The sequence below is a fragment of the Oncorhynchus mykiss genome, chromosome 11 (assembly GCF_013265735.2).
Source record: "Oncorhynchus mykiss isolate Arlee chromosome 11, USDA_OmykA_1.1, whole genome shotgun sequence".
NCBI lineage: Eukaryota > Metazoa > Chordata > Actinopteri > Salmoniformes > Salmonidae > Oncorhynchus > Oncorhynchus mykiss.
This window is the reverse complement of record NC_048575.1, coordinates 77,586,230-77,874,587: the sequence shown is the minus strand read 5'-3', so window position 1 is coordinate 77,874,587 and position 288,358 is coordinate 77,586,230. Positions and strand designations below refer to the sequence as shown.

The following is a 288,358-nucleotide window of genomic DNA, read 5'->3' as shown; positions in this document are numbered from 1 at the left end:
TAGTGCACTATATAGGGAATAGGGTGCTATTTGGGATGTATCCTCTGGTTATAATACAAAGACCCTATACAGAGAGAGAGAGATAGGGAGACAAAGAGAAAGGGAGAGGAGAGAAAGAGAGACAAAGGGAGAGGAGAGGAGAGAGAGAGGGAGACAAAGAGAAAGGGAGAGGAGAGAGAGAGGGAGACAAAGAGAAAGTGAGAGGAGAGAGATAGGGAGACAAAGCAAAAGGGAGAGGAGAGAGATAGGGAGACAAAGAGAAAGGGAGAGGAGAGAGAGAGAGAGACAAAGGGAAAGGGAGAGGAGAGAAAGAGGGAGACAAAGAGAAAGGGAGAGGAGAGAGAGAGAGACAAAGGGAGATGAGAGGAGAGGGAGAGAGACAAAGAGAAAGGGAGAGGAGAGAGAGAGAGAGAGACAAAGGGAAAGGGAGAGGAGAGAAAGAGGGAGACAAAGAGAAAGGGAGAGGAGAGAAAGAGAGACAAAGGGAGAGGAGAGGAGAGAGAGAGGGAGACAAAGAGAAAGGGAGAGGAGAGAGAGAGGGAGACAAAGAGAAAGTGAGAGGAGAGAGAGAGGGAGACAAAGAGAAAGTGAGAGGAGAGAGATAGGGAGACAAAGCAAAAGGGAGAGGAGAGAGATAGGGAGACAAAGAGAAAGGGAGAGGAGAGAGAGAGAGAGACAAAGGGAAAGGGAGAGGAGAGAAAGAGGGAGACATAGAGAAAGGGAGAGGAGAGAGAGAGAGACAAAGGGAGATGAGAGGAGAGGGAGAGAGACAAAGAGAAAGGGAGAGGAGAGAGAGAGAGACAAAGCGAAAGGGAGAGGAGAGAGAGAGACAAAGGGAAAGGGAGAGGAGAGAGAGAGACAAAGGGAAAGGGAGAGGAGAGAGAGGGAGACAAAGCCAAAGGGAGAGGAGAGAGAGAGGGACAAAGAGAAAGGGAGAGGAGAGAGAGAGAGACAAAGGGAAAGGGAGAGTAGAGAGAGAGAGACAAAGGGAGATGAGAGGAGAGAGAGAGAGACAAAGAGAAAGGGAGAGGAGAGAGAGAGAGACAAAGCGAAAGGGAGAGGAGAGAGAGAGACAAAGGGAAAGGGAGAGGAGAGAGAGACAAAGAGAAAGGGAGAGGAGAGAGAGAGAGACAAAGAGAAAGTGAGAGGAGAGAGAGAGACAAAGGGAGAGGAGAGAGAGAGACAAAGAGAAAGGGAGAGGAGAGAGAGAGAGAGACAAAGGGAAAGGGAGAGTAGAGAGAGAGACAAAGGGAGATGAGAGAGAGAGAGACAAAGAGAAAGGGAGAGGAGAGAGAGAGAGACAAAGCGAAAGGGAGAGGAGAGAGAGAGACAAAGGGAAAGGGAGAGGAGAGAGAGAGACAAAGGGAAAGGGAGAGGAGAGGAGAGAGAGGGAGACAAAGCGAAAGGGAGAGGAGAGAGAGAGAGACAAAGGGAAAGGGAGAGGAGAGAGAGAGACAAAGGGAAAGGGAGAGGAGAGGAGAGAGAGGGAGACAAAGCGAAAGGGAGAGGAGAGGAGAGAGAGACAAAGGGAGATGAGAGGAGAGAGAGAGAGACAAAGGGAAAGGGAGAGTAGAGAGAGAGAGACAAAGGGAGATGAGAGGAGAGAGAGAGAGACAAAGAGAAAGGGAGAGGAGAGAGAGAGAGAGACAAAGCGAAAGGGAGAGGAGAGAGAGAGACAAAGGGAAAGGGAGAGGAGAGAGAGAGACAAAGGGAAAGGGAGAGGAGAGGAGAGAGAGGGAGACAAAGCGAAAGGGAGAGGAGAGAGAGAGGGAGACAAAGAGAAAGGTAGAGGAGAGAGAGAGACAAATGGAGAGGAGAGGAGAGAGAGAGAGAGAGACAAAGAGAAAGGGAGAGTAGAGAGAGAGAGACAAAGGGAGATGAGAGGAGAGAGAGAGAGACAAAGAGAAAGGGAGAGGAGAGAGATAAGGAGACAAAGCAAAAGGGAGAGGAGAGAGAGAGGGAGACAAAGAGAAAGGTAGAGGAGAGAGAGAGACAAATGGAGAGGAGAGGAGAGAGAGAGGGAGACAAAGAGAAAGGGAGAGGAGAGAGAGAGGGAGACAAAGAGAAAGTGAGAGGAGAGAGATAGGGAGACAAAGCAAAAGGGAGAGGAGAGAGAGAGACAAAGGGAAAGGGAGAGGAGAGAGAGAGAGAGAGAGAGACAAAGAGAAAGGGAGAGTAGAGAGAGAGAGACAAAGGGAGATGAGAGGAGAGAGAGAGAGACAAAGAGAAAGGGAGAGGAGAGAGAGAGAGACAAAGCGAAAGGGAGAGGAGAGAGAGAGAGACAAAGGGAGATGAGAGGAGAGAGCGAGAGACAAAGAGAAAGGGAGAGGAGAGAGAGAGAGACAAAGCGAAAGGGAGAGGAGAGAGAGAGACAAAGGGAAAGGGAGAGGAGAGAGAGATACAAAGGGAAAGGGAGAGGAGAGGAGAGAGAGGGAGACAAAGCGAAAGGGAGAGGAGAGAGAGAGGGAGACAAAGGGAAAGGGAGAGGAGAGAGAGAGAGAGACAAAGGGAAAGGGAGAGTAGAGAGAGAGAGACAAAGCGAAAGGGAGAGGAGAGAGAGAGACAAAGAGAAAGGGAGAGGAGAGAGAGAGACAAAGCGAAAGGGAGAGGAGAGAGAGAGACAAATGGAAAGGGAGAGGAGAGAGAGAGACAAAGGGAAAGGGAGAGGAGAGGAGAGAGAGGGAGACAAAGCGAAAGGGAGAGTAGAGAGAGAGACAAAGGGAGATGAGAGGAGAGAGAGAGGGAGACAAAGAGAAAGGGAGAGGAGAGAGAGAGAGAAAAAGGGAGAGGAGAGGAGAGAGAGAGGGAGACAAAGAGAAAGGGAGAGGAGAGAGAGGGAGACAAAGAGAAAGTGAGAGGAGAGAGATAAGGAGACAAAGCAAAAGGGAGAGGAGAGCGATAGGGAGACGAAGAGAAAGTGAGAGGAGAGAGATAGGGAGACAAAGCGAAAGGGAGAGGAGAGAGAGAGGGAGACAAAGAGAAAGGTAGAGGAGAGAGAGAGACAAATGGAGAGGAGAGGAGAGAGAGAGAGGGAGACAAAGAGAAAGGGAGAGGAGAGAGAGAGGGAGACAAAGAGAAAGTGAGAGGAGAGAGATAGGGAGACAAAGCAAAAGGGAGAGGAGAGAGAGAGACAAAGCGAAAGGGAGAGGAGAGAGAGAGACAAAGGGAAAGGGAGAGGAGAGAGAGAGGGACAAAGAGAAAGGGAGAGGAGAGAGAGAGAGACAAAGGGAAAGGGAGAGTAGAGAGAGAGAGACAAAGGGAGATGAGAGGAGACAGAGAGAGACAAAGAGAAAGGGAGAGGAGAGAGAGTGAGACAAAGGGAAAGGGAGAGGAGAGAGAGAGAGACAAAGCAAAAGGGAGAGGAGAGAGAGAGAGAGACAAAGGGAAAGGGAGAGGAGAGAGAGACAAAGGGAGAGGAGAGGAGAGAGAGAGGGAGACAAAGAGAAAGGGAGAGGAGAGAGAGAGACAAAGCGAAAGGGAGAGGAGAGAGAGAGAGACAAAGGGAAAGGGAGAGGAGAGAGAGAGAGAGACAAAGGGAAAGGGAGAGTAGAGAGAGAGACAAAGGGAGATGAGAGGAGAGAGAGAGAGACAAAGGGAGATGAGAGGAGAGAGAGAGACAAAGGGAAAGGGAGAGGAGAGAGAGAGACAAAGGGAAAGGGAGAGGAGAGAGAGAGAGACAAAGGGAAAGGGAGAGGAGAGAGAGGGAGACAAAGGGAAAGGGAGAGGAGAGAGAGAGAGAGACAAAGGGAAAGGGAGAGTAGAGAGAGAGACAAAGGGAGATGAGAGGAGAGAGAGAGAGACAAAGGGAGATGAGAGGAGAGAGAGAGACAAAGGGAAGGGAGAGGAGAGAGAGAGACAAAGGGAAAGGGAGAGGAGAGAGAGAGAGACAAAGGGAAAGGGAGAGGAGAGAGAGGGAGACAAAGGGAAAGGGAGAGGAGAGAGAGAGACAAAGGGAAAGGGAGAGGAGAGAGAGACAAAGAGAAAGGGAGAGGAGAGAGAGAGAGACAAAGAGAAAGGGAGAGGAGAGAGAGAGACAAATTGAGATGAGAGAGAGAGAGACAAAGAGAAAGGGAGAGGAGAGAGAGAGACAAAGGGAAAGGGAGAGGAGAGAGAGGGAGACAAAGGGAAAGGGAGAGGAGAGAGAGAGACAAAGGGAAAGGGAGAGGAGAGAGAGAGAGAGACAAAGAGAAAGGGAGAGGAGAGAGAGAGAGAGACAAAGAGAAAGGGAGAGGAGAGAGAGAGACAAATGGAAAGGGAGAGGAGAGAGAGAGAGAGACAAAGCGAAAGGGAGAGGAGAGAGAGAGACAAAGGGAAAGGGAGAGGAGAGAGAGAGAGACAAAGAGAAAGGGAGAGGAGAGAGAGAGAGAGACAAAGCGAAAGGGAGAGGAGAGAGAGAGACAAAGGGAAAGGGAGAGGAGAGAGAGAGACACAGCGAAAGGGAGAGGAGAGAGAGAGACAAAGCGAAAGGGAGAGGAGAGAGAGAGGGAGACAAAGTGAAAGGGAGAGGAGAGAGAGAGAAAGGGAAAGGGAGAGGAGAGAGAGAGGGAGACAAAGTGAAAGGGAGAGGAGAGAGATAGGGAGACAAAGAGAAAGGGAGAGGAGAAGAGAGAGAGAGAGAGAGAGAGACAAAGAGAAAGGGAGAGGAGAAGAGAGAGAGAGAGAGACAAAGGGAAAGGGAGAGGAGAGAGATAGGGAGACAAAGCGAAAGGGAGAGGAGAGAGATAGGGAGACAAAGAGAAAGGGAGAGGAGAGAGATAGGGAGACAAAGAGAAAGGGAGAGGAGAGAGAGAGAGACAAAGGGAGAGGAGAAGAGAGAGAGAGACAAAGGGAAAGGGAGAGGAGAGAGATAGGGAGACAAAGTGAAAGGGAGAGGAGAGAGGGAGACAAAGAGAAAGGGAGAGGAGAGAGAGAGAGACAAAGGGAGAGGAGAAGAGAGAGAGAGAGAGAGAGAAAGAGAAAGGGAGAGGAGAGAGAGAGACAAAGTGAAAGGGAGAGGAGAGAGAGAGAGAGACAAAGTGAAAGGGAGAGGAGAGAGAGAGAGAGACAAAGAGAAAGGGAGAGGAGAGAGAGAGACAAATGGAGATGAGAGAGAGAGACAAAGAGAAAGGGAGAGGAGAGAGAGAGACAAAGGGAAAGGGAGAGGAGAGAGAGGGAGACAAAGGGAAAGGGAGAGGAGAGAGAGAGACAAAGGGAAAGGGAGAGGAGAGAGAGAGAGACAAAGAGAAAGGGAGAGGAGAGAGAGAGAGAGAGAGAGACAAAGAGAAAGGGAGAGGAGAGAGAGAGACAAATGGAAAGGGAGAGGCGAGAGAGAGAGAGACAAAGCGAAAGGGAGAGGAGAGAGAGAGACAAAGGGAAAGGGAGAGGAGAGAGAGAGAGAGACAAAGAGAAAGGGAGAGGAGAGAGAGAGAGAGACAACGAGAAAGGGAGAGGAGAGAGAGAGACAAATGGAAAGGGAGAGGGGAGAGAGAGAGAGACAAAGCGAAAGGGAGAGGAGAGAGAGAGACAAAGGGAAAGGGAGAGGAGAGAGAGAGACACAAAGCGAAAGGGAGAGGAGAGAGAGAGACAAAGGGAAAGGGAGAGGAGAGAGAGAGGGAGACAAAGTGAAAGGGAGAGGAGAGAGAGAGAAAGGGAAAGGGAGAGGAGAGAGAGAGGGAGACAAAGTGAAAGGGAGAGGAGAGAGATAGGGAGACAAAGAGAAAGGGAGAGGAGAAGAGAGAGAGAGAGAGAGAGAGACAAAGAGAAAGGGAGAGGAGAAGAGAGAGAGAGAGAGAGACAAAGGGAAAGGGAGAGGAGAGAGATAGGGAGACAAAGCGAAAGGGAGAGGAGAGAGATAGGGAGACAAAGAGAAAGGGAGAGGAGAGCGATAGGGAGACAAAGAGAAAGGGAGAGGAGAGAGAGAGAGACAAAGGGAGAGGAGAAGAGAGAGAGAGACAAAGGGAAAGGGAGAGGAGAGAGATAGGGAGACAAAGTGAAAGGGAGAGGAGAGAGGGAGACAAAGAGAAAGGGAGAGGAGAGAGAGAGACAAAGGGAGAGGAGAAGAGAGAGAGAGAGAGAGAGACAAAGAGAAAGGGAGAGGAGAGAGAGAGAAAGTGAAAGGGAGAGGAGAGAGAGAGAGAGACAAAGTGAAAGGGAGAGGAGAGAGAGAGAGAGACAAAGAGAAAGGGAGAGGAGAGAGAGAGAGACAAAGGGAAAGGGAGAGGAGAGAGAGACAAAGGGAAAGGGAGAGGAGAGAGAGGGAGACAAAGAGAAAGGGAGAGGAGAGAGAGAGAGAGAGAGAGAGAGACAAAGGGAGAGGAGAAGAGAGAGAGAGAGAGACAAAGGGAGAGGAAAAGAGAGAGAGAGAGAGAGAGACAAAGGGAGAGGAGAAGAGAGAGAGAGAGAGAGAGACAAAGGGAGAGGAGAAGAGAGAGAGAGAGGGAGAGAGACAAAGGGAGAGGAGAAGAGAGAGAGAGAGAGAGAGACAAAGAGAAAGGGAGAGGAGAGAGAGAGACAAAGTGAAAGGGAGAGGAGAGAGAGAGAGAGACAAAGTGAAAGGGAGAGGAGAGAGAGAGAGAGACAGAGAAAGGGAGAGGAGAGAGAGAGAGACAAAGGGAAAGGGAGAGGAGAGAGAGACAAAGGGAAAGGGAGAGGAGAGAGAGAGGGAGACAAAGAGAAAGGGAGAGGAGAGAGAGAGAGAGAGAGACAAAGGGAGAGGAGAAGAGAGAGAGACAAAGGGAGAGGAGAAGAGAGAGAGAGAGAGAGAGAGACAAAGAGAAAGGGAGAGGAGAGAGAGAGACAAAGCGAAAGGGAGAGGAGAGAGAGTGGGAGACAAAGAGAAAGGGAGAGGAGAAGAGAGAGAGAGAGAGAGAGAGAGAGACAAAGAGAACGGGAGAGGAGAGGAGAGAGAGAGACAAAGCGAAAGGGAGAGGAGAGAGAGAGACAAAGAGAAAGGGAGAGGAGAGAGAGAGACAAAGCGAAAGGGAGAGGAGAGAGAGAGAGGGAGACAAAGCGAAAGGAGGGAGGAATTTGATTTGCTATATATTGATACTGTGCTCAAACCCCCCAAAAAACGAGTTTAACTAAATGACACAAAAACATGGAAACTTGGGAGCCGTGCCATGTCCCCAAAGAGAGGCTCCTTTGGGACAGCAGACAGACATGACTGCTGAGGGACAAGACAGAGCCTGCCTCCTGGCATCTTACTGAACTAGATCATTATAAAGGATGTTCCCAAATTGGGCCATGACAGGGGACATGAGGGGTCCTCAGTGTTGTTACATTTGATATGAGATGGAAAATGACTTCACACCACTGGTTACCATTATAATGATAGAATATTATCCTGTGCCGTTACATCTCTTGGAAGATCTTACTTCCTTGTTAGTGAGATAAATGACTGATGAAAATGCACTTCTTTGCTTCCAATCAAATCAATCAAATCGCAAGGCTATCAGTGATGCTCTTCCAATCAAGGGCTGAGGACAGCTCTGCTGAGGAACAATCTGTGTGTGTGGGCTTTCCTCCCCCTATTCACACACTGGGCTGTTTGTCCATTTCCCTAACATCCCGCTACAGGTGACCCGTTGTGTCGTCTCCATCCCGCTACAGGTGACCCGTTGTGTCGTCTCCATGTCGCTACAGGTGACCCGTTGTGTCGTCTCCATCCCGCTACAGGTGACCCGTTGTGTCGTCTCCATCCCGCTACAGGTGACCCGTTGTGTCGTCTCCATCTCGCTATAGGTGACCCGTTGTGTCGTCTCCATGTCGCTACAGGTGACCCGTTGTGTCGTCTCCATGTCGCTACAGGTGACCCGTTGTGTCGTCTCCATGTCGCTACAGGTGACCCGTTGTGTCGTCTCCATGTCGCTACAGGTGACCCGTTGTGTCGTCTCCATCTCGCTACAGGTGACCCGTTGTTTCGTCTCCATGTCGCTACAGGTGACCCGTTGTGTCGTCTCCATGTCGCTACAGGTGACCCGTTGTGTCGTCTCCATCCCGCTACAGGTGACCCGTTGTGTCGTCTCCATCTCGCTACAGGTGACCCGTTGTGTCGTCTCCATCTCGCTACAGGTGACCCGTTGTTTCGTCTCCATCCCGCTACAGGTGACCAGTTGTGTCGTCTCCATCTCGCTACAGGTGACCAGTTGTGACGTCTCCATCTCGCTACAGGTGACCAGTTGTGCCGTCTCCATCTCGCTACAGGTGACCCGTTGTGTCGTCTCCATCTCGCTACAGGTGACCAGTTGTGCCGTCTCCATCTCGCTACAGGTGACCCGTTGTGTCGTCTCCATCTCGCTACAGGTGACCAGTTGTGCTGATTTCACATTCTATTTCTCAGTTCTCTCATCTATCTATCCCCAGATGAAATGATGGCACGGACAGCTGTACCCGGTGTGGAGGAGAGGAAGAGAGGAGCTCAAAGCCAGTTGAGGGTAAAGACTGGCGATGAGGTCATAAAACGTAGCCAGAGAGTGTAGTTAGAACCGACACGAGCCTGTCAAGAATATCCTCTAATCCAGCACCATGACGACAAGCAGGGAAACCTGTTCTCAACTGATCACGTACAGCGCAGTCAGAAAGTATTCATAACCCCTGACTTATTCCACATGTTGTTGTTGGTGTTACCGCCTCAATTCAAAATGGATGAAATACATTTCTCACCCATCTACACACAATACTCCATAATGACAAAGTGAAAATATGTTTTTTCACATTTACATCACTATTCCCACACCTTTGTTGTGACGCTCCAACATGAGCTCAGGTTTTCCTTTGATCATCCTCACTACAACTTGATTGAAGTCCACCTGTGGCCAATTCAATTGTTTGGATAAACACGCCTGTCCACACGGAGTGTGTCAAGAACTGCAACGCTGCTGGGTTTTTCACGCTCAACAGTTTCCCGTGTGTATCAAAAAATGGTCCACCACCCAAAGGATATCCAGCCAACTTGACACAACTATGGGAAAAAAATTGGAGTTAACATGGGCCAGCATTCCTGTAGAACGCTTTCTAAACCTTGTAGAGGGCATGCGCCGACGAATTGAGGCACTTCCGAGGGCAGAAGGGGTGCTACTGCATATTTGGAAGCAGTTGCTAATGTTTTGTACACTCAGTGTATGTCTGGGGTAGGGTATAAAACCATTTCTAAAGTGTTGAAAGTTTCTAACAGCACAGTGGTCTCCATCATTGAGAAATAAAACAAAATATATGGAACTACCCAGCCTAGAGAAGAAGGACCTTGGTCAGGGAGGTGACCAAAAAATAAAGAAAAGAGAGACCACTCTGACAGAACTACAAAGTTCCTTGGCTGAGATGGGAGAGTCTGCCAGAAGGACAACAGTCTCTACAGCATTTCACCAATCTGGGCTTTATGGTAGAGTGGCCAGACGGAAGCCACTCCTGAGAAAAAGGACCATGACAGCATGCTTGGAGTTTGCAAAAAGGCACATGAAAGACAGAGCATAAGGCAAACGCTTCTGTCGTCTGATGGGGCAAAAATTGGACATCTTTTGGCCTGTATGCAAAGCGCTATGTCTGGAGAAAGCCAGGCACAGCTCATCACCCATCCAAAACAATCCCTACAGTTAAGCATGGTGGTGGCAACATCATGCTATGGGGATGATTTTCAGCAGCTGGGCCTGGGAGACTGGTAAGGATAGAGGGAACAATGAATGGAACCAAATACAGGCAAATCCTTGAGAACCTGCTTCAGAGTGCAAATGACTATTGACTGGGGCGAAGATTTACATTCCTACAGGACAATGACCCCCCCAAGCATACAGACAAAGCAACGCTGGAATGGCTTCAGAACAAGAATGTGAAAGTCCTCGAGTGGCCCAGCCAAAGCCCAGACTTGAATCCCATTGAACATCTTTGGAAAGACTTGAAGATTGCTGTTCAATGCCGCTCCTCATCTAACTTAACAGAGGTTAAGAAAATCTGCATGGATGAATGGGAAAAAAAATGACTAACTCCAAAACTGCTACAGACATATCCAAGACAACTCAAAGCTGTAATCGTCGTCAAAGGTGCCGGACTCGGGTGTGAATACTTTTGTAAATGAGATATTTCTGTATTTCAATACATTTGTAACAATTTTTAAATATGTATAAATATATAAATATATATATGTTTTCACTGTCATTATGGGGTGTTTGTGTGTAGATGGATGAGAAAAAAAAATATTGAATCCATTTTGAATACTTTCTGAAGGCACTGTCGGTAAATGTGCACAGAGAACCACATCTTGTTTGTGCGTTGGTCTTTTTTTTTTTTACCTGGAGGCCCATGCAGCTTGGCTTTCTTCACTGAGAAAGAGAGAGAGAGAAAGAGAGAGAGAAAGAGAGAGAGAAAGAGAAAGAAAGAGAGAGAGAGAGAGAAAGAGAGAAAGAGAGAAAGAGAGAAAGAGAGAGAGAGAGAGAGAGAGAGAGAGGGAGAGAGGGAGAGAGAGAGGGAGGGAGAGAGAGAGAAAAGAGAAAGGTTAGTCCTGTTATCAACAGGGACATCACATTTAAAAAACACAGTGACAGTGGTTTGTAGAGTGCAGAGAGAAAGGGAGACAGAGCAGGCGAAACAGACAGTAATGTGTGAGATTATTTATAGACTGCCGCACACACACACACACACTGGGGTGTTAAACAGGTGATTTGTCTGAAGCCGTTGCTCGGCACAGCTTGCCACGGTTCACGTCAGGTTGGCAGACTGACACTAAGGAAAGACCCAGTGTCCTAGTGGGAACACCGCCAGCCAGTCCACCTGTAATAGTCTTCATCCCTGGAGACAGATACATTTCCCAGCTCAACCGGAGTTCTGAGTTCACTACAGCAGTATCACCGTCCTCTTCCGGGACCAGAGAGTAATGCCACAGCGTAATGTACTTTCTATGCCTGTGTGATATGTGCTTGTCCCACCACTAACTAAGTCGCTCTGGACAAAACGCGTCCACTGAAAAGACTCAAATGTAGAACTTAAAGAGGGACAGATGGCAGCGTCGGCAGATGTTGTATGTGTCGAGCGTCTTAAGTGCTGATCTAGGATCCTCTCTGTCCCAAAACTCATCGTGTTCATGCGTGGCTCACGTGGTAGAGCGCGGCACTTGCAACGGCAGTGTTGTGGGTTCGATTCCCATGGCGGACCAGTAGGAATGGAAAATAAATGTATGTGCTCACTACTGCAAGTTGCTCTGGATAAGAGAGTCCACTAAATGACTAAAATGTATGTGCTCACTACTGCAAGTTGCTCTGGATAAGAGAGTCCACTAAATGACTAAAATGTAAATATCAAACCACCTGCCCTCAGTGTGTGTGATTCCATGAGAGTGAGTGTGTGTGGGGGAGCAGGGGTTTTCTGGTGGGATAATCCTTTGCCTAATGCTTTAAGCAGGGTTAGACTAGGTCACTCCTATGTGTTTAGAGGATCAGAATAGAACACAGGGAACCCTCATAGAATGCAGCTAGGTAACAGACCAGGTAAACCTCCCTAAGAAACACCACAGAACTCTGAAAGACTTGCAGGGAATGACAATTCCTTTGCTTTCATTCACTCTGTATTGAACGATGATGTGAAAGTCATCTGACTTCGGGCCATATTGTTTTAGTCACACAGGGATGACTTTGGACAGAGAGGATCTTAGGTGACTTCGTTAGAGACCATCTGCAGTAGCAATGACTTTGGCGCCTGTGTGTGCGCGTGTGTGTGTGTGTGTGTGCGCGTGCGTGCATGTGTGTGTGTGTGTTTTTTGGCTTTACTATCCTTGTGAGAACCAGAAGTCCTCAGGATAATAAAACAAGGAAAATTCAAACAAGTGGGGACATTTCACCAGTCCCCACAAGGAAAATGATTATTAATGGCTTAGGTTTACAATTATGGTTAGGGTTAGAATTAGGGTTAAGGTTAGGGGTCAGGGAAAATGGGATTTTGAATGGGAATCAATTGTTTGTTCCTCACAAGTATAGTAAAACAAACGTGTGTGTGTGAGAGAGAGAGAGTGAGAGTGTGTGTGTGTGGGGAGGTCTGCATGGGCGCAGGATCCTTTGAAGTACAGGAAGTTAATGAACTGTCATCTGAATCAAAGACAGCTTTTAGCAGCCCTCTGAAGCCCGCTCATACACACAGTAATAGAATCTGCTCAGCGTATCTATCACCCACTCTTCATTCAGTACGACTGGACTGATCTGGACCAGAACAAAGGGGTGTACACACACACCCACTGTAAGGGATCCACAAGGAGAGACATGGTGAAGCCTAAAACAGTAGTAGCAGCCTTCAGAGAGTGCTTTTTATACAGACAGACATATACTGAAATACACCTCAGGTCTAGTCTGATGAACAGTTATACTGAAATACACCTCAGGTCTAGTCTGATGAACAGTTATACAGGTAGACACCTCAGGGCTAGTCTGATGAACAGTTATACTGAAATACACCTCAGGTCTAGTCTGATGAACAGTTATACTGAAATACACCTCAGGTCTAGTCTGATGAACAGTTATACTGAAATACACCTCAGGTCTAGTCTGATGAACAGTTATACTGAAATACACCTCAGGTCTAGTCTGATGAACAGTTATACTGAAATACACCTCAGGTCTAGTCTGATGAACAGTTATACTGAAATACACCTCAGGTCTAGTCTGATGAACAGTTATACTGAAATACACCTCAGGTCTAGTCTGATGAACAGTTATACTGAAATACACATCAGGTCTAGTCTGATGAACAGTTACACAGGTAGACACCTCAGGTCTAGTCTGATGAACAGTTATACTGAAATACACCTCAGGTCTAGTCTGATGAACAGTTACACAGGTAGACACCTCAGGTCTAGTCTGATGAACAGTTATACTGAAATACACCTCAGGTCTAGTCTGATGAACAGTTACACAGGTAGACACCTCAGGTCTAGTCTGATGAACAGTTATACTGAAATACACCTCAGGTCTAGTCTGATGAACAGTTACACAGGTAGACACCTCAGGTCTAGTCTGATGAACAGTTATACTGAAATACACCTCAGGTCTAGTCTGATGAACAGTTATACTGAAATACACCTCAGGTCTAGTCTGATGAACAGTTATACTGAAATACACCTCAGGTCTAGTCTGATGAACAGTTATACTGAAATACACCTCAGGTCTAGTCTGATGAACAGTTATACAGGTAGACACCTCAGGTCTGTATATAGCTGCTGTATGTGTCACGGAGTGACTGGACGTGAACGCCCAGGCGGCTGTATCATTACTGACCTGTTACAGACACTTAATACTGGCAGCTGGGGCCCTTCCCTCATCTACACACACCTCTGTTTTTAGAAAGGTGAAATATGGTCTGTGTGTGTGTGTGTGTGTGTGTGAGAGAGAGAGAGAGAGAGCCATAGACAAACATCCTCCTGTCATACTGTGTACTAGGATCATATGTTCATCTCTCCCTCTAGTCTGACACTCCCAGCCTCTCAGTCTACTAGTCAGATACAGATGCAGGATCTTAATTTGATCATCCTGTTACAGGATAACTTTCCTGCGATGCAGGACATGTTTAACTTGTAGTGTACTTGAGGTTTAAAAAGGCTTCTGAAGCTAGTAATTTCCACTTTGATGTTTTCCTTACAATAAATGTATCACCCCTACACAAATCTCCATTAATGACAATCTACATAATAAATCACATTTCCTGTTGTTTCAGGATTATTTTCCTACTGTAGAAAGATCCTATATTTGCAGGACTCTAATAGTTATCATAATATCCATACTTAATGCCTGTTCTGCCCCACCACATTACACTTAAGCCTGTGCTACCCCATCATACTTGAAGCCTGTGCTGCTCATCATACGTGAAGCCTGTGCTACCCCATCATACTTGAAGCCTGTGCTGCCCCATCATACTTGAAGCCTGTGCTGCCCCATCATACTTGAAGCCTGTGCTGCCCCATCATACTTAAAGCCTGTGCTAACCCATCATACTTAAACCCTGTGCTACCCCATCATACTTAATGCCTGTTCTACCACACCACACTTAATGCCTGTTCTACCACATAATACTTAGTGCCTGTTCTACCCCACCACATCATACTTAATGCCTGTTCTACCCCACCACATCATACTTAATGCCTGTTCTACCCCACCAAATCATACTTAATGCCTGTTCTACCCCACCAAATCATACTTAATGCCTGTTCTACCACATCATACTTAATGCCTGTTCTACCACATCATACTTAATGCCTGTTCTGACACATCATACTTAATGCCTGTTCCACCCAATCACACTTAAAGCCTGTGCTGCCCCATCATACGTGAAACCTGTGCTACCCCATCATACTTCAAGCCTGTGCTACCCCATCATACTTGAAGCCTGTTCTACCCCGTCATACTTGAAGCCTGTGCTACCCAGTCATACTTGAAGCCTGTTCGGCCCCATCATACTTGAAGCCTGTGCGGCCCCATCATACTTGAAGCCTGTGCGGCCCCATCATACTTGAAGCCTGTTCTGCCCCATCATACTTAAAGCCTGTGCTACCCCATCATACTTAAAGCCTGTGCTACCCCATCATACTTAACGCCTGTGCTACCCCATCATACTTAAAGCCTGTTCTGCCACATCATACTTAATGCCTGTTCTACCCCACCAAATCATACTGAATGCCTGTTCTACCACATCATACTTAATGGCTGTTTTACCACATCATACTTAACGCCTGTGCTACCCCATCATACTTAAAGCCTGTTCTACCACACCATACTTAATGTCTGTTCTACCACATCATACTTAATGCCTGTTCTACCACATCATACTTAATGCCTGTTCTACCACATCATACTTAATGCCTGTTCTACCACATCATACTTGATGACTGTTCTACCACATCATACATGATGCCTGTTCTACCACATCATACTTGATGCCTGTTCTGCCACATCATACTTAATGCCTGTTCTGCCCCACCCCATCATACTTACTGTCTGTTCTGCCCCACCACATCATACTTAAAGCCTGTTCTGCCCCACCTAATCATACTTAATGCCTATTTTGCCCCACCACATCATACTTAATGCCTGTTTTACCCCACCACATCATACTTAATGCCTGTTCTGCCCCACCACATCATACTTAATGCCTGCTCTGCCCCACCACATCATACTTAATGCCTGTTCTGCCCCACCACATCATACTTAATGCCTGTTCTGCCCCACCACATTACACTTAAAGCCTGTGCTACCCCATCAAACTTGAAGCCTGTGCTGCCCCATCATACGTGAAGCCTGTGCTGCCAACATCGTACGTGAAGCCTGTGCTAACCCCATCGTACTTTAAGTATGATGCATTAGCACAAGCTTTATGCCTGTTCTACCAAACCACACTTAATGCCTGTTCTACCACATAATACTTAATGCCTGTTCTACCCCACCACATCATACTTAATGCCTGTTCTACCACATAATACTTAATGCCTGTTCTACCACATAATACTTAATGCCTGTTCTACCCTACCAAATCATAATTAATGCCTGTTCTACCCCACCAAATCATACTTAATGCCTGTTCTACCCCACCAAATCATACTTAATGCCTGTTCTACCACATCATACTTAATGCATGTTTTACCATATCATACTTAATGCCTGTTCCACCACATCATACTTAATGCCTGTTCCACCCCATCATACTTAATGCCTGTGATACCCCATCATACTTAATGCCTGTGCTGCCCCATCATACGTGAAGCTTGTGCTACCCCATCATACTTGAAGCCTGTGCTACCGCATCATACTTGAAGCCTGTGCTACCGCATCATACTTGAAGCCTGTTCTACCCCGTCATACTTGAAGCCTGTGCTACCCAGTCATACTTTAAGCCTGTTCGGCCGCATCATACTTGAAGCCTGTACTGCCCCATCATACTTGAAGCCTGTACTGCCCCATCATACTTAATGCCTGTTCTGCCCAACCACATCATACTTAATGCCTGTTCTGCCACACCCCATCATACTTAATGCCTGTTCTGCCCCACCACATCATACTTAATGCCTGTTCTGCCACACCTTATCATACTTAATGCCTGTTCTGCCACACCAAATCATAATTAATGCCTGTTCTGCCACACCACATCATACGTAATGCCTGTTCTGTTCATCATACTTAATGGCTGTTCATACTTAATGCCTGTTCTACCCCACCACACTTAATGCCTGTTCTACCCCATCATACTGAATGCCTGTTCTGCCACACCACATCATACTTAATGCCTGTTCTACCCCACCTCACTTAATGCATGTTCTACCCCACCACACTTAATGCCTGTTCTACCCCTTCATACTTAATGCCTGTTCTACCAAATCATACTTAATGCCTGATCTGCCCCACCACATCATACTTAATGCCAGTTCTACCCCACCACATCATACTTAATGCCTGTTCTGCCCCACCACATCATACTTGAAGCCTGTGCTGCCCCATCATACTTGAAACCTGTGCTACCCCATCATACTTGAAGCCTGTTCTACCCCATCATACTTTAAGCCTGTGCTACCCCATCATACTTGAAGCCTGTGCTACCCCATCAAACTTGAAGCCTGTGCTACCCCATCATACTTGAAGCCTGTGCTACCCCATTATCCTTGAAGACTGTGCTACCCCATCATACTTAAAGCCTGTGCTACCCCATCATACTTAAAGCCTGTTCTACCCCATCATACTTAAAGCCTGTTCTACCACACCACACTTAATATCTGTTCTACCACATCATACTTAATGCCTGTTCTACCACATCTTACTTATTGCATGTTCTACCCCACCACACTTAATATCTGTTCTACCACTTCATACTTAATGCCTGTTCTACCACATCTTACTTATTGCCTGTTCTACCCCACCACATCATACTGAATGCCTGTTCTACCACATCATACTTAATGCCTGTTCTACCACATCATACTTAATGCCTGTTGTACCCCACCACATCATACCTGTTCTGCCCCACCCCATCATACTTAATGCCTGTTCTGCCACACCAAATCATAATTAATGCCTGTTCTGCCACACCACATCATACCTAATGCCTGTTCTGTTCATCAGACTTAATGGCTGTTCATACTTAATGCCTGTTCTGCCACACCACATCATACTCAATGCCTGTTCTACCCCACCCCATCATACGTGAAGCCTGTGCTGCCCCATCATACTTGAAGCCTGTTCTACCAAATCATACGTAATGCCTGTTCTGCCACATCATACTTAATGGCTGTTCTGCCCCACCACATCATACTGTTCTACCAAATCATACTTAATGCCTGTTCTACCAAATCATACTTAATGCCTGTTCTACCCCATCATACTTAATGCCTGTTCTACCCCACCACATCATACTTAATGCCTGTTCTGACACATCATACTTAATGCCTGTTCTACCACATCATACTTAATGCCTGTTCTGACACATCATACTTAATGCCTGTTCTGACACATCATACTTAATGCCTGTTCTGACACATCATACTTAATGCCTGTTCTGACACATCATACTTAATGCCTGTTCTGCCACATCATACTTAATGCCTGTTCTGCCACATCATACTTAATGCCTGTTCTGCCACATCATACTTAATGCTTGTTCTGACACATCATACTTAATGGCTGTTCTACCACATCATACTTAATGGCTGTTCTGCCCCATCACATCATACTTAATGCCTGTTCTGTCCCACCACATCATACTTAATGGCTGTTCTACCCCACCACATCATACTTAATGCCTGTTCTACCCCACCACATCATACTTAATGCCTGTTCTACCCCACCACATCATACTTAATGGCTGTTCTACCCCACCACATCATACTTAATGGCTGTTCTTCCCCATCACATCATACTTAATGCCTGCTCTACCCCACCACATCATACTTAATGCATGTTCTACCACATCATACTTAATGGCTGTTCTGCCCCATCACATCATACTTAATGCCTGTTCTGCCACATCATACTTAATGCCTGTTCTACCCTACCACATCATACGTAATGCCTGTTCTACCCCACTACTGGTACAATCAATAGTACACAAGTATAAACACCACGGGACCACGCAGCCGTCATACCACTCAGGAAGGAGACGCATTCTGTCTCCTAGAGATGAACGTATTTAGGTGCGAAAAGTGCAAATTAATCCCAGAACAACAGCAAAAGACATTGTGAAGATGCTGGAGGAAAGTACAAAAGTATCTATATCCAAAGTAAAACGAGTCCTATATCGATATAACCTGAAAGGCCACTCAGCAAGGAAGAAGCCACTGCTCCAAAACTGCCATGAAAGAGCCAGACTACGGTTTACAACTGCACATGGGGACAAAGACTATACTTTTTGGTCTGATGAAACAACAATAGAACTGTTTGGCCATAATGACCATCGTTATGTTTGGATGAAAAAGGGCGCGGCTTGCAAGCCGAAGAACACCATCCCAACCATGAAGCATGGAGGTGGAGGCATCATGTTGTGGGGGTGCTTTGCTGCAGGAAGGACTGGTGCACCTCACAAAATAGATGGCATCATGAGGCGGGAAAAATCTGTGGATATATTGAAGCATCCTCTCAAGACATCAGTCGGTAAGTTAAAGCTTGGTCGCAAATGGGTCTTCCAAATGGACAATGACCCCAAGCATACTTCCAAAGTTGTTGCAAAATGGCTTAAGGACAACAAAGTCAATGTATTGGAGTGGCCTTCACAAAGCCTTGACCTCAATCCCATACACAATTTGTGGGCATAACTGAAAAAGCGTGTGCGAGCAAGGAGGCCTACAAACCTGATTCAGTTACACCAGCTCTGTCAGGAGGAATGGGACAAAATTCACCCAACTTATTGTGGGGAGCTTGTGGAAGGCTACCCGAAACATTTAACCCAACTTAAACCATTTAAAGGCAATGCTACCAAATACTAATTGAGTGTATGTAAACTTCTGACCCACTGGGAATGTGATGAAAGAAATAAAAGCTGAAATAAATCATTCTCTCAACTATTATTCTGACATTTCACATTCTTAAAATAAAGTGGTGATCCTAACTGACCTAAGACAGGGGAATTTTTACTGGGATTAAATGTCAGGAATTGTGAAAGACTGAGTTTAAATGTTTTTTGGCTAAGGTGTATGTAAACATCCGACTACAACTGTACTTAATGACTGCATCGTTAGACAGACTGAACTCCAAGCTGTGTCACTGGTAACCCGTGGCAACAGCCCAATTAAGACGGGCTCCAGAGGGACCGAGACGCAGTCAGACCTTCTGAGGGAGGAACCTCAGAGGGAAGCCGGGGGTGGGTGGGGGGGGGGGTATAGACAGTGACACAGAGTCACTCTTCTTACTCTCAAAGTGTGCACTTATTCACTTCCCTTCATGGATTTGACAGAAAATAACTGGTATAGGAAATGTGGTGGGAACGCCCTCTAGGTAGCATATTGCACCAACAGCAATGTAATAGTTTTACATTAATAGGGAGAAGTGAACATCGACACTTCAGGAGAAAGTAGAGATTATTGGGACACAGGAGAGAGGCCGACCGTGTGCCATCATAATGCCGTTTGGCCTGCTGGACAATGGCTGCTCTAAAAAAAATGACAGACTTTTGAGAGGATATAATGATGTAACATTTAATCCCACATACGACCACTGTGTGTGTACGTAGCAATACTCTGCTCTGTGACAACTTACTGTGGGTCAAATCCATCTGCGTGTGTAGCAAGGCAAACTCCATGAACCATCATTCCCTCTCTATCAAAACACTGCGTATTCCAAATCCAATCCTTGACAGGGTTGGTCTCTATTTAAAGCCCTCCAACAGACAAAGAGAAGAGAGCGCGAGGACAACAGGGGGCGGAGAGAGAGCGAGGAGAGAACAGGGGGCGGAGATAGAGCGAGGTGAGAACAGGGGGCAGAGAGAGAGAGAGAGGACAACAGGGGGCAGAGAGAGAGAGAGAAAGGACAACAGGGGGCAGAGAGAGAGCGAGGAGAGAACAGGGGAGCGGAGAGACAGCGAGGAGAGAACAGGGGGCGGAGAGAGAGAGAGGACAACAGGGGGCGGAGAGAGAGAGAGGACAACAGGGGGCGGAAAGAGAGAGAGGACAACAGGGGGCAGAGAGAGAGAGCGAGGAGAGAACAGGGGGCGGAGAGACAGCGAGGAGAGAACAGGGGGCGGAGAGAGAGAGAGGACAACAGGGGGCGGAGAGAGAGAGAGAGAGGACAACAGGGGGCGGAGAAAGAGAGAGGACAACAGGGGGCAGAGAGAGAGAGGACAACAGGGGGCAGAGAGAGAGAGAGGACAACAGGGGGCAGAGAGAGAGAGGACAACAGGGGGCAGAGAGAGAGAGGACAACAGGGGGCGGAGAGAGAGAGCGAGGTGAGAACAGGGGGCGGAGAGAGAGAGCGAGGTGAGAACAGGGGGCGGAGAGAGAGCGAGGTGAGAACAGGGGGCGGAGAGAGAGTGAGGTGAGAACCATGGGCGGAGAGAGAGAGAGGACAACAGGGGGCAGAGAGAGAGAGAGGACAGCAAGGGGCAGAGAGAGAGAGAGCGAGGGGAGAACAGGGGGCGGAGAGAGAGAGCGAGGTGAGAACAGGGGGCGGAGAGAGAGCGAGGTGAGAACAATGGGTCGGAGAGAGAGAGAGGACAACAGGGGGCAGAGAGAGAGAGAGGACAGCAAGGGGCAGAGAGAGAGAGAGCGAGGGGAGAACAGGGGGCGGAGAGAGAGAGCGAGGTGAGAACAGGGGGCGGAGAGAGAGCGAGGTGAGAACAGGGGGCGGAGAGAGAGAGCGAGGAGAGAACAGGGGGCGGAGAGAGAGCGAGGTGAGAACAGGGGGCGGAGAGAGAGCGAGGACAACAGGGGGCAGAGAGAGAGAGCGAGGAGAGAACAGGGGTCGGAGAGAGAGAGCGAGGTGAGAACAGGGGGCGGAGAGAGTGAGGAGAGAACAGGGGGGCGGAGATAGAAGAGAACAGGGGGCAGAGAGAAGAGAACAGGGGGCAGAGAGAGAAGAGAACAGGGGGCAGAGAGAGAAGAGAACAGGGGGCAGAGAGAGAATAGAACAGGGGGCAGAAAGAGAAGAGAACAGGGGGCAAAGAAAGAGAGAGGAGAGCAAGGAGAGCGGGAAGCAGAGCCAGGCTGTGGTCACCAGAGGTCAGAGAGAACACCCTGTCAGATTATCATGACGTCACAATCCTCTTTAATATCCTGAATTTCCCATCATCAGGCTCCTGCCCACCTCCTTAGTGCCACTCTGTCATTTGTATGTAATGTCATGTCAATCTCCTACAAATGGGTTGGGGGACCATTGCATGGACGTTTCCAGAGCAGGCTTTAGCTCAGTGGGCTAATAACACAGCTGTGATGCACGGACAACCCCAGTTTAAAACCTAGACAGTCGAAGGGGAATTCAGCACTTTGCAGCATTTGGAAGGGACGTCAGCACCATGGACAGCTCTGTAGATATTGAACTGTTGGGACTAGTGTTGTTACGATACCAGAATGTTGACTTCGACACCAATACCAGGTTAAGCATCTCAACACTTGATCCAAAAAACGATATACCACAGTAAAAAAAAAAAAAAAGAAAGTCCCAGAACATAATCCAGTCAGATCAGAGCAGTAGCTGACTTTTTTTTAAATCGGTGGACATCTTTTGAGTTCAATATCATTTGATTTTACACAAGCGTTTTTTTTTTTCAGACAGGACATGTACTGCATGGCTGCATGCATTAGTGAATCAGTTATACAGTCATACAATTCATTTCACTTTGTTTTTACCAAACTACAGTACAAAATAATGGTCATACTTCATTTGAAATGGTAAATGGTTACTGAAACAGGGTAAATCAAGATGTAAGCTACTGTAGGTCTACTCACAACACAGGTGAATACATATACAATAGGAGTACACGCATGCATCGAGTTAATGAACTCGTGTCGGGTACCGCAGCTCTGCCATAGCGAGGCTAATTGGTGCGGCAACGACATCGCGACAACAACGTCTTCTTGTGACAAATCAAGGAGCCAATAGCGATTCTCAGTGAAAAAGTAGTTGGCAACACTGGTCGGCCCATCGGAGGAATATTCACACACACACACACACACACACGACACACACGTCGCTGAGGCAATAGATCATCTTTGGAAGCGACGTGGGAGAGAGAGAGACTGATGAAGTGAATAAATAAAGTTTTGGTGGCAATCAGCTTTGAAATCAGCACATTTTGTGTTATGTTTTGCATATTATCACAAACACAAGTGCCAGTAAATTGATGTTAGCTAGCAAATAATTTTAGCCTACAAATCTGGAAGCTACCGGTATCTTCTTGGATTGTAAAAAGTGTTCTAGCCTGTAGAGACATTGTTTAACAGTTTCAACATTTCTACATGCCGTGTCATATCATTCAGTTGTGTTAACTTCTGTGCAGCATGAGTGAAGAGCTAAAATGATACAGTCCAGACTCCTAGTGAGGAGCTAACATGATACAGTCCAGACTCCTAGTGAAGAGCTAACATGATACAGTCCAGACTCCTAGTGAGGAGCTAACATGATACAGTCCAGACTCCTAGTGAAGAGCTAACATGATACAGTCCAGACTCCTAGTGAGGAGCGAACATGATACAGTCCAGACTCCTAGTGAGGAGCTAACATGATACAGTCCAGACTCCTAGTGAAGAGCTAACATGATACAGTCCAGACTCCTAGTGAGGAGCGAACATGATACAGTCCAGACTCCCAGTGAGGAGCTAACATGATACAGTCCAGACTCCTAGTGTAGAGCTAACATGATACAGTCCAGACTCCTAGTGAAGAGCTAACATGATACAGTCCAGACTCCTAGTGAGGAGCGAACATGATACAGTCCAGACTCCCAGTGAGGAGCTAACATGATACAGTCCAGACTCCTAGTGTAGAGCTAACATGATACAGTCCAGACTCCTAGTGAGGAGCTAACATGATACAGTCCAGACTCCTAGTGAGGAGCTAACATGATACAGTCCAGACTCCCAGTGAGGAGCTAACATGATACAGTCCAGACTCCTAGTGAGGAGCTAACATGATACAGTCCAGACTCCTAGTGTAGAGCTAACATGATACAGTCCAGACTCCCAGTGAGGAGCTAACATGATACAGTACAGACTCCCAGTACAGACTGAGTGGGGAGCTAACATGATACAGTCCAGACTCCTAGTGAGGAGCTAACATGATACAGTCCAGACTCCTAGTGTAGAGCTAACATGATACAGTCCAGACTCCCAGTGAGGAGCTAACATGATACAGTCCAGACTCCTAGTGTAGAGCTAACATGATACAGTCCAGACTCCTAGTGAGGAGCTAACATGATACAGTCCAGACTCCTAGTGAGGAGCTAACATGATACAGTCCAGACTCCCAGTGAGGAGCTAACATGATACAGTCCAGACTCCTAGTGAGGAGCTAACATGATACAGTCCAGACTCCTAGTGAGGAGTCCAGACTCCTAGTGAGGAGCTAACATGATACAGTCCAGACTCCTAGTGAGGAGCTAACATGATACAGTTCAGACTCCTAGTGAGGAGCGAACATGATACAGTCCAGACTCCTAGTGAGGAGCTAACATGATACAGTCCAGACTCCTAGTGAGGAGCTAACATGATACAGTCCAGACTAAGTGAGGAGCTAACATGATACAGTCAAGACTCCTAGTGTAGAGCTAACATGATACAGTCCAGACTCCTAGTGAGGAGCTAACATGATACAGTCCAGACTCCTAGTGAGGAGCTAACATGATACAGTCCAGACTCCTAGTGTAGAGCTAACATGATACAGTCCAGACTCCTAGTGAGGAGCTAACATGATACAGTCCAGACTCCTAGTGAGGAGCTAACATGATACAGTCCAGACTCCCAGTACAGACTGAGTGGGGAGCTAACATGATACAGTACAGACTCCCAGTACAGGCTAAGTGAGGAGCTAACATGATACAGTCCAGACTCCCAGTACAGGCTAAGTGGGGAGCTAACATGATACAGTCCAGACTCCCAGTACAAACTGAGTGGGGAGCTAACATGATACAGTCCAGACTCCCAGTACAGGCTAAGTGAGGAGCTAACCTGATACAGTACAGACTGAGTGGGGAGCTAACATGATACAGTCCAGACTCCCAGTACAGGCTAAGTGAGAAGCTAACATGATACAGTCCAGACTCCCAGTACAGGCTAAGTGAGGAGCTAACCTGATACAGTCCAGACTCCCAGTACAGGCTAAGTGAGAAGCTAACATGATACAGTCCAGACTCCCAGTACAGGCTAAGTGGGGAGCTAACATGATACAGTCCAGACTCCCAGTGAGGAGCTAACATGATACAGTACAGACTGAGTGGGGAGCTAACATGATACAGTCCAGACTCCCAGTGAGGAGCTAACATGATACAGTCCAGACTCCCAGTACAGGCTAAGTGGGGAGCTAACATGATACAGTCCAGACTCCCAGTGAGGAGCTAACATGATACAGTACAGACTGAGTGGGGAGCTAACATGATACAGTCCAGACTCCTAGTGAGGAGCTAACATGATACAGTCAAGACTCCCAGTGAGGAGCTAACATGATACAGTCCAGACTCCCAGTGAGGAGCTAACATGATACAGTACAGACTGAGTGGGGAGCTAACATGATACAGTCCAGACTCCCAGTGAGGAGCTAACATGATACAGTCCAGACTCCCAGTGAGGAGCTAACATTATACAGTCCAGACTCCCAGTGAGGAGCTAACATGATACAGTACAGACTCCCAGTACAGGCTAAGTGAGGAGCTAACCTGATACAGTCCAGACTCCCAGTACAGGCTAAGTGAGAAGCTAACATGATACAGTCCAGACTCCCAGTACAGGCTAAGTGGGGAGCTAACATGATACAGTCCAGACTCCCAGTGAGGAGCTAACATGATACAGTACAGACTGAGTGGGGAGCTAACATGATACAGTCCAGACTCCCAGTGAGGAGCTAACATGATACAGTCCAGACTCCCAGTACAGGCTAAGTGGGGAGCTAACATGATACAGTCCAGACTCCCAGTACAGGCTAAGTGGGGAGCTAACATGATACAGTCCAGACTCCCAGTGAGGAGCGAACATGATACAGTACAGACTGAGTGGGGAGCTAACATGATACAGTCCAGACTCCCAGTACAGGCTAAGTGGGGAGCTAACATGATACAGTCCAGACTCCCAGTGAGGAGCGAACATGATACAGTACAGACTGAGTGGGGAGCTAACATGATACAGTCCAGACTCCCAGTACAGGCTAAGTGGGGAGCTAACATGATACAGTCCAGACTCCCAGTGAGGAGCTAACATGATACAGTACAGACTGAGTGGGGAGCTAACATGATACAGTCCAGACTCCCAGTACAGGCTAAGTGGGGAGCTAACATGATACAGTCCAGACTCCCAGTGAGGAGCGAACATGATACAGTACAGACTGAGTGGGGAGCTAACATGATACAGTCCAGACTCCCAGTACAGGCTAAGTATAGCAGGCACAGTGCACTAGTGCTATAAGGGGGACATCGACTGCAACGATAGAATTAATCAGTGAAAGACACATTTGACACAAGTAAAGTCACAAAAATTCTTGTAACAAACTGTTTTTCATGTTTAGTATCAAAAAAGTAACAAAGTTTGGGTATACCGTGCAAAACTAGTTGGGACTGGTGATCTGAGGTCAGTTTTGTATTTTCTCCAGTAATGGTTAAGGTTCGGGTAGAGATGGGAAAGCTGATCCTAGATCTGTACCAAGGAGTTTTGGAACTGGTAGAAGGTGGGGCTTGTCTGAGCTAACAGGAACATTTGGAGAGAGAAAAAGTCTCTCCTTCCCATGGCAAAATAAGTAGAATTGCAGGAAATTTACTTTAAAACTCAAAAATGTTATCTCGGCCATCAACAGGAGGGCTACTAAAATGTTTTGCCTCCGAGGTGGGGAGGCCCCACTTCTAAATCTTGCCTAAGGTCACCAAAAAGCTAGGCACAGCCCCAAGAGTCAGTCAGGAAGACAAAAGGTGACAAGGGAAGACAGTAAGTACACCAGGACCCTGTCCCACGTAATGACTGACACACACACACACACACACACACACACCAGATGGCCAGAGGATTATTCCCTCTAGCTCCTCCCCTCAGTCCGGCCTCTGATTCTGTACTAGTATCAGTCCAATGCTCTCACTCTAGTCTACACACTATCCCTTACATCTGAGACTCCCAGCCCGCCCTCCATGAAATATACACACACCACTCTCTAACCAGAACTCCACTATCCACCTCCACTATCCTCCTCTAACCAGGCCACCACTATCCCCCTCTAACCAGGCCACCGCTATCCCCCTCTAACCAGAACTCCACTATCCCACTCTAACCAGGCCTCCACTATCCCCCTCCACTACCCTCATCTAACCAGGCCTCCACTACCCCCCTCCAATATATCTCTCTAACCAGGCCTCCACTACCCACCTCCATTATATCTCTCTAACCAGGCCTCCACTATCCCCCTCCATTATATCTCTCTAAAAAGGCCTCTACTATCCCCCTCCACTATCCCCCTCCACTATCCCCCTCTAACCAGACCTCCACTATCCCCCTCCATTATATCTCTCTAACCAGACCTCCACTACCCCCCTCCATTATATCTCTCTAACCAGGCCTCCACTACCCCCCTCCATTATATCTCTCTAACCAGGCCTCCACTATCCCCCTCCATTATATCTCTCTAAAAAGGCCTCCACTATCCCCCTCCACTATCCCCCTCCACTATCCCCCTCTAACCAGGCCTCCACTACCCCCTCCATTATATCTCTCTAACCAGACCTCCACTATCCCCCTCCATTATATCTCTCTAACCAGACCTCCACTACCCCCCTCCATTATATCCCTCTAACCAGACCTCCACTATACCCCTCTAACCAGACCTCCACTATCCCCCTCCATTATATCCCTCTAACCAGACCTCCACTATACCCCTCTAACCAGACCTCCACTATCCCCCTCTAACCAGACCTCCACTATCCCCCTCCATTATATCTCTCTAACCAGACCTCCACTATCCCCCTCCATTATATCCCTCTAACCAGACCTCCACTATCCCCCTCCACTATCCCCCTCCATTATATCCCTCTAACCAGACCTCCACTACCCCCTCCATTATATCCCTCTAACCAGACCTCCACTATCCCCCTCCACTATCCCCTCCATTATATCCCTCTAACCAGACCTCCACTACCCCCTCCATTATATCCCTCTAACCAGACCTCCACTATACCCCTCTAACCAGACCTCCACTATCCCCCTCTAACCAGACCTCCACTATCCCCCTCCATTATATCCCTCTAACCAGACCTCCACTACCCCCTCCATTATATCCCTCTAACCAGACCTCCACTATACCCCTCTAACCAGACCTCCACTATCCCCCTCTAACCAGACCTCCACTATCCCCCTCCATTATATCCCTCTAACCAGACCTCCACTACCCCCTCCATTATATCTCTCTAACCAGACCTCCACTATCCCCCTCCATTATATCTCTCTAACCAGACCTCCACTACCCCCCTCCATTATATCCCTCTAACCAGACCTCCACTATACCCCTCTAACCAGACCTCCACTATCCCCCTCCATTATATCCCTCTAACCAGACCTCCACTATACCCCTCTAACCAGACCTCCACTATCCCCCTCTAACCAGACCTCTACTATCCCCCTCCATTATATCTCTAACCAGACCTCCACTATCCCCCTCCATTAGATCCCTCTAACCAGACCTCCACTATCCCCCTCCACTATCCCCCTCCATTATATCCCTCTAACCAGACCTCCACTACCCCCTCCATTATATCCCTCTAACCAGACCTCCACTATCCCCCTCCACTATCCCCCTCCATTATATCCCTCTAACCAGACCTCCACTACCCCCTCCATTATATCTCTCTAACCAGACCTCCACTATCCCCCTCCACTATCCCCCTCCATTATATCCCTCTAACCAGACCTCCACTACCCCCTCCATTATATCTCTCTAACCAGACCTCCACTATCCCCCTCCATTATATCTCTCTAACCAGACCTCCACTACCCCCCTCCATTATATCCCTCTAACCAGACCTCCACTATACCCCTCTAACCAGACCTCCACTATCCCCCTCCATTATATCCCTCTAACCAGACCTCCACTATACCCCTCTAACCAGACCTCCACTATCCCCCTCTAACCAGACCTCCACTATCCCCCTCCATTATATCTCTAACCAGACCTCCACTATCCCCCTCCATTAGATCCCTCTAACCAGACCTCCACTATCCCCCTCCATTATATCCCTCTAACCAGACCTCCACTACCCCCTCCATTATATCCCTCTAACCAGACCTCCACTATACCCCTCTAACCAGACCTCCACTATCCCCCTCTAACCAGACCTCCACTATCCCCCTCCATTATATCCCTCTAACCAGACCTCCACTACCCCCTCCATTATATCCCTCTAACCAGACCTCCACTATACCCCTCTAACCAGACCTCCACTATCCCCCTCTAACCAGACCTCCACTATCCCCCTCCATTATATCCCTCTAACCAGACCTCCACTACCCCCTCCATTATATCTCTCTAACCAGACCTCCACTATCCCCCTCCATTATATCCCTCTAACCAGACCTCCACTATCCCCCTCCACTATCCCCCTCCATTATATCCCTCTAACCAGACCTCCACTATCCCCCTCCATTATATCTCTCTAACCAGACCTCCACTATCCCCCTCCATTATATCCCTCTAACCAGACCTCCACTATCCCCCTCCACTATCCCCCTCCATTATATCCCTCTAACCAGACCTCCACTATCCCCCTCCATTATATCCCTCTAACCAGACCTCCACTATCCCCCTCCATTATATCCCTCTAACCAGACCTCCACTACCCCCTCCATTATATCTCTCTAACCAGACCTCCACTATCCCCCTCCATTATATCCCTCTAACCAGACCTCCACTATCCCCCTCCACTATCCCCCTCCACTATCCCCCTCTAACCAGACCTCCACTATCCCCCTCTAACCAGACCTCAGCTATCCCCCTCCATTATCTCTCTAACCAGACCTCCACTATCCCCCTCCATTATATCTCTCTAACCAGACCTCCACTATCCCCCTCCACTATCCCCCTCCATTATATCCCTCTAACCAGACCTCCACTATCCCCCTCCAATATCCCCCTCCACTATCCCCCTCTAACCAGACCTCCACTATCCCCCTCCATTATATCTCTCTAACCAGACCTCCACTACCCCCCTCCATTATATCTATCTAACCAGACCTCCACTATCCCCTCCATTATATCTCTCTAACCAGACCTCCACTACCCCCCTCTAACCAGACCTCCACTATCCCCCTCCATTATATCTCTCTAACCAGACCTCCACTACCCCCTCTAACCAGACCTCCACTATCCCCCTCCATTATATCTATCTAACAGACCTCCTCTATCCCCCTCCATTATATCTCTCTAACCAGACCTCCACTACCCCCCTCCATTATATCTATCTAACCAGATCTCCACTATCCCCCTCCATTATATCCCTCTAACCAGACCTCCACTACCCCCCTCTAACCAGACCTCCACTATCCCCCTCCATTATATCTCTCTAACCAGACCTCCACTACCCCCCTCTAACCAGACCTCCACTATCCCCCTCCATTATATCTCTCTAACCAGACCTCCACTATCCACCTCTAACCAGACCTCCACTATCCCCCTCCATTATATCTCTCTAACCAGACCTCCACTATCCACCTCTGAACTTCACGTGAAACAAACAGCACCAAACCCATTAACTGTTTGACCAATATTTCAATCATACAACAGCTCTCTAAATGCCAAATCTAGAACATTATTTTCACTTGGTAACTTTTCAAGATGAGGATTTGTACTGTAACTGTTAGAGTCTGTCCATCACCCCCAGTCCCACCCGAGAGGCAGGAGCATTAGTTATACAGCCCTGTTCTAATTATCATCCTAAAACAGCAGTTTTGACTGAGCTGTCATCAGAGCCCTCTCCTCCGCTCTTGCCTTGGCCTCCTGATAGACATGTTGACAGACAGGCCTTGAAGGGTCCCCTTTACAGGAACACACACACACACACACACACGCTTCCCATCAATAGAACTATAACAGGTTCTGGTGCCATTTCTCACTGAGAAATATCAAGGCTCAGGAAAGGAGAGGTCCAGGTTCAGACTGCTGCATCCTCCAGACAGGAGAGGGTTAGACTGCTGCCTCCTCCAGACAGGAGAGGGTTAGACTGCTGCCTCCTCCAGACAGGAGAGGGTTAGACTGCTGCCTCCTCCAGACAGGAGAGGGTTAGACTGCTGCCTCCTCCAGACTGCTGCTGCCTCCTCCTCCAGACTGCTGCCTCCTCCTCCAGACAGGAGAGGGTTAGACTGCTGCCTCCTCCTCCAGACAGGAGAGGGTTAGACTGCTGCCTCCTCCAGACAGGAGAGGGTTAGACTGCTGCCTCCTCCAGACAGGAGAGGGTTAGACTGCTGCCTCCTCCTCCTCCAGACTGCTGCCTCCTCCAGACTGCTGCCTCCTCCTCCTCCAGACAGAGTGTGTGTGTTGTACTTGACAGAGCCCAGACGAGACCCAGCTGTCCTGACTCTCTGTGTTACATTGCTCAGTAATAGAACGGTCTGGTTGGTTGCTACTGGCCTCAACAGCTTCAGGCCGAATCACACCCATTGATAAGAGGAGGTATCCAGGACACACAGGGTGAATCAAGCAACATGATTGTCATTCATCCCAAATGGGACCCTATTCCTTACATAGAGCAATACTTTTGACCAGAGCGCTATGGGCCCTGGTCAAAAGTAGTGGACTAGGGTATAGTGTGCCCTTTTGGATGTAGCCATGGATTATAGTAGTGGACTAGGGTATAGTGTACCCTTTTGGATGTAGCCATGGATTATAGTAGTGGACTAGGGTATAGTGTGCCCTTTTGGATGTAGCCATGGATTATAGTAGTGGACTAGGGTATAGTGTACCCTTTTGGATGTAGCCATGGATTATAGTAGTGGACTAGAGTATAGTGTACCCTTTTGGATGTAGCCATGGATTATAGTAGTGGACTAGGGTATAGTGTGCCCTTTTGGATGTAGCCATGGATTATAGTAGTGGACTAGAGTATAGTGTGCCCTTTTGGATGTAGCCATGGATTATAGTAGTGGACTAGAGTATAGTGTACCCTTTTGGATGTAGCCATGGATTATAGTAGTGGACTAGGGTATAGTGTACCCTTTTGGATGTAGCCATGGATTATAGTAGTGGACTAGGGTATAGTGTACCCTTTTGGATGTAGCCATGGATTATAGTAGTGGACTAGACTGGAACGGATCGGGAGCCTCAACTCACATTCAGATAATGTTCGGCCCAGGTAACTGGCCAGGTAAGACATGTCAATATAATAATGTTCGGCAGGAACTGGCTAGGGCATATTGGCCATATTCCCCACAGTGTTCCTAAAACAGTGTTTAGGGGTTAAGGGTTTGGTTGAGGATAGGATTATGGTTAGGTGGTAGGTTTTGGTTAGTCGTCAATTGGATGCTGGTCAGAAAAGTCCCTTAAATCTTTCATTTCTCAAGCCCGTCCTCCTCCTAGCCCGTCCTCCGTCCTCCTCCTAGCCCGTCCTCCTAGCCCGTCCTCCTCCCTCCTCCTAGCCCGTCCTCCTCCCTCCTCCTAGCCCGTCCTCCTCCTAGCCCGTCCTCCTCCTAGCCCGTCCTCCTCCTAGCCAGTCCTCCGTCCTCCTCCTAGCCAGTCCTCCGTCCTCCTCCTAGCCCGTCCTCCGTCCTCCTCCTAGCCCGTCCTCCGTCCTCCTCCTAGCCCGTCCTCCTCCTAGCCCGTCCTCCTCCTAGCCCGTCCTCCTCCTAGCCTGCCTGGCTACCCAAACTCATTTTCCCAACCAAACGCTATGCCCACAGATGTTAGTTTCTTCACTGCAATGTCTGGATATGAGTACCCCCCCGACGACTCAGAAACCAATCAGTTGGGCCGTGTGGGTAAAGCGTTGGTTAGAAAACGTGTCATTGGCTTTGATACTCTGAATGGTTAGAGATAAACCAATCGCTGATGACTTTGTTCACCACAGACGACATCAATGATGTCAGGCTAGAGAACATAGAGCAGAGGAAGAGTTCAGTTTTGAGTGGTCAGACAAGCCCCTCTGCGGAGCCCCTAGCCAGTTCCTCTGCGGAGCCCCTAGCCAGTTCCTCTGCGGAGCCCCTAGCCAGTTCCTCTGCGGAGGCTGCTTTTACCTTTATTTAACTAGGCAAGTCAGTTAAGAACAAATTCTTATTTTCAATGACGGCCTAGGAACAGTGGGTTAACTGCCTGTTCAGGGGCAGAACGACAGATTTGTCAGCTCGGGGGTTTGAACTTGCAACCTTCCGGTTACTAGACCAACTCTCACTAGGCTACCCTGCCGCCCCCAAATGGCTACAATGGAGGGGTATCAACTACATGGAAACCATCTCTCTCATGTGTTTGATACTATTCCATTGACTCCATTACAGCCATTATTATGAGCCGTCCTCCCCTCGGCAGCCTCCATTGCAGTTCATATATATCTAGCACATCTGATTCGCTAAATCGGAGATTCTGATGATTCGTTGACCAGTTGTACAAAGTGGGATAGAAATGTAAATTAATTACATAGTGTCTTCCAGGGACAGTACAGACAGAGAAGCACTGTGTGTAGCTAAATAACACTGTAGCTTACTCAACTCATTCAAACCTGCACTAAAGCGCATAATTGAACGATATGACAAGAGAAGACCGTGCAACAAGGTAGCCAAAGTGGAATAACTTCTTCAGTGGCCAATTGGTTAACTGACTGACCGTTAACTATATCGGAAAAAGAGTGGGTGAATCAAAAGTCATAACGCCTAAATCGTCAAATCAAAAGTTAAATATAAAGCCCAAATGTAATGAACATGCGTGCCAGAGATTAAAGGGTGTTATAGAATAGCTCACTATCAGTACAGGTCATGTTTGGACTGTAACGTGACAACTCGATATGCGCATCTACCCAATACCTACAGACAACTTTCCTGTGCGCAAACCCTGATTTGAGACGATCAAATAGGCCTAGCTACGTCAGTAATGTGACAGATATTTACAGTTTAATTAAAAGGTTAGTGAAAGGGAAAAGAACCCACCTCTGACGCACAGCAGGGACATCGCTACTGAGATTTTTTCCTGGCGCAACAGTCTGCCAAGAATTTCAAAACAACCTATTCCGTTTCGATGGATGTAGCCTACTCCACAAACGCTTGTTGCATCGCAAAACTACCCTCCCAGTCCCTTCCGAGTTCAGGACATGGATGACGAGCCGCTGCCATTCACTTCGATGAGGAATTAGTTAGACGAAAGCTGCTCCAGATCGAGACGCGCCATTATGGGGAACTACAGCGGAGAGATTAGACACGCCAGTGCATCACACTCAACAGGCAGGCGGTGAGGAGGAATGACTGTCACAGGGAAAAACCAATAAGAGATTATAATTCATTGGAATAGGCGGGTCTCAAACTAACTGTGACCAACTGAAAACGGATCAGATGGATTCAGGTGGCTCCGGGAACAGGTGAAGACCAGCAGTTGGTGAGGGTGATGTCAGTTCTAGCGCGTCAATATGTTTGATGGAAAAAGGGTGTCTCCATAATGACCAATCTAAATAGCCTACCTACAACTGGTAAAAAAGTTGTCACGACGTACAGGCGCGCTGCTCTGTCTCCGTTACTCAGCCGCAGCACTCTCTCAATCAATTATGTCAATGAACACACACAACCCTCCCTCCACCATTCATTCATTCACTCACTCACTCACAGCCTGTTCACTGATAGTGAGCAGCAGCAGGTCAAAGTGATATATATATACAGTACCAGTCAAAAGTTTGGACACACATACTCATTCCAGGGTTTTTATTTATTTTTAAAATGTTCTACATTGTAGAATAATAGTGACGACACCAAAAAGGTGTGTGCAAAGCTGTCATCAAGGCAAAGGGTGGCTACTTTGAAGAATATGAAATCGATTTTTGATTTGTTTAACACTTTTTTGGTTACTATATGATTCCATATGTGTTATTTTCATAGTTTTGACGTGTTCACTATATTATCCTACAATGTAGAAAATAGTCAAAATAAAGAAAAACCCTGGAATGAGTAGTTGTGTCCAAACTTTTGACTGGTGCTGTATATATATTATATATTACAAAACAATAAAGAGAAATACCATGGCAACCGCTTTGCCATTTTGAAGTTGCCCCAAAAACCCGCCACCCTCGACCAATACATTTTCACCTGTAAAATAGTTTTCAAAGTAGGCCAATTTTAAACGAAAACCGCGAACATGGTAATACTGTATAGTGTACTCATCTTTGTATCTGTGCACTTATAGAATTTGTGACAGCGTGGAGTGAGCCATTTAAGCCATCTCCATTTTAAAGTAGACACGACTCCAACAGGGTCACCAGGAGGGACGTCCCACCCAGTTAACTACAGTAAAATGGTGGAAGTCCTAAATGGCGCTGCCCATGCTAATATGGCCTTTTGGCAACTAGAAGCCACTATCATTCTTTATGTGATGCACTGAACAGTTTCCAGACAGGTGCATGCACCTGAGATGTGATTTTGTGTTTGTTTATAGCCTAGTGTTATGGCTATTATGTTACTATTTTGTATACCGTTACTGATTACACCTACATGAACACCTACATGCAGGGCCGGATTATGGAACGGGCACGCAGGGAACTTGCTCCGGGGCCCCGACCTCCAGAGGGCCCCCAACGGGACAGTTGGATATTATATGATAGCAAAATATGTAGAATTGCAGGAAATTTTCTTTAAAACAGCAAAATCTTCTCTCGGCCTCATGACAAAATGTGTAGAATAACATTACAGAACTGAAAATGTTTCTCTCTGCACCATGGCTAAATGTGTTAAAATGCAGGAAGTTAGCTGATTTCCCCAATTTTTTTTATTTTTTATTTTATTTTTTAAATCCCCTAAAAAAGAGGTCAGTGGCCCGGGTCCCCAAATTCGGTAGTCCAACCCTGCCTACATGTATATTTGTGTTTGTAGGCTAAGGTTGTTGGTTGTATTTCATTGAACGCAAGGCCTTGGCTACAGATGAGGACACAGAGTTTTTAAATTGTATAGAAATGCAGTAAACAAACTTCAACTTAAAAAAATAAAAGTGTATTGGTAATTATGCTGCCTGTGTACTGTCTAGCATACAGAAAGGCTCTTTCCCATAGGCTCATTTTCCAAAAAGTCTCATAGTGTGCTGATCAAGGATCCGTTCTGTCTATTAGATCTAAATACATTTTTTATGGACATGAGACTTAATCCTAGATCCTAGATCAGCACTCCGAGCCTGAAGGATTTTGTGTACACAATCCAGGTCTCCTGTGGTTATGAAGTTGTGATGAGATATCATATGAGTTGTACTGATTCAGGATGGGGTGTAGACTAGAGCAGGAGTCCTGTAGTAGGCTGTGCTATTTCTGAATTGACTGGCCAAGTGTGAGTCAATGTTGTGTACACTAGCGCTATCTAGTGACAGACATGCAGAAACACATATTGTTGCTGAATGAATGCGTCACTTCATTGACAGAAAGAACATGAGTTGAGTGAACAACAACTGAGTGGAATTATGGAGAAAAGGTGAGTTCTATATAATTGTGTTTACATAAATCAATGTCGAACAGAATGTTGTGACACTACTCTTTAGTTTGCCATTTTGTTCAATCCAATCTCAGTATTTAAAGGGGGAATCTGCAATTGATACATCTATTTTGGGACTTTAGAATTAATAATATATATAGCCATTGATTCTTATAATTGCCTCATGAGCTTAGTACAACTGTCACCCTGTCTAATCCCCCCCCCCCCCCCCCCCCATGTGTCCTTGCTCATTACTCTAGCCCCCCCCCCCCCTCATCCCTAAACTGTGTACCCAAAAAGGTGACAGGGAAGCAGCTTTATGGTTTGAACTGCCGATTGCCCCTTTAACATATTTAGTTGTGATCTCCATTCACTCAGTGTTGATTGGTGACAGAGAGATTAGGCTGTAGTTCCTCTGAAGAGATGGACACCTCTTCTTCTTCTTCTTCTTCTTCTTCTTCTGGACCATCTCCTTCTCCTACTGGGACTGTCTTTTTTACCCCCGTCCTATCAGGTGGAACAGTCTGCAAGTAACGTATAACATTACCTATCTCTAGTCCAGTGTGTTACGTGCGGCTTGCTGAAGGAAGACTCAGCATCAGCAAGACATACGTAACGCCCTGGACCAGAGCTACACATGACCCACTACATTCACGTACTGAAAGTCACAGTTGTGTATTTAATACAAGTTATAATTGAATATATGTTGAATTAGTGTTTTAATATTGTAATAAAAACATGAATACATAGCCTGAGTTCATTTTCAAAATAATGTGTAGATTTTTCTTTGCTTACCAACAGGCAGAGAAGAGCTGTATAAAGAAGGAAGCCCACATGCTTAATAAGCTGATAGGTAAGGATCGGAACGAACTGAAATCAGAAGAAGGAGATAGATAGACTTCAGTGTGCCTCTGGGAGGAGGAGGAGGAGGAGAAGAAGAAGAATGGAGGAATGGAGAAGAACGAGATAATAGAACAATTACAGTCTGAGACAGCCAATCCCAGAACCTTTTTAAAAGAAGATAGGAGTATAATGTATAACGGAAGAGATCCTGAGTGAAAGAGACAGAGACTGAGGGAGGCAGAGAGACAGAGACTGAGGGAGGAGGAGAGACAGAGACTGAGGGAGGAGGAGAGCCAGAGACTGAGGGAGGAGGAGAGACAGAGACTGAGGGAGGAGGAGAGACAGAGACTGCGGGAGGCAGAGAGAGAGACTGAGGGAGGAGGAGAGACAGAGACTGAGGGAGGCAGAGAGACAGAGACTGAGGGAGGCAGAGAGACAGAGACTGAGGGAGGCAGAGAGACAGAGACTGAGGGAGGCAGAGAGCCAGAGACTGAGGGAGGAGGAGAGACAGAGACTGAGGGAGGCAGAGAGCCAGAGACTGAGGGAGGCAGAGAGACAGAGACTGAGGGAGGCAGAGAGACAGAGACTGAGGAAAGCAGAGAGACAGAGATTGAGGGAGGCAGAGAGACAGAGACTGAGGGAGGAGGAGAGACAGAGACTGAGGGAGGAGGAGAGCCAGAGACTGAGGGAGGAGGAGAGCCAGAGACTGAGGGAGGCAGAGAGACAGAGACTGAGGGAGGCAGAGAGACAGAGACTGAGGGAGGCAGAGAGACAGAGACTGAGGGAGGCAGAGAGACAGAGACTGAGGGAGGCAGAGAGACAGAGACTGAGGGAGGCAGAGAGACAGAGACTGAGGGAGGCAGAGAGACAGAGACTGAGGGAGGAGGAGAGACAGAGACTGAGGAAAAGAGAGACAGAGACTGAGGGAGGCAGTGAGACAGAGACTGAGGGAGGCAGAGAGACAGAGACTGAGGAAAAGAGAGACAGAGATTGAGGAAAAGAGAGACAGAGACTGAGGGAGGCAGAGAGACAGAGACTGAGGAAAAGAGAGACAGAGATTGAGGAAAAGAGAGACAGAGACTGAGGGAGGCAGAGAGACAGAGACTGAGGGAGGCAGAGAGACAGAGACTGTGGGAGGCAGAGAGACAGAGACTGAGGGAGGCAGAGAGACAGAGACTGTGGGAGGCAGAGAGACAGAGACTGAGGGAGGCAGAGAGCCAGAGACTGAGGGAGGCAGAGAGCCAGAGACTGAGGGAGGCAGAGAGACAGAGACTGAGGGAGGCAGAGAGACAGAGACTGAGGGAGGCAGAGAGACAGAGACTGAGGGAGGCAGAGAGACAGAGACTGAGGGAGGCAGAGAGACAGAGACTGAGGGAGGCAGAGAGACAGAGACTGAGGGAGGCAGAGAGACAGAGACTGAGGGAGGCAGAGAGCCAGAGACTGAGGGATGCAGAGAGACAGAGATTGAGGGAGGCAGAGAGACAGAGACTGAGGGAGGAGGAGAGACAGAGACTGAGGGAGGAGGAGAGCCAGAGACTGAGGGAGGAGGAGAGCCAGAGACTGAGGGAGGCAGAGAGACAGAGACTGAGGGAGGCAGAGAGACAGAGACTGAGGGAGGCAGAGAGACAGAGACTGAGGGAGGAGGAGAGACAGAGACTGAGGGAGGCAGAGAGCCAGAGACTGAGGGATGCAGAGAGACAGAGATTGAGGGAGGCAGAGAGACAGAGACTGAGGGAGGCAGAGAGACAGAGACTGAGGGAGGAGGAGAGACAGAGACTGAGGGAGGCAGAGAGCCAGAGACTGAGGGATGCAGAGAGACAGAGATTGAGGGAGGCAGAGAGACAGAGACTGAGGGAGGAGGAGAGACAGAGACTGAGGGAGGCAGAGAGACAGAGACTGAGGGAGGCAGAGAGACAGAGACTGAGGAAAAGAGAGACAGAGATTGAGGAAAAGAGAGACAGAGACTGAGGGAGGCAGAGAGACAGAGACTGAGGAAAAGAGAGATAGAGATTGAGGAAAAGAGAGACAGAGACTGAGGGAGGCAGAGAGACAGAGACTGAGGGAGGCAGAGAGACAGAGACTGAGGGAGGCAGAGAGCCAGAGACTGAGGAAAAGAGAGACAGAGACTGAGGGAGGCAGAGAGACAGAGACTGAGGAAAAGAGAGACAGAGACTGAGGAAAAGAGAGACAGAGATTGAGGGAGGCAGAGAGACAGAGACTGAGGGAGGAGGAGAGACAGAGACTGAGGGAGGCAGAGAGACAGAGACTGAGGGAGGCAGAGAGACAGAGACTGAGGAAAAGAGAGACAGAGATTGAGGAAAAGAGAGACAGAGACTGAGGGAGGCAGAGAGACAGAGACTGAGGAAAAGAGAGATAGAGATTGAGGAAAAGAGAGACAGAGACTGAGGGAGGCAGAGAGACAGAGACTGAGGGAGGCAGAGAGCCAGAGACTGAGGGAGGCAGAGAGCCAGAGACTGAGGAAAAGAGAGACAGAGACTGAGGGAGGCAGAGAGACAGAGACTGAGGAAAAGAGAGACAGAGACTGAGGGAGGCAGAGAGACAGAGACTGAGGGAGGCAGAGAGACAGAGACTGAGGGAGGCAGAGAGACAGAGACTGAGGGAGGCAGAGAGACAGAGACTGAGGGAGGCAGAGAGACAGAGACTGAGGGAGGCAGAGAGACAGAGACTGAGGGAGGCAGAGAGCCAGAGACTGAGGGAGGCAGAGAGCCAGAGACTGAGGGAGGCAGAGAGACAGAGACTGAGGGAGGCAGAGAGACAGAGACTGAGGAAAAGAGAGACAACTGGCCCAGGTACAGTAAGACATGTCAACTACTGATAGAGGGCCTACAACTGACCCAGGTAAGACATGTCAACTACTGATAGAGGGCCTACAACTGGCCCAGGTAAGACATGTCAACTACTGATAGAGGGTCTACAACTGGCCCAGGTACAGTAAGACATGTCAACTACTGATAGAAGGCCTACAACTGACCCAGGTAAGACATGTCGTTGTCATTATTATTATCATAAGGCAGTATATATTTCCCCAGCTGAAAATGATTGGCGGTGGACAGTGCTATGCTAACCCAGTGTTAACTTCATGCCTTTCCCTAACCTTATCCTTACATTAACCTCACTGAAACTATATCTATCTACTATATCTAAACTTTCTCTACTATATCTATATCTACTGTATCTAACCAAACCCTATGTCCTGAACTGAACCATAACCCTAACCTTAACCTTACTTTAACCTCACTGAAACTATATCTACCCTTAACCAAACCCTAGGTCCTAAACCTTACCATAACCCTAACCTTAATTTACCTCGACCCCTATGCCTAAACTTTTCTTCTGCCTTCCTTATTATTGTGATTACTGTTGTTGTTGTTTATAACTGTATGTGTCCAGATTGTAAATAATTGCAAGTGAAACATAATTTTTAGTAATTTCTACAGGCATAAACATCAGAGTTAACATGGTTGCAACATCACTAATTGTAATGGGAATTTTGCAAACCCTTAACTGAACAGGCAGACTAGCTGTGTGATTGTATTTGTACAGATTTGATGTAATTGATTACCAAAAGATTTATCATTATTTTCTCAAACTATTTAAATTAATTGACAATGAATTGACCAGGTGAATTGGTCCTAATTCCCCTGTTACTGATGTTTTCCAGTCTTTGGCTCTAGGTTGTATTTCTATGTATCATTCTCTGTAAATCCTTTAAAAGTATATCTTGGTCATAGATTATCACTAATTGAACATTTTAATTCATCAAGGCATTGAGAGATTGAGGCTGTGGCAGGAAGTCATGGAGGGTCAGAGACCAAGACGGGCCTGGGACGACAGTCAACAGATTGAGACTGATAGAGAAAGGGGAAAGGAGAGAAAAGCAGAAATGGAGTGACAAGAAATGAACGAGAAAGTGAAACAGGAAAAGGAAGAGATAAAAACGTTAGAACGAGACATTGGGAGATTAAAAGAGGTTGAACAGGAAAGCTCATTTTTGTTATTATTTATTTTATGTCACCTTTATTTAACCAGGTAGGCAAGTTGAGAACAAGTTCTCATTTACAAGTGCGACCTGGCCAAGATAAAGCAAAGCAGTTTGACACATACGACACAGAGTTACACATGGAGTAAAACAAACATACAGTCAATAATACAGTATAAAACAAAGCCATCACCTACAGAGAGATGAACCTGGAGAAGAGTCCCCTAAGCAAGCTGGTCCTGGGGCTCTGTTCACAAACACAAACACACCCTACAGAGCCCCAGGACAACAGCACAATTAGACCCAACCAAATCATGAGAAAACCAAAAGATAATTACTTAACACATTGGAAAGAATTAACAAAAAAACAGAGCAAACTAGAATGCTATTTGGCCCTACACAGAGAGTACACAGCGGCAGAATACCTGACCACTGTGACTGACCCAAAATTAAGGAAAGCTTTGACTATGTACAGACTCGGTGAGCATAGCCTTGCTATTGAGAAAGGCCGCCGTAGGCAGACATGGCTCTCAAGAGAAGATAGGCTATGTGCTCACTGCCCACAAAATGAGGTGGAAACTGAGCTGCACTTCCTAACCTCCTGCCCAATGTATGACCATATTAGAGAGACATATTTCCCTCAGATTACACAGATCCACAAAGAATTCGAAAACAAATCCAATTTTGAAAAACTCCCATATCTACTGGGTGAAATTCCACAGTGTGCCATCACAGCAGCAAGATTTGTGACCTGTTGCCACGAGAAAAGGGCAACCAGTGAAGAACACACACCATTGTAAATACAACCCATATTTATGCTTATTTATTTTATCTTGTGTCCTTTAACCATTTGTCCATTGTTAAAACACTGTATATATATATATATATATATATATATGACATTTGTAATGTCTTTACTGTTTTGAAACCTCTGTATGTGTAATGTTTACTGTTCATTTTTGTTGTTTTTCACTTTATATATTCACTTTGTATGTTGTCTACCTCACTTGCTTTGGCAATGTTAACACATGTTTCCCATGCCAATAAAGCCCTTGAATTGAGACAGAGACAGAGACAGAGACAGAGACAGAGACAGAGAGAGAGAGACAGAGAGACAGAGAGACAGAGAGACAGAGAGACAGAGAGACAGAGAGACAGAGAAAATGATTGGAGACGAAGAGAAGACGAGATAAAACATTTAAGTGGAAAGAGGGATGGATGGATGTAGAGAATAAGCTCATAAATGACACAAATATGTCAGAATTGGAAGAACCTGAAACTTTTGCCTTCCTTTGTTATTGCCACAATGTTATGGTCACTAAAGCCAATAGGAACCGATATTGCTTTGCAGCAATAGTAAAGATATGATCAATACAAGTGGATTTCACAAATCCAACACTATTGGTATACACTCTAGTTGGTCGAGAGATATCCTGGGTCATATTGAGAGATAACCTGGGTCATATTGAGAGATATCCTGGGTCATATTGAGAGATAAACGGGGTCATATTGAGAGATAAACGGGGTCATATTGAGAGATATCCTGGGTCCTATTGAGAGATATCCTGGGTCCTATTGAGAGATATCCTGGGTCCTATTGAGAGATATCCTGGGTCCTATTGAGAGATATCCTGGGTCCTATTGAGAGATATCCTGGGTCCTATTGAGAGATATCCTGGGTCCTATTACAGTCATTAGATCCAAGATGGCGTAGCAGTCGGACGTGTGTGTTTGTCTTTGTCTTATCTATTATATATTTTCGTATATATCTTAATCTCACTTTCTATCTACTAACTAAATATACTTTCCTGCAACCCGCCTCACCCAATGTGGTACGGATCTGCTATTTTTATTCCTTATAACTGGAACTTCCATCAGGAGCTAGCCAGCTAACTAGCTACTGGTCTTTGTTAGCCACGGCTAGCGGTCTTCACCTTTAGCCCGGACACCAGCCAGCCTTAGCTCAGACGACACCAGCCAGCCTTAGCTCAGACGACACCAGCCAGCCTTAGCTCAGACGACACCAGCCAGCCTTAGCTCAGACGACACCAGCCAGCCTTAGCTCAGACGACACCAGCCAGCCTTAGCTCAGACGACACCAGCCAGCCTTAGCTCAGACGACACCAGCTAGCTTAGCTCAGACAACACCTGCCCGTCTGCACAACACGATATCAACCCAGAGCATATCGGACAGCTTCTCTCTACCACATCACCGGATTCCCGCCGCTAGACCCACATCAATTTGCTTACCGCCCCAATAGATCCACAGACGATGCAATCGCCATCGCACTGCACACTGCCCTACAGTATCCCATCTGGACAAGAGGAATACCTATGTAAGAATGTTTTTCTTTGACTATAGTTCAGCCTTCAACACCATGGTACCCTCCAAGCTCATCACTAAGCTTGGGGCCCTTGGGTCTGAACCCTGCCCTGTCCTGTGAACTGGTTCTTGGACTTCCTGAAGGGCTGCCCCCAGGTGGTGAAGGTAGGAAACAACACCTCCAGTTTGCTGATCCTTAACACAGGGGCCCCACAAGGGTTCGTGCTCAGCCCCCTCCTGTACTCCCTGTTCATCCATGACTGCGTGGCCACGCACGCCTCCAACTCAGTCCTCAAGTTTTCCGACGACACAACAGTAGCAGGCCAGATTACAAACAATGACTAGACAGGAGGTGAGGGCCCTGGCAGAGTGGTGTCAGGAAAATAACCCCTCCCTCAACGTCAACAAAATGAGGGAGCAGCCCCCTATCCACATCGACGGGACCGCAGTGGAGAAGGTGGAAAGCTTCAAGTTCCTCTGCGTATACATCACTGACAAATTGAAAATGGTCCACCCATACAGACAGTGTGGTGAAGAAGGTGCAACAGCGCCTCTTCAACCTCAGGAGGCTAAAGAAATTTGGCTTGGCCCCTAAGACCCTCACAAACTTTTACAGACGCACAATTGAGTGCATCCTGTCGGACTGTATCACCGCCTGGTACGGCAACTGCATTGTCCACAACCGCAGGGCTCTCCAGAGGGTGGTGCGGTCTGCCCAACGCATCACTGGGGGCACACTGCCTACCCTCCAGGACACCTACAAATCCCAATGTCACAGGAAGGCCATAAAGATCATCAAGGACAACAACCACCCGAGCCAATGCCTGTTCACCCCGCTATCATCCAGAAGGCGAGGTCAGTACAGGTGCGTCAAAGCAGGGACTGAGAGACTGAAAAACAGCTTCTATCTGAAGGCCATCAGACTGTTAAATAGCCATCACTAGCTGGCTACCACCCAGTTACTCAACCCTGCACCTTAGAGGCTGCTACTGTCACGGCAGATTTCCTCCTCCTCTGAAGAGGTAAAACAAGGATCGGACCAATACCCAGCGTGGTCGGTGTCCATGGTTTTTAATAAGAAAAACTAAACATGAACACAAAAAATATATATAATAATAATAATAATACTAATAATAATACTACTACTACTACTACTACTACTACTACTAATAATAATAATAATAATAATAATAATAATAATAATAATAATAATAATAATAATAATAATAACGTGAACTGCCAACAAAAACAGTTCCGTGTGGCACAGGAAATAATCACCCACAAAATAGCCAAAGAACATGGCTGCCTAAATATGGTTCCCAATCAGAGACAACAATAAACACCTGCCTCTGATTGAGAACCAATCTAGGCAACCATAGACTTACATAAACACCTAGAATGAACACAACCCCATAAATCTACAAAAAACCCTAGACAGTACAAACACCCTGTTTCCTATTTAACTACAGCTAATAAATAATGCTCAACTGGGACCACTGGCTGGGGGATTTCTTTGAACAAAACAAAACACAACACAAGCATAGTATGATTAACTTATGTTACACTGGTGCCGAGACTCGTCTTCTTGTCTTCGCAGGACGTCACGTGGAAGGATCCGCGAGGTTGCTGGTGCACACCGGAGGCGTGTTATGCGTGCATATGAACTGTTTTGCATTCTGCACGAGCGGAATTCTCAGGAGGCTCCTGGTAGCATGAGTGAATTGGAGAAATGTAGTATACTGTTCATTACTTGTATGTGTTGATAGTATGATTAGTTAGTGATGTAATTGTGCTGTTATGCTTGTAACTTTCCGATGCCAATTAACTTGAGTGCGACGCCACTTTTTGCCACAAGGTGGCGACAGAGATATTTATGAGGCTGTTTCTTTTGTTACTTTTCTGTGTTGATTCTTGTTACAGGTGGGTGCAACTACCACTGAACTTTTATTTTGAGTGCATTATATTCATGCTGATTTTATAAGTGTGTTGATATTGAATGTGATTTTTATTTACTTTTGTTTCCACCAACAACAACAACAAAAAATATATAATAAATAAATGGAGAGTTTTGGGAGAGGTACAGTAGGGGAGTTCTCATGTTTAACCCTTCACCGCCAGTGGGTAGGGGGGCAGCTATTTCTTCACTTACTTCCACACCTCTGGCCAGGCTGACTGCACAGGCAAGTGTGCACCTTCCACATGATTTAGAGCTACCTCAACTCAGTACATTCGAGCCAGTTTCACCTAGTCCTAGGAATGGGGATGTGTCTATGGATTTCCTGGCGGGCATTTCCTGTCGCCTGTTGCAAACTGCCCGGACCCCTTGCCGCAGCCCACAAATGGCTCATCTGAGGTATTGGATCATGTGATTGCCATGCTTGAACAGGTCTTTGGAGCAGAGGCCACAGCAACCTGTAGGTGGCTATGATAACCGCTTTCAGAGGAGGCCCAGGAGAAGGGAGAACCCCATCTTTGCAATGCAAAGTGTGTGGGGATGCAAATCACAGCATCATAGATCATTGTTATTCACACCATATCTGCTTCCTCTGTTATGCAGCTGGGCACACACACATCAAGGATGTCCACCCGCTTCATTGGTAACTCCCGTCTCTCATTCAAACAGCAACACGGCTCAGCGGCAGGAAAACTAGCAGGTCCGCACGGGTTGGGGGGGAAGTGCTGGACCTTGTGAGGTGCCCCATTCAAATAGTGGTGTAGATTTAAAGTCAATATATTCAAGTGTTTGTGATGAAATTAAGTCGAACGAAAAAGTCATTATGCAAAATACACAGAGAGTGCTCCACAACGATGAACTCTTCTATACTAATGTGTTACTGGGGGATGTTGTAGAGGTGAGCACTATGATTGACAGCGGTTCTATGGTATGCACATTGAGCTCAACAGTGGTGCCACGCCTTGAGAAAGCAGGTGTGCTTTAAGAGTGGCTCCCTGGCCTCCCGGGTGGCGCAGTGGTTAAGGGCGCTGTACTGCAGCGCCAGCTGTGCCATCAGAGTTCGCGCCCAGGCTCTGTCGTAACCGGCCGCGACCGGGAGGTCCGTGGGGCGACGCACAATTGGCCTAGCGTCGTCCGGGTTAGGGAGGGATCTCCTTGTCTCATCGCACACCAGCGACTCCTGTGGCGGGCCGGGCGCAGTGCGCGCTAGCCAAGGTTGCCAGGGGCACATTGGTGCGGCTGGCTTCCGGGTTGGATGCGCGCTGTGTTAAGAAGCAGTACGGCTGGTTGGGTTGTGTATCGGAGGACGCATGACATTCAGCCTTTGTCTCTCCCGAGCCCATACGGGAGTTGTAGCAATGAGACAAGATAGCAATTGGATACCATGAAATTGGGGAGAAAAAGGGGTAAAATTTAAATACATTTTTTTTAAATAAAATTTTAAAAAAGAGTGGCTCCCTCAGTCCGACTGAAGTGGTGTTGGTTGGCTGCAGTGTCTCTGTCCCTGTTCTAGTAGTGGATGGCCAACGTGATGAGCTCATCCCAGGCAGCGACGTGATAAAACACCTCATCAGGGAGCTGAAGACGACCGGTGACTCATCATCTGAACACAATGGAGATGACAAACTGTTCCGTCTGCTGGCTAATGTAGAGAGATGGAAAGGGACAGAAGTGCCAGAAAGAGTGGGTACGGTAAGGCTGAAGCGGGCGGTCACACTGGAGCCCATGCAGGAACATTAAGTCTGGGGAGGGTGAGCCTATGGGGGCACGCTCAAGACCGAAAAACATTCTAGTGGGGAGGACAGTAGTGACATTGTGGAGCGATGGCTGGGTCCCTGTTAAAGTTATCACTCCCTCACCAAAGTCAGTAACAGTGAGACGCAATGCCAACATAGCAGCGTTTTTCCTTGCATGGCATTAGAGGACTTTGACACTGACTACATAGATGGGCCCACTGTCCCACCAATCCCAGCAGGTACACAAAATAGATGACAATCCAGACTTTGACACTGACTACATAGATGGGCCCACTGTCCCACCAATCCCAGCAGGTACACAAAATAGATGACAATCCAGACTTTGACACTGACTACATAGATGGGCCCACTGTCCCACCAATCCCAGCAGGTACACAAAATAGATGACAATCCAGACTTTGACACTGACTACATAGATGGGCCCACTGTCCCACCAATCCCAGCAGGTACACAAAATAGATGACAATCCAGACTTTGACACTGACTACATAGATGGGCCCACTGTCCCACCAATCCCAGCAGGTACACAAAATAGATGACAATCCAGACTTTGACACTGACTACATAGATGGGCCCACTGTCGAACCGGTCCCCCTGGTGCAGCAGGTACACAAAATGGATGACAATCCAGACTTTGACAATTGTAGTGCAGATAGCTTGACCATTGACGTCAAACCACACAGAGTGACAAGAGAGGTGTTGCACGAGTTAGGGCTAGGTGACATTGACATTGAGTCCACTCAGTTGTCGCAACAGTGTAAGGCCAAACTAGTTCAGCTTATAGCCCGCTATGAGTCTATCTTCTTCCGGCACAAACTAGATTGCGGGAAGGCTACTGGATCTGTCCATCGCATCAGACTCAGTGACACCAATCCTTTGAGGCTACCTTACCGAAGGCTCTCCCCTAACCATTATGACAAGCTCAGGCAGGCCTTGGATGAGATGAAAGAGACGAGAGATAATCAGGAAATCCAGCAGTGAGTATGCCTCCCCACTCAGTGAGTGGTATGCCTCCCCACTCAGTGGTATGCCTCCCCACTCAGTGGTGGTCTGGAAGAAGTCTGCCGATCTGAGACTGTGTACAGACTTCCGATGGCTCAAGGATGCTCACCCTCTACCTCACCAAGCTGATGTTCTGGTGGCCCTGGGTGGCAATGCCTTCTTTTCTGCGATGGATATTATCTCAGGCTACTACAATATAGAGGTGCATGAAGACGACAAGAAGTTTACAGCCTTCACTTCTCCTTTTGGGTTATATGAATATAACCATCTTCCACAAGGACTATGCAACAGCCAAGCTACATTCATGAGGATGATGTTGAGCATTTTTTGGGGATCAACATTTTTCTAGTCTTCTCTGTTACCTGGACGATGTGCTGTTTTTTGCCCCGACTGAAGAACTTGGATTGCAACGCTTGGAGTCATTTTTTGAGCGTCTCAAAGCCCACAATCTGAAATTGGCTCCAAAGAAATGTCATATCATGAAGAGATCAGTGTGGTTCTTGGGGCATGTCATCAGTGAAGGAGGTGTGGCCACAGACCCAGAAAAAGTGAAGGCTATTGCAGGGATGACAGAGAAGGATCTCACGGAGGATAACACGGACGTGTCCTCCCAGGGGAAGATTTGGTCCTTTCTTGGAATGATAGTCTATTACCAGCATTTCATTGAGGGGTGCTCCACCATCGCTAAGCCGCTGCATGGGCTGACAACTGGGACGAAGGCACCACGCCATGGAAAAGGCAAGAAGAAACGAGGAATGCATAGGAAACTCACAGCAGCAGACTGGACTGGTGAGTGCAAACAGGCCATCAGTCAGTTGAAACAGGCTCTCCTCAATCCGGTCATGCTAGCCCCTCCTGCTTTTAGTAGACCTGTCTTGCTGTCTGTAGATGCATCTAGTAATGGATTAGGTGCTGTCCTCTCCCAGGTGCCAGAGGATTGGTCCACGGCCAGACCTGTAGCATTCGTTAGTGTAACGGATGTGAAACGGCTAGCTTAGTCACTTGCTCTGAGACCTTGAAGTAGTAGTTCCCCTTGCTCTGCAAGGGCCGCGGCTTTTGTGGGTAACGATGCTTCGTGGGTGACTGTTGTTGATGTGTGCAGAAGGTCCCTGGTTCGCGCCCGGGTATGGACGAGGGGACGGTCTAAATTTATACTGTTACACTAGCAAATCCCTTACTTATGCACAGTCAAAGTATTCTGCCCATAGGTTACAGTTTTCTGCTTGGCCGTCTGTGAGAAGTTTAGTCATTGGCTAAGGGGCAAGCCTTTTACTGTATAGACAGAGAACAACCCATTGATGTAAATCCTGTCCAAGCCCAAATTGGAAGCCTGTGAACAGAGATTGGTTGCTAAGCTCGCTCCATTCAAGTTTGACATCAAGTACGTCCCGGGTCCAATAATGTCATTGCTGATGCACTCAGTAGACAGCCATTTGAACAGCCGAGCGCTCTCCACCGCATCTCAAGGGTTCCATACAAGGCCTTAATGGAAGAAGCTGCGGGAGTACATGCTGAGAACCACCCATTCGACCTGCTCATCGGCAATTGAGGCAGATGCCTGTGAAATTGTCATGAACTGACAAACTACCTTCTATCCCTCTCCTGGTTCTCTATCAAAGGAAGCGGTGTCAGCAGTCCTGAAGTCGCAAGAGGAGGCTGGTCTGCAGAACTGTGCGCTGCTACTGCCTCAGCTCACTCAGTCACTGGTGCCATCTGAGATGTCAGATGTGAGAGTGCTATCCCATGACGACCTGATATCAAAACAGCGTCAGGCAGGTCTTCTATGTGGACAGGGGCCGGAGATCTTCTAGGAGGGAACGTGACCATGAACCAATCGAGGCTCTGCAGATTCTGAAGGCCTGGGAGAAGCTCACTCTGAAAATGGGTTATGTTACCAAAAGTTTGCTGTCCAAGAAGAAGACGTACCAGTATGTAGTACCCACCTGAGGGCGACAGTCTTGAAGGGTGTCCACGATGAAGCCGGTCATCAGGGGCAACAGCGGACGTTGTACCTGATAAGACAGAGGTTCTTCTGGCATGGTCTGGAGTCTGATATGAGAGAATACTCCTGAGCTGCAAGAGGTGTGTGTTCAGTAAGGCCCCAGAGCCAGAGGCCAGAGCTCCATTGGAGAACATCATCACGACTAAGCCCCTCGAGTTGGTGTGTGTAGACTTCTGGTCTGCTGAAGACTCCAACAAGACTTGGATGTTCTGGTTGTGACAGACCATTTTACTTAGATGGCCCATGCCTCCTTGTGTCTGAACCAATCAGCTAAAGCAGTGGCCCTTCAGCTGTGGAACAACATCTTCTGTGTGTATGGTTTTCCTCAACGTATCCACTCCAACCAAGGGGCCAACTTTGAAAGTCAATTGATTGCTGAGTTTTGCTGCAGGAGTCCAGAAGTCGCACATAACTCCCTACCATCCGAGGGGGAACGAGGGGAGTCCAAAGGTTCAAAAGAACGTTCGGAAACATGATCAGAGCCCTACCTACGAGAGCGAAGCACAGGTGGCCCCAGAAGCTGAAGTCGTTGACCTTCGCCTACAACTGTACAGTCTGTGAAACAACAGGCCACGCCCATTTCAGAGCTAACCTTTGGAGAAGAAATGTCAGAACCCTCGGAAGAAGAAAGGCATTCTGAAGATGCCGCTGGTAGCACAAGCTCCAGCAACAGTCACAGAACCCTTGACCTTGACTATCCACCGACTGTGGACAGTGACCCATCAATGGTGGTTGTAGTTGAACAGGTTAGCCGTAATGATAACTCCGTTAGGCCTGTCAGGTCAGGGGCTGGTCGGGTTAGGAAACGCCCTGTGAGACTCACAGAGACTATGCAGACACAGAGGGTTTTTCATACGGAGTTTGTTAGAACACTTGTGCGGGTGTAGGATTAGAATCCAATTTGGCCTGTAGATTTCCAGGTCTTTAGCCCATTGTTTAGTTTTACTTTCAAGCCAAGGTTTTTCTGTCTGAGATTCTTATTGTCACCGAGAGTACTGAACATGTAACAGGCATGTTTTCCTACAAGGTATTTAAATTCCACTAATACTCTTCAGAGAATAGTCTATGGTGACATATGTATTGCATACCTCATTTTGTTTTTATTTAGATTATTTCTTTATAGTATACAAGTGGAAATCAACAGGGGAGAATGTAACAGGGTTGGTTATGTTTCCACTTGCCTCTAAAGAAATCTGTATTTAATGTTCAATCATTCTTATTGGTTGGTTCAATTCCGATGACAATAAGGTGTGTTGTGATTGGCCCCGCTTGCAGATAGGGGGAGATGGCGAATGTCAGGTCTCCCCAGTGTGGAAATGTGATACAAGGGGTAGGTCACATTCTGAATACTGAATTCTATTTTTATATTTTACAATGTGTTCAAGTTTGCTGTACGTTACTGATTTATACATGTGTGGGTATAAGGTACCTGTTGGGGATTGAGGGGCTTTCTAGGATGTGCTTTAGTATATGATTGCTGTACAGTATATAAGTGTGTTAGCTAGCATTCACCGATGTAATGGTCATATAAGCTCACTGTTAATTAACAGAGTTGTTTTCATCCTACAGATTTTACTATTGACAGCCATCAACACTGTTAAACCCTGCACAACTAACATGCTGTTTCCCATTTAACTACAGATAATACATAATGCTCAACTGGGACCACTGGCTTGGGTGATTTATTTGAACAAAACACAACGCAAGGAGAGTACGATCACCTTCTGTTACATAGCTTAAATTCTTGTTCATCTAACTGCACTGTCCAATTTACAATAGCTATTACCGTGAAATATAATATGCTATTGTTTCAGGAGAGTGCACAGTTATGAACTTTGAAAATGTATCAATGAACCAATTAGGCACATTTAGGCAGACTTGATACAACATTTTTAACAGAAATGCAATGGTTCATTGGATCAGTCGTATACTTTGCACATACTCTGCTTCCATCTAGTGGCCAAGATCTATATTGTGCCTAAACTGAAATAATACATTGTGTCCTTGCGTTTCAAAGATTATTAAAAAAAGCATGTTTTTTTCTTTGTATTGTCTTTTACCAGATCTAATGTGTTATATTCTCCTACATTAATTGTACATTCACTCAAACTTCAAAGTGTTTCCTTTCAAATGGTATCAAGAATATGCATATCCTTGCTTCAGGCCCTGAGCTACAGGCAGGTAGATTTGGGTATGTCATTTTAAAATGGAAAAAAAAATGAGTCTGATCCTTAATGAGGAAGATAAATTGAAGAAATGGGTGGGTGGGATTGTGACTTTGTGGCAGTGGTAACTAATGACGACCTTCTTGAACACTCCTAGCTTGTGCATTTTTATAGTTCACGAACCCTCCTAGCTCCTGTATTCTAGCTGAATGAGAACATGGCTATGTAGAAATCGCTGTTGAAAAGAGACCGGATTAAAGCTTATAGTGCAGTTGCAGTAGAACTATGTCCTCATCAGCTTTCTGTTTAGTCATTGACAGCTTCAGTAACCATTAGAAGGCTATCATAAATGTCAAATCTAGAATGCTCAGTTGTTTCATGAGCATTATGTTCAAGGATTTGTGAGATTTAAAGTTGCTTTTTTGAAGGGTTTGGATTTGATGTGGGCCTCTAATTGTAGAGGCTTCAGCTCCATTCCTTTCTTGTTTGCGTTCTGCAACCAAGGGCTGTGTTCATGTAGGTTTTTATGTTCTGGAACAATCAGTTGAACGTAAACGGTACTGTATTGAACGAGCAGTTGAAAAACGGGGGAAGGGTTGGTTTGTGGGTTGGCTAACCCACTGCCCTTTAAACACGTCACGCATTCCTTCAAGCCACACTTCGCCACACCGACCAAACGGGAGCAAACGTACCTCAAAGTCTATACTGATCTGTTCAAGAACATAGAATAAAGTTTTTGGGAAACGTGTCGTTCAGTACAAACCGTTCCGCAACATAGCAAACGTTCAAGCGAACTGAACGCACCTCTGGAGGAGAAGCGGGGGACAAATAACACGTGTACTGGGCGTGTCTTAGCAAAACGTCACAAACGCCTAAACTAATGATCTTGAGAGATATTTGAATATATTTGTTAAATCAAAAATTTGCGAACTCTGGTTGGTTCGTGGAAATCCAACTGACCAATCGCTTAAATGACAGGTGCCCAGCTGGCCGTAAACTCCACCCCTATTTATTTTTCAGCAAACCCCGGAAATATCGTTGTTTAAAGGATTTTCAATAGTTACCACAGCCACAAAGTAAAAATGGCAATATTGTGAAAATTAATGGGGGAAAAAACTATTTGCGTTTTGGTATTAATTTAAGGTTATGGGTCGGTAGTGCGGTTAAGGTTAGGGTTGAGGTTAGGGTTTAAAATCAGATTTTAAGAAGATAAATTGTATAAATAGGCGGGGTTTATGACTTTGTGGCTGTGGTAGCTAGTGACGACCTGTTTAAAGGGACACTGCGCTATTTCATGGGCGAGGGCGAAAACAGCTAAAGCGCAGAAAAGCAGATAAATGCAAAATAGCCAGCAAGCAACCGAGCTAGCAAGCTATGTGGTCAGAGAGGAGAGGAGAGACGACAAGACGAGACGGACAAATTCCATGATCAACGATGCAATCAACTTCTCTTCGAAGATAGCTAACGTTGGTTTTGATGGCAATCCGATTGATCTTTAAATGTGAAAAGAGACACTTCATGTGAAATCGGACAGGGCTGTCCTGAAGCAAAGGTAAAAAGCAAAAAGTTAAACTCCGCTCCTGAGATGGAGGAAATGTCTCGTTAATTAACCCTTTACGTGTGAAGCCTGTCGCCCCCTTCATGTAGCTTGGTAGTTACTGCTCTGGTGAGTAACAAAGCTTTTTCATGGTCACTGAATTATGTTCTGTAAACTAGCTAACGGCTGATTAACTGCTTACATTTAGGATTTCTCTTGTAAAAACACGGTGTCAATACTATTGTACTATTGTAAGGACGTTATAACAACTAAATGTGTATTTCGGGGTTTTAAATGTGGACAGTGGTCTTTGTGGAAAAACATACAAATGATGCAAGACCTCAATCTTATTTAGGCAGCTGGCTACATGGTAGTTTAGAGTGTTGTCGTATTGAATGATTTTCTTGGGCATTTGAAATTCAGCCTAGCCCAGATGACATAGTCATGACACACACACATAAGTAAACTACTGTGTGTCTTCGCAGGGGGCGTTCCTCTGCTTTGTTTGCCATCCTCATTCTTCACAAGGAAAAAAAAAATGTATGTGCGCGCCGGGGGTGCGTGCGTGTGCAGAATAAGGACAAGGAGATGAAGTCTCCCGACTTGCCATTATAAACGGGCGTGTGTGTTGAATACACACAGTCTGCAATGCATGCGTGCCTTCGCTTAACTGCATACAGATGCAATGCATTACGCTTGGTACTGTACTGTGTACTGTGCTGTCTGTAGGTCGTAGCCTAATCCTATATGAGCGAGGGATCACCCCACCACCACACACATGCTATAAATCTGAGTTGATGACGATATCGTGGCGGTTGAACAACCGTGAATAATATCGCTGTAACTAATCGTTTAAGAGAGGTAAGGGAACCCCGCCATCCAAAGCACTAGCCAGGTTTCATTGTTCTGTAAGGGGAGCTGCTGCTGTTAGATAGATGGGATTGCATTGGCGAGAGGCTATCATCTGCAACGGGAGATAGACCGCAGCTGTGGACTGATACTGACCTAAACCTGCAATGTTGCGGTTATTGCTGCTTCTATGTTGCACACATTCATGCAGCAAGCGAGTAACCTTTGTTACTGTGATGAGAAGTGCAGTGATGTAGGTGTGTGTGTGTGTCTCTATGTGTGTGCGTGTGTCTCTGTGTGTGCGTGTGTCTCTGTGTGTGTGTGTGTGTGTGTGTGTGGATCAGCTCATGCATTGATACGTAATGTCTGGTTTGATTGTGCAGTGCGGCAGGGATATTCCCTTTGTCTTCACAAGCAGGGCAAGATAACATTGCATTTGCAAACATATTACATGTGCATACACACACACACACACATACATACATACATACAGTGCCTTGCGAAAGTATTCGGCCCCCTTGAACTTTGCGACCTTTTGCCACATTTCAGGCTTCAAACATAAAGATATAAAACTGTATTTTTTTGTGAAGAATCAACAACAAGTGGGACACAATCATGAAGTGGAACGACATTTATTGGATATTTCAAACTTTTTCAACAAATCAAAAACTGAACAATTGGGCGTGCAAAATTATTCAGCCCCTTTACTTTCAGTGCAGCAAACTCTCTCCAGAAGTTCAGTGAGGATCTCTGAATGATCCAATGTTGACCTAAATGACTAATGATGATAAATACAATCCACCTGTGTGTAATCAAGTCTCCGTATAAATGCACCTGCACTGTGATAGTCTCAGAGGTCCGTTAAAAGCGCAGAGAGCATCATGAAGAACAAGGAACACACCAGGCAGGTCCGAGATACTGTTGTGAAGAAGTTTAAAGCCGGATTTGGATACAAAAAGATTTCCCAAGCTTTAAACATCCCAAGGAGCACTGTGCAAGCGATAATATTGAAATGGAAGGAGTATCAGACCACTGCAAATCTACCAAGACCTGGCCGTCCCTCTAAACTTTCAGCTCATACAAGGAGAAGACTGATCAGAGATGCAGCCAAGAGGCTCATGATCACTCTGGATGAACTGCAGAGATCTACAGCTGAGGTGGGAGACTCTGTCCATAGGACAACAATCAGTCGTATATTGCACAAATCTGGCCTTTATGGAAGAGTGGCAAGAAGAAAGCCATTTCTTAAAGATATCCATAAAAAGTGTCGTTTAAAGTTTGCCACAAGCCATCTGGGAGACACACCAAACATGTGGAAGAAGGTGCTCTGGTCAGATGAAACCAAAATTGAACTTTCTGGCAACAATGCAAAACGTTATGTTTGGCGTAAAAGCAACACAGCTGAACAAACCATCCCCACTGTCAAACGTGGTGGCAGCATCATGGTTTGGGCGTGCTTCTCTTCAGCAGGGACAGGGAAGATGGTTAAAATTGATGGGAAGATGGATGGAGCCAAATACAGGACCATTCTGGAAGAAAACCTGATGGAGTCTGCAAAAGACCTGAGACTGGGATGGAGATTTGTCTTCCAACAAGACAATGATCCAAAACATAAAGCAAAATCTACAATGGAATGGTTCAAAAATAAACATATCCAGGTGTTAGAATGGCCAAGTCAAAGTCCAGACCTGAATCCAATCGAGAATCTGTGGAAAGAACTGAAAACTGCTGTTCACAAATGCTCTCCATCCAACCTCACTGAGCTCGAGCTGTTTTGCAAGGAGGAATGGGAAAAAATTTCAGTCTCTCGATGTGCAAAACTGATAGAGACATACCCCAAGCGACTTACAGCTGTAATCGCAGCAAAAGGTGGCGCTACAAAGTATTAACTTAAGGGGGCTGAATAATTTTGCACGCCCAATTTTTCAGTTTTTGATTTGTTAAAAAAGTTTGAAATATCCAATAAATGTCGTTCCACTTCATGATTGTGTCCCACTTGTTGTTGATTCTTCACTAAAAAAATACAGTTTTATATCTTTACGTTTGAAGCCTGAAATGTGGCAAAAGGTCGCAAAGTTCAAGGGGGCCGAATACTTTCGCAAGGCACTGTACATACAAACCCCCTACAGACAGACCTACAGGCTGTTCTAAACATGCTTGTCCACAGTCCTGGACATCCTCAGTGTGAAGGCTTATGTGATGTAGTCTTCTCTACTAGTGACCTGGTGGGACCCCACAGAGGACAAATTATGATTATTTAAGGGTGTATGTAGCCGAAGTGACTGCACTATTCAATGCATTGATTCATGTGTGACAGAGTGAAATCAATGTTTCACAGACAGTCAATCGTGTGTGTGTGTGTGTGTGTGTGTGTGTGAGTGTAAACTAAAAACGTCAAATTAAGCACTTTGCTGCTCTACAACACGTGTAGCCTGGATCGGGATCGTTGAGAGAATTAAACCACATTTACAATCTCTTCGCGGACAGACTACATAAACATCAACAGCGTTGCGTCGCTCCTAAGAACAGACCTTTTAAAGGCACACGTAGCCTACATATCAATGCATACCCACAAACTATCTAGGTCAAACTACTATGAGCAATGATCAGCAGTCAAGTTTTAAAGATAGTGGACTTTCAAGAAGCAAATTGTCATCGGCCACATCATCATAATGATGGCGTTTGCAAACATCCAGATCTAATCATCAACAACAAACGTTATGTTCTCTCTAACTTTAGGAGTGTGTGTGGGAATCAGTCACAAACAAAGATAAACTCTCCACAGGCTGGTTCAGAAACGCTGTTTGCTTTGACTCAACAACACATCAGCTGAGAGGACACTGTAAACACACACACACACAATGTTCTGTGTTCATTACCAAACCAAACCCTTCAACTGTCAGATCCTAACAAAATACCTGTGTATTAATAGAGCCCATATACGAGTAGAGCCTGTGTACGAATGGAGCCCATATTTTTTTATTTTACCTTTTATTTACCTAGGCAAGTCAGTTAAGAACAAATTCTTATTTTCAATGACGGCCTAGGAAAAGCCTGTTCAGGGGCAGAACGACAGACTTGTCAGCTCGGGGGTTTGAACTTGCAACCTTCCGGTTACTAGTCCAACGCTCTAACCACTAGGCTACCCTGCCGCTTGACCATATAGAGCCCGTGTAGAGCCCATATAGAGCCTGTGTGGAGCCCGTATAGGGCCTGTGTACAAATAGAGCCCATATAGAGCCTGTGTAGAGCCCATATAGAGCCTGTGTACGAATATAGCTCGTAAAGAGCCTGTGTAGGGCCCGTATAGAGCCTGTGTGTGAATAAAACCTGTATAGAGCCCCTATAGAGCCCCTATGGAGCCAGTGTAGAGCCCATGAATGAATAGAGACTGTGTAGAGCCCGTATAGAGCCTGTGTATGAATAGAGCCTGTATAGAGCCTGTGTATGAATAAAGCCTGTGTAGAGCCCATGTGGAGCCCATATGGAGCCCGGATAGAGCCTGTGTATGAATAGAGCCAGTGGGGAGCCCGTATAGAGCCTATGTACAAATAGAGCCCAAATAGAGCCCGTGTACAAATAGAGCCTGTGTACAAATAGAGCCCATGTACGAATAGAGCCCGAATAGAGCCCGTGTACAAATAGAGCCTGTGTAGAGCCCAAATAGAGCCCGTGTAGAGCCCAAATAGAGCCCGTGTACAAATAGAGCCCGTGTAGAGCCCGAATAGAGCCTGTGTATGAATAGAGCCTGTATGGAGACCGTATAGAGCCTGTATAGTATGTTTTTACTGTGTACTTATCCCACAGCGCTAGGCTTAGTTTATAAGCCAGTCGTTAGCAAAGCACTCTCTCTCTCCATCCCTCAGGCTTGGACCATGGCACACACACACACACACACACACACCCCATACATGCATGCACACACACACACGTGAACACACACACCACCCACCAACAGATCAAAGAAGAACTAAGGTGAACATAAAGATTTAACCACACACACACTCATCCTGGGGGCATGTCCATTTTTGCGAGAGAGGGGGGGGGGGGGGGGGGCTTATTTGCGTCGCTCCATGAATAGGCCACATGTTTTTTTCCAGGACATTCCATCCTGTGAGCTGGAGGAGCCTGTCACCAAGACTCCATTGCTTAAGACGGCAGTGACACATACATTCTCACACACACACACACACATTCACACACACATTCATTCACACACACACACACACACACACACACACACACACACACACACACAGTTAAAGGCTGTTTTGGGAGTGTATGTGTTTGAGCCAAGAGTGTGTGTCTGTATAGACAAGTGTATGTGTGTGTATTGTTTTGTGTAATGTGGAGGTGCCAGTGTGTTTTGTGTGTGAACAGGATGTTCTATGCTTCGTTCTGTTCAGCTGTACTCAGACACCCTTGAAAAAGGGAGGGCCTTGAGGGTGGAGGCCACCCCCTGTTTTCCTATATTGATGTGAACAAGGGCTCTTAAAGGGGCAGTGTGTGTGTGGTAAACAGGGGGTGGCCTCCTGCCTTCTCTACTGAGATACAAAAGCTTCTCTTCTATAGTTTGCATCATTGCTCAACTGAGGTGAAATAATTACTTTTGACTATTTTATTTTTAGAGTATAAGATCTCTTTTGCAAGTGAGGCTTGAATCCATGGCCACCATTGTACCCAAGAAGGCAAAGATAACTGAACTAAATGACTATCGTCCCGTAACGCTCACTTCTGTCATCATGAAGTGCTTTGAGAGACGAGTCAAGGATCATAGCACCTCCACCTTATCTGCCACCCTAGACCCACTTCAATTTGTATAACGCCCCAATAGGTCCACAGATGATGATATCGCAATCACACTGCACACTGCCCTATCCCATCTGGACAAGAGGAATACCTATGTAAGAATGCTGTTCATCGACTACAGCTCAGCATTCAACACCGTAGTACCCTCCAAGCTCATCATTAAGCTTGAGGCTCTGGGTCTCAACCCATCCCCTGTGCAATTGGGTCCTGGACTTTCTGAGAGGCCGCCCCCAGGTGATGAAGGTAGGAAACAACATCTCCACTTCGCTGATTCTCAACACTGGGGCCCCACAAGGGTGCGTGCTCAGCCCCCCTTGTACTCCCTGTTCACCCATGACTGTGTGGCCATGCAACTCAATCATCAAGTTTGCAGATGACCCAGCAGTAGTGGGCTTGATTACCAACAACGACGAAACAACCTACAGGGAGGAGGTGATGGCACTTGGAGTGTGGTGTCAGGACAACAACCTCTCACACAACATCAGTAAAACAAAGGAGATGATCGTGGACTTCAGGAAACAGCAGAGGGAGCACCCCCCTATCCACATCGATGGGACAGCAGTGGAGAAGGTGGAAAGTTTCGGACAAACTGAAATGGTCTACCCACACAGACAGTGTGCCTCTTCAACCTCTGGAGGCTGAAGAAATGTGTCTTGTCACCTAAAAACCTCACAAAATTTAACAGATGCACAATTTAGAGAATCCTGTCGGGCTGTATCACCGCCTGGTACGGCAACTGCACCGCCCACAATCGCAAGACTCTCCAGAGGGTGGTGTGGTCTGCACAACGCATCACCGGGGGGCAAACTACCTGCCCTCCAGGATACCTACAGCACCCGATGTCACAGGAAGGACAAAAAGATAATTAAGGACTACAACCACCCGAGCCACTGCCTGTTCACCCTTCTACCATCCAGAAGGCGAGGTCAGTACAGGTGTATCAAAGCTGGGACCGAGTGACTGAAAAACAGCTTCCATCTCAAGGCCATCAGACTGTTAAACAGCCATCTCTGACACGAAGAGGCTGCCGCCTACATACAGACTCAAAATCATTGGCTACTTTAATAAATGGATCACTAGTCACTTTAATAATGCCACATTAATAATGTTTACATAGCTTACCTTACTCATCTAATATGTATATACTGTATTCCATACCATCTAGGTCATCGCTCATCCATATATATATTCTTGTATATATTCTTATTCCATCCCTTAGATCTGTGTGTATTAAGTAGTTGTTGTGGAATTGTTAGATTACATGTTAGATATTACTGCATGGTCGGAACTAGAAGCACTAGCATTTCGCTACACTCGTGTTAACATCTGCTAACCATGTGTATGTGACCAATAACATTTGATTTGATTTGAGTCCACAAATAAAACCAAATTAATTCCATGTTATTTCAGTCATAACACCCACCATCATTAGAAATGGATAAGATTAGCATTACCGCAACATTATTTAGTTAAAATGTAATTTGATCTCTGAGAAAGGAAGCTAGTTGATTGGCACCCAAATAGGCCCTTTTCATTTTTAAGATTCACTCAATATTCAGTAAATATAATACCCGACATCCGATTTGGACCAAACTTCTTCCTACAGTTGAGTAAGACATGAGGAATCCAATTAAATGGTAATAAGCCACCCAAAGACCCCCCCACAACCCATACCAATCCCAACCTAATTCATCAACCCAACTCTCCTGGAATAGTCCAACAATAGTCAGCTCTCTGAGAGTGCTATCCCTACCAGCATTTCGCTACACTCGCATGAACATCTGCTAACCATGTGTATGTGACCCATTAAATTGGATTTCATTTGGTACAATTCTCATATGAAGACGTTTCCTACAATCCCAAAACATTTTTAAAAGGTTATGATAACTCTAATAAAATCATACAATGATAAACCATTGCATGGCAGTCATAAAATGATTAGAAAACATATCTCTATATTTAGTGTGATTAGTGAAATTAAACCCAACCTATTACCATTATAAAACACTACAGTGCCTTCAGAAAGTATTCACACCCCTTGAACTTTTCCACATTTTGTTGTGTTTACAGCCTGAATTTAAAATGGGTTACATTGAGATTTTGTTTCACCGATCTACACACAATACCCCATAATGTCAAAGTGGAAATATGTACAAAATTTAAAAAATAATAAAATTTCCGCTTTTCATTTTTGATTAATTTGTTGAGTCAATAAGTATTCAATCGCTTTGTTGTGGCAAGCCTAAATAACTTCAGGAGCAAACGTGTGCTTAACATGTCAGATAAGTTTCATGGACTCAATCCGTGTCCAATAATAGTGTTTAACAGGATTTTTTAACAATGACTGTGTCACGTCCTGAACTTAGTCCTTTTTTTATGTCTCTATTTTAGGTTGGTCAGGGCGTGAGTTGGGGTGGGAATTCTATGTTTGTATTTCTATGTGTTTGGCCTGGTATGGTTCCCAATCAGAGGCAGCTGTCGATCGTTGTCTCTGATTGAGAACCATACTTAGGCAGCCTGTTTTCCCACTATGATTTGTGGGTAGTTGTTTTCTGTCTCTGTCCCAGACAGGACTGTTCCGTTTGTGTTATTTTTGTTCTAGTGTTCAGCGTAATTAACTGCACCTTGGTCCTCTCCTTCTTCCACCTACGACGATCGTTACAGACTGCCCCATCTCTCTGCCCCACATATACAAGTATCTGTAAGGCCCCTCAATTGAGCAGTGAATTTCAAGCACAGATTCATACATAAAAACCAGGGGAGTTTTTCCAATGCCTCTTGCAAAGAAGGGCACCTATTAGTATAGACATTGAAAATCCCTTTTAACATGGTGAAGTTATTAATGGCTGTCTAGCAATGATCAATTTTGACAGAGCTTGATGAATTTAAAAAAGAATAGTGGGCAAATATTGTACTGTACAATCCAGGTTTGCAAAGCTCTTTGAGACTTACCCAGAGAGACTCGCATCTGTAATCGCTGCCAACGGTGATTCTAATATGTATTGAGTCAGGGGGTAGAATACTTATATAATCAAAATATGTGTTTTATTTTCTATTATTAATAATAATAAAAACATGTTTTTGCATGTTTCCTTCCACTTTGACATTAGAGTGTATATAGTGTAGATCTTTGAAAAACAAGACAAGTAAATCCATTTTAATCTCACTTTGTAACACAACAAAATGTGGAGGAAAAAAGTCAAAGGGTGTGATTACATTCCCGAAGGCTCCATTGGAGACCATAACCGTGAAACGATTATAACAGCTGTAGGCTGATAGTTTGCTTGTTCACCAGGGATGGTCTAATCCAGACTAATAAATCCCAAACACAGGGGCCGTTTCCTGGACAAACTGAAGTGCTTTCATGGAATGGCTTGAATTGTGAGGATGACCACAAAATGTATTTTGTCAAAAGCTATTGGTTTTCTACCCAAAGTTGCAAAGAAAATGTGATCCATTTAATCAACACTAGTATTCACTTGCTAGTAAAACCAAATGCATGCTTTTCAACCGTTCGCTGCCTGCACCCGCACGCCTGACCAGCATCACCACCCTGGATGGTTCCGACCTTGAATATGTGGACATCTATAAGTACCTAGGTGTCTGGCTAGACTGCAAATTCTCCTTCCAGACTCATATCAAACATCTCCAATCGAAAATCAAATCAAGAATCGGTTTTCTATTCCGCAACAAAGCCTCCTTCACTCACGCCGCCAAACTTACCCTAGTAAAACTGACTATCCTACCGATCCTCGACTTCGGCGATGTCATCTACAAAATTGCTTCCAACACTCTACTCAGCAAACTGGATGCAGTTTATCACAGTGCCATCCGTTTTGTCACTAAAGCACCTTATACCACCCACCACTGCAACTTGTATGCTCTAGTCGGCTGGCCCTCGCTACATATTCGTCGCCAGACCCCTGGCTCCAGGTCATCTACAAGTCCATGCTAGGTAAAGCTCCGCCTTATCTCAGTTCACTGGTCACGATGGCAACACCCATCCTTAGCACGCGCTCCAGCAGGTGTACCTCACTGATCATCCCTAAAGCCAACACCTCATTCGGCCACCTTTCGTTACAGTTCTCTGCTGCCTGTGACTGGAACGAATTGCAAAAATCGCTGAAGTTGGAGACTTTTATCTCCCTCACCAACTTCAAACATCTGCTATCTGAGCAGTTAACCGATCGCTGCAGCTGTACATAGTCTATCGGTAAATAGCCCACCCATTTTTACCTACCTCATCCCCATACTGTTTTTATTTATTTACTTTTCTGCTCTTTTGCACACCAATATCTCTACCTGTACAGGACCATCTGATCATTTATCACTCCAGTGTTATTAACCTGCAAAATGGTAATTATTCGCCTACCTCCTCATGCCTTTTGCACACAATGTATATAGACTCCCCTTTTATTTCTACTGTGTTATTGACTTGTTAATTGTTTACTTACTCCATGTGTAACTGTGTGTTGTCTGTTCACACTGCTATGCTTTATCTTGGCCAGGTCGCAGTTGCAAATGAGAACTTGTTCTCAACTAGCCTACCTGGTTAAATAAAGGTGAAATAAAAAAATAAAAAATAAAAACACAAGAGACCAGCTAAATGGATTAAAGGGTTTGGCAGTAGCAGGAACAGTGGCATCTAGTGGGCAAAACCTTGTACTTTCACACTTATTTATGGTAAATAATGCATTTGACTTCAATGGGACATTTCTCAGAACAAGGGGGCAAAGACCATCGGCAGATTCATAGGGAATACATTGCATAGTATGAAGAAGAAATACTCCGTGCTATTTGTCAGACATAGAGAACTGATAACGTATACTGGTTGTTGGGGTGGGATTGGTGTGGCTTGTGGGGGGATCCGTGGGTGGCTATTGATCATTTTATTGGATGCCTCATGTCTTACTCATAGTTAGGAAGAATTATGGTCCAAATCGGAGGTTGAAGATTATATGAATCCCTTAACTTAAAATGGCCAATGTGGGTGCAATCAATTCACTTAATTTCTCAGAGATCAAATTATATTTCAGCAAAATAAAGTTTCAGAAATGCTAATCTTCTGTTTCTAACGATATAAATAGTTTCAGAACAATCTGAGATGGTGGGTGTTGAAGTCCTCTTTCTGGTGCTTTTTGAGGTGGAACGACCCAAAAGGCAGGAGCAGACAAGATGACCCACTTGAACCTCTACTGGAAACAGAAGCCCTTGTTGTTCTCTCTCCTTGCTGTTTGGTATCTGTTGTGCTCTCTTCCTCTCTCTTTCTCTTTCTCTTTCTCCTCTCTCTCCCCTCTCTTTCCTCTCTCTCTTCCTCTCTTTCACACACTTTCTCTCTCTTCCTCTCTTCTCTCTTCCTCTCTTCTCTCTTCCTCTCTCTCTCTCTTTCACACACTTTCTCTCTCTTCCTCTCTTTCTCTCTTTCTCTTTCACTCTCTCTCTCTCTTTCTCTCTCTCTTTCTCTCTCTCTTTCTCTCTCTCTTCCTCTCTCTCTTCCTCTCTCTCTCTCTTTCACACACTTTCTCTCTTTCACACACTTTCTCTCTCTTTCACTCTTTCTCTCTCTTCTCTCCCTCTCTCTCTTCCTCTCTCTCTCTCTTTCACTCTCTCTCTTTCTCTCTCTCTCCTCTCTCTCACACTCCTTTTCTTTCCCCCTTCCTACTCTACTATATTTAGAAGAAGCTTCTTTAGTTTTGTAAGACATACACACCATCGCTTCCTTTCTATGTACACATAACAAGCCGTTTCAAGAACTTACAGCCACTGTTTTGCAAGCTACTATTAATTCAGCACGTTCCTTCCTCTACACACATACATACAGTTGAAGTCGGAAGTTTACATACACCTTAGCCAAATACATTTAAACTCAGTTTTTTAACAATTGCTGATATTTCATCCAAGTAAAAAATTCCTTGTCGTAGGTCAGTTAGGATCACCACTTTATTTTAAGAATGTGAAATGCCACAATAATAGTAGAGAGAATAATTTCTGCTTTTATTTCTTTCATCACATTCCCAGTGGGTCAGAAGTTTACATACACACAATTAGTATTTGGTAGCATTGCCTTTCAATTGTTTAACTTGGGTCAAACCTAGCCTTCCACAAGCTTCCCATCATAAGTTGGGTGAATTTTGGCCCATTCCTCCTGAAAGAGCTGGTGTAACTGAGTCAGGTTTGTAGGCCTCCTTGCTCGCACACACTTTTTCAGTTCTGCCCAAAAAAATTCTATAGGATTGAGGTCAGGGCTTTGTGATGGCCACTACAATACCTTGAATTTGTTGTCCTTAAGCCATTTGCAACAACTTTGGAAGTATGCTTGAGGTCACTGTCCATTTGGAAGACCCATTTGTGACCAAGTTTTAACTTCGTGACTGATGTCTTGAGATGTTGCTTCAATATATCCACATCATTTTCTGTCCTCAAGATGCCATCTATTTTGTGAAGTGCACCAAATATAACGATGGTCATTATTGCCAAACTGTTCTATTTTTGTTTCATCAGACCAGAGGATATTTCTCCAAAAAGTACGATCTTTGTCCCCATGTGCAGTTGCAAACCGTAGTCTGGCTTTTTTTATGGCGGTTTTGGAGCAGTGGCTTCTTCCTTGCTGAGTGGCCTTTCAGGTTATGTTGATATAGGACTCGTTTTACTGTGGATATAGATACTTTTGTACCTGTTTCCTCCAGCATCTTCACAAGGTCCTTTGCTGTTGTTCTGGGATTGATTTGCACTTTTTGAAGCAAAGTACGTTCATCTCTAGGAGACAGAACGCATCTCCTTCCTGAGTGGTATGACGGCTGCGTGGTCACATGGTGTTTATACTTGCGTACTATTGGTGGTACAGATGAACGTGCCACCGTCAGGCATTTGGAAATTGCTCCCAAGGATGAACCAGAGTTGTGGAGGTCTGTAATTTTTTTTCTGAGGTCTTGGCTGATTTCTTTTGATTTTCCCATGATGTCAAGCACAGAGGCACTAGGTTTGAAGGCAGGCTTGAAATGCATCCACAGGTACACCTTCATTTGACTCAAATTATGTAAATTAGCCTATCAGAATCTTCTAAAGTCATGACATCATTTTCTGGAATTTTCCAAGCTGTTTAAAGGCACAGTCAACTTAGTGTATGTAAACTTCTGACCCACTGGAATTGTGATACAGTCAATTATAAGTGAAATAATCTGTCTGTAAACAATTGTTGGAAAAATTACTTGTGTCATGCACAAAGTGGATGTCCTAACCGACTTGCCAAAACTATAGTTTGTTAACAAGAAATGTATGGAGTGGTTGAAAAATGAGATTTAATGACTCCAACAAGTGTATGTAAACTTCCGACTTCAACTGTACATACATACATGCATACATACATACATACATACATACATACATACATAAACTCAGCAAAAAAACAAACATCCTCTCACTGTGAACTGTGTTTATTTTCAGCAAACTTAACATGTGTAAATATTTGTATGAACACACAGACATGTGACTAACAAATGGAATAATGTGTCCCTGAACAAAGGGGGGGGGGGGGGTCAAAATATGAAGTAACAGTCAGTATCTGACTGATCAGTTGGTATCTGGTGTGGCCACCAGCTGCATTAAGTACTGCAGTGCATCTCCTCCACATGGACTGCTCCAGATTTGCCAGTTCTTGCTGTGAGATGTTACCCCACTCTTCCACCAAGGCACCTGCAGGTCCCCGGACATTTCTGGGGGGAATGGCCCTAGCCCTCACCCTCCGATCCAACAGGTCCCAGACATTTCTGGGGGGAATGGCCCTAGCCCTCACCCTCCGATCCAACAGATTCCAGACGTGCTCAATGGGATTGAGATCCGGGCTCTTCGCTGGCCATGGCAGAACACTGACATTCCTGTCTTGCAGGAAATCACGCACAGAACGAGCAGTATGTCTGGTGGCATTGTCATGCTGGAGGGTCATGTCAGGATGAGCCTGCAGGAAGGGTACCACATGAGGCAGGAGGATGTCTTCCCTGTAAGGCACAGCATTGAAATTGCCTGCAATGACAACAAACTCAGTCCGATGATGCTGTGACACACTGCCCCAGACCATGATGGACCCTCCACCTCCAAATCGATCCCGCTCCAGAGTACAGGCCTCAGTGTAACGCTCATTGCTTTGATGATAAACACAAATCCGACCATCACCCCTGGTGAGACAAAACTGCAACTTGTCAGTGAAGAGTACTATTCGCTAGTCCTGTCTGGTCCAGTGACGATGGGTTTGTGCCCATAGGCGACGTTGTTGCCGGTGATGTCTGGTGAGGACCTGCCTTACAACAGGCCTACAAACCCTCAGTCCAGCCTCTCTCAGCTTATTGCAGACAGTTTGAGCAATGATGGATGGATTGTGCGTTCCTGGTGTAACTCGGGCAGTTGTTGTTTCCATCCTGTGCCTGTCCCGCAGGTGTGATGTTCGGATGTACCGATCCTGTGCAGTTGTTGTTACACGTGGTCTGCCACTGCGAGGACGATAAGCTCTCCATCTGGTCTCCCTGTAGCGCTGTCTTAGGCGTCTCACAGTACGAACTAGAAGGCCAGCATCCCGGAGTCGTCTCCACACTGTTGACATTGAAACTGGTGTTTTGCAGATATTATTTAACGAAGCTGCCAGTTGAGGACTTGTGAGGCATCTGTTTCTCAAACTAGACACTCTAATATACTTGTCCTCTTGCTCAGTTGTGCACTGGGGCTTCCCACTCCTCTTTTTCTATTCTGGTTAGAGCCAGTTTGCGCTGTTCTGTGAAGGAGAGTAGTATACAGCATTTTACGAGATCTTCAGTTTCTTGGCAATTTCTCGCATTGAATAGCCTTCATTTCTCAGAACAAGAATAGACTGACGAGTTTCAGAACAAAGTTCTTTGTTTCTAGCCATTTTGAGCCTGTAATCGAACCCACAAATACTGATGCTCCATATGCTCAACTAGTCTAAAGAAGGCCAATTCTGTTGCTTTTTTAATCAGAGCAACAGTTTTCAGCTGTGCTAACATAATTGCAAAAGGGTTTTCTAATGATCAATTAGCCTTTTAAAATGATAAACTAGGATTAGCTAACACAATGTGCCATTGGAACACAGGAGTGATGGTTGCTGATAACGGGACTCTGTACGCCTATGTAGATATTCCATAAAAAAAATCTGCAGTTTCCAACTACAATAGTCATTTACAACATTAACAATGTCTACACTGTATTTCTGATCAATCTGATGTTATTTTAATGGACAATAAATGTGCCTTTCTTTCAAAAACAAGGACATTTCTAAGTGACCCCAAACTTTTGAATGGTAGTGTACATACACACACATACACACACACACACACACACACACACACACACATGATGACGCCGGAGGGGAGGGCTGCCGTCTTATTGGCTCTTATCCAACGTGCTATTTTGTTAGTTTTTTCAAAAAAAGATCCAGGTGCCTTGTGAGGATCAGGCGACGAGTGGCTAATCTGCCTTTGTCTTCCGTCCTGCTAGCTAATATTCAATCGCAGGAAAATAAATGGGACGAACTCAAAGCACTTATAACCTAGTAACGGGATATTAAAAACTGTAATATCTTATATTTCACAGAGTCGTGGCCGAACGACGACATTAAGAACATACAGCTGGCGGGTTATACACTCCATTGGCAGCACAGAACAGCAGCCTCTGGAAAGACACGGGGCGGGGGCCTATGCATGAGCAACAGCTGGTGCACGATATCTAAGGAAGTCTCAAAGTTTTGCCCGCCTGAGGTAGAGTATCTCATGATAAGTTGTAGACCACACTATCCACCTAGAGTTTTCATCTGTATTTTTCGTAGCTGTCTACATATCACCACAGACCGATGCTGGCACTAAAACCATACTCAATGAGCTGTATACCACCATAAGCAAACAGAAAAACGATCATATGGAGTCGGCACTCGTAGTGGCCGGGGACTGTAATGCAGGGAAACTTAAATCCATTTTACCTAATTTCAGCATGTTAAATGTGCAACCAGAGGGAAAAAAATTTCTAGACCACCTTTACTCCATACACAGAGATGTGTTCAAAGCTCTCCCTCGCCCTCCATTTGGCAAATCTGACCATAGTTCTATCCTCCTGATTCCTGCTTACAAGCTAAAATTAAAGCAGGAGGAAGCACTAGTGACTCGGTATATAAAAAGTGGTAAGATGAAGCAGATGCTAAACTACAGGACTGCTTTGCTAGCACAGACTGGAATATGTGCTGGGATTCTTTCGATGGCATTGAGGAGTACACCACATCAGTCACTAGCTTTATCAATGAGTGTATCGAGGACGTCGTCCCCACAGTGACTGTACGTACATGCCCCAACCAGAAGCCATGGCAACATTTGCACTGAGCTAAATGGTAGAGCCGCCGCTTTCAAGGAGCGGGACTCTAACCCGGAAGCTTAAAAGAAATCCCGCTATGCCCTGCGACAAACCATCAAACACGCAAAGCGTCAATACAGGACTAAGATCAAATCGTACTACACGGCTCTGACACTCATCGGAAATGGCAGGGCTTGCAAACAAGTACAAACTACAAAGGGAAGCACAGCCGAGTGACACGAGCCTACCAGACGAGCTAAACTACTTCTATGCTTGCTTTGAGGCAAATAACACTGAAACATGCATGAGAGTACCAGCTGTTCCAGAAGACTGTGTGATCACGCTCACCACAGCCGATGTGAGTAAGACCTTTAAACAGGTCAACATTGCTCCGAAGCTCGTCGGATGTGGCAGGGCAAAACATTACAGACTACAAAGGGAAGCACAGCCGAGAGCTGCCCAGTGACACGAGCCTACCAAACGAGCTAAATAACTTCTGTGCTCGCTTCGAGGCAAGTAACACTGAAACATGCATGAGAGAATCAGCTGTTTCGGATGACTGTGGAATCAAGCTTTCCGCAGCCGACGTTAGTAAGACCTTCAAACAGGTCAACCTTCACAAGGCCGCAGGGCCAGACGGATTACCAGGACGTGTACTCTGAGCATGCGCTGACCAACTGGCAAGTGTCTTCACTGACATTTTCAACCTCTCCCTGTCTGAGTCTGTAATACCAACATGTTTCAAGCAGACCACCATAATCCCTGTGCCCAAGAACACTAAGGTAACCTGCCTAAATGACTACCGACCCGTAGCTCTCACGTCTATAGCCATGAAATGCTTTGAAAGGCTGGTCATGGTTCACATCAACACCATTATCCCAGAAACTCTAGACCCACTCCAATTTGCATACCGCCCCAACAGATCCACAGATGAAGCAATCTCTATTGCACTCCACACTGCCCTTTCCCACATGGAAAAAAGGAACACCTATGTGAGAATGCTATTCATTGACTACAGCTCAGCGTTCAACACCATAGTGACCTCAAAGCTCATCACTAAGCTAAGGATCCTGGGACTAAACACCTCCCTCTGCAACTGGATCCTGGACTTCGTGATGGGCCGCCCCCAGGTGGTAAGGGTAGGTAACAACACATCCGCCACGCTGATCCTAACACGGGTGCCCCTCAGGGGTGCATGCTCAGCCACATCCTGTACTCCCTGTTCACTCATGACTGCACGGCAAGGCGCAACTCCAACACCATCATTAAGTTTGCTGATGACACAGTGGTAGGCCTGATCACCGACAGCCTATAGGAGGTCAGAGACCTGACCGTGTGGTGCAAGGACAACAACCTCTCGCTCAACGTGATCAAGTCAAAGGAGATGACTGTGGACTACAGGAAAAGGAGGACCGAGCACTCTCCCATTCTCATCAACGTGGCTGTAGTGGAGCAGGTTGAAAGCTTCAAGTTCCTTGGCATCCACATCACCAGTAAAGTAACATGGTCCAAGCACACCAAGACAGTCGTGAAGAGGGCACAACAAAACCTATTCCCCTCAGGAGACTTGGTCATGGGTCCTCAGATCCTCAAAAGGTTCTATAGCTGCACCATCAAGATCATCCGGACGGGTTGCATCACTGCCTGGTATGGCAACTGCTCAGCCTCCGACTGCAAGGCGCTACAGAGGGCAGTGCGTACGGCCCAGTACATCACCGGGACCAAGCTTCCTGCCATCTAGGACCTCTGTACCAGGTGGTGTAAGAGGAAGGCCCTAAAAATTGTCAAAGACTCCAGCCACCCTAGTCATAGACTGTTCTCTCTGCTACCGCACGGCAAGTGATTCCGGAGCGCCAAGTCTAGGTCCAAGAGGCTTCTAAACAGCTTCTACCGCCAAGCCATTAGACTCCTGAACATCTATTCAAATGGCTACCCAGACTATTTGCATTGCCCCCCCCCCCCCCACCCCCACCACCCTCTTTTATGCTGCTGCTACTCTCTGTTATTATCTTTGCATAGTCACTTTTTTAACTCTACCTACATGTACATATTACCTCAACTAACCGGCACATTGACTCTATACAGGTACCCCCTAATCCATGAGCACCAAACTTCAACAAGCATTTCTCAACGGCTGGCCATGCCTTCCTCCTGGCTACTCCAACCTCGGCTTCCAACCAATTGCAAAAATCGCTGAAGTTGGAGACTTTTATCTCCCTCACCAACTTCAAACATCTGCTATCTGAGCAGCTAAACGATCGCTGCAGCTGTACATAGTCTATCGGTAAATAGCCCACCCAATTTACCTACCTCATCCCCATACTGTTTTTATTTATTTACTTTTATGCTCTTTTGCACACCAATATCTCTACCTGTACATGACCATCTGATCATTTATTACTCCAGTGTTAATCTGCGAAATTGTAATTATTCGCCTACCTCCTCATGCCTTTTGCACACAATGTATATAGACTCCCCTTTTATTTCTACTGTGTTATTGACTTGTTAATTGTTTACTCCATGTGTAACTCTGTGTGGTCTGTTCACACTGCTATGCTTTGTTTTGGCCAGGTCGCAGTTGCAAATGAGAACTTGTTCTCAACTAGCCTACCTGGTTAAATAAAGGTGTTCTCAACTGGCCTACCTGGTTAAATAAAGGTGTTCTCAACTAGCCTACCTGGTTAAATAAAGGTGTTCTCAACTAGCCTACCTGGTTAAATAAAGGTGAAATAAAATAATAAAAAAATATAGCCTCCACATTGACTCTGTACCGGTACCCCCTGTATATAACCTCCACATTGACTCTGTACCGGTACCCCCTGTATATAACCTCCACATTGACTCTGTACCGGTACCCCCTGTATATAACCTCCACATTGACTCTGTACTGGTACCCCCTGTATATAACCTCCACATTGACTCTGTACCGGTACCCCCTGTATATAACCTCCACATTGACTCTGTACCGGTACCCCCTGTATATAACCTCCACATTGACTCTGTACCGGTACCCCCTGTATATAGCCTCCACATTGACTCTGTACCGGTACCCCCTGTATATAGCCTCCACATTGACTCTGTACCGGTACCCCCTGTATATAACCTCCACATTGACTCTGTACCGGTACCCCCTGTATATAGCCTCCACATTGACTCTGTACCGGTACCCCCTGTATATAACCTCCACATTGACTCTGTACCGGTACCCCCTGTATATAACCTCCACATTGACTCTGTACTGGTACCCCCTGTATATAGTCTCCACATTGACTCTGTACCGGTACCCTCTGTATATAACCTCCACATTGACTCTGTACCGGTACCCCCTGTATATAACCTCCACATTGACTCTGTACTGGTACCCCCTATATATAGCCTCCACATTGACTCTGTACTGGTACCTCCCTGTATATAGTCTCCACATTGACTCTGTACCGGTACCCCCTGTATATAACCTCCACATTGACTCTGTACCGGTACCCCCTGTATATAGCCTCCACAATGACTCAGTACCGGTACCCCCTGTATATAGCCTCCACATTGACTCTGTACCGGTACCCCCTGTAAATAGCCTCCACATTGACTCTGTACCGGTACCCCCTGTATATAGCCTCCACATTGACTCTGTACCGGTACCCCCTGTATATAGTCTCCACATTGACTCTGTACCGGTACCCCCTGTATATAACCTCCACATTGACTCTGTACTGGTACCCCCTGTATATATCCTCCACATTGACTCTGTACCGGTACCCCCTGTATATAGCCTCCACATTGACTCTGTACCGGTACCCCCTGTATATAGCCTCCACATTGACTCTGTACTGGTACCCCCTGTATATAGCCTCCATATTGACTCAGTACCGGTACCCCCTGTATATAGCCTCCACATTGACTCTGTACTGGTACCCCCTGTATATAGCCTCCACATTGACTCTGTACCGGTACCCCCTGTATATAGCCTCCATATTGACTCAGTACCGGTACCCCCTGTATATAGCTTCCACATTGACTCTGTACCGGTACCCCCTGTATATAGCCTCCACATTGACTCAGTACCGGTACCCCCTGTATATAGCCTCCACATTGACTCTGTACCGGTACCCCCTGTATATAGCCTCCACTTTGACTCTGTACCGGTACCCCCTGTATATAGCCTCCACATTGACTCTGTACCGGTACCCCCTGTATATAGCCTCCACATTGACTCTGTACCGGTACCCCCTGTATATAGTCTCCACATTGACTCTGTACTGGTACCCCCTGTATATAGCCTCCACATTGACTCTGTACTGGTACCCCCTGTATATAGCCTCCACTTTGACTCTGTAATGGTACCCCCTGTATATAGCCTCCACATTGACTCTGTACCGGTACCCCCCTGTATATAGCCTCCACATTGACTCTGTACCGGTACCCCCTGTATATAGCCTCCACATTGACTCTGTACTGGTACCCCCCTGTATATAGCCTCCACATTGACTCTGTACCGTAACACCCTGTATATAGCCTCCACATTGACTCTGTACCGGTACCCCCTGTATATAGCCTCCACATTGACTCTGTACTGGTACCCCCCTGTATATAGTCTCCACATTGACTCTGTACCGGTACCCCCTGTATATAGCCTCCACATTGACTCTGTACCAGAACCCCCTGTATATAGCCTCCACATTGACTCTGTACCGTAATGCCCTGTATATAGCCTCCACATTGACTCTGTACCGGTACCCCCTGTATATAGCCTCCACATTGACTCTGTACCGGTACCCCCTGTATAAAGCCTCCACATTGACTCTGTACCGGTACCCCCTGTATATAGTCTCCACATTGACTCTGTACCGGTACCCCCTGTATATAGTCTCCACATTGACTCTGTACCGGTACCCCCTGTATATAGCCTCCACATTGACTCTGTACTGGTACCCCCCTGTATATAGTCTCCACATTGACTCTGTACCAGAACCCCCTGTAAATAGCCTCCACATTGACTCTGTACCGTAATGCCCTGTATATAGCCTCCACATTGACTCTGTACCGGTACCCCCTGTATATAGCCTCCACATTGACTCTGTACCGGTACCCCCTGTATATAGCCTCCACATTGACTCTGTACCGGTACCCCCTGTATATAGCCTCCACATTGACTCTGTACCGGTACCCCCTGTATATAGCCTCCACATTGACTCTGTACCGGTACCCCCTGTATATAGCCTCCACATTGACTCTGTACCGGTACCCCCTGTATAAAGCCTCCACATTGACTCTGTACCGGTACCCCCTGTATATAGCCTCCACATTGACTCTGTACCGGTACACCCTGTATATAGCCTCCACATTGACTCTGTACCGGTACCCCCTGTATATAGCCTCCACATTGACTCTGTACCGGTACCCCCTGTATATAGCCTCCACATTGACTCTGTACCGGTACCCCCTGTATATAGCCTCCACATTGACTCTGTACCGGTACCCCCTGTATATAGCCTCCACATTGACTCTGTACCGGTACCTCCTGTATATAGTCTCCACATTGACTCTGTACTGGTACCCCCTGTATATAGCCTCCACATTGACTCTGTACTGGTACCCCCTGTATATAGCCTCCACATTGACTCTGTACCAGTACCCCCTGTATATAGCCTCCACATTGACTCTGTACCGGTACCCCCTGTATATAGTCTCCACATTGACTCTGTACCGGTACCCCCTGTATATAGTCTCCACATTGACTCTGTACTGGTACCCCCTGTATATAGCCTCCACATTGACTCTGTACCGGTACCCCCTGTATATAACCACCACATTGACTCTGTACCGGTACCCCCTGTATATAGCCTCCACATTGACTCTGTACCGGTACCCCCTGTATATAGCCTCCACATTGACTCTGTACCGGTACCTCCTGTATATAGCCTCCACATTGACTCTGTACCGGTACCCCCTGTATATAGCCTCCACATTGACTCTGTACCGGTACCCCCTGTATATAGCCTCCACATTGACTCAGTACCGGTACCCCCTGTATATAGCCTCCACATTGACTCTGTACCGGTACCCCCTGTATATAGCCTCCACATTGACTCTGTACCGGTACCCCCTGTATATAGCCTCCACATTGACTCTGTACCGGTACCCCCTGTATATAGCCTCCACTTTGACTCTGTACCGGTACCCCCTGTATATAGCCTCCACATTGACTCTGTACCGGTACCCCCTGTATATAGCCTCCACATTGACTCTGTACCGGTACCCCCTGTATATAGCCTCCACATTGACTCTGTACCGGTACCCCCTGTGTATAGCCTCCACATTGACTCTGTACCGGTACCCCCTGTATATAGCCTCCACATTGACTCTGTACCGGTACCTCCTGTATATAGCCTCCACATTGACTCTGTACCGGTACCTCCTGTATATAGCCTCCACATTGACTCTGTACCGGTACCCCCTGTATATAGCCTCCACATTGACTCTGTACCGGTACCTCCTGTATATAGCCTCCACATTGACTCTGTACCGGTACCTCCTGTATATAGCCTCCACATTGACTCTGTACCGGTACCCCCTGTATATAACCTCCACATTGACTCTGTACCGGTACCTCCTGTATATAGCCTCCACATTGACTCTGTACCGGTACCTCCTGTATATAGCCTCCACATTGACTCTGTACCGGTACCCCCTGTATATAGCCTCCACATTGACTCTGTACCGGTACCACCTGTATATAGCCTCCACATTGACTCTGTACCGGTACCCCCTGTATATAGCCTCCACATTGACTCTGTACCGGTACCCCCTGTATATAGCCTCCACATTGACTCTGTACCGGTACCCCCTGTATATAGCCTCCACATTGACTCTGTACCGGTACCCCCTGTATATAGCCTCCACATTGACTCTGTACCGGTACCTCCTGTATATAGTCTCCACATTGACTCTGTACCGGTACCCCCTGTATATAGCCTCCACATTGACTCTGTACCGGTACCCCCTGTATATAGCCTCCACATTGACTCTGTACCGGTACCCCCTGTGTATAGCCTCCACATTGACTCTGTACCGGTACCCCCTGTATATAGCCTCCACATTGACTCTGTACCGGTACCTCCTGTATATAGCCTCCACATTGACTCTGTACCGGTACCTCCTGTATATAGCCTCCACATTGACTCTGTACCGGTACCCCCTGTATATAGCCTCCACATTGACTCTGTACCGGTACCTCCTGTATATAGCCTCCACATTGACTCTGTACCGGTACCTCCTGTATATAGCCTCCACATTGACTCTGTACCGGTACCTCCTGTATATAGCCTCCACATTGACTCTGTACCGGTACCTCCTGTATATAGCCTCCACATTGACTCTGTACCGGTACCCCCTGTATATAGCCTCCACATTGACTCTGTACCGGTACCCCCTGTATATAGCCTCCACATTGACTCTGTACCGGTACCCCCTGTATATAGCCTCCACATTGACTCTGTACCGGTACCCCCTGTATATAGCCTCCACATTGACTCTGTACCGGTACCCCCTGTATATAGCCTCCACATTGACTCTGTACCGGTACCCCCTGTATATAGCCTCCACATTGACTCTGTACCGGTACCCCCTGTATATAGCCTCCACATTGACTCTGTACCGGTACCCCCTGTATATAGCCTCCACATTGACTCTGTACCGGTACCCCCTGTATATAGCCTCCACATTGACTCTGTACCGGTACCCCCTGTATATAGCCTCCACTTTGACTCTGTACCGGTACCCCCTGTATATAGCCTCCACATTGACTCTGTACCGGTACCCCCTGTATATAGCCTCCACATTGACTCTGTACCGGTACCCCCTGTATATAGCCTCCACATTGACTCTGTACCGGTACCCCCTGTATATAGCCTCCACATTGACTCTGTACCGGTACCCCCTGTATATAGCCTCCACATTGACTCTGTACCGGTACCCCCTGTATATAGCCTCCACATTGACTCTGTACCGGTACCCCCTGTATATAGCCTCCACATTGACTCTGTACCGGTACCCCCTGTATATAGCCTCCACTTTGACTCTGTACCGGTACCCCCTGTATATAGCCTCCACATTGACTCTGTACCGGTACCCCCTGTATATAGCCTCCACATTGACTCTGTACCGGTACCCCCTGTATATAGCCTCCACATTGACTCTGTACCGGTACCCCCTGTATATAGCCTCCACATTGACTCTGTACCGGTACCCCCTGTATATAGCCTCCACATTGACTCTGTACCGGTACCCCCTGTATATAGCCTCCACATTGACTCTGTACCGGTACCCCCTGTATATAGCCTCCACATTGACTCTGTACCGGTACCCCCTGTATATAGCCTCCACATTGACTCTGTACCGGTACCCCCTGTATATAGCCTCCACATTGACTCTGTACCGTAATACCCTGTATATAGCCTCCACATTGACTCTGTACCGGTACCCCCTGTATATAGCCTCCACATTGACTCTGTACCGGTACCCCCTGTATATAGCCTCCACATTGACTCTGTACCGGTACCCCCTGTATATAGTCTCACTATTGTTATTTTACTGCTGCTCTTTAATTATTTGTTATTCTTATTTCTTACTTTTTTTGTTGTATTTTTTTTTTAACTGCGTTGTTGGTTAAGGGTTTGTAAGTAAGCATTTCACTGTAAGGTCTACTACACCGGTTGTATTCAGCGCATGTGACAAATAAAATTTGATTTGATCCACATACACACTCTCACACTCTCACACATGCCTTCTTTCAACCTTCCTGAACATGAACTAGCATGTTACAGCTTCTGGTTTAGAGTAACTGATGATTGACACCGTTGTGGGAAAGCTAACTGTGTGTGTGTGTGTGTGTGTGTGTTAACTAACTATTTGTAAATAAACACTGTCTGGTGCCTAAGAGAATGAAAATGTAAATATACACCCCAGTGTTATAACCCCCATCCCCCATCCTCTCACACACTGGGGGTTTTCTCCTGCAGCAGAGCAGAGGGCTTATCTTTGGGCACAGAGAACACACTTTATCAGCTAAACTACAGGAGCTTCACTTCCTGTTAGCGTGTGTGTGTGTGTGTGTGTGTGTGGTAATAGTGAACACCATGTTAACTGGGTGAGAGCTATTTAGTGACAACACATAGTGGAAGAAACAACGTGACTATTGAACACATTCACACAAGTAAGCTACATACTCATACATACATACATACATACTCACTCCCATTTATGTATACACACACATTACAACCATATACATAGAAACACTTGTTACACACACACACACACACACACACAGAGAGAAAGGTTGTTTTCAGAGCGTTCTCTGCTCTCTCTGCTTCTGAAAACAGACTGAGCAGGTGGGCGGAGCTTTGGCTTCCCCTGCACTCCACCTAGCCAATCAGATTCTCAACTACTCCAGCTGAGCCCCCTCCCCCAGCCAATCAGAAGCCCCCCTCCCCCCTTCTCTATATGTGTTCAGTGCTGACTGAGCAGAGAACACGCCTGAAACTACCAGCTGGGAGGAACAGAGACGAAAAGCAGAGAGGGCAGAGAGAAGGAGAGAAAGAAAGATAGGGGGGCTGTGAGCTAAAGGGAGAGTGGGAAGCAGAGCGAGAGAGAGTGGAGGAGAGGGGGAAGCAGAGTGAGAGAGTGGAGGAGAGGGGGAAGCAGAGCGAGAGAGAGTGGAGGAGAGGGGGAAGCAGAGCGAGAGAGAGTGGAGGAGAGGGGGAAGCAGAGCGAGAGAGAGTGGAGGAGAGGGGGAAGCAGAGCGAGAGAGAGTGGAGGAGAGGGGGAAGCAGAGCGAGAGAGAGTGGAGGAGAGGGGGAAGCAGAGCGAGAGAGAGTGGAGGAGAGGGGGAAGCAGAGCGAGAGAGAGTGGAGGAGAGGGGGAAGCAGAGCGAGAGAGAGTGGAGAGAGGGGGAAGCAGAGCGAGAGAGAGTGGAGGAGAGGGGGAAGCAGAGCGAGAGAGAGTGAAGGAGAGGGGGAAGCAGAGAGAGTGGAGGAGAGGGGGAAGCAGAGAGAGTGAAGGGGAAGCAGAGAGAGTGGAGGAGAGGAGGAAGCAGAGAGAGTGGAGGAGAGGAGGAAGCAGAGCGAGAGTGGAGGAGAGGAGGAAGCAGAGCGAGAGTGGAGGAGAGGAGGAAGCAGCGAGAGTGGAGGAGAGGAGGAAGCAGCGAGAGTGGAGGAGAGGAGGAAGCAGCGAGAGTGGAGGAGAGGAGGAAGCAGCGAGAGAGTGGAGGAGAGGAGGAAGCAGAGAGAGAGTGGAGGAGAGGGGGAAGCAGAGAGAGAGTGGAGGAGAGTGGGAAGCAGAGAGAGAGTGGAGGAGAGTGGGAAGCAGAGAGAGAGTGGAGGAGAGTGGGAAGCAGAGAGAGAGTGGAGGAGAGGGGGAAGCAGAGAGAGAGTGGAGGAGGGGGAAGCAGAGAGAGAGTGGAGGAGAGGAGGAAGCAGAGAGAGAGTGGAGGAGAGGAGGAAGCAGAGAGAGAGTGGAGGAGAGGGGGAAGCAGAGAGAGAGTGGAGGAGAGTGGGAAGCAGAGAGAGAGTGGAGGAGAGTGGGAAGCAGAGAGAGAGTGGAGGAGAGTGGGAAGCAGAGAGAGAGTGGAGGAGAGGGGGAAGCAGAGAGAGAGTGGAGGAGGGGGAAGCAGAGAGAGTGGAGGAGAGGGGGAAGCAGAGAGAGTGGAGGAGAGGGGGAAGCAGAGAGAGAGTGGAGGAGAGGGGGAAGCAGAGAGAGAGTGGAGGAGAGGGGGAAGCAGAGAGAGAGTGGAGGAGAGTGGGAAGCAGAGAGAGAGTGGAGGAGAGTGGGAAGCAGAGAGAGAGTGTAGGAGAGTGGGAAGCAGAGAGAGAGTGGAGGAGAGGGGGAAGCAGAGAGAGTGGAGGAGTGGGGGAAGCAGAGCGAGAGAGAGTGGAGGAGAGGGGGAAGCAGAGCGAGAGTGTGTGCAAGCAAGAGATGTGGGGATGGGAGGGTTTATGTGTCTGTTAAAGAGTTACTGAGGGAAAGGGAGGGTTAGGGTTAGTGTTGTTGGGCATACCAGGACGGGAGGGGAGTAGAAAGAGCCACTTAACCACAGCACTAGAACAGCCTGATGAGCACTGGACTTGGGAACAACGTTTCTCTCTTAAAACCCTATTCAGGTTGAGGAGGCCAAGAGAGGAAGAAAGAGCAAAAGAAAGCGAAGAGAGAGGGAGAGATATAACGAAGGCAAGCTGACCGGCTAGACTCTCTGAAAGGCAGAGAGACACCAGTCACCAGAGGTGCTCGCCCCAAAAACAAAAAGGAGAAGTGGAAAAACAAAGGCAGAGGAAAAGAAAGAGAAGCCTTGGCTGTGTCTCTGTGAGGGTGAGTGCCTTGGCTGTGTCTCTGTGAGGGTGAGTGCCTTGGCTGTGTCTCTGTGAGGGTGTGTGCCTTGGCTGTGTCTCTGTGAGGGTGAGTGTCTTGGCTGTGTCTATGTGACTGTGAGTGTCTTGGCTGTGTCTCTGTGACTGTGAGTGTCTTGGCTGTGTCTCTGTGAGGGTGTGTGCCTTGGCTGTGTCTCTGTGAGGGTGAGTGTCTTGGCTGTGTCTCTGTGAGGGTGAGTGCCTTGTGCCTTGGCTGTGTCTCTGTGAGGGTGAGTGCCTTGGCTGTGTCTCTGTGAGGGTGAGTGCCTTGGCTGTGTCTCTGTGAGGGTGAGTGTCTTGGCTGTGTCTCTGTGACTGTGAGTGTCTTGGCTGTGTCTCTGTGACTGTGAGTGTCTTGGCTGTGTCTCTGTGACTGTGAGTGTCTTGGCTGTGTCTCTGTGAGGGTGTGTGCCTTGGCTGTGTCTCTGTGAGGGTGAGTGTCTTGGCTGTGTCTCTGTGAGGGTGAGTGCCTTGTGCCTTGGCTGTGTCTCTGTGAGGTTGAGTGTCACAAGCTGATATCCCCATTTCTGTTGTCTGTCTGTGTTGTTGTCAGGAAGCCTGGCACTCAGCAGCTCCAAAAATTGCCTCGAACAGTGGGAGGGGGAGGGAAGGAGGAAGGGGGAGGAAGAAGAGAGAGAGGGAGAAAGGGGGGGGGTAGAAATAGAGGGAGAGGGGGGAGAGATAGGGAGGGGGAGGTAGAAAGGTAGTTTGAGATAGGAAGAGAACCCTAACAAACAGCATTCTCACAACTATCCATCTGAGCTGATGACTTAGCTAAGATCGCCTATATATATATATATATATATAGACCTCTATATATACACACAGTACCAGTCAAGTGTTTGGACACACCTACTCAGTTTTTCTTTATTTTTACTATTTTCTGCATTGTAGAATAATAGTGAAGACTGTGAAATAACACATATGCAATCATGTAGTAGCCAAAGAAGTGTTAAACAAATCTAAATATATTTGAGACTCTTCAAATTAGGCACCCTTTGCCTTGATGACAGCTTTGCACACTCTCGGCATTCTCTCAACCAGCTTCATGAGGTAGTCACCTGGAATGCATTTCCTTTAACAGGTGTGCCTTGTTAAAAGTTCATATGTGGAATTTCTTAACTTCTTAATGCATTTGAGCCAGTCAGTTGTGTTGTGACAAGGTAGGGGTGGTATACAGAATATGGCCCTATTTGGGCATTTACCATATTATTGCAAGAACAGCTCAAATAAGCAAAAAGAAATGACAGTCCATCATTACTTTAAGACATGAAGGTCAGTCAATGAGAAAATATCAAGAACTTTGACAAATTTCTTTAATTGCAGTCGCAAAAACCATCAATCGCTATGATGAAACTGTCTCTCATGAGGACTGCCACAGGAAAGGAAGACCCAGAGTTACCTCTGCTGCAGAGGATACGTTCATTAGAGTTAACTGGTTCTCATGAGGACCACCACAGGAATGGAAGACCCAGAGTTACCTCTGCTGCAGAGGATACGTTCATTAGAGTTAACTGGTTCTCATGAGGACTGCCAAAGGAAAGGAAGACCCAGAGTTACCTCTGCTGCAGAGGATACGTTCATTAGAGTTAACTGGTTCTCATGAGGACCGACACAGGAAAGGAAGACCCAGAGTTACCTCTGCTGAAGAGGATACATTCATTAGAGTTAACAGTCTCAGAAATTGCAGCAAAATAAATGCTTCACAGAGTTCAAGTAACAGACACATCTCAACTTCAACTGTTCAGAGGAGACTGCGTGAATCAGGCCTTCATGGTCGAATTGCTGCAAAGAAACCACTACTAAAGGACACCCATAATAAGAAGTGACTTGCTTGGGCCAAGAAACATGAGCTAATGACATTAAACCATGGGAAATTAGTTCTTCTGATGGATGGGTCCAAATTGGTGATTTTTGGTTACATGAGCGAGGGACATTAGACTGGTGTAAATCTGTCCTTTGTTCTGATGAGTCCAAATTTGAGATTTTTGGTTCCAACCGCCGTGTCTTTGTGAGACGCAGAGTACGTGAACGGATGATCTCTGCATGTGTGTTTCCAACTGTGAAGCATGGAGGAGGAGGTGTGATGGTGCTTAGCTCATGACATTTTCTGTGATTTATTCAGAATTCAAGGCACGCTTAACCAGCATGGCTACCATAGCATTCTGCAGTGATACTCCATCCTATCTGGTTTGAGCTTAGTGGGACTATCATCTGTTTTTCAACAGGACAATGACCCAATACACCTCCAGGCTGTGTAACTGCTATTTGACCAAGAAGGAGAGAGATGGAGTGCTGCATCAGATGACCTGGCCTCCACAATCACCCGACCTCAACATAATTGAGATGGTTTGGGATGAGTTGGACCGCAGAGTGAAGGAAAAGGAAAATCAGCCAACAAGTGCTCAGCATATGTGGGAACTCCTTCAAGACTGTTGGAAAAGCATTCCAGGTGTAGGTGGCTGAGAGAATGACAAGAGTGTGCAAAGCTGTCATCAAGGCAAAGGGTGTCTACTTTGAAAAATCCCAAATGTTAAATATATTTAGATTTGTTTAACACTTTTTTGGTTACTACATGATTCCATATGTGTTACTTCATAGTTTGATGTCTTCACTATTATTCCACAATGTAGAAAATAGTCCAAACAAAGAAAACCCCCAGAATTGGTAGGTGTTCTAAAACTTTTGACTGGTAGTGTATATCACTGGGACCTGCTGCTGACCATCAGGCAGTGGACAGGCTATGAGTGAGTGGAGTGGAGTGGAGTGGAGTGGAGTGGAGTGGAGTGGAGTGGAGTGGAGTGAGTGAGAGGGCCGGAGAGGTGTGTGTCCGTTGGTTGAGAGAGTGCTAAGGCAGAGACAGCTGAGAGACAAGCAACGTCGTGACAACTTTTTACCAGTTGTAGGTAGGCTATTTAGACTGGTCATTATGGAGACACCATTTTTCCATAAAACATATAGACAGCTGGAGCTGAGATCACTCCTTCAAGACTGTTGAAAAATTCCACAAATTAACTTTTAAGAAGGCACACCTGTTAATTGAAATGCATTCCAGGTGACTACCTCATGAAGCTGGTTGAGAGAATGCAAAGAGTGTGCAAAGCTGTCATCAAGGCAAAGGGTGCCTAATTTGAAGAATCTCAAATATAAAATATATTTTGATTTGTTTAACACTTTTTTGGTTACTACATGATTGTGTTATTTCATAGTATTGATGTCTTCACTATTATTCTACAATGTAGAAAACATTACAAATAATGAGTGAGTAGGTGTGTCCAAACTTTTGACTGGTACTGTGTACACAAGAACAGAGGGAAACAGATACTGTTTCTCTCTGTCAATTCAATTCAAGGGCCTTTATTGGCATGGGAAACATATTTTTATTTTATCAGGTAAGTTGACTGAGAACATGTTCTCATTTATAACAACAACTTGAGGAATAGTTACAGGGGAGAGGAATGAGCCAATTGTCAGCTGGGGATGATTAGTTGACTGCGCTGGTATGAGGGATAGCTAGGGACTTTAGCCAGGACACCAGGGTTAACACCCCTACTCTTACTATAAGTGCTATGTGATCTTTACTGACCTCAGAGCGTCAGGACACCCGTTTAACATCACATCCAGAAGACAGCACCCTACACAGGGCAGTGTCCCCAATCACTGCCCTGGGGTATTGGGATATTTTTTTAGACCAGAGGAAAGAGTGCCTCCTACTGTCCCTCCAACACCACTTCCAGCAGCATCTGGTCTCCCATCCAGGGACCAACCTTGGTTAACTTCAGTAGTAAGCTAGAAGTGGGATGCAGGGTGGTATGCTGCTGGCATAGGGATGCTGCTGACATATGATAACATTGCCAAAGCAAGTGAAGTAGATAATATACAAAAGTGAAATAAACAATAAAAATGAACAGTAAACATTACACTCACAGAAGTTCCAAAATAATAAAGACATTACGAATGACATATTATGCACATATATTGTTGTAATGATGTGCAAATGGTTAAAGTACAAAAGGAAAATTAAATAAACATAAATATGGGTTGTATTTACAATGGTGTTTGTTCTTCACTGGTTGCCCTTTTCTTGTGGCAACAGGTCACAAATCTTGCTGCTGTGATGTCACACTGTGGTAATTCACCCAGTAGATATGGGAGTTTATCAAAATTGGGTTTGTTTCCAAATTCTTTGTGGATCTGTGTAATCTGAGGGAAGTATGTGTCTCTAATATGGTCATACATTTGGCAGGAGGTTAGGAAGTGCAGCTTAGTTTCCACCTCATTTTGTGGGTAGTTTGTCTCTCTTTCTCTCTCTGTTTTTTTTTCTCTCTCTATCTCTTAGAGTTTTCTCTCACTCCCTCTGTTCGTAGTCTGTCATTACATGACCTTCCTCTGTACACGATGACGTCACATTCTAACTCTGTGGATCACACTAACCTAATCCCATCAACAGTTGTGTGTGTGTGTGTGTGTGTGTGTGTGTGTGTGTGTGTGTGTGTGTGTGTGTGTGCGCGTGTGTGTGTGCGTGTGTTTATCTGCTGGACCTATATATTCTAGACCTATAGATTATGGATTTATAGAGACACACATTCTAACTCTGTGGATCACACTAACCTAATCCCTTCAACAGTTGATTGTGTGTGCGTGTGCGTGCACGTGTGTGCGCGTGTGTGTGTGCGTGTGTTTATCTGCTGGACCTATATATTCTAGACCTATAGATCATGGACCTATAGAGACACACATTCAGCAGCCAATGAGAATCTGGGCACTGGATTAAGCCTTTAACGTTAATGAGAGAGATTCTCTAACAAGAGATTGCATCAAGAACATTCCGTGAACATCACCATGGTTACACAACCTGAGAGTGTGACGTTTGTTGCTTCCCAGATGGCACCCTATTCCCTATATAGTGCACTACTATAGACCAGAGCCCTATTCCCTATATAGTGCACTACTATAGACCAGAGCCCTATTCCCTATATAGTGCACTACTATAGACCAGAGCCCTATTCCCTATATAGTGCACTACTATAGACCAGAGCCCTATTCCCTATATAGTGCACTACTATAGACCAGAACCCAATTCCCTATATAGTGCACTACTATAGACCAGAACCCTATTCCCTATATAGTGCACTACTATAGACCAGAGCCCTATTCCCTATATAGTGCACTACTATAGACCAGAGCCCTATTCCCTATACAGTGCACTACTATAGACCAGAGCCCTATTCCCTATATAGTGCACTACTATAGACCAGAACCCAATTCCCTATATAGTGCACTACTATAGACCAGAACCCTATTCCCTATATAGTGCACTACTATAGACCAGAGCCCTATTCCCTATATAGTGCACTACTATAGACCAGAGCCCTATTCCCTATATAGTGCACTACTATAGACCAGAGCCCTATTCCCTATATAGTGCACTACTATAGACCAGAGCCCTATTCCCTATATAGTGCACTACTATAGACCAGAACCCTATTCCCTATATAGTGCACTACTATAGACCAGAGCCCTATTCCCTATATAGTGTACTACTATAGACCAGAGCCCTATTCCCTATATAGTGCACTACTTTTGACCAGAGCCCTATTCCCTATATAGTGCACTACTATAGACCAGAGCCCTATTCCCTATATAGTGCACTACTATAGACCAGAGCCCTATTCCCTATATAGTGCACTACTATAGACCAGAACCCTATTCCCTATATAGTGCACTACTATAGACCAGAGCCCTATTCCCTATATAGTGCACTACTATAGACCAGAGCCCTATTCCCTATATAGTGCACTACTTTTGACCAGAGCCCTATTCCCTATATAGTGCACTACTATAGACCAGAGCCCTATTCCCTATATAGTGCACTACTTTTGACCAGGCCCCATAGCCATTAGTTAGCCTAGAAAGATGATATACAGAGGCAGTATCTTAATTTGATCACCCCTGTTGCAGATTCTGAAGTTTGTAATTTCCACTTTGAAATTTCAGGCTTGATTTTCCCAATACGAAACATGTATCAACCCCTATGCCCATTAATGCCCATTAATTATAATCCACATAACAATTCACATAACAATTCACATTTCCTGTTGCTGCAGGATTATTTCCCTGCTGTAGAAAACTGGCTCAAATTAAGATCCTACATCTGTATCAACGAGGGCCAAACGCTCAAGTATATCGGCCCTCACCTTTGACCTCTTGACCCCTAACCACCCAACAGGTAAATGGCAGGTTGCTTCTGGGTCAGAAGTGTCGGTGTGGGTGGGAGTGGGTAACACAAGTTTGGTGACACCTTACTTGGGGAGGACGGCCTGGTGGTAATGACTGGAGCGGAATCTGTGGAATGGTATCAAGTACATCAAACCCAAGGTTTCCATTCCAGCCATTATTATAAGCCCTCAGCAGCTTCCTGTGTTGTGGGTGTGGGTCAGGGTTGTCAAGATGCCCGACAACTTACTGTCTGGGACTGTGTAAGAGGTTGTTAGTGTGAATGTCCACATTGTGGTGTTTGTGTTTTTAAAGCAATGTGTTCATTTAGACTACTTGTGATAGCCAGCCGTTATGACGAGACTTTGGTTTGTGACAGCTCATCAAATACAGACCAAATCTATAGACTTTAAAAATGGACAGTTTCTCTCTCTCTCTCTCTCTCCTTCTCTCTCTCTCTCTCTCTCTCTCTCTCTCTCTCTCCTTCTCTCTCTCTCTCTCTCTCTCTCTCGCTCTCTCTCTCTCTCTCCTTCTCTCTCTCTCTCTCTCTCTCTCTCTCTCTCTCTCTCTCTCTCTCTCTCTCTCTCACTCTCTCCTTCTCTCTCACTCTCTCCTTCTCTCTCCTTCTCTCTCTCTCTCCTCTCTCTCTCTCTCTCTCTATCTCTCTCTCTCTCTCTCTCTCTCTCTCTCTCTCTCTCTCTCTCTCGTAGTCCTTTCCGGCTCCACTGTGTTTGTTTAGCTACTACAGTATTATACTTTCTCTTCATTTTCTTTGGGCTGCGTCCCAAAAATAGGGTTCTGAAGACACCCTGTCTGGGTCTCTATTCAAGGCCTGGTCCGTAGAGTGAACGTTACTTGACACTCAGAAAAATAAGAAGGCTGAAAATAAGCATAAGTGATGTTGTACTGCAGGGGTCCCCAGTCGGGGGACGATTTATTTTTCTTTTCTTGAGGGGGTGGTCGGGGGCCCGGAACGTAATTAGAAACAGGTCCTTGCTAACATAGCAGGTCCTTTCTAGCCTCCAAACCTGGGAGGGGAACAGACATAGGTTACGTCCCAAGTGGTTCCCCTATTTTCTATGGGCCATGTGGTCCAAAGTAGTGCACTACAGAGAATAGGGGGCCATTTTTGATTTGTTTATTGAACCTTTATTTTAACTAGGCAAGTCAGTTAAAAACAAATTCTTATTTACAAAGACGGCCAAACCCTCCTCTAATCCAGACAACGCTGGGCCAATTGTGTGCTGCCCTATGGGACTCCCAATCACGGCCGGTTGTGATACAGCCCGGGGTCAAACCCGGGTCTGTAGTGAAGCCTCTACCACTGGGATGCAGTGCCTTAGACCGCTGTGCCACTCGGGAGCCAATTAGCTGACTGTCCTGGCGGAGGGGGGGGGGGGGGGGGGGGTGGACATGCTCTGTCGTAGTTCTCCATGACACTGACAGTATACAGACGATACTTGTAGCTTGTAATTAATGGGTATGTTGTGTTTTACATACAAGCTGCGATCACATGTCAGTAGAGGAGAGACTTGGATTGAATGGGCTAATGGAAATGGAAACCGAGTCCAGGACAGATTTCACAGGACTAGCATGTAAACGAACGACAACTGTAGGTCCTACCTTCAGAGGGCTCTCAGGAGTAATGGTGTGTGACTTCTGGGAGAACATATGTCACTAGAGAGTCATTACGGAGGTCACATTGGATTGGTTCTCTCTGCCTTGGCTGTCTCTGCCTCAGGAGGTGTGCATTTGTGGGTATTTATGTTCCTAATATTGAGTTGCACCCCCCCCCCCCCCCCCTTTCCCTCAGAACAGCCTCAATTCGTCGAGGCTTGGACTCGACAAGGTTTTGAAAGCGTTCCACAGGGATGCAGTCCCATGTTGACTCCAATGATTCCCACAGTTGTGTCAAGTTGTCTGGATGTCCTTTGGGTGGTGGGCTATTCTTGATAAACATGGGAAAAGCGTGAAAAACCCAGCAGCGTTGCAGTTCATGACACACTCAAACCGGTGCGCCTGGCACCTACTACCATACCCTGTTCAAAGGCACTTCAATCTTTTGTCTTGCTCATTCACCCTCTGAAAGACACACATACACATGTCTCAATTGTCTCAAGGCTTTAAAATCCTTCTTTAACCCGTCTCCTCCCTTTAATCTACACTGATTGAAGAGGATTTAACAAGTGACATCAATTTGGGATCATAGCTTTCCCCTGGATTCACCTGGTCAGGCTGTCAAGGAAATAGCAGGTTCACTCATTCACTCAGTGTGTTACTACATGTGTGAGTGTATATGTGTGTGTTTGTCTCTCATAGAGACGTCCTGTCCTGTAATGTCAACAGGCAGAGCAGGGCCCTGATGTTTGTCTCTCATAGAGACGTCCTGTCCTGTAATGTCAACAGGCAGAGCAGGGCCCTGATGTTTGTCTCTCAGAGAGACGTCCTGTCCTGTAATGTCAACAGGCAGAGCAGGGCCCTGATGTACTGTAACTCTTCTCTAATGGCACTACATTCCCCATATAGTGCACTCCTTTTGACCAGGGCCCACAGGGGTCCAGTAGTAGTGCATTATACAAGGAGTAGGGTGTTATTTGGGACACTATAACCATGTTACCTCGAGAACCAAATTACACTCTACAGCCCAGCCATCTGGAAACCAACCTTATTCACTGTGATGTCACACACACTACATGAAGACAACAGACATTCTCTCTCTGCTTCTCGCTCCTCTCTCTCTCTCTCTCTGTCTCTGTCTCTGTCTCTCTCTCTCTCTCTCTCTCTCTCTTTCTCTTTCTCTCTTTCTTTTTCTCTTTCTCTTTCTCTCTTTCTCATTCTCGCTGTCACTCTCTCTCTCATTCTCTCATTCTCTCTCTCTCATTCTCTCATTCTCTCTCTCTCTCATTCTCTCTCTCATTCTCTCTCTCATTCTCTCTCTCTCTCTCTCTCTCTCTCTCTCTCTCTCTCTCTCTCTCTCTTTCTCATTCTCGCTGTCACTCTCATTCTCTCTCTCTCTCTCATTCTCTCTCTCTCTCTCATTCTCTCTCTCATTTTCTCTCTCTCTCATTTTCTCTCTCTCTCATTTTCTCTCTCTCTCTCATTTTCTCTCTCTCTCTCATTCTCTCTCTCTCTCTCTCTCTCTCTTTCGCTCTCTTTCTCTTTCTCTCTTTCTCATTCTCGCTGTCACTCTCTCTCTCTCTCTCATTCTCTCATTGTCTCTCTCTCTCTCATTGTCTCTCTCTCTCTCTCTCTCTCTCTCTTTCTCATTCTCGCTGTCTCTCTCTCTCTCTCTCTTTCTCATTCTCGCTGTCACTCTCTCTCTCTCATTCTCTCTCTCATTCTCTCTCTCTCTCTCATTCTCTCTCTCTCATTCTCTCTCTCTCTCTCTCATTTTTTCTCTCTCTCATTTTCTCTCTCTCTCTCATTTTCTCTCTCTCTCTCTCATTTTCTCTCTCTCTCTCTCATTCTCTCTCTCTCTCTCTCTCTCATTCTCTCTCTCTCTCTCATTCTCTCTCTCTCTCTCTCTCATTTTCTCTCTCTCTCATTTTCTCTCTCTCTCATTTTCTCTCTCTCTCTCTCATTCTCTCTCTCTCGCTCTCATTCTCTCTCTCTCTCTCTCTCTCTCTCTCTCTCTCTCTCTCTCTCTCTCTCTCTCTCTGTTACATCTCTCCGAGTCCTCAAACATATGGTTAGATGAGACAAAAATGTAGCTTTTTGGCCATCAAGGAAATTGCTATGTCTGGCACAAACCCAACACATCTCATCACCCCGAGAAAACCACCCACACAGTGAAGCATGGTGGTGGCAGCATCATGCTGTGGGGATGTTTTTCATTGGCAGGGACTGGGAAACTGGTCAGAATTGGAGGAATAATGGATGGCACTAAATACAGGGAAATTATTGAGGGAAACCAGTTTCAGTCTTCCAGAGATTTGAGACTGGGATGGAGGGTCACCTTCCAGCAGGACAATGACCCTAAGCATACTGCTAAAGCAACACTTGAGTGGTTTAAGGGGAAACATTTAATCGTCTTGGAATGGCATAATCAATGCGCAGACCTCAATCGAATTGAGAATCTGTGGTATGACTTAAAGATTGCTGTACACCAGCGGAACCCATCCAACTTTCAAGGAGCTGGAGCTGTTGTTCCTTGAAGAATGGGCAAAAATCCCAGTGGCTAGATGTGCCAAGCTTATAGAGACATACCCCAAGAGACCTGCAGCTGTAATTGCTGCAAAAGGTTTCTCTACAAAGTATTGACTTTTGGGGGGGGGGGGGGGGGGGGGGTGAATAGTTTTTTTTTTTGTCAACTTTCTTTTTTGTTTCACAATAAAGATTTGATATCTTCAAAGTGGTAGGCATGATGTGTAAATCAAATGATTACAAACCCCCCCAAAAACTCTATTTTAATTCCAGGTTGTAAGGCAACAAAATTGGAAAAATGCCAAGGGGGGTGAATACTTTCGCAAGCCACTGTATTCTCACACACTTCCTGTTTCTCTCCCCCTCTCTCATTCTCTACCTCTCCATCTCTCTCTCTGTCTCTATTCAATTTCAATTCAATTTATTGAGCTTTATTGGCATGGGAAACATATGTTAACATGGCCAAAGCAAGTGAAGTATATAATAAACAGAAGTGATGTAAACAATAAAAAATGAACAGTAAACATTACACTCACAAAAATTCCAAAAGAATAAAGACATTTCAAATGTAATATTATGTTTATATACAGTGTTGTAACAATGTGTAAATTGTTAAATTACAAAAGGGAAAATAAATAAACACAAATATAGGTTTTATTTACAATGGTGTTTGTTCTTCACTGGTTGCCCTTTTCTTGTGGCAACAGGTCACATACTGTATATTGCTAACCTAACCTCCTGTAGTTTATCAAAATTGGATGTGTTTTCCAATTCTTTGGGCTGGTGTAATAGGAGGGAAATATGTGTCTCTAATATGTCATCCATTTGGCAGGAGGTTAGGAAGTGGTCAGGTATTCTGCCACTGTGTACTCTCTGTTTAGGGTCAGTCACAGTGGTCAGGTATTCTGCCACTGTGTACTCTCTGTTTAGGGCCAGTCACAATGGTCAGGTATTCTGCCACTGTGTACTCTCTGTTTAGGGTCAGTCACAGTGGTCAGGTATTCTGCCACTGTGTACTCTCTGTTTAGGGTCAGTCACAGTGGTCAGGTATTCTGCCACTGTGTACTCTCTGTTTAGGGCCAGTCACAGTGGTCAGGTATTCTGCCACTGTGTACTCTCTGTTTAGGGTCAGTCACAGTGGTCAGGTAGGGTCAGTTACAGTGGTCAGGTATTCTGCCACTGTGTACTCTCTGTTTAGGGCCAGTTACAGTGGTCAGGTATTCTGCCACTGTGTACTCTCTGTTTAGGGCCAGTCACAGTGGTCAGGTATTCTGCCACTGTGTACTCTCTGTTTAGGGTCAGTCACAGTGGTCAGGTATTCTGCCACTGTGTACTCTCTGTTTAGGGTCAGTCACAGTGGTCAGGTATTCTGCCACTGTGTACTCTCTGTTTAGGGCCAGTCACAGTGGTCAGGTATTCTGCCACTGTGTACTCTCTGTTTAGGGTCAGTCACAGTGGTCAGGTATTCTGCCACTGTGTACTCTCTGTTTAGGGCCAAATAGCATTCTAGTGTGCTCTGTTTTTTTTATCAATTCTTTCCAATGTGTCAAGTAATTAACTTTGTGTTTTCTCTGTCTCTGTCTCCATCTCGCTCTCTCTCACTCTCATCTCTCGCTTTATTCTTCTCACTCACTCACTCACTCACAATCTCTCTCTCTCTCTCCCTCTCTCTGTCTCTCTCTCTCTCTCTCTCTCTCTCTCTCTCTCTCTCTCTCTCTCTCTCTCTCTCTCTCTCTCTCTCTCTCTCATGTTCTATTTATACTGTCTTGTCATGGTCAGCTCTTCAGCTGGAATCCAACCGTCAGGTTGCATTATTCCATTTATTACTGGGGGGGGGATCATCGGTTGCTCATGGCAACGTTACTGGAGTTGAAGTTATTTCATCACTGTTGGACTGGAGGCAGTGGGATTTTGGGAGATGAGGGGTGTGAATTACTATGATAGAAACTAGAAAGGGTCATTTTGGCCCTGAGCGCTCTGGAGCAGGTTTTCATCAACGATCTCTCTGCATCTTTCCCTCGATCTTGACTAGTCTCCCAGTTCCTGAAAAACATCCCCACAGCATGATGCTGCCACCACCATGCTTCACCGTAGGGATGATGCCAGGTTTCCTCCAGACGTGACGCTTGGCATTCAGGCCAGAGAGTTCAATCTTGGTTTCATCAGACCAGATAATCTTCTTTCTCATGGTCTTTAGGTGCCTTTTTGGCAAACTCCAAGCGGACTGTCATGTGCATTTTACTGAGGAGTGGCTTCCTTCTGGCCATTCTACCATAAAGGCCTGATAGGTGGAGTAGTGCAGAAATGGTTGTCCTTCTGGAAGGTTCTCCCATCTCCACAGAGGAACTTTGGAGCTCTGTCAGAGTGACCATCAGTTTCTTGGTCACCTCCCTGACCAAGGCCCTTCTCCCCCGATTGCTCAGTTTGGCCGGGCGGCCAGCTCTAGGAAGAGTCTCGGTGGTTCCAGTCTTCTTCCCTTTAAGAATGATGGAGGCCACTGTGTTATTGGGGACCTACATGTTTTGGTACCCTTCCCCAGATCTGTGCCTCGACACAGTCTGGTCTCGGAGAGCTACAGACAATTCCATTGACATCGTGGCTTGGTTTTTGCTCTGACATGCACTATCTTTCCAAATCATGTCCAATCAATTGAATTTACCACAGGTGGACTCCAATCAAGGAGCTCAATTTCGAGGCTCTTAGCAAAGGGTCTGAATACTCATGGAAATAAGGTATTTCTGTATTTTTTTTTTTATACATTTGCAAAATATTGCAAACTGTAGATCAGGATGATATTATTTTTGTGACTTTTTACCCCTTTTTCTCCCCAATTGGTTGTTACAGTCTCGGGAAAGAAGAAGGTTGAGAGACATGCGTCCTCCGAAACACGACCCTGCCAAGTCGCACTGCTTTTTGACACACTGCCCGCTTAACCCGGAAGCCAGCCGCACCAATGTGTCGGAGGAAACACCGTACAACTGGCGACCGATGTCAGTGTGCATGCGCCCGGCCCCGCCACAAAGAGTCGCTAGAGCACGATGAGACAAGGACATCTTGGCCTTCCAAACCCTCTCCTAACCTGGACAACGCTGGGCCAATTGTGCACCAACTCATGGGTCTCCCAGTCACAGCCGGCTACAACACAGCCTGGGCTACAACTACAGGTCTGTAGTTGACGTCTCAAGCACTGCGATGCAGTGACTTAGACCACTGTGCCACTCGGGAGGCCCGTAGATTGGGATTTTTCACCTGGTTACATACATTGTTCAACACCGCTGTTTTTCAGCATGGTTTTTGATTTTCTATATTATAAAAAAATCAACTAAGAAGTCGGCTCTTTTTCAGTGGGTGTCAATGGGGACGGCCAATTTCTTTTCCCACAAGGTGGGCTTGGTCTAAGGGAATTTCTTCTCATGAAGTGAATATGTACTAGGAGTATGGTCCATTAGAATGCACACAGGCCATTTGCCGGCATTAGTTGGAATCCTTGCCCCGGTGTTCTCATTTGTGTTGACATTTGGGTGCCCATGTCATGTTGACCTTCTGAGATGTTTCCTTGGAACATCATCTTTACCCCCCCCCCCCCCCCCCCCCCCCCCCCCCCTCTCTCTCACCCCCACGTACCCTGTCCCAAGATCCACAAAGTCTAGATGGTTCAAGGTTCAGTCCGCTGTGCCTTATTGTTCCGTATTAGGTCAAATAGGAGCTAAAATGGTAATATAAGTAAACTTGTGTCTGTTGTCTTTGAAATATTGATTCAGTTGAGGTAAATTGATTAATTAATATCTTTCTTTGTCTCTCTGTCTCTCCAGGGTTTCTCTGTGGAATGCCCGTGTCATGATGCCGTCGCTGAGACTCACCCTGCGTCCAGGTGACCAGGGAGGGCGTGTCGAGTCGTCAGCCAATCACAGCAGGTGCTTTAGGAGAGTCAGTTCCTGTTTATGTTCATCAGTACTTCCTCTCAGAACCCTCCCGCCTCACTGATGTCCTGCCCCCTCGGTAAGTAGGCCACTCAATCAATCAATCAAAGTAGGCTACTCCCTGCCAGCACTTCTTTGTCAAGATTCTAACACTATCCTTATAAATTGTTACACACTCCTGTCCTCATAGCTCATAATAACCGATAGTAAGTCTGTTATAACATCAGTATGTGTTGATGGTCACTTTCTATCCATAGCCTCATAGCTCATAATAACCGATAGTAAGTCTGTTATAACATCAGTATGTGTTGATGGTCACTTTCTATCCATAGCCTCATAGCTCATAATAACCGATAGTAAGTCTGTTATAACATCAGTATGTGTTGATGGTCACTTTCTATCCATAGCCTCACCACCACATATTTTCTTTCTCTCTCTCTCTCCAGGCGGTAGGTAGGTAGTTCCTGTATCCATCTCTTCCATCACTTCCTCTTCCTCCTTACTGTCTGGCTGTGTGGGGATGCTGGTGCTAGCTGGCACTGTTCGTAACTATGGTGATAGTCAGGTAACCGTGGCAAGAGGAGTCTGTGGGCACAGCTTCCTGATGTTGTGCCAGGTGCTGAGGGGACAGGAGGGCACCATCGAACGAACGGGCACAGAGGTGAGGCGTTACTATGTACTGTGGGGCAAACCCCAACTAGTCGCACGAGTGAAACTAGCATTGTCATCATGTTAATCATGAATTTATATCTATGAGAGATTTCAGAGAAAAGTTGAGTAATTAGCTTTTTCATTCTGGTGCAAACAGTTGTGTGCTGAGTTTCTAAGTCTGTTTGTTATTGTTATTGTTTGCAAGTCAATAAGTGTGTCTAGTATGTGTATTATTACACCTTTGCTTCTCCTCAGGTGCTGTGCAACTCTGCTTCCTAGTTTACACTGATGACATCACAACAGGAAGCATAGGACCTATCTTACTGTAGAACGTCAATCTCCGCCTCCTTGCACTTTCTAGAACTTCCTGTTGCTGCTACTTGACTTCCTGTTGCACAAAGTCTCTCAGACACTCTTAAGACCTCTAACCTCTGAACCCAAGCAGCCATGAGGCACATTCACGTAGAACTGACACGCGGCAGCAAGGAGGAGATGGCTCCTGTGGAGCTTCCATCCCAGGATGGGGACCTGCCTCCTCCCACGGCCCCCTCACAGGTCCCCGACCTTGGGGTGATGAGACCGGGGTTGGTGGTTCCCAAGCCCTTTGGTCATGAGCAGCTGCGTCTCCAGAAGGTCTATCAGCTCTCCATCTTCTCCCAGCTGGGGGGGTTCTCAGCCTCCGAGCTCCCCAGAACCAGTGAGGCCCAGCCGGGGCAAGTCCAGCCGGGTCAGGTCCAGCGGACTGACAGGGTGGGGGTCAAGAGAGGACAGGGTGGGGTTCAAGAGGATTCCCATCTAACACACAAATGGCCCCACCTGGCTGGGGACCTCGACAGGGAAAGGGATGGAGGGGTGCTGTCAGGGTCAGGACCTGGGGTAGGGGTGGATGTCGGAATGGGGGTAGGGATGGGGTTAGGGGTGGGGCAGGGGCCTGTATCCTCCTGCATCATGGTGGATCACAGAGACTCAGATGGGGGCCTGTCGCCTAGATCCCCCCCACCTGCACCCCTCTCTCCGGGCCACACCCCCGCCCGACGCCCTGCCCAGCACAATCACGACAGGCCCGTCCCGGACCTGTGGGCCCCGCTGTCGCCCAAACCATCCCCCATGGTCGAGCCCCACAGCCCTCCTGGCTCCCGCAGCCCCTTTCCCAGCATAGAGTCTCCTCCTGGGGGCAACGCGTCAGCCTGCTCCTTGGGCAATCCTGGAGGGTCTGGGGAGGGCTGCAGTAGTGGCTCCTCATTGGGACAGAATCAGCCCAACTGCTGCACTGACGGCCCCCGTGGGGCCCTTGGGGCATTCGACACCCGTAGCCCTCCTGGAGGACCTCCCCTCGGACCTCCAGGCTCCCTCTCCCACCGCTTCCCTCCCGCCACAGACCCCCAGGAGCCTGGGGAGGGTAGGGAGTGGGGGGCCAAGCTGGAGTCCTCACCGCCCCATCCCAGTGCCGCCGCCTTCAACTCCACCAACGGCCTGAGCTCCGTGGAGAAGACCCCCAGCACCAGCGGCCTGAGCTCCGTGGAGAAGACCCCCAGCGCCAGCGGCCTGAGCTCCGTGGAGAAGACCCCCAGCGCCAGCGGCCTGAGCTCCGTGGAGAAGACCCCCAGCACCAGCGGCCTCCGTGGGATCTCTTCGGGTCCCTGCCCGGCCAAGAAGAAACTGCTATCATCCAGCGACACGGGAGAGTCGTGTTCGGAGGACGAGGGCCCCTCCACCTCTAAGAGGAGCCGTCTGGCCCCGGGGTTAGGGCTGGCCTCCTGCAGGGGCACCGATGCCAAGGCTGCCCCCTTCTGGAACCACCTGCTTCCCAACGCACGGGACCCAAACCACACCAAGGTGAGGAGCACAGACTAGCAAAAGCAGGCACATACAAACACCAGAGGAGGCTGGTGGGAGGAGCTATAGGGGCACAGGCTCATTGTAATGGCTGTTATGGAATAAAAGGAACGGTATCAAACACATCAAACCACATGCTTGATTCTGTTCTATTTATTCTATCCAGCCATTACAATGAGTTCGTTTTCCTATAGCTCCTCCCGCCAGCCTCCTCTAACACAGGCACGTATATACACACACAAAGGCACACACACAGGAGTTGAATGGTTGGAACCCGGTTACCGAGAATTACTGAGATTTACTGCCCAAAACCTCTCCCGTTTCCCGGGATAAATAACTGAGAGAAAAAAATAAAAGAAGTAAATTATAATAAATTAATTATATGAACAGCATGGCTTAAAATTGAACTGTTAAATTATATTTGTCTAAATCTGGCTTCTCTACGGCCTCTGCATGATGAATATTCGCTCAGGGTGGGGACAGACCATTTTTATTTATTTATTTATTTCACCTTTATTTAGCCAGGTAGACCAGTTGAGGACAAGTTCTCATTTACAACTGCGACCTGGCCAAGATAAAGCAAAACAGTGCGACAAAAACAACAGCAACAGAGAGTTACACATAAACAAACGTACAGTCAATAACACAATAGAAAATAAAAACATAAAAATCTATGTACAGTGTGTGCAAATGTAGAAGAGGAGGGAGGTAGGCAATAAATAGGTCATAGAGACAAAATAATTACAATTTAGCATTAACACTGGAGTGATAGATATGCAAGTAGAGATACTGGGGTGCAAAAGAGCAAGAGGATAAATAACAATATGGGGATGAGGTAGTTGGGTGTGCTATTTACAGATGGGCTGTGTACAGGTACAGTGATCAGTAAGCTGCTCTGACAGCTGATGCTTAAAGTTTGAGAGGGAGATATAAGTCTCCAGCTTCAGAGATATTTGCAATTTGTTCCAGTCATTGGCAGCAGAGAACTGGAAGGAAAGGCGGCCAAAGGAGATGTTGGCTTTGGGGATGACCAGTGAAATATACCTGCTGGAGCGTGTTGCTATTTGTTTTATTTTACCTTTATTTAACTAGGCAAGTCAGTTAAGAACAAATTCTTATTTTCAAACACAGCCTAGGAGAAGTGGGTTAACTGTATTGTTCAGGGGCAGAATGACAGATTTTTACCTTGTCAGTTCAGGGATTCAATCTTGCAACCTTTCAGTTACTAGTCCAACGCTTTAACCACTAGGCTACCTGCCACTATGGTGACCAGTAAGCTGACATAAGGCGGGGCTTTACCTAGCTAAGACTTATAGATGACCTGGAGCCAGTAGGTTTGGCGACAGATATGTAGTGAGGGCCAGCAACGAGAGCATACAGGTCACAGTGGTGGGTAGTATATGGGGCTTTGGTGATAAAACGGATGGCACTGTGATAGACTGCATCCAGTTTGCTGAGTAGAGCGTTGGAGGCTATTTTGTAAATGACATCGCCGAAGTCAAGGATCGGTAGGATAGTCAGTTTTACGAGGGTATAGCAGCATGAGTGAAGGAGGCTTTGTTGCGAAATAGGAAGCCGATTCTAGATTTAATTTTAGATTGAAGATGCTTAACTTCTTGACGCACCCATCCCGTTAGCGGGATCATTTTCATCAACACCCGCTGAATTGCAGCGGGCCAAATTCAAATTAAATTACTAAACATATTTAATTTTCATGAAATCACATGTGCAATATAGCAAAACACAGTTTAGCTTGTTGTTAATCCACCTGGAGTGTCAGATTTCAATACAGCTTTTCGGCGAAAGCATAACAAGCGTTTATGTAAGAACATCTCTCTCAGTAGACAAAATATTACAAACACTAGCAGCCAAGTAGTTTGGTCACGAAAGTCAGAAAAGCAATAGATTAAATCGCTTACCTTTGATGATCTTCGGATGTTTGCACTCACGAGACTCCCAGTTACACAATAAATGTTCCTTTTGTTCCATAAAGATAATTTTTATACCAAAATACCTCCATGTTTGTTTGACGCGTTATGTTCAGAAATCCACAGGCTCGAGCCGTCACCTCATCGCAGACGAAAATTCCAAATAGTATCCGTAATGTCCACAGAAACATGTCAAACGTTTTTTATAATCAATCCTCAGGTTGTTTTTAAAATATATAATCTATAATATATCAACCGGGACTGTCGCTTTTTCAATAGGAGAGGGAGAGACAATGGCTGCCCCACTCTGTGGCGCAAGCAAAACTCTGCGAACACCCACTGACGTGATGTTATCTTTCTCGCTCATTTTTCAAATTAAAAGCCTGAAACTATGTCTAAAGACTGTTGACACCTTGAGGAAGCAATAGGAAAAGGAATCTGGTTGATATCCCTTTAAATGGAGGCAAGGCATCCAATGGAACAGAGAGCTTTCAGGAAAAACAGCACTTCCTGGTTTGATTTTCCTTAGGTTTTCGGGCTGCAATATCAGTTATGTTATACTCACAGACAATATTTTGACAGTTTAGGAAACTTTAGAGTGTTTTCTATCCTAATCTTATATGCGTATTCTAGTTTCTGGGCCTGAGAAATAGGCGGTTTGAAATGGGCACGTTTTTTAGCCAAAAACAAAAATCCTGCCCCCTACACTCAAGAAGTTTTAATGTGAGTCTGAAAGGAGAGTTTGCAGTCTAACCAGAAGCCTAGGTATTTGTAGTTGTCCACATATTCTAGGTCAGAACTGTCCAGAGTAGTGATGCTAGTCAGGCGGGCGGGTACGGGGAGCAATTGGTTGAAGAGCATGCACTTAGTTATACAAGCATTTAAAAGCAGTTGGAGGACATGGAAGGAGTGTTGTATGGCGTTGAAGCTTGTTTGGAGATTTGTTAGCACAGTGTCCAAAGAAGGGCCAGATGTATACAGAATGGTGTCGTCTGCGTAGAGGTGGATCAGAGAATCACCATCAGCAAGAGCGACAGCGTTGATATATACAGAGAAAAGAGTCGGACCGAGAATTGAACCCTGTGGCACCCCCATAGAGACTGCCAGAGGTCCGGACAACAGGCCCTCCGATTAGACACACTGAACTCTATCTGAGAAGTAGTTGGTGAACCAGGTAACGCAGTCATTTGAGAAGTCAAGGCTATTGAGTCTGCCGATAAGAATGCGATGATTGACAGAGTTGAAAGCCTTGGCCAGGTTGATGAAAACAGCTGCACAGTACTTACTGTCTTTTGTTGATGGCGGTTATGATATCGTTTAGGACCTTGAGCGTGGATGAGGTGAACCCATGACCAGCTCGGAAACCAGATTGCATAGTGGAGAACGGTGGGATTCGAAATGGTCGGTAATCTGTTTATTAACTTGGCTTTCGAAGGTTTTAGAAAGGCAGGGCAGGATGGGTATAGGTCTATAACATTTTGGGTCTAGAGTGTCTCCCTCTTTGAAGAGGGGGATGACCGTGGCAGCTTTACAATCTTTGGGGATCTCAGGCGATACGAAAGAGAGGTTGAATAGGCTAATAATAGGGGTTGCAACAATTTTGGCGGATAATTTTAGAAAGAGAGGTTCCAGATTGTCTAGCCCAGCTGATTTGTAGGAATCTTGCAGCTCTTCCAGATTTTGCATTTCTTTCAGAACATCAGCTGTCTGGATTTGGGTGAAGGAGAGGCGGGGGGGTTTGGGCGAGTTGCTGCGGGGAACGCAGGTGTCACGCCCTGACCTTAGAGAGCCAGTTTATTTCTCTATTTGGTTAGGTCAGGGTGTGATGTGGGGTGGGCATTCTATGTTTTGTTTTCTATGTTTCTTTATTTCTATGTTTTGGCCGGGTATGGTTCTCAATCAGGGACAGCTGTCTATCGTTGTCTCTGATTGGGAATCATACTTAGGTAACCCTTTTTCCCTCCTTTCAGTGTAGGAAGTTAACTTAGTTAGAGGCATCATAGCCCTGTTAAGATTCGCGGTCGTTTTGTATTGTCTATTGTTTTGTTGGCGACATTCTAATAAAGAGGAATATGTACGCTCACTACGCTGCACCTTGGTCCGATTCGTACGACGTCTGTGATAGAACTTCCCACCGTAAAAGGACCAAGCAGCGTGGTAAAAAGGAGGACTGGACATGGGATGACATCCTGGATGGCAAAGGATCCTGGACATGGGAGGAGATCCTGGCTGAAAGGGATGGCCTTCCATGGTAACAGGGCTAGAGTGGGCATCCAGTCAGGTCGGAGGGTGCAGGCTCAGCGCATCTGGCCGCCAGTACGTCTCTACGGCCCAGGATATCCTGCATCGGCTCTGCGCACTGTGTCTCCAGTGCGTCTGCACAGCCCAGTGCGTCCTGTGCCTGCACTCCGCACGTGCCGGGCCAAAGTAACCATCCAGCCAGGACAGGTTGTGCCGGCTCTACGCTCGAGACCTCCAGTGCGCCTCCACGGCCCAGTGTATCCAGTGCCTCCGCCAAGAACAAAGACTCCTGTATGTCTCCCCAGCCTAGTGAGTCCTGTGCCTGTGCCCAGAACCAAGCCTCCTGTATGTCTCCCCAGCCTAGTGAGTCCTGTGCCTGTGCCCAGAACCAGGCCTCCTGTGTGTCTCTCCAGTCCAGTGATGATCCATGGCACGAAGCCTCCAGTGATGATCCATGGCAAGAAGCCTCCAGTGATGATCCATGGCACGAAACCTCCAGTGATGATCCATGGCGCGAAGCCTCCAGTGATGATCCATGGCACGAAGCCTCCAGTGATGATCCATGGCACGAAGCCTCCAGTGATGATCCATGGCACGAAGCCTCCAGTGATGATCCATGGCACGAAGCCTCCAGTGAGGAGTCATGGCACGAAGCCTCCAACGACGACCTCCAGTCCGGAGCCTCCGGCGACGGCCTCCAGTCCGGAGCCTCCAGCGAGGGTGCCAAGTCCGGGGCCCGCAGCGAGGGTGCCAAGTCCGGGGCCCGCAGCGAGGGTGCCAAGTCCGGGGCCTGCAGCGAGGGTGCCAAGTCCGGGGCCCGTAGCGAGATTGTCCATTCCGGGGCCCGCAGCGAGGGTGCCCAGTCCGGGGCCCGCAACGAGGAGGCCTGACAGCAGGGCTGTTGACCGGGGTAGCGGTAGCCAGGTGGAAAGCATGGCCAGCCGTAGAGAAATGCTTCATGAAATTATCGATTATTGCGGATTTATCGGTGGTGACAGTGTTGACTAGCCTCAGTGCAATGAGCAGCTGGGAGGAGGTGTTTTTATTCTCCATGGACAAATTTCTGTTAGGAAAGCTAAGGCTATCTTTTTCAAACTGACTGAGTATATTGGTTTATTGGGCTATTCAATGCTATTGCAGAACGCCACAGCATGTTTTTGTGCTGGTCAAGGGCAGTCAAGTCTGGGGTGAACCAAGGGCTATATCTGTTCTTAGTTCTACATTTTTTTAATAGGGCATGCTTATTTAAGATGGAGAGGAAAGCACTTTTGAAGAGCAACCAGGCATCCTCCACAGATGGGATGAGGTCAATATCCTTCCAGGATACCCAGTCCAGGTCGATTAGAAAGGCCTGCTCACTGAAGTGTTTTAGGGAGCGTTTGACAGTGATGAGGGGTAGTCGTTTGACAGCGGACCCATTACGCACGCAGGCAATGAGGCAGTGATCGCTGAGATCCTGGTTGAAGACAGCAGAGGTGTATTTGGAGGGCAAGTTGGTCAGGATAATATCTATGAGGGTGCCCATGGTTACGGATTTATGATTGTACCTGGTAGGTTTCCATTATCATGTGTGTTAGATAGAGGGCATCTTGCTTAGATTGTAGAACGGTCTGGGTGTTAAGCATATCCCAGTTTAGGTCACCTAGCAGTACAAACTCTGAAGATAGATGGGGGCGATCAATTCACATACGGTGTCCAGGGCACGGCTGAGGGCTGAGGGGGGTCTATAACAAGCGGCAACGGTGAGAGACTTGTTTCTGGAAAGGTGGATTTTTAGAAGTAGAAGCTTGAATTGTTTGGGCACAGGCCTGGATAGTATGACAAATCTCTGCAGGCTATCTCTGCAGTAGATTGCAACTCCGCCCCCTTTGGCAGTTCTATCTTGTCGGAAAATGTTATAGTTAGGAATGAACATTTCTGGATTTTTGGTGGCCTTCCTACGCCAGGATTCAGACACGGCTAGGACATCTGGGTTGGCGGAGTGTGCTAAAGCAGTGAGTAAAACAAACTTAGGGAGGATGCTTCTAGTGTTATCTCAGTATATAGAGAGCAGTTCACAATGCATGTAGACCTATCACCTCATCATGGTAACTTTTTTTCTTGTGACTTTTTTTCAGTAATATAAAGACCGAATGCATGTCTAATTTACCCATTTCCATCTTGCTTTCGGGGGTCACCTTGTTTTTTTCAGTAATATAAAGACCGAATGCATGTCTAATTTACCCATTTCCATCTTGCTTTCGGGGGTCACCTTGTTTTTTTCAGTAATATAAAGACCGAATGCATGTCTAATTTACCCATTTCCATCTTGCTTTCGGGGGTCACCTTGTTTTTTTCAGTAATATAAAGACCGAATGCATGTCTAATTTACCCATTTCCATCTTGCTTTCGGGGGTCACCTTGTTTTTTTCAGTAATATAAAGACCGAATGCATGTCTAATTTACCCATTTCCATCTTGCTTTCGGGGGTCACCTTGTTTTTTTAATGGTAAAGATTATTATTGTTTTAATTGCAGCTGCCGAATTTTAAAACAGTCTATCTCTCAAATATTGTTGCTTTGAATTAGTGCACGCGCTAGTACTCTCTGTCTTTCTCTCCATGAACTCCATTCAAATTGAATCCAAAATAGATAACCCTGTTCTAGACCTATAGATAGCCCTCTAAATAGATATCCTAGCCTACCTCTTTCAGGTAATAAATTCAATGTAGTATTAGCCTTTAATTGAGCTAATTAATGATGGGATATACATAATAAGCTTCAAACGTATAGCCTCTGTCTCTTGCGCAATATGTACTCACCTGTGCTTTTTTTTGTTGTTTGTTGCATTTACCAGTTATTTAATCAGACCCATAACCATTTAATCTTTGTGAAAATAAGTGAAAGCCTTGTGCATCTAGTCTTATATTATTCAAGGATGTCATTAGACTAATGAAGACGAGGACAACGAAACTCATTTAATTTAACTGTTGAAGACGAGGAAGGAATGAAGCAACAAAGAGAGAAAGGGGAGGTAGGCTAATAACATTAGGGGAACTATTATGAAAGGCATCAGCCTACTAATTATACAAATAGGCCCTATTACATGTAAAAATGTACATTTGCTAGCCTATACCTGTAACTTTGTAGGCCGCATGTCCTGCTCCAGTCCATATAATACAGTTTACTAGTTATAATACAATACAGTTCACATTCAAAAAGATTAACCTACTGGAGCTAGTTTAATTTATTTACCCAAGAGAACATATAGCTAGCTACATCTATGGTCTTTTATGTTTTTCTGTCGTGTGTAATGTGCAGTAGCCTTTATCATATACAGTATGTATTGGATAATGGCCCAATCATTTTTGGCTTTTTCGGGGTTTAGGTTCATTAGCTAGCCCACCCGACTAGCATCACTACTCTGGACGGTTCTGACTATGTGGACAACTACAAATACCGAGGTGTCTGGTTAGACTGTAAACTCTCCTTCCAGACTCACATTAAGCATCTCCAATACAAAATTAAATCTAGAATCGGCTTCCTATTTCGCAACAAAGCATCCTTTCGCTGCCAAACATACCCTCGTAAAACTGACCATCCTACCGATCCTCGACTTCGGGGATGTCAATTACAAAATAGCCTCCAACATTCTACTCAGCAAATTAGATGTAGTCTATCACAGTGCCATCCGTTTTATCACCAAAGCCCCATATACTACCCACCATTGCGACCTGTACGCTCTCGTTGTTTGGCCCTCGCTTCATACTCGTCACCAAACCCGCTGTCTCCAGGTCATCTATAAGTCTTTGCCAGGTTATGACCTGCCTTGTCTCAGCTCACTGGTCACCATAGCAACACCCACCCGTAGCACGCGCTCCAGCAGGTATATCTCACTGGTCATCTCCAAAGCCAACTCCTCCTTTGTCCGCCTTTCCTTACAGTTCTCTGCTGCCAATGACTGGAACGAACTGCAAAAATCACTGAAGCTGGAGACTTATATCTCCCTCCCTAACTTTACGCATCAGCTGTCAGAGCAGCTTACCGATCACTGTACCAGTACACAGCCCTTCTGTAAATAGCCCACCCAACTACCTCATCCCCATATTGTTATATAGTTTTGCACCCCAGTATCTCTACTTTCACATCATCATCGCAACATCTATCACTCCAGTGTTAATGCTAAATTGTAATTATTTCGCCACTATGGCCTATTTATTACCTTACCTCCCTAATCGTACTACATTTGCACACACTGCATATAGATTTTTCTGTGTTTATTGACTCTACGTTTGTTTGTGTAACTCGGTGTTGTTTTTGTCGCTTTGCTTTATCTTGGCCAGGTCGCAGTTGTAAATGAGAATTTGTTCTCAACTGGCCTACCTGGTTAAAAAGGTGAAATAAAATTAAAATGAAATGTCATTAATATAGGGCTCGACTCATCAGGCTAGATCAAAGCTCTTTATCAAATCCAGACATATTAATATGCTTTATAATGCATTATAATGCTTTTGAATGACACTTCCGGTTTTGGAGGGAAATACCAGGTTACCCGGGAGAAAAGTGATTTATTCTCGGGATGGAACATTTGTAAAATACCAGGAAAATCTTCAACCCTAACGCGCGCGCGTGCGCACACTAACAGACACACACACACACACACATACACATACACATACACATACACATACACACACACACACACACACACACAGCTTTCAGGCTTGTCATTGTCTGACATTTAATAAGAGGATGAACAGCCAGCGGGTTAGAGGGGGAGAGCTGTTCCAGTAAAACAGACAGGGGTGAGAATGAAAGACTGAGTTAGATGGTCCAAGAGAATGAAACATGATGAGAGTGAAAGACTGCGTTAGATGACCCAAGAGAATGAAACATGATGAGAGTGAAAGAGGAAAAGAAAGAGGAAAGGGAGAGAAGAAGAGAGAGGAAGAGAGCGATGGATTCCCAGGCTGGTCATTATGAACACACCACGTATGGTGCTGGAACCAGCCGAGTGGCTCCAGAATCAAGTCTATTGAGGTGGCCTCCATTGTTCTTGCTACACTACATGTTCTGCCTGCCTGTGTCGCTGTCGCCCCAATACAACCCCACCTCCCTACAAAACCACACAGGTCTTTCTGGCTCACCCGTTTAGATACCGAACCACTGGCTTCCAGAAACACTTTTCCTATTTAGTGCACTACTTTTGAATAGGGCACTTTTGACCGTGGTGCTCTGGTCAAAGTTTGTGCACTACATAGAGAATAGGGTGTCCCATTTGGGACACAGGGTAGGTAGAGGATGGGGGGTTGGTATTGCCGTGGTGAGTGACAAAGGGGGAGAGACTAGAGGGAGAGATACAGGGAGGTAAAAGGGGAAGTGAAAAGTGAAGGAAAGGGGTAGGTAGGGAGTATAACATGGAGAGAGAGAGAGAGACAGAGAGAGAGACACAGAGAGAGACACAGAGAGAGACACAGAGAGAGACACAGAGAGAGACACAGAGAGAGACACAGAGAGAGAGACAGAGAGAGAGACAGAGAGAGAGAGAGAGAGAGAGAGAGACACACATGTCCACAGTGAGTGTGAGGATAGATAGAGGTAGGTAGGTAGGTAGGTAGGTAGTGAGTATAACATGTCCACAGAGAGTGTGAGGACAGACCAGGCTGACATAGCCCCAGTGGAGGGGACAGCTACAGTAGAGAGGACCTGGCTAGAGAGGGGCTAGGTAGTCAATTGTTAGCTAGTGAGATGCTAGCTACAGAGGCGTTAGCCTTGGAAGGGTTAGCGCCAGAGGAGGTGGGTAGCCAGGACTGGGTAACCCTTAGTACGAGCGGTAGTTTGGACATGGGGAATGTGTTTGTGTCTGAAGCAGCATCCTGGACTCTCTGCCCGGTAAGTAGTGACTACGTACTGACATTCACACACACAGCGTTCACACATATTGATACACAGGCAGGTATGTACCTTCATTACTCAACTGCATTTGTTATTGTTATTGTGTCTATTGCATGTGTAATGTAACTATGAACTATGTAGAAATGGAAATATATATTCCTCTTCTGGCTGTGCCGGGTGGAGATTATAAGAGTACATGGCCATTTAAGGCCAGATTGTTCTTCAAGATGTTCCAACGTTCACAGATGACCAGCAGTGTCAAATAATAATCCGTGGTTGTAGAGGGTGCAACAGGTCAGCACCTCAGGAGTAAATGTCAGTTGGCTTTTCATAGCCGAGCATTCAGAGGTCGAGACAACAGGTCAAATGTATTTTTACTGTTGTTTTATTTCTTTACTTACACACACACACACACATACACACACACACACACACACACATACCTTCTTCTTTTTTTCGCACCTTTGGTTAGAGCCTGTAAGTAAGCATTTCACTGTAAGGTCTACACCTGTTGTATTCGGCGCACGTGACAAATAAACTTTGATTTGATTTGCGGTAGAGAAAGAGAGAGTCAAAAACAGCAGGTCTGGGACAAGCTCGCACGTCCTCTGAACAGGTCAGGGTGCCTTAGCCGCAGGCAGCTCAGGTCCTCCAGGAGGGGAGGGAGAGAGAATTAGAGGGAGCATACTTAAACTCACACAGCACACCAGATAAGACAGGAGAATTACACCAGATAGGACAGACTGACCCTAGCCCCCTGGCACATAGACTATTGCAGCATAGATACTGGAAGAGGGGGTCAGGAGAAACTGTGGCCCCGTCTGAAGATACCCCCGGACAGGGCCAACCAGGCAGGATATAACCCCACCCACTTTGCCAAAGCACAGCCCCCATACCACCAAAGGGATATCAACAGACCACCAACTTACTAACTTGAGACAAGGCTGAGGCTATAGCCCACGGAGATCTCTTCCACCGCACGTGCCCGAGGGGGAGCAAAACCGGACAGGAAGATCATGTCAGTGACTCAACCCACTCAAGTGACACACCCCTCCTAGGGACGGCATGGCAGAGCACCAGTAAGCCAGTGACTCAGCCCCTGTAATAGGGTTAGAGGCAGAGAATCCCAGTAGAGAAAGGGGAACCGGCCAGGCAGAGACAGCAATGGCGGTTCGTCGCTCCAGTGCCTTGTCCTTCCCCTTCGCACCCTTGGGCCAGACTACACTCAATCATATGACCCACTGAAGAGATGAGTCTTCAGTAAAGACTTAAAGGTTGAGACTGAGTCTGCGTCTCTCACATGGGTAGGCAGACCATTCCATAAAAATGGAGCTCTGTGGGAGAAAGCCCTGCCTGCAGCTGTTTGCTTAGAAATTCTAGAGACAATAAGGAGGCCTGCTTCTTGTGACCGTAGCGTACGTGTAGGTAAGTACGGCAGGACCAAATCAGAGAGATAGGTAGGAGTAAGCCCTGTAATGCTTTGTAGGTTAGCAGTAAAACCTTGAAATCAGCCCTTGCCTTAACAGGAAGCCAGTGTAGGGAGGCTAGCACTGGAGTAATATGATCACATTTTTGTGTTCCAGTCAAGATTCTAGCAGCCGTGTTTAACACTAACTGAAGTTTATTCAGTGCTTTATCCGGGTAGCCGGAAAGTAGAGCATTGCAGTAGTCTAATCTAGAAATAACGAAAGCATGGATTAGCTTTTCTGCATCATTTTTGGACAAAGACTTACTGATTTACAATGTTACGAAGATGGGGAAAAAAAGCTGTCCTTGAAATATTCTTGATATGTTCATCAAAAGAGAGATCAGGATCCAGAGTAACGCCGAGGTCCTTCAGGGTTTCCAATCTCTCCAAAAGAGTGTGGTGATCGATGGGATCAAAAGCAGCACTAAGGTCTAGGAGCACGAGGACAGAATGCAGAGCCTCGGTCTGGCGCCATTTAAAAGGTCATTTACCACCTTCACGAGTGCAGTCTCGGTGCTATGATGGGGTTTAAAACCAGACTGAAGCATTTCGTACACATTGTTTGTCTTCAGGAAGGCAGTGAGTTGCTGCGCAACAGCTTTTTCTCAAATGTTTGATGGGAATGGGAGATTCGATATAGGCCGATTAGTTTTTTATATTTTCCAGGTCAAGGTTTGGCTTTTTCAAGAGCGGCTTTATTACTGCCAGTTTTAGTGAGTTTGGTACACATCTGTTTGATAGATCATGATTATCATGACAGTAATATCAATGTTTTTCATCTGAGCTGGATTGTACTAATCCATGTATTCTCCTTCCTGTTTTCTTTATTTCTCTCTCTTCCTTTCTGTCTCTTGTTCTGCCCTTCTGTCTCTTGTTCTGTCCATCTGTCTCTTGTTCTGTCCTTCTGTCTCTTGTTCTGTCCATCTGTCTCTTGTTCTGTCCATCTGTCTCTTGTTCTGTCCATCTGTCTCTTGTTCTGTCCTTCTGTCTCTTGTTCTGTCCTTCTGTCTCTTGTTCTGTCCATCTGTCTCTTGTTCTGTCCATCTGTCTCTTGTTCTGTCCTTCTGTCTCTTGTTCTGTCCTTCTGTCTCTTGTTCTGTCCTTCTGTCTCTTGTTCTGTCCATCTGTCTCTTGTTCTGTCCATCTGTCTCTTGTTCTGTCCATCTGTCTCTTGTTCTGTCCATCTGTCTCTTGTTCTGTCCATCTGTCTCTTGTTCTGTCCTTCTGTCTCTTGTTCTGTCCATGTGTCTCGTGTTCTGTCCATCTGTCTCTTGTTCTGTCCATCTGTCTCTTGTTCTGTCCTTCTGTCTCTTGTTCTGTCCTTCTGTCTCTTGTTCTGTCCATCTGTCTCTTGTTCTGTCCATCTGTCTCTTGTTCTGTCCATCTGTCTCTTGTTCTGTCCTTCTGTCTCTTGTTCTGTCCATGTGTCTCTTGTTCTGTCCTTCTGTCTCTTGTTCTGTCCATCTCTCTTGTTCTGTCCATCTGTCTCTTGTTCTGTCCATCTGTCTCTTGTTCTGTCCATCTGTCTCTTGTTCTGTCCATCTGTCTCTTGCTCTTGTCCTCCTTCAGAGTTTATCAGAATGCAGAGGAGCCAGCAGGAGGCTGAAAAGTGGGATGCGCCTGAAAAGGTATGTTCACTTTCTACCTTCTTAGTTGATCCATGTGTAGTCATCATTTCAAAAACATCCTCTTTAATAATGTGACTTAACCATGGCTGACTTATGTTCTTAAAAAATGAAAAAATATGTGTGTGTGCAGTCGACAGCTATGTGGGCGGCGTACAGACACCTTGGGTCGCACTGCTCGGTCAGGCTGGCCCTCTTCTTCCATCAGCCGTTCACTACTGGGTAACTTTGAGGTATGATACACACACACACACACACACACACACACACAAAATGAAGTGTGACGTACCATTAATGTGTAACTGAATTTATTTCAGTATGATGTATGATGGTATTTTGTCAGAACTTGAGTTTCTACCAAATATCTAGAGAGATTTACAACATTCCTCGTGGCCATAGAAGTAGCTGTGCTTTGAAGTGGGTCTTCCTCACTCTTCCTTGTTGTTGTTTCTTCTCCAGGAGTCGATCCTGAAGGGTCGTTTCTCTCCGTCGGGTCGTATCGAGGGCTTCACAGCAGAGATCGGTGCCAGCGGATCCTACTGCCCTCAACACGCCACTCTGCCTGTACACGTCACCTACTACGACATCTCAGAGCACAGCGCACCCTCACCCTTCCTGGTTAGTGTGTGTGTGTGTGTCTGTGTGTGTGTGTGTGTGTGTGTGTGTGTCTGTGTGTGTGTGTGTGTGTGTGTGTGTGTCTGTGTGTGTCTGTGTGTGTCTGTGTGTCTGTGTGTGTGTGTGTGTGTGTGTGAGAAATTATGTTAACCTCCTAATGTCAATGGCCACGCCACTGTGGAAATATAGAGACATCTGTTGTTCTGCTTCTCAATCCGCATATGTAAGTCTTCTTAGTCTGCAGTGAAAGGTGACAGAGTTAGAGCAGTGTTTGTTAGACCACAAGACATCCTGAAAATCAGCCTTCTCACAAAATTGTCTGTAGTGTCCGAACGGATTGGCCTATAAACTCTATGGAAAGATGAGACTCTCCCGAACACGATGGCGTTCTCCGTTTTCCTCTACGATCCCCACAAGCGTCTTGTGGACTCGTCTGAGGTCGGTACAGTCGATCTGCCAACTTCTGTCTGTGGCATCAGAACAGTTTGGTTTACACACTGTTTAGTTCCAAAAATAAGGGATTGTCTGTAATACATATAACAAAATATTTCTTATATCTCTCAGATATAGGACAGACACTTCAAAACAAACTTCCTTTAGATTTTTTGGTGGACAATCTGTTCCATGTAGTGAATATTTGATTGGATGCGTTTGTATGGGTTAATAGCGGTAATGCCGAATGAAATGAAACAAATAATCGTTATTTTCAGAGTGAAATTATTTAAAAATAATAATAATTTACAACCCCTAGTTGCTGCATCCATTTTTAGGCATATAAATAAATGATATACATTGATTCTTGAAGGCTATAACCTGTAAATGCCTCATGGACTTCAGTTTAGTCGTCGTACCCCATCAGAACCCAACATATTGTCGTACCCCATCAGAACCCAACATATTGTCGTACCCCATCAGAACCCAACATATGAGCTTGTTTAACTCCAGTCATCGTACCCCATCAGAACCCAACATATTGTCGTACCCCATCAGAACCCAACATATGAGCTTGTTTAACTCCAATGAATGTAAACAATGTACCTGTAAATGTGTGTAGCTTCAAAACATGGTTAAAACTATAATGTGTATATGTATGGTCAGTCCTGGCATCCATAGCTCTGTCTATTAATTGGAGTGATGACATTTCTCCAGCTTTTTAGCGAAAACAGGAGCGGGGTCATGCTTTGTTATTGTTTCAATTAAAGATTCTAGCTTGAAATAATTTCAAAAGTAAAGTCACGCAAGAAGAATAGACACCTGCACACTGTTGAATGCTCTCGCAGTTTAGTGAGTGCAACTTCTCCCTGTGAAGACAGCTCATCTCTCTGTTGTAGGGGGTGATCTCCTTGGAGCCTTTAGGAAAGAAGGGATACAGCGTACCCAAAGCAGGGACCACCCAAGTGGTGAGTATCATGGTCCTCTCTTTCTCTCTCTTTTTTTTCTGTCTCTCTCTCTCTCCATCTCTGTGTCTCTCTCCATGTCTCTCCATCTCTCTTTCTCTTTCCATCTCTCTGTCTGTCTCTGTCTCTCTCTCTGTCTCTCTCTCTCCATCTCTCTGTCTCTCTCCATGTCTCTCCATCTCTCTTTCTCTTTCCATCTCTCTCTCTCTCTGTCTCTCTCTGTCTCTCTCTCTCCATGTCTCTCCATCTCTCTCTCCCTCTCCGTCTCTCTCTCCATCTCTCTTTCTCTTTCCATCTCTCTGTCTGTCTCTCTCTTTCTCTCCATCTCTGTCTCTCTCCATGTCTCTCCATCTCTCTTTCTCTTTCCATCTCCCTCTCTGTCTCTCTTTCTCTTTCCATCTCTCTGTCTGTCTCTGTCTCTGTCTCTCTCCCTCTCTGTCTCTCTTTCTCTTTCCATCTCTCTGTCTGTCTCTGTCTCTCTCTCCCTCTGTCTCTCTCCCTCTCTGTCTCTCTTTCCATCTCTCTGTCTGTCTCTGTCTCTCTCCCTCTGTCTCTCTCTCTCTGTTACTCTCACTCCTTTTTCTTTCTCTTCTCTATACTTTGTAATCTCTTGTTGAGTCTCTTTGTTTTCAAACGTAATTGGCCCTAATATGCACGGGCTTGCATGGATCTAACACAATGGGCACAGCAATGGCTAACATCTCCATGTTCCCTTCTCAGACCTTATTCAAATGCTTGACCTTGTTTAGAGTGTTTTTCATGAATGAGTCCATGTTCTCCCCACAGATCTTATTCAATCTCAATTGAACAAGTCTTATAAACAGGTATCATATTCAATATCTCCATATTCTCTCCATCAGACCTTATTCAACCCCAATAAAACTGTGGTGAAGATGTTCCTCGTGACCTATAACTTTGGGGACATGCCCGTCAATCACATGACCTTCCTTCGTCACCGCATCTTCCTGGTTCCCGTTGAGGAACCAGAGGCGAAGGGGGGTGAGCCTCCAGAGCCCAGGGCCACGCCCACAGAGAGGAGGAAGATTCTCTGCTACCTGATACACCTCAGGTACATCTGTCTGGTCATTGGTTGGTTGATTTTAAAGTGGAGTTTGGTGTGGACATTGTATTTTTCTGGATGGTTTGTATGGCATCTGCAGTACGCTTGGGATAGGATGCAATTATTGTTTGGAATGTCTGTCTATCCATCCGTCATCCATCCATCCCCCCATCCATCCATCCATCCCTCCCTCCCTCCCTCCCTCCCTCCCTCCCTCCCTCCCTCCCTCCCTCGTTCCCTCCTTCCTTCCTTCCCTCCCTCCCTCCATCCTTCCTCCCTCCCTCCATCCTTCCCTCCATCCTTCCCTCCATCCTTCCCTACCTCCCTCCCTCCCTCCCTCCATCCATCCCTCCCTCCCTCCATCCATCCATCCATCCATCCCTCCCTCCCTCCCTCCCTCCATCCATCCATGCACACACCTGTTTATTTTCAGGTTGTTTTGCTGATCAGTCATTGTGCCAGAGACGCCCTCATTTGACGGAACTTAGCTTAGTAGCTTTACACACAAATGTATTAACAGTGATGGTTCTGCTTTGTTTTCAATCTCCTAGATTCCAGAGCTCTAAATCTGGGAAGATCTACTTGCACAACGATATCCGGCTGCTATTCTCCCGCAAGTCCATCGAGGTGGACACGGGGATCCCTTACGAGCTCAAATCTTTCACCGAGGTGCCAAGAAACCCCAAATACTCCCCCCGCGTGTGAGCCTACGATGAACCCGCGACCCCTGACCCCATCACAAACGCAGCCCATTCCTGGAACTGGGCACAGAGAGATAAACAGACAGACATGGACAAGAAAAGTTGAAAATATTATTCATTCAGACACACGCATATATACTGAGTATACAAAACATTAAGGACACCTTCCCTAATATTGAGTTGCACTCCCTCTATTGCCCTCAGAACAGCCTCGGTTCATCAGGGCATGGACTCTACAAGGTGATGAAAGCGTTCCACAGGGATGCTGGACCGTGTTGACTCCAATGCTTCCTACAGTTGTATCAAGTTGGCTAGATGTCCTTTGGATGGTGGACCATTCTTCACACGGGAAACTGTTGAGCGTGAAAAACCCAGCAGCGTTGCAGTTCTTGACACAAACCGGTGCGCCTGGAAACTACTACCATACCCTGTTCAAAGGCACTTAAAAATGTTGTCTTGCTCATTCACCCTCTGAATGGCCCACACACACAATCCATGTCTCAATTGTCTCAAGGCTTAAAAATCCTTCTTTAACCTGTCTCCTCCCCTTCATCTACACTGATTTGAAGTGGATGTAACAAGTGACATCAATTTGGGACCAAAGCTTTCATCTAGATTCACCTGGTCATGGAAAGAGCAGGTGTACTTAATATTTTGTACAGTCAGTGTATATACATACACAGAAACACAAGCATCGATCAATACATGCACACAGGCAAAGCAGCCTGACGTGTATACACAACTCACAGTACACATGAACACTCGGTGGTGAAACTCATCTAGAGTAGAGTGTTAACATGCCTTGTGACTAACCTAAAAACCAGTTTTCCTCTCGAGCCGTTAGTTTCACACACAAACAGTCGTTTACTCTGCCTGCACCCGCCCCCCCCCCTCCCCAATGGTGGACCAATGACAACTCTGCACCCCCCCCCCTCCCCCCCTCCCCAATGGTGGACCAATGACAACTCTGCACCCACCCCCCCCTCCCCAATGGTGGACCAATGACAACTCTGCACCCCCCCCCCCCCCCCCCTCCCCAATGGTGGACCAATGACAACTCTGCACCTGCCCCCCCTTCCCAATGGTGGACCAATGACAACTCTGCACCCCCCCAATGGTGGACCAATGACAACTCTGCCACCGCAACCAGCCAGTCAATAGAACGCCGGGGAGCCGCTAATGACGCACACTTTGTAAGAAGAGGACTGGAGAGCCTTAAACAAGCACATCCCAGTAAGGGGGAGGGGCACAAAACAAACGTTATTAAACCATTAAACTGGAGAAGAGATGAGAGAAGAAGAGAGACAGAGGAACACTAGTGAAACAACGACGGAATTCAATCAATTGAAGAATAAAGATTGGACGTCAGATGTTTGACACATCCTGCAAACGCCAAAACAATTGGCTACACTCAGGACTTGTACTGTACTGTTTTGATTGAAGCCTACAGATGATCCAGTGAGCCCTCCCCCATTTCAAGCATCATGGTACGGACCACTGTGTAGGTAGGATGCAAGGGTAAGGGGAACATACCATGGTGTAGGTGGGCCCCTTTTTATGTAGACTGGCGGAGGGACACTGTGTTTCAGTTTATTTTCTGTTCAAAACAGTCCGAAATGGGAGCAGAAAAGAAAAACTAGTATTTAATGTTTTTTCAAATGTCTTAAATAGCAATATGCTGCATAACTAGAGTGTGTTTTCATCCAGACTACGGCCTGCATCCCAAAAGGCCCCCCTATTCCCTATATTGTACACTACTTGTGACCAGAGGTCTATGGGTCCTCTATATAGAGCCCTATGGGTCCTGGTCACAAGTAGTGCACTACATAGGGACACAGACTTTTGGGACACAGACTTTCTCTGTGGAGATGGCATTGGAGTGAGGGGAGGGGGGAAGTGATGGGAGGGAAGAAATAGGGGTGGGATGAGAGGGTGGGGTATTTAATATAGAAAATATTTCAAATTAAACTCAGCGCCTGGCGAGTACAACCTGTCTTGATTTGTTTTATGCTGTCATGCTATGTTGTGTATCGATATTGTATCTTAATACCTTCGTCTCTGTTTGACCAAATTTTCACCTGACGACAGTTTCACAACTTAGAATTGTCAAAGAAATCTGAGACTCGTGGGTTCAGATACTGTTGTGTTCGGTCCACTGTCCATCCAGAGTCACACATAATGCCCTCTGTAGTGGTGGGAGGAAACACACTGTAATACACCTCAATACTGCCCTGAGGGTCCCTCTACAACACACTGTAATACACCTCAATACTGCCCTGAGGGTCCCTCTAAAACACACTGTAATACACCTCAATACTGCCCTGAGGGTCCCTCTAAAACACACTGTAATACACCTCAATACTGCCCTGAGGGTCCCTCTAAAACATACTGTAATTCACCTCAATACTGCCCTGAGGGTCCCTCTAAAACACACTGTAATACACCTCAATACTGCCCTGAGGGTCCCTCTAAAACACACTGTAATACACCTCAATACTGCCCTGAGGGTCCCTCTAAAACACACTGTAATACACCTCAATACTGCCCTGAGGGTCCCTCTAAAACACACTGTAATACACCTCAATACTGCCCTGAGGGTCCCTCTAAAACATACTGTAATTCACCTCAATACTGCCCTGAGGGTCCCTCTAAAACACACTGTAATACACCTCAATACTGCCCTGAGGGTCCCACACTCTCATGTATTATAGAGAGGATCTGAACTGGAGTTTAAGGCAAGGATTCAATCTGATCACGCTTTGTCAGCTTTGCGCCATTTGAAGGTAATTTCTGATTGATGCTACATTTGCAGCTTTTACTGTGAATGCGGTGTCTGCGAACACGGGAATGGGAGGGGGAAGGAGGGGCAGGAGGTAGGGAGAGAAGAGGTAGCGAGACAGAGGGAGATGGAGGGAGATGGAAGGGAGGGAGAGAGACAGAGGGAGATGGAAGGGAGGAGGGAGAGAGACAGAGGGAGATGGAAGGGAGGAGGGAGAGAGACAGAGGGAGGAGGGAGAGAGACAGAGGGAGGTGGAAGGGAGAGAGACAGAGGGAGATGGAAGGGAGAGAGACAGAGGGAGATGGAAGGGAGGAGGGAGAGAGACAGGGAGATGGAAGGGAGGAGGGAGAGAGAGAGGGAGATGGAAGGGAGGAGGGAGAGAGAGGGAGATGGAAGGGAGGAGGGAGAGAGAGAGGAAGATGGAAGGGAGGAGGGAGAGACAGAGGGAGATGGAAGGGAGAGAGAGAGACAGAGGGAGGAGGGAGAGAGACAGATGGAAGGGAGGGAGATGGAAGGGAGGGAGAGAGAGACAGAGGGAGATGGAAGGGAGGAGTGAGAGACAGAGGGAGATGGAGAGAGGTGAGGAATGGGGAAGGAGGGGGAGAGGAGAGGGGGGAAGGAGGGGGGGAGGAGGATACTGTGTATTGAAAGTGACCAAAGCGGTTCCTAGAGTTCTGTCCAGCTGTATTGAGATACAGCCAGAGTTGCCTTCTCCCCCATTCAAATAAACACATCATATATCAGATCACTGCTTCAAATATGTAAATATTTAAAATAAGACTCTCGAAAGGAGAGGACACTTTATCTGGGCAATAAGAAAAATGTCTCTCTCCTTTGCTGAATGGTTTCAAAAGAAAGAACCAAGTGATTTTAAAGTGAATTTGGTCTGAATAGATTAGCCCAGGGGTTTGAATAATGTGTTGTACAAAAGAGATGTAGTTTTACCTGCCACAAAAGACCTGGACAAACACAGACACACTGCCATGAATTTGTTCACTCAAACACACACAGAGAGCAGAAGAAATAAGATATCAACGTGTCATGATCAATGTGACGATGAATGTGATGATGAAACGAAGTTGAACCTTGCTGAGAAAAAAATTATTCATTTATTTGTTTTAAACAGCAGAGGATCTCCTACTTCTTTGGTGCTCAGCCCCTCCCCCTTCTTCACACTCAGCCCCTCCCCCCTTCACACTCAGCCCCTCCCCCTTCTTCACACTCAGCCCCTCCCCCTCTTCACATTCAGCCCCTCCCCCTTCACACTCAGCCCCTCCCCCCTCTTCACACTCAGCCCCTCCCCCCTCTTCACACTCAGCCCCTCCCCCTCTTCACACTCAGCCCCTCCCCCCCTTCACACTCAGCCCCTCCCCCCGCTTCACACTCAGCCCCTCCCCCCTCTTCACACTCAGCCCCTCCCCCCTCTTCGCACTAAACAGTTTGATTTGTATGACCAAACTCCCTAGTGTGTTTCTGTCTGTGTACATTCAGATGTGTTGAAGTGGTTTTAATAAGGCCTGGGGCTGGTGTTGGTTATGGTGTTGTGTGGTGTTGAGGTGGTACAGGCCTGGGGCTGGTGTTGGTTATGGTGTGGTGTTGAGGTGGTCCAGGCCTGGGGCTGGTGTTGGTTATGGTGTTGTGTTGAGGTGGTCCAGGCCTGGGGCTGGTGTTGGTTATGGTGTGGTGTGGTGTTGAGGTGGTCCAGGCCTGGGGCTGGTGTTGGTTATGGTGTGGTGTTGAGGTGGTACAGGCCTGGGGCTGGTGTTGGTTATGGTGTGGTGTTGAGGTGGTCCAGGCCTGGGGCTGGTGTTGGTTATGGTGTGGTGTTGAGGTGGTCCAGGCCTGGGGCTGGTGTTGGTTATGGTGTTGTGTTGAGGTGGTCCAGGCCTGGGGCTGGTGTTGGTTATGGTGTGGTGTGGTGTTGAGGTGGTCCAGGCCTGGGGCTGGTGTTTGTTATGGTGTGGTGTTGAGGTGGTCCAGGCCTGGGGCTGGTGTTGGTTATGGTGTGGTGTGGTGTTGAGGTGGTCCAGGCCTGGGGCTGGTGTTGGTTATGGTGTGGTGTTGAGGTGGTACAGGCCTGGGGCTGGTGTTGGTTATGGTGCGGTGTTGAGGTGGTCCAGGCCTGGGGCTGGTGTTTGTTATGGTGTGGTGTTGAGGTGGTACAGGCCTGGGGCTGGTGTTGGTTATGGTGTGGTGTTGAGGTGGTCCAGGCCTGGGGCTGGTGTTGGTTATGGTGTGGTGTTGAGGTGGTCCAGGCCTGGGGCTGGTGTTGGTTATGGTATGGTGTTGAGGTGGTCCAGGCCTGGGGCTGGTGTTTGTTATGGTGTGGTGTTGAGGTGGTACAGGCCTGGGGCTGGTGTTGGTTATGGTGTGGTGTTGAGGTGGTCCAGGCCTGGGGCTGGTGTTGGTTATGGTGTGGTGTGGTGTTGAGGTGGTCCAGGCCTGGGGCTGGTGTTGGTTATGGTGTGGTGTTGAGGTGGTACAGGCCTGGGGCTGGTGTTTGTTATGGTGTGGTGTTGAGGTGGTCCAGGCCTGGGGCTGGTGTTTGTTATGGTGTGGTGTTGAGGTGGTCCAGGCCTGGGGCTGGTGTTTGTTATGGTGTGGTGTTGAGGTGGTCCAGGCCTGGGGCTGGTGTTGGTTATGGTGTGGTGTTGAGGTGGTCCAGGCCTGGGGCTGGTGTTGGTTATGGTGCGGTGTTGAGGTGGTACAGGCCTGGGGCTGGTGTTGGTTATGGTGTGGTGTGGTGTTGAGGTGGTCCAGGCCTGGGGCTGGTGTTGTGGTGTGGTTGTCTACCCAGCACCCTCTGGTGGTCAGGATGTAAAGCTATTTTGCAGCTCTGATCAGAACTCCATCCCGTTCCTGGTCCAAGTCCTCATCACCAGCAGCCAACATATCTGTGAGTATGATTCAGAATCAAATAAAGAGTTTTACAAGTGGACTAGGAATACCACTCTATGATGGAAATATGTTGTGATGTTTACAGCGATTTTGTTGATGTTCTGGTAACCTAGCAGCAGGTTCAATAATCCATCACCATTCATAGCACACAAAATAATTCTCAGGTCTAAATCAGACGCTGAATGAAAGAACCCAAACCAGTCAGTCACTAGAGGACTTATCCAGTTCTGAACCTGTACCTCACCTGGGATCTCCACAGCAGAGCTCTGTGAGGGCTTGTTGTTGTCGCTGTGTTTGTCTGTGGTCACACAGCCTGCTGGTACTACTTCCCTGTAGCAGCATCGACACCCTCTCCCTTCCTTCAGACTGTCTAGACTCAGTGTGCTGTGCTTGAAACGGCCTGGGCTGGCTGGGCCTACCGCCACCTTGTGATGTTTACAAGTATTACAACAGGGGACTGAGCTGCAGCTGTACAAACACTGGTCCTCCTGATGGAGAAGGGTTAGACTGCTCCAGTCCCCCTCAGTGTCTCCTCTTCTGCTGGGCTTCACAGCCCCCAGATACCTGGACAACAACAGCGACAACAGGTTATCACTATCGGTGCAGGATTCACCCCCAGATACCTGGACAACAACAGGTTATCACTATCGGTGCAGGATTCACCCCCAGATACCTGGACAACAACAGGTTATCACTATCGGTGCAGGATTCACCCCCAGATACCTGGACAACAACAGGTTATCACTATCGGTGCAGGATTCACGCCCAGAAACCTGGACAACAACAGCAACAACAGGTTATCACTATCGGTGCAGGATTCACCCCCAGAAACCTGGTGATGTAGTGATGTACCTGTTTGTATTAGTGATGTACCTGTTTGTATTAGTGATATACCTGTTTATATTAGTGTATTAGTGATGTACCTGTTTGTATTAGTGATATACCTGTTTATATTAGTGTATTAGTGATGTACCTGTTTGTATTAGTGATATACCTGTTTATATTAGTGTATTAGTGATGTACCTGTTTCTATTAGTGATGTACCTGTTTGTATTAGTGATGTACCTGTTTATATTAGTGTATTAGTGATGTACCTGTTTCTATTAGTGATGTACCTGTTTCTATTAGTGATGTACCTGTTTGTATTAGTGATGTACCTGTTTGTATTAGTGTATTAGTGATGTACCTGTTTGTATTAGTCTATTAGTGATGTACCTGTTTCTATTAATGATGTACCTGTTTGTATTAGTGATGTACCTGTTTGTATTAGTGTATTAGTGATGTACCTGTTTGTATTAGTCTATTAGTGATGTACCTGTTTCTATTAGTGATGTACCTGTTTGTATTAGTGATGTACCTGTTTGTATTAGTGTATTAGTGATGTACCTGTTTATATTAGTGTATTAGTGATGTACCTGTTTCTATTAGTGATGTACCTGTTTGTATTAGTGATGTACCTGTTTATATTAGTGTATTAGTGATGTACCTGTTTGTATTAGTGGTGTACCTGTTTGTATTAGTGATGTACCTGTTTGTATTAGTGATGTAGTGTACCTGGGTCCAGTCCGGGAACAGAGGATGCCGGTCCAGTTCTTCCAGCAGCCCTGATCAAACGGGTTCTTATCATCAGGCTCAAAGTAGGGCTCCTACAGAGGAGAGAGAAAGAGAGGGAGAGATGGGGCACCAGATTATAATACATCCTCAGTCAACAGAATGATGCTCCAATTAGTGTGTGTGTGTGTGTGTGTGTGTGTGTGTGTGTGTGTGTGTGTGTGTGTGTGTGTGTGTGTGTGTGTGTGTGTGTGTGTGTGTGTGTGTGTGTGTGTGTGTGTGTGTGTGTGTGTGTGTGTGTGTGTGTGTGTGTGTATGCGTGTGCGTGCGCGACGGGGAGAGAGTGTAGTGACTTACTATAGTAGAGGATGGCTCTCCATTGGAGATCAGCTTGATGTTGCTGAAGAGTATAACCAAGACCAAGAGCACACAGGCCAGGCTGGTAACCATGACGACCACACTGGTCAGTTAATGTTAAGGTTTAAAGAGAATAGTATGCGCACACTTTGGGACTGTGACCCAGGTGTGTGTGTGTGTGTGTGTGTGTGGATACGTGGTGGCGTGGGGCAGGCTGAAGGGCTGATGCAGGGTGAGGAGGGTGAGGAAGAGGTAGAACAGCGAGGAGGAGAGGACCAGGAGCAGGTATGACGTCAGCAGAAGGAGGAAGAGCAGGAACACACGGTAGTTACGTCTCCCCACGCAGTTATTCAGCCACTCACAGTGGTGGTCGAACCGCTGTGTAACACACACACACACACAGAGAGACACACAACCAGACAGACAACACACACACACACACACAACCAGACAGACAACATACACACACACACACACACACAGAAAAGACACACATAACATGTGCAAACAGAGCTGATGATATCACATAAAGCCTGAGACTACATGAGATAAAGATAATATACTGGGGAGGTAGATAATGATAATGAACAGGGGGAGGTAGATAATGATAATGAACAGGGGGATGTAGATAATGATAATGAACTGGGGGAGGTAGATAATATACTGGGGGAGGTAGATAACGATAATGAACAGGGGGAGGTAGATAATGATAATGAACTGGGGGATGTAGATAATGATAATGAGCAGGGGGAGGTAGATAATATACTGGGGGAGGTAGATAATGACAATGAACAGGGGGAGGTAGATAATGATAATGAACTGGGGGAGGTAGATAATGATAATGAACAGGGGGAGGTAGATAATATACTGGGGGAGGTATATAATGAGCAGGGGGAGGTAGATAATACACAGTGGGAGGTAGATAATGATAATGGGCAGGGGGAGGTAGATAATATACTGGGGGAGGTAGATAATGATAATGAACAGGGGGAGTTAGATAATGATAATGAACTGGGGGAGGTAGATAATATACTGGGGGAGGTAGATAATGATAATGAACATGGGGAGGTAGATAATGACAATGAACAGGGGGAGGTAGATAATGATAATGAACTGGGGGAGGTAGATAATATACTGGGGGAGGTAGATAATGATAATGAACAGGGGGAGTTAGATAAAGATAATATACTGGGGGAGGTAGATAATGATAATGAACCAGGGGGAGGTAGATAATATACTGGGGTAGGTAGATAATTATAATGAACAGGGGGAGGTAGATAATATACTGGGGGAGGTAGATAATGATAATGAACAGGGGGAGGTAGATAATGATAATGAACTGGGGGAGGTAGATAATGATAATGAACAGGGGGAGTTAGATAAAGATAATATACAGGGGGAGGTAGATAATGATAATGAACTGGGGGAGGTAGATAATATACTGGGGGAGGTAGATAATGATAATGAACAGGGGGAGGTAGATAATGATAATGAACAGGGGGAGTTAGATAATGATAATGAACTGGGGGAGGTAGATAATATACTGGGGGAGGTAGATAATGAACAGGGGGAGGTAGATAATATACAAGAGGAGGTAGATAATGATAATGAACAGGGGGAGGTAGATAATATACTGGGGGAGGTAGATAATGATAATGAACAGGGGGAGGTAGATAATGACAATGAACAGGGGGAGGTAGATAATGATAATGAACTGGGGGAGGTAGATAAAGATAATATACTGGGGGAGGTAGATAATGATAATGAACGGGGGAGGTAGATAATATACTGGGGGAGGTAGATAATGATAATGAACAGGGGGAGGTAGATAATATACTGGGGGAGTTAGATAATGATAATGAACAGGAGGAGTTAGATAATGATAATGAACTGGGGGAGGTAGATAATATACGGGGGGAGGTAGATAATGATAATGAACAGGGGGAGGTAGATAATATACTGGGGGGGTAGATAATGATAATGAACAGGGGGAGTTAGATAATGATAATGAACTGGGGGAGGTAGATAATATACTGGGGGAGGTAGATAATGATAATGAACAGGGGGAGGTAGATAATATACAGGGGGAGGTAGATAATGATAATATACAGGGGGAGTTAGATAATGATAATTAACAGGGGGAGGTAGATAATATATAGGGGGAGGTAATAATGATAATGAACAGGGGGAGGTAGTTAATGATAATGAACAGGGGAGGAAGATAATGATAATGAACAGGGGGAGGTAGATAATATACAGGGGGAGGTGGATAATGATAATGAACAGGGGAGGTAGATAATGATAATGAACAGGAGGAGGTAGATAATATACAGGGGGAGGTAGATAATGATAATGAACAGGGGAGTTAGATAATGATAATGAACAGGGAGAGGTAGATAACATACAAGGGGAGGTAGAAAATGATAATGAACAGGAAGAGTTAGATCATGATAATGAACAGGGGGAGATAATATACTGGGGGAGGTAGATAATGATAATGAATAGGGGGAGTTAGATAATGACAATGAACCAGGGGGAGGTAGATAATACACAGGGGGAGGTAGATAATGATAATGAACAGGGGGAGGTAGATAATACACGGGGGGAGGTAGATAATGATAATGAATAGGGGGAGTTAGATAATGACAACGAACCAGGGGGAGGTAGATAATACACAGGGGGAGGTAGATAATGATAAAGAACGGGGGGTCGATATTGATAAAGATTGGGGGGGGGGGGTAGATAATGAACAGGGGTAGGTAGATAATGATAAAGAACAGAGGGGGTAGATAATGATAATGAACAGGGGGGGGGTAGATAATGAACAGGGGTATGTAGATAATGATAAAGAACAGGTGGGGTAGATAATGAACAGGGGCAGGTAGATAATGATAATGAACAGGGGGAGGTAGATAATGAGCAGGGGTAGGTAGATAATGATAAAGAATAGGGGGGGTAGATAATGAACAGAGGGAGAGAGTTAGATAGTAAACAGGGTGAGGTAGGTAAGGAAAATGAAGAGGGGGGCAGGTAACGATATTGAAGGTAGGTAGATTAAGATAAAGCCATTTTGATGACACTTTCCTGAATTGTGGTTCCAGTCTGATATGTTTGCTACACTCATTTCAATACAACTCACGTCCACACATGCATTGCAGCGACGGCAGTGCCATGCAGCAGGGGGAAGGTAGATCTCACACCTACTGCACCAGTCCATATCATACCTCTGACCATTCACTATCACATAGGCCACCTCTACTGTGCCTGGCCATGGGGGGCCTGAGAGAGAGGAAAGAGAGGTGGAAGACAAAGAAGAAGAAGAAGAAGAAGAAGAAGAAGAAAGAGAGAGAGAGAGAGAGAGAGAGAGAGAGAGAGAGAGAGAGAGAGAGAGAGAGAGAGAGAGAGAGAGAGAGAGAGAGAGAGAGAGAGAGAGAGAGAGAGAGAGAGAGAGAGAGAGAGAGAGAGAGAGAGAGAGAGAGAGAGAGAGAGAGGCTTTATAAACATTGCTCCTTCATGGTAATTTCTGGATAACAATGTAGCGACTTTAAAGGAGAATCTGGAGCAGGACTTGACTCAACAACTCTGCAGCTCAGATACAGATGTAGGATCTTAATTTGACCAGTTTCTCACAGCAGGAAAATAATCCTACAGCAATAGGAAATTATTGTGTGAATTGTAATTAATGGACATTCATGTATGGGTTGATCATTCTTTTGTTAGGGTGTAACCGGTGTGAAATGGCTGGCTAGTTAGCGATGCATGCTAGTGGCATTTCAATCGCTGACGTCACTCGCCCCGAGACCTTGAAGTAGTTGTTTCCCTTGCTCTGCATCGCTGCAGCTTTTATGGAGTGACAGGTAATGATGCTGCGAGGGTGACTGTTGTTGATGTGTGCCAAGGGTCCCTGATTCAAGCCCAGGTTGGGGAGAAGGAGAGGGACAGAAGCTGCGTTGTTACAAGGGCAAATCGAGTCTGACATTCTAAAGTGGGAATTACAAACTTTAGAAGCCTTTTTAAAACTCGAATGCATTAAACGTTAAGATTTCAGCTGCACAGGAAAATGATCTGCAACAACAGAGTGATCAAATGAAGAGAGCAGATCTGTACCACCTGTGCCATAACGATACAGACCTCTTGGTATAGGAAGTAGCCTAGTTGCTTACTTATTAATAACTCTTGAAAGGAATATCAAAGCTCCCTAATATCAAAGCTATATTTAATAATACTATTATAATGCTGTTGTTAACATGATAATATTACCTTGGTGGAGAATGCCAGGATCCATGAAACTTAACACCAGGAAAGTTATCAAGGTCCCAGTTAGTAACATCGCAGAGGCCACAGGATAGGCCACTGAAACATGAGTAGCCAACCAAGCGCACCTGGCAAGGACAGGGAATAAAGTCAACTGTCAAGTCATCCTTGCAGAAAACTACAGGTGGAATGGGTTTTGATTGAATGTGACATTTGGGGACAACCTAATATAAGGAGAAGATTAGCTTGTAAACTTACGGGAAAGTGATGTACAGCACGCTTATTACGAAACCCATGCAGGCAGTAAAACTCGGCCCGAGGCCTCTCACAACCCAGTGCGGCCGTCTCTTCTTCTTGCGCGGCTTCTCGTTGTCCGAGTCCATATGGCTTCCAACTTCCAATTTAGGTTCGTTTCTAGCTAACATTAAAAATACTTTTCGGAAGAAAAAAATATGTCTTCTTTACTCTTTAAATCTAAAAAATGCTTTATTTTCTTTGAGCTACAATGACTGTAGTTCTGTCCAGCTTTCCACTTCCTCGCCACAGATGATGCTGTCATGGAAACCATGAGAGAACGCGCTCAAGCCCCTGACCGCTCGTGATAGAAAATACTTGGTAGTCTATTTAAAATAACATAGACTATATAGCCGAGATTTAAAAAATAAAAGAACGCACACACTATTAAGCCATATAAGCCAATGATTGTTATTTAGTTGTTTATTAAATAGTAAATATATATGTAAACAGAGCTTTTTTAAATGTATTTTATTTGACAGTCATTAGTCTCCCTAGGCAAAATCTGCAATCTGCTCAACCCCGTTGCTGACGCATTCCAGATCTTACAACGCCTGGATAGACATTTGACATATCAGCTAACCACATCATTATGTTACAGCAATCTGGTGCTGACCACAGAGATCCTATAAAATTACTAGAGGTGGAGTATATGTGATAAACCCTCAAGGTTCCAGAATGGAGTAAAAATGGAAGCCATATTCGTCAGGGAGAAATCCAAACCCGTCTTATTGGAACGAATGGCTGTCTAAGTATAATTCTGATTTTACTTATGCATGAAAATAAAAGTAAGGCATTTGACCAGAAATGGTGTAATATAATTGTCAACCTAAAATATTGTTATATATTTAAAAATACAGTTTATACGGGTTTTATACACATTTTGTCAAAAGATAGCCTCTAAAATATATGTAAACAGACCATAAATGTCAAATTTTTTCGTTTTCTTGGAAAGCTGTGAGTGCTATTACATGATACAATATCAGTACTTGTTGCATTTACAACTTATCTAAGTCCTATCATGATGTCAGCCAGTGTCTGGCTGTGGATTGGCTGCATTGTTTGAATGGAATGTTGGAATATTGGCAGTTAATTTGAACAATTAATGGAATCATTCCTCTAAAACTGTCTGGCTAGCTAGCTAACAAACATACAGGGAAGATAAATTCTTCAAGTTCATTATTTTACACAAAATCTTATCACAGCACTGCTAAACCATGGTTGACCAAATCCCTGACCAAAATGGCTGACCTTACCATCATAAGAAAGTTATTTTCTAATTCAACTGCACATAGGATGACATTCCATGAGACAGTCTCTTCACAGAAATATAATTAAAACTTTATTATTATATATGTAAACTGAATATCATAACATATATCAGTATCTCTATGTTCTCGCTAAATGGTGTCTCCCAGTGTGTGAGCGGCTCCCTGTATGGCCTGGATCAGGATGGACAGCTGACGGTGTGCTTCTTTCCAGTCGTTGTCCAGTCCAGTCGACGCAGCTCTGGTATACGCATCAGCCAGTCCTGGGAAGGTAGCCTGTCCAGCCTTACTGGAGGCCCAGATCACATGCCTGGAAGAGCGAGAGAGAGACAGATAGAAATAAGGTATGGTGAGTCATGTTAGATGGTCAGAGGAGGGAAGAGAGGGGGAGTGGCCTAAGCATTCAATGAAGATTTTCATGAAAGGTGCACAAAACATCAAATATGATAGATGGTAAACAGCGGATGCTCATCTAGGGGATAGGACATAGTTTCCCAACCTGAATCCATATCGATCATCAAATATCCTAGATGGTAAAAAGTGGATTCTCATCTAGGGGATAGATCGTAACATAGTTTCCCAACCTGTATCCATATCGATCAGGGAACGCCACAGGGTCCAGGAAAGCCCTATCCAGGAGCATCAGTTGGTCATTGATTCTACGCACCTTCAGGGGCCTTAATATGGACAAAGCACTGGTTTAGAATGGTTTAGTGAGTGAGTGAGTGAGTGAGTGAGTGAGTGAGTGAGTGAGTGAGTGAGTGAGTGTGTGTGTGTGCGTGCAAAGAGCTACCACTCACGTCTCGTTGGCCAAGTCTGAATCTCTGATCAGCTGGTCCAGTCTGGCGGCTGCAGAACGGAAATTCCTCACAGCAGTCTGTAATGGCTCTGAAATAGGAGCAGGGACAGGATATTCTAGAACAGTGTTTCTCAACCGTAGAATATTGCTGACTGGTCCCTGAGATTGTGTGTCTGTTTTGTCTAAACAACTTAAACCAGAGGTTTTTTAAACTTTTTTGGTCCACGACCTCATCTTGATATATACAAAATAATTGCGACTCCACCATGTAAAAACAAAAATGTAATCTAATCAACGGACAACATTTACTTTTTTAATTGAGGCCATGACAGTCTATTACAAATCAGTCTGACAGTACTTCAACCTGAAGGAAGTATGGGTTGAAGTGACTGATATGTGTCAGAAAGAAACATCGTCATTATCACTGATTATCTTTTCCCCCAGTCTGATTGGCTGCCTGGTCTTGTCCACTCTGTTCTAATGAGGCTTGTGGGCATTATAGAAGGAAACAGATGACACATACACTACGCGTTCCTGAGTCTTATCGTTCAGTAACGGGGTCATAAGTATTTTGTCGCGTAAACCGTTCAAAAGATAAAGCCACGTTATCAGAAACCGCTCTGTTACAGCAGCTAGAGGCTACCGGGGGTTACTGACATGTTTAGACACAAACATAGCATCACCTACTGTCTCCATCTATCCATCCACCCCTCTACCCTTCCATCACCTCTCTATCCCTCCATCCACCTTTTCACCCCTACCCCTTTCGCTGTCCCCCCATCCCTCTGTGTGTGTGTGTGTGTGTGTGTGTGTGTGTGTGTGTGTGCTAGTGACTGTGACCCACCTATAGAGATCATATGTGCTGCCAGTCCATCAGTGTACAGCTCCATGGCTTTACTGAGGTATCCTTCCAGAGTCTCTGCATAGTCACTGCAGTTGAACGGCAACAGAAGACTATCAGCCAATCGCATCAGGACGTTCCCTGCCGTCCTGGCAACCGTCTGGTGACTGGTGAACCCTTAGGAGAAGAAGGGGAGAAGGGAGAGGGAGAGGGAGAGGGAGAGGGAGAGAGAAAGAGAGAGATATTCAGTAAAGAGAGGTGATGTCAGGGTAAAGATATTGACAGGAAAGGGATAGAGAGACCAAGAAGAAAGACAATGGAGAGACATACAGTATATACATAAAGAGAGAGAGATATTGAACTCATAAGGCCAACAGCAGTGTGTTTGTCTTTATGTTCCCCCTGTAGCCACCTGGCCCATATCTCCCTGCTCACCTGGGTCGATGAACTTGGAGGCATAGTCGAAGGTGTCGTATGCCGTGTGATACGCTGGGTAGATTCTGGCTCTGGTTTTGGTCTGCATGAAAACAGCATGGATCATGGGATGTGACTTAAAGGACTAACTGATCATTTGTTAAGACAGTGAAATGACTCTCATTGTGTGTGTGTGTGTGTGTGTGTGTGTGTGTGTGTGTGTGTGTGTGTGTGTGTGTGTGTGTGTGTGTGTCATGTCTTACTCTGTCGTAGGTGTAGGAGATATCCATGGAGGTGATACCTAGGAAGTGGATGAAGGCGGCGTAATCACTTCCTGCCCCAGTCAGAAAACCCACACTATAATCAAAAACAACAACAAAAAAACAAATCATCAACCAATCAAATCTCTGCTATGACTGCCAATTAACTGAAGAGCCAATTAAAATCCCTAAAATCATTTCACTGACATCTTAATCATTTCTTAAATAGTCCTCTAGGTCTCGTCACATGACTCTACTGTTTCATGAAAAGAGAAAGTAGGCTATTCACTTGGGGATGACTCCGTAGGCGGGGCTAGTGCGGTTGAAGTAGCGAATCCAGTTGTCGTAGACGGATGACGAGTCTGATCCAGGTGTCTTCACCTGTAGAAAAGCAATCAAACACTATTATAGTGATGGCTTCTTTTTTGGGAAAAAATGAAGATAGATAGATTGATAAATGGTCAAATGTTTTGGCACCACGGTAAGAGTCAAATATGTAATCATCCATTGTTGGTTTGACAAACGATGAAAGGAGTCGAAATAACCACACACTGTTGTACGCTCATACCCACACACTGTTGTACGCTCATACCCACACACTGTTGTACGCTCCTACCCACACACTGTTGTACGCTCATACCCACACACTGTTGTACGCTCATACCCACACACTGTTGTACGCTCCTACCCACACACTGTTGTACGCTCATACCCACACACTGTTGTACGCTCATACCCACACACTGTTGTACGCTCATACCCACACACTGTTGTACGCTCCTACCCACACACTGTTGTACGCTCATACCCACACACTGTTGTACGCTCCTACCCACACACTGTTGTACGCTCATACCCACACACTGTTGTACGCTCATACCCACACACTGTTGTACGCTCCTACCCACACACTGTTGTACGCTCATACCCACACACTGTTGTACGCTCATACCCACACACTGTTGTACGCTCATACCCACACACTGTTGTACGCTCATACCCACACACTGTTGTACGCTCATACCCACACACTGTTGTACGCTCATACCCACACACTGTTGTACGCTCATACCCACACACTGTTGTACGCTCATACCCACACACTGTTGTACGCTCATACCCACACACTGTTGTACGCTCATACCCACACACTGTTGTACGCTCATACCCACACACTGTTGTACGCTCATACCCACACACTGTTGTACGCTCATACCCACACACTGTTGTACGCTCATACCCACACACTGTTGTACGCTCATACCCACACACTGTTGTACGCTCCTACCCACACACTGTCGTACGCTCATACCCACACACTGTCGTACGCTCATACCCACACACTGTCGTACGCTCATACCCACACACTGTTGTACGCTCATACCCACACACTGTTGTACGCTCATACCCACACACTGTCGTACGCTCATACCCACACACTGTCGTACGCTCATACCCACACACTGTTGTACGCTCATACCCACACACTGTTGTACGCTCATACCCACACACTGTTGTACGCTCATACCCACACACTGTCGTACGCTCATACCCACACACTGTTGTACGCTCATACCCACACACTGTCGTACGCTCATACCCACACACTGTCGTACGCTCATACCGACACACTGTTGTACGCTCATACCCACACACTGTTGTACGCTCATACCCACACACTGTTGTACGCTCATACCCACACACTGTTGTACGCTCATACCCACACACTGTTGTACGCTCATACCCACACACTGTTGTACGCTCATACCCACACACTGTCGTACGCTCATACCCACACACTGTTGTACGCTCATACCCACACACCGTTGTACGCTCATACCCACACACTGTCGTACGCTCATACCCACACACTGTTGTACGCTCATACCCACACACTGTCGTACGCTCATACCCACACACTGTTGTACGCTCATACCCACACACTGTTGTACGCTCATACCCACACACTGTTGTACGCTCCTACCCACACACCGTTGTACGCTCATACCCACACACTGTCGTACGCTCATACCCACACACCGTTGTACGCTCATACCCACACACTGTCGTACGCTCATACCCACACACTGTTGTACGCTCATACCCACACACTGTTGTACGCTCATACCCACACACTGTTGTACGCTCATACCCACACACTGTCGTACGCTCATACCCACACACTGTTGTACGCTCATACCCACACACTGTTGTACGCTCATACCCACACACTGTTGTACGCTCATACCCACACACTGTTGTACGCTCATACCCACACACTGTTGTACGCTCATACCCACACACTGTTGTACGGTCATACCCACACACTGTTGTACGCTCATACCCACACACTGTTGTACGCTCATACCCACACACTGTTGTACGCTCATACCCACACACTGTTGTACGCTCATACCCACACACTGTTGTACGCTCATACCCACACACTGTTGTACGCTCATACCCACACACTGTTGTACGCTCATACCCACACACTGTTGTACGCTCCTACCCACACACTGTCGTACGCTCATACCCACACACTGTCGTACGCTCATACCCACACACTGTCGTACGCTCATACCCACACACTGTTGTACGCTCATACCCACACACTGTTGTACGCTCATACCCACACACTGTCGTACGCTCATACCCACACACTGTCGTACGCTCATACCCACACACTGTTGTACGCTCATACCCACACACTGTTGTACGCTCATACCCACACACTGTTGTACGCTCATACCCACACACTGTCGTACGCTCATACCCACACACTGTTGTACGCTCATACCCACACACTGTCGTACGCTCATACCCACACACTGTCGTACGCTCATACCGACACACTGTTGTACGCTCATACCCACACACTGTTGTACGCTCATACCCACACACTGTTGTACGCTCATACCCACACACTGTTGTACGCTCATACCCACACACTGTCGTACGCTCATACCCACACACTGTTGTACGCTCATACCCACACACTGTCGTACGCTCATACCCACACACTGTTGTACGCTCATACCCACACACCGTTGTACGCTCATACCCACACACTGTCGTACGCTCATACCCACACACTGTTGTACGCTCATACCCACACACTGTCGTACGCTCATACCCACACACTGTTGTACGCTCATACCCACACACTGTTGTACGCTCATACCCACACACTGTTGTACGCTCCTACCCACACACCGTTGTACGCTCATACCCACACACTGTCGTACGCTCATACCCACACACTGTTGTACGCTCATACCCACACACTGTTGTACGCTCATACCCACACACTGTTGTACGCTCATACCCACACACTGTCGTACGCTCATACCCACACACTGTTGTACGCTCATACCCACACACTGTTGTACGCTCATACCCACACACTGTTGTACGCTCCTACCCACACACTGTTGTACGCTCATACCCACACACTGTTGTACGCTCATACCCACACACTGTTGTACGGTCATACCCACACACTGTTGTACGCTCATACCCACACACTGTTGTACGCTCATACCCACACACTGTTGTACGCTCATACCCACACACTGTTGTACGCTCATACCCACACACTGTTGTACGCTCATACCCACACACTGTTGTACGCTCATACCCACACACTGTTGTACGCTCATACCCACACACTGTTGTACGCTCATACCCACACACTGTCGTACGCTCATACTTCTTTTTGTTTTTTGCAACATTTTTCTATGAAGTTTATTTGAGCATACAACAATGGGAGGGTTTTTTTTTAAAACCATTTTTTACTGCAGACGGCATTGAGAAGAGAATTAGAGGCCTCACCTGTTTGGAGGCCTTGAGGATAACACTCTGAGCAGAGGGGGACCCCGATGCCCTTAGAGTAGCGTTAGCTGGGATGACAAGGGATACTGGAGGTCAGGTTCAAACACAATGCTTCCACTACACACAGAGAATGTTTCCTAGACACAGATTCCTAGTTTCCTAGACACAGATTCCAAGTTTCCTAGACACAGATTCCTAGTTTCCTAGACACAGATTCCTAGTTTCCTAGACACAGATTCCTAGTTTCCTAGACACAGATTCCTAGTTTCCTAGACACAGATTCCTAGTTTCCTAGACATAGATTCCTAGTTTCCTAGACACAGATTCCTAGTTTCCTAGACACAGATTCTCCGTTTAAATGTGCTTTATAAAGTCCGGGACTTGGCTTGTGTCCAAGAAACCAGTACTTATTTAACTGATAACTATGTGTACTGTAAACAGTTGCCCTGGGCCTGTATCCACAAAGCATCTCAGAATAGGATCAGCTTTACCTTTTTACATCATAATGAATAATATTGCAGATCCTAGATCAGCACTCCTCCCCTGAGATGCTTGTGTGGATAGGGGCCTTGATTGTTGGAGTAAAAACACCATCAGTTTAACACGCTACCTCTGTCATAACTGGGGCGGCAGGAAGCCTAGTGGTTAGAGCGTTAGACTAGTAACCGAAAGGTTGCAAGACTGAATCCCCGAGCCGACGAGGTAAAAATGTGTTGTTCTTCCCCCTGAACAAGACAGTTAACCCACTGTTCATAGGCTGTCATTGTAAATAAGAATTTGTTCTTAACTGACTTGCCTAGTTAATTAAAGGTGTAAAATAAATCACTCTTACCGAATACAGCTATGTCCACGTTGATATAGGCGACAGAACGTTCACTCAGCTTGCTGTAATACTCCTGGGGAGGAGAACGTCGCGTTAACTTATCTCTATCAGAAACACCATAAATGTGGATCTCTTCCTTCTAGGGAATCCTTTCCTTGACCCTGTGTTGCTGTCGGGTTACTGTGAAACACCTTGTGACAACAGATGATGTAAACAGGGATTTTATAAATATCATTTGATTGATTTCGATTGTTCACCTCGGTGTACTCTGTGGATCCAATCAGACCGAACTCCTCGGCTCCCCAGCTCCCAAAGATGATGGACCTCCGTGGCCTCCATTTCCCTGACAGACGGGCGGTAATGTTGTTCACTGTTTACTGCTCCCAACAACAATGACTGGGTATCATTTTGTTATCCTACAGTAGTTCCTATTTTTTTCTTCAGCTTCTTTATCTAACTGAACCAAGTTAAATAAAAGCACCTCACCTCCCTAACCCAGGTCTAACTCCCTAACCCAGGTCTAACTCCCTAACCCAGGTCTAACCCAGGTCTAACTCCCTAACCCAGGTCTAACTCCCTAACCCAGGTCTAACCCAGGTCTAACTCCCTAACCCAGGTCTAACTCCCTAACCCAGGTCTAACTCCCTAACCCAGGTCTAACTCCTTAACCCAGGTCTAACTCCTTAACCCAGGTCTAACTCCCTAACCCAGGTCTAACTCCCTAACCCAGGTCTAACCCAGGTCTAACTCCCTAACCCAGGTCTAACTCCCTAACCCAGGTCTAACCCAGGTCTAACTCCCTAACCCAGGTCTAACTCCCTAACCCAGGTCTAACCCAGGTCTAACTCCCTAACCCAGGTCTAACTCCCTAACCCAGGTCTAACTCCCTAACCCAGGTCTAACTCCCTAACCCAGGTCTAACTCCCTAACCCAGGTCTAACTCCCTAACCCAGGTCTAACTCCATAACCCAGGTCTAACTCCTTAACCCAGGTCTAACTCCCTAACCCAGGTCTAACTCCCTAACCCAGGTCTAACTCCTTAACCCAGGTCTAACTCCCTAACCCAGGTCTAACTCCATAACCCAGGTCTAACTCCCTAACCCAGGTCTAACTCCCTAACCCAGGTCTAACTCCCTAACCCAGGTCTAACTCCCTAACCCAGGTCTAACTCCCTAACCCAGGTCTAACTCCTTAACCCAGGTCTAACTCCCTAACCCAGGTCTAACTCCCTAACCCAGGTCTAACTCCCTAACCCAGGTCTAACTCCCTAACCCAGGTCTAACTCCCTAACCCAGGTCTAACTCCCTAACCCAGGTCTAACTCCATAACCCAGGTCTAACTCCTTAACCCAGGTCTAACTCCCTAACCCAGGTCTAACTCCCTAACCCAGGTCTAACTCCCTAACCCAGGTCTAACTCCTTAACCCAGGTCTAACTCCCTAACCCAGGTCTAACTCCCTAACCCAGGTCTAACTCCTTAACCCAGGTCTAACTCCCTAACCCAGGTCTAACTCCCTAACCCAGGTCTAACTCCCTAACCCAGGTCTAACTCCTTAACCCAGGTCTAACTCCCTAACCCAGGTCTAACTCCCTAACCCAGGTCTAACCCCCTAACCCAGGTCTAACCCCCTAACCCAGGTCTAACTCCCTAACCCAGGTCTAACCCAGGTCTAACTCCATAACCCAGTTCTAACCCCCTAACCCAGGTCTAACCCCCTAACCCAGGTCTAACTGTGATGCTCACCCTGCTTGACCATCCGTCCCAGCACCCGGGTCACCTCCAGCATCACGGAGGTTCCACTGCTGGGGTCGATGGCCCCGTGGACCCAGCTGTCTCTGTGGTTACCGTAGATCACATACCTGTCTATGGGACAAAGACTTGAATTAGATTAGAGAAAAACTTTGGTTTTGACGCTGGTCTGCTTTAAAATGTGTGTGTATGATTCTTCGCCGTCTGTGTTTTTGTATATGAACTGTTTTGCCTGTATGATGCACAAATGCATATGTCGTCATAATGCTTGACTCAATTGGCTTGACTCTTGAGGTAACTTCTTCCCCATGGCCTAAGTGTGGTTCGGTAGCTAGAGCTGAATCCTTCTCACCTGGCTCAACACTGCCGCGAATCACCCCCATCACATTGGCAGAATTCTTCAGCTCCTCACGGTTATAGATGTCCAGTTTTACATCGCTGGAACAGAGACACACATGTTTGTTTTTTTTAGCAAACATTCAGCTAAACTTGATATTGTCGTACTTTTATAGAGATTTACCAAAATCCCACCTGTTGTTGAAGTTGGATGTTGGTTTGAATCCTGGTCCGCCAAAATTATACGTGCAGTTGAATGCTCCCTGCCATTCGGATGGGGCGGGCTCTCCTCCCAGCTCACTGCAGAGATGACCAATCAAATACGGCAAACAGGATTCAGAACCAATCACATTGGGCGGACCCTTCTTGGACACCAAATACTCTGCTCCCCATGAGCCATTGGTCAACCAATCGGCTCTCCACAAAAGTTAATGACGTCACAATGGACCAATGGTAAACCCCACTCACCAGATCAAGGCGTAGGCATCCTCAAACCCGATTGGTTGAGTCGGGATTGGCGGGATCCCGGTGATATTCTTTTCTGGTATTCTGTATGTGTCATCTACAGATGGAAATGTCAGAAGTGGGAACTGTGAAAAGTCTGTGGAGAGTCTGAGTGACTAAGATGATCAATGTACTTACGACGACGATCACATACACGTGAATACGGTCAAAGATGGCTGATTTTTGTAGCCTCTACAGCAGTCAAATTGTAACCTGTTTTAGTTCAATCTAGACAATTTTGCAACTATATAGTTAGGTGTTTATTACCGTTCGATTCCAACTGTCACTATAATGTCAAAGGTCAAAAGGTAATTTAACAGGAAGTTTAGCTGATAGAGTATCTCTTGAAATAGACTGAAATGTGTGGTAACTGATTTAAAATGCTGTTACTTAGTCAAGATCATTTTGAGATGATGATATCTCATTTTGAGGGTTATAGGTCCTACCTTCTTATAACAAGTGAATTATTTACCACCACATCATAATGCATCATGGGTACCTTTAGCGGCCAGGTAGGGTGTCAGCATGTCTCCATAGTGGGTGTTGAAGGAGCCCCTCTCCACCCCTGAGGGGGGCATGTACCAGGAATAGGGGTACGTCTCGTTGTTGTCGGACATCTTGCCATCGTTGATGTCCCACGGGTCGGTGTAGACCAGCACCCCGATCACACCATACGGAGCTGCATTGATGGCCTGGAGGAGAGGCACGACATGACAGTCAAAGTGGTCATGTTAGTCATGGGCTGTATCTGAAATGGTACCCTTTTCCCAATATAGTGCACTAGTTTTAGTGCACTACCACCCAGCAAACCAGGAACATTCCCAGAACATTAACAAAAATTCCTATTATGTTCTAGTTAGAGTATTATCTAACCTTAGGATGATAACAGCCCCAAAACATTCCTAGAATGTTTTTGCTTAAAAATGTATGTATTCATCAAAAATGTTTTAGATTAAATATCCTTGGAACATTTCACTCAAATGTTGTGCACAACACCTGTAACAACCACTACAGAACATGTTTGTATAAAACATTTGCCTGATGTTGCAGTAATGTTCCTATAACACATTTAATCTGTTATTTAAAAGGTTCCCAGAATGCTTCATTAGGTTGTGGGAATGGTGGGAACATCACAAAATATATGTTCCCCCCCAAAAAAATAACTGTTGAGTTGTGCGAATTATTCTACAATGTTTATTTTGGGGTGCAAAAAACACTCACCTGGTGTTCGTTCCCAGAACACATTCTGTCTGTTTTGTTTTAATGGTTAATACAAACCTTCCATAATCATCACCACGACTGGACAGTTTTTGTGTTTTAAGGACATTTGCCACGACCAGATACATTTTCTGGGAACCTTCACAGAACCAGTCTTATTTTGGTGACCGTTTTGGAGGCATGCCTAGTTCCAATACTTTGAAAATTCTTCCTTCTTTTAGACTCGTATGTACCTTCAGAAAGGATTCACATCCCTTGACTTTTTCCACGTGTTGTTGTGTTACAAAGTGAGATTCAAATGGATGAAATTGTCTTCTTTTTTGTGTCAACGATCTAAACAAAATACTCTGTAATGTCAAAGGGGAAGAAAAATTCTAACATTTGTAAAAAAAAAAAAAAACAATAATAAAATGAAAATAAAACACTAATAATATAATATCTTGATTAAATAATTATTCAAACCCCTTAGTCAATACATGTTAGAATCACCTTTGGCAGCGATTACAGCTGTGAGTGTTTCTGGGTAAGTCTCTCTAAAAGTGTTCCACACCTGGATTGTACAATATTTGTACATTATTATTTAAAAAATTCTTCAAGCTCTGTCAAGTTGGTTGTTGATCATTGCTAGACAGCCATTTTCAATTCTTGCCATAGGTTTTCAAGACGATTTAAGTCAAAACTGTAACTAGGCTACTTAGGAACATTCAATGTCGTCTTGGTAAGCAACTCCAGTGTATATTTGGCCTTGTGTTTCGGGTTATTGTCCTGCTGAAAGGTGAATTTGTCTTCCATGGTCTGTTGGAAAGCAGGCTGACCCATGTTTTCCTCTAGATTTTGCCTGTGCTTAGCTCTACTTGATCATTTTTATCCTAAAAATCTCTCTAGTCCTTGCCGATGACAAGCATACCCATAACATGATGCAGCCACCACCATACTTGAACATATGAAGAGTGGTACTCAGTGATATATTTCTTTGGCACATTTTTTGGGAGTTTTACTTTAGGGCCTTATTGCAAATAGGATGCATGTTTTGTAATATTTGTATTCTATACAAGCTCACTTATTTTCACTCTGTCAATTCGGTTTGTATTCTGTAGTAACTACAATGTTGTTGATCCATCCTCAGTTTTCTCCTTTCACAGCCATTAAACTCTGTAATTGTTTTAAAGTCACCATTGGCCTCACGGTGAAATCCCTGAGCAGTTTCCTTCCTCTCCGGCAACTGAGTTAGGAAGGACGCCTGTATCTTTGTTGTGACTGGGGGTATTGATACACCATCCAAAGTGTAGTTAAGAACTTCACCGTGATCAAAGGAATATTCAATGTCTGTTGTTTACCAATCGGTGCTCTTCTTTGCGAGGCATTGGAAAAAGTTTTGGGTTGTGGGTGTTTGTCTTCCGTGTCAGTGTTTGTCGCCACACAGGACTGTTTCGTTCATTTCACGTTTCTTGTTTTGTATTTCGTAATGTTCAGTTTATTTTTTGAAATAAACATTATGGACACTTACCGCGCTGCGTTTTGGTCCTCCGATCCTTCTCGCTTCTCCTCCTCAGAAGAGGAGGACGAGATCCCTTACAGTCGAATACTTATTGACTCAAGACATTTCAGCTTTTCATTTTGAATTAATTTGGAACAAATAAAATATATATATATATTTCCATTTTGACTTGATTGGGTATTGTGTGTAGGCCAAAGACATTTTAAATTCAGGCTGTAACACAACAAAATGTGGATTAAGTCAAAGGCTGTGAATACTTACTGAAGGCACTGTATGTGAACCATTTTTTCAACAAAAAAAATATGTGTCAAATTACAGTAGGCTACAAGTGATGTAAAGTACCATAGTTACAATAGAAGTCTGAATATTTACCCTATGAGTCTGAATATTTACACTAGGAGTCTGAATATTTACCCTATGAGTCTGAATATTTACCCTATGAGTCTGAATATTTACCCTCGGAGTCTGAATATTTACCCTATGAGTCTGAATATTTACCCTATGAGTCTGAATATTTACCCTATGAGTCTGAATATTTACCCTAGGAGTCTGAATATTTACCCTCGGAGTCTGAATATTTACCCTATGAGTCTGAATATTTACCCTTGGAGTCTGAATATTTACCCTAGGAGTCTGAATATTTACCCTATGAGTCTGAATATTTACCCTTGGAGTCTGAATATTTACCCTATGAGTCTGAATATTTACCCTAGGAGTCTGAATATTTACCCTCGGAGTCTGAATATTTACCCTCGGAGTCTGAATATTTACCCTAGGAGTCTGAATATTTACACTAGGAGTCTGAATATTTACCCTTGGAGTCTGAATATTTACCCTATGAGTCTGAATATTTACCCTTGGAGTCTGAATATTTACCCTATGAGTCTGAATATTTACCCTATGAGTCTGAATATTTACCCTATGAGTCTGAATATTTACCCTTGGAGTCTGAATATTTACCCTATGAGTCTGAATATTTACCCTATGAGTCTGAATATTTACCCTATGAGTCTGAATATTTACCCTTGGAGTCTGAATATTTACCCTATGAGTCTGAATATTTACCCTATGAGTCTGAATATTTACCCTATGAGTCTGAATATTTACCCTTGGAGTCTGAATATTTACCCTAGGAGTCTGAATATTTACACTAGGAGTCTGAATATTTACCCTTGGAGTCTGAATATTTACCCTATGAGTCTGAATATTTACCCTATGAGTCTGAATATTTACCCTATGAGTCTGAATATTTACCCTTGGAGTCTGAATATTTACCCTAGGAGTCTGAATATTTACACTAGGAGTCTGAATATTTACCCTAGGAGTCTGAATATTTACCCTAGGAGTCTGAATATTTACCCTCGGAGTCTGAATATTTACCCTATGAGTCTGAATATTTACCCTTGGAGTCTGAATATTTACCCTAGGAGTCTGAATATTTACACTAGGAGTCTGAATATTTACCCTAGGAGTCTGAATATTTACCCTAGGAGTCTGAATATTTACCCTATGAGTCTGAATATTTACCCTAGGAGTCTGAATATTTACCCTAGGAGTCTGAATATTTACCCTATGAGTCTGAATATTTACCCTCGGAGTCTGAATATTTACCCTCGGAGTCTGAATATTTACCCTCGGAGTCTGAATATTTACCCTAGGAGTCTGAATATTTATCCTCAGAGTCTGAATATTTACCCTATGAGTCTGAATATTTACCCTAGGAGTCTGAATATCTACCCTATGAGTCTGAATATTTACCCTCGGAGTCTGAATATTTACCCTCGGAGTCTGAATATTTACCCTAGGAGTCTGAATATTTACCCTAGGAGTCTGAATATTTACCCTCGGAGTCTGAATATTTACCCTCGGAGTCTGAATATTTACCCTCGGAGTCTGAATATTTACCCTCGGAGTCTGAATATTTACCCTAGGAGTCTGAATATTTACCCTCGGAGTCTGAATATTTACCCTCTGAGTCTGAATATTTACCCTCGGAGTCTGAATATTTACCCTAGGAGTCTGAATATTTACCCTCGGAGTCTGAATATTTACCCTAGGAGTCTGAATATTTGCATGGAATTATGACCAACCAAATGTCATCCCAAAAACAGGAATTTTTCCTAATTTTTCCTAGGTTTTCAAGACGATTTAAGTCAAAACTGTAACTAGGCTACTTAGGAACATTCAATGTCGTCTTGGTAAGCAACTCCAGTGTATATTTGGCCTTGTGTTTCGGGTTATTGTCCTGCTGAAAGGTGAATTTGTCTTCCATGGTCTGTTGGAAAGCAGGCTGACCCATGTTTTCCTCTAGATTTTGCCTGTGCTTAGCTCTACTTGATCATTTTTATCCTAAAAATCTCTCTAGTCCTTGCCGATGACAAGCATACCCATAACATGATGCAGCCACCACCATACTTGAACATATGAAGAGTGGTACTCAGTGATATATTTCTTTGGCACATTTTTGGGAGTTTTACTTTAGGGCCTTATTGCAAATAGGATGCATGTTTTGTAATATTTGTATTCTATACAAGCTCACTTATTTTCACTCTGTCAATTCGGTTTGTATTCTGTAGTAACTACAATGTTGTTGATCCATCCTCAGTTTTCTCCTTTCACAGCCATTAAACTCTGTAATTGTTTTAAAGTCACCATTGGCCTCACGGTGAAATCCCTGAGCAGTTTCCTTCCTCTCCGGCAACTGAGTTAGGAAGGATGCCTGTATCTTTGTTGTGACTGGGGGTATTGATACACCATCCAAAGTGTAGTTAAGAACTTCACCGTGATCAAAGGAATATTCAATGTCTGTTGTTTACCAATCGGTGCTCTTCTTTGCGAGGCATTGGAAAAAGTTTTGGGTTGTGGGTGTTTGTCTTCCGTGTCAGTGTTTGTCGCCACACAGGACTGTTTCGTTCATTTCACGTTTCTTGTTTTGTATTTCGTAATGTTCAGTTTATTTTTTGAAATAAACATTATGGACACTTACCGCGCTGCGTTTTGGTCCTCCGATCCTTCTCGCTTCTCCTCCTCAGAAGAGGAGGACGAGATCCCTTACAGTCGAATACTTATTGACTCAAGACATTTCAGCTTTTCATTTTGAATTAATTTGGAACAAATAAAATATATATATATATTTCCATTTTGACTTGATTGGGTATTGTGTGTAGGCCAAAGACATTTTAAATTCAGGCTGTAACACAACAAAATGTGGATTAAGTCAAAGGCTGTGAATACTTACTGAAGGCACTGTATGTGAACCATTTTTTCAACAAAAAAAATATGTGTCAAATTACAGTAGGCTACAAGTGATGTAAAGTACCATAGTTACAATAGAAGTCTGAATATTTACCCTATGAGTCTGAATATTTACACTAGGAGTCTGAATATTTACCCTATGAGTCTGAATATTTACCCTATGAGTCTGAATATTTACCCTCGGAGTCTGAATATTTACCCTATGAGTCTGAATATTTACCCTATGAGTCTGAATATTTACCCTATGAGTCTGAATATTTACCCTAGGAGTCTGAACATTTACCCTCGGAGTCTGAATATTTACCCTATGAGTCTGAATATTTACCCTTGGAGTCTGAATATTTACCCTAGGAGTCTGAATATTTACCCTATGAGTCTGAATATTTACCCTTGGAGTCTGAATATTTACCCTATGAGTCTGAATATTTACCCTAGGAGTCTGAATATTTACCCTCGGAGTCTGAATATTTACCCTCGGAGTCTGAATATTTACCCTAGGAGTCTGAATATTTACCCTCGGAGTCTGAATATTTACCCTAGGAGTCTGAATATTTACCCTCGGAGTCTGAATATTTACCCTCTGAGTCTGAATATTTACCCTCGGAGTCTGAATATTTACCCTAGGAGTCTGAATATTTACCCTCGGAGTCTGAATATTTACCCTAGGAGTCTGAATATTTACCCTCGGAGTCTGAATATTTGCATGGAATTATGACCAACCAAATGTCATCCCAAAAACAAAAAATCATGTAATAGCATTTGCAGCCAATGAATTGGACTCACTTTCCCTGCTCTCCCCTCTCCTCCATATCTGGTGATAGCGACGGTCCCTGTCAGGTTCAGGGTCTGGTTGAGTAGGAAGTAGTCACTGGGCTTCCCTTGATTGGCGTAGACCAGTCTCCCCTGACAACACACACACACACACACACACACACACACACACACACACACACACACACACACACACACACACACAATCATTGAACCACAATCTACCTCAATCTAAAACTAAGACTGATATCGATTGACTGTAGGAAATATTAAACTGATATCCGAGTGATCAGTAGATTGTAGTTGATATCAGTCTGGTATCAGTAGACAATACCAGGAGATGGACACCACAAGCGTACCATATAGCCTGTTATTGCTTTATTATTTTCTATGTCATCGTTACAGTTTTATCACTTTGGATTTCACAAGTACTGTATGCAGTGAATGTTCTGTGTACAAATACTCCAAACTGGTAGGACTTGTAACGGTCAAAACCTTTCATTGTGCATTCATTTGGTTTGGAGACATCTTTCACCACACAACCATTGGTCCAAAAGTCAAGTCACTGTGAAATATAATGGCAACTAGTTAATTCAATAGCAAAATACTTGAGATACCATGTTTTCAAAAATGCCCTTTGAATGTACAGTGCAGTACTGTAGATTACAGTGTATCCCACTGTTTTTCACATCGGGCAATATACTTGCACTACCTATTAAAAATTGACTGAACATCACATTTTTTGTTCAGGTATAATTACAACATAGATGTACTGTAATCAAATGAAATGAAATGAAATGAAGGAAACATAACGTTTAGCAGGCACTAGTTTCCCATCAAGCCACACTTGAGTAAATAGCACCAAAGTGATTGAAACAATGATGCATATAAACCCTGGATTGCCGACGCCATATAATGGCCGTGGAGACACTTTGAAGCCACCGGCTCCATCCTCCATTGGAATGAATGGAATTATACAGTATTTCAATTGAATTTTGAAGGACAAAATGACATGTATTTAAGTATTTTTGTTGTTGTCGTGGGGACAGTAACATTGGTACTCTAAACAAACAAAAAACTGTATCTCACATAATATAATCTTAAAAGTATGCAGTAAGAAAGCATATCAAAAGTAATGTGAGCACTGCGAAAGGAAATGACTTTATATGAACATTGCAGCTCCCTGCAATGTGAAACATGTATTTCTAAGATTAAACATGAAGTTTGGTGAAAAAAGTGACTGTATCGATTTTGTGTTGTACTTAGTCAATTGAAAATGTGCTTAGAGTTTTGAAACAACTGCCTTTTTGATCATCTAGTTAAGAGTTTTGACTAAGAGATGTGGCAATTCACCACAACGCAATGAAGAAAAAGGTAATGTTATCTGATGAGACACATCATAAACCATCTTCCCTTTTGACCTCGGATTTTCTCAAATCTTAATAAGCATTTAACAACCTCAAAGGTCGTGCCTTGACGTGCCTTGACGTGCCTTGACGTGCCTTGACGTGCCCCAGTGGGGGGCACAGAGAGGTGACATTTATGACATGAACTAAATAAAACTGGTTAACCAATAACCTCGGGGACAAAGAGAGATCATGAAAGTCGCCTTTTCTTTCCATCCGTCCTGTCCGTCCACATATTGTCTGAACACAGAGACGGTATCATTCTAAATAACTAGCCTACAGTGAGTTGTTTCACCCAGAACAGGTCATTTAATTGATAAACTGTGGAAAAGATAACATAAAGAACATGACCGTACTTGGATCTGCTTAAGAAATTGACATTTTGGGTGTCTGCTGCATAGGCTCAGGATCCTCCTGGTCTGTCTGTCTGTGTGTTGGTGGGTAAAGACCTACCTTTGGGTGTCTGCTGCATAGGCGCAGGATCCTCCTGGTCTGCCTGTCTGTGTGTTGGTGGGTAAAGACCTACCTTTGGGTGTCCGGCGGGGGCGTAGGCTGCATAGGGCTGTACCACCTCAGGATCCTCCTGGTCTGAACTATATGCCTTCTCCTTCTCTCTGGCAGTGTAGAGGACAGCATCAGAAGGGCTCACTGCAACACACGAACACACACACAGTAGTAGGAAAATGTTGATTTTGATGCAGAATCATATCCATAGCAATAATAACAACCAAAGACATTTCACAAGGAGTATAAAACATACACAGAGTAACATGGAGTACTTCAGCTCCTAATACCACAAAACACCACGCCTGGTTTACCTCCTAATGCCACACAACACCAAGCCTGGTTGACCTCCTAATGGCACACAACACCAAGCCTGGTTGACCTCCTAATGCCACACAACACCAAGCCTGGTTGACCTCCTAATAACACACAACACCAAGCCTGGTTGACCTCCTAATACCACACAACACCAAGCCTGGTTGACCTCCTAATACCACACAACACCAAGCCTGGTTGACCTCCTAATGCCACACAACACCAAGCCTGGTTGACCTCCTAATGCCACACAACACCAAACCTGGTTGACCTCCTAATGCCACACAACACCAAGCCTGGTTGACCTCCTAATACCACACAACACCAAGCCTGGTTGACCTCCTAATGCCACACAACACCAAGCCTGGTTGACCTCCTAATACCACACAACACCAAGCCTGGTTTACCTCCTAATGCCACACAACACCAAGCCTGGTTGACCTCCTAATGCCACACAACACCAAGCCTGGTTGACCTCATAATGCCACACAACACCAAGCCTGGCTGACCTCCTAATACCACACAACACCAAGCCTGGTTGACCTCCTAATACCACACAACACCAAGCCTGGTTGACCTCCTAATGCCACACAACACCAAGCCTGGTTGACCTCCTAATACCACACAACACCAAGCCTGGTTTACCTCCTAATGCCACACAACACCAAGCCTGGTTTACCTCCTAATGCCACACAACACCAAGCCTGGTTGACCTCCTAATGCCACACAACACCAAGCCTGGTTGACCTCCTAATGCCACACAACACCAAGCAGAAGAACAACTACTACTAGTATTAGTAAGTATAACATGTGACTTTTACATAGAGGCCTCGCTGGGTCTAAAAGCAGTGCACTATATGATATGGGCCAGGGACCAGGGTTATAGTTAGGACGCACCCTAAGCCCATGACTCACCCACGGTGACCTTGTTGGGGGTGTTGGGGTCTGGGAAGGACAGGTAGACCTTGTACTCCTCCCTCCAGGCCTGGTCCAGACCTGTGTCTGGGTCCTGCCACCTCTTTAACATGTACTGAACCGTCTGCTCGTCCCCTGGCGAGGTCGCCATGTGGGGCACTTTAGTCAGCTCCCTGGAGAGACACATGGGGACGAGGGAACGGTCATGAGAGAGATGCTCTCTGAGGACGTTTGACGTGTGTGTGTGTGTGTGTGTGTGTGTGTGTGTGTGTGTGTGTGTGTGTGTGTGTGTGTGTGTAATCTAGCCCATATTGTTCCTGACCTGCTTCAACAGATTAAAAAAAGATGTGGAAGATTAGAGATGAAAACAGGGATATCTAAAAACACTGGTACAGTATCCAGCAGCGTGTGATCTGATTGAGCAATTGATTGATTGATATCCAGCATCTGACCTGAGGTTTTCCTGTATCGCAATGTTGTCCACCTCTGCGATAAACTTCTGGATGAGAGCCTCGTCTACGTCCTGTGTCACGTCCATTACCCAGTCAGGGGCGGTGGAGCCCCTCTGGATGCCGAAGTGCCCCAACAGGATGCCTGCAGTCAGCACCAGAGCTGCTCCGAGACTACCCAGCAGCACCTTCTTCAGCATGGTCCTCCTGGTCCTCTTCCTGGAGATCTACTCTGGAACAGTAGAACCAGGTCTCTAACACTCTAGAACCAGGTCTCTAACACTCTAGAACCAGGTCTCTAACACTCTAGAACCAGGTCTCTAACACTCTAGAACCAAGTAACGGTTGTTGACATACAGAAGTTTCACCTAAACACAGAAACACAGATGAAGTCTATTTCAGAGTTCCGGAGGGTGAAAGACAATGGTGTGTGCAAATAGGATGTTCAGCAGGATCTGTGGTTTACTGTCTGCATAATGAGCCCTTAAAAGCCCTCCCCAATTCCCACTGTAAAGTTTAATGATTACTTTTTTTCAGAGGTGATGGACTTTGAAACACACATACACTTGTTCACTGTTGCACATTGTCCAACAGGTCGTTAACGAGTGGAGGACAGAGGAGCCTCTTAAAGAAGAAGTTACAGGTCTGTGAGAGCCAGAAATCTTGCTTGTTTGTAGGTGACCAAATACTTATTTTCCACCATAATTTGCAAATAAATTCATAAAAAATCCTACAATGTGATTTTCTGGATTTTTTTCCTCATTTTGTCTGTCATAGTTGAAGTGTACCTATGATGAAAATTACAGACCTCTCTCATCTTTTTAAGTGGGAGAACTTGCACAATTGGTGGCTGACTAAATACTTTTTTGCCCCACTGTATCTGCTGGAGCGCGTGCTACGAGTGGGTGCTGCTATGGTGACCAGTGAGCTGAGATAAGGCGGGGCTTTACCTAACAGAGACTTGTAGATAACCTGTAGCCAGTGGATTTGGCGACGAGTATGAAGCGAGGGCCAACCAACGAGAGCGTACAGGTCGCAATGGTGGGTAGTGTATGGAGCTTTGGAGCATTTAGTTTTATTTGCGTTTAAGAGCAGTTGGAGGCCACGGAAGGAGAGTTGTATGGCATTGAAGCTCGTCTGGAGGTTAGTTAACACAGTGTCCAAGGAGAGGTGGATCAGAGAATCACCAGCAGCAAGAGCAACATCATTGATGTATGCAGAAAAGAGAGTTGGCTCGAGAATTGAACCCTGTGGCACACCCATAGAGACTGTCAGAGGACCGGACAACAGTCCCTCCGATTTGACACACTGAACTCTATCAGAGAAGTAGTTGGTAAACCAGGCGAGGCAATCATTTGAGAAACCAAGGCTGTCAATGTCAATGTAGTCATTGCAGAGCATCCATTTCACTGGCAATATCATTTTTGGATTCTGGAAATATTGTGCTCAGGTCAGGTGGTGCTGTTGGACTGGTAGGCTACGCATGGCACATGTAAAACACTGAAACACGACACTTTTATAAATAAACATGGCTATCTGGTGCACCCTAGTGGCCAATAGTATGCACTATGGGTCAAAACCAAAACATAGCTGGGTTTATTTGACTTCCTGTATTGAAATGAGCCGTTTGCAAATAATGGTTTGTTGTGGATCCAATCATTATCTCACCTATTTCAATGCTTCTCTTAACACATTCAGTGTTTTAAGTGATGGGGCATTCATAGTATGAGTCGGGCTGTCATTCAGATTGTCCCAGAATGCAAATCTGTACAGGTCCTTTTTATTTTCACTTTCACAATCAAGTCGGACAGATAACCTGACAGTAAGTACAGTAATGTCTTAAAATGTATCTATCTACAAGTTCGCTGTTTAAATTGTTTACATGTACGTTTCGCTGTAGCCTAGCTAGCCTAATATTGTGGATGAATAGGCTAATGCAAGGTTTTGTTTTAATGAATAGCACAGGTTTTGAATCTTGAGCTGAAATCGAAAGTAACAGTAACTTTTACATTTGCAATATCATGTCCACGCGTTCCTGTTGAATGTGTTGTACAGCTTTCGAATATGCATTATTGGGCTATTCACTTCAATAGAAATGTTACAGATGGATTGATACATTATTTACTGTGCTACTAGTTGATACAACGAGTCATACTGTATCAATCAATGCTCCACGTCGCCCCACCATTCGTTTTGCGACAATGTGACCTGACTTAATTTCTTCCATCTGTAGGAAACTGCCGACTTTTTCTCAGGCGTGAGGATGACGACGTTAACTGTCACCATCCTGGTGCTCCTACATGTATCCTTTGCCCCATCTTTAGCGGCACAGCTTCCAGGAAACCATGATACCAACGACAAGTCTTCCTCACTTCTACCTCCCGTCGCCACTAATGGCCAACCTTTCCCCTGGATCCACATGAGACTTCCTGAAACTGTCTCTCCAATCCACTATGACCTTCTCGTCCACCCTAACCTGACCAGCCTAGACTTCACCGGAGCGGTGCAGATTCAACTCCAGGTCTTCGAGGACACCTCTACCATCATCCTCCACAGCAAGGAACTCCAGATAGCTAAAGCTGAGCTCTTGGCACCGGAAGGTCCAGGGTCACTGCCAGTGTATGATCGGGTCCCTTCTTTTTCTACAAGTGTTGGCATCAGGGTTGGAGTCAAATTACATTTAAATTCAAGTCAATTCAGGACCTACACTGAAATTCAAATGATCTTCAATGCTTTTCAAGGAGGACATTTTGGAATTGAAATTGGAATATGGGTTGACTTTCTGAATTGACTGGAATTCAAATGGACTTGAACCCAACCCTGGTTGTCATGTGTATTTCTATTGATACTGATGTCTGTATCTGTGTTGGTGGTAAATTGGATTCATTGTTGATGTGGATGTGATTGTCGGTGCTTCTATGTAGCTACAACACCAATATAAAATTCCTAGTAACATTTGTTGCATGGCAATAAAGTTTTTCTTATTCTGATTTTTTTCAAGGCCTCTGCAGGTGTTGGAGTACCCAGCCTTCCACCAGCTAGCTCTGGTGTCTGATGTGCTGCTGGTCAGAGGTGGGACGTACAAGGTTCGTCTGGAGTTCTCTGCCAACCTGTCTGACAGTTTCCACGGTTTCTACAAGAGCTCCTATCGCACAACCACGGGAGAAGTCAGGTAAGAATACGAACCATCAGGATTGGCCCTGGGCTGGACAGGTGGTCACCTAGAGCACTGAAAACACACGTCAATCATTCTACAGTGCATTCCAAAAGAATATGCAGTGAAAGTGACCAACCACTTAGAGTGATCAAATCGTCCAGAGGCAGTGATGTAGTCAAGTCACTAAACCTTGAGTCAGCGCGAACACCGCTAACTAAGCTAGCCATTTCACATCCGTTACACTGCTGTAGATCGTATGTTGAATTATGCAAAATATATAGATATTCTGACAACAGTCACAACTGGTCACGGGTCAGGAAAGTCTTGAGTCCTTGAATTGAGTATTACAACACTGCTGAAAGGTGTGCCACCCTAATGAATTACTCAATCATAAGCTTTACATTCATTTGTATATCTTAATTGTAAACAACACTTTTTTTCCCTCCTCTGTCCTGTTAGATTTATGGCGTCCACTCAGTTTGAAGCGACCAGTGCCCGAGCAGCCTTCCCCTGTTTCGATGAGCCGGCGTTCAAAGCCAATTTCACCATCCAGATACGACGGGAGGCACGCCACATCGCCCTCTCCAACATGCCCAAGGTACCCTGGGAAACACCACGGGCTGCATCTCAATAGTCGGAAGTGTCTTTCTCTCCTAGTCACCATTCCTTCACTTGATATTGAAAAGATCTATTGACAGGTAATATATGACTGATCTATTAACAGGTGATATATGACTGATCTATTAACAGGTGATATATAACATCTATTAACAGGTGATATATAACAGATCTATTAACAGGTGATATATAACAGATCTATTAACAGGTGATATATGACTGATCTATTAACAGGTGATATATAACAGATCTATTAACAGGTGATATATGACAGGTGATATATAACAGATCTATTAACAGGTGATATATAACAGATCTATTAACAGGTGATATATGACTGATCTATTAACAGGTGATATATAACAGATCTATTAACATGTGATATATGACAGGTGATATATAACAGATCTATTAACAGGTGATATATGACTGATCTATTAACAGGTGATATAAACAGATCTATTAACAGGTGATATATAACAGATCTATTAACAGGTGATATATAACAGATCTATTAACAGGTGATATATGACTGATCTATTAACAGGTGATATATAACAGATCTATTAACAGGTGATATATAACAGATCTAATAACAGGTGATAAACGGGGCAGATGAACGCAAAACAATTCTATCCATTTAAGCGTTTTAACCATGTCACTTTCACCTGTCAAGCCAATGAGCAAAGAGTTCTGAAACATCCCAAAGTACCTGTTTCTCCACACCGTTTGAATGCCATGGAGAGGCAGGTGTCATAATGAACATATCCTCTACCTCTTCCCTCCACAGGTAAAGACAGTGGAGTTACCAGGTGGCGTGCTGGAGGACCACTTTGACACCAGCGTTAGGATGAGCACCTACCTGGTGGCCTTCATCGTCTCTGACTTCCAGTCTGTCAGCAAGACCACCAGTCACGGAGTCAAGGTGAGCAGGAAGTCCTCTCATTGGTCAGAATGAAAGGGTAGCTTAAGATGCCCAACCTGCAAATAGAAATCAAGTGCATTGAATAACTTTCACGTGGGAAAGGGAGTTGTACCCTGTCTTGTTGATCAGGTTCTATCTGAAACCTTGTGCTACTTCTCTTGTTTCACTGACTATGACTAGTTTATACACATACACCTCATTATAGCTCCCTAGTCCCTGCTGTGTGGAAGTGCTCAACAACATATTTATATGATTGACCTCTTCCTCGGTATTGTCCTATCAGATCTCAGTGTATGCTGTACCAGACAAGATCAACCAGACAGACTTTGCCCTGAATGCTGCAGTCAGACTGTTGGACTTCTACGATGACTATTTTGACATCCCATATCCTCTACCCAAACAGGGTGAGTAGAACACAACGCACATACACTACGCCGCACACATAGACTTACTGGGGTGCATTCGGTAGCAGGAGGTGGCACTAGCTGACAGTTTATGCTAATGTAGGTCTATGTTTAATAATGGTTTATACACATTTTTGTAAGTAGACTTTCAACTAAAGCATTTCCTGATGTATTCCTATGTGTTCCTCCCAGACCTGGCAGCTATCCCAGACTTCCAGTCGGGTGCGATGGAGAACTGGGGTCTGACCACATACCGAGAGGCTGGGCTGCTCTTTGACCCCAACAAGAGCTCCGCCTCTGACAAGCTAGGCATCACCATGGTGATCGCACATGAGCTGGCACACCAGGTAAGTGGGACTAACCTCTGTTGGTTCATCAATCAGATGCTTTGTCAGAATATACAATACCTTCAGACAGTATTCCACATTTTGTTATGTTACAACCTGAATTTAAAACTGACAAAATATTTTTTTTTCTGGCCTATCTACACACAACACCCCAAAAAGGACAAAGTGAAAACAAGTTTTTAGAAATGTTTGCACATTTATTGAAAATTAAATTAGGGCTGGGCGATATGGCCAAAATATCATATCACAGTATTAGTTTTAATGTATGATGGGTATTTGACAGTATTTTATGGTTTTGAATAATACAAGTCCTAAATGTGCTTCCTCAGTAAGTTGTGAGTGACCCTAGGGTGGCAACACATACACTCTAAGTGATTTCAATGGGCCTCTCCCCATTTTCATTGTTTTATACTGTTCAATTCAACTTAACCAAAAATACTTTTTTTGCATTTTCATCCATTTCCGGCACTCATTTGAGATCATTTCCATGCTGCCACGTAGGGCTGCACGATATGGACAAATGTTAACCAAATGTTGCAATTGCGATTTGACTTTAGATCAAAACACTTGGTTGAACTGTTGGAATCATGAACAAATAATAGTTATTCTAATTCTATAGTTTGGAGATAGTGGGCACTTTGAATACAATGTTGTTTGCCATGACAACAAATTGAAAATAACAGGGAGGAGTTATTGTGACAGGATAGGAACCAAAGTGTTGGTCAGTGTTTCCTAGGGGACCCTATAATCTTTGGCTACATTAACCCACTAGAGTGTCAATCTAAGTTACATAACAAAAACATTCCATCAAAATCAGTCAGCTTAAGCTACTTTTGCATTGGATGCATCTCAATCCATCACATCCACCGGTATCGCACTTCTGCATCTGCAGTGAAAGGTGGGAGAGCTAAGAGCAGTGAGACATCTGCAGTGAAAGGTGGGAGAGCTAAGAGCAGTGAGACATCTGCAGTGGAAGGTGGGAGAGCTAAGAGCGGTGAGACATCTGCAGTGGAAGGTGGGAGAGCTAAGAGCGGTGAGACATCTGCAGTGAAAGGTGGGAGAGCTAAGAGCGGTGAGACATCTGCAGTGGAAGGTGGGAGAGCTAAGAGCGGTGAGACATCTGCAGTGGAAGGTGGGAGAGCTAAGAGCGGTGAGACATCTGCAGTGGAAGGTGGGAGAGCTAAGAGCGGTGAGACATCTGCAGTGAAATGTGGGAGAGCTAAGAGCGGTGAGACATCTGCAGTGGAAGGTGGGAGAGCTAAGAGCGGTGAGACATCTGCAGTGGAAGGTGGGAGAGCTAAGAGCGGTGAGACATCTGCAGTGAAAGGTGGGAGAGCTAAGAGCGGTGAGACATCTGCAGTGGAAGGTGGGAGAGCTAAGAGCGGTGAGACATCTGCAGTGGAAGGTGGGAGAGCTAAGAGCGGTGAGACATCTGCAGTGGAAGGTGGGAGAGCTAAGAGCGGTGAGACATCTGCAGTGAAAGGTGGGAGAGCTAAGAGCGGTGAGACATCTGCAGTGGAAGGTGGGAGAGCTAAGAGCGGTGAGACATCTGCAGTGGAAGGTGGGAGAGCTAAGAGCGGTGAGACATCTGCAGTGAAAGGTGGGAGAGCTAAGAGCGGTGAGACATCTGCAGTGAAAGGTGGGAGAGCTAAGAGCGGTGTTTGTCAGACCATGAGACATTCCGAAAATCGGTCTTCACACGTAAACTTCTGTAGCGTCTGACTGGTTTGACCTACAAACTATAATGACAACTTTATGGGAAGGGGAGACTCGAGGGTGTTCTCCGTTTTGCTCTATGACCCCTTGTCTGAAGTTAACTGGTACCGGTTTTAAAAAAATGAATGGAGGTATGAAGGGATTTTTGTGCCTACCCCCAAAAAAGGGGTTAAAATAATATATATATATATACACACAGTACCAGTCAAAGTTTGGACAAACTTACTCATTCCAGGGTTTTTCTTTATTTTTACTATGTTCTACATTGTAGAATAATAGTGAAGACATCAAAACTATGAAATAACACAAATGGAATCAGGTAGTAACCAAAAAAGTGTTAAATCAAAATCTATTTTATATTTGAGATTCTTCAAAGTAGCCACACTTTGCCTTGATGACAGCTTTGCACACTCTTGGCGTTCTCTCAACCAGCTTCATCAGGTAGTCACCTGGAATGCATTTCAATTAACAGGTGTGCCTTGTTAAAAGGTCATTTGTTGAATTTATTATCTTAATGCGTTTGAACCAATCAGTTGTGTTGTGACAAGATAGCGGTGGTATACAGAAGATAGTCCTATTTGGTAAAAGACCAAGTCCATATTATGGCAAGAACAGCTCAAATAAGTAAAGAGAAATGACAGCCCATCATTACTTTAAGACATGAAGGTCAGTCAATGAGGAAAATTTTAACAATAGTCGCAAAAACCATTGAGCACCATGATGAAACTGGCTCTCATGAGGACCGCCAAAGGAAAGGAAGACCCAGAGTTACCTCTGCTGCAGAGGATACGTTCATTAAGTTAACTGGTTCTCATGAGGACCGCCGCAGGAAAGGAAGACCCAGAGTTACCTCTGCTGCAGAGGATACGTCCATTAAGTTAACTGGTTCTCATGAGGACCGCCACAGGAAAGGAAGACCCAGAGTTACCTCTGCTGCAGAGGATACGTTCATTAAGTTAACTGGCTCTCATGAGGACCGCCACAGGAAAGGAAGACCCAGAGTTACCTCTGCTGCAGAGGATACGTTCATTAAGTTAACTGGTTCTCATGAGGCCCGCCACGGGAAAGGAAGACCCAGAGTTACCTCTGCTATGATGAAACTGGCTCTCATGAGGACTGCCAAAGGAAAGGAAGACCCAGAGTTACCTCTGCTGTGATGAAACTGGCTCTCATGAGGACCGCCAAAGGAAAGGAAGACCCAGAGTTACGGTACCTCTGCTGAAGAGGATAAGTGCATTAGCGTTAACTGGTTCTCATGAGGACTGCCAAAGGAAAGGAAGACCCAGAGTTACGGTACCTCTGCTGAAGAGGATACGTTCATTAAGTTAACTGGTTCTCATGAGGACCGCCACAGGAAAGGAAGACCCAGAGTTACCTCTGCTGCAGAGGATACGTTCATTAAGTTAACTGGCTCTCATGAGGACCGCCAAAGGAAAGGAAGACTCAGAGTTACCTCTGCTATGATGAAACTGGCTCTCATGAGGACCGCCAAAGGAAAGGAAGACCCAGAGTTACGGTACCTCTGCTGAAGAGGATAAGTGCATTAGCGTTAACTGGTTCTCATGAGGACTGCCAAAGGAAAGGAAGACCCAGAGTTACGGTACCTCTGCTGAAGAGGATACGTTCATTAAGTTAACTGGTTCTCATGAGGACAGCCAAAGGAAAGGAAGACCCAGAGTTACCTCTGCTGCAGAGGATACGTTCATTAAGTTAACTGGTTCTCATGAGGACTGCCAAAGGAAAGGAAGACCCAGAGTTACGGTACCTCTGCTGAAGAGGATAAGTGCATTAGCGTTAACTGGTTCTCATGAGGACTGCCAAAGGAAAGGAAGACCCAGAGTTACGGTACCTCTGCTGAAGAGGATAAGTGCATTAGCGTTAACTGCACCTCAGAAATTGCAGCCCAAATAAATGCTTCACAGAGTTCAAGTAACAGACACATCTCAACATCAACTGTTCAGAGGAGACTGCGTGAATCAGGCCTTCGTGGTCGAATTGCTGCAAAGAAACCACTACTAAAGGACACCAATAAGAAGAAGAGACTTGCTTGGGCCAAGAAACACGAGCTAATGACATTAAACAAGCGATGGTTATTAGGACCGGTGGAAATCTGTCTTTTGGTCTGAAGAGTTGAAATTTGAGCTATTTGGTTCCAACCGTCTTTTGTGAGACGCTCAGCAGGTGAACGGATGATCTCTGCATGTGTGGTTCACACTGTGAAGCATGGAGGAGGAGGTGTGATGGTGTGGGGGTGTGCTTTGCTGGTGACACTGTCTGTGATTTATTTTCGATTTCAAGGCACGCTTAACCAGCATGACTAGCACAGCATTCTGTAGCGATACGCAAATAAAGAAAAGCCTTGAATGTGTAGGTGTGTCCAAACTTTTGACTGGTGCTGTATGTATAATAATAATAATAATAATAATAATAATAATAATAATAATAAACTATTTCCTGTTTTGTTTTTTACAATTCTATCTCCTAGATTAAGGACGGACACTTCAAAACCTTGTTTCTCATTATTTATTTTTAGTTTAGTTCTTTTTGCCTTGTATGAATTTGTTATTCAATGCATTTCTCTCGGCTTCAACTGTAAAGGCCGAGATCAATATTTGATCAAATCATTTTGGTGTATATATATATATATATATATATATATATATTGTTATACCTAAAGGGGTCCTAAACTTCAAACTCAAATAGCTAAATGATCCATAGTATGACCATCTTAAAACAATTCCACATGTCAGTTTAGCACCTCCCCAATGTCTTAGACTCTAAACAATTAAATGTTTTCTCTTAGCTACTTCATGTAGCATTTTCATTCTTCACCTATGTTTGGGGGTACAGAGATGAGGCAATCATTAAAAAAATCATGTTAAACACTATCATTGCACACAAAGTGAGTCCATGCAACTTATTATGTGACTTGTTAACTTATTTAGGCTTGCCATAACAAAGGGGTTGAATACTTATTGACTCAAGACATTTCAGCTTTTCATTTTTTATTAATTTCTAAACATTTAGAAAAAGACTTTAACATAATGGGGAATTGTGTGTAGGCCAGTGACCTACACATCTAAATGAAACCCATTTTAAATTCAGGCTGTAACACAATTTGTTTTGTTGTTGAAAAAGTCAAGGGGTGTGCATACTTTCTGAAGGCATGTGATATATTCCCTGTTATAAACTGGGTGGTTCGAGACCTGAATGCGGATTGGCTAACATCAGACCGTATAACATGGGTATGACAATACATGTATTTTTACTGCTCTATTTACGTTGGTAACCAGTTTATAAGGCACCTCGGGGGTTTGTGGTATATGGCCAATATACCACGGCTCAGGGCTGTATCCAGGCACTCCGTGTTGTGTTGTGCTTAAGAACAGCCCTTAGCCGTGGTATATTGGCCATATACCACACCCCCTCGGGCCTTATTGCTTAATTATTAGCTTGTTTCTGTGCTCTAATATAAAGTGTTACCAGTGTTCTAGTAGTTTTGGGTAATGCACTACATTTCCTGGGAGATTTCTTTATGTTTTTTACCTAGTGTTTCGGTAACCTAGTGACTATCTTGTCCTAACCCTGTCTCTACTCCTGTTGTTCTAGTGTTTCGGTAACCTAGTGACTATCTTGTCCTAACCCTGTCTCTACTCCTGTTGTTCTAGTGGGCTGGTAACCTAGTGACTATCTTGTCCTAACCCTGTCTCTACTCCTGTTGGTCTAGTGGTTCGGTAACCTAGTGACTATCTTGTCCTAACCCTGTCTCTACTCCTGTTGGTCTAGTGGTTCGGTAACCTAGTGACTATCTTGTCCTAACCCTGTCTCTACTCCTGTTGGTCTAGTGGGTTGGTAACCTAGTGACTATCTTGTCCTAACCCTGTCTCTACTCCTGTTGTTCTAGTGGGCTGGTAACCTAGTGACTATCTTGTCCTAACCCTGTCTCTACTCCTGTTGGTCTAGTGGTTCGGTAACCTAGTGACTATCTTGTCCTAACCCTGTCTCTACTCCTGTTGGTCTAGTGGTTCGGTAACCTAGTGACTATCTTGTCCTAACCCTGTCTCTACTCCTGTTGGTCTAGTGGGTTGGTAACCTAGTGACTATCTTGTCCTAACCCTGTCTCTACTCCTGTTGGTCTAGTGGTTCGGTAACCTAGTGACTATCTTGTCCTAACCCTGTCTCTACTCCTGTTGGTCTAGTGTTTCGGTAACCTAGTGACTATCTTGTCCTAACCCTGTCTCTACTCCTGTTGGTCTAGTGGTTCGGTAACCTAGTGACTATCTTGTCCTAACCCTGTCTCTACTCCTGTTGGTCTAGTGGTTCGGTAACCTAGTGACTATCTTGTCCTAACCCTGTCTCTACTCCTGTTGGTCTAGTGGGTTGGTAACCTAGTGACTATCTTGTCCTAACCCTGTCTCTACTCCTGTTGGTCTAGTGGTTCGGTAACCTAGTGACTATCTTGTCCTAACCCTGTCTCTACTCCTGTTGGTCTAGTGGTTCGGTAACCTAGTGACTATCTTGTCCTAACCCTGTCTCTACTCCTGTTGGTCTAGTGGGTTGGTAACCTAGTGACTATCTTGTCCTAACCCTGTCTCTACTCCTGTTGGTCTAGTGGTTCGGTAACCTAGTGACTATCTTGTCCTAACCCTGTCTCTATTCCTGTTGGTCTAGTGGTTCGGTAACCTAGTGACTATCTTGTCCTAACCCTGTCTCTACTCCTGTTGGTCTAGTGGGCTGGTAACCTAGTGACTATCTTGTCCTAACCCTGTCTCTACTCCTGTTGGTCTAGTGGGTTGGTAACCTAGTGACTATCTTGTCCTAACCCTGTCTCTATTCCTGTTGGTCTAGTGGGTTGGTAACCTAGTGACTATCTTGTCCTAACCCTGTCTCTACTCCTGTTGTTCTAGTGGGCTGGTAACCTAGTGACTATCTTGTCCTAACCCTGTCTCTACTCCTGTTGGTCTAGTGGGTTGGTAACCTAGTGACTATCTTGTCCTAACCCTGTCTCTACTCCTGTCGGTCTAGTGGGTTGGTAACCTAGTGACTATCTTGTCCTAACCCTGTCTCTACTCCTGTCGGTCTAGTGGTTCGGTAACCTAGTGACTATCTTGTCCTAACCCTGTTTCTACTCCTGTTGGTCTAGTGTTTTGGTAACCTAGTGACTATCTTGTCCTAACCCTGTCTCTACTCCTGTTGTTCTAGTGGTTCGGTAACCTAGTGACTATCTTGTCCTAACCCTGTCTCTACTCCTGTTGGTCTAGTGGTTCGGTAATCTAGTGACTATCTTGTCCTAACCCTGTCTCTACTCCTGTTGGTCTAGTGGGTTGGTAACCTAGTGACTATCTTGTCCTAACCCTGTCTCTACTCCTGTCGGTCTAGTGGTTCGGTAACCTAGTGACTATCTTGTCCTAACCCTGTCTCTACTCCTGTTGGTCTAGTGGTTCGGTAACCTAGTGACTATCTTGTCCTAACCCTGTCTCTACTCCTGTTGGTCTAGTGGTTCGGTAACCTAGTGACTATCTTGTCCTAACCCTGTCTCTACTCCTGTTGGTCTAGTGGTTCGGTAACCTAGTGACTATCTTGTCCTAACCCTGTCTCTACTCCTGTTGGTCTAGTGGGTTGGTAACCTAGTGACTATCTTGTCCTAACCCTGTCTCTACTCCTGTTGGTCTAGTGGTTCGGTAACCTAGTGACTATCTTGTCCTAACCCTGTCTCTACTCCTGTTGGTCTAGTGGTTCGGTAACCTAGTGACTATCTTGTCCTAACCCTGTCTCTACTCCTGTTGGTCTAGTGGGTTGGTAACCTAGTGACTATCTTGTCCTAACCCTGTCTCTACTCCTGTTGGTCTAGTGGGTTGGTAACCTAGTGACTATCTTGTCCTAACCCTGTCTCTACTCCTGTCGGTCTAGTGGTTCGGTAACCTAGTGACTATCTTGTCCTAACCCTGTCTCTACTCCTGTTGGTCTAGTGGGCTGGTAACCTAGTGACTATCTTGTCCTAACCCTGTCTCTACTCCTGTTGGTCTAGTGGGTTGGTAACCTAGTGACTATCTTGTCCTAACCCTGTCTCTACTCCTGTTGGTCTAGTGGGTTGGTAACCTAGTGACTATCTTGTCCTAACCCTGTCTCTACTCCTGTTGGTCTAGTGGGTTGGTAACCTAGTGACTATCTTGTCCTAACCCTGTCTCTACTCCTGTTGTTCTAGTGGGTTGGTAACCTAGTGACTATCTTGTCCTAACCCTGTCTCTACTCCTGTCGGTCTAGTGGGTTGGTAACCTAGTGACTATCTTGTCCTAACCCTGTCTCTACTCCTGTTGTTCTAGTGGTTCGGTAACCTAGTGACTATGCAGTGGTGGAATGACCTGTGGCTCAACGAGGGCTTTGCAAAGTTCATGGAGTTTGTGTCAGTTAACATCACCAATCCTGAGCTGCAAGTGGTAAGCCTCTGTTTGGTTTTTAATATTCATTTTCTGTATTTATTTTGTTGATTTAGTATGAAATTAAAGAGTATAGTAGAGAGTTTGTATAGAAACGTACCTGAACAAATACTGAGCTAGTTGATAGGCAGGCTGCTAGATGTATGTGTAAGGAAATCAGGGTTGTTGTGATATCACTAACTGACAAATGACTTCTCTCTCTTTCTCTCTCTCTCTCTCTCTCTCTTTCTGTTTTCTCTCTCTTTCTGTTTTCTCTCTATCTCTCTCTCTCTTTCCCTCCCCCTCAGAATGACTTCTTCCTAGGGAAGTGTTTTGAGGCGATGGAGGTGGATTCATTAAGCTCCTCCCACCCTGTTTCCAGCCAGGTGGACACTCCTACTCAGATCCAGGAGATGTTTGACGATGTCTCCTACGATAAGGTTAGACTCCCATCCAATCAATCAATCAATCAACCAAGGTCTGACTCCTGTCCAGTCTATTCACTTCATGCTGACTATCCGTCAGACCTAGTTTCAAATACTTCACTGAAATGGAACCAATAGAAGAGCCCCAAAAGTGCAAACCCCCTTCACCTGAAACTCTAGACATGCTAAAACAAACACTCAAAATACTAGAAAGATTTTAAATATTATTTGAACACAGGTTTGCTATCTCTTCTGAAAGTACTCGAGTCTAGTCAGTGAGTTGATTTCTGTGAATTCATGTGTTATCGTTTTTCCAGGGGGCGTGTATTCTGAACATGCTGAGAGACTTCCTGACCCCAGAGGCGTTTAAGATTGGTATTGTCCGTTACCTCAGACGTTACAGCTATCAGAACACTGTCAACAGCCATCTGTGGGAGAGCCTCACTAACGTGAGTGTGTATACAGCTACCTGAGCTTCACACCCTTTTCACACTACTGAGTCGAACCCAACCAAGCCAATAATGTGTGTGTCTTAATAACAGATCTGCCAGTCAGATGATCTGGATGAGGGCAGACTGAAAGACGATGGGTTCTGTTCTCAGGAAAAGGCCCAGTCTGGAGCTCCTGTAAGTCACAACACACCAGCAAACCCATCCTACACATTGTCACAGTCAACCCACTGTCACAGTCAACCCACGTAATAGTCAACACACTCCACAGTCAACCCACTGTCACAGTCAACCCACTGTCACAGTCAACACACTGTAACAGTCAACCCACGTAACAGTCAACACACTTCACAGTCAACACACTGTCACAGTCAACCCACTGTAACAGTACACACTAACAGTCAACACACTGTAACAGTACACACTAACAGTCAACACACTGTCACAGTGCACACTAACAGTCAACACACTGTCACAGTGCACACTAACAGTCAACACACTGTAACAGTACACACTAACAGTCAACACACTGTAACAGTGCACACTAACAGTCAACACACTGTAACAGTCAACCCACTGTAACAGTCAACACACTGTAACAGTGCACACTAACAGTCAACACACTAACAGTCAACACACTGTCACAGTCAACACACTCCACAGTCAACACACTGTAACAGTACACACTAACAGTCAACACACTGTAACAGTCAACACACTGTAACAGTGCACACTAACAGTCAACACACTGTAACAGTGCACACTAACAGTCAACACACTAACAGTCAACACACTGTCACAGTCAACACACTCCACAGTCAACACACTGTAACAGTACACCCTAACAGTCAACACACTGTAACAGTACACACTGTCACAGTCAACACAATGTAACGCCTCTGGGGTACACACTGTCACAGTGAACACACGTTAAAAGTCAACACACTAACAGTCAACACACTTTAACAGTCAACACACTGTAACAGTACACACTGTCACAGTCAACACACGTTAAAAGTCAACACACTGTAACAGTACACACTGTCACAGTGAACACACGTTAAAAGTCAACACACTGTAACAGTACACACTGTCACAGTGAACACACGTTAAAAGTCAACACACTAACAGTCAACACACTTTAACAGTCAACACACTGTAACAGTACACACTGTCACAGTCAACACACGTTAAAAGTCAACACACTGTAACAGTACACACTGTCACAGTCAACACACGTTAAAAGTCAACACACTGACAGTCATCACACTAACAGTCAACACACATTAACAGTCAACACACTAACAGTCAACACACTAACAGTCAACACACTAACAGTCAACACACTGTAACAGTCAACACACTAACAGTCAACACACTAACAGTCAACACACGTTAACAGTCAACACACTAACAGTCAATACACTGCAACAGTCAACACACTGCAACAGTCAACACACTGTAACAGTTAATGTCTAATGGTGTTTATGTCCTGTGTCCTTCCTGGCTTGCTATAGAAGTGGTACTCAGGTGACTGTGTCTGAGCGTGTGTGTTTGTGTTGTAGAAGTGGTACTCAGGTGACTGTGTCTGTGCGTGTGTGTTGTAGAAGTGGTACTCGGGTGACTGTGTCTGTGCGTGTGTGTTTGTGTTGTAGAAGTGGTACTCAGGTGACTGTGTCTGTGCGTGTGTGTTGTAGAAGTGGTACTCGGGTGACTGTGTCTGTGCGTGTGTGTTTGTGTTGTAGAAGTGGTACTCAGGTGACTGTGTCTGAGCGTGTGTGTTTGTATTGTAGAAGTGGCACTCAGGTGACTGTGTCTGAGCGTGTGTGTTTGTGTTGTAGAAGTGGCACTCAGGTGACTGTGTCTGAGCGTGTGTGTTTGTGTTGTAGAAGTGGTACTCAGGTGACTGTGTCTGTGCGTGTGTGTTGTAGAAGTGGTACTCGGGTGACTGTGTCTGTGCGTGTGTGTTTGTGTTGTAGAAGTGGTACTCAGGTGACTGTGTCTGAGCGTGTGTGTTTGTATTGTAGAAGTGGCACTCAGGTGACTGTGTCTGAGCGTGTGTGTTTGTGTTGTAGAAGTGGCACTCGGGTGACTGTGTCTGAGCGTGTGTGTTTGTGTTGTAGAAGTGGTACTCAGGTGACTGTGTCTCTGCGTGTGTGTTGTAGAAGTGGTACTCAGGTGACTGTGTCTGTGCGTGTGTGTTTGTGTTGTAGAAGTGGTACTCAGGTGACTGTGTCTGAGCGTGTGTGTTTGTATTGTAGAAGTGGCACTCAGGTGACTGTGTCTGAGCGTGTGTGTTTGTGTTGTAGAAGTGGTACTCAGGTGACTGTGTCTGTGCGTGTGTGTTGTAGAAGTGGTACTCAGGTGACTGTGTCTGAGCGTGTGTGTTTGTGTTGTAGAAGTGGTACTCAGGTGTCTGTGTCTGTGCGTGTGTGTTCGTGTTGTAGAAGTGGTACTCAAGTGACTGTGTCTGTGTGTGTGTGTGTTGTAGAAGTGGTACTCAGGTGACTGTGTCTGTGCGTGTGTGTTCGTGTTGTAGAAGTGGTACTCAGGTGACTGTGTCTGTGTGTGTGTTGTAGAAGTGGTACTCAGATGACTGTGTCTGTGCGTGTGTGTTCGTGTTGTAGAAGTGGTACTCAGGTGACTGTGTCTGTGCGTGTGTGTTGTAGAAGTGGTACTCAGGTGACTGTGTCTGTGCGTGTGTGTTTGTGTTGTAGAAGTGGTACTCAGGTGACTGTGTCTGTGCGTGTGTGTTGTAGAAGTGGTACTCAGGTGTCTGTGTCTGTGCGTGTGTGTTTGTGTTGTAGAAGTGGTACTCAGGCGATCAGCTGGATGTGAGGGCCATCATGGACACGTGGACGCTGCAGGAGGGGTTTCCCCTGGTCACTGTAGAGGTCAGGGGTCGCCAGGTCAGACTCAGCCAGGAGAGATACCTCAAGACCGACGATCCCTCACAGACACACGGGTAAGATAATTCCCACTCCTTTCCTATTTTCTGGTTTTATTGAACAGATGTCAGTGAGAGAGAATGTGTCCCCCCATGCAGCTTCCTGTGGCAGGTTCCTCTGACCTACATCACCAGCAGCTCCAGCACAGTGCATCGCTTCCTGCTCAAGACCAGGACAGGTAGGCGTCTCTGTCTCTGGGTTTGTGACCTAACAGTTCTAGCATTAGTCTCGCCTGGTAACAGTATAGTTACAGTACACTAACTAACTACGTCCCCCTCTAGACGTGCTGTACCTACCAGAGGAGGTGGAGTGGGTCAAGTTTAACGTGGATATGAGTGGTTACTACATGGTCCATTACGAGGGGGAAGGCTGGCGTTCTCTGACCTCCCTGCTGCTGACCAATCACAGGGCTCTGAGCTCCAACGACCGCGCCTCCCTCATAAACAATGCCTTCCAATTGGTCAGGTCAGTCTGTCAACATAGTGTATAATATCGTAAAATGTTGTTTTTTTTCAATGTCGTTTTTTATGTATACTGCTCAAAAATATAAATGCAACGTTCAACAATTTCAATGATTTTACTGAGTTGCAGTTCATATGAGGAAATCAGTCAATTGAAATAAATGTATTAGGCCCTACTATATGTATTTCACATGACTGGGCAGGGGCGCAGCCATGGGTGGGCCTGGAAGGGCATAGGCCCACCCACTTGAGAGCCAGGCCCAGCCAATGGGAATGAGTTTTTCCCCACAAAAGGTCTTTATTACAGACAGAAATAGTCCTCAGTTTCATCAACTGTCCGGGGGGCTGGTTTCAGATAATCCCTCAGGTGAAAAAGCCGTATGTGGAGGTCCTGGGCCGGTGTGGTTACACGTGGTTGGTTGGACGTACTACCAAATTCTCTAAAACGACATTGGAGGTGGCTTATTGTAGAGAAATGAACATTCAATTATCTGGCAACAGCTTTGGTGGACATTCATGCAGTCAGCATGCCAATTGCACGCTCTCTCAAAACTTGAGAGATCTGTGTCATTGTGTTATGTGACAAAACTGCGCATTTTAGAGTGGCCTTTTATTGTCCATGTATAATGATCATGGTGTTTAAATCAGCTTCTTGATATGCCACACCTGTCAGGTGGATGAATGATCTTGGTAAAGGAGAAATGCTCACTAACAGGGATGTAAACTAATGTGTGCACAACATTTGAGACAAATAAGCTTTTTGTGCGTATGGAACATTTCTGGGATCTTTTAATTCAGCTCATGAAACATGGAACCAACACTTTACATGTTGCGTTTATATTTTTGTTCAGTGTATTTATGTATGTCAAATTGTTGTGTTTAAGAGAGTTACTCCAATTTTTTTTAAACAAACTCTTCCACATTTAAAAAAAAATTATTGATTGGTTAGAATGGGCAAGGTACGCAGGGCTGTTACGGCGACCGTATTACCGCCTGTTACTGTCATTTAATTATACCAATGTGTTTTCATTAATGGAATTCCCTTAATCTATTTCATGAGAATTTGTAAGATTCTTGGTTGCATAAAATAGACGGAGACCAGTCTTATCAATAATAGGTAACAGAATTTATTCTCGGAGCGCGCTGCCATGTTACCACGAGCAACAGTTTATATACAATAACATGACGTCCTTTCATTGCTTAACAGAATCTCCTCCTCTCTCCCGGGACAAAGGGAACTTTAAAAGTTCATTCTGACCCCCCCAGCACATACACAGGACACACAACACACCTGAATTAACTTTTGACCCCTCAACATTATCGATCACCACTTAGCTGACAGTTCTAATTAACAGAAAACCTAGGAATGCACTCACCGTCTTATCTAAGATACCCCAGAGCTCAGTTTCGTCGGTTCAACCATAGGTTAACTACCTTATCTGTTTACTTAATCCACAACCCATTTCTTTCTTCCTAGTTGGAATGGTGTTCATTAACTTTAATTACTCCTTGTCCGTGTCTCACAATCCCTTCTTATGAACTCATATTGTTAATCAGATATAATAAAACAGAGTATAAGTTTACTTAGTTACAGTTCCATTTAAAATGATTTGTTCAGTCATTTAATCATAATTTTCCTAACACCGCCACAACCGGCAGTCACGAATCGTGACCGCAGTCACATCCCACATGGCCGTTGAGTCACGGGAACTAACTCCATAATTGCACTCTGATGCCGCTGATGGTTGTTAGTAGCCTACCAAACTTGCTAACAGCCAGTCGCTAATGGCCTGATACTCGGCGCTCTATTTTCCCTGTAATCAATCCAAATACTATCGAGAATCTAATCAAACTCTACATGACAGCCCTGGCATTCAGTTTGAGCAGACTGTTGCATAGTGAGAGCCAGCTCCTCATAGCTGGTTGATGCAGGGAATGAACCAATGCCCATCGTGAACAGTCTAAGGCAAGGCAATATTTTTTTTGCGACTTTTTCAAATCATAGTCGCAGGCATCACGATGTATCCTAGCCCATAGACCTATATGTTTTGATAAGGTTTGTATCACAACTAAAGTGGCCAAATAATTCTAAGCATAGCCTATAGGCATAGGACCCCTGAACAGGGTTGGAGAGCACATAGCCTACAGAGTCGGAACAGGGTTGGAGAGCACATAGCCTACAGAGTCGGAACAGGGTTGGAGAGCACATAGCCTACAGTGTCGGAACAGGGTTGGAGAGCACATAGCCTACAGTGTCGGAACAGGGTTGGAGAGCACAAAGCCTACAGAGTGGGAACAGGGTTGGAGAGCACATAGCCTACAGCGTCGGAACAGGGTTGGAGAGCACATAGCCTACAGCGTCGGAACAGGGTTGGAGAGCACATAGCCTACAGTGTCGAAACAGGGTTGGAGAGCACATAGCCTACAGTGTCGGAACAGGGTTGGAGAGCACATAGCCTACAGTGTCGAAACAGGGTTGGAGAGCACATAGCCTACAGTGTCGGAACAGGGTTGGAGAGCACATAGCCTACAGAGTCGGAAGCGCATTTAATCTGCTTTACAACCTGTGTATCCTACCTGGCATATTCAAAATGTAACCGCGGTGTGTGTGCAGCCTACGCAAGAAACAGAGAAGAGCGTATGCCTTTCATGAGACTTAAAATTACAGTGGCATCATGCAGCCTTGTATTATAGATCAAAACAACAGCCGAAGGGTTTGTATCACAACTAAAGTTACATTATAACTGTGAGCATATAGGAGGACGTGTTTCAATATGATCACTTTATCCGCTCAACACAGAATAGTCACATGTGTGCTGTCCCCTTTCTCCTTTGTAGTGTTGGTAAGGTAGGCCTGGACACAGCCTTGGACTTGTCCCAGTATCTGTCCCTAACACCATGTCCCCTTTCTCCTTTGTAGTGTTGGTAAGGTAGGCCTGGACACAGCCTTGGACCTGTCCCAGTATCTGTCCCTAACACCATGTCCCCTTTCTCCTTTGTAGTGTTGGTAAGGTAGGACTGGACACAGCCTTGGACCTGTCTCTGTATCTGTCCAAGGAGACAGACATCATGCCTGTCACCCAGGGTCTGGGGGAGCTGGTCCCTCTCTACAAACTGATGGAGAAGAGAGACATGGAGGGTCTGGAGAACCAGATGAAGGTAAGAGAGTCTGGTTCCTCTTCAGGTTTCTTTTTTGCAGAGTTTTTGACTGAGCTTTTGTCACTGTGCCTCTGCTTGCTCTTCGGGGACTAGAGGTTGTGACAACTGTTGATGTAAAAAGGGCTTTATCAATACGCTTGATTGATGGATTGAATAGAGATATAATGTCTGTTTGTCAGGGCTACATCGTGGAGCTGTTCCGGGGTTTGATAGACCGTCAGACGTGGAGTGACGAGGGCTCTGTTTCCCAGAGGGTTCTAAGGAGCTACCTGCTGCTGTTCGGTTCTGTCAGGAACCATCCCCCCTGTGTCGCTACCGCCACACACCTCTTCAACAAGTGGAGGGCCTCAGACGGCAACATGAGGTCAGATGTCAAACCATTCAATTCAATGAAAATAAACATATTTTTTTGTCCTGAAAGTAAAGAGAGAAAAGAAGGAGAGCATGCTAGAGTATTGGGACAACCCCCACTCTCTCTCTCTTCTTCCTCAGTCTCCCCAGTGATGTCAGCTTGGCGGTGTTTGCCATTGGTGCTCGTGACCCCGAGGGGTGGGATTTCCTCTTTGAGAAGTACCGCCATTCGCAGCACACATCTGTCAAGAGCCGCATCAAGTCTGCCCTGTCCATCAGCCCTCTGCAACACAAGCTAAAGAGGTGGGTTAACATGAAGAACGTCTCAGAACTATCTCTCCTGCTTACATCACTCAGAACTATCTATCCTGCTTACATCACTCAGAACTATCTCTCCTGCTTACATCACTCAGAACTATCTATCCTGCTTACATCACTCAGAACTATCTCTCCTGCTTACATCACTCAGAACTATCTATCCTGCTTACATCACTCAGAACTATCTCTCCTGCTTACATCACTCAGAACTATCTCTCCCGCTTACATCACTCAGAACTATCTCTCCTGCTTACAGCACTCAGAACGATCTCTCCTGCTTACAGTCCTCAGAACTATCTCTCCCGCTTACAGTCCTCAGAACTATCTCTACTGCTTACAGTCCTCAGAACTATCTCTACTGCTTACAGTCCTCATAACTATCTCTCCTGCTTACAGTCCTCATAACTATCTCTCCTGCTTACAGTCCTCAGAACTATCTCTCCTGCTTACAGTCCTCAGAACTATCTCTCCTGCTTACAGTCCTCAGAACTATCTCTACTGCTTACAGTCCTCAGAACTATCTCTACTGCTTACAGTCCTCAGAACTATCTCTCCTGCTTACAGTCCTCATAACTATCTCTCCTGCTTACAGTCCTCATAACTATCTCTCCTGCTTACAGTCCTCATAACTATCTCTCCTGCTTACAGTCCTCAGAACTATCTATCCTGCTTACAGTCCTCATAACTATCTCTCCTGCTTACATCACTCAGAACTCTCTCTCCTGCTTACAGCACTCAGAACTATCTCTCCCGCTTACAGTCCTCATAACTATCTCTCCTGCTTACAGTCCTCAGAACTATATCTCCTGCTTACAGTCCTCATAACTATCTCTCCCGCTTACAGCACTCAGAACTATCTCTCCCGCTTACAGTCCTCATAACTATCTCTCCTGCTTACAGTCCTCAGAACTATCTCTCCTGCTTACAGTCCTCATAACTATCTCTCCTGCTTACAGTCCTCATAACTATCTCTCCTGCTTACAGTCCTCATAACTATCGCTCCTGCTTACATAACTCAGAACTATCTCTCCTGCTTACAGTCCTCATAACTATCTCTCCTGCTTACAGTCCTCATAACTATCTCTCCTGCTTACAGTCCTCATAACTATCTCTCCTGCTTACAGTCCTCAGAACTATCTCTCCTGCTTACATCACTCAGAACTATCTCTCCTGCTTACAGTCCTCAGAACTATCTCTCCTGCTTACAGTCCTCAGAACTATCTCTCCTGCTTACAGTCCTCAGAACTATCTATCCTGCTTACAGTCCTCAGAACTATCTCTCCTGCTTACAGTCCTCATAACTATCTCTCCTGCTTACAGTCCTCAGAACTATCTCTCCTGCTTACAGTCCTCAGAACTATCTCTCCTGCTTACAGTCCTCATAACTATCTCTCCTGCTTACAGTCCTCAGAACTATCTCTCCTGCTTACAGTCCTCAGAACTATCTCTCCTGCTTACAGTCCTCATAACTTGCTGCTCTGTATTGCATTTAAACCTCTAAAAGTCTTTGAGGTGCGGTCATACCATGGATCATTTAGCTATTTGATTTAGAATTTTAGGACCCCGGTAGGTATAAAAAAAATAGAGAATTTGGGCTTTACTACTATAGCCAATAGAAATACACTGAATAACATTCATAAATGGAAAAACAGACAGTCCAGAATAAAGATAAGGAATAACGTTTTCAATTGTCTGTCCTAAATCTATATCACATATTTAACCCCTTTTATTTTATGTTGGCTCAAAACTACCTTCATACTTCCATAAATGTTTTAAAGTGATACCGGGTTACCTTCAGACGAGTCCCAGGGGGTTTGTGGGCGTCGTTGAGCAAAGAGGAGAACGCCATCGTGTTCGTGAGAGTCTCACCGTTACGTGGCGCTACGTTTTCATGAGAAGACGGGATGCGGGATATCTCCTGGTCTGACAAACAACGCTTTAGCTCTGCCACTTTGCATAGCAGATGCGGTGGTTTGACCTCTCCCTCACACCCCCTGTGTCTCTCCCCCCCCCCCCCCCAGGTTAATGGAGCAGAGTCTTGCGGGCGAGGTGATGAAGACTCAGGACCTTCCTCATGTGGTCATCTCTGTCAGCAGGAACCCCAAAGGGTACAAGCTGGCCTGGGACTTCCTCAGACACAACTGGCACACACTGGTGAAGAAGTGAGTCTGATGATCTTACGCCGTGGTTATACTAGAAACTACCTTGTAGTAAGGAATCACCAAGATCTCCCCTCATGGTGTATCTTCAGAACAGCATGCACAGCGGAACTGTTGGCTGTTAGCCTGTCCAGCATGGTGTCAGAACTAGCTACTAGCACAACCCTCCCTCTGATTGATTATTATCTGGTTGCGTTGCTGATCATTTGCATAAAGTTGTCATTTTCTTTTCGAGGTGTCTGTATACCTAACCCCCATGACCTTTTGACCTGTAGGTTTGACCTGGGGTCCCACTCTATCTCAGGCATGGTGACCGGTGTGACCAACCAGTACTCCACCAGGGAGATGCTGGACGAGGTACTCTGGTGTTTGACCTTACGACTATTACTATTACCTTACGTTATGTAGCTATATAGTTTTGTCAGCTGTAATAACTACAAAATTCAAAAGGCACTCAAATGTTTCCCTCATAATAACTAGCCTACTGTTAGTGTATTACTGTATTGCGTGTTCATAGGCTCACATTCAGCTGTATATAGTAGATGTGTTTAAGATCTATTGTAAGCAGTCTGCCCATGTCTCCTCCCCCCCCAGGTTCGCGGGTTCTTTGACTCTCTGTCTGAGGAGACAGGTTCGGGTCTGAGGTGTATTCAGCAGACGTATGAGAGCATTGAAGAGAACATCCGCTGGATGGACCAGCACCTGCCCCAGCTAAAGGCCTGGCTGGACAGACAGGCCCAGGGAGCCAGGACAGAGACACGGGGCCACGAGGATCTATAGGCCTTCTATGCAGTACAGGGCAGGGAGGGGTCTAGAGCAGGATTCCCCAACTAGCGGGCTGAATTTGGCCCGTAGCTGGTTTTATTTGGCCCCCCCAAGTTTTCTGAGAAAATCTTTTTTGTATTGTTGGGACATAAAATATTAAAAACACCAGGAAATCAACCAGCTGATTTGAATTGAAGAAATCTGTTCCAAAGTATTATCACGCATAATAGGGAGACACGTGATCGTATACAAATGTAAGCAAGGTTCAAAATGATGATGTTTTCGTCCAACATATCTGTTTGGGCGTCTTGCGGTCTACAAATGATTTGTTATTATGTACCGCCCCCCCCCCCCCCTGCTCAAGAGAAAAATCATCCCGCGGCTGAATCTCGTCGATAATCCCTGGCCTAGATCGCAGAATGATTATGGCTGTGTGTTTGAGAGCATCAAAACCGGGATGAATTATGGGTAAATTGTGACTAACTGATGTAGAAATAATATTGAGTAGTTATTTATGATGCAAGATGATTTGTACATTTGTCAATCTCGACTCACCTTTAAAGAATAATATTTCCTCAGTGCATTGAGCAGTGTTGGTAACACTGGATGGCACATTTGTGTCTGAGACAAAGGTCGGCACAAGGCTAAGACCCTAAACTATTTTTAAAATATTTTTAATCTTAGGTAAATTTATAAGAATTGACTCAAGTTAATCAGTTATCCTCACCTCAACTTTAAAACAGACGTGTCTACGACTCAGTTCTTTTTTTTGTGTGATGAATTTATTATACAATACTGTCAGCATAAATATGTGAGCCTTTTTATATATATATATATAAAATGGTTGTCCCCACTTCTTAGGGGATCATAATCACCAGGAGATTTTCTCCACATAAGCGTTACCTTGGTTACTGTTCCCAGGAGAAACAGCCCAGTCCTGCATCTCAGAGGAGGCTCCTTCTATTGCATTTGTTGCCTCACTTGTGTTGTGTGTTTTTGCTGATCTTGGTGTGTTTTTGCTGATCTTGGTGTGTTTTTGCTGATCTTGGTGTGTTTTTGCTGATCTTGGTGTGTTTTTGCTGATCTTGGTGTGTTTTTGCTGCATTTATGATGTAATGATTTGGCTTCGTTATGTCTCAATGCAGTACATGCTCTGATCTCAGGTGCCCTGCTGGGGCTTTTTTTGTTTTTTTGCCTGTGTGTTTTTCAGATGTTGTGAGAATTAAAATGTTGACAAGAATCTGTATTTTGTTAAAATACTGAAATGAAAAATATTGGATTGTAAAACCCTGTCATCTAATGGAAGGCTCTGGCTAAGAGATGGGGACAGACAGACGAGTCTAAATGAATAAAGAGAACATACAATAAGATCTCTACAAAAGAGCTGAAGTTTATTGAAAAGGTTTGGTCCATTTTATGCTGCTGCCAGAGCCAACCGGCACTAGCCAACCGGCACTAGCCAACCGGCACTAGCCAACCGGTGATATCGATGCTCAGATTTTCAGCAGTTCCATCTCAATCCAACCATCATTGAGGTAAAGTCAGTCCTCTAGCTTTAGATGTCAGCCTGGATACAGGACAACTCCAAAGTCAACTCCAAATTTCCTAGCAACACAACTCCAGAGGTAAATTCTGTAAGGGCCCAAAGCACCGAAGGCCCTCCAAATTAGTAAACATCTTTTAAAAAAGTGTGTGCAGGTATATTGGCACTTGTCTGAGGTTTCCCATAAGTCCTACAAAGTCCTCTCCTTTTGACCAGAGCATCTCAGGGGGCACTGCGGCTGTGGATGCAAGAGGGGCAGCAGTGCAGCGTGTCGTGGATGAACAGGTCACACTCCACGCAGAACACACTGTTGCACGACGGACACGTGAACACACTCTTGTCTTTCAGCTCCCCCTGGCAGGCTTCACAGAACCTCTCTGTGTGGTGCAGCAGCAGAGGACTCTCCTGGAAGGCCTCCAGGGGGAAGAGGTGGTGGAAGGAGCGAGCCAGATGAGGAGCGGAGACAAGTGTCAGCCCTGGGGGAACACACACACTTTAGTCACGTCTGTCGTAGTACACACACACGGGTCATCTCAATGTATGTATGTACGCAGAAGGTATTTCCCAAAATGCCTTCCTCCCGAAGTGTACACTTGTTCACTTCCCGATATGAAAGGAAATTATTGCTATGAGAAACTCCCTCTAGCCCGTGCCTACAGCAAACCAATGCATTAAAATGTGGGAAATAGTAAACAAGTGAAGAAGGAGAGACGATTGGGACAAACACTCAGCTAGACACCACACACCAGACTTAAACCCTCGGTAGGCACCACAGACTTCACAGTCAGCTAGGCACCACAGACTTCACAGTCAGCTAGGCACCACAGACTTCACAGTCAGCTAGGCACCACAGACTTCACAGTAAGCTAGGCACCACGTACCACAGACTTTACACTCGACAGGTAGCTCAGTGTACTTGGCCTGGCACTGTGGACAGAAGTACCCTCCCATAGACAGACCGGGACCACCACTAGTGCTGTCCAGATGGGCCTGGCTGAAAGAAGGCTTGGCATCCTGGTCTGATAGAGAGGCTATGGTGTGCTGGGGGAAACCTGGAGGCAGAGAGAATAGAAACACCGGAGCTCAGAAATAACATTGTGTGGTTAGGACTGAGCCAGTCTATGTGCTGAAGCTCTATGTGTGTCTGACCCATGCGTATGAGGGAACACTCGGAGGAGGAGGTAGCAGGAGGAGGCTTCACATGAAACATCAGCAGCTCCCTGAAGTGGCTCTCATCCAGGATCACATGGTACGACCCCCCGGTCTCTCTGGTGAGCACCGTGCAGACACGCACCTCGGCTGACAGGCCAATCACAGACACACGGATCTTCAGAGCCTTCAGAGTCTGATGGAGGACAGAGAAAACACCAGAGATATGAAATGTGAGGCACCAGGGAGAGATCAGAGATATGAAATGGGAGACACCAGTGAGAGATCAGGGAGACAAGGAGAAAGACCACATAGAAACTACACCAGAGTTTCTACATGAGACAAAACACCAGAGAAAAACATCTGGGGATGTTATTTACAATGACGGCCTACACCGGCCAAACCCGGACGACGCTGGGCCAATTGTGTGCTGCCGTATGGGACTCCCAATCACGGCCGAATGCGATACAGCCTGGATGTAAGTGATAGAGACAGACACAGCCAGATCTGCTGTTACCTTGACCAGCTCATAGATGTTAGCTGGGTCACATGTGGTGAGACTACTGAAGATGATGAGGACTTCTCTGCTGCTGTGGCCTGGCATGTGTCTGAGGAGAGACAGAGGGTGATGGTGAAAAGACAAAGTGGATCATACATCTTGGGACAAAATAAAAGTATATGGATATACACACCACACACACACACACAGGAAGCATACTTGAGCGTCTGCATGGCCAGGCTGAGGGAGTTATATAGAGAGGGTTCTCCTCCACACGTAGAGTCCTTTGCTTTCTTCAGGGCATCAATGTGCTTCTTTGGGTTCCCTGTGGATAGAATAACAGCACTGTTAGCAGAATTGTAACCAGCCCACAACTAACATGCCCTCTCAAAACACCAGCAAGCCACAAACGTTAATGCCTACAATGGAAAATAAATATATAAAAATTAAAACTATTTTAAAACAAGTACAGCACTTATATTGAATAAACTTAGGAGAAATTGGGACACCTCGTAGAATGACCCAAGGCTGACCTCTCACCTGCCAGGTCAGTGAGCTTCTCCGCTCTCTTGTTCTTTGTGGTGATGATGCCCACCTGAAGAGGAGACCATAGGAGGGACTAAGTTCTCTTACACAACGTCGCTGGCGTAGTAATGCATCAGATGTATTTCATGAAGCACCTTTTTACATCCGGAGGTGTCACAAAGTGCTTTACAGACACCCTGCCTAAAACCCCAAAGAGCAAGCAATGCAGAGGTATCTGTGGCTAGAAAAAAAACTCCCTAGAAAAGCTGGAACCTGGGAAGAAACCTAGAGAGGAACCAGGCTCCAAGGGCTGCTTACATTGACAAACGCTCAGGAACGAATGACAGTGGGACATTAAAACCAACTCTAATTGAATGGTGGAACGAGGGCCTAGAGAGAGAGAGAGAGAGAGAGACAGAGACAGAGACAGAGAGAGAGAGAGATCCTACAGACCACCTGAGGCCTACCTGACTGATGGGGTTCTGGTCAAAGTATTCCTCAACAAAATATTCCACCAGCTGCAGAGTTGAAGAGAGAGAAAACAAATCACAAAATATTTTTCAGCTCCATATGTTTCACAAGTATTTGGATTCCTCCTCTTCCTCCTCCTATTCCTCACCTTGAGTGTAGAGGTGAGGCGGTTGGGTTTCAGGTCCTGGTCTTCCATGGTTCTAGAGGTGTCAATTACCACGTACAGGTGACGCATCTGGAACACGTGATATTGTAGTGTTATCATTATGACTTTACTGAAGAAGTACATGGCATCTGAGAAGGCAAATAGAGGGTGAGGAATCAACTCACCATCCCAAGACGAACTTGTCCATGACTCTCAAACACCCTTTTCCTTTTGGCCTGGAAAAGGATTTCCTCCACAGTGGCTTTGAGAGATCCAGACTCGTCCTCCTTCAAGATCTCCCTATATGGACAGACGGACAGACAGTCAGTGTCCGCATTTCAGTGGTAAGGCTGTTGCAGCCTCACTGTAGACCAAAGTCGAGGAGTTTAGTCGGGGGAGGTGCTTCTGCGACAGCCAAAAGTCAGACACTAATGTGTTTTTTTTAACAGCGAGGCTCAGATCAACATGGCAGTGTTGCCATTCTTTATAAAAACATGTTTTTAACACACAAACTAAAATCATATGTGTGTACATTACACAACCAATTAGTGAGACAGAGCCTCAAACACATGTATTTATTCACTGCGGACCACTCATGAATTACGGCAAATTGGTTCCCGTTTCAGTCATGTCTTTGGTGACGTTCGCTTGAGTCAAACAATAACACCCGAAAGACTGGTTGCCAATAGAGCCTCTTACTCTTGAAGTTGGTGAAGAGCAAATGTAAAAACGCACACAACAGTCCAATAATTATATTCATGCTAAGCTTACGTTTAGTGAGCGCCTTACCATGTTCGCTCATAACCTCCCTCCCAACGCTTGGCTCTCTCTGGCTCTTCGTCCATCTTGATTGAGTCAACCTCCAAATGCAGTTCAATCAAAAACTGAATTATCTGTATAAATGACAAAAGGGTGAATCAGAAGCTTTAAAAACTTTGTAATGCTTTGTAGCTATTATATTATAAACCGTGGCATTATCATGCAAATACAATTATTTTCAAAAACAACATAGCTGCCAACTCATCATCCCCATACCAGTACTTATGTATATTGGTTGGAAAATGTAGCTATCTATGCAAGCAAATCACAAGCACTCGATCCGTCAATTCACCTTTAAACCCAGGAAGCAGTCATTCCACTTACCATTCATCGGCTTTTCAAGCGTAATAATGTCAAAATACTTTCGGAACTTACCAAAGAATGGCGTTTCGCTGAGCAACTTTCGTCATTAATACCTTTTTGACGGTATGTACTTCCTAAAATAGTCTAAATAAAAAGTCACATGCAATCGAATGAATGCCAGTTTTGCACATCCTGCAATATTAGTAATGGATTTAATAAATAAAACTTAATTAGAAATATACAACTTTAAAAGTACCCTATATTGTCTACTTACATGAAATATTATTGCGTTCGGTGTAGCGCGGGTGAAACAACAGATAGGTATGGCGTTCATAAATTGTTAAAGGTGATCAAATCAATGACCTTTTCTGCTGCTGGATCAGCCAAACTGTGCGTGGTAGTATTTGGTGAAGAGAAGAGGTGGATTTGGCATTTTCTCAAAAACGATACGATACATTTTCGGTTGCATGTAACTTTGTATTTTGATTTTAGGGGGGTGGAGTACATACCGGCCGGAACGGCAGTAAAGTCATTACGATACTAACGTTAGTTGCTCAGCCAAACTCAATTCTTTGGTAAGTACCAAACGTATGACATTAATCTTGAAAAGCTGGAGAATAGCAAGTTGAATGCGCTTAAAGGAGAATCGCCATGTTCAACGTCTCCTGTAAACCCAAGACTCTGGTTCAGCAGCGCCAAAGATATTTTATAACTAACTCATTGTCTGTGGCTGCTGCGCCTTGCTGTGAAACTGGCGGATGTTATTCGAATGCATTGATAAATTAATCGTCTACATTTCATGAATGAATTACTCGACTAAATTAGTTAAATCGTCGGCTGAATAAATGTACATTAGTTTAATATGATATAGAAACATTCAAATAAGATTAAAACAAAAACACAGCATTCGCATACCTGCTGAAGGAAGCAACCATGTTTGGTGTAACAGAAGAGCTTCCCGCCCCAGGAAACATGGTCTAAAGGAAAAAATAGTTCCGACTTCAGATTTTTGGGGGGGAGCAATGGGTAAATTTATGTTTTTGTGGTGAGCTCATAAATTACATGTAAATGTCCAGAAACTATTGTCATTAAAAACGTTTAAAGTTTAGTATTTAAGTGGACAGTTTAGACAGCAATAAGTTCTATCCTACCCATGCCCATACATCTGCTCCTTTTATTCTCTGTCCCCAACGCACTGGACGACCAGTTTGAATAGCCTTTAGCCATACCTTCATCCTACTCCTCTGCTCCTCGGGTGATGTGGAGGTTAACCCAGGCCCTGCGTGTCCCCAGGCTCTCTCATTTGTTGACTTCTGTAACCGAAAAAGTTTGAGCTTCTCATTTAAAAAATTAATCTCTCCAGAAATAAATCTCTCACTGTTGCCGCCTGTTATAGACCCCACTCAGCTCCAAGCTGTGCCCTGGACACCATATGTGAATTGATTGCCCACCATCTATCTTCAGAATTCATTCTGTTAGGTGGCCTAAACTGGGATATGCTTAACACCCTGGCAGTCCTACAATCTAAGGTAGATGCCCTCAATCTCACACAAATTATCAAGGAACCCTCCAGGTACAACCCTAAATCCGTAAACATGGGCACCCTCTTAGATATTATTCTGACCAATTTGCCCTCCAAATACACCTCTGCTGTTTTAGATCAGGATCTCAGCGGTCAATGCCTGCATCCGCTATGGGTCCGCGGTCAAACGACCACCCCTCATCACTGTTAAACACTCCCTAAAACACTTCTGCGAGCAGGCCTTTCTAATCGACCTAGCCCGGGTATCCTGGAAGGATATTGAACTCATCCCGTCAGTTGATGATGCCTGGTTGTTCTTTAAAAGTTGTTTCCTCACCATTTTAAAAAGCATGCCCCTTACAAAAAATTTAGAACTAAGAACAGATATAGCCCTTGGTTCACTCCAGACCTGACTGCCCTCGACCAGCAAAAAACATCCTGTGGTGGACTGCACTAGCATCGAATAGTCCCCGCGTTATGCAACTTTTCAGGGAAGTCAGAAACCAATACACGCAGTCAGTCAGGAAAGCAAAGGCTAGCTTTTTCAAACAGAAATTTGCATCCTATAGCTCTAACTCCAAAAAGTTTTGGGACACTCTAAAGTCCATGGAGAATAAGAGCACCTCCTCCCCACTGATAAATCCACGATAATCGAGAATTTCAAGAACCATTTCTCTACGGCTGGCCATGCTTTCCTCCTGGCTATTCCAACCCTGGCCAACAGCTCCGCACCCCCCGCAGCTACTTGCCCAAGCCTCCCCTGTTTCTTCTTCACCCAAATCCAGATAGCAGATGTTCTGAAAGAGCTGCAAACCCTGGACCCGTACAAATCAGCTGGCCTAGACAATCTGGACCCTCTCTTTCTAAAATTATCCGCCGCCATTGTTGCAACCCCTATTACCAGTCTGTTCAACCTCTCTTTCGCATCGTCCGAGATCCCTAAATATTGGAAAGCTGCAGCGGTCATCCCCCTCTTCAAAGGGGGTGACACTCTAGACCCAAACTGTTATAGACCAATATCCATCTTGCTCTGCCTTTCTAAAGTCTTCGAAAGCCAAGTTAATAAATAGATCACTGACCATTTTGAATCCCACCATACCGTCTCCGCTGTGCAATCCAGTGTCCGAGCTGGTCACGAGTACACCTCAGCCACGCTCAAGGTACTAAATTATATCATAACTGCCATCGATAAAAGACAATACTGTGCAGCCGTCTTCATTGACCTGGCCTAGGCTTTCGACTCTGTCAATCACCGTATTCTTATCGGCAGATTCAACAGCCTTGGTTTCTCAAAATGCTGCCTCGCCTGGTTCACCAACTACTTCTCAGACAGAGTTCAGTGTGTCAAATTGGATGGCCTGCTGTCCGGACCTCTGGCAGTCTCTATGGGAGTACCACAGGATTCAATTTTGGGGCCGACTCTTTTCTCTGTTTATATCAACGATGTCGCTCTTGCTGCGGGTGATTCCCTGATACACCTCTACGCAGACGACACCATTCTGTAAAGATCTGGCCCTTCATTGGACACTGTTACCAAACCTCCAAACGAGCTTCAATGGCATACAACACTCCTTCCGTCGCCTCCAACTGCTCTTAAATGCTAGTAAAACTAAATGCATGCTTTTCAACCGTTTGCTGCCCACACCCGCCCGCCCGACTAGCATCACCACCCTGGACGGTTCTGACCTAGAATATGTGGACATCTATAAGGAGCTAGGTGTCTGGCTACACTGTAAACTCTCCTTCCAGACTCATATTAAACATCTCCAATCCAAAATAAAATCTAGAATCGTCTTCCTATTTCGCAGCAAAGCCTCCTTCACTCAAGCCGCCAAACATACCCTCGTAAAACTGACTATCCTACCGATCCTCGACTTCGGCGATGTCATTTACAAAAGCCACTCTACTCAACAAACTGGATGCAGTCTATCACAGTGCCATCCGTTTTGTCACCAAAGCCCCATATACCACCCACCACTGCGACCTGTATGCTCTCGTCTGCTGGCCCTCGCTACATATTCGTCGCCAGACCCACTGGCTCCAGGTCATCTATAAGTCTTTGCTAGGTAAAGCTCTGCCTTAACTCAGCTCACTGGTCACGATAACAACACCCACCCGTACGTAGCACGTGCTCCAGCAGGTATATCTCACTGGTCATCCTCAAAGCCAACACCTATGGCTGCCTTTCCTTCCATTTCTCTGCTGCGAATGACTGGAACGAATTGCAAAAATCGCTAAAGCTGGAGACTTATTTCCCTCACTAACTTTAAACATCAGCTGTAAATAGCCCATCCATTCTAAGTACATCATCCCCATATTGTTTTTATTTACTTTTCTGCTCTTTTTCACACCAGTATTTATACTGGCACATCTATCACTCCAGTATTGATTTGCTAAATTGTAATTACTTCGCTACTATGGCCTATTTATTGCCTTACCTCCTCACGCCGTTTGAACACTGTGTATACTTTATTATCTTCTATTGTGTTATTGACTGTACTCTTGTTTATTCCATGTGTAACTCTGTTTGTGTCGCACTGCTTTGCTTTATCTTTGCCAGGTCGCAGTTGTAAATGAGAACTTGTTCTCAACTAGCCTACCTGGTTAAATAAAATAATAAAAATAAATATTTTTTGAAGCTGCAAATAAAGTTTTTTTTTTTTTATTAAATAACATTTACACAATAAATCCTACATTGTACATAATCACCATAGAGGTAGGTTACTTGCCTGCATCTCTGTATGGACAATATTTAACCTCAGACTATTGTTGAAGATGGATATCTTCAATACATCACAATGTTCACATTTCATTTTTTAACTAAACAGACAGAAATGTCTGAGAAAATTACAATTTACATGAATGGCAAAACATTTTCGGAAATTCACAAAAAATATATAGGTACGAAAAAGGGAAAACGTCGTTAATTTGCTTACTATACAGTGGACGGTGCCCGGATGTCAGTAAAAGACCGCTACAAAATGAATTTGTAAAAGCTGATAAAAAAAACTGTACAATTCCATAAGTACACACCGGGTATTTATTTTTTATAGATAAAATATTTTATTTGGATACAGGAGCATCCCCTGAGAACCTTTGTTAAAACAAAAATGTACAAACATGTAAAAAAAACGTGAATTGGCCATGTCATGTATCTATACCCTAGAGGGCGCTCTAATAACCTTTAGCATCTTGCGCCATCCATCATTACCCAACTGTAACCTAACGTAGCAGGTTTAAAATAAACGCCTTAAACTAGATCCCATAAATATTGTTTTTAAAAAACAATTGACGACATTCTCTTATGTACTGTTCAATCAATCCAGTAAATGTGGAGGAGTTAAGATGGCTGGTCACCTTGTTCATGTCCAAAAGCTGAAGTCGAGTCACAGGCTCTTTCCAAAACCGGAACATCCGATTGTTGGGGACTCGGTATAGGCTACATATTAGAGGTATTGTCATAGCCGCTGGAAGTAGTTTGGGGGTGGGGTTGCTGCGACGACAGGGGGAGTGTATATGTCGGTCCGCTAATACAGGCCCAATGCACTGCTTTTGTGGGGAGAAAAATGTACCAAATGTATTTGAGTGTTTACCAGCATTTTTAACTTGAGTCTGATAATTATCTGTACAAAATAGGTCATTTTAAAATACTTGTGGAATATAAAAAAAAAAACTTTATTGATATGTTATCCATGTTCTTGAAATACTTTGGCAACTCATTTCTATGTGAAAATTGAAATGGTCTATTCATTCCTTTTCCATGTTAGTAAACACTCTTATCCAGAGCAACTTACAGTAGTGAGTGCACAGATTTTTGTACTGGTCCTCTGTGGGAATCGAACCCAGAACCCTAGCATAGCAAGCACCATGCTCTACCAACTAAGCCACATCATCAAGATTTTTCAGGGGGTGCGGCAGCATCCCTACTTCCCGCGGCTGTGGGTACAATCCTGGGGCTGTGGGGGGGGGGGGGGGGGGGGGACTCAACATCAATCTAACTTTAATAAGAAAATAAAACAACATTATTAGACATTCAGAGAATTCTCCCTCTTTAAAAAAAGTTCATATGACTTCACATTGAAAAAAAGCCTTCTCTGGGTCCCTCTCCCATTATGGTCTTCCTTCTTTTGGGGCCAGTTTCCTGGACAGACAAGGGTGGAGTCTGCTCTGGACTGGGGTTGGTGGTCAGGGTTCAGGGTCTGCGGTCATACTCGCTGACCTTCCTCTTGATGTGAGACAGCTTGGCCTTCAGATGCTTGCACCTCTTCTTCTTCAGCTGATAGTCTGAGGACTGTGGAGAGAAGTGGAGGTTAACTTTTAAAAAACATGTTGAAACCTACTGTGGTTGGGTTGGTTGAATCAAATTCCTCACAAAAAATGTTACTCAAAAATGGTAATAGTGGTGTAGTGGAACATACCTTCTTCATATTCTTCATCCGGGTGTACTTATCCATAGCATCCTGTTTAAAGGATAGAAAAAAAAACCACAATTAGCTTCACACTTTCTTATAGCCTACAGCAGAGCAGGGGTATTCAACCTGCTGTTGTTCTGTTCTAGCTGATAATTAATTGCACACACCTAGTGTCCCAGGTCTAAATCAGTCCCTTAGTAAAGGGGAACCATGAAAAAAATACTGTGGAACTGGTTTTGAGGTCCTGAGTTGAGTGAAGGGCCAACATCGGGTGTCAAACCCATTCCACAAAGGGATCGAGTGTCCGCAGATTTCTGTTTTTTCCTTTCAATTAAGACCTAGACAACAAGGTAATGATGGACCTTAATTCATCAATCAATTACAAGGGTGGAGCGGGGCCCTCTGTGGAATGAGTTTGACACATATGGTCTACATGATGAGATTATTATGGACAGAAGAGCGAGATTCTTTGTATTTGTCAATCGGCAGCCAAACATAGATGATCATGTCACCAGAATGAGACCCTCAATAATTATTGAAAAGGAGCATCAAACTCATCACCTTGCACTTTCACCAGCCTGTGGAGTTCATTTATTTCATCTGTAGCCTAATAAACTCCAGGCTTTCCCGATGAGTTGTAGTGGGAGGACACACAACATGTCATCCGCATGACTCCCAAGTTAACTTCAATATTATGGTTATATCAAGATTTGGGCATAAAAGCGTTTCCACCGACATTTCTCACATAATTCATTTTACTGACAAAAAGATCCCACCTTGTCTCGTGTATTTTGTTTTGTCGACATTTGAAAAGTTTATCGACAAACTGTTCTGTTTCCATCAGGCCTGTCATGACATTTCTGTTTATCTGACATGTACTCTTATAAATAAAAAAAGGTTGGATGGAAACCTGGTTACTGTAGGAGTTACGTCATTATATCCAGGTGTTTTAAATCGACACAACCTGGTCACTGTAGGAGTTACATCATTATATCCAGGTGTTTTAAATCAACACAACCTGGTCACTGTAGGAGTTACATCATTATAATCGACACAACCTGGTTACTGTAGGAGTTACGTCATTATATCCAGGTGTTTTAAAATCGACACAACCTGGTCACTGCAGGAGTTACATCATTATAAATCGACACAACCTGGTCACTGTAGGAGTTACATCATTATATCCAGGTGTTTTAAATCGACACAACCTGGTCACTGTAGGAGTTACATCATTATATCCAGGTGTTTTAAATCGACACAACCTGGTCACTGTAGGAGTTACATCATTATATCCAGGTGTTTTAAATCGACACAACCTGGTCACTGTAGGAGTTACATCATTATATCCAGGTGTTTTAAATCGACACAACCTGGTCACTGTAGGAGTTACATCATTATATCCAGGTGTTTTAAATCAACACAACCTGGTCACTGTAGGAGTTACATCATTATATCCAGGTGTTTTAAATCAACACAACCTGGTTACTGTAGGAGTTACGTCATTATATCCAGGTGTTTTAAATCGACACAACCTGGTCACTGTAGGAGTTACATCATTATAATCAACACAACCTGGTCACTGTAGGAGTTACATCATTATAATCAACACAACCTGGTCACTGTAGGAGTTACATCATTATAATCAACACAACCTGGTTACTGTAGGAGTTACGTCATTATATCCAGGTGTTTTAAATCGACACAAGCTGGTTACATAGAAATGCACCTCGCAGGAAATTGTCAAATCAATTTTCTATGCAAACTTTCTAAAATGTCGTCAAAAAATAAATAAATCACTGGACAAGTTAATGGAAACATAGCTATTCACACACACACACACACACACACACACACACACACACACACACACACACACACACACACACACAGAACTAGAACATTCAATATAACATTTATATAGTATCTCTAAAGTCCTCACCAGGAACTGTGGGCTGCCCTCTGGTTGTCTGTCCAGTTCCTTGTCCAGGTCAGCCAGACCCATGTTGAGGTCATCCAGCTCAGCCTGCAGCTCTTTGTACTCGAGATGGTCCCGGTCAAACTCCCTCTTGTAGTCCAGACGCTCCTGCTCATTCATGATGGCAGAGAACTCGCTGAGAGACAGGATGGATAGAGTGAGTTATATATATATATATATATATATATATATATATATATATACACATACACACACACAGTATTATACCCCTTCCCTTAGTGAGTTTCCATCCATCAAAGATAAGAGAGTGAAAAGGACAAAAGGGGCAACTCTAGTTTTAACTACAGACCTGGGACAACTCTAGTTTTAACTACAGACCTGGGACAACTCTAGTTTTAACTACAGACCTGGGACAACTCTAGTTTTAACTACAGACCTGGGACAACTCTAGTTTTAACTACAGACCTGGGACAACTCTAGTTTTAACTACAGACCTGGGACAACTCTAGTTTTAACTACAGACCTGGGGCAACTCTAGTTTTAACTACAGACCTGGGACAACTCTAGTTTTAACTACAGACCTGAGACAACTCTCTTTGAATACAGATCCACAAAAATTATGACTTTTCAAAACTACTTCAATACAGAGCTCAAAAAGTGACTATTTTTGTAAACTATTTGAATACAGATCAAAGAAAGCAACTACTTAAAAAATATATTTTAATATAGATCTTAGGAAGTGACTACTTTTCTGAAACTATTGGATTGGCTGCCTTCAACTAATAGTATTTCCTATATAGTACGTACTATTTCAATATATCCATCATATTAGAAGTTTCGTAAAAAAAAAAAAACACTATATACACACACCAATTTAATTTGTTTCATCAGAAATGATTGCTTAAGTGTGTGTTAAATATTGCTGTTCTGATTTTTAATTCATAGATGTGTATTAAAATTGGTTGTTGCAAAAAACGCTATACAGTAGAACAAAGAAGTATTTAGTCAGCCACCAATTGTTTAAAAATCCTACAATGTGTGTCTGTCATAGTTGAAGTGTACCTATGATGAAAATTACAGGCCTCTCTCATCTTTTTAAGTGGGAGAACTTGCACAATTGGTGGCTGACTAAATACTTTTTTGCCCCACTGTATATCCATTGTTTAGCTGAAATGGAAAGTTGGCATCCTGTGGATTTGACTGATCTGTGGTTGTCTCACTGCACTAACTGTGAGTCGCGCTGGATAGGAGCATCTGCTAAATTAATAAAATGTCAAATGTAAATATTTTACATACAAATCTCATTACTGTATTGATTTTTATTTTTTTTTACAATATTGATGTCACAAATGTATAATTTGTAGTTCTTTATTTTTTTTTTAATAGTTACATTTGAGTGTAAAACCTCGAACCAGGGACTTGCACTGAGAAGCAGTGACCTTAGACCGCTGCGCCACTCAGGAGCCCCATTGACTAAGGGGTCTGAATACTTATGTAAATGAGATATTTCTGTATTTAAATTTTCAATGCATTTGCAAACATTTCTAAAAAACATGTTTCCACTTCATCATTATGGTTTATTTTATGTAGACGAGGAGGCGAAAAAACATATTTGTAATCCATTTTGAATTCGGGCTGTAACCCGACAAAATGTAAAAGGGTTTGAATCCTTTCTGAAGGCACAGTATATATTATATAGAACTTTATCAAACGTAACTTTAATCTCCCGTACTGAGCCAGGAAATGTGGTTACTTTGCAATAAACTGAATATTATTTTCTTTTCCATTCGCTTTGGCAGACAAGAGAGACACAGAGAGACACAGAGAGACACAGAGAGAGAGAGAGAGAGAGAGAGACTCTAACTGTTATTTTAACCCCACCTGAATTCCTATTTCTGTCCTCTGACAGTCTTTCTCGACCCTCTTGGTCATGTTAGCCTCTCGTCTGAGACCTGTATTTAAATATCAAAGAAACTAGTTGTCTTTTCGTTCAAACTCCATAGAAATATTTGACTACTTTAAGTAGTAAGTTAATATTTTCTGATAAATTACAAAAATAGAATTATTTCCTGCCTGCTGTTTGAGGAATATATTATTACTCCTATCTTACATCTATAATAATGCTACAACCTACTTGAATTATTTTACCTTTACCTTTATTTAACAGTTAAGAACAAATTCTTATTTTCAATGACAGCCAAGGAACAGGGGCAGAATGACAGATTTGTACCTTGTCAGTTCGGGGATATGAACTTGCAACTTTTCGGTTACTAGTCCAACGCTCTAACCACTAGGCTACCCTGCCGCCCCAATGAATACAGTTTATTAGGATCTCGTTCAGACCCTGATTCTACTGTCATTCTAGCCTGATCCCAGATCTGTTAAGTATGGCAAACTGTTCAGGATTTGGCTATACTTTACAAAACAGATCTGAAAGCAGGCAACTTTCATTCCACCAGTCGTCCCTCCACTCACGAGTTAAAGTCGATCTCGTCCAGATCCTCTCCTCCCGATTCTGCACCAGTGTCGTAGTCCCTCAGCTTGCTCTTCAGTCCTCCCAACGAACTTGTTATGTCTGAGCTCCTGAAAAAAAACACATATATAAATATATATATTATTCAATAATGCACCTTGTTGCATATAACCTAAATATCATCACAATTATTCTAATAAACTCCATTTGAATGGAATCAGTAAAACTGTGTATTAAGAGGACAGTATAGCACTAGAATCTGTCTTCTCATAACAGAAGTGTTGTGTGTGAAACAAGCTCATCCTGATCGAGTGATGTCACACAAAACCTCAAATCATCCGGCAACAAGATTGAGCCAAATAACACATTCCCAACATTCTACCAACTTCTGCTAGGTGCATAACAAGCCCCAGCATTCAACCAGGGAAATATACTTTCTTATTTCCAGTTCTAACGTGACAAATGGAACAACTAATTCATGACTATGTCATGAGTTCATTTGGCATGGTAAATACACCGAGTATATTGGGGTGGCAGACCACCATCGATGGTGGAAAAAGGTGATTTGGCGTGCTTCTTCATTTATCTAAGTATGTTATAACAAATAGCTTAATGGCCTTCCCTTGCCAAAATAATGTCTTGAGTAACACTTTTGTGTTCAGGAAATACTTTCTCTTTACCAGGTGAAAACATGCGGGTGAAACAACCCAGAACAAACAGCCTTTTAACTGTCGCCAAGGAAACAAAATGGTTCTTCTACTGAGTGAGAATGATGAAGATGCCTGTGGACAGGCAAGGTCAGCTTTGGGTCTTCCCCCACTAATGGTTATGGTTAGGATTAACTGACCACAGATTCTTTAAAAAAGTTAAATCAATTAAAATGTGCAGCAGAGCATTGTTCCAGCTCATACCTATGGGGTCGGCCCTTACCAACTTCAGGTTCTCATTGAAATACATTTCTCTGGATCAGTTTTTGACACTGCCAAAATCTCAGTGTGAAGGTGACCTTACCCAGGCAGATACAGAGGTCTGTGGTCTGGCAGCTGGTCCAGGAAGTTCCTGGAGCCCCCCACCTTGTCGTTGTATTCATTCACCAGAGTGTCCGGCTGACCAGACACGTTATTCACCTACAGGAAGACACAGGGATCAATAAAGTTTATTCAATTGAATTCAATACAGAGAGGAGGTCAAGAGTCAGGCATCATATTGAGACAGAGGGCAACAAACAGCCACTAATGTAAAATCAAATCAAATCACATTTTATTTGTCACATACACACGGTTAGCAGATGTTAATGCGAGTGTAGCGAAATGCTTGTGCTTCTAGTTCCGACAATGCAGTAATAACCAACAAGTAATCTAGCTAACAATTCCAAAACTACTACCTTATAGACACAAGTGTAAGGGGATAAAGAATATGTACATAAAGATATATGAATGAGTGATGGTACAGAGTGGCATAGGCAAGATACAGTAGATGGTATTGAGTACAGTATATACATATAGTATATATGTACAGTATATACATATGAGTATGTAAACAAAGTGGCATAGTTAAAGTGGCCTTCACACAGCGTGTGTTTAAATAATACACCACAGGTTGGTAAGAACAAAAGGCTCAAGAGCATTCCAATCATCCAGGAACAGAGGTATAAACACAATTACCAGAAAACATTATGCATATTGTCAATGTAAACATCACGTTTATGAAATTCCTGAATAAACTTCTACTCATAATTTCAGGCCATGCCTTTAAAGCATGTCATGTCAGTGATGAACCAACTTTGTCGACTGAAGAAACCTTTGAGATCAGACATCCAACCAAACCAGTCTTTAGTTCAACGTCGATGGCCTGACAACTACAGTACCAGATCGTCTTCATTAAAACACATATGGCATGGTGTTGAACGGTGTCTCATGTTGACTTTATGCCTAGGCTACCAGGTATGGCTATAGCCCATGTATGTGCAGTTTGCCTAGTTTTATAGCTGCACCAAGTCTATTAAGTTGATATGGCAATAACGCATTGAATCTGAATCTTTTGTGAATCCAACAACACATTGAATCTGAATCTTTTGTGAATCCAACAACACATTGAATCTGAATCTTTTGTGAATCCAACAACACATTGAATCTGAATCTTTTGTGAATACAACAACGCATTGAATCTGAATCTTTTGTGAATACAACAACGCATTGAATCTGAATCTTTTGTGAATCCAACAACACATTGAATCTGAATCTTTTGTGAATCCAACAACACATTGAATCTGAATCTTTTGTGAATCCAACAACACATTGAATCTGAATCTTTTGTGAATACAACAACGCATTGAATCTGAATCTTTTGTGAATCCAACAACACATTGAATCTGAATCTTTTGTGAATCCAACAACGCATTGAATCTGAATCTTTTGTGAATCCAACAACACATTGAATCTGAATCTTTTGTGAATACAACAACGCATTGAATCTGAATCTTTTGTGAATCCAACAACACATTGAATGTGAATCCAACAACACATTGAATCTGAATCTTTTGTGAATCCAATAGCTTTAGGGTTGCTAAAGTGGTTTTGTTTGTATGGTTACTTGGAGGTTGTCGTAAGGTTTCCCCCTCTCACATATTACTCAGAGGTGTGGTTGTCGCTGTGAGGTAAATAGTGTGGTTGACTGAGCGCTCTCATCCGGGACCGACCAGTTCCTCCACTTCCCCCCCTCCAGCTTTTACAGCCTAAATAACACAGATGATTTGATCACAACGAGATACAGGGAGGAACACTAGGACAACACCTCATAGCCAATCACAACTGCTCCTTGTACTACATGATCAGAATGCTATTTTAAGAACCAATTCTTCACCATGACATCGCTACAAACGAGACTAATGTCTTGGGAGGCAACTCCCAGAAACTGGACTTCAAACTCTCCCACCCCCCCTCCCTCTGCACCTGACACAACGCATACCTATACACTTCATCTGTCCTAAAGCACGTGTGGTTAAAGATATGCTTCTGCTGTGACTGTCTGGTTAGATAAATACACACAGACGGACGGGGGGGTGAGGACCGGAGCCCAGATCAGCACTCGACTACTTCTCCCAAAACGTTTTGAACACTGGCCCTGTAGCACAGATAGTGTACCATTAATTGTTGTCGCTGTGTCGCTTAATTGTTGTCGCTGTGAGGTAAAATGGTGTGGCAGTCTGAGCGCTCCCACACAGGACCGACCGGTTTCTCCACTAACTCACTCCACAGCCCAAACACCACAGATACTATCACAACCAGAGACGGGAAGAAACCCTGGGACAACAGCTTATAGCCAATCACAGTCGAAACATTAAATATGCGCAAACCATATCTGTCAAGTTTCCAGTTTTAATAAAAAACACAATGCTTTGTCCATTTTGAAACATGAAAACACCTTTCCTTTCGAATGTTATTTTAGAGGACGACTGCACTTCCTGATCAGGCCTCGTTTTTAGATTTGATTCATTAAGGAATGCTAGCTGCCATGACTGAATTCAAACTTGAGTTGATTTCGGGGTGTGCCTTGATGTGGATGTCTCTTGTGTGTGTTCGCAGTTGGGAAGAGTTATCCAAATCGTTTAGCCAATTAGATTCCACTGGCTGGTTTGCTTGTTGTTGTTTTGACTTTGGATTGCTCATCTCTGGGGATAGTTTGGGGACCGTCAATAAAGAACACATGTAAACGGGATAATAATATTTTCTTGTTCCACGTCTTTTAGTCGTCTCGTTAAAGTTGGTTTGACGTTAAGTCATTGAAAGTGTTTTGCTATTAACCTGTTAAAAATATGGTCCCATGTACATGGTGTAAATGTACTGATGGTCCCCAACTAGCCCCATACGGATATCGAATGGCAAACCAAATTGACCATGGGACATTTACGATCGTTCCGAATTGAGGATTACTTGGGTGCTGCCAGCTGTGGGCAGGATTGAAATAAACCCAACCCACTGACAACTGTTGCAGTACCCTTCATTCTGTGACATATCATTGTTTCATGCAAATCCCTGACTTATTTTACGACCAAAATTATCCTATATTACACTTTGCAGTTAATTTTGACACTAGAATAAATGTTTCATATGAAATTGTATTTGTCACATGCGTCGTGGTCAACAGGTTTAGACTAACAGTGAAATGCTTACTTATGGGTCCTTTTCCAACCATGCAGAGTTAAAGAGAAGATTGTTTTAAATTATATTGTGAAAAGGAATAAATAGAAACAGTGAATAAAAATATCATGGATATATATATATATATATATATATATAGGGAGTGGAAAATAACTGACTCATATCGATGCAACATCGGCCATTTTCAAAACGAGAAGTGGCTTTTTAGGGGCAGTCGCTCTTTATCAACCAACTCTTTACCATGACATAGCTACAAATGAGACTCGTGCCTTGGGAAGCCACTCCCAGAAACTGGACATGAAACTCTCCCCCCCTCCCTCTGCACCTGACACAACACATACCTATACACTTCATCTGTCCTAAAGCACGTGTGGTGAAAGATATGCTTCTGCTGTGACTGTCTGGTTAGATAAACACACACAGACGGACGGGGGGGATGGGGACCTGAGCCCAGATCAGCACTCGACTACTTCTCCCAAAACGTTTTGAACACTGGCCCTGTAGCACAGATACACTGGCCCTGTAGCACAGATACACTGGCCCTGTAGCACAGATACACTGGCCCTGTAGCACAGATACACTGGCCCTGTAGCACAGATACACTGGCCCTGTAGCACAGATACACTGGCCCTGTAGCACAGATACACTGGCCCTGTAGCACAGATACACTGGCCCTGTAGCACAGATACAGGGCCATCAGTATTCACCTGGACCTTTTCCACATTTTGTTGTGTTAAAGGTGGGATTAAAATGGATTGAATATTCATTTTTTTTTGTTTAACAATCTACACAAAATACTCATGTCAAAGTGGAAGAAAAATTATAACATTTGTAAAATATTGATGAAAAATAAAACAATAATATTGCTTTGATTACGTAAGTATTCAACCCCCCGAGTCAATACATTTTAGAATCACCTTTGGCAGCGATTACAGCGGTGTCTTTTTGGAAAAGTCTAAGATTTTCACACCGGGATTGTACAATATTTGCACAATATTCTTTTAAAAAATTCTAGACGCTCTTTCAAGTTGGATATTGATCATTGCTAGACAGCCACTTTCAAGTCGTGCCATAGATTTTCAAGCAGATTTAAGTCAAAACTGTAACTAGGCCATTCAGGAACATTCAAAGTCGTCTTGGTCACCAACTCCAGTGTACATCTGGCCTTGAGTTTTTGGTTCTTGTCCCGCTAAAAACTTGTCTCCCAGTGTCTGTTGGAAAGCAGACAACCAGATTTTCCTCTAGGATTTTGCCTGTGCTTTGCTCTATTCCGTTTATTTTTTACGTAAAAAAACTCCTTAGTCCTTGCCGATGACAAGCATACCCATAACATGATGCAGCCACCACCAAATATGAATAGTGGCACTCAGTGATGTGTTGGATTTTCCCCAAACATAATGCTTTGTATTCAGTACATTGTGATCATTTCTTTGCCACATTTTTTGCAGTTATACTTTAATGCCTCATGAAAACAGGATGCATGTTTTGGAGTATTTGTATTCTGTACATGCTTCCTTCTTTTCACTCTGCCATTTAGGTTAGTATTGTGGAATAGCTACAATGTTGTTGATCCATCCTCAGTTCTCCCATCAAAGCCATTAAACTCTAACTGTTTCATAGTCACCATTGGCCTCATTGTGAAATCCCTGAGTGGTTTCCTTCCTCTCCGGCAACTGAGTTAGGAAGGAGGCCTGTATATTTGTACTGACTGGCTGTATTGATACACCATCCAAAGTGTAATAATAACTCCACCAGGCTCAAAGGGTTAGTCAATGTCTGCTTTTTTTAAAACAAAATTTTTTAACCCATCTACCAATCGGTGCCCTTCTTTGTGAGTCATTGGAAAACCTCCCTGGTCTTTGTGGTTGAATCTGTGTTTGAAATTCACTGCTCGACTGAGGGACCTTAAAGACAATTGTATGTGTGGGGGTAGAGAGATGTGGTAGTCATTCATAAATAATGTTAAACACGATTATTGCACACAAAGTGAATCCATGCAACTTATTATGGGACTTGTTAAGCACATTTGTACTCCTGAACTTATTTAGGCTTGCCATAACAAAGGGGTTAAATACTTATTAACTCAAGACATTTTTGCTTTTTAATTTAATTAATTTGCCTAACCATGTCCACTTTGACATTATGACACAAAATTACAATTGAATCCATTGGAAAATTCAGGCTGTAACACAACAAAATGTGGAAAAAGTCAAGGGGTGTGAATACTTTTTGCAGGCACTGCAGTGTTCCGTTACTCTATCCTGCCACTGTGAGTTAATTCCGTTGCATGTTTGTCATGTTGTCACACACACAATTAGCCGTGGATGTACACTAGTAGAATGCAGTTTACCTGGTAACCATGGAAGTAGTTAAATGTTTTATGTACATCAAATCATCACAGATTACATTGACTTTAGTCAGTCCCTGTCCTTGTTTTAACAGCACACACACACACCTCTGTAAACATCCCCTATCTGGAAACACACACACACACACACTCACCCACTCTCCGATGGTGTGTGTGCGCAGGCTGTTGCTGATAACCTTGGTCTCCTCCCAGAGGATTCTGTCTGGGCCCCAACGTCTGATCTTCTGACGCGTCTTCACAGCAAACACCAGCAGGATGATCAGACCCACGAATACCAAGATTCCCAGGATGATGGCTATGACCTATAAAAAGAAGGGGAGAGAGATGATGTAAACAAGATGGCTATGACCTAAAGAGAGAAGGGGAGAGAGACATTGTAAACAAGATGGCTATGACCTATAGAGAGAAGGGGAGAGAGACGATGTAAACAAGTTGGCTATGACCTGGGACAGAGAGGAGGGTCAGTGGGTTAGCATGTTCCACACGGGAAGAAGGATAATGCACCAGGGTGAAATGTGTTATCGGCGATAGGGATTCTTTAGCTAATAGCTCTGTCTAAGCACATCTCTGACACAATCTGACAGGAGCACCTGCTGGATCTCTAACAGAGACTGCAGGAAAATGTCCCATAGGCTAGCAGATATGCAGCACTTAATGACCCCCTCCTGAGGTTCCACCACGCAGTAATGATAGAGGTACTGGTTGATGAAGATAGTACCTACCTCCTGAGGTTCCACCACGCAGTAATGGTAGAGGTACTGGTTGATGAAGATGCCCTGGGCTTGGTTCTGATTCTGGTACTGGGAACACAGCTGTATGATCTGGTTGTAGTAGACGGACCCTGAGGACTGGGCTGTGGGGTTCACTGCCACCAGGTAGACTATAGTAGCGATGATCATTAGTATCGCCAAGATGGCAGACACGATGATGGCCCCCAGGTAGAACTTTGGCGAGCGGGACGCGTTCTGCCGCGACACCACTAGGATGAAGATGATGAGCACGGCGATGAAGGTGATGGCTGCTATGGCAATGATGAAGCCCTTCCCCGCCAGGGGGTCAGTCTGGGTCCCGCTTCCGTAGCTACCTCCGCCGTAGGACGAGCCTCCGCCGATACCGCTGCCATAGGACGAGCCTCCGCCATAACTACTGCCGTAGCTCCCACCGTATCCTCCGCCTCCGATGCCCATCCCGGCGCCGACGCCACCGCTCATTCCCATCATGCTCATGTCGTAGTCCCAGGCGAGCGTAGACGCCACGCAGGCGAAGACCGCTACGCACATGATGATGATGATGATGGAGATGATCTTCATCACCCCTGGAGGAGAGGTCCAGCGGTAGAAGTGGAGGAGCTCCTCCTCTGGGTAGAAAGAGTAGGCTGGGTTGGAGACATGCTCACTATGCTTGTGCCTGTGTTCATGGCTGGAGAGAAAAAGGGAGGGGAGGAGATGTTAGAGGGGTGGACATATAAAATGTATTACTCCTACTAACTTGCAAAGATGGGTAAGTTTTAGGTGGGTTGTAGGGGATGATAGGGTGGGGTGGAAGAGTAGGCTGGTATGAATGATCTGATGGAGGAGAACGACAGGTGGGTTGTGTATATTAATGTAGAGTGATGGGGATGCTGGCGATGATGAGGTAAGTGAGGTGGGAGAAGAGTGAGATGGGATGAGGACATAGGATGAGTGTAGCTAGATGGTTGAAGAGTTGTGTGGGATGAGGACATAGGATGAGAGAGAGGGAGGACTTACCGTCTGCTGCCGGGATGGTAGGAAGGAGAGGTGCGTTTGTTGTGAGAGGGCATCCTGGGATCCTCTGGTCCACCTAGGTCTCAACTCTTCACTTTATCCAGTCACTGCTGCACTAATTAAAAAATTAAATATAAATCACCTTAGCAACCAGAACAAAAACAGTACACTGTAAAAAATAATCTGGTTGTTTTTCCGGTTATTGGAAGCCAGTTACCTGTAAATTAGTTACAGTATGTTACCGTAAATTTCCAAAGAAAATGTGATTTAACAGTACATTACTTTTTATATATATATATATATATATATATATATATATATATATATATATATATATATATATATATATATATATATATATATATATATATATATATATATATATATATCGAGATCAGGACACCCCAAATATTATCTTTAACCTTTTCCTAAAGAAGAATCGGCTAAACCCTGGAATGTAGTACAAACACTTGAACATGACTTGAAGAGAGGCAGCCTTTCCAAATGTGTCCTGCTACTACTACTACTGACTACACAAAGGAAAGCTCCCAAATGGCACTCTATTCTCTATAGTGCACCACTATAGATCCCGGTTAAAGGAATCTGGCCAAAAGTAGCGCACTGTGTAGGGAACAGGGTGCCATTTGGGATAACCCATTGACTACGCCAACATCTACCGCATAGTAAGTAGGCCCTTCTGCAACCTAATAGAGGTGAAGAGCACAGCAGCAATACCATGCTCTCCACATGTTGTCTTTCTTTTCAGAAACTAGCCCAATAGACTAAAGGAGCCTAACGTTACTCCTTATAGTCCAAGGACATTACATGTTCTGTTTAGAGCCAAATACTCGTTCTAAACGTGAATCGATTCTCAATTGCGGTACAGTTCTAGAAACATAAATCCCTATACTTTCATAGCAAATAAAAATAAATGCGAAATATACACTTAATGTACATTGTTCTAATTGGTTGTAACGCAGCTGCAACCGACAAGTGTTTTTCAGTGACAACACGTTTGTGGCATCCGTTTACACACAGGTGTTCAGAGACGCAGAGAGCTAGTTAGCACGGGTAGTCAGTCCACTCTGTCTTCCATCTGTTTTCCGTAAACACGCGCTGTAACATGGAAATGTGGCGGTGTGGAAACAGAAACGCTAACCCTAGCAAGATGTGTATCAATTTAACCTTTTTGTCTTTCGAAAATAACGTATTGCTGCTATGAAAGATACGGTTCTTATGGTTCCAAAACCCTACTGCAAAGTGACGCGTGTTAATGTTTAGATTGAGCGTCCGAGCTCTTAACAAAACTCTCTTACAGAAAATGCAATTGTCCAATGAGTTTGTGTGTAATGTAATGATCAGACTCATGATCAAGGGATAATCCTGACCTACAGAATTGCTTGGTATTATAACAGGCTGGAGTTGGGTGCCGTTATACAATAGTTGTGTATTATAGGCTATACTTAGAATGAATTTCCCTGATATTTTTGAATGTTGGGGGGGGGGGGGGGGGGGGTTATAAAACAATGTCATTATTTGAATTGAATTAGATTGCAATAAAAATAACCTGAATGAGGTGAGAAAAAGTGCCTTTTTTTGTTGTTTTTTTACACCTCAGTTTGTAAATCGTAGGAAAGAATTATCTGTGTGTATAGCAAACGCCCCAAATATCAACACAGTCGAGGGACGTTTTTAAATGTAATTCTACAGAATAAAATATGTACATGATCCAGTTCAACTTCAATCATGCCCGCAATGGTAGCCTACTCTCCAGCTTTGCGATAAAATAAACATTTATCTCAAATTCACAGACCAGCAAAAATACACCACATGATTGAAAATCCAAGAAAAAAATGTAATTTGGTAGACCTACATGGTAAATTACAGATGAATATATCACCAAAAGTTTCAAAAAACATTTACGACAAACTCACCTGTTCCGAGGAGAATCTGCGTTTCTTTTGATTACGGATGCTGAAACTCGTATGCGGTTGTCGAACACGCCTATGCACGTCACCGATCAAAACTGCGTGCAGGTCGCTCTCTCTTGGAGATGACAGTCGTGAGTTGTCTCCTCCTTGTCACTCCCCTAGGCAGAACAGGTTACTATTGTGAAGGAAAACTAACCTGTCTGTGCCTACAATCTTTGTTTTAAATGTATGACATTCCTTATCGACTTATAGTCTTCCCTTTTGGCCTAATTGTCACCAACATCGAATACACAAAAACAGGTAGTAGATCAAGAACAAATTGACGGTGGGAGAGTTTAGGTACATTTGGACACACAAAATCATTGTTGTTTGTCACCCATGTGTTTATTAATCAATAATGGACAAAACGGGATCCAGATAATATTGAAACGTTGGGTCAGAATGTTCGCTGACAGAGTATGTGATACAGAAGTAGATAGGCTTGTTTCCTTGACATCTGTTAACTTTCTGGTCTTTAATATACACAAGCATTTATGGATTTCAATCCATAGTTTACTAGAATGGCGACATGGGAAAAAAAATGCTCTACAGATTCTGGAACAAAAAACACCAGGCATTTTGTCAAAATTGAATCTTTTGTGCAAGAAATCATTAACAGGTTAGATGGAAGGAAATATTTTAAAATGAGTTTCTTTAACTTTTGGGATAAGTGGATAAAAGGTTGTCGCTTTTGACCATAGCATAGCAATATATTGAATTAGAATAACCAAAAATGGCTTCATTAACTACCAGTCGTATCCACTTATTGTTGAATTTGCCTGGTGTTCTATTAATTCAGTTCTTTCATTGTATTCACAGTAATGTCCCTGTTTTTAATTACTTTTTTTTCTTATCCGTATTTTTTAAAACTGCATTGTTGGTTAAGGGCTCGTAAATTAGCATTTCCCTCTAAGGTTTACTTACACCTGTTGTATTTGGCGCATGTGACTAATACAATTTGATTTGTATTGATGTGTAATATTGTTACTGTTGCAATAAATATATATATATATATATAATTAAAAATAACTTCCTGGTCCTATGCTAGGTTGAAGATAGCCAAGGTTAAGTCATGAGGGTTCTAATATCCCAGAACTCTTTGCATAAATAAGGACAAATTCTAAACTAAGGCACCAGATATGCTATTTAGCAACAGCGCTGGTTCGATGAATCTTCTAATTTTCAAAAGCTTCCGCATGGAATCGTAAATTGCCTGTGTATCTTCAACCTATGGTGTGTGTAAGATGACACCTTGGTGGGAGTTGCAGTGGAGCCAGAACTCTACACCGTTGATTTGAATAGGGGACTGTGATACCCAACGCCCTCTCCCCCCCCTCCCCTCTAGTGTCCATCATGACCAAACCAGTCCTCCAGGCTTTAACGAGACCAACAGCCATGTCATGAGGACTAGGCAAGATTCCACACCGACAGGAAGTGTGTGTGTGAGAGAGAGAGAGAGAGACATTGTTTAGGCAAGATTCCCTTTTGTAACAGACACTGACTGACAGAAAAAGGATCCAATTTCCAGTATTCTCTGACATTCATCAACCACTGACATAGTCACACACACACACTCTTCTGTGATTAATATAATGGTAATTTCTACTGGGGGACAAAAAAGGCATCATAGTTTTTAGGATCTTTATCAAACTGTGCTGAAATCAAACTTTCCAGACTTTCCTTCAATTATCAAGAAATTACAAGTACATCGGTAAGCAAGTCGAAACAGAAATATATGATACTAGATAACGTTTCTACACAATAAATGTACAAAATATACCAGAGAGGCCACGTGTTCCAAATAAACCACCTCGATTGACATCAGTGTACAACATTGGACTGTGTTCATGTACACCCAGAAGCTGCAAAAAATAGTTTTTGAAAAACACAAGTCAACAACGACATATATATAATACATAGGAGATGCTTTGTCACTTAATTTAAACAATTATTGCGGAAAAGTCTGTTGAGGAAAACATAACAGATTTGTTAAGATTCATACTGTTACAGTATCTAGAGTTTACAAAATGGTACAATAGAGATAAATAATTAAACACAACAAAGAATGACATCTGCCCACATGATCAAATTGATGGTGGGGTACTGTGTATCTGTGATCTGTCCTTCAGGGTTGGGCAGTGGCAACCAACTTACAATTATGGCAGTGAACAAAAATATCACGGACATCAATAAAACCAAAATGCATCAGATAAGAAAACGTGTAGATTATAAAACCAGCCTCAATATCAATTTTTGTGGCACTAAAATCTTTATATGATTTGACCCATGGCATGTCCATATAGCCTCTCTACTGGCAAGGAGTGGCATCCAACATAATGTAGTGGAGGGTAAACTTCAGCATTCGGGCTTGACCTGGCTCAGTTAAGCTGCACAGTTCAGAGTGTGTGTTCGTCTAGTTGAATCCGTCGTTCCAGTCCATGACCTTGTTGTATTCGTTGATCTTCTGTTTGATGTGGGACAGTTTGTTCTTCAGGTACTCACACCTCTCCCTCTTCTCAAGGAACGTAGGATCCTGACAACAAGAGCGAGAGAGAAAAGTTAACATTTGTTCGTTCATTTACTATCTCCATCTGCCTCTCTCACACCTCAACCTCCTAAGACATCTGTGGCAACAAGTCCCATATCCCGTCTTGTCATTTCATAAGGTAATAGATGGTGGAACCGAAAGCCATCAGATAAGGGCATAGTTGCATTTGATGCATCTAGCAAATGTCCTCGTCTGCAGTGTGAGTGTAGAAAGGACCGAGATAAACGTTTCGAACAGGAGTGAGGAGTGAGGAGTGAGGAGTGAGGAGAGAGGAGAGAGGAGAGAGGAGAGAGGAGTGAGGAGAGAGGAGTGAGGAGTGAATAGGAAGTGCTCTGATCTACTGTCAGTCCGTCACACATCATTGGTTTACCTGAAAGGGAAACTACCTGAAACTATGTGAAACTCCCTGCCTACACAAACCGGTTCTACAGATTAGCTTCTACTGGGCATCGTCCATAAACATATTACTGAAACCTAAACTACTCTACAGGTCATTATTAAGGCTCAGGACCTGTAATGGGTCCCCTACTTATATTCATTTTCTATTAAAATAAGACTCAAAAATCACTTACCGCTTTCTTTCTCTGGTACTCCAATACTATGGTATTGATGCGTTCCTTCTCCTGAAAGAAGAGCTTTAACTTTGAACAAGGGATTGGTAAAAAGCACTAGAATGACATGAGGCTATAATTTATGGGAGCTTTATGTTTTTTTATTTATTTTTACCCCCTTTTTCTCCCCAATTTCATGGTATCCAATTGTTTTAGTAGCTACGATCATGTCTCATCGCTACAACTCCCGTACGGGCTCGGGAGAGACGAAGGTTGAAAGTCATGCGTCCTCCGATACACAACCCAACCAAGCCGCACTGCTTCTTAACACAGCGCCATCCAACCCGGAAGCCAGCCGCACCAATGTGTCGGAGGAAACACCGTGCACCTGGCAACCTTGGTTAGCGCGCACTGCGCCCGGCCCGCCACAGGAGTTGCTGGTGCACGATGATACAAGGACATCCCTACCGGCCAAGCTCTCCCTAACCCGGACAACGCTATGCCAATTGTGCGTCGCCCCACGGACCTCCCGGTCGCAACAGAGCCTGGGCGCGAACCCAGTCTCTGGTGGCACAGCTGGCGCTGCAGTACAGCGCCCTTAACCACTGCGCCACCCGGGAGGCCCAGGGAGCTTTATGTTTTGTGTGTGTGTGTGTGTGTGTGTGTGTGAAGTCTCCGTGTGACGTGCTTGTGTATTTCTCTCTCTCTCGGTCTCAGTACCAGTTGACTGGAGGGCCGTGGAGGCAGGTTCCTCATCAGTTCGTCCATCTCGTCAAACTTCTTGGCCATGACCTGGACCTCAGCATGCAGCTCTTTGTACTCAGCATACTGGTCCTTAAACACAGCCTTGTACTGGTCCCTCTCCTCCTCCGTACGGATTGTCGGGTACTTCCTGTTCACACAACAAATACAAAGCAGAGGTCATCAACAAGCATCTCAAATAGTCTAAAATGACTCGTCCTACACACAAACACAGAAATACAGGGTTGTTTTTTTTTTTAAAGGCCTTTATATGTAGAAACAAATGTCTACCACCTGGGCAACCAGGTGTGTGTGAACTCTCTTGCCAAGCCCATCAATGACATTAACGGATCAATTAAGTGGCAGAGAGAGATAGAGAAAGCAGGACTGAGTGTGGCCCTCGTGAGATTGGAGTGCTGCGCCGTATGACCGTGATAAGTCTAGTAGGAAGCAGACTGTGGCAGTCAGCTAGCCGTTGGTACTTAAGGTCCATACGTTTGATTTTATTTAACCTTTATACGCTGCTCAAAAAAATAAAAGGGAACACTTAAACAACACGATGGAACTCCAAGTCAATCACACTTCTGTGAAATCAAACTGTCCACTTAGGAAGCAACACTGATTGACAATACATTTCACATGCTGTTGTGTAAATGGGATAGAGAACAGGTGGAAATTATAGGCATTTAGCAAGACACCCCCAATAAAAGAGTGGTTCTGCAGGTGGTGACCACAGACCACTTCTCAGTTCCTATGCTTCCTGGCTGATGTTTTGGTCACTTTTGAATGCTGGCGGTGCTTTCACTATAGTGGTAGCATGAGACGGAGTCTACAACCCACACAAGTGGCTCAGGTAGTGCAGCTGTAACAAGAAGGTTTGCTGTGTCTGTCAGCGTAGTGTCTAGAGCATGGAGGCGCTACCAGGAGACAGGCCAGTACATCAGGAGATGTGGAGGATGCCATAGGAGGGCAACAACCCAGCAGCAGGACCGCTACCTCCGCCTTTGTGCAAGGAGGAGCAGGAGGAGCACTGCAAAATTACCTCCAGCAGGCCACAAATGTGCATGTGTCTGCTCAAACGGTCAGAAACAGACTCCATGAGGGTGGTATGAGGGCCCGACGTCCACAGGTGGGGGTTGTGCTTATACAGCCCAACACCGTGCAGGACGTTTGGCATTTCCCAGAGAACACCAAGATTGGCAAATTCGCCACTGGCGCCCTGTGCTCTTCACAGATGAAAGCAGGTTCACACTGAGCACATGTGACAGACGTGACAGAGTCTGGAGACACGGTGGAGAATGTTCTGCTGCCTGCAACATCCTCCAGCATGACCGGTTTGGCTGTGGGTCAGTCATGGTGTGACATTTCTTTGGGGGACCGCACAGCCCTTCATGTGCTCGCCAGAGGTAGCCTGACTGCCATTAGGTACCGAGATGAGATCCTCAGACCCCTTGTGAGACCATATGCTGGTGCAGTTGGCCCTGGGTTCCTCCTAATGCAAGACAATGCTAAACCTCATGTGGCTGGAGTGTGTTAGCAGTTCCTGCAAGAGGAAGGCATTGATGCTATGGACTGGCCTGCCCATTCCCCAGACCTGAATCCAATTGAGCACATCTGGGTCATCATGTCTCGCTCCATCCACCAACGCCACATTGCACCACAGACTGTCCAGGAGTTGGCTGATGCTTTAGTCCAGGTCTGGGAGGAGATCCCTCAGGAGACCATCCGCCACCTCATCAGGAGCATGCCCAGGCGTTGTAGGGAGGTCATACGGGCACGTGGAGGCCACACACACTATTGAGCCTCATTTTGACTTGTTTTAAGGACATCACATCAAAGTTGGATCAGCCTGTAGTGTGGTTTTCCACTTTAATTTTGAGTGTGACTCCAAATCCAGACCTCCATGGGTTGATAAATTTGATTTCCATTGATAATTTGTGTGTGATTTTGTTGTCACATTCAACTATGTAAAGAAAAAAGTATTTAATAAGAATATTTCATTCATTCAGATCTAGGATGTGTTATTTTAGTGTTCCCTTTATTTTTTTGAGCAGTATATATATATGCAGGGAAGTTCCATTGAGACCAAAGTTTTCTTCACAAAAAAATTAAGCAAATACAAAGTACATAATAAGGAAGCAGTGATACAAATGACAACGAACAAAGACAGGAGCATGATACACAACAATACAAACGATTAAAAACTCCATCTGTCAGAGAACAGGTCAACTAAAGTTAGATGGGTGGTCAGTACTCACGCCACGTAGTCTGCGATGATTACAGGTTTGGGGATGTGTCCTGCGGGGATGTGTCCTCGGAGGATCTCTGGCTCCATCATCAGAGGGGCGGCTGGAGAGGCAACATGGCCGTCCAACACCTCCGGGATAGTCTGGAGGGTGGGGAGAGGGGTCTGCGCTGAGGTCCTGGAACCGCCCAGCTGGGGAAGGATGGGGATCGGCGGTATGATTACTATGTTGTCAGCAGGGTTGAGGTCAATTCCATTTTAATTCATGTCAATTCAGAAAGTAAACCAAATTCCAATTCCAAATGTTCAAGAGGAAAGTCAGTGTGTCAGTGTGCTTCCTGAATTAACTGGAATTTAACATGGTTGTCAGTATGTATACTCAGCGTAATGGAATGAAGAATGTGACATTTGCGCCTTGGTTGTGAAAAAAAAAAAAAAGAGCTTTACAAATTAAATGAATAAATATGAATTAAAGTTCTCTACTAGTGTACTAAGAGACTTACAGCAGATATTGGCAGGGAAGATCCAATGGTTTTCATCTGAGAACAAAGAAGACCAATGGGAAAGGATGAGGCAAAGGATTTGTCACGGAACACAAAAAAATTGCAGCCCAAAAGGACAACTGTGTGTGTGTGTCTAATCCCGCCCTCACCTCCTGCGCTAACCCCTCCCTCCTCAGCCTCGCCGCCTCGTGCCGCCACAGCTTCAGACACACACCGGCGCCCACAAAATATATCATCATGTTGACGAACAGAAAAATAATGGCGGCGGTCTGGCCGGCCTCTGTGCGACAGAAGGCTCCGTTGACTCCGTTGTTGAAGACAGGGATGTAACAGAGGCCTCCTCTGGTTGTGTCCCTGACGTACATGACCGCTGCTACCATGTAGAGAAACCCAAGGGCCAGGTTAATTACACACTCAGTCAACGGCCACCAAGACGAGTCTAGGAGGATGGTACGGTAGTACATGGTCATCCCCAGGACTAGCATAATGACTGTTACTATCCAGGCCAGGCCAGCCACTACCAAGATGAAGGGGGTTTTGGGTCCGTCGTAGCTGAACGATCCGCTGCCTCCGTACGCTGCTGCGCCGCCCCCTAACCCCCCAAACAACTGTGGCTGGGAGTAGCCGAACATATTGAACCACTCGTTGTCCTTGTGCACATAAGCACACGCGCAGGCGAAGACGACAGCGCCCAAAAGGAGCTCGACGCAGCCCAGGATGCGCAGTAACCCCGCCCAGGACTTCATATAGGCGTAGCGCTGGTGGTAATCCTCCACCCGCTCGCTGTAGGTCTTGGCTGAGCGGAATGTGACGCCTGAGACAGACTCGAATGCATCGGTTCCTAGCAACATGGCGTCACGTTCTTTTCTGGAGTTGTAGCTGCCGCCAGAGCCTCCATACGGATCCAGGTAGGAGCCAGGGAGGGAGGGAGAGGGGGGAGGGGAGCAGGGGACACCTCTAGTGGTTCCTGGTTTGAGGTCGTCTTTTTCCGTCAGCGGCGGGGAGGGGGGTAAGGAGAAGGGCTTGTTGCTGCTACCACGGACACTGTTGCCGCGGAAGAAGTTCTTGAAGGAGTCAGGAATGAAGCGGCGGACGGGTTTGATGTCCATGGCCGCACTGTCGTTGTCAAGGCGCTCCGAGGCACCGTCGCTAGGGGGGTACAAGTCAGGGCCCACGGGGGGCTGGTCTGGGAGGGGAGGGGGGGGCAGGGGGTCAGAGCTCACAGCCAGGTCTGCCCCCCTGAAACCCCCAAGGGAGCGGGGAGGAGGAGGGAGGTCCTGGTCCCTCCATAAGGAGCCCACTGGGACCTGGTCGTAGTGAGGTTCTGCATCCCGGACAATGTTGAAACGGCCAGAGGAACCTCCTCTAGCAGACATGGGGACGCACAGGTCTCTGCCCTCGTACAGACACAGAGAGGAGAGAGGCTGTGGTTAGAAAATGCAGGACAATATTGCCAAAGGATGATCTGCTTGATAGTCTCAAATCTATGCAGTACACTTTGTTTGACCTCTAAACTACCTTTACAAAAGCATAACAGGACAAAGATTGTTAACCTCAAGACATGAGACATGATCTGGGTTACTATTACAATGTGTGTGTGTGTGTGTGTTATTGATATGTATAATTATTGTTATGTCATTTTCTTGTTACTTTCTGATTTTTTTTATGCATTATTCTTTTTTAGTTTATTTAGTAAATATTTTCTTAACTCTTTCTTGAACTGCATTGTTGGTTAAGGTTTTGTAAGTAAACATTTCACGGTAAGGTCTACCTGTTGTATTTGGCGCATGTGAAAATTAAAATCAGATTTGATTTGTGTGTGGGTGGGGGGCAGTAGTTGCATGCAAACGGGCACTGTCTTCAATCAGGGTCTTCCTGGTTATTGGCAATGCCAGATATCTGGGGGGGGGGGGGGGGTAACAGTATAACACAAAGAACCTACCCAGATTCACCTAAACCTCATGTGTATTACTGGAAAGCAATACATTTTTAGTGAGTGGACTATCTTGGTGGTTAAATTAATAAAAAATTAAATAAAAAGTCTGTCTCCCACAAACAAAACAATGTGGGGAAAATTTGGTAACAAGTTTATAGTTTTCTATAGCATGTCAAGTAACTCAAGTAAAACTCCCATCACCAAAGGACCACAATATCAACATCTCTTCACAATTTTGGCATTGTTGTATCTTGCATCAATAGTAACATCGCAAAAAAAATATGGAAAATAGTTGGAATAATACCTCTTTTACACAGTCACCGGGCCAGACTCACATGGCCTTGCTGTTCAGTATGAATATGTTTATAATGGCTCTGATTTCCTCTCTGGCTGTGTCACCTGGAATGAGGACAAACAGGCGACAGTCAGTTACACTGAGGGAGTTTGTTTATCTGGCCCGGGTTACCCCGGTGGAAGAAGTTTGAACCAGGAGAAAAGTGACGCCAGGCTGCCTCCCGACGTGAGCCAAGTGCCTGCTCTCTCTCGTTGATGGCGAAATCGGATGAAAACAAACGTGTCATAATTAAGTATGTGGAGAGTGATCAGTAGGATTATGTGTTTTTCACATTCAGATGTGATTACTTTTGATAAAAACGCAATTGACAACTAGTTTAAAAATTCTAAAAAATTATTTTATGGAAAAGGTTTGTTTCTGGATGATGCGCCATGCTGCCTTGTTGACAACATGACCGAGCAGCGCAGATTACTGTTTGATTTGAGAAGGGCGCTCCTCCCTCCCCGATTTTGCCCAATAACGTGACTGGCCATTGCCCAGTTCATCCCGGGCCCGCGGAATACAACTCCCTCAATGACCTACATGCATCAAATCAAATATCTTACTTGTCACGTGCTCGGGAATATAACAGGTGTGGACCTTACCGTGAAATGCTTACTTACAGGCCCTCAGCCAACAATGCAGTTTAAAAAAAATACATTTAAGAAAATATTTGCTAAATAAACTAAAGTAAATAAGAAAAAAAAAGTAACAACATAACGAGGCTATATACAGGGGGTACCGGTACCGAGTCAATGTGCAGGGGTACTAATTAGTCGAGGTAATTTGTACATGTAGGTTGGGGTAAAGCGGGAGCAAGGTTGTGTACTGAATATCTACAGTATATCCTACATACTTTAATAACTGTACTCTAGGTTTGCAAAAAGGCTCAATCTGATGACCTTATTTGTTCTGACCTAACATAGCAATTTTAATAGACACTGTAGCACCCGGTTTACAACTCCATTACAACTTGGAAGTTAGGTGTGCGTCTTTGTCGACATAAAAAAACAACATCTAAACCACATGACAAGGCTACATCAAATCTGAACTAAAACTCGTGTCCACAATTACATTTTGGCATGCAGTCAACCACATGGCGAATAGGAGCTTCGGGAACATTCTACAAACACTTATTATTATTGGCCTAACCTCTGAGTACATAACTACTGATCTGTCACGGCATTATCTATGTTTTTATTAATATTAACCAGATTTGTAACATTACCAGGTTTCTGTCCAGACAGTTTACCATCCCCATGAAATTGCTACTTGCATCATCACATATAACCTACATAAAACTGATAAGCACATATATTAAAACATCTGTAATATCTATTCCTAAATGTGACAACTCAGTTGACGTTTTATTATGAAATGTATTTGAATTTCGCTTACCTGCCGATAATACATTCACCTGTTTCTTCCGCTAATTAATTTCCGCAGAACGTAGGAGCTGTACCATGTGACCAACCAGTCCCTGTGCGTGACATAGCCGTCTGACAAGAAACACACCTGGGCTGTCCGGTCGAACCAGGGGTGTATTCATTACGCCAATTATTTTGCAAAACGTTCGTCTGTTGCGAAACTGTTTAAGGCCTACTCCAAACGGAAAACATTTTGCAACGAAAACGTGTTTCTATTGGACACATTTAGGTAGGTCGCTCACCGTTTCGTTTGCTTCTTAAACGATAAACGACCTGTTGCAAGACGCAATGCATACAACTCAGACTTAACTGGGCTGAAAAAACGTAATGCAACGTTCAATTAAACGGAAACGACTCGTTTCTAAGCGATTAGTTAAAAAACGGGGAGGGGTTTGGTTACGGTTTTGGGAAATGTGCCGTTCAATACAAAGCCCTTACCTAACGTAGCAGATGTTCAATCGAACTGAACGCACCACTGGTGCGGTGGGTGTAACTGGCGCGCTCTTAAAACGGGGATCGAAACCAGTGATATGATCTGAAACCCCCCCTTGGCCCTTTTGACTACTAATTGCTACTTTTTCTGCCGTTACTCTAATTTGCATTTTACTCGTTTTTTTTGCAGACTGGACTTGCTCCTCCAGCTGGCTATTTCAGTTAGATGCAGCACATCAAGAGAAATAAAAGCTCAGTTTAGTTTATAGCCTGTAGCAGGGGTGTGAAACATTTGCCAGGGGGTCCCTCCTCTGTGAGGAGTATGCAATTGAGATTATCCCTGGGTAGAAATTATAAATGGACCAACATTCATCAGCTCGCTAATAATCACAGAAATTAAAGCTCGACAGTCAGGGAACCAAAACGTTTTGATGGGGAGGAAATATAACCAATCCGGACCTCGTCCGAGACCGACTGCAGCTTCCAGGGCAAAATGAGTAGACACCCCTGGCCTTTATAGACACCCCTGGCCTTTAGACACCCCTGGCCTTTATAGACACCCCTGGCCTTTATAGACACCCCTGGCCTTTATAGACACCCCTGGCCTATATTAGACACCCCTGGCCTTTATAGACACCCCTGGCCTTTATAGACACCCCTGGCCTTTAGACACCCCTGGCCTATATAGACACCCCTGGCCTTTATAGACACCCTTTATAGACACCCCTGGCCTTTATAGACACCCCTGGCCTTTATAGACACCCCTGGCCTTTATAGACACCCCTGGCCTTTATAGACACCCCTGGCCTATATTAGACACCCCTGGCCTATATTAGACACCCCTGGCCTTTATAGACACCCCTGGCCTTTATAGACACCCCTGGCCTTTATAGACACCCCTGGCCTTTATAGACACCCCTGGCCTTTATAGACACCCCTGGCCTTTATAGACACCCCTGGCCTTTATAGACACCCCTGGCCTTTAGCTACAGATCCAATAAAATCACCAGTTCATCGTAAATGCATTTGTATTCTTTATTATGTTGTTCCACCATCATTCCTTCCTTGTACAGTATAAAGCTTTAGCCATACAAAAACGACCACTGTCTACTGATAAAACCTGTGAGTATTTCATGGAAATACTAGCGGTATGAGGACAAAATTAAACGTTTCATGCATCTTTTCTTAAATAAAATGGAAATATGAAACCTAAAATGAAAAACAAAATAAAAAAATAAACTTCTGGCAAAAACACAATTCCTGCATTATGGCCTGTGTTGTTGAAATCTGAATGACATGACTAGGTTTATGGCTACCAATGTCCACAAGAAATGATGAATTTAAAAGATAATACAATTCAAAAATAAAAAATAAATGTAAAACAAAAAACACATTTAACCAAAAGGCATGTTTTTTTTGTTATGTAGATAAACCATTGCAATGCAATAAATGCAAAATAAATTGTAAATCGGTTTTAAATCAATCTATGCCACAAGAAAATGCAGCATGCATCTAACTAACTAACACATTCAATTTTGCCCATCCTTAAGACTCTAAAATGACAAAACATTTCCCTTAGGAGAGTAGAGATATAGTGACGCATGCATTTGGGCTTGAATACTGCCCAAATCTTGTGATGACATGGTGTTTCATGACATCTAGCTTGTCCATGAACAGCTCTTGCAACACAAGTCAGTATCCAAACATGCTTACTGCCCTAGCTTTCATCCTAAATGAAGGTGTGGTTAACCATACAGTCCAAGCAGGGAATAAACACAGCCAACGGGTGCATCTCAACTGACACCAGCTACCACATATAGTGCACTATCGTCGACCAGTGTGCTAGGCCCTGATCAAAATTAGTGCACTATATAGCGAACAGGCTACCATTTGAGACCTAGATATTTATTATCATTCCACTGGGCTACTCAGTGAGGTAACCACGCTTGTCCAGGTCTTAGACTGTAAACATGTCTACAATAGAGAGTGTATTGTTTACCAATTTTATGTCATCAATGTTGTCAACTATGCTAGATGAATTTCGTTTTCAGACCCGGGGCATATTTTTGTTCCAGTCCAAGACTATCACACCCATTTCAACAACTCAATGATTGGTTGATCAATTCAGAATCGGGTGTGATACATGTTGTGCTCGAACCAAAACCAGGACCAGGACTTAAAGCCTCAGTACTATCCTAGTATGTGTGTGATTGCTATAAGTTAAAGGCATATAGATTTTTTTTTTTTTTTTTTTTTCAACAAACATAAAGAGTCCATTGGTATGTTTTTTTTCTAGTATGAAGAAGATTCCAGCCATGCACTGTTTTGGTTTCTAGGGTTTGTGTCCATGCTAGTTGTTGTCCTTCACCCACTGCTCTATCCACTGTTTTGGTTTCTAGGGTTTGTGTCCATGCTAGTTGTTGTCCTTCACCCACTGCTCGATCCACTGGACTACCTGCTCCAGGTTACGCTCCAGGTCCTCAGGCTCGTTGCTGGGCAACTGGTGGACAATCTCCTCCTTGTAGGCCTCCATGGCCTCCTCGTAGATGGTCTGGAAGATCTCACACTGGACATTGTCCTGCAATTTCTTCCCTGTGTAGCCCCTGTGGAGAGAGAGAAAGAGAGAGAAAAATACACATCATGTGTTAGAGCTTTCTGAATCCCCTATAGGGTCTTACCAGGGAAGAGGAAAGTGTTCTGTACGGTCTCTCTCTCTGTGTTTTGCATTTCTTCTATAGGGGGTACACAGAGAGAAATAAGAGATTGTACAAAACACTTCCCTATGTAGCCCCCCCCCCATGAAGGAGAAGGAAAGGGAGGAGCATGTCAGCCAGTGGTAGGAGAGAGAGAGACCCTTTTTAGACTACTGAGCCCGAGTCATACTGGGTTGTGAGCCACTGGCCTGTTAATGCACCAACCATAGTAGCTGGAACCTTGTTGAAAGCACAATGAGCAAATAAAACCGCTGAGCCAGCATAAAAAGATTTAGGTTGGCACGACAGTATGAAAGAAGGAGGAGAAAAAAGTAAGAAGGAGGCGCACACAGGGTCATAGTGCCTGTAGCCCGGAAAACAGCACGGCAGTGATAATGTAGTCCGTGTTCGCGACGTCTAGCAAATACACTGTCAAAACATTTTTTTCAATTTGCCAGGAGGAAACCCCACCTGCCCTCCAGCCGGCTGTAGAGGTTGGTATTGTCTGTGCGGAGCACGAAAACAATCTGGAACCAACGCTCTGGGAAGAAGTCACAGCCGTGGTAGTCCACTATCACCCCTCCGTCGCCCATCTTATCCTCCAGCTCATCCACCACCTGGAACAAGGTAGTGAAACAGTCAGCCTTAAAAAAAAAACACGAGGGGAAACAAAAACACACAAGTCCTGTGGCAGGGTAACTGCAGCACCTAAAAATACACAGGCTTTTGTCATGAGATGTGAATAGACTGTTTTAGATGAGACAAGACTCACCCGGTCCTCATCTAACACTGGGCACTGGTACTCTTCATCAAATCCATCAAACAGCTGCCCTAGAAGAGACAAACAACGTCATCAGCATGCTCTCCAAAACTTATAATTAGACAGGCCTATTTATACTCCTGTCATGTGACAACACAATGAGTCGTGATGGGGTAGTGTTATGGTAGATACAGAGTGGTTTCAGAAAGTATTCATACCCTTGACATATTACACATTTGTATTACAGCCTGAATTCAAAATGTATTAAATCTGTGGGGGGGGGGGGGGGGGGGTAAAAACATGTTTTTAGAAATTTTAGCAAATGTATTAAAGAGAAATATAGGAAATATCTAATTTACATAAGTACTCACACCCAAGTCAAACCTTTGGCAGTGATTTAAAGCTGTGAATCTTTGAGTCTCTAAGAGCTTTTCACACCTGGATTGTGCAACATTTGTCCATGATTATTAGTTAAATTATTAAAGCGCTGTCAAATTAGTTGCTGACCATTGCTAGACTACCATTTGCAGGTGCCACCACTATGCTCATCTATAAGTTTATGCTAGGTAAAGCCCCGCCGTATCTCAGCTCACTGGTCACCATAGCAACACCCACCCATAGCACACGCTCCAGCAGGTATATTTCACTGGTCATCCCCAAAGCCAACACTTACTTTGGCCACCTTTCCTTTCAGTTCTCTGCTGCCAATGACCGGAATGAATTGCAAAAATCACTGAAGCTGGAGTCTTGTATCTCCCTCTCAAACTTTCAGCATCAGCTACCCATCTACCAATCGGTGCCCTTCTTTGTGAGTCATTGGAAAACCTCCCTGGTCTTTGTGGTTGAATCTGTGTTTGAAATTCACTGCTCGACTGAGGGACCTTACAGATAATTGTATGTGTGGGGTACAGAGAGTTATTTAAACAATCATGTTATTGCACACAGAGTGGCAACTTATTACGTGACGTGTTAAGCACATTTTTCCTCCTGAACTTATTGAGGCCATAACAAAGGGGTTGAATATTTATTGACTCAAGAAATGTAAACTTTTCATCAATTAGGAAAAATGTCAAATAACATAATTCCACTGACATTATGTGGTGTTGTGTGTAGGCCAGTGACAATGTTTTTCTCTCAATTTCATCCATTTTAAATTCAGTCTGTAACAACAAAATGTGGAAACAGACGAGGTGTGTGAATACTTTCTGAAGAGAACGTAGCTAGTGTACCCTTATGCACTTGGTCATCTGTGGTCTATTCATTAGTCAGAATACGTTTGGAAAACGTTTTTTTTTTTTTATTCTCCCGCAACAGAAATCCTTTATGATCCAAATGCAAAGAACGGTCCTAACTGACTAATAGAAACTCGTTTTCACTGCAAAACATTTTCCGTTTGGAATTAACGGTTTCCATTGCACAACGTTTTGCAACGGGATCAGACTAATGAATAGACCCCTAGTGTGTCTTCTTACCTTCTTGTGCCAGGTCGCCTACATTGACATAGGTTAGTCCTGTCCTCTGGGCAAGCTCTTTCCCCAGGGTGGTCTTCCCTACGCCAGGGGTGCCTGTCAAAGGACGGCATAATCATCATAAACAACGTGCTAACTAGGTGGGTAGCTACCTCAAATTTAGCCTACTTCGCCGTTGTACATCTGCAACCACGTCCCAAACATCATACTTTTCTATTTCTACATGTGGTATCTATGCAAACCATTTGCAAGTGAATGATGCTGAAGTTACGAATGGGGTTGTTAGGTACAGCACCTACTAGTAGCTAGCTAACGCCAGGAATTTCGACCACGCAGCATCTTTCGAGCTTATTTGTGGTGCATCATTGGCTAGCCACAAGCACATAATCGCCCTGAACGGTCTATACACTTACAAATTAAATATCGTTATAGAGGCGGGTAGACGGTGGTAGTTAAATAGATAGTTAACTCGTTGGATGGAGACTTGTTTAACATTACCTGTCAGTAGAATATTTGGTCGCTTCATGATTTTCATCGCTGTTTTTTTTTCTTGCCTTGCGTGCGCTACACGTGACCAATTACAAAGGTACCGTAGAACTCGGAAAGTTGTCCTATTTTATTTGTTACTTTTCTTAACAAAACCAGACCACTTGTAACAATCAGTAACCCACTCAATCAAAGTTACTTATGAGTAAAATACAACAAAGCTTCGTGAATCGTGTATTTGGAGAACACGCGACCCCGTGTGCGTGATGTGACGTCAGTATTCCGCGCCGAGTTGTCAAGAAGGACCTTGATTTTAAAGGGAAAACGCTCCTTGCTCTGTGGTGTTTTGATTCGACGTTTGTTATGCATTTGCGTTTCTGTTACAAATTTAAGTTGTAATACAGAGGACTTTCAAAGTGTGGAATTACTTCAGAGGATGGCCAAGAATGGTATGCGTACTTTGTTTCATTTATCTAGCTTGGTTTGTTGCGTGAGAAGTGAAGTCTGCGTAGGTAGCTAACTAACTAGCAACTTTAGCTTAACGTTACTTTGTTAACTTGTTTGCCAACTAGAGTTAGCTAGACGAAACGTTGGATGTGTTCGCTACTATTGCAGCTCTGGTGACATAATCGACCTTATTCCTACTTAGTTATGCCACGTAGATGGCTATTACTCAGTAGCAAACTCAATCGCTAGCAAACGTGAGTAGAATTAGCGCTAGGTAGCTACGTTAGCTAGCTAAGCTAGTCTGTTTTCTGCATTCGTTACGATATAAGTTAATTATTGTTTTCTATTCCATCTTCCTCAGCCTTGCATTGACCAGCTGCCGCCTTTTGTCAATGTGAAGTACCACATCTTATGATGTCAAAACTTTCTCTGAGAGGAAAAGTAGCTTCAAATAAAGTGAGTTCATGGTGTGCTAGTGTGGGTGCAGGTCTGTGAGCGAGGTCAAAGTAGATCGCTAGCACGTTAAGGAGTCACTGTCACTTCACTAACATCTCTCTCCCCCCAGCTGGATCGTTGGGTGGAGCCATCATTCGGTGAACACCTCGGCAATGCCAACCTCTCCCTCTCCTCAGGCATTGGAGGCGTAGCCCTCTCTGGAGGTACCTGGGTTGGCAAGGCCCGGCCGTCCAGCACCGACCTCAACAGCAGCAAACGCCTCTGTAAGAGGAGGGCAGACCCCAACGCCTCCAAGCTCCAGACCTCTACCTCCACAGAGCCTGCACAGGGCGACCAGGATGAGCCCTGGGTGGACATACACAAACCCCACTCTCAGGTAACCATCATGGGGGAAAGACTAGACCACCAGACCCCACTGGAGTAAAGTGGTTTATTCATCACACACTAATCTCTATTTGGCCTTGTGTAGGCTGAACTGGCCGTCCACAAAAAGAAGATTGAAGAGGTGGAGGATTGGATGAGAGTACATGTGGACCCCAAGACTGCAAAGGTTTGGCTCTGATTTTTTAAAAGCTCAAAAGATGGCTATAGATCACTGTTTATGTCACTATGCATTCATCACAGTTTGAGACACTTTTATCACTTCAAATTCTGAATTGTTGTGTTTTCAATTGAGAATAATACACCAAATCAAAGCTAAAACATTACTGCTCATTTATACCAACAGCACCCCATGAAAAATATGAATAAATAAATATATATATATATATTGTGCACGAGCACATTTCATTGCACCGCCCCAAACATATCCCATTTCTATGATATCTAATCTAAACACAAGTTTTCAGAAAGCTCTCAGCACTCAAACTGTGCCCTCGTGTCCACAGGGTGGCGCTGTCCTGCTGCTGACCGGTCCGTCGGGGTGTGGGAAGTCAGCTACAGTGCAGGTTCTGGCCCAGGAACTGGGCTACAGGGTGCAGGAGTGGAGCAACCCATCCAGCCTCTCAGAGTACCGACCCAGCGCAGACCGCTCAGACCCTGACACTTACAGACAGACCTTCGACCCAGGTGAGAAAAACCTGGTGTGTATTCAGTGGTGTAAAACTTTCTGAATGTTGCAGATAGAAATTGATTGTGTGGGGCTGACATGATTCCTTATTCTGCATAACAAACTATCCTATCTGTTTAGTACAATTTTTTGTAACGTTACACCCTCCTAAACAGGCCCGAGGTCTGTCTGGACCAAACAGGCTTGTACCTCTATTTTGTGTTTTCCCATTTTTTTTATTTTTTTTAATCATTCGTTTTATTGTACTGTATGATCAAGACGTAGACGCAACAAACGTCATTGGACAAATAACAGTTGGATTGCCAGCGTACATCCAACACATAATCACATGAACTTTACCGTCTTCTTTGCTCCTCCCCCAGACTCGAGGTTCAATGGTTTCTATGGCAGCTCTCAAACAGGCCTGTTCCAGGAGTTCCTTCTCAGGGCCAACAAGTACAACCGTCTGCAGATGAGCGGAGAGGGAGGGGCCTCGGACTCAGACAGGAAGCTCATACTGGTGGAGGTACAGTACACTACCTACTTAGTACTTACAGACAGTATCGTTGCCATGACAACACGGCACTTACACGTTTACAGTAGTAAGAAAAGCTTTACGTATTTTTGACGTTTCTTTCTTGACGTTGAGTTAATCATTTGTGTATCTGGTGTTAATTTCTCCGTTTGTTTCTCTCTCACACGCTATCAGGACTTTCCTAACCAGTTCTACAGGCAGCCTGGGTCCCTGCATGATATTCTGAGGTGAGCTCCCCGTGTTTTGAGCGACTCGCTGTGACTGCAGAAGATATTACTACTGAGGTTTTGTTCTGTATTAATTTGTGTATGTACATGTTCCTCCTCTGTCAGGCGGTTTGTGAAGACGTGCCGGCGTCCCCTGCTGTTCATCGTGTCTGACAGTCTGAGTGGAGACAGCAGCTCCAGACTGCTGTTTCCTAAACACATACAGGAAGAGCAGGGGGTTTGCAACATAAGGTACTTTATAGTAAACTCTGTACACTAACCCAACACACCGCCCACTGTTCCCTAAAAATGTACAGGAGGAAGTGAACATGAGCAACATCAGGTAGATTGACAGGTTATCTTTCTCTAACCCAGTGGCCCTCTTCTTCTGTTTCCAGTTTTAACCCTGTGGCTCCCACCAGTATGATGAAGGTTCTGAGCCGGATTGTGTCTGTACAGGCAGTAAAGGTGAAACAACATGTCTTTATATGCATGGGAGTGTATGTAGCCTAGTGGTTAGAGTGTTGTGCCAGTAACCAAAAGGTTGCTGGATTGAATCCCCGAGCTGACAAGGTCAAAATCTGTCCTTCTGCCCCTGAACAAGGCAGTTAACCCACTGTTCCCTAGTGGACCTTCATTGTAAATAATGACCTGTTCTTAACTTGGTTAAATGTAATAAATAATAATAATAATGTACATGAGTGTGTATGTGCTGTTCTTTTCTGGATGTGTGTGTGTCCACAGAGTGGAGGAAAGATGTGTGTTCCTGACAAGGCTGCTTTGGAACTGCTGTGTTCAGGATCCTCCGGGGACATCCGCAGTGCCATTAACAGCCTGCAGTTCTCCTGTCTCACAGGTGAGGGCGCCACACACCCATAAATGCCACACAACGGTTCAGTGGTCAGTCACCTGCTGCTCCTAATCCTGCTGGTCTAAAATCAATGGCTTCCGAACCGTTTAGCATTGTGACACACCTAGAGCTTTTGGGTTTTTGCTTTCCTAGACACATATGGCCTGGTCCTGGGCTAAGACACATATTCAATGGAAATTCTCCATTTTAAAGAGCCTTTTTTTAAAGTCTAGGACTAGGCGTAATCTGTCAGAGAAACCGGCCTCTTTAGCCAGGACCCAGACTGAATTTGTGACTGAAAGGTAATAGACTATGTCCGACCAGTAGACTACTGATGAAGAACTGCTGACTGAAAGCTTACAGACCAGTAGTCTACTGATGAACTGCTGAAGTGATTCATATATTAAAGTCAGTGAACCACCTTGTGAAAGCTGTTCTCCACGGTTATAATGTTCCAGACCAGTCTATGAAGAAGGGGTTCTCGGCGGTGGAAAGGGGAAAGGCCACAGCGACCTCGTCGGGGAGAGCCGTTGTCAAGGCAACGCGTGGGAAGAGGAAGGCCAAAGACTCAGAGGGGCGGGACAAGGAGCTGGCAATAGGGGGGAAAGACTCCTCCCTCTTTCTCTTCAGAGCACTCGGCAAGATCCTCTACTGCAAGAGTGAGTGATGTCAGGGGGAAACGGGCAGTACATGGTGAAAGCCTGTCGGTGTGAATGGAATAGATGGAGAAGAAGCCTTTTCTTAGCGTTTAGATTCAGCAGGGATACAACATTGTGGAACATTCAGATAGATATATATATAACAAACGTGTGTCTCTGACATGTAGAATAAGGAATCGGAACAGCTCTGCTCGTCACAATTATAACAGTGATGTTCCACAACGTTACATTGCTGGGAGGAGGGGCTCTGTTGAAATGGATGGATTTTGATTGGCTGGTGTGTTTATGATTTGACAGGGGAGAGCCCTGAGGCTTCAGAAGGTTCCCAGGGACCCAGTCTGCCTGCACATCTCTCAGAGCACCACAGAGACAGGTTACTGGTGGACCCAGAGGTACAACACAGACCAACACGTAGACAGACCTAACGTGTCATCATATAACCCCCACCTCCCTCTCCCCTATCAGGCTGTAGTAGAACGCTCCCACATGTCAGGAGAGTTCTTCAGCCTGTACCTGCAGCAGAATTACCTGGAGTTCTTCTCTGATGTGGAGGATGTGGCCCGGGCTTCAGAGTACCTGTCTGATGCTGACTTCCTCACTGCCGAGTGGAGCGTGAGTAGCACTAGGACTGGGCATTATTGGCCTAAAAATCAAACATGGCCGATTTCACGATATATATATATATATATCTACATTTTTTGTTTCATAACATTTTCTCTAAATTTGCTTTGTTGTAAAATATTATAGGTCAAATAAACTGCATTTTAAACCGTCAGTAATAATCTAATGAATTCAGGGCTTGTGATATTATATCTAGGCTAAATATAAGCCTTCCACAATCATAAGACCCACTAATAATGTAATTATTTGATCAAAATAGTTTAACCAGATTTTTTTGTTGTTGCAATTAATCACTGATCTGGCTTTCAAGTCTCTGAAAATGGCCTTTTTATAAAAAACACAATGTTTTACCAGAACCATGCATAATGCACATAGACTAATAATGAGTGACTACATGTAGCAGGCACTATAGAACATTAACACCGGTCTCATCAACATTACGCTGATCTTTATATTTCTAGTATTTCTAGAATAGAAACAAACACCATTGTCACAAATGTACATGACAACATCGAGCACTCGGATGTCAAAATGTCAGGAGTAGCCGTGAGGCTAGGAAATATTTAAATCTAACATTGACTACTTGGATTTGGGACACTGTAGTCAAGTCAAGTTTTTCATATGATGCCCCATTGGTGTCATATCACAAGCAATGCATAGGCTTATTGAGTTACTGTTGCAAACCGTTTCCCGGCTAGCAGGCAGTGTCATTGTGTATGTGTGTGTAGTCCCGTAGCACCATGGGGGAGTACGGCTCTTCTGTCGCCACCAGAGGTCTTCTACACTCCAACTCTGGTCACGTGGCTGGCGGCTTCAGACCCCTGCACAAACCCAACTGGCTATTGGTCAACAAGAAGGTAACTTTAACATGCACAAGCGCACACAAACACTAATGTACACACACACACACGCACGCGCACGTGCGCTTACACAGTTACTCACACCAACATATTCAGGCCCCTGCACAAACCCAACTTGCTACTGATCAAGATAAGGTGAAAGATCAGAGGGTTATGATGGAAACACTCACACACACATTGGGGTTGATACCAGTAACATGAGGGGACTTTCGTGTGTGTGTGTTTCAGTACCGTGAGAACTGCCAGGCCGCCCAGTCCCTCTTCATCAGTTTCTGCCTGACACCTGTTAGTCTCCAGACAGAGCTACTTCCTTACCTCGCCCAGCTCAGCAACCCCTTGAGGAATCCAGGTTAGACACACACACGTGACCCTGCATTGCCCTACAACCTTACAATTAAAGATTATAGAAATAGATTACCATAACAGAAACATCCTCATCTTTGTTGAACCTTTTATTTGATAGTTTCCACATGAGCCCTGTATACATACATTTATAAAATATTAACATCAATACACACATCAATACACACATCAATACACACATCAATACACACATCTATACACACATCTATATACACATCTATACACATCAATACACACCTATATACACATCTATACACATCAATATTCACATCAGTACACATCAATATTCACATCAATACACACATCAATACACACATCAATACACACATCTATACACACATCAATACACACATCAATACACACATCAATACACACATCAATACACACATCTATACACACATCAATACACACATCAATATTCACATCAGTACACACCAATACACATCTATACACACATCTATACACACATCAATACACACATCAATATTCACATCAGTACACATCAATACACACATCAATACACACATCAGTACACATCAATACACACCAATACACACATCAATACACACATCTATACACACATCTATACACACATCAATATTCACATCAGTACACATCTATACACACATCAATACACACATCAATATTCACATCAGTACACATCAATACACATCTATACACACATCTATACACACATCTATATTCACATCAGTACACACATCTATACACATCAATACACATCAATATTCACATCAATACACACATCTATACACACATCTATACACATCAATATTCACATCAATACACACATCTATACACACATCAATACACACATCAATACACATCAATATTCACATCTATACACACATCTATACACACATCTATACACATCAATACACATCAATATTCACATCAATACACACATCTATACACACATCTATACACACATCTATACACATCAATATTCACATCTATACACACATCTATACACACATCAATACACACATCTATACACACATCAATACACACATCTATACACACATCTATACAAATCAATATTCACATCAATACACACATCTATACACACATCTATACACACATCTATACACATCAATATTCACATCAATACACACATCTATATTCACATCTATACACATCAATATTCACATCAATACACACATCAATACACACATCTATACACATCAATATTCACATCAATACACACATCAATACACACATCTATATTCACATCTATATTCACATCAATACACACATCTATATTCACATCAATACACACATCAATATTCACATCAATACACACATCTATATACACATCTATATACACATCAATACACACATCAATACACACATCAATACACACATCAATACACACATCAATACACACATCAATACACACATCAATACACACATCTATACACACATCTATATACACATCTATACACACATCTATATTCACATCAATACACACATCTATATTCACATCAATACACACATCTATATTCACATCAATACACACATCTATACACATATCAATACACACATCAATACACACATCTATATTCACATCAATACACACATCTATATTCACATCAATATTCACATCAATACACACATCTATATACACATCTATACACACATCTATATTCACATCAATACACACATCAATACACACATCAATACACACATCTATATACACATCAATACACACATCTATATTCACATCAATACACACATCAATACACACATCTATATTCACATCAATACACACATCTATATTCACATCAATATTCACATCAATACACACATCTATATTCACATCAATACACACATCTATATTCACATCAATACACACATCTATATTCACATCAATACACACATCAATACACATCTATACACACATCAATACACACATCTATATTCACATCAATACACACATCTATATTCACATCAATACACACATCAATACACATCTATACACACATCAATACACACATCTATATTCACATCAATACACACATCTATATTCACATCAATATTCACATCAATACACACATCTATACACACATCTATACACACATCAATACACACATCTATATTCACATCAATATTCACATCAATACACACATCTATATTCACATCAATACACACATCAATACACACATCAATATACACATCAATACACACATCAATACACACATCAATACACACATCAATACACACATCAATACACACATCTATATTCACATCAATACACATCAATACACACATCAATACACACATCAATACACACATCAATACACACATCAATACACACATCTATATTCACATCAATACACACATCAATACACACATCAATACACACATCAATACACACATCTATATTCACATCAATACACATCTATACACACATCAATACACACATCAATACACACATCAATACACACATCTATATTCACATCAATACACACATCAATACACACATCAATACACACATCAATACACACATCTATATTCACATCAATACACATCAATACACACATCAATACACACATCAATACACACATCAATACACACATCAATACACATCAATACACATCTATACACACATCTATATTCACATCAATACACACATCTATATTCACATCAATACACACATCTATATTCACATCAATACACACATCTATATTCACATCAATACACATATCTATATTCACATCAATACACACATCAATACACACATCAATACACACATCAATACACACATCAATATTCACATCAATACACACATCTATACTCACATCAATACACACATCTATATTCACATCAATACACACATCTATATTCACATCTATATTCACATCAATACACACATCAATACACACATCAATACACACATCAATACACACATCAATACACATCAATACACACATCTATATTCACATCAATACACACATCAATACACACATCTATATTCACATCAATACACACATCTATATTCACATCAATATTCACATCAATACACACATCTATATTCACATCAATACACACATCTATATTCACATCAATACACACATCTATATTCACATCAATACACACATCAATACACATCTATACATACATCAATACACACATCTATATTCACATCAATACACACATCTATATTCACATCAATACACACATCAATACACATCTATACACACATCAATACACACATCTATATTCACATCAATACACACATCTATATTCACATCAATATTCACATCAATACACACATCTATACACACATCTATACACACATCTATACACACATCAATACACACATCTATATTCACATCAATATTCACATCAATACACACATCTATATTCACATCAATACACACATCAATACACACATCAATATACACATCTATATTCACATCAATACACACATCAATACACACATCAATACACACATCAATACACACATCTATATTCACATCAATACACATCTATACACACATCAATACACACATCAATACACACATCAATACACACATCAATACACACATCAATACACACATCAATACACACATCTATATTCACATCAATACACACATCTATATTCACATCAATACACACATCTATATTCACATCAATACACATCTATACACACATCAATACACACATCAATACACACATCAATACACACATCAATACACATCAATACACATCTATACACACATCTATATTCACATCAATACACACATCTATATTCACATCAATACACACATCTATATTCACATCAATACACATATCTATATTCACATCAATACACACATCAATACACACATCAATACACACATCAATACACACATCAATACACACATCTATATTCACATCAATACACACATCTATACTCACATCAATACACACATCTATATTCACATCAATACACACATCTATATTCACATCTATATTCACATCAATACACACATCAATACACACATCAATATACACATCTATATTCACATCAATACACACATCAATACACACATCAATACACACATCAATACACACATCTATATTCACATCAATACACATCAGTACACACATCAATACACACATCAATACACACATCAATACACACATCTATATTCACATCAATACACACATCTATATTCACATCAATACACACATCTATATTCACATCAATACACACATCTATATTCACATCAATACTCACATCAATACACATCTATACACACATCAATACACACATCAATACACACATCAATACACACATCTATATTCACATCAATACACACATCTATATTCACATCAATACACACATCTATATTCACATCAATACACACATCTATATTCACATCAATACACACATCTATACACATATCAATACACACATCTATATTCACATCAATACACACATCTATATTCACATCAATACACACATCTATATTCACATCAATACACACATCTATATTCACATCAATACACATATCTATACACACATCAATACACACATCTATATTCATTCCCGGCGACTCACTTTTAGGGGCATAAAATATCACTTGCGGGCCGTTTTGTACCTGTGGGCCACCTGTTTCCAACCCATGCTCTAGATGCACACAATTTCTAACATTTTAGAGAGCCTTGGAGATTATTACAAGAGTAAGGTACAACAAAGAGACATTTTAAAGCAGCTTTACCTAACTGAGTGGAGATGGACAGGATCTCTGTCCCTGAGACAGGGTCTGGTGTCTCAGGACGTCTGGAAGTTCTGAACAGAATGTCCTTCTTGCCTGCCCACACCAGCAGACAGAAGAGCTCTGTCCTCCTCCTCCTTACGAGGTTAAACACATGCAGATCACATTCAAATGAAGGACAGGGTCTGTTGTTTTGACTATACTTATGAGTAATGCAGAGTGCAGGTGGTTGATTTGCGTCTGAAAGCCATGTTGCTCTTGAACCTGTGTTGCTATTGCTACTAGTGTCTGACTACTAGGGGTGTGTTGAGTAGTCCAACAAAACCACTATTGAATTGGATATGGGCAATTTTCCTGACACGATTATAATCGGAGTATTTTTTGTTGTTGTTGTAATCATCTGTGATAAAAAAAATTATATATTTTCAGGTGCCAGTTAAATCAAGTGTGAGGTGGTACATGTTGTGAATGGCTAGTTTGCCTGTCTAAAGAGAAGGGCGGGGCTGTATGTTGATCCTGCTGCTCTGATTGGTTAGAGCGAGCTTTATTTCTCGGTCCACTCCAGGGCCTAAAAGGAACCTTTTGGTCCAGCAGCAAAGGAGAAATGCTCACTAACAGGGATGTAAACAAATTTGTGCACAAAATCTGAGAGAAATAAGCTTTTTGTGTGTATGGAACATTTCTGATTTATATTTTTATATTTTTCGTTCAATATAGTAAGAAGTAATGTGGTCTATTGTTTCATAAAAAAAATTGGTGACTTTAGTCTCAACCGAAATATCACAGATGGGACAAAAATGTTCCCCTGCCTTTTAAAGGGTTGACGGTTACCTTGGTAACGCGACTCAGAAGTGTTTGTGCCTGTGAGATTGGAGTCTGACAAGTAGCAGCGTTGTCTTCTCTTCCCTAGCAGTTGAAACTCAAACTGTGAAAAACGAACTAGCTTGTGAACAAAACAAGGTAAATAGCCAAGAAACATAAGGAAAACGTCTCACTTCAGTAGACTTTCGTTTCTAGTAAATTAGACCAACTTTTATGCCTGTTAGCAGCGCTTCTAAAAATGTATATTTCATTCCGCTGTTCACGTGCGCACAGCCCCCTGCCAGGCAGTGTTGCAGCTGGAGGTCGGATACGATAAAGGATTCGTAGTTCTTTGTGCAATAAAACATTTCCAGCTATGAAACAAAACAGCCACTGCAGCATTTATTTTACTATGAATGTGATCATACTGGACTATTTCAATTCACAAATGTCAGTGAAATGCTCACACTGTGGAGCCCTGACCACCCGCCAACCAATGTGTCTGGTGGAATAGACACCTGACAATAACAAAATCAACCCACATTTTTTGCCAGGTGGCTGGTGTTAATTTTTAGGCATGGTCAACTCGCTTTCACCCGATCACTTCTCGCATGTTTATGGTCTGATCATTTTACATCGACGCTGCCTCATGTTAGCCTGGTACTATGATAAATCAAATGATGAGGACGTTTGATAGCGTTGGACTAGTAACCGGAAGGTTGCAAGTTCAAATAATTAGGGACAAAATATGAACTGCCAATGAGCATTATGATTTAGTGACCGCAAACTGACGCTGCAAATTGAAGACACAGACATGCACCCCTCCACGCTGCTCATAATCTGCAGGCTATTTGGTCTATAAACTTGCAGACGGCTATTTTGACAACAATCTATTTAGGCATATTTAAACACTTTCCGATCACGAGTATCATCCAACTATCAACGGTCAATTTACAAGTACGGCCAGGTTGGCACACCCCTACCGTCTATGTCAGTAACATGTACAATAGTTATTGCTGAATATCATTGTTCTTAATTCAGTTTTTATTTGATGGTGTTAATCAAGGTTGCTTTTAAGGAAACGAGCCACCAGGCAGGTTTGATTAGCTTGCATGCTACTAAGATAACCCACCTGTAGTATGTTATGCTAGTCTAGCTTGCTAAACTAATTGGAGTATTGTGTTAGAACAGTAGAGGGGTTCTCCACCTACGGTTCTGGAGAGGTATTGTGTGTGCAGGTTTTTGTTACAGCCCAGTACTAAGACGTCTGACTCCCTCTCCTTCCACGTCCCCCCCCCCCCCCCTCCTTCTTGGTCTCTCCCATACAGCTCAGATAGCCTTCATTCAGGATGTGGGTTGTCTTTCCCGCAGAAAGTTGCCTGGCAGGTACATCACCTATAAGCGATCTTTTACTATATTTGCGTCATAGTGGGATGTTGTCTTCTATATTTTCTATGCCACTGACCTCTTTTAAAAAAAGATGTGTATTCCTCTCTCTGCATCGGTTCAGGTTGAAACTGGAGGCTCTGACAGACAAAGACCCAGGGCTGCTGGAGTTGGATAGTGAGGAAGAGGAGGACGGGGGGCTTGTGTCTTCACCCGTCGACCAAACCTCTGGCACCCTCTCTGGGGAGACAGGAGACCAGGGGGATCCCTCCCTGGAGCCTCTTCTACCAGGCAGCCAGGGCCCAGGGGCCGGGGGACCAGGTGGAGACCTCCCTGCCTCCCAGCCTCAGCCCACTACCACCTCAGCCCTTCTGGAGGAGGAGGACGTAGTCATAGAGGAATACGACAGTGATTTCTGATTGACAGAGCTGACACTCCAATCACAGTACAGAGACTTCTGATACAGTCACCTCCCGACTTTGTGATTGACAGAGCCGACGTTCCAATAAGAGGACTTCTAACATTGTCCCGCCCTCCTGCCTTAATTAAAAACTGTGATCACTTACAGGACAGAACAGAAGAAGTTTGCGTTCGTTGTTATTTTATGTCTGACTGTCACTGTATCTGTTATTGTATCTTATGGTAATAACTGTAGTTTTCATATCAATGAATTTCTGGTATTATTCATTAGTGTTTTTCCTCAGTGAGTTCGGGGGGGGGGGGGGGGGCAAATTCCATCCCAATTCCTGTCTGATTCCATATCTGAACAAGTGACTTATATTGAAATGGAATTGGACCTGACACACTGATTTATCTGAAACATTTATTAACGAAACACACATGACAGATGTTGTGGCTAGCTTTACTGCAGACTTTGTGTGTTTGTTAGTGTTTATTTATTCGTGTGTTTTTTGAGCACTTATCTTGGAATATATTTTGTTTGGCTTTAGAACTGCTGAGAACTTGGAGATGTGAAGATGTGTACAGTGGTAGGTAGGCTTAATATACATGCCTGGCTTTTCAATTTGATTTTTCTTCATCCTTGTCTTTTTGTAAATGACCATGCCAAGAGTGCTTGGCAGTGAAAGGTTAAAGTTCACCTCTCTCTAGCTTCCACTGAATCTTGAAGAAAAGATTACAAAAAAAATTGTGGCCTCCATCTTAACTCAACGGAAGTGTAAAACAGAAAGTGAAATAAAGTATTTTGTTAAAATGTCATTTTTCCTCTGACTTCAGAAATAATGTCATCCAAGTCTCTTCCATTTATGGGCATAATATCAGAGAACCCCAAGTCTGGCATAACCAGTTTCTTTAAGATACCTATAGAACTACAGCAAGCTAAGCAGTGAATAACAGTAATTTTAAACAAATATCAATAAATGTTTTATGGTGAGATAGGTCTTATTTTACTTTATTTAACCTTTATTTAACTAGGCAAGTCGGTTAAGAATAAATTCGTATTTACACTGACGGCCTAGGAACAGTGGGTTAAGTGGGATTGCATACCAATCGTTTGATCTCAATCAGATTCATGGAAATAGGCATTTAGATAATTTTTGAATGACTGTTTTGTGAGAAAATGAGAGCAGATGGTGTTAACAAACTACAGTGTATATAGCCTCCCTCTATTTCGTTTAAATCAAAGCAGGTTCTGCCTAATGGTGCAGTGTTGGCCACATTATACATTTTTCGGACTATTCAGTTACCCATCCTGAAATGCAAGGGGCGCAACTCACTTGGGGGGGGGGGGGGGGTCACGATTTGCTGGCAGAGACAAATGAGTAATCAATACTTTCAAAACCAACGGCAATAAAAAAAATAACCTACATGGGTACAAAACCAGACGCGCACCAGTAACATAGTACACAAGCACTTACAAACAAACAATTCACCAGTAACATAGTACACAAACACTTACAAACAAACAATTCACCAGTAACACAGTACACAAGCACTTACAAACAAACAATTCACCAGTAACATAGTACACAAACACTTACAAACAAACAATTCACCAGTAACACAGTACACAAACACTTACAAACAAACAATTCACCAGTAACACAGTACACAAACACGTACAAACAAACAATTCACCAGTAACACAGTACACAAACACTTACAAACAAACAATTCACCAGTAACATAGTACACAAACACTTACAAACAAACAATTCACCAGTAACATAGTACACAAGCACTTACAAACAAACAATTCCACACAAGGACATGGTGGGAACATAGGGTTAAATACACAACACTTAATGAGGGAAATGGAAACCAGGTGTGTAGGAAAACAAGACAAAACAAATGGAAAATGAAAAGTGGATCGACGATGGCTAGAAGACCGGTGACGCCGACTGCCGAACACCGCCCGAACAAGGAGGGGAAACGACTTCGGTGGAAGTCGTGACAGTCGGGATAGAGTTGAGTTATTGACTAGGCTGGTGGGTGTCGGCATGCAGGCGGCTCAGGTTGGCTGGTTGATCTGGCTGGCTGGTTGATCTGGCTGGCTGGTCGATCTGGCTGGCTTGTTGATCTGGCTGCATGGTTGATCTGGCTTGATGGTGGATCTGGCTGGCTTGTTGATCTGGCTGGAAGGTTGATCTGGCTGGCTGGTTGATCTGACTGGCTTGTTGATCTGGCTGGATGGTTGATCTGGCTGGCTGGTTGATCTGGCTGGATGGTTGATCTGGCTGGAATTTGATAATAGAGGATCTTAATAAAGACAATCAAAAGTCTTTGCATTTTATTAAGAGTTGTTCATTGGTCAGGCTATTGGTTAAAGGTGCAAGACAATATTTATTGTTAAATTACCTTTGATCCAGTTATCATTAATCACGTAAACATGCTTAATAATAATATTTTACCTAGCTTGATGACTGTCGCCATTTTTGCTTACATTTTTGTTCTAACTAGAGATGTCATATTGGATTGTGTAAAAAAATAGCTTTAGATGCAGGAAATGAGCTTTAGATGCAAATGTTAACTAGCTACAGTAACATTGTCAATGAATGAAAGTTAGGCTAGCGAGCAAGAATTTTAGCCAGGTAGCCTGGCACAACAAAAAGCGCGCACTGTATGACAGAGTGATAGACCGTTTCGTCAACACAAAAGAGAGGAGGATGGCGTTTCTCGACAAGTAGGATGAGTCAACTTGCACCAACGCACACGCAGGTAAGCGCGCACATACACGCGCACACGCACAGAAAAATCAGAACCATGGACAGCCGGTCATATTTAGCTTATGTTGATTGGACTAAACTGTTTTTGGTATCTTTTAGTTGTCACTGTATTAGACTAAGCAGTGGTGATTTGATGATGTTGAAATGGTGCTGGAATAGTGGAGGCAGCTCGTTTTCTTTGCGACTTGCTGTAACTATCTGTGGTTATATAGTTGTTTAGTGGTCCGAAAATGTCGGAAACATTATTAACTTGCATGTAACTGTTACTGTACATGCAATATGCTTCGTGGCCTTCACTGGGCAGATGTTGCTATTCGGTTTTAGGATAAAACAAATGTGTGGTTAAATGTATTCTGCCACTGAGTCTTCTTATTGTCTCTGCCTTTAACCCTAAATATCACTGTCTCAAGGCATATGAACGAACAGGTTATAGAGCAAACAACACAATTATCACAACACATAGGTTGTAATATGGCTTTTTTTGGGGGGGGGGGGGGGGGGCTCCAGTGATTTTACCTACGCACCGCTACTGCCCAATTAAGACACATATCCTATAGGTATCTACTATATCGAAATGTTTAAATAATTTCTAGAAATTTCGACTTACTATCTCAACATTTTGACTTCCTGGCAACCTGGTGTAGAGCGCTGCGCGCGTTGTAAATTACAACTGCACCGTTTTTATCGTTGAGGTTCACGCTGATGGTGGTGCCACGTTGGTCGGACAGTTGTCTCGGTTGAAATCGTTACGAACAAACCGGTATCACCTTGATTACAGTCTTCGGGGTGCCTATTTCAAGTTCTTGCGATAATTTTGTCCGATTTGTGAACGGGAACAGACCGCTTCTAGTTTCCTCCAACTTTCAGGTAGGCTGCCTCACCTGTTCCAATGGAAAACAGGTGTGTTCAACGTCAGCGGAATAACTGCTATTTCGAAGTTCCCGTAGGTCTACTCTAAAACACTATTTCGACGAAAGGTTAGAGTAGCCTTAGACAATGTGAAGAGTTAGATACTACTAGCCTATTGTACTTGTTGCTGTGTCACCTCCATGAGGGGAACAACGTTACCTGCCTGGATCACAAGTTTGGTGTGGGAGGGTCATAGTCATAGTTTTTGTAATGTATTCAACACAAATATCCTTTAACTGGCATCTGCTTGTCTTTTAATTTTTTTATTTTTATTTAACCTTTATTTAACTAGGCAAGTCAGTTAAGAACAAATTCTTATTCACATTGAAGCCTACAGTGCTCATGACATTTCACAGAGTACCCACACACATTACAGTGTGGGTTGCTGTGGAGACCCGGACTGGCTGCACTGTACCTAGATCTGCAAAGGTCACAGATCCTGGTGACGGACCGCTTGCTGTGTGTCGTGTCCTGTCTGTCTGTCTGTCTGTCTGTCTGTCTGTCTGTCTGTCTGTCTGTCTGTCTGTCTGTCACTCACTCTAACGTGTATGTCTGTCTGTTTCTGTCTGTCACTCTAACATGTCTGTCTGTCTGTTTCTGTCTGTCACTCTAACGTGTGTGTCTGTGTGATGTCATCAGGATGCAGGGCGGCAACAGAGAACCAGCCGCAGGGCCCGAGGCTTCCCAGTCCGAGGGCGGCCCCAGCCCCAGTGAAGATGACATGGCAGAGGGGGACCTGGGGGACGGGATGGGCAACAGACCAGACTCCACTATCAGGTGAAAGGAGAGATCTCTTATCCTCTTGCGTGAATACATTTAATGGGTATGTGGATCCAGCCAACAGTTGATCACATCAAAAATTAACAAAAGAAATCAACAAATGAACGTAAACTGCCACTTTAGATAAAATAGTTTGCTAAATGACATATATTAACTGAAGACCTGCACCCACTTGAATATAAGTTGCAGTTGAACCATTGTTTTAATTCTATTTTTCTTATTCAAGCCACATGTCTCAGTAGACCACACATTGCCATACGTTTTGGCTTAATTGCGCCTTCCTTCCTTCCTTCCTTCCTTCCTTCCTTCCTCCTACTACCAGAAATAAGCTCCAGAGCCGGAGAGGTAGCAGGAGGCATGCTGAGGAGCTGCTGCCCAGGACGGGGCTCCTGAAAAGGGGCAGTGAGGGAGGGGAGGCAGCCTTCATCTGGACGTCCTGCAGTGGGCTGTACACGGTGTTCAGACAGGAGCTGGAGGTGGAGCAGGCGTCACCGCAATGGAGGGTCAGGGGGACAGGTAAGCACAGTTTGAATTATATATGAATTATTGTGGGTACCCACAGTGATATGAATTGTTACGGTGGGACTAGCCTCACTGTAGTTGGAACTCTACAGGTATGGGACTCTTGTTGTGTAGTCATGCACAACTGTCAAAGGCATGTCTGAAGAAAACTGTTGTTCAAAACGCGTTTCTCCTTCTGCAGTTTTGAGGCCTGCGCTACTATAGTTCCTCATAGTCACGGTGGAGGAACATTCTAGATCCGTAACTTGCTGTGCACCGATTCTCTACCCTTTCTCCCAAACGGTGCACTTCCGCGCTTGTTATCGTGGGATATATCAACGGTGGAAATTGCTTCAAGCCAATGATTACACTTAATCCAATGCTTTTTTAAAATCCATGACTGGAAATGTGCAAAGACTCACATTAGGAGAAGGATGAAGAATCTTTCTCCAATAGGTTTAACCTCTGAAGTCACATGACCATTCTAACGACCATGCTGTAGTCAACAGTAACTCTGTAATAGATAATGACCATGCTGTCTGTAGTCAACAGTAACTCTGTAATAGATAATGACCATGCTGTATTCAACAGTAACTCTGTAATGAATAATGACCATGCTGTATTCAACAGTAACTCTGTAATGAATAATGACCATGCTGTAGTCAACAGTAACTCTGTAATGAATAATGACCATGCTGTATTCAACAGTAACTCTGTAATGAATAATGACCATGCTGTATTCAACAGTAACTCTGTAATGAATAATGACCATGCTGTCTGTAGTCAACAGTAACTCTGTAATGAATAATGACCATGCTGTATTCAACAGTAACTCTGTAATGAATAATGACCATGCTGTATTCAACAGTAACTCTGTAATGAATAATGACCATGCTGTATTCAACAGTAACTCTGTAATGAATAATGACCATGCTGTATTCAACAGTAACTCTGTAATGAATAATGACCATGCTGTATTCAACAGTAACTCTGTAATGAATAATGACCATGCTGTATTCAACAGTAACTCTGTAATGAATAATGACCATGCTGTATTCAACAGTAACTCTGTAATGAATAATGACCATGCTGTATTCAACAGTAACTCTGTAATGAATAATGACCATGCTGTATTCAACAGTAACTCTGTAATGAATAATGACCATGCTGTATTCAACAGTAATGAATAATGACCATGCTGTAGTCAACAGTAACTCTGAAATGAATAATGACCATGCTGTCTGTAGTCAACAGTAACTCTGTAATGAATAATGACCATGCTGTAGTCAACAGTAACTCTGTAATGAATAATGACCATGCTGTATTCAACAGTAATGAATAATGACCATGCTGTATTCAACAGTAATGAATAATGACCATGCTGTATTCAACAGTAACTCTGTAATGAATAATGACCATGCTGTATTCAACAGTAACTCTGTAATGAATAATGACCATGCTGTATTCAACAGTAACTCTGTAATGAATAATGACCATGCTGTATTCAACAGTACCTCTGTAATGAATAACCACCATGCTGTCTGTAGTCAACAGTAACTCTGTAATGAATAATGACCATGCTGTATTCAACAGTAACTCTGTAATGAATAATGACCATGCTGTATTCAACAGTAACTCTGTAATGAATAATGACCATGCTGTCTGTATTCAACAGTAACTCTGTAATGAATAATGACCATGCTGTAGTCAACAGTAACTCTGTAATGAATAATGACCATGCTGTATTCAACAGTAACTCTGTAATGAATAATGACCATGCTGTCTGTATTCAACAGTAACTCTGTAATAGATAATGACCATGCTGTATTCAACAGTAACTCTGTAATGAATAATGACCATGTCTGTATTCAACAGTAACTCTGTAATGAATAATGACCATGCTGTATTCAACAGTAACTCTGTAATGAATAATGACCATGCTGTATTCAACAGTAATGAATAATGACCATGCTGTATTCAACAGTAACTCTGTAATGAATAATGACCATGCTGTATTCAACAGTAATGAATAATGACCATGCTGTAGTCAACAGTAACTCTGTAATGAATAATGACCATGCTGTATTCAACAGTAACTCTGTAATGAATAATGACCATGCTGTATTCAACAGTAACTCTGTAATGAATAATGACCATGCTGTATTCAACAGTAACTCTGTAATGAATAATGACCATGCTGTATTCAACAGTAACTCTGTAATGAATAATGACCATGCTGTATTCAACAGTAACTCTGTAATAGATAATGACCATGCTGTAGTCAACAGTAACTCTGTAATGAATAATGACCATGCTGTATTCAACAGTAACTCTGTAATGAATAATGACCATGCTGTCTGTATTCAACAGTAACTCTGTAATGAATAATGACCATGCTGTATTCAACAGTAATGAATAATGACCATGCTGTATTCAACAGTAATGAATAATGACCATGCTGTATTCAACAGTAATGAATAATGACCATGCTGTATTCAACAGTAACTCTGTAATGAATAATGACCATGCTGTATTCAACAGTAATGAATAATGACCATGCTGTATTCAACAGTAACTCTGTAATAGATAATGACCATGCTGTCTGTATTCAACAGTACCTCTGTAATGAATAATGACCATGCTGTATTCAACAGTAACTCTGTAATGAATAATGACCATGCTGTATTCAACAGTAACTCTGTAATGAATAATGACCATGCTGTCTGTATTCAACAGTAATGAATAATGACCATGCTGTATTCAACAGTAACTCTGTAATGAATAATGACCATGCTGTATTCAACAGTACCTCTGTAATGAATAATGACCATGCTGTATTCAACAGTAACTCTGTAATGAATAATGATTTGTGCTAAGTGCCTTCTCAGAAGGCCTGAAGGTAAACACAATGAAAGACTGTTCTATGGCCCCAGGGTGTCCAGTACATGGAGGTTAATCAGTATGTGCTGGGTCGTATTCATTAGGCACCAAACGTGTTAAAATGGATGCGTCCAAATGACCTCTCCTTCCTCCTGAAGTGTGCACTCGTTCTCTACTCTGCACAAATTTGTGAAAGCATTGGATTGGTGTAGGCATGGACCTGAAGGGAAGTGAACAAGTGCACACTTCAGGAAAAGTGAGATATTATTGGGACAGAACCAATGTTTTCCATTTGGTTCCCTAATGAACACGACCCTTCTGGTGTGAGCTCTGTGGCTGAATCGTTAATGCACCCTATTCCCTATGTAGTGCACGACTATAGACCAGGGCCCATTGGATGTAGTGCACTACTATAGACCAGGGCCCATTGGATGTAGTGCACTACTATAGACCAGGGCCCATTGGATGTAGTGCACTACTATAGACCAGGGCCCATTGGATGTAGTGCACTACTATAGACCAGGGCCCATTGGATGTAGTGCACTACTATAGACCAGGGCCCATTGGATGTAGTGCACTACTATAGACCAGGGCCCATTGGATGTAGTGCACTACTATAGACCAGGGCCCATTGGATGTAGTGCACTACTATAGACCAGGGCCCATTGGATGTCGTGCACTACTATAGACCAGGGCCCATTGGGTGTAGTGCACTACTATAGACCAGGGCCCATTAGGTCTAGTGCATTACTTTTGACCAGGGCCCATTGGGCTTTATATAGGGGATAGGGTACTATTTGGGACAGAACCTGTTGTGCCTGTTCCTGTGATGAACTGTCTCTCTCTCTCTGTGCTCTGTCTGTTTACCATCTCTGTTTGATTTTGGTGGGAGAGAGAGGTGACGACAGAAGACCAGGACTACCATCTGTCACCTTCCCTCACTGAGTGCCAGTTAGACAGTCTATTAGTGTCTAATACACACACACACACACACACACACACACACACACACACACACACACACACACACACACACACACACACACACACACTCTCCTGACTCACCTGTTTTATCTCAGACTGTGATTCGTATAGCACATGAAGTGTTTCCCTCTGCTCTAGAATCCCTGAGCGATCTGTCCACTGAGGAGCTGCGAGAGAGGCTACAGGAAGTGACCGAGGTGAGGACAGGAAGAAGGATGACATTTGATATGTGGTTTGCCATGGTGCAACTGGTTATTATCCTCAATGAGGAAATGTTTTGTGCAGCAGGAAAAAAAAAAACCCCGATCAATATTAAAATCACAGACATTAAAAAACACACACACACACACCACATTTAGAGAGGGTTGTTCGTAGTACTTTCTTTGCCATCGTTGGTGAATGTTGGTGAACTGTTCTAACAGGAGGCAGAGCTACTGCGCTGTGAGTTGGAGGTCACCAGTCGTCACCTGGAGGGAAAACACGAAGCACTGAAGATCCTACAGGGTCAGGTAAATACAGACAGATACACTCTCAATACTCCCTTTTCATTTGTTTAAAATACACTTCCCCTCTTTTTCTTCCAGAGTATTCTAGACAGGGCAACCTCTCACACTAAGATTCTACTCCAGAAGAGTGAGGAGAGGACCAAGGCTCTGGAAAAGGTGAATGTTGTTTGTTTCTGGCCTGTTATGTTAAAAGGCCACAGGAAGGTAGGTCAAATAAAGGATTGGTTTGTTTACTTTCACATACTATAAGAATCAGTCACCTTGCTAATGAATTTCAGACTCTGACTTATGTGGCTTTCACTAGAATTTACCTGGTATTTACTAGTGCAGTGTTTCTCAACCAGTCCTCCAGTACCCCCAACTGGAGTTGGGCTGTTGGGGGACTGGAGGACTGGAGTTGGGCTGTTGGGGGTACTGGAGGACTGGAGTTGGGCTGTTGGGGGGACTGGAGGACTGGAGTTGGGCTGTTGGGGGGACTGGAGGACTGGAGTTGGGCTGTTGGGGGTACTGGAGGTGGGCTGTTGGGGGTACTGGAGGACTGGAGTTGGGCTGTTGGGGGTACTGGAGGACTGGAGTTGGGCTGTTGTGGGGACTGGAGGACTGGAGTTGGGCTGTTGGGGGTACTGGAGGACTGGAGTTGGGCTGTTGGGGGTACTGGAGGTGGGCTGTTGGGGGTAATAGAGGTTTGGAGGTGGACTGTTGGGGGTACTGGAGGACTGGAGTTGGGCTGTTGGGGGGACTGGAGGACTGGAGTTGGGCTGTTGGGGGGACTGGAGGACTGGAGTTGGACTGTTGGGGGGACTGGAGGACTGGAGTTGGGCTGTTGGGGGTACTGGAGGACTGGAGTTGGGCTGTTGAGGGTACTGGAGGACTGGAGTTGGACTGTTGGGGGGACTGGAGGACTGGAGTTGGGCTGTTGGGGGTACTGGAGGACTGGAGTTGGGCTGTTGAGGGTACTGGAGGACTGGAGTTGGGCTGTTGGGGGGACTGGAGGACTGGAGTTGGACTGTTGGGGGTACTGGAGGACTGGAGTTGGGCTGTTGGGAGGACTGGAGTTGGGCTGTTGGGGGTACTGGAGTTGGGCTGTTGGGGGTACTGGAGTTGGGCTGTTGGGGGGACTGGAGGACTGGAGTTGGGCTGTTGGGGGGACTGGAGTTGGGCTGTTGGGGGTACTGGAGGACTGGAGTTGGGCTGTTGAGGGTACTGGAGGACTGGAGTTGGACTGTTGGGGGGACTGGAGGACTGGAGTTGGGCTGTTGGGGGTACTGGAGGACTGGAGTTGGGCTGTTGAGGGTACTGGAGGACTGGAGTTGGGCTGTTGGGGGGACTGGAGGACTGGAGTTGGACTGTTGGGGGTACTGGAGGACTGGAGTTGGGCTGTTGGGAGGACTGGAGTTGGGCTGTTGGGGGTACTGGAGTTGGGCTGTTGGGGGTACTGGAGTTGGGCTGTTGGGGGGACTGGAGGACTGGAGTTGGGCTGTTGGGGGGACTGGAGAACTGGAGTTGGGCTGTTGGGGGGACTGGAGGACTGGAGTTGGGCTGTTGGGGGGACTGGAGGAATGGAGTTGGGCTGTTGGGGGGACTGGAGGACTGGAGTTGGGCTGTTGGGGGTACTGGAGGACTGGAGTTGGGCTGTTGGGGGGACTGGAGGACTGGAGTTGGGCTGTTGGGGGTACTGGAGTTGGGCTGTTGGGGGTACTGGAGTTGGGCTGTTGGGGGGACTGGAGGACTGGAGTTGGGCTGTTGGGGGGACTGGAGGACTGGAGTTGGGCTGTTGGGGGGACTGGAGGACTGGAGTTGGGCTGTTGGGGGGACTGGAGTTGGGCTGTTGGGGGGACTGGAGGACTGGAGTTGGGCTGTTGGGGGGACTGGAGGACTGGAGTTGGGCTGTTGGGGGTACTGGAGGACTGGAGTTGGGCTGTTGGGAGGACTGGAGCTGAGAAACACTGCAGTAAATTATGAGGTAACAATGGGAGCTTTCTGGTACTTTCAAAGAATTCTGCTTGTTTTAATACATCCTAAATATGCAGTATTTCCTAGGTTATTACAGTGTACTTACAGTTTGAACATGTACAGGAAGTGAATGGCCTGCAGTGGGAGATCACTTATAACCAGATGCACTTCAAGAACTTTGAGCAGTCCTGGGAGCAGAAATATGTCAGGTGAGGTCATGGTTTTCATTCAAGGCAGGTTTTTTTTTCCGTTTTTGATTGGTTGGTGTGTGCTTATGGGTAGGGTTTGCAGATTTTGATTGGTCAGTGTGTATGTGTGGGCAGGGTTTGCAGTGAGAATAAGGCCCTGAGTGACAGCCTGGGAGACAAGGGGAGAGAAGTACAGGAGCTGAGGACAGAGAACACAGGTAGGTACCTAGTCCTTCTGCTCAATCAACAATTATACTTGTCACTGTCTTGCAATGGAATTGAGAAAGAGTGTATGTGCTTCTCTCTCTCTCTTTGTGCCTGTGTGTGTGCGTGCGTGTGTGCGTGCGTGTGTGTATGCGCGCGAGCACGTGTAGCTGTGAGTCAGCAGTGTCTGGAACTCCTAGCCATGCTGAATGTCCGGGAACAGAGAGCCTTCCAGGGGACCAAGCCTTCATGCACCCAGGGGAGAGAGGAGGACCAGGGGACTGTCCTGGAGGTGAGAGAGAGAGAGAGCAGGAGGAACCAGAGAGAGACAGAGATTGAAGGAAAAGGAGGAGAGAAAGAGGCAGGAGGATAAAGAGAGAGAGGGCAGGAGGACAAGGAGGGAGAGGGCAGGAGGAGCCAGAGAGAGAGGGCAGGAGGACAAGGAGAGAGAGGGCAGGAGGACAAGGAGAGAGTAGGCAGGAGGACAAGGAGGGAGAGGGCAGGAGGAGCCAGAGAGAGAGGGCAGGAGGACAAGGAGAGAGAGGGCAGGAGGAGCCAGAGAGGGAGACGGAGACAGAGGGAACAGGAGGAGAGAGAGAGGGGGTAGGAGGACACACAGAGAGAGACAGGAGGAACAGGAGGAGAGAGAGAGAGGGCAGGAGGTTCCAGAGAGAGAGAGAGACATAGGGAACAGGAGGAGAGGGGGGGGGGGGGGGGGCAGGAGGTTCCAGAGGGAGAGAGACATAGGGAACAGGAGGAGAGAGAGAGAGGGCAGGAGGTTCCAGAGAGAGAGAGAGACATAGGGAACAAGAGGAGAGAGAGAGAGGGAGAGAGACATAGGGAACAGGATGAGAGAGAGAGAGGGCAGGAGGTTCCAGAGAGAGATACATAGGGAACAGGAGGAGAGAGAGAGAGAGAGAGAGAGAGAGAGGGCAGGAGGTTCCAGAGAGAGAGAGACATAGGGAACAGGAGGAGAGAGAGAGAGGGCAGGAGGTTCCAGAGAGAGAGATACATAGGGAACAGGAGGAGAGAGAGAGAGAGAGAGAGAGAGACAGAGAGATAGAGAGGGCAGGAGGTTCCAGAGAGAGAGAGACATAGGGAACAGGAGGAGAGAGAGAGAGCGAGAGAGACATAGGGAACAGGAGGAAAGAAGGAGAGAGGGGGAGAGAGACATAGGGAACAGGAGGAGAGAGAGAGGGCAGGAGGTTCCAGAGAGAGATTACATAATTTATTATGTTATATGATTACATCATCTATTATGTTATATGATTACATCATCTATTATGTTATATGATTACATCATCTATTATGTTATATGATTACATCATCTATTATGTTATATGATTACACCATGTATTATGTTATAGTAGTTATTGGGTAACAAATGTTTACATTGCCAAAGAAAGTTGTAATTTTATGTCTGTGTCTTAGCTGGCTTCTACACTGAACAGAAATATAAACGCAACATGCAATCATTTCAAAGATTTTACTGAGTTACATTTTATATAAGGAAATCAGTATTTTGAAATAAATAAATTCATTAGCTCCCAATCTATGGATTTCACATGACTGGGAATACAGATATGTATCTGTTGGTCACAGAAACCTTAAAAAGAAAAGTAGTAAGGGGAGTGGATCAGAAAACCAGTCAGTATCTGGTGTGACCATTTGCCTCATGCAGCGTGACACATCTCCTTCACATAGAGTTGATCAGGCTGTTCATTGTGGTCTGTGGAATGTTGTCCCAATCCTCTTCAATGGCTGTGTGAAGTTGCTGGATATTGGTGGGAACTGGAACACGCTGTCGTACACGTCGATCCAGAGTATGCAAAACATGCTCAATAGTTGACATGTCTGCTGAGTATGCAGGCCATGGCAGAACTGGGGCATTTTCAGATTCCAAGAATTGTGTGCAGATCCTTGCGACATGGGGCCGTGCATTATCATGCTGAATGAGATGTTGGCGGCAGATGAACGGCACGACAATGGGTCTCAGTATCGCGTCACTGTATCTAATCTGCATTCAAATTGCCTTCAATAAAATGCAATTGTGTTCGTTGTCCGTAGCTTATGCCTGCCCATAACATAACCCCACCGCCACCATGGGGCACTCTGTTCACAACGTTGATAATCAGCAAACCGCTCACCCACACGACGCCATAACCAACTGCCATTTGCCCGGTACAGTTGAAACCGGAATTTATCCGTGAAGAGCTCACTTCTCCAGCGTGCCAGTGGCCATCGAAGGTGAGCATTAGCCCACTGAAGTCGGTTACGACGCTGAACTACAGTCAGGTCAAGACCCTGGTGAGGACGACGAGCACGCAGATGAGCTTACCTGAGTAGGTTTCTGACAGTTTGTACAGAAATCATTTGGTTGTGCAAACCCACAGTTTCATCAGCTGTCCGGGTGGCTGGTCTCTTCGCAGGCGAAGAAGTCGGATGAGGATGGTCCTGGGCTGACGTGGTTAGAAGTGGTCTGTGGTCTGTGGTTGTGAAGCCTTTTGGACGTACTGCCAAACTCTCTAAAAAGATGTTGGAGGCGGCTTATGGTAGAGAAATTAACATTAAATTATCTGAAAACAGCTCTGGTGGACATTGCTACAGTCAGTATGCCAATTGCGTGCTCCTTCACTTGAGACATCTGTTCTAATTATATGTCTGTGTTGTAGCTGGCTGTGTTCTAATTATATGGCTGTGTTCTAATTCTCTGTGTTGTAGCTGGCTGTGTTCTAATTCTCTGTCTGTGTTGTAGTTGGCTGTGTTCTAATTTCCTGTCTGTATCCTGTAGTTGGCTGTGTTCTAATTCTCTGTCTGTATCCTGTAGTTGGCTGTGTTCTAATTTTCTGTCTGTATCCTGTAGTTGGCTGTGTTCTAATTTTCTGTCTGTATCCTGTAGTTGGCTGTGTTCAAATTTTCTGTCTGTTCCCTGTAGTTGGCTGTGTTCTAATTTTCTGTCTGTATCCTGTAGTTGGCTGTGTTCTAATTTTCTGTCTGTATCCTGTAGTTGGCTGTGTTCTAATTCTCTGTCTGTTCCCTGTAGTTGGCTGTGTTCTAATTCTCTGTCTGTGTTGTAGTTGGCTGTGTTCTAATTCTCTGTCTGTTCCCTGTAGTTGGCTGTGTTCTAATTCTCTGTGTATCCTGTAGTTGTCTGTGTTCTAATTCTCTGTCTGTATCCTGTAGTTGGCTGTGTTCTAATTCTCTGTCTGTATCCTGTAGTTGTCTGTGTTCTAATTCTCTGTCTCTTCCCTGTAGTTGGCTGTGTTCTAATTCTCTGTCTGTTCCCTGTAGCTGGCTGTGTTGGGTGCGTGCCAGTGTCCAAATGTAAGGGAGGCCTGCCCCTGTGCCAGGAGTGCTGCTGCCAGCCGAAAACAGGTTCTCCAGCTCAGACAAGAGGTAGGGTCCCCACCTTAACCACTAAGACAAGAGGTAGGGTCCCCACCTTAACCACTAAGACAAGAGATAGAGTCCTCACCTTAACCACTAATACAAGAGGTAGAGTCCCCACCTTAACCACTAATACAAGAGGTAGGGTCCCCACCTTAACCACTAATACAAGAGGTAGGGTCCCCACCTTAACCACTAATACAAGAGGTAGGGTCCCCACCTTAACCACTAATACAAGAGGTAGGGTCCCCATCTTAACCACTAATACAAGAGGTAGGGTCCCCACCTTAACCACTAATACAAGAGGTAGGGTCCCCATCTTAACCACTAATACAAGAGGTAGGGTCCCCACCTTAACCACTAATACAAGAGGTAGGGTCCCCATCTTAACCACTAATACAAGAGGTAGGGTCCCCATCTTAACCACTAATACAAGAGGTAGGGTCCCCATCTTAACCACTAATACAAGAGGTAGGGTCCCCATCTTAACCACTAATACAAGAGGTAGGGTCCCCATCTTAACCACTAATACAAGAGGTAGGGTCCCCATCTTAACCACTAATACATTGTTCACCTGGTCCTGGCTGTGCAGGCTTTTATTCCAAACCAGCACTAAAATACTGGATACAACTGATCAAGGTGTTGATGATTAGCTGAAGCGTGTGTCTGGGCATGCTTGCCTATAAGCCTAGATCACTACAGCCCTACATCACTACAGCTCTACATCACTAAAGCCTAGTGGTGGAAAAAGTACCCAATTGTCATACTTGAGTAAAAGTAAAGACACCTTCATAGAAAGTTACTCAAGTAAAAGTTAAAGTCACTCAGGCAAATAATACTTGAGTTTAAGGATACACATTTCTGTCCATTTTTTGGGGGTCCAATGCTATAGCCTGTTAGTGCACATGCAACTCATGTAATTAAGCAGCTAATAATAAATAATTTACCATAATGCAATTCACAGGAAACACCGTACTAAACTGTGCACCTGATGAGAGCAGTTCCAAATTATTATTTTATTTGTATAAAAAAAATGTTCAAACCTTTATTTAACTGGGCAAATCAGTTAGGAACACATTCTTATTTACAATGACGGCCTACCAAAAGGCAAAAGGCCTCCTGCGGGGACGGGGGCTGGGATTAAAAATCAAATATAAATATAGGACAACACACACATCACGACAAGAGAGACACCACAACACTACATAAAGAGATACACCTAAGACAACAACAGCATGGCAGCAACACATGACAACACAGCATGGTAGCAACATAACATGACAACACAACATGGTAGCAGCACAACATGGTACAAACATTATTGGCCACAGACAACAGCACAAAGGGCAAGAAGGTAGAGACAACAATACATCATGCAAAGCAGCCACAACTGTCAGTAAGAGTGTCCATGATTGAGTCTTTGAATGAAGAGATTGAGATAAAACTGTCCAGTTTGAGTGTTTGTTTGCAGCTCGTTCCAGTCGCTTGCTACAGCAAACTGAAAAGAGGAGTGACCCAGGGATGTGTGTGCCGTGGGGACCTTTAACTGAATGTGACTGGCAGAACAGGTGTTGTATGTGGAGGATGAGGACTGCAGTAGATATCTCAGACAGGGTGGAGTGAGGTTTAAGAGGGTTTTATAAATGGGTGGCAGGTAGCCTAGTGGTTAGAGCGTTGGACTAGTACCCCTAAACTACGGCAGGTAGCCTAGTGGGTTAGCCTAGTGGGGTGGTATGTAGCCTAGTGGTTAGAGCGTTGGGCCAGTATCCGAAAGGTTGCTAGATCAAATCCCCGAGCTGACAAGGTAAAAATCTGTCGTTCTGCCCCCTGAACAGGCAGTTAACCCACTGTTCCCCGGTAGGCTGTCATTGAAAATAATAATTTGTTCTTAACTGACTGGCCTAGTTAAATAAAGGTAAAATAAAAACATAAAATAAATAAGCATCAGCCAGTGTGTCTTGTGACGGGTATACAGAGATAACCAGATCACAGAGGAGTATAGAGTGCAGTGTTGTGTCCTATAAGGAGCATTGGTGGCAAATCTGATGGCCGAATGCTAAAGAACATCTAGCCGCTCGAGAGCCCCCTTACCTGCCGATCTATAAATGACGTCTCCGTAATCTAGCATGGGTAGGATGGTCATCTGAATCAGGGTTAGTTTGGCAGCTGGGGTAAAAGAGGAGCGATTACGATAGAGGAAACCAAGTCTAGATTGAACTTTAGCCTGCAGCTTTGATATGTCCTGAGAGAAGGACAGTGGCTAGATCTAGCCATACTCCCAAGCTCTAAACCCTCAGAGGTAGTAATCACACCTGTGGGCAGAGGGGCATTCTTCTTACCAAACCACGTGACCTTTGTTTTGGAGGTGTTCAGAACAAGGTTAAGGGTCGAGCAAGCTTGTTGGACACTAAGAGGATCAAGCTGATTCTAAACCATTTTACAGAGGCCAGTTCATGAAGGAAGGCTTGCTCAAGTTTTTTGGCAGGTGTCTATGACAAATCAGGACAGGTCGTTTCACTGAGCAACCATTACGAACACAGGCTGTAAAACAGTGATCACTAAGGTCATTACAGAAAACACCAGACTAATTATTTGTAAGGATAACATCAAGAAGAGTAGCCTTTTCTGGGTGTTTGGAGTCATACCTTGTGGGATTGGTAATAATCTGAGAAAGATTTAGAGAGTCACATTGTTTTAGGACTTGGTCAGGTGGTTTAAGCATGTCCCAGTTTAGGTCACCTAGCAGGACAAATTCAGACTGGTATAAGGGGCCAGGAGAGAGTTTAGGACAGGTAGGTTACAGGCTGGTGCTGATGGAGGACAACAGCACCCAGCAACAGTCAACAAAGAGCTATTTGAAAGTTGAATACTTAAAACCAGAAAATCAATTTGTTTGAGGACAAACTTTGTGGAGACAACCGAACCGTGAAGGTGATCCTTGGTAAAGATTGCCACTCCCCCACCTTTGGAAGATCTATCTTGCCAAACAAGGTTATAACCAGAAAGGTTAACATCAGTATTCAAAACACTCTTCCTTAACCACGTCTCAGTAATGACCAACACATCTGGATTGGAGCTGTGAACCCACACTTTCAATTGTTCCAGTTTAGGTCATAAGGTTGTAGTGTTAACTTGCAGAAATGTGACAGATGAAAATCTTAGTTTAGAAATTTTGAAGAAGGGGGAATCTAATAGCAACTACTATGACGGTTAGTTCATATGAAGAGGATTGTGCCTTTGGCTTCTGGACAACGAAATAAAGTTGATATGAAAACCAATAGAACAGGAGAGAAATACTGGTTAATGGCACGAGGAAGTCTCTATAAAATAATTGCCTCCACGTTTTAATGGATGGATTTGGCTAGGCTACTTTGAAGCAATGTAAAACACACGGTCATTATTTGAAGTAAAGTAAAACGTTCAGGATTGAAACCGTTACACTGCCTCGAGCTCCCATTGTAACGTGGTGGGTGACGCGATAATAGTCAACCGTAGGAAGGCTATATATAGCCTATGCATCCGAATGGCGAATTGGAGGCGCGCTTTACGAGTGTAGATTGAGAAATAAAATAGCTCCTTTCTATTCGTGGCCACCAAAGTCTTTAACACGCGATTGCAATATATAATTATTATTTGTTGCGCAATGACAGAGTTTAGAACAGCAGGTTTCACTCTAGTAGTTTCCAGGCTTTTTGAGGAGCTACTCTCTCGCAGGTGGCAGGGTCCATTCCTCTCGTCTATCTAGGCTCTGTATGCTGTGGGCGTGTGATAAATAAAATGCATGACGACTAACGAAAATACACACGCGCCAATTTAATTCCACACAAATTAACATGCAAATTAACCTATAGACCGATAAGCATGACGGTCAAATGTATTTTCAGCAGCTAACCGTTAACATCCCTAACTTGAGTAAAAGTATCTGGTTTTAAATGTACTTAAGTACAGGTGCGGGAAAAGTACAACATGTTCATACTTGAGTAAAAGTACAAAGTAAAAGTCAATGTACATCAAAATCCTTATATTATGCAAACTGCACAATTTATTGTATTTATTTTTACGGACAGACAGTGGCACACTCCAACACTCATAATCTACTGACACAGTATTTGTGTTTAGGGATTCCGCCAGCTCACAGGCAGTAAGGATGACAAAGCGTTATATTGATAGGTGCGTGAATTGGACCATCATTCTGTCCTGCCTGAGCATTTTGAATGTAACGAGTATTTATTGCGGTCAGGGAAATGTATATGACTAAAAAGTCAATCGTTTCTTCAGGAATGTAGTGAAGTATAAGTTGTTTGTGTGTGTGTATAGCTGGAGGGCCATGGCAGGAGGATGGAGGAGGCGTTGCTGATGGCGGACGCATTTCGGATCGCCTTCGAACAGCAGCTCAGGAGGCGCAGCGATCACTTCCTGGTTCTGGCCGGGACAGACAGGAACAAGTCCCGCCCACTAAGGCCAGAAGGTATACTATATTGAAATATACTGTATTGTCCTCACTTCAACAAGACACAGAAACATGGAAGTTAATGTTCTGTAAGTTTGAGTGTATCACAGCGAATGATGTATATAAATATCTATGTAATATTGATATACATGGCATTCGGAAAGTACTCAGACCCCTTGACTTTTTCTACATTTTGTTACATTGCAGCCTTATTCCATCTACACACAATACCTCATAATGACAAAGCGAAAACAGGTTTTTAGAAATGTTTGCAAATGTATTAAACGCTTTTTTTTAAATGATACCTTATTTACATAATTATTCAGACCTTTTGCTATGAGACTCAAAATTGAGATCAGGTGCATCCTGTTTCCATTGTTAATCCTTGAGATGTTTCTACAACTTGATTAGAGTCCACCTGTGGTAAATTCAATTGATTGGACATGATTTGGAAAGGCACACACCTGTCTATATAAGGTCCCACAGTTGACAGTGCAAAAACCAAGCCATGAGATCGAAGGAATTGTCCGTTGAGCTCTGAGACAAGATTGTGTGGAGGCACAGATTTGGGGAAGGGTACCAAAAAATGTCTGCAGCATTGAAGGTCCACAAGAACACAGTGGCCTCCATCATTCTTAAATTGAATAAATTTGGAACCACCAAGACTCTTCCAAGAGCTGCCCCCCTGGCCAAACTGAGCAATCAGGGGAGAAGGGCCTTGATCAGGGAGGTGACCAAAAACCCGATGATCACAGAAAGAGCTCCAGAGTTCCTCTGTGGAGATAGGAAAACCTTTCAGAAGGACAACCATCTCTGCAGCACTACACCAATCAGGCCTTTATGGTAGAGTGGCCAGACTGAAGCCACTGGTCAGTAAAAGGCAAATGACAGCCCACTTGGAGTTTGCCAAAAGGCACTTAAAGGGCTCAGACCACGACAAACAATATTCTCTGGTCTGATGAAACCAAGATTGAACTCTGCCCTGAATGCCAAGCGTCACATCTGGAGGAATCCTAGCACCATTTCTACGGTGAAGCATGGTGGTGGTATTCTGTGTGGATGTTTTTCAGCTGCAGGAACTGGGAGACTAGTCAGGATCAAGGGAAAGATGAACGGAGCAAAGTACAGAGAGATCCTTGGTGAAAACCTGCTCCAGAGTGCTCAGGACCTAAGACTGGGGTGAAGGTTCACCTTCCAACAGGATAATGACCCTAAGCACACAGCCAAGACAATGCAGGAGTGGGTTCGGGACAGGTCTCTGAATGTCCTTGAGTGGCCCAGCCAGACCCCGGACTTGAACCCAATCGAACATCTCTGTAGAGACCTGAAAATAGCTGTGCAGCGACGCTCCCCATTCAACCAGACAGAGCTTGAGAGGATCTGCAGAGAAGAATGTGAGAAACTCCCCAAATACAGGTGTGCCAAGCTTGTCATACCCAAGAAGACTCGAGGCTGTAATCGCTGAAAAAAGGTGCTTCAACAAAATACTGAGTAGGTGGTCTGAATATTTATGTCAATGTGATATTTTCGTTTTTGCTTTGTCATTATAGGGTATTGTGTGTAGATTGATGCGAAATGTGGAAAAAGTCAAGGGGTCTGAATACTTTACGAAGGCACTGATACATCATTGTGTTTTAAGACAACAGAAGTGAGGCTGTTTGTGCAGTATGAATCAATGAATGGATGACTGACTATATCTGTGTATTGCAGGCAAGGATAAGACAGCATCTCTCAGTGTGGCTCAGAGACTAAGAGGACTGCTGCCGTCCAGCACAGAGATCACAGACGACCCCACAGAGACTCTGCACAAACTCCTCGACCTGGTCTGTACTGTAATACAGTATACTGTACACCCTAATACAGTGTACTGTACCCACACCCTAATACAGTATACTGTACCCACACCCTAATACAGTGTACTGTACTGTACCCACACCCTAATACAGTATACTGTACCCACACCCTAATACAGTATACTGTACTGTATCCACACCCTAATACAGTGTACTGTACTGTATCCACACCCTAATACAGTGTACTGTACCCACACCCTAATACAGTATACTGTACCCACACCCTAATACAGTATACTGTACCCACACCCTAATACAGTGTACTGTATCCACACCCTAATACAGTGTACTGTATCCACACCCTAATACAGTGTACTGTATCCACACCCTAATACAGTATACTGTACCCACACCCTAATACAGTATACTGTACCCACACCCTAATACAGTGTACTGTATCCACACCCTAATACAGTATACTGTACTGTATCCACACCCTAATACAGTGTACTGTGCCCACACCCTAATACAGTATACTGTACCCACACCCTAATACAGTAAACTGTACTGTACCCACACCCTATTACAGTATACTGTACCCACACCCTAATACACTATACTGTACCCACACCCTAATACACTATACTGTACCCGCACCCTAATACAGTATACTGTACCCACACCCTAATACAGTATACTGTATCCACACCCTAATACAGTGTACTGTGCCCACACCCTAATACACTATACTGTACCCACACCCTAATACAGTATACTGTACCCACACCCTAATACAGTAAACTGTACTGTACCCACACCCTAATACAGTATACTGTACCCACACCCTAATACAGTATACTGTACCCACACCCTAATACAGTAAACTGTACTGTTCCCACACCCTAATACAGTATACTGTACCCACACCCTAATACAGTATACTGAAACCACACCCTAATACAGTATACTGTACCCACACCCTAATACACTATACTGTACCCACACCCTAATACACTATACTGTACCCGCACCCTAATACAGTATACTGTACCCACACCCTAATGCAGTATACTGTACTGTACCCACATCCTAATACAGTGTACTGTATCCACACCCTAATACAGTATACTGTACTGTGTCCACACCCTAATTCAGTATACTGTACCCACACCCTAATGCAGTATACTGTACTGTACCCACACCCTAATACAGTATACTGTACCCACACCCTAATGCAGTATACTGTACTGTATCCACACCCTAATACAGTATACTGTACTGTACCCACACCCTAATACAGTATACTGTACTGTATCCACACCCTAATACAGTATACTGTATCCACACCCTAATACAGTATACTGTACTGTATCCACACCCTAATACAGTATACTGTACCCACACCCTAATACAGTATACTGTACCCACACCCTAATGCAGTATACTGTACCAACACCCTAATGCAGTATACTGTACTGTACCCACACCCTAATGCAGTATACTGTACTGTACCCACACCCTAATGCAGTATACTGTACTGTATCCATACCCTAATACAGTATACTGTACTGTACCCACACCCTAATACAGTATACTGTACTGTACCCACCCCTAATACAGTATACTGTACTGTACCCACACCCTAATACAGTGTACTGTAGCCACACCCTAATACAGTATACTGTACTGTACCCACACCCTAATACAGTATACTGTAGCCACACCCTAATACAGTATACTGTACTGTACCCACAACTTAATACAGTGTACTGTAGCCACACCCGAATACAGTATACTGTACTGTATCCACACCCTAATACAGTATACTGTAACCACACCCTAATACAGTATACTGTACCCACACCCTAATACAGTATACTGTACCCACACCCTAATACAGTATACTGTATCCACACCCTAATACAGTGTACTGTACTGTACCCACACCCTAATACAGTATACTGTACTGTATCCACACCCTAATACAGTATACTGTACCCACACCCTAATACAGTATACAGTAGCCACACCCTAATACAGTATACTGTACCCACACCCTAATACAGTATACTGTACTGTACCCACACCCTAATACAGTGTACTGTACCCACACCCTAATACAGTATACTGTACTGTATCCACACCCTAATACAGTATACTGTACCCACACCCTAATACAGTATACAGTAGCCACACCCTAATACAGTATACTGTACCCACACCCTAATACAGTATACTGTACTGTAGCCACACCCTAATACAGTATACTGTACTGTACCCACACCCTAATACAGTGTACTGTAGCCACACCCTAATACAGTATACTGTACTGTACCCACACCCTAATACAGTATACTGTACCCACACCCTAATACAGTATACTGTACCCACACCCTAATACAGTATACTGTACCCACACCCTAATACAGTATACTGTATCCACACCCTAATACAGTGTACTGTACTGTACCCACACCCTAATACAGTATACTGTACTGTATCCACACCCTAATACAGTATACTGTACCCACACCCTAATACAGTATACAGTAGCCACACCCTAATACAGTATACTGTACCCACACCCTAATACAGTATACTGTACTGTACCCACACCCTAATACAGTGTACTGTACCCACACCCTAATACAGTATACAGTAGCCACACCCTAATACAGTATACTGTACCCACACCCTAATACAGTATACTGTACTGTAGCCACACCCTAATACAGTATACTGTACTGTATCCACACCCTAATACAGTATACTGTACCCACACCCTAATGCAGTATACTGTACTGTACCCACACCCTAATACAGTATACTGTACTGTACCCACACCCTAATGCAGTATACTGTACTGTATCCATACCCTAATACAGTATACTGTACTGTACCCACACCCTAATACAGTATACTGTACTGTACCCACCCCTAATACAGTATACTGTACTGTACCCACACCCTAATACAGTGTACTGTAGCCACACCCTAATACAGTATACTGTACTGTACCCACACCCTAATACAGTATACTGTAGCCACACCCTAATACAGTATACTGTACTGTACCCACAACTTAATACAGTGTACTGTAGCCACACCCGAATACAGTATACTGTACTGTATCCACACCCTAATACAGTATACTGTAACCACACCCTAATACAGTATACTGTACTGTAGCCACACCCTAATACAGTATACTGTACTGTACCCACACCCTAATACAGTGTACTGTAGCCACACCCTAATACAGTATACTGTACTGTACCCACACCCTAATACAGTATACTGTACCCACACCCTAATACAGTATACTGTACCCACACCCTAATACAGTATACTGTACCCACACCCTAATACAGTATACTGTATCCACACCCTAATACAGTGTACTGTACTGTACCCACACCCTAATACAGTATACTGTACTGTATCCACACCCTAATACAGTATACTGTACCCACACCCTAATACAGTATACAGTAGCCACACCCTAATACAGTATACTGTACCCACACCCTAATACAGTATACTGTACTGTACCCACACCCTAATACAGTGTACTGTACCCACACCCTAATACAGTATACAGTAGCCACACCCTAATACAGTATACTGTACCCACACCCTAATACAGTATACTGTACTGTAGCCACACCCTAATACAGTATACTGTACTGTATCCACACCCTAATACAGTATACTGTACCCACACCCTAATGCAGTATACTGTACTGTACCCACACCCTAATACAGTGTACTGTAGCCACACCCTAATACAGTGTACTGTAGCCACACCCTAATACAGTATACTGTACTGTATCCACACCCTAATACAGTGTACTGTAGCCACACCCTAATACAGTATACTGTACTGTATCCACACCCTAATACAGTGTACTGTACCCACACCCTAATACAGTATACTGAAACCACACCCTAATACAGTATACTGTACCCACACCCTAATACACTATACTGTACTGTACCCACACCCTAATACAGTGTACTGTAGCCACACCCTAATACAGTGTACTGTAGCCACACCCTAATACAGTGTACTGTAGCCACACCCTAATACAGTATACTGTACTGTATCCACACCCTAATACAGTGTACTGTACCCACACCCTAATACAGTGTACTGTAGCCACACCCTAATACAGTATACTGTACTGTATCCACACCCTAATACAGTGTACTGTACCCACACCCTAATACAGTATACTTAGGGCCCTGAATATTTCCTGTACATGTGGATAAATACATTTGTTTATATTCCTAGAAGTTCAAGTAATATTGCAAACGTTTCAAAATGTTATCTGGCTTTTCCTTCCCACCCACTGACCCCTCTCTCTCTTTCAATATTTATCTTTCAATTCAAGGGGCTTTATTGGCATGGGAAACATATGTTTACATGGCCTTAGCAAGTGAAATAGATCATCTTTATTGTTTATTTCACTTTTGTATATTAACAGTAAACATTACACTCACAGAAGTTCCAAAAGAATAGACATTTCATATACCATATTATGTCTATATACAGTGTTGTAACGATGTGCAAGTAGCTAAAGTACAAAAGGGACAATTAAAATGAATATGGGTTGTATTTACAATGGTGTTTGTTCTTCACTGGTTGCCCTTTTCTTGTGGCAACAGGTCACACATCTTGCTGCTGTGATGGCACACTGTGGTATTTCACCCAGTAGATATGGGAGTTTATCAAAATTGAGTTTGTTTTCAAATTCTTTGTGGGTCTGTGTAATCTGAGGGAAGTATTGTCATACATTTGTTTAGGAAGTGCAGCTCAGTTTCCACCTCATTTTGTGGGCAGTGAGCACATAGCTTGTCTTCTCTTGAGAGCCATTTCTCAATAGCAAGGCTATGCTCACTGAGTCTGTTCATAGTCAAAGCTTTCCTTAAATTTGGGTCAGTCACAGTGGTCAGGTATTCTGCCACTGTGTACTCTCTGTTTAGGGCCAAATAGCATTCTAGTCTGCTCAGTTTTTTTGTTAATTCTTTCCAATGTGTCAAGTAATTATCTTTTTGTTTTCTCTGTCTCCATCTCTCTCTTTCTCTTTCGCTCTCTCTCCTTCCTTCTTTGTTCTCCATCTCTTTCTCTCCCTCTCTCCATCACATCATCCTTATCTCGCCCTGTATAGCTGAGTGATAAGGAAGAAGCTCTAGCTCACCAGAGGAAGGTTAGCTTCATGCTAGCCCGCAACACAGAGGAACTAGAGAGACGGTTGAAGACAGACAATATGCTGCAGACACAGGTCACATCATCACCACACTGTTCTTCAGAGACAGACACATGCAAGTCCAACCATGCAGGCACAAGCGTCTGCAGTTCCAACCATGTCCAGGAGAGGGCAGGAGTGGACCAGTGTCATGGTGGGGCGTCATCATCAGAATCAGACACGACAGACCTCCAGCCCCCCGAGATCCAAGAGGCTGAGACGGAAGCCACCGACCTCCAGATACAGGGCCTTTCTCTGGGGCAGTCACCCACGGAGAGAGGGGGAAGAGAGGACCATCTGGTCACCCTACTATGAGTTGTTTGTCATCACAGAGTGATTCTATCTGGCCTTCTTACTGCGGGGCCGTGCTTGAAGTGGAATGAAACGTGTGCCAGCACTCCTTTTGGGTGCCGATACTCATGATATTTAAGTGAAAGGTATTCATTATATATTAGAGGTAATGTTCTGTAAGAGGTGCCGGTACTCCAGGACAAAATTAGAGGTGCCTGCACTCCGTACCGATGTGTACCAGCCCAATTCAAGCACTGCCGCTGTGCATCTGACTGATCTTGGAACAACTCTGGTCCTGTATAAGTCTGGTTTTACGTGAATATATCGGCCTCTGTGTAGCCGTTGTGATTACATTTTATATTAATAATTCTTAGCACATTACAATTGATAGAAAGTGACTGAATGCTTTACATTTTGATAATCCTCTTGCTCTGAATATTTCCTGAGCGCTGATAAGATGTTTTTATGTATCCACTTATAAAATGTTATGATGGTCAAAATATTGAAGTGGAATTGTTATGTTGCTGTGTGTAGAATTGTTATTTGTTGTCATGCAAATGTAAGAAATGGATTTGTGCCAATGTTGATGTCCCTGATTACACAGTTACACAAATAACCTCTGCCTCCTTTCAAGCCACAGGGCGCGTTTAAGCTGTAAGGCGAAATCAACCGGCTGTCGACGAAAGTCAAGCAGTGAAGTCGGGGAGGTGTATCTGCGATAGCCGAAAGTCACAATTTACCCACAATGTATCACGGATTTGATGCTCTCAAACATGACCCTTGACCTCTCTGACTGCAGTCAACTAAATGATCTTTGATCTCATGATTTCTGTAAAGTTCATGCAGTCTACATGTAGGCGCAAGTCAGACCCTTTTTATCTCCAATAATGCAACACACTTTGAAAGCGACATGACAAAATTGACCCACTCGAACGAGCCCTATGACTGTTCAAACTCATAAAAGCAGGAATCTTAGTTATCAAATCCCACAATCCAATGCAACCAAAACACGGACGGGGAGATTCCTAGATGTGAGAAGTGTGCAGGAGGGCATGAGACAAAGGATTGTGTAGTATCTGTGGTGAAAGCTGTGTGTGTGTGTAAACTGTAGGGGTAACCATGGTGCTGGAGATCAGCAGTATCCGAGGAGAGAAAGGCCAAATGTATAAGAGACATATTTCCCACAGTTCACACAAATCAAACACTGATAACCTCCCATATCTGTTAGGTGAAATACCGCAGTGTGCCATCACAGCAGCAAGATTTGTTGTCCCGTTGCCATGACGAAAAGGCAACCAGTGGAGCTCAAACAACATTATACGGTGCATTCGGAAAGTATTCTGACCCCTTGACTTTTTCCACATTTTGTTACATTACAGCCTTATTCTAAAATAGATTAAATCCTGTTTTTCCCCTCATCAATCTACACACAATACCCCATAATGACAAAGCAAAAACAGGTTTTTAGACATTTTTGCTAATACATAATAATATAAAAAAACTGATATAACATTTACATAAGTATTCAGACCCTTTACTCAGTACTTTGTTGAAGCACCTTTGGCAGTGATTCCAGCCTCGAGTCTTCTTGGGTATGGCGCTACAAGCTTGGCACATCTGGAGGATTTAGAAATGTTGTATAAACTGAGATTGACCACACACTCCAGCACAGGAGGTGGCGGCATGCACCTGAAACGTTGGTTTGCGGACCGCCGTTACATCGTAGAAGAAGACGGAAGCGCACCTTTGAACAAAATCAGTTTTGCTAACGCAGTATTTCACATGCATTTTGCCATATTTAATGGCTGTTTTAAATAGCCCAAGTTTAATCCGTTTATTTCGTGCAAGAGTTATTGTTCTTATATTGACGTGCAGCTTTGTACTGTGTGTCGTCTGGAATTTGGAGAATAAAACGCCAGAGATATCCACAGGTAGGCTAGCATGCTAACGTTCTCTAAACGCACTAACTTACTCTCTGACTATGCTTGCACTTACTATAGTTGCCAAGTGTCCAGCATTACTGTTACACAGGCATGTAACAGTAGATAGCTATGTTAATAGCTGACAGTAGTATAAACAGATTGTATATAGAAGTATAAAATCACTAGAGCTAGCTAGCCACAGTTGTATCAAAGATTTTTGTATAACTAACTCAAGATAGACCACAGCCTGTTTCCGATTGGAGGAAATAAAGCAAGGTGTGCAGAGCCAAGCACGAGCTTGCGAGAGCCTTGTTGTGTTCTAGGATGTAATTAGCATATTTCCGTTAAGGAACGCCTACTCTGAAGTGCGCATGTACAATAACTAAATTTGTCCCTTTTCACTCCTAAACAATGCTATTCTTCACAACTTTTGGCAAAGGGTAAAGTCTACAAAACTTAGTCCTCTCTTTTTGTAACATTCTAGTTTTGTAAACAGAAAAGTGTATTGAGATCAAATGTTTCATTGATGAGAAAATTAAATTGATCAGAATGTTGGCCCAAATCCATCTCCTTCAGTCTTCTCCCACTGCCAGCCACTGGGCTTCCTTTCACCACCATATTTGGTTGTGAAAGTGGAAACGCCAACAGGATGCTTCGCATTTATACATTAGGTGAAATATCTGTGTCATTGTTCTATCTGTGATTATTATTCCAGTCTATTTCCGTCCGTCACTAGTTACCACAGCCACAAAGTCATAATTATGGCAAAACCCTGCCTAGTAAATAAAACTTATCTTCTTAAAATCTGATTTTAAACCTAACATTAACCACACTGCTAACCCCATGCCTAACCCTAAGCCTAAATTTCAGACCTAAAAGCTAATTTTTGTTTTCATTAATTTTTACGATATAGCCCATTTTAACTTTGTGGCTGTAACTAATTAGTGACAACCCATATTTCCTGTCCATGTCTAGAACTGATGACTGACCAGACTCTGGAGTATTTTCTCAGCCAGGGGAAGATCCAGGTTAAGGATGCAGCAGATATTGAATGGGCCCATGCTGCCAACAGCAAGAACAAGATCACAGAGGCACTACAGAGTAAGACCATCTTGGATGGAGAGAGTTAACCAATAATTCATAGTGGATATGGTCGTATTCGTTATGTTGCCCAGCTTACTGCCTGTCTTTACACGGGCCCATTATTCCTATAGAGATGTTATATAATTCTGTGGAAAGTTGGGACTCTATTTGAAATACATAAGTGACTTGTCCACAACGTAACCCAGGGAGTTATCTGGTTGTGAAGATGCAGTGCATCAATTCATTTGCTCATTCTGTATTTCCTATCCATACACCAAGGCTCCGCCCACATGATAGAGGCAGACATACTTCTGAGGAGTAACGACCCTAAAGAGCCAATCATGGCTCATCCTCCTGAGACCGACAGTGATGTCACGCTGCGTGATTGGCTGAAGGAGGTCAAGGCATCAGACAAAGGGGTAAAGCTCGACTTCAAAAGGTGAATGATCTTTCTACTCATTTTTGTTTAGTACTTGTTATACTCTTAGTTGTATTTAACTAGCTATAGGTGTACTCTCATTTGTGTATTACCTGTAAGTATGATAGAGTATTGTACAACCTGTCATAATGTAAGTAGCCTTGTCTGAGCCTGAACGGCACATAGTGCAGGAGCTACCACCATTCACAGACGCTAACTGCTTGAGTGCCTATTGACGATAGTATCTTCTGACTGGAGGAGCTACCACCATTCACAGACGCTAACTGCTTGAGCGCCTATTGACGATAGTATCTTCTGACTGGAGGAGCTACCACCATTCACAGACGCTAACTACTTGAGCGCCTATTGACGATAGTATCTTCTGACTGGAGGAGCTACCACCATTCACAGACGCTAACTGCTTGAGCGCCTATTGACGATAGTATCTTCTGACTGGAGGAGCTACCACCATTCACAGACGCTAACTGCTTGAGCGCCTATTGACGATAGTATCTTCTGACTGGAGGAGCTACCACCATTCACAGACGCTAACTGCTTGAGCGCCTATTGACGATAGTATCTTCTGACTGGAGGAGCTACCACCATTCACAGACGCTAACTGCTTGAGCGCCTATTGACGATAGTATCTTCTGACTGGAGGAGCTACCACCATTCACAGACGCTAACTGCTTGAGCGCCTACTGACGATAGTATCTTCTGACTGGAGGAGCTACCACCATTCACAGACGCTAACTGCTTGAGCGCCTACTGACGATAGTATCTTCTGACTGGAGGAGCTACCACCATTCACAGACGCTAACTGCTTGAGCGCCTACTGACGATAGTATCTTCTGACTGGAGGAGCTACCACCATTCACAGACGCTAACTGCTTGAGCGCCTATTGACGATAGTATCTTCTGACTGGAGGAGCTACCACCATTCACAGACGCTAACTGCTTGAGCGCCTATTGACGATAGTATCTTCTGACTGGAGGAGCTACCACCATTCACAGACGCTAACTGCTTGAGCGCCTATTGACGATAGTATCTTCTGACTGGAGGAGCTACCACCATTCACAGACGCTAACTGCTTGAGCGCCTATTGACGATAGTATCTTCTGACTGGAGGAGCTACCACCATTCACAGACGCTAACTGCTTGAGCGCCTATTGACGATAGTATCTTCTGACTGGAGGAGCTACCACCATTCACAGACGCTAACTGCTTGAGCGCCTATTGACGATAGTATCTTCTGACTGGAGGAGCTACCACCATTCACAGACGCTAACTGCTTGAGCGCCTATTGACGATAGTATCTTCTGACTGGAGGAGCTACCACCATTCACAGACGCTAACTGCTTGAGCGCCTATTGACGATAGTATCTTCTGACTGGAGGAGCTACCACCATTCACAGACGCTAACTGCTTGAGCGCCTATTGACGATAGTATCTTCTGACTGGAGGAGCTACCACCATTCACAGACGCTAACTGCTTGAGCGCCTATTGACGATAGTATCTTCTGACTGGAGGAGCTACCACCATTCACAGACGCTAACTGCTTGAGCGCCTATTGACGATAGTATCTTCTGACTGGAGGAGCTACCACCATTCACAGACGCTAACTGCTTGAGCGCCTATTGACGATAGTATCTTCTGACTGGAGGAGCTACCACCATTCACAGACGCTAACTGCTTGAGCGCCTATTGACGATAGTATCTTCTGACTGGAGGAGCTACCACCATTCACAGACGCTAACTACTTGAGTGCCTATTGACGATAGTATCTTCTGACTGGAGGAGCTACCACCATTCACAGACGCTAACTGCTTGAGCGCCTATTGACGATAGTATCTTCTGACTGGAGGAGCTACCACCATTCACAGACGCTAACTGCTTGAGCGCCTATTGACGATAGTATCTTCTGACTGGAGGAGCTACCACCATTCACAGACGCTAACTGCTTGAGCGCCTATTGACGATAGTATCTTCTGACTGGAGGAGCTACCACCATTCACAGACGCTAACTGCTTGAGCGCCTATTGACGATAGTATCTTCTGACTGGAGGAGCTACCACCATTCACAGACGCTAACTGCTTGAGTGCCTATTGACGATAGTATCTTCTGACTGGAGGAGCTACCACCATTCACAGACGTGAACTACTTGAGTGCCTATTGACGATAGTATCTTCTGACTGGAGGAGCTACCACCATTCACAGACGCTAACTACTTGAGTGCCTATTGACGATAGTATCTTCTGACTGGAGGAGCTACCACCATTCACAGACGCTAACTGCTTGAGCGCCTATTGACGATAGTATCTTCTGACTGGAGGAGCTACCACCATTCACAGACGCTAACTACTTGAGTGCCTATTGACGATAGTATCTTCTGACTGGAGGAGCTACCACCATTCACAGACGCTAACTGCTTGAGCGCCTATTGACGATAGTATCTTCTGACTGGAGGAGCTACCACCATTCACAGACGCTAACTGCTTGAGCGCCTATTGACGATAGTATCTTCTGACTGGAGGAGCTACCACCATTCACAGACGCTAACTGCTTGAGCGCCTATTGACGATAGTATCTTCTGACTGGAGGAGCTACCACCATTCACAGACGCTAACTGCTTGAGCGCCTATTGACGATAGTATCTTCTGACTGGAGGAGCTACCACCATTCACAGACGCTAACTGCTTGAGTGCCTATTGACGATAGTATCTTCTGACTGGAGGAGCTACCACCATTCACAGACGTGAACTACTTGAGTGCCTATTGACGATAGTATCTTCTGACTGGAGGAGCTACCACCATTCACAGACGCTAACTACTTGAGTGCCTATTGACGATAGTATCTTCTGACTGGAGGAGCTACCACCATTCACAGACGCTAACTGCTTGAGCGCCTATTGACGATAGTATCTTCTGACTGGAGGAGCTACCACCATTCACAGACGCTAACTGCTTGAGCGCCTATTGACGATAGTATCTTCTGACTGGAGGAGCTACCACCATTCACAGACGCTAACTGCTTGAGCGCCTATTGACGATAGTATCTTCTGACTGGAGGAGCTACCACCATTCACAGACGCTAACTGCTTGAGCGCCTATTGACGATAGTATCTTCTGACTGGAGGAGCTACCACCATTCACAGACGCTAACTGCTTGAGCGCCTACTGACGATAGTATCTTCTGACTGGAGGAGCTACCACCATTCACAGACGCTAACTGCTTGAGCGCCTACTGACGATAGTATCTTCTGACTGGAGGAGCTACCACCATTCACAGACGCTAACTGCTTGAGCGCCTACTGACGATAGTATCTTCTGACTGGAGGAGCTACCACCATTCACAGACGCTAACTGCTTGAGCGCCTATTGACGATAGTATCTTCTGACTGGAGGAGCTACCACCATTCACAGACGCTAACTGCTTGAGCGCCTATTGACGATAGTATCTTCTGACTGGAGGAGCTACCACCATTCACAGACGCTAACTGCTTGAGCGCCTATTGACGATAGTATCTTCTGACTGGAGGAGCTACCACCATTCACAGACGCTAACTGCTTGAGCGCCTATTGACGATAGTATCTTCTGACTGGAGGAGCTACCACCATTCACAGACGCTAACTGCTTGAGCGCCTATTGACGATAGTATCTTCTGACTGGAGGAGCTACCACCATTCACAGACGCTAACTGCTTGAGCGCCTATTGACGATAGTATCTTCTGACTGGAGGAGCTACCACCATTCACAGACGCTAACTGCTTGAGCGCCTATTGACGATAGTATCTTCTGACTGGAGGAGCTACCACCATTCACAGACGCTAACTGCTTGAGCGCCTATTGACGATAGTATCTTCTGACTGGAGGAGCTACCACCATTCACAGACGCTAACTGCTTGAGCGCCTATTGACGATAGTATCTTCTGACTGGAGGAGCTACCACCATTCACAGACGCTAACTGCTTGAGCGCCTATTGACGATAGTATCTTCTGACTGGAGGAGCTACCACCATTCACAGACGCTAACTGCTTGAGCGCCTATTGACGATAGTATCTTCTGACTGGAGGAGCTACCACCATTCACAGACGCTAACTGCTTGAGCGCCTATTGACGATAGTATCTTCTGACTGGAGGAGCTACCACCATTCACAGACGCTAACTGCTTGAGCGCCTATTGACGATAGTATCTTCTGACTGGAGGAGCTACCACCATTCACAGACGCTAACTACTTGAGTGCCTATTGACGATAGTATCTTCTGACTGGAGGAGCTACCACCATTCACAGACGCTAACTGCTTGAGCGCCTATTGACGATAGTATCTTCTGACTGGAGGAGCTACCACCATTCACAGACGCTAACTGCTTGAGCGCCTATTGACGATAGTATCTTCTGACTGGAGGAGCTACCACCATTCACAGACGCTAACTGCTTGAGCGCCTATTGACGATAGTATCTTCTGACTGGAGGAGCTACCACCATTCACAGACGCTAACTGCTTGAGCGCCTATTGACGATAGTATCTTCTGACTGGAGGAGCTACCACCATTCACAGACGCTAACTGCTTGAGTGCCTATTGACGATAGTATCTTCTGACTGGAGGAGCTACCACCATTCACAGACGTGAACTACTTGAGTGCCTATTGACGATAGTATCTTCTGACTGGAGGAGCTACCACCATTCACAGACGCTAACTACTTGAGTGCCTATTGACGATAGTATCTTCTGACTGGAGGAGCTACCACCATTCACAGACGCTAACTGCTTGAGCGCCTATTGACGATAGTATCTTCTGACTGGAGGAGCTACCACCATTCACAGACGCTAACTACTTGAGTGCCTATTGACGATAGTATCTTCTGACTGGAGGAGCTACCACCATTCACAGACGCTAACTGCTTGAGCGCCTATTGACGATAGTATCTTCTGACTGGAGGAGCTACCACCATTCACAGACGCTAACTGCTTGAGCGCCTATTGACGATAGTATCTTCTGACTGGAGGAGCTACCACCATTCACAGACGCTAACTGCTTGAGCGCCTATTGACGATAGTATCTTCTGACTGGAGGAGCTACCACCATTCACAGACGCTAACTGCTTGAGCGCCTATTGACGATAGTATCTTCTGACTGGAGGAGCTACCACCATTCACAGACGCTAACTGCTTGAGTGCCTATTGACGATAGTATCTTCTGACTGGAGGAGCTACCACCATTCACAGACGTGAACTACTTGAGTGCCTATTGACGATAGTATCTTCTGACTGGAGGAGCTACCACCATTCACAGACGCTAACTACTTGAGTGCCTATTGACGATAGTATCTTCTGACTGGAGGAGCTACCACCATTCACAGACGCTAACTGCTTGAGCGCCTATTGACGATAGTATCTTCTGACTGGAGGAGCTACCACCATTCACAGACGCTAACTGCTTGAGCGCCTATTGACGATAGTATCTTCTGACTGGAGGAGCTACCACCATTCACAGACGCTAACTACTTGAGTGCCTATTGACGATAGTATCTTTTGACTGGAGGAGCTACCACCATTCACAGACGCTAACTGCTTGAGCGCCTATTGACGATAGTATCTTCTGACTGGAGGAGCTACCACCATTCACAGACGCTAACTGCTTGAGCGCCTATTGACGATAGTATCTTCTGACTGGAGGAGCTACCACCATTCACAGACGCTAACTGCTTGAGCGCCTATTGACGATAGTATCTTCTGACTGGAGGAGCTACCACCATTCACAGACGCTAACTGCTTGAGCGCCTATTGACGATAGTATCTTCTGACTGGAGGAGCTACCACCATTCACAGACGCTAACTGCTTGAGTGCCTATTGACGATAGTATCTTCTGACTGGAGGAGCTACCACCATTCACAGACGCTAACTGCTTGAGCGCCTATTGACGATAGTATCTTCTGACTGGAGGAGCTACCACCATTCACAGACGCTAACTGCTTGAGCGCCTATTGACGATAGTATCTTCTGACTGCAGGAGCTACCACCATTCACAGACGCTAACTGCTTGAGCGCCTATTGACGATAGTATCTTCTGACTGCAGGAGCTACCACCATTCACAGACGCTAACTGCTTGAGCGCCTATTGACGATAGTATCTTCTGACTGGAGGAGCTACCACCATTCACAGACGCTAACTGCTTGAGTGCCTATTGACGATAGTATCTTCTGACTGGAGGAGCTACCACCATTCACAGACGCTAACTGCTTGAGTGCCTATTGACGATAGTATCTTCTGACTGGAGGAGCTACCACCATTCACAGACGCTAACTGCTTGAGCGCCTATTGACGATAGTATCTTCTGACTGGAGGAGCTACCACCATTCACAGACGCTAACTGCTTGAGCGCCTATTGACGATAGTATCTTCTGACTGGAGGAGCTACCACCATTCACAGACGCGAACTACTTGAGTGCCTATTGACGATAGTATCTTCTGACTGGAGGAGCTACCACCATTCACAGACGCTAACTGCTTGAGTGCCTATTGACGATAGTATCTTCTGACTGGAGGAGCTACCACCATTCACAGACGCGAACTACTTGAGTGCCTATTGACGATAGTATCTTCTGACTGGAGGAGCTACCACCATTCACAGACGCGAACTACTTGAGTGCCTATTGACGATAGTATCTTCTGACTGGAGGAGCTACCACCATTCACAGACGCTAACTGCTTGAGCGCCTATTGACGATAGTATCTTCTGACTGGAGGAGCTACCACCATTCACAGACGTGAACTACTTGAGTGCCTATTGACAATAGTATCTTCTGACTGGAGGAGTTACCACCATTCACAGACGCGAACTACTTGAGTGCCTATTGACAATAGTATCTTCTGACTGGAGGAGCTACCACCATTCACAGACGCTAACTGCTTGAGCGCCTACTGACGATAGTATCTTCTGACTGGGGGAGTTTTGTTAAGAGCCTCGAGTGGTGGTGGTCTAAGGCTGGGATGTCCTTGTCCAATCACGCTCGAGCGACTCGTGTGGCGGGCCGGGCGCGTGCACGCTACACTCAACAAAAATATATAAATGCAATATGTAAAGTGTTGGTTTCATGAGCTGAAATAAAAGATCCCAGAAATGTTCTATGTGCATAAAAAGCTGCTGATTGATCAACAATCTGATTAAACCGTATGATAATTACACAGGTGCACCTTGTGCTAGGGACAATAAACGGCCACACTAAAATGTGCAGTTTTGTCACACAACACAATGCCGCAGATGACTCAAGTATTGACAGAGCGCGCAATTGGCATGCTGACTGCAGGAATGTCCACCAGAGCTGTGGCCAGAAAATGTAATGTTCATATCTCTACCATAAGCCACCTACCAACGTTGTTTTAGAGAATTTGGCAGTATGTCCAACCGGCCTAACACCCGCAAACCACGTGTATGGCGTTATGTGGGCGAGGGGTTTGCTGATGTCAACGTTGTGGAATGGGCAGGCATAAGCTACGAACACAATTGCATTTTATTGACGGCAATTTGAATGCAGATAGATACCGTGACGAGATCCTGAGGCCCATTGTCGTGCCGTTCATCTGCCGCCAACACCTCATGTTTCAGCATGATAATGCACTGCCCCATGTTGCAAGGATCTGTACACAATTCCTGGAAGCTGAAAATGTCCCAGTTCTTCCATGGCCTGCATATTCACCAGACATGTCACCCATTGAGCATGTTTGGGATGCTCTGGATTGACGTGTATGACAGCGTGTTCCTGTCCATGTCCAGAACTGATGCCAATATCCAGCAACTTTGAACAGCCATTGAAGAGGAGTGAGACAACATTCAACAGGCCACAATGAACAGCCTAATCAACTCTATGTGAAGGAAATGTGTCACGCTGCATGAGGCAAATGGTGGTCACACCAGATACTAACTGGTTTTCTGATCCACTCCATTACTTTTTGTGTAATGTCTCTGTGACCAACAGATGCATATCAGTATCCCCAGTCATGTGAAATCCATAGATTAGGACCTAATGAATTTATTTTAATTGACTGATTTTCCTTCTGAACCTAAACTCAGTAAAATTGTTGAAATTGTTGTGTTTTTATATTTCTGTTCAGTATATTTCAGTGGAGATTTTCCAATCCATGACCAGGGTTAAGTTGTGTCCATGGAAACCGTCCGTATAATTTTCTCTGTCAGTTTTGTGTGATCCCATTGGTTGTTCATCCCAGCCTGGCAGCGGTCGCTCCATCCATGGTGTTATTAGATGAGGTTCGGGCTGAGCTCCGTGGTCCCGTGTGGATCAACGCTGACATCCTGCCAGGCCCTGGAGGCAAGGCCACACCCCTTGACCCCAAAGTCTTCCTGGAGGCAACTGTGACCCCTGGCTCCCATGGTGATGTTCTCTCCCTGGGCTGGACAACGGGCTGGACTGCAGATACACACAACCCAGGTGAGTTACCTGAACACAGACGAGCTGGTGTTTACGTCATACCTGCTACCTGCCGTGGCTGTAGTCAGTCATCTTACCTGGTAAATATAATTTGCAGGTATAATGTTTAATAACATATAAGTATGTAGGAGCCTTATGATGTCTTAATAACGTCTCTGCCCCACAGGGTACAGCTGGGAGATGGTGAGGGAGATGGAGGCAGTGTGTCGGACCCTAAGACACCCGGTCACCTTCCCTGTCAGAGCAGCCCTCCTGGCCCAGTCATTCTCCCAGTTACACTGGCTTCTCCAGCAGTCAGACAGGTCTGATTTTATTATCTTTATTTAACTAGGCAAGTCAGTTAAGAACAAATTCATATTTACAACAACGGTCTAGGAACAGTGGGTTAACTGCCTTGTTCAGGGGCAGAATGACAGATTTTTTTTTACCTTGTCAGCTTGGGGATTCAATCTAGCAACCTTTTGGTTACTGGCCCTACACTCTAATCCGTCGGTCCTCTACTCTCTCCTCTCTATCCCTCCATCTGTTCTCTACTCTCTCCTCTCTATCCCTCCATCTGTTCTCTACTCTCTCCTCTCTATCCCTCCATCTGTTCTCTACTCTCTCCTCTCTATCCCTCCATCTGTTCTCTACTCTCTCCTCTCTATCCCTCCATCTGTTCTACTCTCTCCTCTCTATCCCTCCATCTGTTCTCTACTCTCTCCTCTCTATCCCTCCATCTGTTCTCTACTCTCTCCTCTCTATCCCTCCATCTGTTCTCTACTCTCTCCTCTCTATCCCTCCATCTGTTCTCTACTCTCTCCTCTCTATCCCTCCATCTGTTCTCTACTCTCTCCTCTCTATCCCTCCGTCTGTTCTCTACTCTCTCCTCTCTATCCCTCCATCTGTTCTCTACTCTCTCCTCTCTATCCCTCCATCTGTCCTCTACTCTTTCCTCTCTATCCCTCCATCTGTCCTCTACTCTCTCCTCTCTATCCCTCCGTCTGTCCTCTACTCTCTCCTCTCTATCCCTCCATCTGTCCTCTACTCTCTCCTCTCTATCCCTCCATCTGTCCTCTACTCTCTCCTCTCTATCCCTCCATCTGTTCTCTACTCTCTCCTCTCTATCCCTCCATCTGTCCTCTACTCTCTCCTCTCTATCCCTCCGTCTGTCCTCTACTCTCTCCTCTCTATCCCTCCATCTGTTCTCTACTCTCTCCTCTCTATCCCTCCGTCTGTCCTCTACTCTCTCCTCTCTATCCCTCCATCTGTTCTCTACTCTCTCCTCTCTATCCCTCCGTCTGTCCTCTACTCTCTCCTCTCTATCCGCTGTTTGTGAGTCTAATCAAAATTGTATTTGTCAGGTGCTGAATGCAACGGTAGACCTTACAGTGAAATGCTGACTTACAAGCCCTTAACCAACAAGGCAGTTTTAAGAAAATAACCCCCCAAAAAGTAAGAGAGAAGAATAACAAAAAATTTAAGAGCAGCAGAAAATAACAATAGTGGGGCTATATACAGGGTGTTACGGTACAGAGTCAATGTGGAGGCTATATACAGGGTATTATGGTACAGAGTCAATGTGGAGGCTATATACAGGGTGTTACGGTACAGAGTCAATGTGGAGGCTATATACAGGGTGTTACGGTACAGAGTCAACGTGGAGGCTATATACAGGGTGTTACGGTACAGAGTCAATGTGGAGGCTATATACAGGGTATTACGGTACAGAGTCAATGTGGAGGCTATATACAGGGTGTTACGGTACAGAGTCAATGTGGAGGCTATATACAGGGTATTACGGTACAGAGTCAATGTGGAGGCTATATACAGGGTGTTACGGTACAGAGTCAATGTGGAGGCTATATACAGGGTGTTACGGTACAGAGTCAACGTGGAGGCTATATACAGGGTGTTACGGTACAGAGTCAATGTGGAGGCTATATACAGGGTATTATGGTACAGAGTCAATGTGGAGGCTATATACAGGGTGTTACGGTACAGAGTCAATGTGGAGGCTATATACAGGGTATTATGGTACAGAGTCAATGTGGAGGCTATATACAGGGCATTACGGTACAGAGTCAATGTGGAGGCTATATACAGGGGGTACCGGTACAGAGTCAATGTGGAGGCTATATACAGGGGGTACCGGTACAGAGTCAATGTGGAGGCTATATACAGGGGGTACCGGTACAGAGTCAATGTGGAGGCTATATACAGGGGGTACCGGTACAGAGTCAATGTGGAGGCTATATACAGGGGGTACCGGTACAGAGTCAATGTGAGGGGGGCACCGGTGTCGAGGTAATATGTACATGTAGGTAGAGTTATTAAAGTAACTGCATAGATAACAGAGTAGGGGGGGGCAATGCAAATAGTCTGGGTAGCCATTTGATTAGCTGTTCAGGAGTCTTATGGCTTGGGGGTCTGCAAGCTAATGATAACTTATTTCAGATCTAATAGCATGAGATCCCAGGATGTTGTCCCTGCTCTGCTCAAACACCTGATTCTACTAATCAGCTGTTCCCAGGACCTTTTGTAGGTAAAGCACATTTCAGTGACAGACAATACAACTCTGTGATCTGACCCTGTCTGTTGTTCCCTCTCCTAGGTACAGCCTGACAGTGTGGATAACCCTGTCTGTTGTTCCCTCTCCTAGGTACAGCCTGACAGTGTGGATAACCCTGTCTGTTGTTCCCTCTCCTAGGTACAGCCTGACAATATGGACTGGCCACACTGATGTCTTCGTTGTAAAGGACCTACTGCCTTACAGGAGTGAGATCGACAAGACTAGGATATATTACGACCTGCTAGACTCACAGAGGACACAGCTCAGAGGACTAACAGGCTACTGATCTTGTGTTATTAAAAAATAAAAATAAATCTCTATTTGTGTCTCTGCATTGTTGTGAAGGGCACGTAAGTAAGCATTTCACTGTTAGTCTACATCTGTTGTTTTAACGAAGCACGTGAGGAATATTTCATTTGATTCGAAAGCCCCGGGCCTTATGATCTCAAAGGTCAAAACTGATCCTAGATCAGCACTGCTGAATATGGGCCCAGAGCTCAGAAGACGTCTAGTCGTGAAAGGACAACAGTTGTACACCCTATTCCCTTATGTGATGCACTACTTTTGACCAGAGACATAGAGACCAGTACGTTTTCAATCAGATGTCAGGAATGGGGGTGCCAGGCCTGTGAAAGGAGTCGGATGAAACAGATTCTCTAGCAGACTGTATTTTACTGGAGTTACACAAGACCAATTAACAATAACCATTCAGAAGTCAGAGACAATAGTTACCGTTTCTGAAGGGAAATCAGGGCCACAGTTCAGGATCACAATGTAGCAGAATGATTTCCAGTTTGAACAAAACATTGGGCCACAGTTCAGGATCACAATGTAGCAGAATGATTTCCAGTTTGAACAAAACATTTAACTTTAACATTTGTCCAAAAACTATTTTTTGATATCAAATGTGTTTTTCAAATAATAGATTATATTGATATGTTATATGTGAATACATTATTAGATTATATCAGCGTTTCTTAAAGTGGGTCGCGGACCTGATAATGGTGGGTTGTGACGGAAATGTAGAATTCTTTCATCAATTACTGGAATTGATTTGGCCAAGTGCAACTGTTCAACTGTTCTGTTCAATGCTCTCTCTGTTCAGTGCTCTCTCTGTTCAGTGCTCTCTCTGTTCAGTGCTCTCTCTGTTCAGTGCTCTCTCTGTTCAGTGCTCTCTCTGTTCAGTGCTCTCTCTGGTCAGTGCTCTCTCTGTTCAGTGCTCTCTCTGTTCAGTGCTCTCTCTGTTCAGTGCTCTCTCTGTTCAGTGCTCTCTCTGTTCAGTGCTCTCTGTGTTCAGTGCTCTCTCTGTTCAGTGCTCTCTCTGTTCAGTGCTCTCTCTGTTCAGTGCTCTCTGTGTTCAGTGCTCTCTCTGTTCAGTGCTCTCTCTGTTCAGTGCTCTCTCTGTTCAGTGCTCTCTCTGTTCAGTGCTCTCTCTGTTCAGTGCTCTCTCTGTTCAGTGCTCTCTCTGTTCAGTGCTCTCTCTGTTCAGTGCTCTCTGTGTTCAGTGCTCTCTCTGTTCAGTGCTCTCTCTGTTCAGTGCTCTCTCTGTTCAGTGCTCTCTCTGTTCAGTGATGACTTTCTGTCTCTTTCATACAAACTTTGAGAAATAACGAGGAGCTCCCAGAATGTGTTTTGTGTGTGGAAGTGCTTAGTAATGAGTCTCTCAAAACGAACCAATTAATAAAACGACACGTCCTGATCAAACATCCACAGCATGGTGGTCAACCCAGGGAGGTATTTCAGAACAGGACAGAATGCTTCAGGAAACGAACATCCACAGCATGGTGGTCAACCCAGGGAGGTATTTCAGAACAGGGCAGAATGCTTCAGGAAACGAACATCCACAGCATGGTGGTCAACCCAGGGAGGTCTTTCAGAACAGGGCAGAATGCTTCAGGAAACGAACATCCACAGCATGGTGGTCAACCCAGGGAGGTCTTTCAGAACACTGCAGAATGCTTCAGGAAACGATGCTTCCAAAGTGGAAAAGTAAGTTAACAAGCAAGGCATTGTTTTCATTTTATAACAGCACAAAGCATAAGCACAAATAAGGGAGTAATATCTCATAGTAGTTGATGTGAGTTTCTCTTTCAAACAAGCCCCTGGCCTTGTTACGTTAATTACAATGTTAGCCAAAGTAAGCTAGCTAGCTACTGATAGTGCAACTCGAGTAACAGTACAGATGACAAATTCAGGCCTACTGTACATTTTACTGTAGAAATTATTGTTCAAAACAAGACTAGGTTGGAACTGTTGCTGTTAAAATACAAGTAATTTTAATTCTGAACTGCAATCAACTGAAGCAAGATACACTCACACAGTTCTGGGTTGTCCATCTACAGCAGGAAGTGGCCTCCTGCCTGACTGAGAACCCACTCACACAGTTCTGGGTTGTTCATCTACAGCAGGAAGCGGCCTCCTGCCTGACTGAGAACCCACTCACACAGTTCTGGGTTGTTCATCTACAGCAGGAAGTGGCCTCCTGCCTGACTGAGAACCCACTCACACAGTTCTGGGTTGTTCATCTACAACAGGAAGTGGCCTCCTGCCTGACTGAGAACCCACTCACACAGTTCTGGGTTGTCCATCTACAGCAGGAAGTGGCCTCCTGCCTGACTGAGAACCCACTCACACAGTTCTGGGTTGTCCATCTACAGCAGGAAGCGGCCTCCTGCCTGACTGAGAACCCACTCACACAGTTCTGGGTTGTTCATCTACAGCAGGAAGTGGCCTCCTGCCTGACTGAGAACCCACTCACACAGTTCTGGGTTGTTCATCTACAACAGGAAGTGGCCTCCTGCCTGACTGAGAACCCACTCACACAGTTCTGGGTTGTTCATCTACAACAGGAAGTGGTTTCCTGCCTGACTGAGAACCCACTCACACAGTTCTGGGTTGTTCATCTACAGCAGGAAGTGGCCTCCTGCCTGACTGAGAACCCACTCACACAGTTCTGGGTTGTTCATCTACAGCAGGAAGCGGCCTCCTGCCTGACTGAGAACCCACTCACACAGTTCTGGGTTGTTCATCTACAGCAGGAAGTGGCCTCCTGCCTGACTGAGAACCCACTCACACAGTTCTGGGTTGTTCATCTACAGCAGGAAGTGGCCTCCTGCCTGACTGAGAAACCCACTCACACAGTTCTGGGTTGTTCATCTACAGCAGGAAGCGGCCTCCTGCCTGACTGAGAACCCACTCACACAGTTCTGGGTTGTTCATCTACAACAGGAAGTGGTTTCCTGCCTGACTGAGAACCCACTCACACAGTTCTGGGTTGTTCATCTACAGCAGGAAGTGGCCTCCTGCCTGACTGAGAACCCACTCACACAGTTCTGGGTTGTTCATCTACAGCAGGAAGCGGCCTCCTGCCTGACTGAGAACCCACTCACACAGTTCTGGGTTGTTCATCTACAGCAGGAAGTGGCCTCCTGCCTGACTGAGAACCCACTCACACAGTTCTGGGTTGTTCATCTACAACAGGAAGTGGTCTCCTGCCTGACTGAGAACCCACTCACACAGTTCTGGGTTGTTCATCTACAACAGGAAGTGGTCTCTGCCTGACTGAGAACCCACTCACACAGTTCTGGGTTGTTCATCTACAGCAGGAAGCGGCCTCCTGCCTGACTGAGAACCCACTCACACAGTTCTGGGTTGTTCATCTACAACAGGAAGTGGTCTCCTGTCTGACTGAGAACCCACTCACACAGTTCTGGGTTGTTTCATCTACAGCAGGAAGCGGCCTCCTGCCTGACTGAGAACCCACTCACACAGTTCTGGGTTGTCCATCTACAGCAGGAAGCGGCCTCCTGCCTGACTGAGAACCCACTCACACAGTTCTGGGTTGTCCATCTACAGCAGGAAGCGGCCTCCTGCCTCACTGAGAAAGCAGATGTTCTGATCCAATTTGGCTCCACATACCTATGTGAGTCAGGGTTCTCTAGTACAGAAACCGTGTCAATGCTGAGCATGACCTCAGTGTTGCACTAAAGCAGAGCCCAGAATAGACATGCTTGTTGAAAACTTCAACCAGCCACACACATCTCATTAGGACTGTGTGTTTTTTCTCATCTGTGTGACGTGATCAAATCAGTTTATTCCAAATCAGAATAAAAAGTGTATTGTATTTTAACAGCAAGAGTTCCAACCTAGACAGATATGTGTTTTTAATGGGGAAAAATAAACATGAAAATGTATTTATGGCTATTTCATTGTGATTTGTTTTTGTCTATATTGCATTTTTTTTTAGGGATAAGGGCAATGAAGTGTACCAATATTTCCGTATAGTTGCGTATTTTCCTAAGCTCGGGTCCCAGGAAAACAGAATTTGTCATTTTTTGTCCCAGGCTGAAAAAGTTTTAAAAAAACCCTGCATTATAATATACATTATATATTAATGTATTATATTAATACATTATATATGAAGATATTATATCAATATAATATATTAATGCATTATATGTGAATATATTATGACTACATTCTGTATATTATTACATTCTATGAAAACATATTAATACATATTATAGATTATTATATACATGATAGTATATATGAATATATTATATTAATACAATATATATATTAATACATTATGTTATATTAATACATATTATATATTACTACTATATATTACTACTGTATTATGTATTATAATACATTGTATTTTATTAATACATATATATGAATACATTATAAATTACTATTATATTAATACATATGCATACATTTCATTATATTAATACATTATATTAAGATGTATATGAATACATATGATGTAAATATATTATATTAATACATTATATTAATACATTATATATGAATACATTATATTATATCAATACATTATATTATATTAATACATTATATATTAATATATTATATTAATATATTATATGAATACATATTATATTAATACATTGTATTATATGAATACATATATTAATACATTACATATGAATACATATTATATTAATACATTACATATGAATACATTATCTATGAATATATATTATATTAATACATTATCTATGAATATATATTATATTAATACATTATCTATGAATACATATTGTATTAATACATTATATTAATACATTATCTATGAATACATATTATTTTAATACATTACATATGAATACATATTATATTAATACATCACATATGAATACATATTATATTAATACATTATCTATGAATACATATTGTATTAATACATTATATTATATTAATACATTATATATGAATACATATTATATTAATACATTATCTATGAATACATATTATATTAATACATTACATATGAATACATATTATATTAATACATTATCTATGAATACATATTGTATTAATACATTATATTATATTAAAACATTATATATGAATACATATTATATTAATACATTATATATGAATACATATTATATTAATACATGATCTATGAATACATATTATATTAATACATTATCTATGAATACATATTATATTAATACATTATCTATGAATACATATTGTATTAATACATTATATTATATTAATACATTATCTATGAATACATATTGTATTAATACATTATATTATATTAATACATTATATATGAATACATATTGTATAAATACATTATATTAATACATTATATATAAGATGACACCCTTGAAACTTCCTGTTCAGCTTAAAAATACGTATTTAATTAGCAGTGAAGGAGCACAACAGAACACGTGAAAGGTAACACAGCTACCTCGTCAAATGGTGTACAAAACAACCCTGTTGAATAAAATGTAAAGACAATGATTGGATGTTCTGAAATTCTTACTAATCACTTTAAAGCAGAACATTGCTCCTTATAATCAAGAAGCTTGAACTTCTTGTTTTCATCTTTTGGTTTTTCGTTCTTCCCTTTTGACTCGTACATTTTCCTTAATGAGTTTGATCTTCGACAGTCAGAGGAGTTCGCTTGAGTCCCAGATGTGTTTATGCTGTCTTGCCAACTCCGTTCAGTCTGTCATTGATTTAGTCAGAGAATGATTTAGTCAGAGAATGATTTAGTTAGAGAATGATTTAGTCAGAGAATGATTTAGTCAGATAATGATTTAGTCAGAGAATGATTTAGTTAGAGAATGATTTAGTTAGAGAATGATTTAGTTAGGGAATGATTTAGTTTGAGAATGATTTAGTTAGAGAATGATTTAGTTAGAGAATGATTTAGTTAGAGAATGATTTAGTCAGAGAATGATTTAGTCAGAGAATGATTTAGTTAGAGAATGATTTAGTCAGAGAATGATTTAATTAGAGAATGCCCCTCTTCTCTTTGACGATCCTGTCTTCTGTTCTTGTCAGAGAGTTTATAGAAGTCAAGGCTTCCAACAAAGTTCATTCCAATTAATTCCATGTGTTAAAAGTAGGGCTGGGATGTGGCAGAGACCTCACTATACGATATTATCATGACACGTAGGTGCCGATACGATATGCATTGTGATTCTCATGATTCTATATGTATTATGATTCGATACTAGGATGTTATTGCGATTTTTATGTCCCAAACATTGCTCACTATACTCTGAGTATACCAAACATAAAGAACACCTTCCTAATATTGAGTTGCACCCCCCTTTGCCCTCAGAACATCCTCAATTCATCAGATCATGGACTCTACAAGGTGTCAAGTGTTCCACATGGATGCTGGCCCATGTTGACTCCATTGCTTCCCACAGTTGTGTCAAGTTGGCTGAATGTCCTTTGTGTAGTGGACCATTCTTGATACACACGGGAAACTGTTGAGCATGAACACCCCAGCAGCGTTGCAGTTCTTAACACACTCAAACCGGTGCCCCTGGCACCTACTACCATCCCCCGTTCAAATACACTTCAATCTTTTGTCTTGCCCATTCACCCTCTGAATGGCGCACGTATACAATCCATGTCTCAGTTGCCTCGAGGCTTAAAAATCCTTCTTTAACCCGTCTCCTCCCCTTCATCTACACTGATTGAAGTGGATTTAACTAGTGACATCGATAAGGGATCATAGTCTGTCATGGACAGAGCCGTTCTTAATGTTTTGTATACTCAGTATATGTCTGTTGCAGAGAAAGCTGGTGGGAGGAGCTATAGACGAACGGGCTCATTGTTATGACTAGAATGGAATTAATGGAACGGTATCAACCACAAACATATGTAAACCATTGATTTAATTCCAGCCATTACAATGAGCCTGTCCACCTTTTAGCTCCTCCCACCATCCTCCACGACTCTGCTGCAGAGAGACCAGAGAGCCATGGGGAAATTCTTTATGAGACGTCATGGAAATAAAAGTGATGACAACACGTTGTTTTAAACACTATTTAATAAGACAATGGAGAACAAAGCTACGGGATGAAAAATAGAGTTTTGGCGTTGGCACAGCCGACTGGCGCAAGCTAACGCTACCAGGCAAAGAGAATCGATGTGATATCGTCCCAAAATAATATTACGATTGTAACTATAGATTTTTTATTTTTTAAAGCATTTCTGTCTGTTGTGCCATGCAGTTTCTGCATCTCAGGCTTCAAACGGAGAGCGATCGATTAATTAATCCTGGCATGTTCTCAATGGTCCTGATGCTAGGTGGTCCTCTGAATCGTTATTCCCTCATGAGCTTGATGGAATGACAAGTCTGGTTGGCAAAATAAGTGTAATTAAGCACATTGAAAAAGCTGGGATGAGCAAGAACTCTTCTGGTAGTTATTTGTTAACGACGTCATGGTCACACAGCAGCATGATGTCATGGTCACACAGCAGCATGATGTCATGGTCACACAGCAGCATGACGCCATGGTCACACAGCAGCATGATGTCATGGTCACACAGCAGCATGATGTCATGGTCACACAGCAGCACGACGTCATGGTCACACAGCAGCAACAATGCCATGGTCACACAGCAGCAACAATGCCATGGTCACACAGCAGCACGACGTCATGGTCACACAGCAGCAACAATGCCATGGTCACACAGCAGCAACAATGCCATGGTCACACAGCAGCAACAATGCTTGACATAGGAAGCGATCACAGTCAGCCAAGCACACAGTAGCCAGACACAAAGAAAATGCAACCTTTTTTTGGTCCCAGGACTGTTTGTGCTGTTTTGCCAAGGAGTAACAGGACCAAGACGGCACAAACAGATCTGGGATCAGTCTAGCATCGTTCGTCTTATTGGCCGAAAGAGCTCCTGGAGGTTGAACAGCTGTTTAATCTGCTCTGTCTGCATGGATTATCTCCTGGAGGTTGAACAGCTGTTTAATCTGCTCTGTCTGCATGGATTATCTCCTGGAGGTTGAACGGCTGTTTAATCTGCTCTGTCTGCATGGATTATCTCCTGGAGGTTGAACAGCTGTTTAATCTGCACTGTCTGCATGGAGTGTCTCCTGGAGGTTGAACAGCTGTTTAATCTGCTCTGTCTGCATGGATTATCTCCTGGAGGTTGAACAGCTGTTTAATCTGCTCTGTCTGCATGGATTATCTCCTGGAGGTTGAACAGCTGTTTAATCTGCTCTGTCTGCATGGATTATCTCCTGGAGGTTGAACGGCTGTTTAATCTGCTCTGTCTGCATGGATTATCTCCTGGAGGTTGAACAGCTGTTTAATCTTCACTGTCTGCATGGAGTGTCTCCTGGAGGTTGAACAGCTGTTTAATCTGCTCTGTCTGCATGGAGTGTCTCCTGGAGGTTGAACAGCTGTTTAATCTGCTCTGTCTGCATGGAGTGTCTCCTGGAGGTTGAACAGCTGTTTAATCTGCTCTGTCTGCATCGAGTGTCTCCTGGAGGTTGAACAGCTGTTTAATATGCTCTGTCTGCATGGATTATCTCCTGGAGGTTGAACGGCTGTTTAATCTGCTCTGTCTGCATGGATTATCTCCTGGAGGTTGAACAGCTGTTTAATCTGCTCTGTCTGCATGGATTATCTCCTGGAGGTTGAACAGCTGTTTAATCTTCTCTGTCTGCATGGATTATCTCCTGGAGGTTGAATGGCTGTTTAATCTGCTCTGTCTGCATGGATTATCTCCTGGAGGTTGAACAGCTGTTTAATCTGCTCTGTCTGCATGGATTATCTCCTGGAGGTTGAACAGCTGTTTAATCTGCTCTGTCTGCATGGATTATCTCCTGGAGGTTGAACAGCTGTTTAATCTGCTCTGTCTGCATGGAGTGTCTCCTCAGCAGTGTCTGCTTTGACTTCAGATCTCTGGGGGTGGCAGGAGCACAGGGGACAAGAGGCTTTGATCCCAGCCCTGCAACACCCCCATTCAGATTCAGTGCCTTGGTGCTTCCACTCAGGCTGGGGCAGGTTGAGGTGGGGCTGACCCCGATGTCAGGTATGGGTGCGTGGGGGTTGAGAGGGGGCAGGTACCCCGGACGGGTGTGGGAGATGTGATCCAGGAGCAGGGCCCCCGAGCCTCTCCTCTCCAGGTTTGCAGGACCTCTTCTCTGGGCAGCACTCTCCAGGGACTCCCGGGAGCCCGACAGTGTGGAGGATCTACTACTGACCAGTTTACGCTTCTCAGTTCCCCCTACAACACCCCTGGAGGAGTCTCCACTCTCTGGATGGCTGCTGTGGCTGCCAAACTGGGGAAGCTGGGAGTCAGAGCTGTAATGGTCTATGCCAATGTTGCGGCGGCGAACCACATTCCTCAGGCTGGACACAGCCAGGTTGGGAAGGCAACAGTCTGGAGAGGTTTTGTTTACGGGGAGGACAGGCTCATGGGTGCCACAGGGGTAGCCTCCATAGCTTCCTCCGTCCCCCCGGTGCAGGAGGTTTGGGTGGGAATAAGCTGCAGCACTGTCGTAAGACATCTTCCTACTAAGGCCTCCTCTTCCTCCTACCCCGCCACATCCGTCACTCTCAATCACCTGAAAGAGAAAAAATATACAAATTAATTATTATACAGGCACATGACAAGTTATTCATTTTATTATTATCATGACCTGCTCCAGCAGCCCCGTGGCATCCTTGGGGTCGATACTTTGGTGGCGGGCGACGATCGGATGTGCCCCGGGCCCCACCCTTCCGGACCCAGAGAAGACCAGGCTGTTGACCCGGAAGGAGAGCTCTTCCTCTGGGGTGATGTCCAGCAGCTCCTCGGTCAGGCTGGAGGAAGAAGAAGAAAACACACATACATATTTGTTTGGAGAGGCTGGACCAATGGGAAGCTACTCGTGTAGTTCCCTGTGAGCAGTTTAGGGGCTAAAAAGCGCCTTGCTCAAGGGCAGGAGATAGTATCTAGGACACTGATGCCACCAACCCTCCAGTTGTCGATCTACTCCTGACCAGATTTTCTTCCCTGACAGACATAGGATTCAAACTGGTAACCCTCCAGTTGCCGACCCACTCTGGACCAGATTTTCTTTCCTGACAGATATAGGATTCAAACCAGTAACCCTCCAGTTGCTGGCCCACTTCTCTAACCTAGTCTAGGCTACCTACCTGGAGGCCTTGTTCTGCTGCAGCCAGGGTTCAGAGTGGAGCCGCTGGGGATGGAACAGCTTCACCACCCCTGGACCGGGGCCTCGAAACAAGTTAGGGTCCCTGGTCGGGGAGCCCGGCTGAGAAGAACCAGAACCAGCAGACCCAGAGATGTTTGTTCCACCACCCTGGTGGTGGTGCTCCCTGAGGCCCAGGAGGGGGCTCCCTGGCTGGGGTGAGGCAGTGGCTGAGGTGCCCTGTGGAGGGGTGCGGAGCTGGATCTCTGAGGGGGACATGAGGCAGGCAGCAGAGCCAGGGGTGAAATGCAGGCGCTCTTCCAGGTCGGGAGGCGGGGGTACGTTCAGGTACTGCTTGGTCATCTGGCGTCCTGACGGCAGCTTGTCCGTGGTGATGATGATGACCTGTAATAAAGGCCATCAGATGTTTTTTTTAAATCCAAAGCCACTTCTAGTAGAGGGTGCAAATGGATGGCCCCAGCAAAGGGTTGCAAAACTCTGGTTACTTTCCCAAAATTCCCAGGTTTTCCAGAAGTCCTGGTTGGAGGATTCCAGGAATCAGAAGGAGATCAGCAGGAAACCTCAAACCAGGATTTCTGGGGAAGTTACCAGAATTTTGCAACCCTTCCAAGCGGAATCAAACCCACATCCTTACCTCCTTGCCCTTGGCCTTGCAGGCATCCAGTAGGACTCTCAGGGCCTCGTTGTCCCCTGCGTTGACGGCATAGACCAGTGCTGAGAAGCCAGAGTGGTCGTCCAGGCTGGGGTCAGCTCCACTCCCCAGCAGTAGAGAGAGGACCTCTGCCCCCGCCTGTTCCAAACAGGCATGCATCAGGGCCGTCTTACCGGTCTTGTCCTGGATATTTGGGTCAGCTCCGCTCTCCAGCAGATACCTGTTGATGTAATGTTGATCAATACCTTGCGGAAACACCTGAAGGGGAGGTACAGGGTCTTATGGACACTACGGCAGGCCATTGGTGGCCAAGATTATTCATTAAGGGACGTTTTTGGTGCAGGATTTTGCTCCAGCCATAGCACCTGATTTAACTAATTATCCAATCATAGTCTTCAATACAAACTGTGTTAAGTCAGGTGTGTAACTATTTTGGCTGTTTAACTGTATGTAGTAAAAGCCTGCACTGGCCCATTTGGACACTCCTGCTCTGCTGAGCGGTGTTCCTACTTCGTTAACGTACCGAACCATCTTGTGTTTGGGCACGCTTTGTGCGTCCGTGTGGCGCGTCCTGCACGCCACCATCAGGGGCGTCTCGCCGCGCTCGTTGCTCTCGTTGATGTAAGCACCTCCCTCCAGCAGCAGGCGTGTCAGACGCAGTCGGCTCAGGAACACAGCCTTGAGCAGAGAATTCCCGTCCGTACGCACCAACATCGCGTCTTCCATGACAGCAGGGTTAAAGGTGAAAGGTCACGCTAATGCAGGTACCTGTACTGTTTCTTATAGGGTCATCTGTAATTTATGTATATGCAATTTTTTCAAGGCCCTGTGGGAATACAAATGGACAGGTCACTAAATAATCCAGACAACAGTATTTGAGCACAAGATAACCCAGGTCTAAACCTAACGCTGATTTGAAAGAAAGACAGAAGGGCCCAGAGGAGCAGAGTTGCCCAACCTTAGTGCGCTTTGATGAATTGACACTGACTTGGACAACACAGGATGTATTGCCTTGGACCACTCATGATGTATTGATACTGCCTTGGACCACACAGGATGTATTGACACTGCCTTGGACCACACAGGATGTATTGACACTGCCTTGGACCACTCATGATGTATTGATACTGCCTTGGACCACACAGGATGTATTGACACTGCCTTGGACAACACAGGATGTATTGACACTGCCTTGGACCACACAGGATGTATTGATACTGCCTTGGACAACACAGGATGTATTGATACTGTCTTGGACAACACAGGATGTATTGACACTGTCTAGGACCACACAGGATGTATTGACACTGCCTTGGACAATACAGGATGTATTGACACTGCCTTGGACCACTCACGATGTATTGACACTGCCTTGGACCACACATGATGTATTGATACTGCCTTGGACAACACAGGATGTATTGACACTGCCTTGGACAACACAAGATGTATTGATACTGTCTTGGCCAACACAGGATGTATTGATACTGTCTTGGACAACACAGGATGTATTGATACTGCCTTGGACAACACATGATGTATTGACACTGCCTTGGACAACACAGGATGGATTGATACTGCCTTGGACCACTCATGATGTCCTGCTCACCTACAGTCTCTCCTCTTCATTGTCAAAACCTCTGATGGCTGTGTTTCTAGACACTATTAACCATGAGGTTCTCATCACAAAACTGTTCAAGTTCAATGTTTCCCCCTAAGCCATCAGATGGATGAAGTCATACCTTGAAGGAAAAACCCAGTGTGTCAGAGTGATCAATGAGCCGTCTCCTACTCTCAGCTATGATGTGGGAGTGCCCCAAGGGTCAGTACTGGGGCCCCTCCTGTTCAGCCTGTACATTAATGATCTGCCTTCTGTCTGTACTGGGTCTGAAGTTCAAATGTATGCAGATGATACAGTGTGTCATGTATTGTCATGTTGTGTGTTTCTGTCCTTTCCCTTCACCCTGTCTCCCTCTGCTGGTCGTTGTTAGGTTACCTTTTCTCCCCCTCTTTCCCCCAGCTGTGCCTTGTCTCCTCCTAACTACCCATTCACCCCGTTTCCCACCTGTTCCCTTTTTCCCTCTGATTAGGTCCCTATATCTCTCTCTGTTTTTGTTCCTGTCCTTGTCGGATTCTTGTTTGTTGTGTTTCATGCCTGAACCAGACTATCGTCATGTTTGCTGTAACCTTGTCCTGTCGGAATCTGCCGGTCTATCTGAGCCTACCTATGTTTGGTTATTAAAGAAGCTCTGTTTAAGTTAGTTCGCTTTTGGGTCCTCATTCACTCACCGTAACAGAAGAATCCGACCAAGAATGGACCCAGCGACTTCGGACCCTCTCCACTCAGCCGTCGAGATCCAGGGAGCGATGCTAGGCAGACACGAGCAGGAATTGTCTGCTGCTCGACATGCCGTTGAGACCCTGGCCACCCAAGTCTCCAACCTCACAGAACAGGTTCACCATCTCCGCCTCGATCCACCGGCCACTTCCAGGGCTTTCGAATCTCCGGAGCCCAGAATCAATAACCCGCCGTGTTACTCTGGGGAGCCCACTGAATGCCGCTCGTTCCTCACCCAGTGTGATATTGTGTTTTCTCTCCAGCCCAACACTTACGCCAGGAGCACTGCTCGTGTCGCCTACGTCATATCTCTCCTTACTGGACGGGCTCGTGAGTGGGGCACGGCAATCTGGGAGGCAAGGGCTGAGTGTACTAACCAGTATCAGGACTTTAAGGAGGAGATGATACGGGTTTTTGATCGATCTGTTTTTGGGGAGGAGGCTTCCAGGGTCCTGTCTTCCCTATGTCAAGGCAATCGATCCATAACAGACTACTCTATTGAGTTTCGCACTCTTGCTGCCTCCAGTGGCTGGAACGAGCCGGCTTTGCTCGCTCGTCTTCTGGAGGGTCTCCGCGCAGAGGTAAAGGATGAGATTCTCTCCCGGGAGGTTCCTTCCAGCGTGGATTCCTTGATTGAACTCGCTATTCGCATTGAGCGACGGGTTGATCTTCGTCACCGAGCTCGTGGAAAGGAGCTCGCGTTCTCCGTTGCCCCCCTCTCCGCATCACTACCATCTTCCTCTGCCGGCTCGGGAGCTGAGCCTATGCAGCTGGGAGGTATCCGCGTCTCGACTAAGGAGAGGGAACGGAGAATCACCAACCGCCTCTGTCTCTATTGCGGTTCTGCTGGTCATTTTGTCACTTCATGTCCAGTAAAAGCCAGAGCTCATCAGTAAGCGGAGGGCTACTGGTGAGCGCTACTACTCCTGTCTCTCCTTCAAGATCCTGCACTACCTTGTCGGTCCATCTACGCTGGACCGGTTCGTCAGCTTCCTGCAGTGCCTTAATAGACTCTGGGGCGGAGGGCTGTTTTATGGACGAGACCTGGGCTCGGGAACATGACATTCCTCTCAGACAGTTAAGGGAGTCCACGGCCTTGTTCGCCCTGGATGGTAGTCCTCTCCCCAGGATTCAGCGTGAGACGCTACCTTTAACCCTCACTGTTTCTGGTAATCATAGCGAAACCATTTCTTTTTTGATTTTTCGTTCACCTTTTACACCTGTTGTTTTGGGCCATCCCTGGCTAGTTTGTCATAATCCTTCCATTAATTGGTCTAGTAATTCTATCCTCTCCTGGAACGTCTCTTGTCATGTGAAATGTTTAATGTCTGCTATCCCTCCTGTTTCCTCTGTCTCTTCTTCACAGGAGGAGCCTGGTGATTTGACAGGGGTGCCGGAGGAATATCACGATCTGCGCACGGTGTTCAGTCGGTCCAGGGCCACCTCTCTTCCTCCACACCGGTCGTATGATTGTAGTATTGATCTCCTTCCGGGAACCACTCCCCCCCGGGGTAGACTATACTCTCTGTCGGCTCCCGAACGTAAGGCTCTCGAGGATTATTTGTCTGTAGCTCTTGACGCCGGTACCATAGTCCCCTCCTCCTCTCCCGCCGGAGCGGGGTTTTTTTTTGTCAAGAAGAAGGACGGGTCTCTGCGCCCCTGCATAGATTATCGAGGGCTGAATGACATAACAGTTAAGAATCGTTATCCGCTTCCTCTTATGTCTTCAGCCTTCGAGATCCTGCAGGGAGCCAGGTTTTTCACTAAGTTGGACCTTCGTAACGCTTACCATCTCGTGCGCATCAGGGAGGGGGACGAGTGGAAGACGGCGTTTAACACTCCGTTAGGGCACTTTGAATACCGGGTTCTTCCTTTCGGCCTCGCTAACGCTCCAGCTGTCTTTCAGGCATTAGTCAATGATGTCCTGAGAGACATGCTGAACATCTTTGTTTTCGTTTACCTTGACGATATCCTGATTTTTTCACCGTCACTCCAGATTCATCTTCAGCACGTTCGACGTGTCCTCCAGCGCCTTTTAGAGAATTGTCTTTTTGTGAAGGCTGAGAAGTGCACTTTTCATGCCTCCTCCGTCACATTTCTCGGTTCTGTTATTTCCGCTGAAGGCATTAAGATGGATCCCGCTAAGGTCCAAGCTGTCATTGATTGGCCCGCCCCTAAGTCACGCGTCGAGCTGCAGCGCTTTCTCGGCTTCGCGAACTTCTATCGTCGTTTCATCCGTAATTTCGGTCAGGTGGCAGCTCCTCTCACAGCCCTTACTTCTGTCAAGACGTGCTTTAAGTGGTCCGTTTCCGCCCAGGGAGCTTTTGATCTCCTCAAGAATCGTTTTACATCCGCTCCTATCCTTGTTACACCTGACGTCTCTAGACAGTTCGTTGTCGAGGTTGACGCGTCAGAGGTGGGCGTGGGAGCCATTCTTTCTCAGCGCTCCCTCTCTGACGACAAGGTCCACCCATGCGCGTATTTTTCTCATCGCCTGTCGCCGTCGGAACGTAACTATGATGTGGGAAACCGCGAACTGCTCGCCATCCGGTTAGCCCTAGGCGAATGGCGACAGTGGTTGGAGGGGGCGACCGTTCCTTTTGTCGTTTGGACTGACCATAGGAACCTTGAGTACATCCGTTCTGCCAAACGACTTAATGCGCGTCAGGCGCGTTGGGCGCTGTTTTTCGCTCGTTTCGAGTTCGTGATTTCTTATCGTCCGGGCTCTAAGAACACCAAGCCTGATGCTTTATCTCGTCTCTTCAGTTCTTCAGTAGCCTCCACTGACCCCGAGGGGATTCTCCCTGAGGGGCGTGTTGTCGGGTTGACTGTCTGGGGAATTGAGAGGCAGGTAAAGCAAGCGCTCACTCACACTCCGTCGCCGCGCGCTTGTCCTAGGAACCTTCTTTTCGTTCCCGTTCCTACTCGTCTGGCCGTTCTTCAGTGGGCTCACTCTGCCAAGTTAGCCGGCCACCCTGGCGTTCGGGGTACGCTTGCTTCCATTCGCCAGCGTTTTTGGTGGCCCACCCGGGAGCATGACACGCGTCGTTTCGTGGCTGCTTGTTCGGTCTGCGCGCAGACTAAGTCCGGTAACTCCCCTCCTGCCGGCCGTCTCAGGCCGCTTCCCATTCCCTCTCGACCGTGGTCTCACATCGCCTTAGATTTTGTCACCGGACTGCCTTCGTCAGCGGGGAAGACTGTTATTCTTACGGTTGTCGATAGGTTCTCTAAGGCGGCTCATTTCATTCCCCTTGCTAAGCTTCCTTCTGCTAAAGAGACGGCACAAATCATCATCGAGAATGTTTTCAGAATTCATGGCCTTCCGTCAGACGTCGTTTCGGACAGAGGTCCGCAATTCACGTCTCAATTTTGGAGGGAGTTTTGCCGTTTGATTGGGGCTTCCGTCAGTCTCTCTTCCGGCTTTCACCCCCAGTCTAACGGTCAAGCAGAACGGGCCAATCAGACTATTGGTCGCATCTTACGCAGTCTTTCTTTTCGCAACCCTGCGTCTTGGTCAGAACAGCTCCCCTGGGCAGAATACGCCCACAACTCGCTTCCTTCGTCTGCGACCGGGCTATCTCCTTTTCAGAGTAGCCTCGGGTACCAGCCTCCGCTGTTCTCATCTCAGTTCGCCGAGTCCAGCGTCCCCTCCGCTCAGGCTTTTGTCCAACGTTGCGAGCGCACCTGGAAGAGGGTCAGGTCTGCACTTTGCCGTTATAGGACGCAGACTGTGAGGGCTGCTAATAAGCGTAGAACTAAGAGTCCTAGATATTGTCGCGGTCAGAGAGTTTGGCTCTCCACTCAGAACCTTCCCCTTAAGACGGCTTCTCGCAAGTTGACCCCGCGGTTCATTGGTCCGTTCCGTATTTCTCGGGTCATTAATCCTGTCGCAGTTCGACTTCTTCTTCCGCGATACCTTCGTCGCGTCCACCCGGTCTTCCATGTCTCCTGTATTAAGCCCGTTCTTCGCGCCCCCGCTCGTCTTCCCCCCCCCCCCATCCTTGTCGAGGGCGCACCCATCTACAGGGTCCGCAGGATTTTGGACATGCGTCCTCGGGGCCGTGGTCACCAGTACCTCGTTGATTGGGAGGGGTACGGTCCTGAGGAGAGGAGTTGGGTTCCCTCTCGGGACGTGCTGGACCGTGCGCTGATTGAGGATTTCCTCCGTTGCCGCCAGGTTTCCTCCTCGAGTGCGCCAGGAGGCGCTCGGTGAGTGGGGGGGTACTGTCATGTATTGTCATGTTGTGTGTTTCTGTCCTTTCCCTTCACCCTGTCTCCCTCTGCTGGTCGTTGTTAGGTTACCTTTTCTCCCCCTCTTTCCCCCAGCTGTGCCTTGTCTCCTCCTAACTACCCATTCACCCCGTTTCCCACCTGTTCCCTTTTTCCCTCTGATTAGGTCCCTATATCTCTCTCTGTTTTTGTTCCTGTCCTTGTCGGATTCTTGTTTGTTGTGTTTCATGCCTGAACCAGACTATCGTCATGTTTGCTGTAACCTTGTCCTGTCGGAATCTGCCGGTCTATTTGAGCCTACCTATGTTTGGTTATTAAAGAAGCTCTGTTTAAGTTAGTTCGCTTTTGGGTCCTCATTCACTCACCGTAACACAGTGATATATGTGCATGTAAAGAGCAAACAACAAGCTGCACAAGAACTCACTACTGTAATGGTCCAGGTTACAAAGTGGCTCAGTGACTGATGTTTGCATCTCAATGTGAATAAAACTGTCTGCATGTTCTTCACAAAGAGGGCAACTGATGCTACTGACTGAGACAGATGTCTGTGTGTCAGGTGAGAAGCTCCAGGTGGTATCTGATGCTACTGACTGAGACAGATGTCTGTGTGTCCGAGGAGAAGCTCCAGCTGGTATCTGATGCTACTGACTGAGACAGATGTCTGTGTGTCCGAGGAGAAGCTCCAGGTGGTATTTGATTTCAAGTACCACGGCATTATACCTGATTCCAACAATTTAAAAATAAGTAGGTGATAAAGGTAACCAAATTCAACCTTGCTAATTTCCGATTCATACAGAATTGTTTGACTACAGGGGCAGTGAAACAGTACTTCAATGCTATGAAACTCCCCCACCTAACATACTGCTTGACTAGTTGGGCCCAAGCTTGCTGTACAACATTAAAACCCATTCAGTCTGTCTACAAACAGGCTCAGAAGGCATGAGTTCCTCCGGAGTTGGGAAAATCTTGTGCAATACACTGACGCATGTCTCATATTCAAGAGCCTATTGGAAAGGGCCTGTTTTTTTGTCCTTGGTACCTGGACAAGAGGAAGACACTTAACAGACAAGACGCAACATGTTATACAACACTGACGACCTCTGCTCGGTTTGAGGGACCGGTGTTTGTGCGTGTGTGTGTTTGTGTGTGTGTGTGTGTGTGTTTGTGTGTGTGTTTTTGCGTGTGTGTGTTTGTGCGTGTTTGTGTGTGTTTGTACTTGTGGGTGGGTTTGTGCGTGTGTTTGTGTGTGTGTGTTTGTGCGAGTGTGTATGTGTATGTGTTTGTGTGTGTGTTTGTGCGTGTGTGTTTGTGCGTGTGTGTGTGTGTATGTATGTATGTGTGTGTGTTTGTGCGAGTTATGCAACACTGAAGCTCCTAGAGTGACTATATGTTCCTAGAGTGACTATATGTTCCTAGAGTGACTATATGTTCCTAGAGTGACTATATGTTCCTAGAGTGACTACAAGCTCCTAGAGTGACTATATGTTCCTAGAGTGACTATATGTTCCTAGAGTGACTATATGTTCCTAGAGTGACTATATGCTCCTAGAGTGACTACAAGCTCCTAGAG

The 288,358-nt window shown here is 44.9% G+C and overlaps 11 protein-coding genes and 1 long non-coding RNA gene across 26 annotated transcripts in view; 6 read left to right on the top strand and 6 right to left on the bottom strand.

Moving 5' to 3' along the window:
* Positions 1 to 53,033: 53,033 nt before the first annotated feature.
* LOC118936501 lies at positions 53,034 to 96,527 on the top strand. 2 transcript variants are annotated; one of them, XR_005034746.1, is made up of 5 exons: positions 53,034 to 53,434; positions 80,461 to 80,665; positions 94,875 to 95,061; positions 95,429 to 95,643; positions 95,889 to 96,527. It is a non-coding gene; the product is annotated as an uncharacterized LOC118936501 (long non-coding RNA). The 2 variants fall into 2 exon arrangements; XR_005034747.1 differs by lacking the exon at positions 80,461 to 80,665.
* A 38-nt stretch (positions 96,528 to 96,565) lies between these two features.
* LOC110535124 (protein FAM214B) lies at positions 96,566 to 114,659 on the top strand. The gene is made up of 7 exons (XM_036936443.1): positions 96,566 to 97,469; positions 110,549 to 110,607; positions 110,738 to 110,837; positions 111,064 to 111,222; positions 112,551 to 112,619; positions 113,477 to 113,685; positions 114,228 to 114,659. Exons 1-7 carry the CDS (start codon positions 96,582 to 96,584, stop codon positions 114,379 to 114,381), a joined length of 1,638 nt encoding a protein of 545 aa, XP_036792338.1. The 5' UTR covers positions 96,566 to 96,581; the 3' UTR covers positions 114,382 to 114,659.
* Positions 114,660 to 127,466: 12,807 nt separating this feature from the next.
* On the bottom strand, positions 127,467 to 148,147 carry naaladl1 (N-acetylated alpha-linked acidic dipeptidase like 1). The gene is made up of 19 exons (XM_036936442.1): positions 147,673 to 148,147; positions 147,221 to 147,393; positions 146,013 to 146,134; positions 144,093 to 144,212; positions 137,838 to 138,030; positions 137,303 to 137,396; positions 137,030 to 137,134; positions 136,851 to 136,936; positions 136,493 to 136,612; positions 135,007 to 135,092; positions 134,759 to 134,822; positions 133,927 to 133,994; positions 130,382 to 130,473; positions 130,096 to 130,189; positions 129,854 to 129,935; positions 129,422 to 129,595; positions 128,579 to 128,666; positions 128,363 to 128,455; positions 127,467 to 128,088 (listed from the first exon to the last, which is right to left on the bottom strand). Exons 1-19 carry the CDS (start codon positions 147,867 to 147,869, stop codon positions 127,911 to 127,913), a joined length of 2,229 nt encoding a protein of 742 aa, XP_036792337.1. The 5' UTR covers positions 147,870 to 148,147; the 3' UTR covers positions 127,467 to 127,910.
* A 519-nt stretch (positions 148,148 to 148,666) lies between these two features.
* Positions 148,667 to 173,655, top strand: erap1b (endoplasmic reticulum aminopeptidase 1b). Of its 2 annotated transcripts, none has more exons than XM_036936438.1 (20): positions 148,667 to 148,710; positions 149,903 to 150,288; positions 150,671 to 150,841; positions 151,286 to 151,424; positions 152,235 to 152,369; positions 152,653 to 152,773; positions 152,966 to 153,120; positions 161,160 to 161,273; positions 161,561 to 161,692; positions 161,995 to 162,126; positions 162,220 to 162,303; positions 164,934 to 165,091; positions 165,173 to 165,252; positions 165,356 to 165,539; positions 168,538 to 168,694; positions 168,874 to 169,058; positions 169,187 to 169,348; positions 171,385 to 171,525; positions 171,798 to 171,879; positions 172,117 to 173,655. In XM_036936438.1, exons 1-20 carry the CDS (start codon positions 148,669 to 148,671, stop codon positions 172,300 to 172,302), a joined length of 2,946 nt encoding a protein of 981 aa, XP_036792333.1. In that variant the 5' UTR covers positions 148,667 to 148,668; the 3' UTR covers positions 172,303 to 173,655. The 2 variants fall into 2 exon arrangements, with proteins under 2 accessions (XP_036792333.1, XP_036792334.1); XM_036936439.1 differs by lacking the exon at positions 148,667 to 148,710 and adding an exon at positions 149,253 to 149,491.
* A 4-nt stretch (positions 173,656 to 173,659) lies between these two features.
* gtf2h2 (general transcription factor IIH, polypeptide 2) lies at positions 173,660 to 178,747 on the bottom strand. 3 transcript variants are annotated; one of them, XM_021622200.2, is made up of 11 exons: positions 178,657 to 178,747; positions 177,409 to 177,512; positions 176,805 to 176,919; positions 176,623 to 176,709; positions 176,471 to 176,521; positions 176,019 to 176,073; positions 175,698 to 175,803; positions 175,497 to 175,587; positions 174,980 to 175,175; positions 174,712 to 174,882; positions 173,660 to 174,306 (listed from the first exon to the last, which is right to left on the bottom strand). In XM_021622200.2, exons 2-11 carry the CDS (start codon positions 177,462 to 177,464, stop codon positions 174,053 to 174,055), a joined length of 1,182 nt encoding a protein of 393 aa, XP_021477875.1. In that variant the 5' UTR covers positions 177,465 to 177,512; positions 178,657 to 178,747; the 3' UTR covers positions 173,660 to 174,052. The 3 variants fall into 3 exon arrangements, with proteins under 3 accessions (XP_021477875.1, XP_036792335.1, XP_021477874.2); XM_036936440.1 differs by lacking the exon at positions 178,657 to 178,747 and adding an exon at positions 178,016 to 178,574; XM_021622199.2 differs by lacking the exon at positions 178,657 to 178,747 and adding an exon at positions 177,731 to 177,782.
* Positions 178,748 to 182,287: 3,540 nt separating this feature from the next.
* oclnb (occludin b) lies at positions 182,288 to 198,488 on the bottom strand. Of its 4 annotated transcripts, none has more exons than XM_036936437.1 (9): positions 198,292 to 198,488; positions 196,361 to 196,467; positions 195,335 to 196,031; positions 194,747 to 194,914; positions 189,096 to 189,211; positions 188,087 to 188,194; positions 185,615 to 185,786; positions 183,682 to 183,723; positions 182,288 to 183,554 (listed from the first exon to the last, which is right to left on the bottom strand). In XM_036936437.1, exons 2-9 carry the CDS (start codon positions 196,411 to 196,413, stop codon positions 183,456 to 183,458), a joined length of 1,455 nt encoding a protein of 484 aa, XP_036792332.1. In that variant the 5' UTR covers positions 196,414 to 196,467; positions 198,292 to 198,488; the 3' UTR covers positions 182,288 to 183,455. The 4 variants fall into 4 exon arrangements, with proteins under 4 accessions (XP_036792332.1, XP_036792329.1, XP_036792330.1 ...); XM_036936434.1 differs by having other exon boundaries at positions 196,361 to 196,472; positions 198,292 to 198,487; XM_036936435.1 differs by having other exon boundaries at positions 196,361 to 196,472; positions 198,231 to 198,293.
* Positions 198,489 to 199,954: 1,466 nt separating this feature from the next.
* On the bottom strand, positions 199,955 to 209,124 carry marveld2b (MARVEL domain containing 2b). 5 transcript variants are annotated; one of them, XM_036936429.1, is made up of 8 exons: positions 208,584 to 209,124; positions 207,156 to 207,250; positions 205,065 to 206,312; positions 204,916 to 204,951; positions 204,426 to 204,604; positions 202,147 to 202,318; positions 201,448 to 201,498; positions 199,955 to 200,860 (listed from the first exon to the last, which is right to left on the bottom strand). In XM_036936429.1, exons 3-8 carry the CDS (start codon positions 206,289 to 206,291, stop codon positions 200,741 to 200,743), a joined length of 1,785 nt encoding a protein of 594 aa, XP_036792324.1. In that variant the 5' UTR covers positions 206,292 to 206,312; positions 207,156 to 207,250; positions 208,584 to 209,124; the 3' UTR covers positions 199,955 to 200,740. The 5 variants fall into 5 exon arrangements, with proteins under 5 accessions (XP_036792324.1, XP_036792323.1, XP_036792325.1 ...); XM_036936428.1 differs by having other exon boundaries at positions 205,065 to 206,307; positions 208,584 to 209,121; XM_036936430.1 differs by lacking the exon at positions 208,584 to 209,124 and adding an exon at positions 208,414 to 208,458 and having other exon boundaries at positions 205,065 to 206,307.
* Positions 209,125 to 210,061: 937 nt separating this feature from the next.
* ak6 (adenylate kinase 6) lies at positions 210,062 to 214,741 on the bottom strand. 2 transcript variants are annotated; one of them, XM_021622196.2, is made up of 6 exons: positions 214,465 to 214,741; positions 213,970 to 214,062; positions 212,510 to 212,568; positions 212,209 to 212,354; positions 211,476 to 211,647; positions 210,062 to 211,412 (listed from the first exon to the last, which is right to left on the bottom strand). In XM_021622196.2, the coding sequence occupies exons 1-6, from the start codon at positions 214,499 to 214,501 to the stop codon at positions 211,395 to 211,397; spliced, it is 525 nt and encodes a 174-aa protein (XP_021477871.1). In that variant the 5' UTR covers positions 214,502 to 214,741; the 3' UTR covers positions 210,062 to 211,394. The 2 variants fall into 2 exon arrangements, with proteins under 2 accessions (XP_021477871.1, XP_021477870.1); XM_021622195.2 differs by having other exon boundaries at positions 210,062 to 211,647.
* On the top strand, positions 214,725 to 228,626 carry rad17 (RAD17 checkpoint clamp loader component). The gene is made up of 17 exons (XM_021622194.2): positions 214,725 to 214,901; positions 215,261 to 215,355; positions 215,465 to 215,731; positions 215,825 to 215,905; positions 216,243 to 216,423; positions 216,787 to 216,929; positions 217,113 to 217,165; positions 217,271 to 217,396; positions 217,543 to 217,612; positions 217,889 to 218,000; positions 218,453 to 218,653; positions 218,951 to 219,045; positions 219,119 to 219,265; positions 220,003 to 220,131; positions 220,363 to 220,483; positions 227,351 to 227,408; positions 227,533 to 228,626. Exons 2-17 carry the CDS (start codon positions 215,311 to 215,313, stop codon positions 227,825 to 227,827), a joined length of 2,124 nt encoding a protein of 707 aa, XP_021477869.2. The 5' UTR covers positions 214,725 to 214,901; positions 215,261 to 215,310; the 3' UTR covers positions 227,828 to 228,626.
* Positions 228,627 to 229,783: 1,157 nt separating this feature from the next.
* Positions 229,784 to 255,490, top strand: ccdc125 (coiled-coil domain containing 125). Of its 2 annotated transcripts, none has more exons than XM_036936427.1 (13): positions 229,784 to 230,585; positions 232,142 to 232,279; positions 232,605 to 232,798; positions 236,786 to 236,844; positions 237,070 to 237,156; positions 237,232 to 237,309; positions 239,230 to 239,315; positions 239,430 to 239,512; positions 239,669 to 239,790; positions 242,790 to 242,894; positions 247,203 to 247,353; positions 249,046 to 249,158; positions 254,300 to 255,490. In XM_036936427.1, the coding sequence occupies exons 2-13, from the start codon at positions 232,143 to 232,145 to the stop codon at positions 254,690 to 254,692; spliced, it is 1,608 nt and encodes a 535-aa protein (XP_036792322.1). In that variant the 5' UTR covers positions 229,784 to 230,585; position 232,142; the 3' UTR covers positions 254,693 to 255,490. The 2 variants fall into 2 exon arrangements, with proteins under 2 accessions (XP_036792322.1, XP_036792321.1); XM_036936426.1 differs by lacking the exon at positions 229,784 to 230,585 and adding an exon at positions 231,118 to 231,460.
* An 838-nt stretch (positions 255,491 to 256,328) lies between these two features.
* fam151b (family with sequence similarity 151 member B) lies at positions 256,329 to 269,420 on the top strand. The gene is made up of 6 exons (XM_036936425.1): positions 256,329 to 256,599; positions 257,566 to 257,691; positions 257,953 to 258,112; positions 266,329 to 266,549; positions 266,716 to 266,851; positions 269,239 to 269,420. Exons 1-6 carry the CDS (start codon positions 256,470 to 256,472, stop codon positions 269,384 to 269,386), a joined length of 921 nt encoding a protein of 306 aa, XP_036792320.1. The 5' UTR covers positions 256,329 to 256,469; the 3' UTR covers positions 269,387 to 269,420.
* A 6,744-nt stretch (positions 269,421 to 276,164) lies between these two features.
* The window catches only part of ankrd34bb (ankyrin repeat domain 34Bb), a 21,053-nt gene continuing 8,859 nt past the window's right edge, over positions 276,165 to 288,358 (bottom strand). For both annotated transcript variants that reach the window (XM_036936423.1, XM_036936424.1), the window contains exons 2-6: positions 280,744 to 281,046; positions 280,203 to 280,440; positions 279,552 to 279,952; positions 279,053 to 279,215; positions 276,165 to 278,977 (exon numbers count right to left, since the gene is read on the bottom strand). In XM_036936423.1, the coding sequence (XP_036792318.1) occupies positions 278,204 to 278,977; positions 279,053 to 279,215; positions 279,552 to 279,952; positions 280,203 to 280,440; positions 280,744 to 280,946 (1,779 nt within the window). In that variant the 5' untranslated portion in view covers positions 280,947 to 281,046 and the 3' untranslated portion in view covers positions 276,165 to 278,203. The remainder of the gene's footprint in view (positions 278,978 to 279,052; positions 279,216 to 279,551; positions 279,953 to 280,202; positions 280,441 to 280,743; positions 281,047 to 288,358) is intronic.

Bases quoted from the DNA above. Each gene is read 5' to 3' on its own strand.
- erap1b (XM_036936438.1), top strand. From the start codon at position 148,669: ATGAAGCGAGGGCCAACCAACGAGAGCGTACAGGTCGCAATG. The intron at 169,349-171,384 runs GTGGGTTAACAT...CCCCCCCCCCAG, and splicing joins CTGCAACACAAGCTAAAGAG to GTTAATGGAGCAGAGTCTTG. The intron at 171,880-172,116 runs GTACTCTGGTGT...CTCCCCCCCCAG, and splicing joins CCAGGGAGATGCTGGACGAG to GTTCGCGGGTTCTTTGACTC.
- LOC110535124 (XM_036936443.1), top strand. From the start codon at position 96,582: ATGGTGGATCACAGAGACTCAGATGGGGGCCTGTCGCCTAGATCCCCC. The intron at 112,620-113,476 runs GTGAGTATCATG...TCTCTCCATCAG, and splicing joins AAGCAGGGACCACCCAAGTG to ACCTTATTCAACCCCAATAA. The intron at 113,686-114,227 runs GTACATCTGTCT...TCAATCTCCTAG, and splicing joins TGCTACCTGATACACCTCAG to ATTCCAGAGCTCTAAATCTG.
- ak6 (XM_021622195.2), bottom strand. From the start codon at position 214,501: ATGAAAATCATGAAGCGACCAAATATTCTACTGACAG. The intron at 212,569-213,969 runs GTAAGAAGACAC...TGTCTCTTCTAG, and splicing joins AGGCGACCTGGCACAAGAAG to GGCAGCTGTTTGATGGATTT. The intron at 212,355-212,509 runs GTGAGTCTTGTC...ACCTTGTTCCAG, and splicing joins CAGTGTTAGATGAGGACCGG to GTGGTGGATGAGCTGGAGGA.
- rad17 (XM_021622194.2), top strand. From the start codon at position 215,311: ATGATGTCAAAACTTTCTCTGAGAGGAAAAGTAGCTTCAAATAAA. The intron at 215,906-216,242 runs GTTTGGCTCTGA...TCGTGTCCACAG, and splicing joins TGGACCCCAAGACTGCAAAG to GGTGGCGCTGTCCTGCTGCT. The intron at 220,132-220,362 runs GTAACTTTAACA...TGTGTGTTTCAG, and splicing joins GGCTATTGGTCAACAAGAAG to TACCGTGAGAACTGCCAGGC.
- naaladl1 (XM_036936442.1), bottom strand. From the start codon at position 147,869: ATGCTGAAGAAGGTGCTGCTGGGTAGTCTCGGAGCAGCTCTGGTGCTG. The intron at 138,031-144,092 runs GTGAGTCCAATT...CCTCTCCTCCAG, and splicing joins GAGAGGGGAGAGCAGGGAAA to GCCATCAATGCAGCTCCGTA. The intron at 135,093-136,492 runs GTGAGCATCACA...CCCGTCTGTCAG, and splicing joins GGGACGGATGGTCAAGCAGG to GGAAATGGAGGCCACGGAGG.
- gtf2h2 (XM_036936440.1), bottom strand. From the start codon at position 178,075: ATGAACGCCATACCTATCTGTTGTTTCACCCGCGCTACACCGAACGCA. The intron at 176,710-176,804 runs GTGAGTTGATTC...CACGTGTTCCAG, and splicing joins GACAAGTTCGTCTTGGGATG to ATGCGTCACCTGTACGTGGT. The intron at 175,804-176,018 runs GTGAGAGGTCAG...TTCTATCCACAG, and splicing joins GAAGCTCACTGACCTGGCAG to GGAACCCAAAGAAGCACATT.
- marveld2b (XM_036936429.1), bottom strand. From the start codon at position 206,291: ATGTCTGCTAGAGGAGGTTCCTCTGGCCGTTTCAACATTGTCCGGGAT. The intron at 202,319-204,425 runs GTGAGTACTGAC...TTGTGTGAACAG, and splicing joins ATCATCGCAGACTACGTGGC to GAAGTACCCGACAATCCGTA. The intron at 200,861-201,447 runs GTAAGTGATTTT...TCTTGTTGTCAG, and splicing joins AGTACCAGAGAAAGAAAGCG to GATCCTACGTTCCTTGAGAA.
- oclnb (XM_036936437.1), bottom strand. From the start codon at position 196,413: ATGCCCTCTCACAACAAACGCACCTCTCCTTCCTACCATCCCGGCAGC. The intron at 194,915-195,334 runs GTAGGTACTATC...TTCTTTTTATAG, and splicing joins GCGTGGTGGAACCTCAGGAG to GTCATAGCCATCATCCTGGG. The intron at 183,555-183,681 runs GTATGTTCCACT...TTCTCTCCACAG, and splicing joins GGATGAAGAATATGAAGAAG to TCCTCAGACTATCAGCTGAA.
- fam151b (XM_036936425.1), top strand. From the start codon at position 256,470: ATGGCTGTTTTAAATAGCCCAAGTTTAATCCGTTTATTTCGTGCAAGA. The intron at 257,692-257,952 runs GTAAGACCATCT...CCATACACCAAG, and splicing joins GATCACAGAGGCACTACAGA to GCTCCGCCCACATGATAGAG. The intron at 266,852-269,238 runs GTCTGATTTTAT...TCCCTCTCCTAG, and splicing joins CTTCTCCAGCAGTCAGACAG to GTACAGCCTGACAATATGGA.
- ccdc125 (XM_036936427.1), top strand. From the start codon at position 232,143: ATGCAGGGCGGCAACAGAGAACCAGCCGCAGGGCCCGAGGCTTCCCAG. The intron at 236,845-237,069 runs GTGAGGACAGGA...CTGTTCTAACAG, and splicing joins GGCTACAGGAAGTGACCGAG to GAGGCAGAGCTACTGCGCTG. The intron at 247,354-249,045 runs GTATACTATATT...TGTGTATTGCAG, and splicing joins CCGCCCACTAAGGCCAGAAG to GCAAGGATAAGACAGCATCT.